The sequence below is a fragment of the Dreissena polymorpha genome, chromosome 2, assembly GCF_020536995.1.
Source record: "Dreissena polymorpha isolate Duluth1 chromosome 2, UMN_Dpol_1.0, whole genome shotgun sequence".
NCBI classification, from domain to species: domain Eukaryota; kingdom Metazoa; phylum Mollusca; class Bivalvia; order Myida; family Dreissenidae; genus Dreissena; species Dreissena polymorpha.
The window spans coordinates 21,485,809-21,695,808 of record NC_068356.1 but is presented as its reverse complement, the minus strand read 5'-3'; the positions used below and the strand labels follow the sequence as shown (position 1 = coordinate 21,695,808).

At 34.0% G+C, this 210,000-nt stretch overlaps 2 protein-coding genes, 1 long non-coding RNA gene and 1 pseudogene across 3 annotated transcripts; 3 read left to right on the top strand and 1 right to left on the bottom strand.

Moving 5' to 3' along the window:
* The first annotated feature begins 27,726 nt into the window (after nt 1-27,726).
* On the top strand, nt 27,727-67,470 carry LOC127866177 (uncharacterized). Its single transcript, XM_052406598.1, has 4 exons — nt 27,727-28,203; nt 53,706-54,077; nt 61,479-62,098; nt 62,849-67,470. Exons 1-4 carry the CDS (start codon nt 27,765-27,767, stop codon nt 62,981-62,983), a joined length of 1,566 nt encoding a protein of 521 aa, XP_052262558.1. The 5' UTR covers nt 27,727-27,764; the 3' UTR covers nt 62,984-67,470.
* Nucleotides 43,532-46,794, top strand: LOC127866195 (uncharacterized). Its single transcript, XR_008042882.1, has 3 exons — nt 43,532-43,984; nt 44,886-44,986; nt 45,366-46,794. It is a non-coding gene; the product is annotated as an uncharacterized LOC127866195 (long non-coding RNA).
* A 14,122-nt stretch (nt 67,471-81,592) lies between the features above and the next one.
* On the bottom strand, nt 81,593-97,951 carry LOC127866176 (endoglucanase E-4-like). The gene is made up of 13 exons (XM_052406597.1): nt 97,827-97,951; nt 97,389-97,583; nt 97,012-97,126; nt 96,261-96,353; nt 95,758-95,928; nt 94,447-94,631; nt 93,599-93,758; nt 92,791-92,902; nt 87,254-87,404; nt 86,106-86,250; nt 83,816-83,981; nt 82,671-82,861; nt 81,593-81,744 (listed from the first exon to the last, which is right to left on the bottom strand). Exons 2-13 carry the CDS (start codon nt 97,575-97,577, stop codon nt 81,707-81,709), a joined length of 1,716 nt encoding a protein of 571 aa, XP_052262557.1. The 5' UTR covers nt 97,578-97,583; nt 97,827-97,951; the 3' UTR covers nt 81,593-81,706.
* Nucleotides 97,952-135,447: 37,496 nt separating this feature from the next.
* On the top strand, nt 135,448-198,584 carry LOC127866178 (neuronal acetylcholine receptor subunit alpha-10-like; annotated as a pseudogene).
* Nucleotides 198,585-210,000: the final 11,416 nt, after the last annotated feature.

The following is a 210,000-nucleotide window of genomic DNA, read 5'->3' as shown; positions in this document are numbered from 1 at the left end:
AAAACAGCACAATACAAAACAACATAAACACATATAGAAATAAAGCTGGGGTCACCTCCTTGGAACGGTAAATGCAAAGCATCGGGGGTTTAACCCGGTTTTAAAACGCGCAACCTCACACTTGGCCCAGCAATATTCATGATACATTTAAGTGTAAATAAAATTTAACCTTATAGCATTGTTACTCAAATTAAACAATAATAAAAGGGAATTAAAACGCATTCAATTTAATTACCATTTAATTACTCAATGGTAGGAAAGATACCAGAGCAACAGAGTTGCAACTTTTTGAGGAACGATGAAATAAAACTACGAACAAGTGTCAACTACATATCTTCTTTATAGATAAAGATTGAAGAATATAGCGTCATGAAGTTAATATTTCAGATCATCATCGCGCAATTACAGGAAAAAGCAGCAATAATGGGTGTAAAAGATCCATGTTACATAGCTTGGTTGTTTATGTGACTGCTAAAAAATAAATCAAACAAGAAACGCCTGTCAGATAGAAAATATAATTAAAATTGAACCCAATAACCTACGCATGTTGATTAAAACAGTTAAAATATGTGGTATGAAGCAATATAAAAGCGAAGACGTGACACAAATCAATGTAGCCAGGAACAGAGAAAGAGTATCGTATGACGTAATTGACAAGCGAAGGCACGATGATGTGAACAAAATCCCGGGTCAGTACTGTAACATAAAAATAAAAGTATTAGAGGGGCGGTACTGTAAAATTAAATTACCAATAAAACCAGCTAAGGGGATTAAATATTTAAGAATCAAACGTATAAAATGGTCATTCCAATAATGATTCCAAATTTTAAGAGAAGAAAGATATAGTGAATCGAAAACCAACAAGCAGGTGTTTTTAAGTACGTTAACATCATATCCTTTTGATAAAAATGATTTTATTAAATTGAAAAGTTTAATATAAACATTACCTTTATTTTAATTTTCGAACACGCTTCAAAACATCTCCATAAAATGATGGGTGGGAATTCCATTTATTAAATGCCATTTTAAAGAAACATTATATTTAGAAATTAAATCACCATGCTTTGAGTGAAATTTAGCGAATTTACTTCTAAGGTTATGATACAAATAACCTTGTTTTAGCAATTTCTTTGTTAATATACGCTTACGGTTATTAAAATCTTTGATACATGAACATGCTCTGTCATAACGTACTAACTGCGAAATGTAAATACCATAGGGTGGACCTTTGGGGATGTTGCCATCTAGGAACGGAAAATTCATAATTTCAAAGTTAAAGTCGTCCCGTTTGTCGTATAGACTAGTTTTAATCATATTGTTATTAATAGTAAGATGTAAGTCTAAATACGCAGCGTCTGTATTGAAATGTCACGATTTATTTAAGCCTAGTTCGTTCGGGTAGATTTTGTGAATATATTGTTTAAAGAATGGGTTATCTAAATTAAGTATGTAATCAATGTACCTACTAGTAAGGTCAAACCATTGAATTAAATCTAGTTGTTTAGTTTTAGATAATTCTAACATAAAATCGCTTTCATAACAATATTTTTAAAAAATCAGCTGTAAGTGGCGCACAATTAGTACCCAAAGGAACGCCGATAATTTGTTTAAATATTTTACCATTATATTCAACGAACAAGTTAGACAGAAGAAAAGTAAGTGCTGCACAAAAGTCAAGACAAGTCCAAATGATGTAATTGTCTAATATCTGATTAGTAAAAAAAAGCTGTTTAAGTGTTTAAAACTAGATATGAACACAAATCATAAGTGCTGACTTGTGAAACCTTATATTTTTTCTTTTCAATTTTATCAATTACTTTTAAGGAGTTTTTTATTGACCGAAATAGGTTAATATTACTACTTTCATAATCTTTATTACAATATTTAGCTATATGATATCTAATAGCACTCAGTGCAGATGTGAGATACACTGATAATTGCTTGGTGGTACAAGACACTGAATTAGCGATAAAAATACTTATAAGGCGTTTTATGTAATTTAGGTATCCAGTAAAGTGATGGCAATTTCTTGTCAGTAAAATTGACTATTACATTTATTTTTTTTGCATTCGGCAATATGGTCGGCAATAATTTCATTAGTTTCTTATTGTAATCACAATATGATGAAGTTTGTGAAAGTTCTTGTGAAATAGTTTGAACATAAAACACTCGTCATATCTGCAGGAACTATGACAAATTTGGATTTTAAGTCTTCAAGCAATTTACAGAGATTTTGTTAATTTAATTTAGGTGAATGTGGTAAGGCCAAAGGATTTGTATTATAAAAATGTATTTTATTCATGGCCATTCTTAATTCTTTTGTTTTCCATCCATTGAGTGCAGTAATTTCAGCATTTTCCTTCCTGCAACATTTAGTGCAATAACCCTGTAAGGAAGTTTTGATTTTATTAATGCAGTCATCAAAATCAACAGGAATAGGCAGTCTATACTTAGGGCCTCTGCGTAGTAAATTTCTAAGGTTTTTATTTTGAATGAAATTAAGGTCCCCAGTAATAACATGTCTAACCGGACCATTTATATTTTGAACTAGAACAGTCACATCATGTAGGACAGTTTCTTATTAAATTAATATATGTGGAAATATAATTATAACCCTTACAGTAGCGGCTAGGTAGTATTTCGTATGCAAATTAGTTTTCCGGCTAATTAGTAGCGGCTATGTAGCGGCTACCTTTTCTGGCTACTTAGTAGCGGCTACCTTCCTGCTACCTAGTAGCGGCTACATTTTTTCGGCGAAGCTGTATACGCCAGCTTTTCACCTTACCTGACCTTTGTAACTGTCCAATAAAATTCAAATAAAACTTCCCGCGGCTAGTTCAGAATGAATAGACTTCATTTATCCCATAGGCTGATTTGAGCATTCCACCAGAACATTGGAAACATGTCCGCGTCTTTGTAACACTGTTTTACTGCGTGTTCAGCATGAAACATTTTTATCTCTAATGAAAAGGCTTAATAGATAGAACAGTTTTACACTCAATCTCGACATCAATACAGTTTGTGCGTGCACCTTTTATTTTCAGAAGCAACAGCGTTTATACTTAAAGGCTATGTTCTCATATTTAGTACTGACTTCCATATTCCTGTCAACATGTAAACATGTAAAAGTATAAAGAGCAGTGAAAGCGTGGCCTCACTTTAATGCATTGCCGCGAGGTATCACGGGTCAGTTTGCGGTTAGTGTGTGATTTATTTACAGGTCATAGCTGCGTCTTCGAATACGCTGACCTGAGTTCGCGGCCAGTAAAAGAATCGTTATATAATATAGACGCTATCCGTGAACTAGGTGAACTGGAATTTTCTTTAGACCAGAAAGATGTTAAATGAAGATATTCAGCGATATTAATATGGTATTTCAATAATAGATTCTTAATGTGTTTTCAACAATGCCATGAAAAATAATTAATTTAACAAGAATTATTCCAATATATCGACTAATGTATTAAGCATGAGCGCGATGATTCTCGGTACTGTTAATAATCGAATCAAATAGCAATGCCCGTCAAACCACTAAAACAGGTTTGTTCGAAGAACGCGCGTATAAATATTTAACATATGTACGGATACTTCGCGTGTGGCCGGTTGACTCATATGTTTAAATTTCACATCCATTCTTCTTTTGGTTTTCTGTTTCGTATCTATAGGTTTATGACCAGCAATACGTAATAATGTAATTTAATTTTATTTTTTTAATAAAACAGTATTGAGAAACATCGCGCTCATGCTTATTAATACATGCTTAATAAGCCGCGAAAACTCCGCATAACATCCCGTACTGCGTGTGATGCAGCTAAGAACTGCACAGAAAAATACATTCGCTATCCTTGATCTCATTCATTGAACTATCAACGCCGTATATCTTTTTTTAAAGATATTTTTTGTTTTTCTATAAATAGATCTACCTAGAGTACATGATAACAATAATAGCAACTGGGGTAATTTAAATTTGTAAACAGATTTTTCAAATTAAACAATTTTTTTATTCCAAATATAAGGCAAAAATGGTATAACACAGCCTCATCAATAGAAATAAGTGTTCCAGCAAATGCTTAAATTCAAACATAAAAACAAGGGCTGTTTGTAAAACATGCATGCCCCCCATATGGGCTGTCAGTTGTAGTGGCAGCCATTGTGTGAATACGTTTTTTGTAACTGACCTTGACCTTTGACCTAGTGACCTGAAAATCAATAGGGGTCATCTGCCAGTCATGATCAATGTACCTATGAAGTTTCATGATCCTAGGCCTAATTATTCTTGAGTTATCATCAGGAAACCATTTTACTGTTTCGAGTCACTGTGGTTTTGACCTTTGACCTAGTGACCTGAAAATCAATAGGGATCATCTGCCAGTCATGATCAATGTTCCAAGGAAATTTCATGATCCTAGGCGTTAGCATTCTTGATATATCATCCGGAAACCATTTAACTGTTTAGTCACTGTGACCTTGACCTTTGACCTTGTGACCTGAAAATCAATAGGGGTCATTTGCCAGTCATGATCAATGTACCTATGAAGTTTCATGATCCTAGGCGAAAGAATTCTTGAGTTATCACACGGAAACCATTTTACTATTTTGAGTCACTGTGACCTTGACCTTTGACCTAGTGACCTGAAAATCAATAGGGGTCACCTGCCAGTCATGATCAATGTACCGATGAAGTTTCATGATCAATACACAATTGATTATTCTGCCGCTAGAATGGTTTAAAACTGATTTAAAAGCACTTAAAAGTATGTATTTCTGATGTGTCCAAATCAGAAAAAATTAAAACTGCGATCCTGAATGAAACGTCTGAAGTGGTTGAATCCTGGTCTAATGTTTGCTAGCACTAAAACAATGTCAACAGCTGTTTCACGAACAGGACCCGCTCCTTTACACCGACTCTCTGCAGACTCGACTAGTCAACGAACTCGTTGGGCACCATTTGAAACTCTACGTGTTTTTCCAAACAACAACGACAGTTCAGGTTTTAACAGGGGTTCTTTAATGTTGAGTTACAATAGTATGATCAACTCCAAAACAATCTGTGTGATGGATAGCCTTTATAGGTATCTGAAATAAACAAAATTAATATACTAATACATAATATAAATCACATAAACTCTGAAATAAGAGAATACATATTTATCACATTTGCAATACTAAATGGACAATAGTTTCAATTGACATTCTAGTGGCAAACGTTTATAATTTACCTAACAAAGCATCAAAAAGTAATACAAACATATAAAACAAGGAAAGACATATACAATGACATTGCATGAACATTGTTCACATACAATACATTAGCTTAAGAAATTTCAGCGTACAGTTTATAAAGTATTGACACACCTGTACGCTGAAGCCAACCCCGTATCGAAAGTCAACCAGAGTCGTAACATATTTATGTGACGCTATAAATATATTAACATTACCCTCTAAAACATATAATAGAATAAAGGATTCTTTCTAAGCACATACTCCTTTAGAGTTTCGAAAGCAATAACAGTTTCATCATTTGAATTAGTCTATACATATTTGAAAATCTGAACAATTTCCCCGTAAGTTACGGGTAAACAGTGGACTATATAACTTTGTTTAAAATTCAAAAGAAATAAAAAAAACTGCAGCTGCAACGACATCTTTAAACAGTTTATAAACAACTACGAAACTAAGTTAAAAACGTACACACAACACCTTTAAATCAAATATTTCGATACAGAGACACTGTGGTTAATATATTTTCAACTTTGAGAGTCGTCGCATATAATTCTATACCATAGTCATCTGATATAATTAATATCCTATCAATCATGGCCAGTTATTTTCCATGCATATATAATGATGCAAAAGACTGTAGTTCACTTTGGGAAAATATGCCTATAAAACATAAAGTCAACAAACAAGTGCATGTGTCCCGTATGTTATATATTATTATCGATGAACCCTTTTAGATCAGGTCAAAGTATACGGGCCATATCGATACAAGTGTCAAAGTACATAATCAGTTATTCAGCAACTGCAGAACATCTACTGGAATAGTCAACATCCGACCTGTTTTACTCGTATTAATTGGATCTGCTATTACTTGACCTATATCTTCTGTGTTGATCGATACATTGTCTTCAACATTCGGTCATTTATACCGACCTTCAATTTTTCCACTTTCTGTCATGAAGGTTATATGTACTGTATTATCTTCGTTACAAATTTCACTGTCTTTGTCTAAGTAACAATTATCATCATAGCGTGCAATTTCTCAGTTGCAATGTCCAAAGTTTCCGGTTTCTCTTAACCGCCACTACCTTGTTTACTGCTTCAGTTTGTCCTGTACTGCACGAATCAGCTTCATCATTGTTGACAACTCTTCTGGATTTCTCGGAAATAGAACATGTTTCCCAGCCACATTAGGAGTTTACATTGAACGATTTCTCGTCAAAGCAGTTACTGCAGGCACACGGAGTATTTATTTTCGCTAACGAGCCATCTCCCTTTCCTCCTACTATTGCATGCAACATCATGGATCCTTTAAGAGGTTTTATTTCACAGTATCTAACGTCAACCTCTTCTTTCTTCTTATTGTATTCATCTTCAGTTATCAGGTCATATCTTATGCCATGTTCATTTTGTGTAGCCCAAGCGTAAAAGTCTGTGGCGTCATGTATCATAGCTTTTCCTTGCTTCACGGCATTGACGGCATTCCTTTTTGTGGTACTTGTGGTACCCCCGATCCCATCACAGGGGCCCTCACCGTGCCCGCATTCGAAGAAGTGCCAGAACGCTAAGGTTCCGCACAGATTTGGAAACTTGCTTATCAGGTCGAATATGGTTTTGTTGCGATATTGCGAGGACGGTAAATCAGTCCAAAGATAAACACAATCCACACTCGGTACCAAAGACTTCACAACATCCATGATCTTATCGATAATACTCATCACCATCGCAGAATTATGGCTCAAAACCTCTGACACGTACACGTAACTAGTATGCTTCAGCTCGTTCTCCTCACCTCTATAATGACAACGGGGTGTAAAGTTATCATGCAGTTATTCCAAAACGCGGATTGGATTTCTTCTTGGGTGTTGCACGTGTAATTTTCACTTAAGTCCATTTGTATCAAAATGTTGCCTTGTAGAAGTTTTTCTTTCATATTTTTCGCTGCACTTGTACTGCTGCTTTACTCTTTCGATATGATTCTTGAATTCACAAAATGTTGCAGTCATCATCTCTATGAATGCACTACTCTCTTTCTGGACCTCAACCACTCTCTGTCTTTCCTTACCATAAGCCAGTTTCACCTTTTTTCATTGTTGGAATTTGATATCTCCACCATTTTCCGGAACCTTCTGTAACAGCTCTTGAAGACATTCTGGATTCCCTTGGTACATTTCTTCAAACTTGGCTGGACTCGTCCATGTGGAGACATTCATGGATTTCAGTGAACGTAGCAGGAAGCAAAAATTCTAATGTTTGAGCAAAGGCATACACTACGCGATGCAAAATTCACTAAACTGATATGTTTCGGTCTGGTTTGGTAGAATGACGCAGATATTCAGTTAGGAACTTTAGGTGCAGCTTATATATCTAATCATTCAGAACTCTTTTCTGTTTGTTACTCTTAGTATTGTCGACCTTGACTTAATCTCCTTTTCCAGGTAGTTTCCTTGAGTTGTCATCTCTTTCTTAGGAACTGAACTATTTCATCAGTTAAACGCTTCCTGTAGTCTTGAAGCCTTATCTTTTTCTCTGGTAAGACACTCGTGCTCGAACAAGATTTTCTTCTGTTCAGATTTGTCATTTTCTCAAGAGTTTGTTTCATTCTATACTTTTTAATCACCTTTCTTAATGCTATCCTATGAACAACCTCTGCCTGTTTACAACTCTTTTTCTGTGCATCTTTTATTTCTTCATTTAAGCATTCGCTTAATATTAACTAATTTCTTATTTCAGGAACTTGTTCTGTTCGTAAGCCTGACTGTTTCAGTAAGTGATCGGCTTTACTTTTTGGTGTATCTGCAGTTTTCTTTTTTATTGTCTTGTAAGACCTTGCTAATGCTCTAGATGCTCGCTTCTTACCACTTGCCGATTTCGAGCTAGTTGTGTGAAATGGAAGTTTTACAGTTAGTACCGTGTCACTCGTAGTACTAGTAACAGCATTTTTACTAGTTGATGGTTGGGTTCATTACTTTTATCTGTAATTATACTTGACGCAGCGGCTTCATTGTTACCTGATCTCTTTTTCTTATTCCTATATCTTGCCTGTCTTATTTTGTTTTGCTCTCTTAATTTCATCTGTTTCTCGTCATCGAGTTCAGCTATTGGAACAAAATAGCCTCTTTACTCTTCGTCTCTCGGATTTGAGCCACTTACTCCAAGTTTTGTTTTCTCTCTCTGTATTCATGCATTCTTTGCGCCTTTGACTTCGCCGTCCTGTAAAAAATACAAATTACTTTGACACTTATATCATCTATAGAGGTCCGTCGGAATGCAGCCTAATAGACAATAGCAGGCCAAGTTTGATTAGATATGTAAATGAGTGGAATGTAAAGTGCAACACTTACGCCCGTGCTTTATCTGTACTATTTTACATTATTACACGAATGAGAATACTTAAGGATCACATATTAAAAGAAAAAATACAGCACTTATTCGATTTCAAAAACCTTTTTTTAAGGAATAACATACGGGACAGTGCATAGTAACGTACAGGACAGCTGAATAAAATGATCTTTTGGACATGTTACCACTTTTGCAATAGTTCGTAGTGCTTACATTATGTTGGTAGTATCAGTTATGAAATATTATTTATTTGGTTCATTTGTTATGAACACAATTATGTTAATTTAGTTGAACTTTTGTCAGTGACTATACAAACGACATACCATTTAAAATATATACATGGATTAGACTCTGTTCATGTAATAAAAAGCGTTCATTTAACACATATTCAACACATGCTGTTTCTCTAAATATAGTACAAGGTATATAAATATAAGTTAAATATGCATGGAGGCCAAAAAAGCACCATAAAACACTAGCTACATTTAATAACATACGGGACGATGTCGCGTAACATACAAGGCTTATTTTCTAAATGCCATTACATGAACTTTATAGCATGAAACATTTTAACAGTTTCTTGAAATTAAAATATAATTTAGATAACATATAAAACATACAAAAATATCTTTAAAACGACAACAATATAAGTACAAAGACTTACCTTAGATAGTGCTACAAATCAAAATATTGGAAAATCCGTTTATTCAAAATTTTGGCGGTCATCAAATTTTTTAAACATCCGGTTTACTCAGTGTATTACCCATACACTCTTCATCTATTCTGCAGTGTTGACGGTGGCTATCTTGGAAACCATTTTAGCTGCTGTCTTTGATAACCAGAGATTGACCCATCAGAAAAAAATATTACTTGTTCTTAACTACAGTATTAATATGATATGTTCATCAGAATGCACACCATACTCTTAAAAACGCAACTTCTTTGGGTTAAAACAGGCAATTGCTTTCCAAAAATGATATTGTGACCTTAAATTTGATTTTGACCTTGACCTCAAGTATATTCATTTAAAAATGTTAAATGTGTTGATCAAATGTCAATTAGTTACAGGAGTATTTATGTTTCCATTCTAAATCATAGTTTTCGAGGTGTCAAATTTACGATTTTCCTCTATTCCTACATTGCGGATGGCTGCCATCTTGGAAGCCATTCTGGCTGTTACCTTGGTAACTAGATATTTGTTTACTTCCAGCAGAGAAACAAGTTTTATTTATACTCTACTACCGTAAAGATGATTATATCAGAATGCACCATTTACTCTTGCAAACGTAACTTCTTTGTGGTAAAACGGATATTTTTCAAAATTTGACCTTTGACCTTTAATATGACCTTGACCTTGACCTCAAGTATGTCAAAAACAGGTGATAAAATTTGCTAATCTAATGCCAATGAGTAACAAGAGTTTTTATAATACTATTACCAATCATACATTTCACAAAGTGATATTTCTGATTTTACCCCTTATCTTTACTTACGGCGGCCATCTTGGGCGCCATCTTGGATTCTGAGGTTTCCCGGATGGGAACTTTGTGAAGTAAGGATCTACAAGCTATAACCTTTCAGAAAATGTAAGTTTCAAATCTGTTCTAATTTTGTCCGGGTTAAGACTGATTTTGGGCAGGGACCTATACAAACAAAGGGATGAGACACTCACTGAACCGAAGAACAAGCTAACGCGTTGTTACGCAAAAGGGAAACGAGACTTGCGACCCAACGAGACTTCGCGCGACAAGGCAAATTTTCACAGCCGCCATTTTGACAAAGCGAGACCGTGACAAAATAAGATAACAAATTAACCAAGTGTTGCCAACACAGAAGTATTCATTGCAAAGGTTTGTTGAGTTTGATACATCTTATTGTTTCATTTGTTTTCGACTATGCTTTGTATTTACTTATAAAACAACGGTGTGTATTTTCACCAAATCATGCGTATCATTGTTTACACTTCCATAATCCGAGAAACGTGTGTCGTGGCTTTTTTCAAAAGGCTTGGTCAAATAAAGCTCTATACTATTCATGTTGGTATTCTTACAAACGTTACATTTCAACGCATTGTGTGATGCTAATTTTATTTGTATTATTAGCAAATTCATGATTTTAAATGAGCACAAAGGCAATACAATTTTAGTCATTTTTTTATATTTTACCACTTTCAGTTTCATCAACATATGCCGTGGCTCTTTTTGAAAGGCTCAGTCAATACTAGCCCTATATTTATCATGTTGGTATCTTTACAAACGTTACATTTCAATGCATTGTGTGGTGCAAATTTAATTTGCATTATTTGCAAAGGTATAATTTTGTATTAGCAAAAAGATTATACAATTTTAGTCATTTTTTTATTTTGTAATCACTATCAGTTTGATCAACATATGTCGTGGCTCTTTTCGAAAGGCTCAGTCAATACTAGCCCTATATTAATCTTATGGGTATCTTTACAAACATTACATTTCAACGCATTGTGTGATGCTAATTTTATTTGTATTATTTGCAAATTCATGATTTTGAATGAGCACAAAAGCAATAAAATTTTAGTCATTTTTTTATTTTTTTACCACTATCAGTTTCATCAACATATGTCGTGGCTCTTTTTGAAAGGCTCAGTCAATACTAGCCCTATATATATCATGTTGGTATCTTTACAAACGTTGCATTTCAATGCATTGTGTGGTGCAAATTTAATTTGCATTATTTGCAAAGGCATAATTTTGTATAAGCTCAAAGATTATACAATTTCAGTCATTTTTTTATTTTGTAATCACTATCAGTTTGATCAACATATGTCGTGGCTCTTTTCGAAAGGCTCAGTCAATACTAGCCCAATATTAATTTTATGGGAATCATTACAAACATTACATTCCAACGCATTGTGTGATGCTAATTATATTTGTATTATTTGCAAATTCATGATTTTGAATGAGCACAAAAGCAATACAATTTTAGTCATTTTTTTAATTTTTTTACAATTTCAGTTTGATCAACATATGTCGTGGCTCTTTTCTAAAGGCTCAGTCAATACTAGCCCTATAGTTATCATGTTTGTATCTTTACAAACGTTACATTTCAATGCATTGTGTGGTGCAAATTTAATTTGCATTATTTGCAAAATTAAAATTTTGTATTAGCTCAAAGATTATACAAATTTAGTCATTTTTTTATTTTGTAATCACTATCAATTTAATCAAATATGTCGCAGCATTTTAAGAAAGGCTCAGTCAATACTAGCCCTATAATAATCATGATGGTATCTTTACAAACGTTGCATTTCAATCTATTGTGTGGTGTAATTTTCATTTGCATTATTTGAAAAATCATAATTTTGTATCAGCTCAAAAACAATACAATTTTAGTCATTTTTTTATATGTTATAACCACTATTTATTTGATCAACATATGTCGCAGCATTTTTGGAAAGGCTCAGTCAATACTAGCCCTTTATTAATCCTGTTGGTTTAAATTCATATTGTTTTATATTTTCAGTGTGCTGAAAAGAAGCAAAAGAGGGTCTCTTGCTCTTTAGGCGGAAAGTTTGACCCCGCAAAGGAAAATGTCATGACGCCAGCGAAACTTGGGCGTACAAACCCAGGTCATTTCCACATTAAGAACTTTTAATGGTTGAAAAACATTGTGGACTTTAAATAGTGCTGACATACATGTGTGTTCACAGCTTTGCCAAGGATACTGATACTGTCTGTTTCAACTGGGAAATTGGATTCCTTTCTTTTCCTGAGACGTACCTTGACCATCCCAGCACTAAGATGATGTTACTATATTCATTTCTACTATATAAAGCAGTGGCGACAACAAACCTTCAGACTTGCCGAAGACAAAATAAAAATTCAGTATGAATTAGTTTTAAATATTCGATTGATTAAATTAAACTGTTGCATTTTTTCATAAATGAACACATTCCAACAGTGAATATCTCTGCTTAACTCAAACGTGACTGTTAGATCTTTGATCATGTTAATCAAAAATGTGATCCTAAAACTCATTGTAAATATAAAATTTTCAAACTTGTTTAAACAAGATAATTTGGTATTTAATTTAAGTTAGCTTTTTGTATTGCTGTAGGCTTCGAATAAATCTTCTGCATTGCCATGTCAGGAGGAATCTCAATCTTTTATTGTTGAAATAATAAATAGAAAATTGTTAGTATTATTATCAAATTTTTGTCGTTCTATTTCACATTGCAAATGGTTACTTGTGCAAAATCTTTTACAAACATGTGCTTTTTTTACATGCCATTGAGTTTTTAAAATATTTCCTTTAACTGAATGCTCATTACACTTAGTAACATGAATGTATTGTTACACATACTCTTAAACTTAAATAATACCAAGATTACCTATCATGCATGAACTAATGTGTATGTTTCAGTGATTAACTGATTTATACTGAGAAATAAAACATTAACGACTTTTATGAATTGCCTTGCCTTCAAATTCTGTTGATTTTTGTTCAATACTTGAACACGAAATCACGAAAAGACTTTCAGTACTACTATGGATATCATGTTCAAAAGGAGTCCAACAGAATAATATAATGACATGCGAACCTTCATTGTCTCGGATGATAAAGAACAATTATACATTTTAAATTGTAAGCAATTGGCAGGCGTTAATAATGTTGATATTTTTCACACAGCAGAGTAATATTTTTTATTAATTAAAAGACCGGTCTTTGCTACATGCACATATGTGCGATATACAATGGCAATTGAAACCCTGCGAAACAAATGGTATTGTTACTCGTCAACGCATCCGGTAATTGGGTTCCGTGTAGCATACTGCGTGTTAATATTACTAATTATTTATTTACAAGACAAACAAGGCAAAATTGAACGAATATATATTTGTTTATTAAACAACGAAAGTCAAATATTGCGAAACAACTATCACCATCAAAGAGCGAAATCGCTCGCAATCGAATGAATCTGCTTTCCTTCAGCTACATGAAGGTCAGTCTGGCTGCACAGGTTCTGAGCGACTCTGTTGGTGAATATTAAAATGGCATGCGAAACTTTGCTGCGTCGGAGGATAAAAGAACAGTTATACATTTTGAGTTGTTTGCACTTAACATGTCTTGATTATGTTGCTATTTAAAACAAAACATGGTAACATTTTAATTCTATTAAAAGACCGGTCTTTTGTACATGCACATACGTGCGATAAACAACGGCAATTTAACCCTGGCGAAACAACCGGCAATTAATATTCATCAAAGGGTGCGATAATTGGGTCCCCGTTCGACATACTGCGTATTAATTAGACTAAATAATGATTGCTTTTGAGATCAACAACGCAACAATTGAGCGAATAGGTAATTGTTTATTTAACATAATATAATTTGAATCCGAAAAAAACGTAACCCGCTCAATAAGCGAAATCCCTCGCAATCGATATCGTGTAGCCGCATTATCGCTACAAAGGGACCAATCAATCGAGATTATCAAATCTCGCGCACCGGTTTATTATCGCCTCGCCTCCCTCTACACAGGGACCAATCGATCGAGATTATCAAATCTCGGTTTATTTTGCGTGCTGTAACGGGATATCGCGAGGTTGCTAATTATGGCAAGCGAAATGCACATTTAATACTTAAACCACGGTTTAACAGTTAACTATATAGTTAAGATACTTTGAACCCGGGTTCAAAGTGCCGTTTGCACATTAAATCCTTAAACCCGAGTTCAAGAGTTTGAACCGCAGTTCAAAGTGTGTCTAAAAATAGATACAAATCTGTTATCTGAGACAACCAATTAGCGGAGCTTAAACCACAATTAGCTATATATAGAAGGTAAATGCCGCGATTTCATTGGTCCTCTCTTAACTATAGGGTTAAGAGACTTTAAACTGCGGTTCAAAGTCTTAAACTGCGGTTAAGAGGCGCGGAATGCACATTAATTATTTAACAGTTAATTATATAGTTAAGAAATTTTGAACCCGAGTTCAAAGTGCCGTTTGCACATTAATTCCTTAAACCCGAGTTCAAGAGTGTAAACTGCGGTTCAAAGTCTTAAACTGGGGTTAACAAGCGCGGAATGTACATTTATTACCTAACTGTTGAATATATACAGTAATAATACTAGTTGTTAATTCATGTTGTCGTTTTATTACCAAATTTATGGATGTAATCTCTAAATTATCTCAATTTCTTAACCCGGAAGTGGATAGTTCCGATTTATTTACGGAACCACATACATTGATAAATATGAAAAAACACTAGTTTAATAATATAAATTCTTTATTAATCAAAATCATATGTTCAACCTCTCCTATACCACTTTACCATTGTAACGATTTGGAAAACAGACCGGACTAAAACATCCGTATTAATAATAAAAATAACAACAAATAAAAGCTTTATTTTCAAAACGTTACACAAAACGTTACATGGAAAAATGACATGACAACATTTTTTTATGACAATTTAACTTAACTAATACAAGAATAATGGTTATGCATTAATTAAAAATAATTTAACAAAGCGGGATGCTAAGAGTTCTTTATCGACGCACTCCCACTCAATGAGGTCTATTAATGAATAAAGTTTCAAACTGATGCTATTAATACTTTTTAACGAGACAAACGACGGACAAGTGATCCCTATAAGAAAACATTGGTTAGAAAACAATATTAATGCACAGTATTCGATACAAAAGCATTTGTTCGTTAACAGAAAATACTATAAGTGCAACATAATTATACTATGTACAACAACCTCAAGGTAGACATAATGTAATACAAATTTGTAGTTAATTAAATAAATAAAGTATAAAATGAATCATAAACATTATTGTCTCGCGTTCTGAGAAAACTGGACATAATGCGGGTGCGTAAATTGTCATCCCAGATTAGCCTGTTCAGTCCGCACAGGCTAAGAAGGGACAACAATTTGCTCTTTTATGGAATGTTTCGTTTTAATAATGTCTCTTCTTAGCAAAAATCCAGATAAGGCGGAAAGTGTCACTTTACGCATAAGCATTATGCCCATTTTTCTCAGAACACGACACAATTATGCATGTTCAAAACCATTCCTAGCTACATTTTCCCACATTCTCTTTCACTATTGCTTTAACTTATATTTTTATGGGACCGTTTCATCAAAGATCGTACGACAATCTTAATTTATAACTTAAATTTAAAAACTAAAAATATACAAGCTGTTGATAAATAGCTCCGCAAGATATAAGCCATCGGTAAGAAAATGATGAAATAAATGATTTTACTTGAAATAAGCAAAAATATGCTTCGGTCTGTTAAAATAATGTTTCTTTGAAATTCGTATCGTATTCTAAATTTGTCGTACGATGTTTGATGAAACGGTCCATAAGAATATAAGTTAAAGCAAGAATTTGACAGTATTTGAGTGATCTCAGCTATATCATACTCTTGGACACACTCAAATACTGTTTACAGAAAATACTATATTTGTAACATAATTATACTATGTACAACAACCTCAAGGTAGACATAAGTGTAATACAAATTTGTAGTCAATGAAATTAACAAACTATAAAATGAATCATTAACATAATTGTGTCGCGTTCTGAGAAAACTGGTCATTATGCTGGTGCGTAAATTGTTATCCCAGATTAGCCTGTGCAGTGTGTAAACTAGGAATAAATCGGCCTTTTTTGTGGAGATAAATAACGAAATACACTTTTGTACAAAGTCTACATCTTAACGTGTCTTTTTCGATCGTAATCACCTACTTTATTGACCTTTTTGCCATTCAATAAAGCATATATTAAATTAAGAGTACGCTTTATGGAATGGCAAAAAGGTCAATAAATAATAATGCCGGTTTCACGGTCCTGAACAAGGGGTTTCCGCGCGTATATATGAAAAAAAACTGCATATTTTACAAATTGAACTTTCTTTGCATGTACTTGTATATTGAAATCTGTTTACTAGTGATAATGAGTGACAACAATCTAGCATTTAATGATACCATAAATCTTTACTTTTAATTTATTTTATGCAAGTATTTTATATCCCTATTGTGATCAAACGTGATTGCTTGTTTTCATGATATTTCGAACACTGCAGTAACGTACGATCTTTAAACGTAATAGCAGAGGTTACATTTGCCAGTACCCGTTCAATACCTTATTATTATGTTAAAACTGGCTAGTATATATACTATAATACTATGTAGTTCATGTTCATCCATTTCGGACAAATGTCTTTTTGTATGCCCCTGTAAGTGGGCATATAGTGATTGCACTGTCCGTCTGTCTTTCCGTTACACTTTGCGTTTAGGTTTCGAAAAAATGTGAAAAAAAGGGGCTTATGCCATCCTTTGGTGGCAAGCATTGATTAAACATGTTTAAATATTTTATTAAAGCAACTGTTTAGTTATTGGCTTTAAACTGTGGCTTAAATGTCTGCTCAATATGCCAAGAGATGACATGAAGGCATCATAAATTGTGTTTAATGACCTGCCACGTGTGGTTTAACTTTATTCAGGGACCTACACAAGTAAGGGTCCCTGGAAAGGCCTGGATTTATGACACCCTGTTTTAGTCTGGACAGTATCCGATCATATCGAGATAATCGGTTTGTGATGAACGAAGTGGCAATTAAACACTGGGTTAAAAAGGCTTAAACAAAGAGTGTCAAAATTCGTGTGAACAATAAAAAAAAACAATTACATTTATCAAGAGGATTTATTTAATCTGTAACAAGGTAAGTTTTTACAGACATATAAAGGTTCAAATCAGTTAATACTATATGTTGATTACATAAAATCAATCTTTTTGTTGTTTGTTTTCGTCCTTATTTCTGTTCGTTCATTGAATTCAATTTATTCTGAAAGAATTTCCATTTCTGAATATTTTTTTGTTCTTAAAAATGGTCGCGAAGATGTGCCAAATAGAGATTGTTATGGTTACCGTATCACGATGCGGTTCATCAAATGCAAACAATAGCGAAATGGCCGCTGTCTTGACGGCCAAAACTTGCGCATGTGAAAACCTGACGTCATTATCGGAATCCCCAAAACCTCCTATGATATTAATAAGTAAAAACATCATTTTGAATGAAAAAAATCAAATTATAGCGAATAATCAATTTCTCTGAAAACACTATTTTCACTATCAAATATAACAAGGTATTCAACTCAAAATGACCCGAATATAGGGTGCATCGCTTTGAACAGCTATTACTTCATCAAGTGTGCAGCGATTTCCATGAACTCGGTCTTATTAAACGCAGAAATAAGCGATCCTGTAATGGCTGAATCAGTGTACCATGACATTCGCGCTGTAAACAAATAATATTTGTTGGAAATTTAAAACCGCTGGCATGTTTCAATAAGAACGACATTTGTCTTTCGAGGTTTAATAATTTAATTACTGAATGCATTATGCATACGTTGCAATGAGACTCGAAGTCACTCGGCTTAGCTATCCGTTATACAGTCAAGTTACCATTACCGGATCAGTAGCGTAATAAAGTTGTTCTGACGAAAAGCAATAAATGTTTTGAGACTTCTTTTACATCAGTTTGATTAAATATTACTTTGCTTACTGATTCAGCACATAGTTTTATTTTTAATCGCAGGCAAAATGTATTTGTGATACCTTTTTTTCACCGCAGAATTCATGCATTAACGGATCAGTTGTAGCCATAACGGATCACGTGATCGAAACCACTCCGGGGGCATCTAACATGCTATTTGAATTGTCGACACATGAACTGTGTTGTTTACAATGACAAAGTTACATTGCCAGTTATAAATAATATTCATTATTTTTGTATTGTTTTCTATATGTGATCTTGTATATACACGTTTCGCATGGTGTTCTTGTGTGAATTATCTGTTGAAAAACCTAAATAGATAGAAAAGATGGGCATCTTATAAACCATGTTAATTGTGTTAATCATATATAATCATCGGTATTGAACATGGAACATAAATAAAACATTACGAGTGAGATCATTTATTGAAAGAATCAACAAGATGTGCATATATTTTAATATATTATATTATCAATACGCATATTATCACGCTTGATCCGTTATTGCCCTAATTCTTCATTTCATTTAAGGTGTTGCAAAATCTTAAACACGAATCAAAACTGAAACGGACTTTTGCAGGGAGAAAGACTACTAAATGGCCTTTAAATCAATGCGTAAACTCTTTACTTTTCAACAGAGTTTTAGAATGTGGCCGCGAATAATGTTAAACCCCTTTTTGGAAACGAGACGGAAGTAAACAAAGTCGTATATACATGTCGCCAAAACATACCAAAATGTTTAACAACGAATAGCTCCAATTACGACTCAATCAATGCATTTAGAAAAAAACGGCCTTGAAGATGCTGTGTGCAAAATATCATCTAAAAATGTCAACTATTTATCGCGACACGCATGGTCTTCAACATCAAAGTGATGCGCTATGGGTAATGATCCGGAATGGTAACTTGACTGTACAGTCAGTCAACCAGTTTAGAATAACCTGGCAAAAAACGTTAATTCACAAGTCCAGTCCACAATAATTTATTTCGGGATTTAGTGTCAATGTGAGATGATGTAAAAATAAAGGGTAAAATTTATTTTGTATGATAACAGGTAAGGCCAGACGGCATATGCATTTTTTTGTCAAAAATAGCCAATTAAAGTTCACCTTTTCGGAAAATTATTTAAAATATTTCAACTTACAGAATTAGTATTTCAAAACATTATCATGGCATTTGTTTTCAATCAGCAATTTTTGTATTTGAAAATAATAAAGCCTTCTATTTCCATATGCGCATTTCAAAACATAACTCATTCAATCAGTTCTGGTTAACTTTTTGCTGCATTTATCCCCCCCTGTAAGCATAATACAAAAGCTTTCTTACTAAAACTTTGTTACTTTATTCCTTTACCTAATGTAGACCTTAGACACTTATAATTTTTTTTATTGGGGAATTATGGAAAATTAAATACAAATTAATCGGAACTGCTGATTTCCAGAGCTGATTGACAAACTGTACACTAATCCGAATCGACTGTATTTCGGTTAGGGGTATTTCTATCAGATTTATACCATAAAAGGATCACAAAGAAATTATATAAATATAACCTTATTTGCTGCAATAACCTCACACTTTTGACGAAGTCTGCGTTGTCTGCAAAACCACTTTGAAGTTTTCTTTCTATATCTTGGAATGCTGTTTCAAACGTACGTAATAATTCACTAACTTCATCCGCCGCCATCTTGATAGAAATGCGCCAGGAACAAAACAATATCACATGACGATATTGGTTAATAATTAATGTGCAGAGACAACCAAACACCTAAAAGTCTTAACCTATTTTTCAAAGTCTTAAACTGCGGTTCAAAGTCTTAAACTGGGGTTAAAACGCGCGGAATGCACATTAATTATTTAACAGTTAACTATAGAGTTAAGAGACTTTGAACCCGAGTTCAAAGTGCCGTTTGCACATTAAATCCTTAAACCCGAGTTCAAGAGTTTGAACCGCAGTTCAAAGTGTGTCTAAAAATAGATACAAATCTCTTATCTACATAATTCAGAGACAACCAATCAGCGGAGCTTAAACCACAATTAGCTATATATAGAAGGTAAATGCCGCGATTTCATTGGTCCTCTCTTAACTATAGAGTTAAGAGACTTTGAACTGCAGTTCAAACTCTTGAACTCGGGTTTAAGGATTTAATGTGCAAACGGCACTTTGAACCCGGGTTCAAAGTCTCTTAACTATATAGTTAACTGTTAAACCGTGGTTTAAGGAATTAATGTGCATTTCGCTTGCCATAGCTAATCCCTTTGTTTGTATAGGTCCCTGTTTTGGGTTCCACAGCCTCTACTACTGTATGTGTTGAATCGACGCATGTGGGTCTTATAATTATATAAGGTGCATAAAGGGTATAACCTTTAAATTGCTAACTCGGCGAGTAAAAATTGTTCTTCTCGGCGCTTCAAAACATGAAACTTTGTAGATTGTAATAGCGCAGCTGAACAATTATGAATTCTAATCCGGATAATACACCCCTCCAACACTGTCTGATGACGTGCTACACATTACGTTATAGTCTGCGTTTTACCATAAACGTTTCGTTTGCATCTATTACTAAGAGCTAATACACTCTGGATCAGCAGACGATTTATTTCATAAATCAATCTCTGGGTTAATGGTCGCCATCTTTCGAACTACTTTAAAAAGTACAACAACAACAATAACAGTAGAAGACAAGTTTAATTGCGAAAAGTTGAAAAATTGAGTACATGTGTCACGGTTGTTGAGTGAAATAGTGTTATTTTCAACTGTGTATGAAGCATGTGAACTGGTAGAGGAATAACCGAATTGTTGGTGGAAATGGAATTTAGAAATATATCTAATTATTCATCATCGTGTAGAATTATCATCAGCATCATTTCTGTGGAACATTGCACTATTCAAAATACAAGTGTTTCATAGATATGGTGCTTTTGACATAGTTCACTAACCATCAAGACTGAAATGATTCATGCACACAGGTAAAGTAAATAATTGAATTTGTGCAGAATGTTTATTTTTTACAAATTATTATTTAATTTGACCAATTTATTTAAGATTGAGTGCACTGAAACTCAGAGTCTAAAGCTTAGTAAGACACTTAAGCCAGTTTTCTGAGAAGAAACAATACTTGTTCAGAGTATAGCAGGCTCATGCGGCCTCTGGTTTATTTATTTTGCCTCGGCCTTTAACCTGGGTCGCTTTGATTTCAGGTGTTTAGCCCCCATATCAACAAGGCTCTTGACCCTATATGTAGTTATTCATATTGTTTAAAGATTTTGAGAACCCTCACTCGGTGCCAGTGGGGATAAAACAGGGACCTTCTTATAGCTAGATGAATGCATCAAATATGCCAGCAACACTTTATAATCAATAACTTTATAATTGATGATTCTGCTCATTTAACTACATTACTAATTTACCAAAACAATGTGAAACACATTTTTATGCCCCCAAAGAAGGGCATATAGTGATCGCACTGTCCGTCTGTCTATCCGTCACACTTTGCATTTAGGTTTCGAAAAAATGCTCATAACTTCTATGTCGCTTCAGATGTAACATTCATATTTGGTATGCATGTGTATATGGACAAGGCCTTCCCATACACACACAAATTTTGACCCCTTTGACCTTGAACTTAGGGTCGGCGTTTAGGTTTTGAAAAATGCTCATAACTTCTATTAAAGCGTTTATCGGGGGCGTATGTCATCATACGGAGACAGCACTTGTTTTTGCTACTGTCCTCTGCACAAACCATGATATAACTGCATATATGCATCCAACCAAATCAGTAAAACTATTTGTCACTTAATTACAGTAAACTTATTGCATGTTAACTTTTCAACAATATATATATACATGTACATGTATATATAATTATATATAACAGATCTTGAAAAAAACACACATCAACTTCAAATTGTTTTAGTAAATTATAGGCTTTACTTGGTATTGTGACATTGACACCACTCATGCATGCGACTATACAATTATACAACTATGGAACACATTATTTATGAGAAATTCCAATACATCAACACATCGTCTCAGATTTAAGGCAGATAATCTAGTGCTTTTTTGATGCCATTTTTACTATTACACAAATTTTCATTTTATGTTATGATGCATTGATCTTGTTTCTAAATTAACCAAGCAATCATGTTAAACTTTTGAAGAAAGATGTTGTCTGATAAATATAGAAAATATAATCACTACAAAGTGAACAAAATTCAGTTGACTACTGTGACCAACAAAGATTTGCCAAAGAGCAATTCAGATCATGATTTAAATTAAATACAAGTAATATGAAAGTCTGCCTATTGGATCCCAGTTAAGACTTATTTGTCAAATCTGCACATTAATTTTCCCTTAGCCATGTAGAATTGGGGACTAAATACCATCAAGTCATGTAAAAAGGAGCAGGGTATAGCACGCTGCTATTGATCTCTTGAGCTTTCACATGAATTTTACGGGCAATTTTCATACAACAAATGATATTATATAGTGTAATGATAAAGCATTATGAGCACAAATTATATCTCTTACTAGTGGTGCAAAAATCTATTAAGTGTCACATTTCAAAAGAAAATTTATATAAAAAGGTATTATTAATTGTTAAAACGTTATAAAAGGTTATTTCAATTCACTAAAGCATTTAATTACAAGAACAAGTGCATTTTATGTCCATTACAATACATGTAACAGTATTGGCATTGTATTTATCTGCATTTGATGTATTTATTACACTTAAAAATGCAGACAAGACACACTTCTAACAGAAACAAATGTATTTTTTTCTGCATTTTTCCAGCATTAATACTCTTCAAGTGTATTTTTTATCATCCCAAATACACTTTACCAGGAAAGAGGTATGTTAAAATGCATTTTTAGTTGGTTTTAAGTATATTTTCAAATGCATTAAGACACTCTTTTCTTTTGCAAAAAATGTTGAACAAAAACTTGAAAATATTTAATATACTAAAGTGTTGTAATAATTAAAGTTTTGTATGAGCATCAAAAACAGTGTCAAATTCATACCAGTGCCTATTTAGTAGCAGTAGGCCTTATATGGTCTACTTGTGGTAGAAATAATGCATTTTGTATAATACAACATACATAAATTAAAAAATATAGCTGCCCATACAGTTCAATACAATGTTCAATTAACTACACTATGCAAAGTTGAAATATGACATCAAGCTTGGAATATTCTTTTCAATAATGAATAATATGCTGTTTTAATTTATAAGTGAAATAGACACTTGCATATAAAAACTGATTTTACATCAAAACTAAATGTTTAATTTGATTTTTAGCTCCACTGGCCAAAGGTCATGTGTCCATCGTGCATCCATGCATAAACTTTTCCTTTAAACATCTTCTCCTAAACTACTGGTCCAATTTCTTAGGAATGTTCCTGGGGTGAACCTCTTTCAAATTTGTTCAAATTATGCCCCTGGGGTCAAATTTGACTCTGCCCTGGGGGTCACAAAATTGAAAATTTGCTTAAATAAGGCCTATTTTGTGAAAACTTTCAAAATCTCCCGTCCATAACCATTGGGCCTAGGGCTATCAAATTTGGTATGTAGAGACATCTAATAGTCCTCTACCAAATTTGTTCAAATTATACCCCTGGGGTCAAATTTGACCCTGCCCCGGGGGTCACAAAATTGAATATATGCTTATAAAGGTCTTATTTTTTGAAAACTTTAAAAATCTACTCGTCCATAAACATTGGGCCTAGGGCTACCAAATTTGGTATGTAGAGACATCTAATAGTCCTCTACCAAATTTGTTCAAATTATACCCCTGGGGTCAAATTTGACCCTGCCCCGGGGGTCACAAAATTGAACATATACTTATATAGGGTATATTTTGTGAAAACTACAAATCTTCTCGTCCATAACCATTGGGCCTAGGGCTACCAAATTTGGTATGTAGTGGCATCTTATTGTCCTCTACCAAGTTTGTTCAAATTATGCCCCTGGGGTCAAGTTTGGCCCTGCCCTGAGGGTCACAAAATTGAACATATGCTTATATAAGGCCTATTTTGTGAAAACTTCAAAAAATTTCTTGTCAATAACAATCCGGCCTAGGGCTATCAAATTTGGTATATAGTGACATCTAATAGTCCTCTACCAAATTTGTTCAAATTTAATCCCTAGGGTCAAATTTGACCCTGCCCCGGGGGTCACAAAATTGAACATATGCTTATATAATGCCTATTTTGTGATAACTTAAAAAAAAATCTTGTCCATAACCATTAGGCCTAGGGCTACACAATTTGGTATGTAGTGACATTGTATAGCCCTCTACTTAGTTTGTTCAAATTATGCCCCAGGGGTCAAATTTGACCCTGCCCTGGGGGCCACAAAATCAATTATATGCTTATACATGTATAGTGCCTATTTTGTGAAAATTTTAAAACTCTTATTGTCCTTAACCATAAGGCATAGGGCTACCAAATTTGGTATGTAGTGACATGTTATAGTTCTCTACCAAGTTTGTTCAAATTATGCCCCTTGGGTCAAATTTTACCCTGCCCGGGATCACAAAACTGAACATACGCTTATATGGGGCCTATTTTGTGAAAACTTTAAAAATCTTGTTGTCCATAACCATTGGGCCTAGGGCTACCAAATTTGGTATGTAGTGACATCTAATAAACCACTACCAAATTTGTTCAAATAATGACTCTGGGGTCAACTTTGACCCTGCCCCGGGGGGTCACAAAATTGAATAAACGCTTTTAAAGCGCCTATTTTGTGAAATCTTTAAAAAATCTTCTTGTCGAAAACCATTTGGACTATGGCTACCAAATTTGGTATGCAGTAACATCTTATAGACCTCTACCAAGTTTGTTCAAATTATGCCCTTTGGGTCAAATTTGATCCTGACCCGCATGTCACAAAATTGAACATTACATACGCTTATATCTTGCTTATTTTGTGAAAACTTTAAAAATATTCTTGTCCTTAACTCTAGGACCTAGGGCTACCACATTTTGTATGTAGTGAGATATAGTAGTCCTCTACAAAGTTTTCTCAAATTATGCCCCTGGGGTTAAATTTGACCCAGCCCAGAAGGTCACAAAAGTGTACATGTGCTTAAATAGGGCCTATATTTAAGTATTTGCACATGCAGAGAAATTTGTTTCAGCCTTTTTTTTCAGCAGTGGAGTGATACACAGCCATCATAGCCCTCTTGTTTAAATACTCAAAAAATGAAACCGTGTTCATGCTTGCATGAACACAGTTTATAAATGCTGTCAGAATGATAAAATATGCAATTACTATAAATACAAATGCCAGGGAAAAGTGCTTTTTGTACTAAAAAAATCGAATGAATATTACAATAATACATTCTGAATACTTTAGTATGTAATTAACAGTTTTTGTCTGAGAAAATCACTACGTTTTATATATTTATTCAAATTCACATAAATCATATTTCAAAAACACATCATTACTTCAAATCCTTTCACACAATACTGAAAAAAATGCACAGTTTCTGATTGTTATTGATTGTTTATTAATTTATACATGTACCATTTTTTAATCTTGATGCATCCTCAGTTGTATAATGCACATCTTAATCTGTTTTAACAGTTATAATATAAAGATTAAGACTGACTCAGTAAAATAATAATCCATGATTTCTGCAGTACTTGCAGACAAAATAGGAATACTGCTGTGATATTATCTATCTATCTAATGGGATATTAATTTGGCTTCAATAGAAAAAAATCAAAGCATACACATGTATAAAATGTGTATGTATATATTAGTTAAACTTAAATTGATTGACCATTGATAAAAAGATATTATAATATATATGCATGTATATATATATCCTTGTAAAACTAAAAATTAAATATGTATGTTTCTATTACATCATTTAGGACTTTTATTTTCAGACAAAGTAGAGTGAAGCTTAAAACAGTATCCAATTGTAACAGTCAATTTTGGGAAAATCAACCTTATAATTGTTTTCTGTGTTGGCCAATGTCATAATTGGTATAAAATGTATATTGAACTGGAAGTTTTCTTTATTTTAAATGATAACATTTGCTTGGTCAGCCATAATTGTCACAATCAAGTGGTCTTTTTACACTGTAGTTTTCTCACTGACTATGGGTTTGTTCTGAGAATGAGCCACACAAAGTATCGTTGGGGAGATGAGTTGTCAATTTTATGTTTATCAGTCTTTCATAATCCAGTATACCTGTAAAAAGGGAATTTGTAACTAATAATCACACAATATACACAATTAAAATTGTATGCATTTAGATTTATTTAGTACTGCACATTAATCATTTTCCAAAAATATGTAGCAACATTACATTGTATAATGCTGCAATACTAAAGTAATTTACTAATTAAAGGTCGCTGATGTGTAATGGATGTGGTGTCCACCTAATGATCTGGAGGTCACTGGTTTGATCCCCAGTGTGGGAGCATTCTTAAGAAATCTCCAAGAGACACCCAAGTACTGGTTCTAGGCCCAGGAAACGAACTCAAGAGCATTTCACATACATGTACGTAGTTAGTACTTTAAATTTAATCGAACTAAAAATGGGTTAAAACTAACAACTGAAACCCTTATTATTACATTTTATTTTGAATCAAGCAAATGTGCAAATTCATTAAAAATAATGAGTAAAATTTAAAAATTCTACTTTAAAGTTATCATGATAATTTAGATCATTTTCAGAATATTTAATGATGATAATGATACAATTATATATTCCCTAAATGATAAAAATAAAACATGTAATGTTAATTTATGAAAAAATCGTTTTAATTTTATCAATATCATGGTAATTACAACTAGATACAGGCAATTAGATAGGAAACGTGAAATATTAACCCATTCATGCCTAGCGTCCTGAAAAAAAGGACATTGCAAACAGCGTAGACCTAGATGAGACGCCGCATAATGCGGCGTCTCATCTGGGTCTGCGCTGTTTGCTTAAAGAAATTTCTGTAAGAAATATTCTAAATATAGAAATAAATATACCAGACACCCCTACTTTTGGAAACAAATTGATCCAATTTAGAAGGATGGGAGAGTCCACTGGGCATAAATGGGTTAATGAACAACCCAGACATTTGTAGTGATTTATGGTCACTATTTGATTAACGTTCTATACATGACCTGTCATAAAAGGTATTTTTTAGCCAGTACTACAATCGGCAATGATAGTCTGTATTGCATACATATTCCAACGTCTATTATCGATTCGCTTCCTCAAACTGAACAAATATTTAATGTTTACATCGCGAAACGAAATGCATCCAGTTTCACTTTCGGTTTGGTTGGTTTTGTAAACACCGTAATTTCATCTTAAAAATTGGTTGATAGGGTGATTAAATAATAATGGAAAAGTAAATCACTTGGATAATAGGTCAAATTGCAACACAAATGAACGTTAATAGTGCTCTTAATATCAAAGTTTCGGTAAAAAGTTTGGCGCTAGTTCAACGCGCATGTATATAGCCTCATAACAATAGACTGACAACCTTTTGGGTAGTAAAGTAGTAATACAAGGCAATATGGCGACCGTTAGCCACGAGGCCTATCTTACGGAGGAATCCGAGATAGCCGATGTATCACGATTGAGAGCTAATACTGACTTGACACTGAAACCAAGTAAAAACACGTTACTAAAACATGATGAAATTACGCGTTTGTTGGTGCTTTTTCGGCTTTCTGATATATTCGAAAGGAAATCCGTTAAATGTAAATCTAATGCGCGATAATGTGGGGTGTTTTGATATTTTCAACGATAATCAGGCCATTCTCGTTACTATGCTTCCGCAAGTTGTTTCCGTCTGTGACTCACACAACACTAGTGCATCACCAGTAACATCCATGTGTGAGGACCTTATCAAGTGGAAGCTGTGCCCCAAGGATGTTAATGATGGTCTGCTCCAAGCTGATACCTTCGGTGATGAAATGGAAAAATATATAGCTCAATCAAATTCAGACAAGTTGTGTCGAGATCTGTCATTCCTCAACATTTCTGACTGTCAACATGTTTGTACAGAAGATAAAAGCCTCTGCAGTTACTATGGTGGCATGTTAACAGAACTTCAAGAGGCATTTCATGGTAAGGTTTAAAATTATAAAGGAAACTAGTTCTAGCTACCATAACTCTAAATGTCGCTTTTTATGATTTTTGACTGGCGCGACTTTATAGTTATGGACCAACCCCATTAGGAAAGTCAACCAGAAATTCCCGAAAAGTTGACAGTTAACAAATACCAGTCCAAAACAGCTTTTAAATGCAGTTATTGGCCCAAATCAGGGCCCTCACACTACTTTGGGGGAAGGGGTCCGCAGCCCTTAGGAGGGGGAATTTTCGCGGCGTTTCCCTTTTTGGGGATTTTTTTACTTACTCTCTCATTATTTCATTTGTACATGTCTGCACTATATCCATTGCATTTTTCATAATTTAGTATGTTTGAAAAGATTAAATTGAAATAGAATTGAGATATAAAAATCCTGACACAGATCTTTCTATTAAAAAAAAAAAAAAAAAAAAATTTTTTTTTTTTTTTTTTTTTAGGGGGAATTTTCCCCCCCAAAAGGGGAAAAAAGTATACTTTTCAGGTGGGGGACTACCACCGAAATTCGGCGGCAGATTTGATAGATTGAGGGCCCTGCAAATCAACCACTTGATCGGAAAGATTGACATTTTTCACATTTAACTGATATATTAATTCACAAAATACTATCTTAAACATTTTAAATTTATCTATTCTGCTTTTACATATCGAGAAAAACAGCGATGTGACAGACTTACTTGAAATGCGAATCTCCTGAGATTTCACGGTCACATGACGTTATTTCTATTTTTAGTAACGTACCATGTGCTCAAGTGTTTTCAAACTCAAAATGACATTTCTCTGTATTTTAGATTATTCTGGCTTGTTTTGTAAACAAATTGTAGTGTAAATACAAACTCAAAGTAAATATTATTTAAAACTACCTGATTCACACTGAAATTAGTCTGATAATCCACCAGACGTAAGTTGTTTATCACAAATAATAGATTTCAGAAAACGAAAGTAATGTTGACAATTTCAGCAAAAAATGTCAAGGTCGATCCTAAAGTATCCAAATGAAAACTCGTCACGTGACAAAGCGACAATGGCGTCAAAATTGTGAATTTCAGACTGATGAGAGTTATTTTAATATATTGAAAGATGCATTTGAAACATTTGAACCTTAAAATAATCCCCGATGCAGTAAATTATATTCATTCACCAATATATGTAGAAATGTATCCAAGAAAATGAGCTTTCTTTGATTTATAGCGTGACATAAATATGTTATGACTCTGGTTGACTTTCAATACGGGGTTGGCTTCAGCGTACAGGTCTGTCAATACTATATATAAACTGTACGCTGAAGTTTCTTTAGCTAAAAAGAAACAAGCTTTACTGACTTGAATATTATAATTCATTCATAATCCTGTCCAGGGCTGGCATTAGTCCATATAAACATACAGTCAAGCAGGGTTTGCCATCAAGGCACGTCGGACAGACATTGTCTAGTAAGATTGGTGGTCGGGCTAGTAAAACTGCGAGCTAGCTTGTCCGACTGGTCGTACATTAAAAATCTATACTCAAGAGCTCCAGATAAGGATTTGTGAAATTAGTAACGGTACTGCCACTGACAGAAAGAAAACGAGTAGTGTCGGTCTGTCTGTATGTATGTCTGTCCACCAGATGGTTTCCGGATGATAACTCAAAAACGCTTAGGCCTAGGATCATGAAACTTCATAGGTAGATAGATCATGACTCGCAGATGACCTCTAATGATTTTGAGGTCACTAGGTCAAAGGTCAAGGTCACGGTGACCCGAAATAGTAAAATGGTTTTCCGGATGATAACTCAAGAACGCATACGCATAGGATCATGAAACTTCATAGGTAGATCGATCATGACTTGCAGATGACTCCTATTGATTTTGAGGTCTCTAGGTCAAAGGTCAAAGTCACGGTGACCCGAAATAGTAAAACGGTTTCTGGATGATAACTCAAGAACGCATACGCCTAGGATCATGAAACTTCATAGGTAGATAGATCATGACTCGCAGATGACCCCTATTGTTTTTGAGGTCACTAGGTCAAAGGTTAAGGTCACTATGACCCGAGAAATAGTAAAATGATTTTCGGATGATAACTCAAGAACACATACGCCTAGGATCATGAAACTTCATAGGTAGATTGATCAAGACTCGCAGATGACCCCTACAGATTTTGAGGTCACTAGGTCAAAGGTCAAGGTCACGGTGACCCGAAATAGTAAATTGGTTTTCGGATGATAACTCAAGAACGCATACTCAGGGCTTGCACTAAGCGGCGTACGGCCGTATATTACGCCCAATAATTGTTTCCATACGCCGATAAAAAAAAAACATGACGTCCACTGTACTTCCTTAAAATTGGTCATACGCCGAAAATAGCAACCCGTGACGTAAGCTGTCGATTAAAATAACACTTCGATCAACACTGCTTTCTGCCGACTCAAAGTGTTTTGCACACGTCTCGATCAGTCTAAACTCCGCCTCCTTATATTTGCTACCGTCCGCAGGTGATTAGCAAGTTTATTGTGTGTTGTTTATCTAACGGTTACACAATTTACCCGCGCGGATCGCAAATTGACCGTGACAAAGCAGTCGCTTAAAATTGGTTGCTTTAACCAAAGACCTATAGATAACAGGTTATCTATAGGTCTTTGCTTTAACAACACACTCGTGCCTCTGCGCGTGCCATATGTTGTCTAATGATTAGGAGATAATTGCTGGTTTTGGGCAGACGGCACGGTAAAAGAAAGACGGCAAAAATAATTAAAGAAAAACAAAATTGATCAAAGTCTAATTAATTACGTAGATTCACTACCGTATTAGGTCCCGCGAGTTTTCTCAGTTTGTTAATCCACCGATAATTACGAGTAATAACCATCTTATATAAACTGGAATCACAGTTCATTTTCTAACTAACATGTCATTTAACTAGTCAGAAACATTCAAAAAACACATTTCCTGGATTAGCTATAAATTATCCGAGTAGAATTAAATTGCTACGTCATAACCTTCGACATTGCAAATGGCTGACCTATTGTAACATTCAACCCGCGTTCAGTTCAAAGCTGGCTGGCGATTCAAATTACAAGTAATGTTGGTTCAATAATGGAGAAAACATTAAATGGATTTAACAAATATTTGATAAGGTTTGTTAAACCAGATAACAACAAGGAAAGTTTGGATTATTAAAGTTAAACTGGTAAGGCATTTATGAAGTGTACATATTTCGGACATATATAGTATTCGGATAAACAGTAATTGATATACTAGATGCTCCATCATGACCATTCATTAAGATTGTGTTTTGTTGCAAATGCAGTCATAGGGATGAGGATAATAAAATGACAATAAATATGTGATGAAAATGTGCAACCACACATATCTCAAATTACTTAAATGTGTTGAATGACTTAAATGTGTTATGATTACGTAGATCTTAATGAGAATTTATTGTTTTTACAAATGAACATAGTAAAATGATAGAAATAATAAAAGTTTTGAAATTAACATGTTTTGTTTTTCTAAGTCGATATTGTTTGCACAAACTTATACCCTGATTTTCCAAATTTCTCCCTATTTTTAAAGCCTAGGGTAGTCTCCGCCTTGTTGTAAGATATATCTAGTTGCTTTCACAGATGTACAGTGACCCAAAATGGATGGGAAGAGTTTGTGATCATTTACGCAGTTGACATTCCGTTAACATCAACATTAAAGTTGTTTGGACTTCCAACATTTTTGAGTGGGACTTCCATAAGTAAAGGGAAGGAAGTCAGGACTTCCAAAATTTATTTCTTAGTGCAAGCCCTGCATACTCCTAGGATCATGAAACTTCATTGGTAGATTGATCATGTCTGGCAGATGACCCCTATTGATTTTGAGGTCACTAGGTCAAAGGTCAAGGTCATGGTCACCCGAAATAGTAAAATGGTTTTCGGATGATAACTCAAGAACGCATATGCCTAGGATCATGACACTTCATGTGTAGATTGATCATGACTCGCAGATGACCCCTATTGATTTTGAGGTCAGTAGGTCAAAGGTCAAGGTCACGGTGACCCGAAATAGTTAAATGGTTTCCGTATGATAACTCAAGAACGCTTACGCCTAGGATCATGAAACTTCATAGGTACATTGATCATGACTGGCAGATGACACTTTTAATTTTCTTGTCACTATGTCAAAGGTCAAGGTCACAGTGAATTGAAACAGTAAAATGGTTTCCTGATGATAACCCAAGAATAATTAGGCCTAGGATCATGAAACTTTATAGGTACATTGATCATGACTCGCAGATGACCCCTATTGATTTTCAGGTCACTAGGTCAAGGTCACAGTGACAAAAAACGTATTCACACTGTCACAATGGCTGCCACTACAACGGACAGCCCATATGGGGGGCATGCATGTTTTACAAACAGCCCTTGTTTACAAATAAATACACCCATGCCAATTTTAACGCGCTTTTTATCAGTACTGAAATTTAACGATTAATATACCAGTAAACTGCCATTGTTACCTTTGCAAAACACTAATTGGTTATTTCTTAAGTGTTAAAAACGACCCCAGCTTGTGTAAACAACACTGTCACTAATAGACTGTTTTTCACGCTTTACTGCGTGCCATAGTAAGCCGCAAATATAGAATGTTAATACTACATGTAGCTAGAACCGGTGCTTTGCTTAAGTTAGCAAATTCTCAGATTAAAACATGTCTTTAAGTGATCATGCTCGTCGGATTTTCGGGAGCCATAGCCAAAGCGCGATATATTGGACAGCGCGATATACCGGTCTGCGATATATCGGCGCCGCTTTATCTAGAGTATCTGGCACCCTAGATGAACCTGTCTCACTCACTCCTGCACCCACACTGACAGCAACTGATGCATTATTCAGTTCAGTCATTCACACTGTAATTTTACATCACAAACAATCAAAATTAAATTAACACTAACATCAACATCCCTCCAAATAAAAAATGTTGCAAGAATCGCATTCAAACTTTCTAAAATGCTGTTTAAACATTTGGTTAAATTATACTAAATGTAACATACTGTAAAATCATAAAATTTCGTGTGGTACGAATTTTCGTGGATTTCGTTGGTCCACTGAACCACGAATTCAAGTACCAACGATTATTTATACCTTTTTAATCCGAAATCCGTCATTTCCGAATGTCATTTCCGACATTTTCTTGTGTTGTCAGTTATCCGAGATATTTGTTTTTGTTCTAGATACTTCACTTCAGAAGGTCACATTACATTATATCTATGAACTTTTTTTTTTATCCCCACGCTTTTTGAAAAAAAGGTGGGGATATTGTGGTTATCTCCGCCGTCCGTCCGTCTGTCTGTCTGTCCGTCCGTCCTGGCCACTATCTCCTCCTACACTAAAAGCACTAGAACCTTGAAACTTACACACATGGTAGCTATGAGCATATGTGCGACCCTGCACTATTTGGAATTTTGATCTGACCCCTGGGTCAAAAGTTATAGCGGTTGGGGTGGGGCCGCGTCAGAAATTATCACTCATTTTTTTAGGTTATTTTACATTTACTTCTTTATTTCTACACCGATTCACTTCAAATTGATACTGGACCTCTCTTATGACAATATGGTCAATCTCAACCATGCATGGCCCCATTCCCAACCCTGGGGCGCCCCGCCCACATAGGCCACACCCACCAAAAATTTCCATTTACTATAATTTTTTCATTTGTACACGGATTCACTTCAAATTGATACTGAACTTTTGTAATGACATTAGGTTCAATCTCAACTATGCATGGCCCCAATCCCAACCCTGGGGCGCCCGCCCACATAGGCCACACCCACCAAAAAATTCCATTTACTATAATTTTTTCATTTCTACACGGATTCACTTCAAATTGATACTGAACTTCTCTTATGACATTAGGGTCAATCTCAACTATGCATGGCCCCATAACCAACCCTGGGGCCCCGCCCACATAGACCACACCCACCCAAAATTGCCTTTACTATAATTTCTTCATTTCTACACCGATTCACTTCAAATTGATATTGAACTTCTCTTATGACAATACAGTCAATCTCAACTATGCATGGCCCCATAACCAACCCTGGGGCGCCCCGCCCACATAGACCACACCCACCCAAAATTGCCTTTTACTATAATTTCTTCATTTCTACACCGATTCACTTCAAATTGATACTGAACCTCTCTTATGACAATACGGTCAATCTCAACTATGCATGGCCCCATTACCAACCCTGGGGCCCCGCCCACATAGACCACACCCACCCAAAATTGCCTTTTACTATAATTTCTTCTTTTCTACACCGATTCACTTCAAATTGATACTGAACTTCTCTTATGACAATACGGTCAATCTCAACTATGCATGGCACAATTACCAACCCTGGGGCGCCCTGCCCACATATGTCACACCCACCCAAAATTGCCTTTTACTATAACTTCTTCATTTCTACACCAATTCACTTCTAATTTATGATGAACTTCTCTTATGACAATACGGTCAATCTCAGCTATAAATGGCCCCATTACCAACCCTGGGGCACACCTAGGTCAAACATTCGGCGTGGGGATACGCGTCGGCCTCTGCCGCGCCATTTCTAGTTTTATTCATCATCATTAATGTACGTTTTATTAATCATGGTAAATAAATATAATAAATAGCATTACCAATTGTGGAGAAAAACAAACTTCTTTTACGTGACATCGTAAAATTAACAGTTTGCAGATTTATTATATATGTCAATGTGTGCAAATTAAATTTAAAAGAGACAAACATGTCTTTTGGGGACCTTATTACTCAAGTGTTTTTACTAGGTGACCGATTGTGCTGAGAAGTGCAAATATTGTCAAAACAACATCGATAGCAATTAGCGAGCAGGGACCCACAAGTGCGCCGCTTTATTGCTCTTACCGACAATTATCGGCAACACTTTCGTGCTTCAGTGCACATTAACCTCAAGTCTTGCTGTCAACACAGATTAGAAGATTATGCTTCGTTATTACTCAGGTTGTTTTAATAAAACTTTAATTATTATGACGGTCAGTCTTCCCCGAAAATTTGAAATCCACGAAATTAAGTGTCAACGAATTAGTTGTTTTTTATTAAGCCATGAAATTTCATACCGACAAATTTCTATACGTTTACAGTATGAGTGATTCCAAATTATTTAGTGTAATGTAACCTAGTGTGAGAACAGTGTTACTCCACTTAAAGCTTATTCAATCCATTTTTTACTTAATGGAATAATTTTTTTATATTTTGACGTAGATCATAGGGCCACACTGCCGCCCCATAATTTGCCACCCTAGGCGGCGGCCTAGTTAACCTAGTAGTTAATAGACAATCCCAGAATCAATAAATTGACAGCTGCCATATTGGCTATCACGTGAACCCGCCGCCATCTTGGTACTCAAGAATTTGAAAAAATAACAGCGTTCTACATGGGTGATATGTAGAACTTATCTGTCAAATACTTCATGTAATGTTTAAGGCCGAATTTGCTGATTTTTTTTTTAAGAAATCATTTCAGTTACGCCTTTTGCTTAAAACACATTTATTATGCCCCCCTTCGAAGAAGATGGGGTATTTTGTTTTGCACATGTCGGTAGGTCGGTTTGTCGGTCTGTCCACCAGATGGTTTCCGGGTGATAACTCAAGAACGCTTAGGCCTAGGATCATGAAACTACATTGATCATGACTGGCAGATGACCCCTATTGATCTGCAGGTCACTAGGTCAAAGGTCAAGGTCACAGTGACTTGAAAAATTAAAATGGTATCCGGATGATAACTCATGCATGCTTAGGTCTAGGATCATGAAACTTCATAGGTACATTGATCATGACTGGCAAATGACCTCTATTGATTTTCAGGTCACTAGGTCAAAGGTCAAGGTCACAGTTACTCAAACAGTAAAATGGTTTCCAGATGATAACTCAAGAATGCTTACGCCTAGGATCATGAAACTTCATATGTACATTGATCATGACTGGCAGATGACATCTATTGATTTTCAGGTCACTAGGTCAAAGGTCAAGGTCACAGTGACTCGAAATAGTAAAATGGTGTCCGGATGATAACTCAAGAATGCTTACGCCTAGGATCATGAAACTTCATAGGTACATTGATCATGACTGGCAGATGACCCCTATTAATTTTCTGGTCACTAGGTCAAAGGTCAAGGTCACAGTGAATTGAAACAGTAAAATGGTTTCCTGATGATAACCCAAGAATAATTAGGCCTAGGATCATGAAACTTCATAGGTACATTGATCATAACTGGCAGATGACCCCTATTGATTTTCAGGTCACTAGGTCAAAGGTCAAGGTCGCAGTGACAAAAAACGTATTCACAAAATGGCTGCCACTACAACTGACAGCCTATATGGGGGGTATGCATGTTTTACAAACAGCCCTTGTTACTTTATTGAATTTTATTGGAAGATAATTATTAAGGTTATTTCCGCATATAAAGTCTGACGTAATTTTGTGAATTTAAAAGTTAATTATTCTGGAAATGTTAACTAGCGAAATTTTAAAAGATTTATGAACGAAATTTACAATTTCTTTGAAACTCAGATATCTGCCTTTGATTAAAACATTATTATTTTTTATAAAAAAAGTATATAGTTCCAGATATACTCATTAAGAAAATGTATATGATTCAAAACCGAGACAGACTTTTTTTATTGAATAGTACATATCTTTAGCAGACAATATTTTTGTGATTTTTACATGTACTAGTCCAGGGATTTTCATTAATAGCGAAAATTTGTAAGATGTCGGAACATGACAGTTTTTTTAATTGAAAAGTGAGTATCTGCTTTTGCCTATAACTTTATTTTTGTTTTATCATTTAAATACCATTCTAATGTTAGAATCCAAGTATGTAGCCTGAACAAACTGGGTTTGTCTTGTTCTAAATGTTTACTTATTTGTTTTCTTGTTTCAATCTTTCCGAAATACTGTCGGTCCTCGGATTTTTCCGATAAAAAATTGGAAAATCCGAAAATTATTCTAATATTGCCGGACCTCGTGTCCGGTAATAAAATTATGGCGAAATTTGGAATTCCATAAGCTATTTCCAGAAAAGTTTCAAGGCAAAAGTGTGAATTTACCGAGTTATTTATGAATACTCCAATCATGTAAAACATTAATTCATTGGTTACATTTCTTGAATGACGTACGTGAATATACGGTATCCAAAGATTTTTGCTGCGTCGTGAATGCAAATTACACACTACGTCATCACTATATGAGTAGATTCGCAAAGGGAGAGAATCGATACCATATACTTTTGGTTCCCGTTATATCCGATTAATTTGTAAGTAAGCAGGGCATTAACACAGGTCTTTGTGATCTTCCCGCGATCTGTCAACACCTACAGAGGAGTTCGAAGGAAAACAGAGTATCCAGATATATAACTGGTGATTTTGTTTTCATTTTGTTTTTTAATATCTTTAAACGTTTTAATTAAAATTTGGTAAAGGAGCCAAACCAAACTCTCATGATGATCAAACTCAGCACTGCAGATGTTACAGCTCATGACCCTTCAGCAGCTGTAGACAAATGGCTGTTTAGATTCAATGGTTTTATGTAAAATTAAATATTTAATGAGGTTTTTACGTAACAAACTCACACCTACATACAGGACCAACAAAGTTTTCTACCATAATTAAAAAAAAGCATCCAAATAATTCACTCAAAAGCATTGGGATTGACTTTAAGACTAGTATAGTATAGCCTACAACAGCTTAGCAAAAAGATTAAGCATTGTATGCTCATGATACAGGGAGATGGTCTTCGTCGACTTAATTATTAGCGCCCACCCAAGGCTATGACTGACAGGTATCCAACGAAAGAAGATTAATCAGAGGATGTGTCTTCAGTAGAGGATTCAGATATCCAGGATGAAGAGACAAATGCTAAAGAAATCTTGGCAATTCTGAATGATTAAATGCTTGATTTGTGTATTAATCTGATAATATTAAATAAAATATTGTTAAAAATGTACTCTTTGTCTTTCGTCGTCATTATTTACTTTTTGGGCCTGAAATAATCAGTCTGGGCCGGAAAATTGGCTGCAGGATTATAGGACCTCATGGCCGGCAATAAATTATAATTTTGGGAAGGACTGCTTGCTTTACTTAATTTCTTAATACAATCTAGATTTACCATAAAAATGTTCAACATGACACTAATTTAGTCATACGAAAACTTAAATAGTCCCAATATTGTTCGCTACATTCCGTCAACGTATTAATTTCTTTCTTAAATGTTCACTCTACAGTTTAGATTTAAAATAAACTTTTCAAACACGAACGCAGTGATGTTTTTCTTCGGTAATTACTGATTGTCATTTTAATTAAATTAATTAATGGTAAAAGAAACACCATCTGCGATTGAGGAACGAAAGCATTCCCTCATTGGGAGACGATGTCCCAATGGTGGATTGAAAGTGTTAATTGGTATGTCTGTGACACCATATATCTCCACATGTGTAGATGCTGTTATAAAGATAAGACACCGTGCGTCACCTTCTAATAACATGTCAAATCACAATAAAGGCCTAATTCATGATGAGTTTTATCAGAGTCATAGATCTTCGTCTCAGGATTGATGACTCTTAAACAATGCAGATGGACCTGATACAAATATTTATTTAAATAATACAAACTTTTATATGATTATTGTATCGATAACAGATACCTTCTAAATCTTCAAATATGTTTAATAAAATCCCGTCACTTCGTTTTATTGTTCAGGGACCTATATAAACATATAGGTCCCTGCATTGTTCTTCAATACACACAGATGGCGGCGCCAGGGGTGGTAATCTCGGAGTAATTGATTTTTGGGATTGTCTATAAAGACCAAAGTCTTTGAACGCTTATGTTGTTTACTGATTTCACTCCATGACAGCTCAAATAATAATAATTAAAATATTGATTGTTCATTGACACCATTTGTATCCAAATATTAACATTGACTGATTATCACTTACTTACGTATATTAGTTGCATGACAAAAAGTTTCACTCGTTATTATTGTCACATTATTTATCTGGGCTAAAATCTTAAATGTTTTTGTAAAAAGAAGGGATTTAGTTGACACTTGTTTGTAATTTCATTTAATTGTTCACAGGGCTTTTTTTTCTGATTTTGTGAAGCCCCCTCACTTCGTGAAAAAATTAGTCGCTAACTTGTAAAAATTGTGAAGTGTCACGTTGAAATCTTGTAGTGTATCTGAGATAATGCCCTTAAAAATTACATCATATGAAAACAGCTCTTATTTGAGAAAACGGAAGGTTAATATGGCTCTTGTGCAAGGCAATGCTCTTTATTGATTTCTACACACCCTTGAAGTTACATGTTGAAATCTTGAATCATATCTGAAATATAGCCCTGAAAAGTTACACGATACCAAAACAGCAAAGGTCAATAAATCTTATTTGAGCAAGTGTAGGGTTATGGTTCTTGTGCCCAGCACTTCTCATTGATATCTACACACACATGAAATTTCATGTTAAATTAAATCTTGTACCGACTACCATATCTGAGATATACAATGTAGTCCTGAAAAGTTACATCATACACAAATTTAAAAGGGCAGTAACTCTTGTTTAAAAGGGAGGTTTATTGTTCTTGTACAAGGCATTTCTCCTTATTGATACATGTATCTATACACCCATGAAGTTTAATGTTGGTATCTTGTATGGTATGTAAGATAAAGCCCTGAAAAATACATCATAAAAAAGGGCAATAACTCTTATTTGAAAAAGTGTAGGGTTATGGATCTTGTGCATGACACTTCTCCTCACTGATATCTATACACACATGAAGTGTCATGTTAGTATCTTATTTAGTTTCTGAGACTTAGCCCTGAAAATTTAGTGACATGTATAAGAATACATAAAAAGGAGCTTGTCTACCTATTGATAAAAACCCTCATTGTTGCAAGTCAAAATAACTAAAAATAAATAACAATTATCAAAATAAATTCCCACAAACCAAGAATTAAACTTTTTGGCAATGTGATGTGAGAGGAAATGAAGTTAATTTGCGATACAAATTTAGTTAAAACATGTACAAAAGACGACCTCCACGGTGTTGCAAGTGTTGTCCCAAGGGTAATGATTTATTGAAACATAGTAGACAGCAACTAAACCATGTTACATACATGTACGCCCCAGGGTCATGATTTATTGAAGCAATATGCAGGGGTTTCACTGGCCCCCAAAAAGTTGTCGCACTTTTTCATGACGAGAAAACCTTCGGTTAATCAGACCTTATTTTTTAATGACATTCATTTAAAAAAAACTAACAACTAAATAATGTCATTGACTATGTTATAACTTAAATAACTATAATTCCCTATAATTACCCAAATTACAAGAAGTAACTTTAATTATAATGTCCTAAAACAGTTGTGAAACTCTGTTGCTCTGGTCTCCTTCCTACATGTACCATTGAGTAATTAAATTATACTTAAATTGAATGTGCTTTAATTCCCTTTTATTAACCAGGTAATTAACCAGGTTTCCCCAAGGAAAAACTGGTTATTAGATTGGCGAATGTCGGTGGGCGGGTGGGCTGGCAGGCGGAACAAGCTTGTTCGGGCCATAACTATGTCGTTCATTGTGAGATTTTAAAATAATTTGGCACATTTGTTCACCATCATTGGACGGTGTGTCGTGCGAAAGAATTACGTCGATATCTCCAAGGTCAAGGTCACACTTTGAGTTCAAAGATCAAACATGGCCATAAATGAGCTTTTCCGGGCCATAACTATGTCGTTCATTGTGAGATTTTAAAATCATTATGCATATTTGTTAACCATCATGGGACGGTGTCTTGCGCGAAAGAATTACGTCGATATCTCCAAGGTCAAGGTCACACTTTGAGTTCAAAGGTCAAATTGGCCATAAATGAGCTTGTCCGGGTCATAACTTTACATGTCATTTATTGTAAGATTTTAGAATCAATTGGCACATTTGTTCACATTGGACGATGTGTTGTGCGAAAGAATTACCTCAATATCTTTAAGGTCAAGGTCACACTTTGAGTTCAAAGGTCAAAAATGGCCATATTAAATGAGCTTGTCTGGGCCATAACTATGTCGTTAATTGTGAGATTTTAAAATCATCTGGCACATTTGTTCACAATCATTGGACGGTGTGTCATGCGAAAGAATTACGTTAATATCTCCCAGGGTTTTTTTTTGCCCGATTTTATAGCCGAAATTCGGCTATGTTCCCAATCCCAAAAAGTATACTTTTTTCCCAAAATGTGGCAAAAAATTCCCAATTGCAAAAAAAAAAAAAATTTTTTTTTTTTTTTTAGAAAGAAGTCTTACGTGTATTTTATCTCAATTTTAATTCAATTACATCTAAGAAAGTATTATATGATTTTTTTTCTTTTAATTTGAATGATTATAAAGAGTTATATCAAATTTAGTATTTCCCTACTCAGTGGACTTTTCGTGTGGAAAAAAAGGCTAATGAATTTATTTTCCCAATTTCATGAAAATTCCGATAAAATTCCCAATTCCAAAGCCATGGGCTATCTTCCCAAAAAGTGGAAAAAAAAACCTGTCTCCAAGGTCAAGGTCAAACTTTGAGTTCAAAAGTAAAAAATGGCCATAAATGAGCTTGTCTGGGCGATAAACTTTGTCATTCGTTGTGAGATTTCAAAATGGCTCTGTACATTAATTTTGTTCACAATCATTGGACGGCGTTCAAAGGTCAAAATGACCCCTCATCCAAGCTTTAGTGATGGATGAAGGGGCATTATTGGAAATAAAGCCTGAGGCTGAGCATGTATAATATAGCATATCGTTCCGACTATATTTTTAATCGATCGCGATTTAAAGCATAAAAACAAATCGAGTATACCTCACTCCAACCGGAAGCGCTCTTCAATCGGAAGTCATAATTTACAGTAAAAAGAATGTTTTGTTGCATTACTTCATAAAGGGTGGGAAATCCATTGATTCCTTTTTAAACAAAATATATAATGTTCAAATGGGATGGGAATATACATGCTCAGCCTCAGGCTTTATTTCCAATAATGCCCCTTCATCCATCACTTAAGCTTGGATGAGGGGTCATTATTTTCCATATAGCCTTCTGGCTTTCACATGTCCCGTCTGTAGATCTGCCATAGTCATTAGCACTTTTCTATGGAATTCCATAGAAAATATTATGGAATTCTACGGAAATCAATGGAAATCCATGGAATTTGATGGAATTCCATCCACTTGCCAATTTTCCATCTGAAGCTGTTATGGAATTCCACGGAATCTCGACTAAAATTCCATGCATTTCCACGGAATGTATGGAAAACACCATGGAAAGTTGGACTTAGCCATTTTTTTCAATGGAAATCATTATGGAAAATAACTTATACATTTTCTTGGATGGAAATCAATGGAAAATAACTTAGAAAATTTTCGCTGGTTGTCTGAAATTTATTTGTAGTTTAATACATGTATGAATTTATTTGCATCATGTATTTTGTATTTAAAAGAAAATGCAATAAAGACAATTATAAATTTGTTCTAGAAATTGGAACACTTCTGGAACTGTTCCATATTTGTGTTCTAAAACGTATGTTCTGGAATTGTTCCAAAACAGTTTTTTTAGAATAAATCCAGAACATTTGTGGAAAATGGCTTAGGACTGAAACTGTTCCAATAATTTCAAGAACCTTTTTAGAACATTTCAAGGACAAAATATGGTCAAGAAATTTCTAAAAATGTTTTAAAATGTAGTTCTTGAACACATCTAGAACGCTTTAAGAACCAGTAAGTTCTACAAAAGTTCTAATGGGGAATAAGAACATAATAGAACACCTTACACTTACAAATAGCTAAATAGACTTCATAGTAGCGACAGCAGCAGCAGCAGCAGTAGTAGTAGTTGTTGTAGATGTAGTATCTGTATTAGTAGTAGTAGTTGTTGTTGTTGTAGTAGTAGGTGTTGTTGTTGTAGTAATTGATGTAGTAGCAGTAGTGTTTTTTATATCAGTAGAGGTTGTGGTGGTAGTAGTAGTAGTAGAAGTAGTAGCATTAACAGTTTCTGTAGCAATAGTAGTAGCAATAGAAGTAGCAGTAGTAGCAGTTGTTGCAATAGTAGCAGTTGTTGTTGCTGCTGCTGTTGCTGCTGTTCTTGTTGCTGCTGTTGTGTTGCTGCTGTTGCTGTTGTTGTTGCTGCTGTTATTGTTGCTGTTGTTGTTGGTGGTGGTGTTGTTGTTGGTGGTGTTGTTGTTGGTGGTGTTGTTGATGCTGTAGTAATTAAAGTAGTAGTTCTGCAGAAGTAGGAGCAGTTGTTACTTTCAAAGCAATTTCTACAAGTTTAAATTCCTTAACCCTGTCCAAGTGGTATACACACTGTTTTTTCTCAATATCAAACTCAGCCAGTCCAGGTTGTCAAATAACAATCTATCTGATAACCCCAGCGTGTGCTTTGCATCAGATGTTGGGTATGTTTGCTGCAAATCTATTGGTTATAAGATATAACAGCCTTTTCTAATTGGCTGAATTCAAATACAGAAAGTTTACCTGTTAGATTGAAACATGAAACATGGTGGACAATGTACTGGTTTAACTTGTTAAAATAAAGTTAAAGAAATTTAACAAACAGAAGAGTTCATGAGTTTTTCCATTAAAAACACTTTCTTAAAATACTTATGTATTTATATCATTTGGAAAGTGACATGAAATATTGCTAAAGAGTGATGCATACATTGTTTGAGCAGTCTGTCTAGGAATAGAACAACAACTGAAGGTTTGTGATTTTTATTATTTCTAAATATTCCTTTAAATTTAATCTTCTTATGACATTATTGTAGACCTTTTTATGTGATATTTGAGGTTTTAGTATGGCAAATATAGTTTAAAAGCAGCTGTCACCCAAATTTTCACCAAATTTTCACTTAGTGGAGTTTGCAGGTTGAAAAAGGAAGTAATAAGACCTATGTGGAGAAATTAATAACGTTAAATGTAGTATCAGAATTTTATCATGCAAGGTTATGGAACTGAGGCTAAGGAAGTTTTATACTGTGCATGGTGAGCACTCAATGCTCATTAATGGTGTTAATGTTTATTATTATCCCCCGCCATAGGCGGAGGGATATTGTTTTGGCGTTGTCTGTCCGTCCTTCCATCCTTCCGTCTGTCCGTCTTTCCATCCGTCCATAGCCATATCCTGTTAGTGCTTTGGCGGATTTCATTGAAACCTGGTTCGAGTATATATATTGATAAGAGGATGATGCACACCAAATGGAATCGTACACCATCTGTTAAAAACGGGGTTATGGCCCTTTGTATCTTTAAATAATGCTTGTTTGAGTGTCAAATATAATACTTATGTGTCCAGAAGCATATTGACGGGGAATATCAATTCAATGTAATTGCTTGTAAATAAAAAATTAAAACCAATGGAATTGATTTTTGGGTATCTGAGTGTGCATTTTCATACCAATAGAATTACACATCATTCTAATTATAGCAATAATAAATTTGTACTAATCATACCAACAAATTAAGTTATGCTTAGTGCTTTGCGATGTATTCACTTCGTTTTTAGTTCTCTTTCTAAAGACCATTTAACAACTTAATATTTAAAACAATTCATGAATTACGTTCCCTATACATTTTCATTATGTGCTTTAATTACCATTGACCAGTTGATGGAAGATACTGCAGAGTTTGGCAGGGAAATAATCCAACAGCAAAGCGGCTCTTTAAGCGCATTTACCTAGAGGACTTACAGGGCCACAAATTCATGGTAAATATTGTCATGCCCTGGGCTAGATAAGTTATTTAATGTTAACCACCTGAAAGTATTTTGTCTTTTTGGAATTCAATATATCGGTCTACAGTAAGTCAGTTACACTTTTCTGGATCCTGGGATAACTTTAAAAAGTTCTAAGTATTTTTTCATGAAACTTGAAACATGAACAGATGACAATAAGGACATTTTGCACGTCATTTCATGTTGTTTATAATGCAAGAATTCTGGTTGCTATGTCAACAAATATATTTAACAAACTTAAAATAGTGAAGTTTAACAGGTAGGGGACCATTATTGCTTTGCAATCTCTTGTTATAGTTTGAATGTAAATAACTCTTTGCTTTAGACATTTTTATGATTTTTTATTCTGTAGAGCACACGTACCTCATACCAAAAAGGACCCGGAGGCAGTGACTGGTGATCAATATTCTCAGAAGAAGAGGAAAATGGAAGTGGAAGACTTGGACAAACATTTTTAAAAACTAGCCTCTGTGTTAAGCCTGGCAGTCTGTGGCTGGTGACATGTTTTATTTTGGTTACTTCTTGTATAAAAAAGACCAGTTATTTATTTTGTGAATTGTATTTTGTGTTTGTTTTTTGTCTTAATTTATTTGTTGTTTTTTTTATTTAGGAATTTGGATAATTGAATAAAGTCCGTGTTTAATAGTACTGAGCATAGTATAATAAATAACAAATTTACAACAGTTGTTAATTTGTTATGTATTATTATTAACTATGCCCAGTACTTGAATACTGGCTGTCTGCATGGGAATTTGTTTTCTAGAAAGTTGGTTTCAGACTTAAATATTTGAAGTTAACCTTCGGAACTTTTCTAGAATTGTACTGGAACACATCAACTAGAACTGAACTTCTGTTATCATACTGAAAGTGTTCTAGAATTAATAAGGAACAGTTGTTGAACGTTAAAACTTATGAGAAAAAACTCTATAACAATTGTACGTGATGTGTGTGTGCTTGTAATTGTGTGTGTTTATGAACATATGTGAGAAAGGAAGTATACTTGTCATAAGAGAAATGTAAAATTCTACTTCTATGTTTTATATTGTGCCTTTTATAAGTTTTTCTTTTCTCACCTGTATATGCGGGCATGTTTATGGATGTGTTTTTGAATGTGTGCATGCATGCCTGTGGTTAAGAGAGTTGGTACTTTATGAAAATGTAAAACCACTCATTTTTGAATATGTACTGTGACTGCATGTGTGTGGTTAATGATTGATGCCAGATCTTGTTCTTGTTTAACTTCTATGATGAAACCTTTAGTTACATTCACATTTGTTTTTCAAAATCGATAAAATGCCTTTGATCTATAATCTGTTTTTTTCTATTTTATTTCAGCTTTTTATTAAATTCCATAGCTTTTCACAGAATTCCATATAATTCTATGGAATTTCACGGCATTCTATGGAATTCCACGGCATTCTATGGAATTCCACGGCGTTCTATGGAATTCCACGGCGTTCTATGGAATTCCACGGCATTCTATGGAATTCCACGGCATTCTATGGAATTCCACGGCATTCTATGGAATTCCACGGCATTCTATGGAATTCCACGGCATTCTATGGATTTCCACGGCATTATATGGAATGCCACGGAATTCTATGGAATTCCACGGCATTTTATGGAATTCCATCCCATATCAAGTCCCTCTTCTGTTTTTTTTTCACTTTTCCATTGATTGCATGGAATCGGATGGAAAGTTAGTGCCAATACTCCACGGAATTCCATCTAACGATTTCCATAGAATTCCATATGATTCCACGGCAGATCTACAGACGGGGTATAATTTAGCATCTTTAAAAAGCAACAAAACCATTCTTTCCATAGAATGATATATAATACAACACAAAAAATAAAAAGTGTAACAAATATCAATTCCAAATAAGTATTGTCTTCCACTCTTATATAAATGCACCATATCTGTTATAAAATGTATAACAAATTCAAAAGCATTATGTATCAAACATATTTGATATTTGAACAACACAAAAGACCATGTCCATAAGAAATATTGTGTCTAATCAACATGAGAACTCAAAACAGCTTGGGAGAATGAGACATTTTCATTTGTTAAAGCCTTTCGAAGATAAAATTTTCGAAAGTTTTTATCCGACTTCCAGTCTGCAGTGTCCAATATATTTTTTAAACTACATCCTCTACTAAATGCAGCCGAGGTGGATGCACTTCTATACGAATGTGCCTTAAAGATTTCAGAATTGACACCCGACATAGTCAACACATCTTTCAACCATCTAGCAATGGTGCTAGAGGAAACTGGCTGAAAAGTCTTATATGATATAAAAAACTGTGACGATTTCCTAATCGTTTTAGTAACTCTAAGATAATGTAAAACAGTATGCATAACACATAATTCTTCTTTGTCATAATGATCTATTTTAAGCACAAATGCATCACCCATTTTAGTCGTTTTCAATAGTTTAGGAAATGTAAACACAACTGCCTGTTGTTCCTTATACAAGTTATTAACATTCGTAGAAACTCAAGTCTGTGCTCTTGGAGCTGTAGCCAGTGCAATCAGTGCTACCAATTTCAATGTCAACATTTTCAATGTCAGATTATTCAAAGGATAAAGAGACATTAAATATTTTAAAACAACTGATACATCCCACGTGAATCTATAACGCGGTACAGGTGGCTTACTATGAAAACAACCTTTAAGGTATCGTTTCACTAAGAAACAATTCTGACACCAAGAATTTCCGAAAAAAGGTAATGTCTGTAGAAGCATTGATTTGTGTGTGTTAAGAAATGAGTAAGATTTATTATTATACTTTAAATAATAAAGATAATCAACTACTTTAATTTCAGTCGTAATAAGGGGATTAACTTTTCTTCGTAAACACCAAAAATACCATAGTTTCCACGCCAGGTCATATTGCTTCCTAGTTCCAGGTCTCCATGACTGGATGATAGTGTTTGCAGTTTCTGGTAAAAGTCCTTGACTCTCAAGTGATTTCCGGATAAGACTGCTGCGCCCATGATGATCTTCTTTGCTAACGGATGCTCCTGTCCGTTGTGTGGCTGGGTGAGCAAGTCCCTGTGTTTTGGTAGCCTGACAGGAAAATCAGATAGAATAGTCATCATCATAGAAAACCATGTTTGAGACCTCCATATAGGAAAAACTACTATAGCTTTCCCTACTTTATCAGTTTTAATTTTATTGATTACTTTCCCCATAAGATTAAATGGGGGGAAAATATATGGAACTTCAGTTTTCCAACAAATACTAAATGCATTAGTATATGTTGATCCAGGTTCTGGAAACCAAGAGACAAATCTATCTATCTGCTTGTTAATTCTGGATGCAAAAAGATCTATTTTAGGTACAAAAAACTGAGAAGTAATTCTACAAAAAATATCTGCTTTTAACATCCATTCTGTTGCATCAGAAAAATTTCTTGAATAAAAATCAGCTGTATTTAAAACACCTGGGACATGAATAGCAGACAAATATACTTTCCTTTCAATACACCATTGCCAAATATCTTTTGTTAACAAATCCATAAAAATTGATGTCATGCCACCCATGTCATTAATATATTTTATTGCTGATATGTTATCAGATTGTAAATCTATGTGAACATTACAATGATGAACATGCAATGATTGTAAAGCATAGAAAATTGCAAGTAATTCTAAATAATTAATTGATAGAGCAGATTCTTCAGGATTCCATCTGCCGTTAGAATATCTTTCAGTGTCTAACTCTTCACAACCCCATCCTTGCTTAGATGCGTCAGTCCGACATCTCGACTGAATCGAAAAAGGACGAATCCGTTTTCCATTTTTTAATCTTATATTCTCTATCCACCACAAAAGTTCCATTTTACTTTCATCAGATAAAATCATTTTTTGATTAAAATCTGTACTAGAATTCAAACCGAGAATTTTGTTTCTTTCCAAAGTCCTATAATGTAGGGGTGCCTCAAAAACTGCATAAAATGCATTAATAATCAATCCTATAAATGACGCCAATTCTCGTACAATAATTGTATTTTTACTATAAATATTTCAAGCGTACAAAATGATCTTTTGTAACTTTTCTTCTGTGAGGAAAACCATGAATTGAACACTGTCAATAATAAATCCAAAAAAAGACCATCCTTTGTGTAGGGATCAGAACCGATTTTGAATGGTTAATGGTATAACCTAATTTCTGCAAAGTGTCAATCATTGTTAGTGTGTTAGCCTTACAAACAGCTTGATTCAGGTTCATATTCAACGAATCATCAATGTAGTATGAACAGCGTATGCCTAACTGTCGAAAATAGGAATACACTGGTTTTAAAATTTTTGTAAAAATATATGGGGCAGATGCCAATCCGAACGGAAGACAACTGAACGAGAACAACACTTCGTTCCAATAAAATTTAAGATATTTCTGGCTTTCTTTATGAATTGGTATAGAATAATATGCTTGTTCCATGTCTACTGATGTCATGAAATCATTTTCTTGTAATAAATCCAAAACAACATTAAATGTTTCTTGTTTGAAATGATGGTATGTTACAAACTCATTCAAGGCTTTAAGATTAATTACTGGTCTAAATTTACCACCAGGTTTTGGTACAATGAATATATTTGATATGAACTCATTTGGTTCTGATATGGATACCTTTATGGCACCTATTTCCAATAATTTTTTAATTTCAGTATCTATTATAATTCGCTGTTCATTATTAAATTTAATACTATTTGGAAGTTTTTTCTGAACAGGCTGTTTGTAAAATTCAATGGAATAACCATTGACAACATCTAGTATCCATGGGTCAGTGGTTAGTTTTTCCCAACTTTCAAAACAATTTTTAAGTTTACCGACCGAGGAATCTACTTGTCGTTTGGGTAAGCGGAAGTAGCTCCTACCCGGCCTGCTCTGGCCCTGAAAGGTCTTGAGAAATTTCCTTTCTGTACAGGATATGGCTGGAATCTATAATTCCCAGAATATCCTCTGCGAAATGGTCTGTTGGTTCCACGTCCCCGCCATGGTTTGTAGGACCCATACTGGGAATCCTTAGCAATATATGCCATCGAGTCACATGATTTAATTTCCTTGGACACATCATCGCCAAACAGATTCTTTGTAATAGGCATTGATATATTACACAGTTCAAAGTATTTCTTTTTCAAATGAGGACGAATGCTGTAGCGCCTCTTTACTGAAATATTGTACTGTACTTGACCAAGCAATGTAAGTGTGTCCGTCAAAAGGGTTTTTGTTCCCTGATTTAAAGCAGCCGATTTCAGATTTTCAGCTAATTTGATTACCGGTACCATGGCTGTGGCAACAATATTCTGAATTTCAGCCAAACCTCTGTCTTGTGTGTGCACTCTTTTAACTAATATTTTCCAGATTTCAGGATTAACAAGTGGTGGTCCAGCCATATCAACATTTTCAGGAATCTTATATTTCTTTGCAATGTCCTCTATATCGCACTGAGAAGTGCATGCCACATTAATCAATTTTGCTAAAGATTTAGCAATGGGTTTATCCGTTTCTAAAGCCTTCAATTTAGGAGGCTGCCAATTTTCATCCTCAGAAGTAACTGAGCCAAACAGTTCTTCTTCAATATTCTTAGACCTAGAAGGTCCTGGAGTTTCAGTGTCTGAAACATCCTCTGAATTTATTTGCACATGTAAATTTGGCTGATCCACCTCTTGATAAGAATATTCATCAAATGTATCATAATAGTGGGGGTCAACATCTGGAATACCCAGTTTCTGTCTTAATTTTACAATATCTTCCTTTGAGAGCTGATTTATGTCAATAGAAGATAATGGCAACTTTTTTGACTTGTTTGTAGGTGTCTGATTACGACTAACTGGTTTTGAGGCCTTTTTGACAACGGACTTAACTTTCTTTTTTCCCTTAACGGGACTTTTTCCACGTTTCTCTTTAGTAGTCACGGTGGAAACCTCAACCATAGAAGCAACATATGGTGTATCAACGATATCACCAGATTCGAAACCGGAAAACTCCGAGTCTCCGTTCACATCCGATAAGTCGAGAACATCGTTCTCAACAGAGCTAATTTTTACCAATTATGAACAAATATAAGAATACTTGCCTATAAATAAATATTTATAAACAAGGACAGTGTCCTTGTGAGCCCTTTTCTGTATACTAAACACAAAATATTCTAAGTTAAAACACGTGTGTGAAAAAAGCACTAAAAAATCGTGCCTACCTTGTCGATCGCAGAAACAATTATGACTTCCGATTGAAGAGCGCTTCCAGTTGTAGTGAGGTATTCTCGATTTGTTTTTATGCTTTAAATCGCGATCTATTAGAAATATCGTCGGAACGATATGCTAAATTATACATGTGAAAGCCAGAAGGCTTTATGGAAAATAATAGCCATAAATAATAATGGCATAATTATTCTTAAAAATTGCCATAAATTAGCTTCTCTTGTTTTGTGAAGACAGCATGCAAAATATTCTGTGTCAGTGTAGCATGTGGGGGTATACGTCACGTCTGTGACAAAGCTCTAGTTATAAATATATTTTTTTGAAAACCTGGTTTTGTGACAATTTTGTCCCTTGTTATTATTTGAGTTGCAATGCTATTAGGTTAGATTTTATTTACCCTTATATGTATCATAGATATTGCTTGGCCAAGTGTGAGGTTGAGCACTCTAAAACCGGTTTAAACTGCCAATGCTTTGTATTGACCATTCCAAGGCGGTGACCTTAGCTTTATTATGCTCCCCGAAATAAATTTCGGCGGAGCATATAGTTGCCAGTTTGTCCTTCCTTACTTACTTACTTCCTTACTTCTGTCACACTTTTGCTACCATTTCTCATAGCGCCTTCAATACTTAACCAATCGCTTTCATATTTGGCATGTAGGTACCTTGCATGGACCTCTACCTTTTGATGAGGTTTGAGGTCACTGGGGTCAAGGTCAAGGTCACCGAGGCTAATAATAGACTTCCTTCTGTCACACTTTTGCTACCGTTTCTCATAGCGCCTTCAATACTTTACCAATCGCTTTCATATTTGGCATGTAGGTACCTTGCATGGACCTCTACCTTTTGATGAGGTTTGAGGTCACTGGGGTCAAGGTCACCAAGGCTAATTATAGACTTCCTTCCGTCACACTTTTGCTACCGTTTCTCATAGCGCCTTCAATACTTTACCAATCGCTTTCATATTTGGCATGTAGGTACCTTGTATGGACCTTTTGAAGAGGTTTGAGATCACTGGGGTCAAGGTCAAGATCACCGAGGCTATAATAGTTTTTTTAGGTGGTTATTAACCAGGTTTTTAACCAGGTTTTCCGAAGGAAAAAACTGGTTATTAGATTGGCGAATGCGGGCGGGCTGGCTGGCTGGCGGGCTGGCTGGCTGGCGGGCTGGCTGGCTGGCTGGCGGGCTGGCGGGCTGGCGGAATAAGCTTGTCCGGGCCATAACTATGTCGTTCATTGTCAGATTTTAAAATCATTTGGCACATTTGTTCACCATCATTGGACGGTGTGTCGCGCGAAATAATTACGTCGATATCTCCAAGGTCAAGGTCACACTTTGAGTTCAAAGGTCAAAAATGGCCATAAATGAGCTTGTCCTGGCCATAACTATGTCATTCATTGTGAGATTTTAAAATCATTTGGCACATTTGTTCACCATCATGGGACGGTGTGTCCCACGAAAGATTCACGTCAATATCTCCAATGTCAAGGTCGCCACGACTAAAAATAGATTTAAAAAAAAAAAAAACTTACAAAGGGGGTTAATTTTTTTTGGTCATTTCAAAAGTTCAGTTTGAGTTTTCTCCCTTTATCAGATTTTTTTTCACAATGAAAACCTGGTTTTGTGACAATTTTGTCCCTTGTTAACACATAGATTGACAAAGACCATCATCGGGGAACATCCATCAGTTTCACTGATATTCTTGTTCTTCTATGTGTGTATGTTGTTTCGTATTGTGCTGCTTTTTACTGTTTTGGCAATTGGTCACTTGCCTTAAAAAAAAGGACCAACACATTGTATATTATAAGAATGCAATGCTGTTCCAGCAGCTGGGGTTTCACTAATTTATATTTTATATCAAATACAAATATTTTTCATAAAATTATTACCGGTACTCATATAACTTGCCCTCTTGCTTTTTTGTTCTAATAATATTAAATGTTTCTTGATATCTATACTACAATAACCTGTAATTATCATTATTTTACTGGATAAGCTCATGCTGTACTGGTATGTAAAGCTGTGTCGGTGCTCATTGTTTCTTGTAATGTATTATTTATATTAATTATGATTACCAGTATGTATTGAATATTTTGTTGCTCTAAAAGCCACAAATCTATTAAAGCCACTTGCCCTGCAGGTACATGTATATCAGAAGACAACATCAGGTCCCCCTACTTATAGTAGTTGTGTATGGTAGTTGCCAAAATTTTAAAACTTATTCACTGACATACATACCATACATTAAACTTACTGTTATGAATTTATAGAATCAATCAACAGAAGAAGGCTAATCATGTTGTTTCCTAACAAAAGTTACAAAATATAGGAGCTGACTGATCTGAAAATGGGGTAGCCCTGTTTGGCAATCCAAGTTTTTAAGATATCATATTGTCCTGTAGCAAAATCTTTGTGGCCAATTTAAGCTTGTGTGGTATTTTTCACCCGTTTAATTAACATTTAAAGTATGTCTCTCTTTTCAGAGACTATGGAGGAAAAAGAGGGATACAAACTACTGTACAAGTTCAAGCACATGATACAAAGTTTGGTGCCGTTTCCACCGCTAGGCATCTTTAGTGTAAATCCTGCACTTAAAAAGTGTTTAAAAGAAGATACCACTGACATTGATGATGTCTGCCGTCTTTTAGCCCATATCGCTGATCTTTCAATGCAAGCTCATGTGTTAGAAATAAATCATACAAAATACCTAGCCAATAATGAAACAAAAACGGTTAAGTGCGAGCTTCTGAAGAATAAGAAGGATGCCTGTATGACGTCATGTTTGGGGGAACAGGCAACAGACACAAAAAAGGAAATATGCCGAATGATTGCTTTTGGGGTAGAGCAATTGTATGGTAAGTTGCTTTTAGCTCACATCAATAAACAGCTCCTCCTCCTCAACCTATTTGCAGCTTTTCTCGAAAGTTGACAGAAATGATCCTTGGATGACTCTTTTTTATAGTCAATTTGGTACATTGCATTTGAAGGTCACCAGAGCTGTTTACTTGTAGATTTAAAACATTAAAGTTTTACAATTTTCTTTTCAGAAACAGCATGCCTCAGTTCAACCACTTATTTCAAGTGCTTGAATCTAAAAATATGTTGTGAACATGAATTGTAGATGTGCAAGAAATAACTTTTCTGTGCTATGATCCCCTTGTGATTGAGGTATTTACCCTTAAACATTACCATGTGCGTGCCAGCAATATAAAATGTGCTTCAGAAAACTGCGTTTTTATTTCTCAAGCTATTGAATATAATTATACATTTCTAATAGTGATCACTTTGACATGCAGGTATGCAAGACACAATTTTCTGATGCACTGATGCGCTTACCATACTTGTTTTTAATTGACATGTATTGGTGCTTTAATTTTACAACAAAGTAAAGATCTGTGCACTACACATTTTTTAATCAACTACTAAATACCATACTTTTGGTGAAGATGAAATAAAATGTACATTAAGAAGTGTAATGTTTGGCTTGCTTTTCACAAATTTCCTAGTTCAAAAGAGTGCACATACTTAGGCCAGTAACTGACCTATTGACCTATTTAAATGAGAGGAAGGGAAGAATGACTAAGAAATGATTTCATTACCAAGCACCACTTAAATTATTTGGCAGATCCAAGGTTAAAAACTGTGTTCCTCATATTTGTTATTGATTGCTATACCAACTGAGTCAGCTGGTCTCGTATCATTTAGATTTAAATACAGACAAACTCTGGGCCAGATGCTTACCAGTTTGTCACGTTGACAATAATTGTAACACTTCAACTGTGGTTAGCACTTTAGGGTCATCATGACCCTCTTGTTTGATTTTCAATTGTTTTGTACATGTATATACACATGTAATAAAGGATGTCAAGCTGTTAATTTTTATGGATCTATCTCATGATTTCTTCAGTTTCAACCCTTAATAATTCTCTTATTTCTCGGCGAAGCTGTATACACCAGCTTTTCACCTTACCTGACCTTTGTAACTGTCCAATAAAATATAAATAAAACTTCCCGCGGCTAGTTCAGAATGAATAGACTTTATTTATCCCATAGGCTGATTTGAGCATTCCACGAGAACATTGGAAACATGTCCGCGTCTTTGTAACACTGTTTTACTGTGTGTTCAGCATGAATTTTTTTATCTCTAATGAAAAGGCTTAATAAGATAGAACAGTTTTACACTCAATCGCGACATCAATACAGTTTGTGCGTGCACCTTTTATTTTCAGAGGCAACAGCGTTTTATACTTAAAGGCTATGTTCTCATATTTAGTACTGACTTCCATATTCCTGTCAACATGTTAACATGTTAAAGTATAAAGAGCAATGGAAGCGTGGCCTCACTTTAATGCATTGCATCTCAACCCGCGAGGTATCACGGGTCAGTTTGTGGTTAGTGTGTGGTTTATTTACAGGTCATAGCTGTGTCATCCAATACGCTTATATGCTAACCTAAGTTAGCGGCCAGTAAAATAATCGTTATATAATATAGACTATATCTATGAACTAGGTGAACTGGAATTTTCTTTAGACCAGAAAGATGTTTAATGAAGATATTCAGCGATATTATTATGGTTTGTCAATTTTAGATTCTTAATGTGTTTTCAACAATACCATGATAAATATTATTTTTAATCAATTTAACAAGAACTATTCCACTATATTGACTAATGTATTAAGCATGAGCGCAATGATTCTCGATACTGTTAATAATCGAATCAAATAGCAATGCCCGACAAACCATTAAAACAGGTTTGTTCCAAGAACGCGCGTATAAATATTTAAAATATGAACGGATACTTAGCGTGTGGCCGGTTGAGTCATATGTTTAAATTTCACTTCCATTCTTCTTTTGGTTTTCTGTTTCGTATCTATAGGTTTCTGACCAGCAATACGTAATAATGTAATTTAAGCCGCGAAAACTCAGCGTAACATCCCGTACTGCGTGTGATGCAGCTTAGAACTGCACAGATAAAGATATTTGCTATCCTTGATCTCATTTACCTTTCAAAAACTCCAACTACAATCAACGCCGTATATCTTTTTAAAAAGATATTTCTTGCTGATCATATAAATATTGTTGTTCCCTATCATGATATACCCATCTTTAACCATCTCGCAAGGTATGAAGTTCTGGTCGCAGGCAGTAAAAGACTCATTACATAAACTCTATCGCGTTAACCCGGTGAACATGACCAGAAATATCTTTTTTCACGGACTCTCGTCAATATACGCTCCGTGTTCAGTCCTACTCGGTTAATCCTTTCTCCATTATATTCCACAAGATCAGAGCTAATCTATTTACTTGTTCAGGGGTCATTAACAAGCCAAGGTGGTGTGAAACGCTGTCATATGATTTGATTGTAGAAAAATACAAGGGCTTGCATTTTAATATGTATCAAAGAAGTAATATTAATTAACGAAAGCACATTTTTATAAGGAGTATCGTGCTTGTATTTGATGATTGATTTAAAGAGTTTGTAATGATATATATGCGAAAGTATGTAACGATCTCTGAGCATATTTATAATTATGTTATATAAAATTATGATGAAGATAATTTATTTTCCATAACACATATCAAATTATTCAAAAGTAACAAATTGAATATTCCTTACTTTTTCAATGTACATCTGCTAATGTCCATATAAACAAGTTGAGATAGCATAGATAGTATGCAACATAAACTTTATAGAGTTCTTGATGATTTATAATAATATAATGATAAGCTGCTATATACAAATGTACATGTATATTTATTAAGTACTGTCATGATTGTAACCCCAACCTTTCTAGCTTGGAAATTTCATGGAAAAACGTAAATCACATAACAAATGTTCACATAATATACATAAATATGTTACTAATCAGTAATTAAACTGATCAACTTTACAGCAATTATCCACATGAGTACCCAGCATAATATGTGGTAGTGGAGTGTTGAACTGCACTTGAGTGATATAATTAAATGAATTAATTAGATGTACGGTTGATTTGTGTGTGGTCATTGACTCATATATTTTCATTTAATTCCCATTTTTCTTGTGTATATCTGTTCTATATTTATAGATACATGGTCAATATTATCTAATAATGCAAAATAAGCCACGCAATCTGGCCCAACGTAATTGATTTGCATGTGACGCTGCTAAGAACTGCGCAGATAAAGGCATTTTTGTCGCATGTATATAACTCTTTATCTTTCATCAACCACAACCACAATCAACGCTGTATATCTTTTTATGCCCCCCTTCGAAGAAGAGGGGGTATATTGCTTTGCTCATGTCGGTCGGTGGGTCGGTCAGTCGGTCGGTCGGTCCGTCCACCAGGTGGTTGTCAGACGATAACTCAAGAACGCTTGGGCCTAGGATCATGACACTTTATAGGTACATTGATCATGACTTGCAGATGACTCCTATTGATTTTGAGGTCACTAGGTCAAAGGTCAAGGTCACGGTGACCCGAAAAAGTAAAATGGTTTCCGGATGATAACTCAAGAACGCATACGCCTAGGATCATGAAACTTCATGGGTAGATTGATCATGACTCGCAGATGACCCCTATTGATTTTCAGGTCACTAGGTCAAAGGTCAAGGTCACGGTGACCCGAAATAGTAAAATGGTTTCCGGAAGATAACTCAAGAACGCATGCGCCTAGGATCATGAAACTTCATGGGTAGATTGATCATGACTCGCAGATGACCCCTATTGATTTTGAGGTCATTAGGTCAAAGGTCAAGGTCACGGTGACCCGAAATAGTAAAATGATTTTCGGATGATAATTCAAGAACGCATATGCCTAGGATCATGAAACTTTATAGGTATATTGATCATGACTCGCAGATGACCCCTATTGATTTTCAGGTCACTAGGTCAAAGGTCAAGGTCACGGTGACCCGAAATAGTAAAATGATTTTCGGGTGATAACTCAAGAACGCATATGCCTAGGATCATGAAACTTCATAGGTAGATTGATCATGACTTGCAGATGACCCCTATTGATTTTGAGGTCACAAGGTCAAGGTGACCCGAAATAGTAAAATGATTATTCGGATGATAACTCAAGAATGCTTTTGCCTAGGATCATGACACTTCATAGGTACATGTACATTGATCGTGACTTGCAGATGGCCCCTATTGATTTTCAGGTCACTAGGTCAAAGGTCAAGGTCACAGTGACAAAAGTCGTATTCACATAATGGCTGCCAGTACAACGGACAGCCCATATGGGGGGCATGCATGTTTTACAAACAGCCCTTGTTAAAAGATATTTCTTGTTTAGCTTACCTCAGAGCTCAATGTGCTCATGGTAAGCTGTTTTGATCGCCTTTTGCCTGTTGTGCGTCATGCATCGTGAACATTTGCCATGTTAACCCTCTAGAGGCCACATACATGTATATTGTCCAATCTTCATAAAATTTGGTCAGACCATTTGTGCCTATGAAATTTTGGACGAGTTTGAAATTTGCTCCGGTTGGTTGAAAAACATGGCTGCCAGGGTCAGGGTATTTTTAGCTCACCTGAGCACAACTTGCTCATGGTGAGCTTTTGTGATCGCTTTTTGTCCGTCGTGCGTTGTCCGTTGTCAACATTTTGCCTTGTGAACACTCTAGAGGTCACATTTATTGTCTGATCTTCATGAAATTTGGTCAGAACATTTGTCCCATTGATACCTCGACTGAGTTCGAAACTGGGTCATGCTGGGTCAAAAACTAGGTCACTAGGTCAAAAAAAGAAAAACCCTGTGAACACTGTAGAAGTCACATTTGATGCCCAATCTTCATGTAACTTTGTCAAAGTGTTTGTCTAAATGATATGTTGGTTGAGTTCAAAAATGGTTCCGGTCCGTTGAAAAACATGGCCACCAGGGGGCGGGGCATTATGCCTTATATGTCTTTAGAGAAACCTTGTGAACACTCTAGAGGTTACAATTTTTGCCCAATCATCATGAAACTTTGTCAAAACATTGGTTTCATTGATATCTCGGACGAGTTCGAAAATGATCCAGATCGGTGAAAAAACATGGCCGCCAGGGGCTGGGGCACTTTTCCTAATATGGCTATTGTAAAACCTTGTTAACACTCTAGAGGCCACATTTTTTGTCCAATCTTCATGAAATTTGGTAGGAAGATTGGTTTTAGTGATATCTTGGATGAGTTGGAAAGTGGTTATGTTTGCTTGAAAAACATGGCTGCCAAGGGGCGGGGCATTTTTCCTTATATGGCTATATATGGCTTTAGTAAAACCTTGTGAACACTCTAGAGGCCACATTTATTGTCCAATCTTCATAAAATTTGGTCAGAAGATTGATCTCAATGATATCTTGGATGAGTTCGAAAATGGTTACGTTTGCTTGAAAAACATGGCTGCCAAGGGGCGGGGCATTTTTCCTTATATGGCTATATATGGCTATAGTAAAATCTTGTTAAAGCTTTAGAGGCCACATTTATTGTCAGATCTTCATGAAACTTGGTCAGAAGATTCACCCCAATAATATCTTGGACGAGTTCAAAAATGATGCTGGTTGGTTGAAAACATGGCTGCCAGGGGGCAGGGCTATTTTCCTCATATGGGTATAGTAAAACCTTGTTAACACTCTAGAGGCCACATTTATTTTCCGATCTTCATGAAACTTGGTCAGAAGATTTGTCCTAATGATATCTTGAATAATTTCAAAATGGTTTCGGTTGCTTAAAAAACATGGCCACCAGGGGGCGGGGCATTTTTTCTAATATGGCTATATATCATGCTTTAGTTAAACCTTGTTAACACTCTAGAGGCCACATTTATTGTCTGATCATCATGAAACTTCGTCAGATGATTTGTCCCAATGATATCTTGGATGAGTTTGAAAATGGTTCCGGTTGGTGGAAAAACATGGCCACCATGGGGGCGTGGCATTTTTCCTTATATAGCTATAGTTAAACCTTGTTAACACTCTAGAAGCCATATTTTTTTGTACGATCATCATGAAACTTTGTCAGAAGATTTGTCCCAATGATATTTTGGACAAGTTCAAAAGTGGCTCCAGTTGCTTGAAAAACATGGCCACCCGTGGGCACGGCATTTTTCCTTATATGGACTTATGAATCTTCATGAAACTTTGTCAGTATATTTTTTTAAATGATATCTTGGATGCGTATGAAAATGGTTCTGGTCTGTTGAAAAACGTGGCTGCCAGGGTGTTCACTAGTCATGAAAGTTGGTAAACATATTGTTCTAATGACATCTTGGGCTGCACAGAACAGGTCAGTTCCTTTGAATCTCAGGTGAGCGACTTTGGGCCTTTCAGGCCCTCTTGTTTTTCTTATATTTATTTATAAGTAAAACTTTGTTAACACTCTAGAGCTCACAATTGTTTTCCGATCACCATGATATCTTAGACAAGTTCAAAAATGGTTCTGGTTGCATGAAAATATGGCCGCCAGGGTCATGGCATTATTCCTTATATGGCTATATACATGTATAGCTATAGTAAAACCTTGTTAACACTATAGAGGCCACATTTATAATCCGATTTTCATGACACGTGGTCAGAAGATTCGTCCCAATGATATCTTGGATGAGCTCGAAAATGGTTTCAGTTGGTTGAAAAACATGCACGCCAGGGGTCGGGGCATTTTTCCTTTTATGGATACAGTAAAACCTTGTTAACAACCTAGAGGCAACATTTATTTTCTGATCATCAAGAAACTTGGTCCGAAGATTTGTCCCAATGATATTTTGGATACAATTTTAAATGGTTACGGTTGGTTGAAAAACATGGCCACCAGGGGGGGGGGGAGCATTTTCCTTATATGGCTTTAGTAAAAAGTTGTTAACACTCTTAAATAAACATTTATAGTCCAATTTTCATGAAACTTTGTTCTTATGATATCTTTTATGTGTTCGAAAATGGTTCCAGTGTTAAAAAATGTGGCCACAAGGGAGAGGGAAATATATCCTGATAAGGCTATTGTAAAACTTTGTTAGAACTCTATAAGTTATATTTATTGTTCACTCTTCATGAAAGGTGGTTACAACATCTGTTCTAATGACATCTTGGGCTGCACAGAACAGGTCAGTTTCTTGATATCTCTGGTGAGTGACTTTGGGCCTTTCAGGCCCTCTTGTTATTGTTTTGGTATGTTACTAACTTTTACTTTAAGTAAACTGTAATACTTTAATGCACATTTCCTGCACATGCATGAATATGTTTAAATTAGAAAAGAATATAACAGCTGTATTGCTATCTTTTTTTACATATTTCAATCTAGGTCCTGACTCTCCAAACAAGGAGTCAACACTTAACACTCCTGAAGTGACCACAACTGAGAAGGAATCAAAAGAGTTTGATAAAAAAGCAGAAAGCGCAAAAAATATTGCGGCTCCAATTACCACAAAACCTAACCAAAGAAGCATTGCTACAACACAAGATCCCATGTCTAGTACATCAAACCCTACATCTACAACAATTTCCAGCACTTTGGCAAGAAATGTAAATAAACCAACTTCTTCACAGAACGAAACACTTGTTAACCTACTTAAATCTCCCCAATTACCTCCGCCTGTTAAAAATGAGACAATTGATGACAAGAACTCTAAAACCTCAGCAGCACCACCACCTCAAATAGCTCCATCAACTGCTAAACTTACTAATGAAACAATCACCATTCAGCCAACAACTTCAACTGAGACTTCGACAACAGATGATGGGATATTAGACGACAACCAAGATACAAAGAATGGTGCTGATGCCAAAGTTGAAACAAACAAAGATACTGTTTCTCAAACTAATCTAGAACAAGATGAAAAAGGGTCAAACATATTTTCATATATCCTGGTATTGGTTGTACTTAGTATTGCGGGCTACATTGTTTTCCAAAACAAGCACAAGGTAATTTTGCAATACAGTCTTCAATTGCTATATTGCTAGTATCATATTGTATTCTCTCCAAAGATTATGTGTCTGCTAAAATATGTCTATCTATTGTAAATTTATCTTTAAAATCTTGAAATTAACTCATTGTGATGTTTGAAATAGTTAAGCTTAACTGGAAAATATGGTGGTATATTTAATACATTTGCTTCTGTATGAACAGAGAGATAATCACTTTTTTGCTGATATGGCAGGAAAGTGAGGGTAATTTAATTTAAACAATTAATAAAAGTAATAAAGGGTATTAAATGGCAAAAAATACCTGTCAAGATATTTACGTTGCCATCTTTACTATCACATGATTACTCTCTCTTTTACGCAGTCACAGGAATTCAAGTTTTTTTGCCACAAACATTTAAAGTGTTGAAAATATTAACTGAACAGAAATGAACTTCAAATTGTTGATTTATTGCACTTTAGTTGTGAAAAAATGGATTGGGTCTTGCTGAGAATGCATATACAACTAATACATCATTTATGTCATAAAAAAAATTGTCTTGAAGTTTGAAATGTATCTACTTGTTGGTACTGTTATTCTGTATGCATTTACAGTAGAACAAGGATCTAATGATTAAAGAAGTTGATTGTGTATTGAAATTTGTGACAAATCAGTGATAAAAAATTTTCTTTTGCATTTAAGGATGAACATACGATTTTTGATTTAGCTTCTAAGGATGGTCATTTCATAAATAACATACTGCATTTTAGATAATCGCACTGGTGGTGGAGGGGAAGTCCAGTGCTGGCAGGCGGCCATCCACAAAGAAGTACAAGAAACTGAAGACTGAAGATGTCATGCCAAATTTTGAGCATTCTGCTTCTAGTAAAACATATGTCTTCTAAAAGCACATGAACCATCTTTTAAAGGCACATTTACCGTCTTCTAAAGGGCCATGTACTTCTTCTAAAGGCTAATGTACAGTCTTCAAAAGGCACATTTACTGTCTTCTAAAGGCATACCTACTTTATTGTAAAGGCACTTGTACTGGTTCTAAAAACTTGTAATCAGTTGCTGAAAAACTTGTTGTCAAGTATCTTTGTAAACATGATGGGTGCTTTTTGTTTTGGCATATACCTTGTTTTTTTCTTGGAAGAAAAGTTAACAGAGGCATTAAAAGAAAACATTAACCTTAACTTAACCTTAAACAAGACAGAGCAGACCAATGTTAATATTGTTTGCTACTGGCTTGACTTATTCATTTTCTTTGAAATATTTTAATATTGATATTGTGTTACTTTGAAAAATAATTGTTTGTTTTTTATGTATTGCGTACATTCCATGTTTCCATTGTGAGTACCGGGTGTTGGGCAATTAAACATTAATTATAAATAAGTCACCATTAGGAAAACAGTATCCTTCTTAAGGATCCAGTGCTGGTTGTTCTTTTTCAATGTTTTCAATCATAGCGCAACTAGAAAACTGCAGGTTGAATATACATGTAATGTTAAATCAAAAGTTCTAACATGTTCATAAATATAGAGACTGATATGTTTTAAATATTATTTTGTTTGTCACATAATTTTACGATGATTATATTATATCTACAAAGCTTTTGTTAACATGTGATAGCAGTCTTGAGCATTTCCTTATAATCAAAGTGTGAAGGTGACAAAGATGTCATGGATATGCTGTCTGTCTCGAAGATCCCTGTTTTGATCCCCTTTCTATAAATCTAACCAAACACACTGATAACTAGTTCCTCCCTGGAAATAAATTCAAAGAGTGCCTGTATGAATTAGGCTTTAAATGTAATCAAGTGTTTTAAAAAGGTTTTAACAAAAGCATTTAACATGATATTTATATTTACTCCCTCTAGCTGTATAAATAGCAACACATATTATGAAGCCAGCCCGGCCACTTAACTTTCCCGGAGATAGTCATTAAATACTGCCATTTTTGAGTCCATTTCCTTGGTTGAGCCGGTAAGTTCTGTCTTAAAGAAAAGCAAATGAGATTCACTCCCAGATTTCAGATCAAGTCTAGCACCTTTTGGTCATTAGACAGAAATCATGTAAGCCATGCTATGTGGAAAGGGGGTTTAATGCATATGCCAAAGTGTCATCCCAGATTAGCCATTTGCTAAGAAGAGACTTCCTTTTAACAGAAAATACCATGAAAGCGGAAAGTGTTGTCCATGATTAGTCTGTGCAGACTGCGCAGGCTAATCTGGTACAACACTTTACACATGCATTAAACCCCTTTTTCACAGGACTCATATATTACTTTATACAGCATGGTCACCAGTCAGTTTATTTCTGCATATTTTATTCCATAACGCATTCCAACTAAAAGTTCTGGTACTTGGCTTTGTATTGCCTTCATTTGACTTGTAATCATTATTGCTAATAGTGTGTATCATAATTGCTTGCTTATGTGTTACTTTCATATTGCAATTGAAATCCAATTAAGACCTCTGGAATAGTGGAAAATATTAAGTAATTCTAAAACTCTGTGTTCTGCTCACATGTTTTATTATGACTAGTGCAAGAGATATTGTACAGTGCCATTATATCAGCATATTTAGGTCCTTTTTCCGATTCATGCATAAAAACCTAAATTTTATTAGGATAAATTATTTGAACATGAATATATGAAATTGAATTTGCTTTTTTAATTACATATAAATTATCTTTTTGATGCTCCAAATATTATCAACAGTATCTGGCACTAGTAGATATTGACAAGTGCATTCCATATTATAGGGCACTATGGGTTGTTATATCTTTAAATATATGTTGAGGGTATACTATATCTTAGATTAAATGTATTAAATCTTTCTATATGTATATATATAATTGATGAACTTAAAATATGTTGGAACTTGACGTTCTGTTTGTGTCAATTATCTTCATTTGTTCTAAGGTATCAAAAAATAATTATTGGAGTTCAATGTCTTTTTATTGTAATTAAATCTGTCATTTCAACTGTTTTATCTTGTGAACCTCTGAAAATGTTCATTTTTTATCCATATCCATTATTTTTATGCCCCCAGGTAGGGTGGCATATAGCAGTTGAACTGTCCATCAGTCAGTATGTCAGTATGTGTGTATGTCAGTATGTGTGAATGTCAGTATGTGTGTATGTCAGTATGTCCGTCCGTCCGGAAAAAAACTTAAACGTTGGCCATAACTTTTTCACTATTGAAGATAGCAACTTGATATTTGGCATGCATGTGTATCTCATGGAGCTGAACATTTTGAGTGGTGAAAGGTGAAGGTCAAGGTCATCCTTCAAGGTCAAATGTCAAATATATGGCGTCTGTCCGTCCGAAAACTTTAACATTGGCCATAACTTTTTCAATATTGAAGATAGCAACTTGATATTTGGCATGCATGTGTATCTCATGAAGCTGCACATTTTGAGTGGTGGAAGTTCAAGGTCAAGGTCATTTTTCAAGGTCAAAGGTAATTTTTTTTTTTTAATTTCAAAGCGGCGCAATAGGGGGCATTGTGTTTCTGACGAACACATCTCTTGTTTAGACATTTTCTTTGCAATATTTGCTATCTACGACTTTGTGGAACTGTCAAATAAAGTATTAATACTGATTTTAACTTTATGTTACAGTATAGCTAATCAATTGTCATGGCTGCTGCATATAAGATTTTGTTATCGTTGTGTTTGCAGTTTGTCCTTGATTGATTTGAAGCTCTTTCTGTTGTATATGTCTTTAGTGCTATTTCCTGCTGAATTGTACAAACATATTTGATTTACTGAGAAATGGGCATCCCTTTGGCAGCCAACTTGAATTATATTATATAAAAATGCTTTGCATATTTATGAATCTCATAGCTTGTCATAGAAAAACCTAATACTGGAGGCTTTACTGAAGCAGGTGTTTCGTTAATGAAAGTGGTGAATCTACATAAATTTTAGACTCAAGTGGACCTTATTGATAATTCTTATAATTAAGCAAAAGTAGTGTAGAATCGTGTTAAAATGGTATTACATGTAAATTGCATACTTGTCTCATTTCTTTTAGATATTGAATAGGCTATATGCAAGTGTGACTTGATTTAGTGCTGATCAAAATTGCCATTTAGGACTGAGATAAATTTGATAGTATATGTATGTATGTATGTATATATGTAGTAACTGGCATTTACCAGCATACCCGAGTTCACAAGATTTGATCTTAAGTTTTTTTCTTTAAAAGATTGAAAGTACAGAAACTTTAATTATTTGGAATATATATAATAATATTGTGTTGACTTGACTCTAATGTTTGTTAAGAGATAAAAAAAATATTTGAAATGAAAGCAGTGATTCTGCGTATTTTAAGATCACCCGAGTTCAACATAAGTATGGTGAGCTTTTGTGATGGCCTTTTTGTCTGTTATTTTTTGTTCAACCTATGTGGTCTGTTGTCCATCGTCAACAATTACCAGGTTAACACATCAGATGCCACGTTAATTGCACAATTTTGATGAAAATTGGACAGAACATTTTTCCTTTTGATATATCGACCAAGTTTGAAAATGGGTTATGTGTGGAAAAAAACCTACTAGGTCAGAAAGTCAAATTAAAAAAAGCTTGTCAACATTTCAGTTAAAATCTTAATGAAACTTGGTAAGAACATTTGTCCATATGATATCTTAGCCGTGTTTGAAAATAAGAATGTGCCTTAAAAAATTTTTTTCATAAAGTTATTTTATTATCCTGAACCCCATCTCAGAAATGTTTAGTTTCTTCGGGTCTCATTGTGAGCGCCTTTGGAGTCAAATGCACGCATGTGTGTAGTTACCTGAATGTAAATATGATGCTTCTAAATTTTGGGTTATGGTTTGAACAGTTTGACAATTAATGATTGTTTTTGGTTGTGTTATGAATTGCTCACATTGACATTTGTTAAATTGACTGCAGTCATCTTGACAGTGTTTGTTTCTTTTGTTTTGTATAATCTCTTATATTTTGGAGTGTAACTTGTACGGATTTTAAGTTTATATGATATACGGAGTTTCCTCAAAATCCCTATCAGTTGGTAGTTTTTTGTTTACTGTTTTTAAGCTGCAATTGTTTGTTGCAATTAGAAATGAGATTATGTTTTATGGGAATTTTAATCATCGACCATTATTACGACTGTGCATGATATTAAAATCAATCATATATTTAGTTCAGTCAACATCAAAGTAAATTTTCAACTGTGCTGAACCACTCTGTATTTATAATTAGGACTGAAAAAGTTTAAAGTTTTGTGAACCTGCTCCGTCAAATCCTTGTACATACCACCTTTACGATATTTAGTATGCACTTAATTGTCGCTTAAACTTGCTTGTTTGTAGTTTTAGATTTAAATTTGGGGTTTATATTTTAAATAAATCTGAAAAAACATGAGCATCGTTATTGCGTGTTTATTTGAGGAAACGATTATGTGGTTAAGGCTAAGATGACCGATTTAACATAAGACACACCATTGCAACCAGTTCACAGTGTTTGGCTTTGAACTTAGGGCTGCAGTATATTTCTTGAAATAAACTTTAGCTGTAATAGAAAGTATTATTATAAATTCAAAGATAAAACTTGACTGCTTTGTCATTTCTCCACAAGAAATACTTCTCTGGACAAGAACTGCTGAGAGGTTATGGCAGACATGTGTAAGTTTGTATAAATCCTTCAATTATTGTAGTGGCTTGCAAATTAAAGCAGTTTTTCTCCCCTAAATGCCTGAACATGGCCCATTTTGCCCGATCTTCTACTGCAGGGAGCCACATTTCGCTCATTTTTTAAGAAAAATTGTCAGGATTTTTTCTACATGTAGACGAATACCTTTGTTATCAATGTTAATATACAGTTGTTTCAAATTGGACTTGAAAATTTTATTTTTTCCAATTTACTTACCCTATGTTAGTTCATGCTCAAATAACGAGCACTGCTCAAATGGTATTACACTGCTCACACGGTATCGAAGTTTCCTGGGTGAGAAGTGCCAATGAAGAATATCTAAGTACGACTTTAACATAAATACATATCTGAACGTGAATGATACGCGACATTCTTTTGCTGGCTGGTTTCAGTACATTAACTTCTTTGTTTGGCTCGGAAAGAAGTCCAAAGTCAAAGTTACGCGATTGTAAGTCATATGATCATAACCTTCAAACTGGCGACACCCGTCCAAATGGCAAAATTAAAATGTTTAAAATGTTTTGGTTCCAGGATTAGTCAAATTAATTTTAAACTAGGCTATAAATGACGAAACTCTGAAAAGGAAAGAGTGCGTGCTCAATTAATGTGTGTTTAAAACGACGATGATTTACAATCCAAATTCTCCAAGAACGTGCAAGGTCGGACGGTTTTTGCAAGGACACCCTTGTTAAAAAGCAGGGAATAGCTCTGTAGTTCAACATGACAGTATTCTTTTATGACGATTTCGTGATATCCCTTTCTTCCTTGTATTTTATCGTTGATGTCATATTGTGGTTTATATTATGGTTTATGTATTCGCGTGATCAGCGTTAAATGCTTTTGGCGAAAACTAAACATAATGAATACGCAGTGAGACGAAGTTTGTCTATACATAGAAATATTATATGCAATTATGAGTATGCTAGACGTATAGGAAAGTAATTCATAGCATGCGAATAATGACGATAGGTGACATACGAAGAACACACAAACTAAATTAACTTTCTGTAAAGAATTTGAAAAAAAAAACTGGGAAGCAACTGAAGCATTTTCCTTTAAACATTGCAAAATAGATACATTTAGCGGCTGATGACTAGGAAGCAACAAAGAATCAAGGATATCTTTTCGTTTTAACGTTGCGAAACTGATATATTTAAATACAAGTACTTTGCGGATACGTTTTAAAGAGGTTGAGTACATCATGTTTTAAGAAATTGTTCAAAGTATTAAATGACAGTTGCATGTTGCATGTGAACCTCATATCTCTATCTCTAAGACAGATACATACACATCAATTAGGATTCAATCAGGCAGTGTTACAAACCGTAGACTTACGATAATTGACGTTTATTTTCGTTAATGAGCTATATTCTTTTTAAATATTGTATAATTTGTTAGCATAAGTTGATACTGCATATTTAAACCATGTTTGAATGTAAACATAAATGGCTTTTTGTTTAAGCAAAAACGTGTAGTCAATATCACGGCACTTGTACAACCACAAATAACTGAAAACCAAGTGAATCAAGTTTAGTTCTTAAAAGCATAAAGCACAAACACTGCAATCAATTAATGCCAGCAAAATCAGTAGTTAACTCTTTCAGTGCGGGAACCGAATTTTGAAGGCCTTTGCAAACAGTTTGGATCCAGATGAGACGCCACAGAACGTGGCGTCTCATCTGGATCCAAACTGTTTGCTATTCTGATAGTATTCTTTGAAAAAAAATCGAAGAAAATGCTAATTTTAGAAATTCAGCAGACGACATTTTAGCAGACGACAAATTTCCCAGCATGCAAAGGGTTAATGTACATTTTTGTATTTAATACTAGTATGTATCAAAGTATTCTGTGATAATACATATTGTTTTACACCAATATTTTAGGGCTCGTTAAAAAAAAAGACAGACGGCAAAGCTCACCTAATGTGGCAGCATTTAATGTTTATTGACGAACCTAATTTGTATGTGCAAGTGCAAGTTACTAACCTTAAGCATATCGTAAATTCGCCAGACTTCGCAGCCATGAGATGATAAGTGGTTATTGGTATTACTATTTAATTGAAAAGTATATAACATTTCTATTGTAACTTATAATTTGATTCTGTTATGAAATGATTATACGTTTTGATAGCTAATTCAATATCCCAGCTGCACGTTTAAGACAGCCATTATTTTTCTCGACATTTATATTGAGACCAAATTTTGAGCTCACCTGAACGCTTAGTTATAATGGTGTGATACTTTGGTAGGTGGCCCTCTTGTGTCCCTAGTCGTGTGACGTCAACGACTTGCTTTAAACGGCATCTCCTACAAAACGACTTAGCGGATTTACACGAAACTTCTTAGAATGATCATTGGGTGACCTTGCAAAGATTTTCAGTTCGTTCCGATCTGCTGCATATGTAGGCCATCAGAGCTTATCATCGTTTTTTAGTTAAATCTTATCCTCTGAAATCGCAAGTATGAGAGATATAATAGTGTTGTGTTAAATTGTCTAGATGTCCTCTTAAAATCATGCATCTTCAGTCGACTTCGACATTAACCCCCCGATCACTGGGATTTAAGTCGTCCGTTTACATATGGCGCACAAGGCAGCCACGGCACATTGACTTATTTCCCTCACAGGTACCCATTTATACACCTTGATGGATAGGAGCAAGCGTGGGATTATTTTTTTGCTCAGAATAATCCAGTGCCCTGGCAATATTTTGGTATGTTTTTATTGTTATCCATCAGAAATACATTTTCGATCAAAATAAAAATATTCCTATTAAATCGTTCAGTATTTTTAACTATTTTTTTAACTTGTTTACATTTCGGCTACTCGCACTCTCCCGATCTCATTAATTTGCAAATTTTACAACCTCCGCCTACATGACTTGGGTTACACATATATAAAGATTAAACCTCTTAATTGATTACTGTTTTATGCACCTGAATTGATATACGGATTAGGTCTTACAGATGAGACGATTATTTTATTTGCAGAAAATTAGAAGTGGAAAGAAGACATACGACAAGAAAAACTTAAAGAGAGCTTTCCAAGCAACACTCTTAGGAATGTCAGTTTGTATAGCAAGCAGGTTGTAATTGGAGTCCAAACTAAGGGTTAGAACCAGACAGAATGTCCCCTTCAAACGAAGGTCAGGCCCTGTTCGTCTCACAATGATGAAGAGGAGAAACTGCTTAATGACCATATAATACACATGGCCAACATTGGATACGGCTAAACAATAAGCGACATACAGTATATAGCTGCTGATTATGCCCGATCACTTGGGAAAACGGTGAAAGCGAGGGAAGGTCTCAGCCAAATCTGTATCTCCTCCGTTTTGGGCAGATGGGAACAACTTAGAGTTGTGGCTCCACAATAGCTTGGAATAGCCCGAGTCCAAGCCGTCATCCATGATAATATTAGCAAGTACTCTCTAGAACTTGTAATAGTTCTGAATAGTGTCTGAATACATCCATGATAATATCAGCAAGTACTCTCGAGAACTTGTAATAGTTCTGAATAGTGTCTGAATACATCCATGATAATATCAGCAAGTACTCTCGAGAACTTGTAATAGTTCTGAATAGTGTCTGAATACATCCATGATAATATCAGCAAGTACTCTCGAGAACTTGTAATAGTTCTGAATAGTGTCTGAATACATCCATGATAATATCAGCAAGTACTCTCGAGAACTTGTAATAGTTCTGAATAGTGTCTGAATACATCCATGATAATATCAGCAAGTACTCTCGAGAACTTGTAATAGTTCTGAATAGTGTCTGAATACATCCATGATAATATCAGCAAGTACTCTCGAGAACTTGTAATAGTTCTGAATAGTGTCTGAATACATCCATGATAATATCAGCAAGTACTCTCGAGAACTTGTAATAGTTCTGAATAGTGTCTGAATACATCCATGATAATATCAGCAAGTACTCTCGAGAACTTGTAATAGTTCTGAATAGTGTCCCGTCATCCATGATAATATTAGCAAGTACTCTCGAGAACTTGTAATAGTTCTGAATAGTGTCTGAATTAAAAAGAACAGTTTGCTAAAAACACCCGAATGAATTTTTAATGTTAACGAGTAAGGTTTGTCGACAGAGCATAGCCCTACCCAAGAGCGATCTCGGGCAGTATCATAATGTTGCGCCTGTGATGCACATATACGCTAAACGTTTTAAATGTCATTTGTAATTGTTCTGCAGGGAAATTAATGGATAGCATTTAACCATGATATTAATAACAACATTGTGATGCCTGTTGTTTACATTAATATCACTCTGTGGAAAGAGAATTAATTTCACCATGCTCATTGTTTATATTGCAGCAAATTAATTTCCTGAATAGATTTTTGACATTTAAAAAGCTGTTAGAATAACTTTGAAAGATTAGCAGTTTTAGTTGAGTTTTGGTTTTATAGAGAAAGGACATACATGGGAATATTTTATATAAACAATAGAAATCAAAGTACTGAAAGTACTGGTTTGACGAGGCTTTTGAAGAGGATGGATATATAGAGGATATTTGTTGGATTCGGTGGCAAATCGATTTTCCCAGAAAAAATGCAAAAAATATCGATATTTTCACTGTTATTTTTCACTGTTTAAAACAGTGAAATACCAGTTTATTTCACCGATATTTCTTTATAAATCACCGGAAAGCATAACATAAATAAGCATCCATTTAAGTTAATGTACATCACCGCAATTGTGTAATTTTTATTGCTTGTCATTTATCCGCAGGTCAATAGTTAATGGTTGTGGTGCAATCGTTTTCGTTCTTGGACACTGCATCCCTTCAATGAAATTTATTTACCTAAATATCTCATATTTGAACTTAAAAATTCTTTTGGGAGTAATGGTCCAGACAACTGGGTAAAACAGCAACAATATGCTAACCCATTATTTTTCGAGGAACATAATTGAGAAGTCCTGTGCTAGCCCCCAATCACAGTATGTTGGGGTATAATAATAATCAAACTTTGTTTTTCTTCTCAAAAGATTGTCGTAGATTATAAGTTGATGAATATATCATCCAAGACTTCAAGTTTTAGAAAGCCATTTTTTCATTTATTTTTATTGATAAACAAGGTTTTGTAACAATCTATACTATACATAGATAGCTTAAACAGCACAATGTGGCTCACCTGAAACTGATTGTTTCCTAGTGGTGTTAACTAATTTTTCATGAAGATCTAGAAAAAAAAGGCATTGTGAGTATGAACAAACTATTTGCGTCTATCCGATCTAGTTGAGTCTTGTGACCGAGATCCTACTTTTATTTATTTGAACATTCTGATCAACTGCCATGAAGATCAGGTAAAAAATGTAAGTTTTAACATGGGTTTTAATGATTTTAGTTATTGATCAAATGTTTGGAAGCACATGACCCACTTTGGAACGTGACCTGTTAATCACTGAGACTAGACCTTGTGACCTAAATGTTAAATATGCTACTTTCATGCTTGACTTTGAAATCATTTAAAATAATGTTCTAACCAATTTACAAGTGGATCAGAGAGAGAATGTGACCACTAAAGTATTAACAGATTTTTTCTTATATTTGACCTAGTTCCCTAATTTTTGATAGAATATGAAACCAAAAATGACATAGAGGAGACTAGTTTCATAAGAATCTGGCAAAGAGGTGACACCCAAATTTAAACATTGTAAAATGATATCTTATGTGTTCACATTAAACTTTGGATAAAATACAACAAAGAGTGATAACAAAAGCTCACCTTATCACATCATAACAAGTGAGCAATATAACCAAAACTATGACATCATATAATTGCTCAGTTACTTCCAATAACAATATGTTACTTTTGAAACAAATACAATACCTTCCCTTTAAAATTACAGGCTGTTCTAAAACAAGATAGCCCTGTATCGCTCACCCAAAACTCCTTCTATAGTGTCAAAAACTTGTGTATGATTTGACTAAGTTGTAACCTAGCTTTAGCCTGCCAAGACCAACTTGCAAATTCAGCTTTTGATTTGATTAAGATGGACTTTGTTAGCAATTTTCATGAAAATCAGGAAGATAATGTGACCTGTAGAAAGGTAAAGGAAGTTTTCTATATTTTGACCTAATGACCTAGTTTTTGACAAACTACCAACTTTCAAACTGAAACTTTATTTCATCGAGATAACATTCAATTCTGTCCATTTTTCATGAAGATCTGGAAGTGTTCGCTAACCTTTTTTGTGATTTGGTTTGTTGACCTAGTTTGGACCACATATGACCTACTTTCAAACTTAACCTAGTATTGACAGAGATGAACATTTACCAACATAATACAAACAAGGGCTGTTTTTAAAACATGCATGCCCCCCATATGGGCTGTCAGTTGTAGTGGTAGCCATTGTATGAATACATTTTTGTCACTGTGACCTTGACATTTGACCTAGTGACCTGAAAATCAATAGGAATTATCTGCCAGTCATGATCAATTAACCTATGAAGATTCATGATCCTAGGCCTTGCTTTTCTTGAGTTATCATCAGGAAACCTTTTTACTGTTATGAGTCACTGTGACCTTGACCTTTGACCAAGTGATCTGAAAATCAATAAGGGTTATATACCAGTTATGATCAATGTACCTATGAAGTTTAATGGTCCTAGGCGTAAGCATTTTTGAGATATCATCTGGATACTATTTTACTGCTTGAATCACTTTGACCTTGACCTTTGACCTAGTGACCTAAACATCAATAGGGGTAATCTGCAAGTCATGATCAATATACCTATGAAGTTTCATGATCCTAGACGTAAGCATTCTTGAATTATCATCTGGAAATCATTAAACTGTTTTGACTCACTGTGACCTTGACCTTTGACCTAATGACCTGAAAGTCAATAGGGGTCATCTGCGAGTCATGATCAATGTACCTAAGAAGTTTCATGATCTTAGACGTAAGCATTTTTGACTAATCATTTGGAAACCATTTTTCAAAGTTAAGTCACTGTGACATTGACCTTTGACCTAGTGACCTGAAAATCATTAGGGGTCATCTGCGAGTCATGATCAATGTACCTATATAGTTTCATGATCCTAGGCATAAACGTTCTTGAGTTATCATCCTGAAACCATTTTACTATTTCGGGTCACCGTGACCTTGACTTGTGACATAGTGACCTGAAATTAAATAGGCATCATCTGCGAGTCATGATTAATGTATTTATGAAGTTTCATGATCCTAGGCATAAGCGTTCTTGAGTTATCATCTGGAAACCATTTAACTATTTCGGGTCACCGTGACCTTGACTTTTGACCTAGTGACCTCAAAAGGGGTCATATGCGAGTCATGATCAATGTATCTATGAAATTTCATGATCCTAGGCATAAGCGTTCTGAGTTATCATCCGGAAAACATTTTACTATTTCGGGTCACCGGAACTTGACCTCTGACCTAGTGACCTAAAAATCAATAGGGTTCATCTGCGAGACATGATCAATGAACCTATGAAGTTTCATGATCCTAAGCATAAGCGTTCTTGAGTTTTTATCAGGAAACCATTTTACTATTTCAGGTCACCGTGACCTTGACCTTTGATATAGTGACCCGAAAATCAATAGGGGTCAACTGCGAGTCATGATCAATCTACCTATCAAGTTTCATGATCCTAGGCATAAGCGTTCTTGAGTTATCATCCGGAAACCATTTTACTATTTCGGGTTACTGTGACCTTGACCTTTGACCTAGTGACCTGAAAATTATTAGGGGTCATCTTCGAGTCATGATCAATGTACCTATATAGTTTCATGATCCTAGGCATAAACGTTCTTGAGTTATCATCCTGAAACCCTTTTACTATTTCGGGTCACTGTGACCTTGACCTTTGACATAGTGACCTGAAATTAAATAGGGATCATCTGCGAGTCATGATTAATGTATTTATGAAGTTTCATGATCCTAGGCATAAGGGTTCTTGAGTTATCATCCGGAAACCATTTAACTATTTCGGGTCACCGTGACCTTGACTTTGGACCTAGTGACCTCAAAAGGGGTCATATGCGAGTCATGATCAATGTATCTGTGCAGTTTCATGATCCTAGGCATAAGCGTTCTGAGTTATCATCCGGAAACCATTTTTCTATTTCGGGTCACCGTGACCTTGACCTTGACCTAGTGACCTCAAAATAAATAGTGGTCATCTGCAAGTCATGACCAATGTACACATGAAGTTTTTATGATCCTAGGCATAAGTGTTCTTGAGTTTTTATCAGGAAACCATTTTACTATTTCAGGTCACCGTTACCTTGACTTTTGATATAGTGACCTGAAAATCAATAGGGGTCAACTGCGAGTCATGATCAATCTACCTATCAAGTTTCATGATCCTAGGCATAAGCGTTCTTGAGTTATCATCCGGATACCATTTTAATATTTCGGGTCAGTGTGACCTTGACCTTTGACCTAGTGACCTGAAAATTAATAGGGGTCATCTTCGAGTCATGATCAATGTACCTATGAAGTTTCATGATCCTAGGCATAAGCGTTCTTGAGTTATCATCCGGAAACCATTTTACTATTTGTTTTTTTTTTGTTAAATGTCGTCAATTATTAATTGTATATAGATTTCTCTATAGTTTGAAAAACATTCAGGCAAATATTTCTCATGTAAGATAAAATGCAAATAATTAATAAAATATTCCCTTTTAATCAGTATGTTGGTTTATCGGTCAATAACAATATCACTTTGAACATTGAATTATTTAAAAGTTATAACAAACATTAAATGTTCTCCGAACATATGACTCCGAACACATATAACAGATTGATAGGAAGATATGAACAAATCAAGGTTGCTAGGTTGCCCGCCTAGAAAGGTCCTGTTAGTATGGAAGTACTTGACATATAAATTTATTAGCCTGTCGGTGTTGTTAAGACATAAAATATTTTATGAATGTCTCAAAGTGTAGAATTATTTTGCATTTAGTAAAAGAAAGGCAACATATAACCCTTAAGAGGCTGACGAGAACTTGTGGCCAAATGCAACTATAAAGAGGCATTATGATTCTTGAAAATAAAAGTAAACATCATTATATATGAATTTTCTGATCAAAAGTGTTATTTTTAGTGAATAGGGGAAATACATTTTCAAGAATAAACAATATAATTATAAATGTTTTGGCGAAGTGCATCATAGTATTATCATAGTACAGTTTTGTTCTAAAAATCCCGTAACATTTTGTAAATTTCATAACACCTTGTTGCAAAAAAAATCATGAAAAATAGAATTTTCAGAGTAACCTATTAAAATAAAATAAACAAGGGCTGTTTGTAAAACATGCATGCCCCCCATATGGGCTCTCCGTTGTAGTGACAGCCATTGTGTGAATATGTTTTTTGTCAATGTGACCTTGACCTTTGACCTAGTGACCTGAAAATCAATAGGGGTCATCTGCGAGTCATGATCAATGTACCTATGAAGTTTCATGATACTAGGCCCAAGCGTTCTTGAGTTATCATCCGGAAAACCACCGGGTGGACGGAGCGACAGACCGACCGACCGACATGTGCAAAGCAATAAACCCCCTCTTCTTCGAAAGGGGGCATAAAAATGCTTTATATGATCTTAGATATTATTTTTGAAATCATTTTTCATCAATTACTAATGTTTAAAAATTATTGTTTCATGCTACTCATGGTACCAGTTTTTTGTCAAAAAATTAATTACATCTTTTAAAAATGCATTACCCCTTGTTGCCAAAAAAATCATGAAAAATATAATTTTCAAAGATATGCTTTAAAACAAAAAGAAAATGCCTTCTTAAACCTTAAATATTATTCCTCCAAGCATTTTACATAAATAATTTATGTTTGAAAAAATCATTGGTTCATGCTAAATACTGTTTGATATACTGTAAATCATGTATCTACACATCCAAGTAGTGAGTCCATTAAACTATTGCAACCGAAACACCTGGTGTGCCAAGGCACCAGCCGAAGTCAAATGCCTTCTGACTTTGTGCATTTTACTATTTATATTTGTATGCATTTGTATGGGTTTGAAAAAATGTATAATCTTTAATGACATCTTCTGACCATGCATGTCCTAGACTTCAAAATCCAGGCCCTGGTCTGACACATTGGTAACATTAACGTTAAACTGTTACTAGGCTTCTGAATTTAATTAGCCAGGTCACAGGAAAAGGGCAGTCTAATCAGTATCCAATTAAACTATTTGTCATTGTCAGAAAACCGCTCTTAAAGGGGCCTTTTCACAGATTTTGGCATTTTTTTAACTTATTCATTAAATGCTTTATATTGATAAATGTAAACATTGGATCGTAAAAGCACCAGTAAAAAATCAAGAAAAAAAATAATAAAAGGGAAAGAACATTGCCCGAAGCAGGTTTCGAACCAGTGACCCCTGGAGTCCTGCCAGAGTCATGAAGTAAAAACGCTTTAGCCTACTGAGCTATTCCGCCGAGTACAAATTGTTGACGTATTTTATACCTTATATAAGCAATCTTCGTAGTTTCACAAAATTTAACGACAAAAACAGAACTCTCCAAATTATTCAATCGTTTCGCGTTGCAACGCTTTATAATTTTTAGGTTCTAAAATCGTCAAAAGATGCATATAATGGCTATATTAGAGCATGGTTAATGTTCAGTATTACTGTTTTCTCACAAATATCATAACTAAAACGAAAACTTACGAATCTGAAACAACTTTTTTCAATTTTGTCAATTTACCAAAGCGTCAAAAGATCCCTTTAAGCAAACAGCTTTCAAGCAACTGCAGGCTGAACTGGATCTAAACTGGCCACAGTCGCCTCAATGTCTCTTTGACTGGGATATGGTTCATTAAACTTTAAAGGGATCTTTTCACGTTTTGGTAAATTGACAAAAATTGAAAAAAGTTGTATCGGATTTGCAAATTTTCGTTTTAGTTATGTTATTTTTAGGAAACAGTATTACTGAACATTTACCATGGTCTAATATAGCCCTTATATGCATCTTTTAACGATTTAAAAATTATAAAGCGTTGCAAAGCGAAACGATTGAATAATTTGGAGAGTTATGTTGTTGTTGTTTAATTATGTGAAACTACGAAGATTGCTTATACTAGGTATAAAATACGTAAACCATTATACTTGGCAGAATAGTCGAGCAGGCTAATGCGTTTTTACTCCAGGACTAAGGGGGTCACTGGTTCGAGCCCTGCTGCGGACTACTTTTTTTAAAGAATTTTATTCTGGATTTTTAACTGGAGCTTTTAATATCCAATGTTTACATTTATCAATATAAAGCATTTAATGACTTACTTCAAAACATGTCAAAATCTGTGAAAAGGCCCCTTTTAACATAAAAGGGGCTCCTACTCCTATAAATATGAGGTCAATATACATGGACTAAACGGTAAATTACGTCTAATTATTTGGACTGTAATGACATCAACTACTTAAATAATAAGAAGAAAGAATTCATTCATACTTACCAGTAATTTGAGTAAAGTTTGTATTCAATGTTGTATTTCATGACAGCTTGGTGATATGCAAATCCCATATGAAATGTTGATATCGGGTATCATAGCCATTCAATAGAACAGTAATATTTTTATTGCTACATACTGTGTACATTTGCAAACCTAATGCTTTAACGAGTGACTACGGCTACCGTTTGTTTCGTTCCTTAGTCAGGGGAGTCGCTCGTTATTGGAAATATACATATTTAACATCGAAGTTCAAAAACGATTTCACCAACGATGAAGTGATTTATATGAATGCTTGGTGAGTTAAATATCTTTTTAAAACGACGTGATCTTTCTAAAGAAAAGGCTTAATTTTTTGCTTTTTTTTCATCAAGAATGTGACTTTTTGAAAAACAAACAACAACTACAAGCACAAACAAAACATCGGCGTCAATATTGTAATATGGTGTCTATCTTCGGATCTCATGCGATTTATCAAATAATCTCAAAATAAACGTTTGATGATTTGTTTAATCATTGAAAATAAAAACAGCCTTGGACATATTTTTGAGTTATGTTCTGATTTCAGAAGTAAGTGTTTTCTCTATGTCGTTGAATATTTTCCCCTAAAATTCCGCGTTCGCCATTTGTGAATGTTGGGTCTTTTTTATTGCAATAATAAAAATGGCTTGCGTACTAATTCATTCATATTTAGGGCATTATTTAATTTTTTATGACCGGACTAAATAGCCAAACGCGCCGTCACGATTTTCGTCTAAATCGGAAAGTCTTAACCCTTTCAGTGCGGGAACCGAATTTTGAGGGCCTTTGCAAACAGTTTGGATCCAGATGAGACGCCACAGAACGTGGCGTCTTATCAGGATCCAAACTGTTTGCTATTCTGATAATATTCTTTGAAAAAAATCGAAGAAAATGCTAATTTTAGAAATTCAGCAGACGACATTTTAGCAGACGACAAATTTCCCAGCATGTAAACGGTTAATTATGTAAATATGACACGTAATCGGTTCATTTGTACGAAGTATTCAACTGATAACACAGCTTTGGAGTACGGTCCTACTGGTTTATAGCATCGCACGTAGATGTACACAACTTGCGGTGGGTATATGAGTACTAATTAAGAATACAACTGTAATGAAAAGGTGAAATCAGATCGGCACAATCTATTTTCAATGTACAGACGACAAAATAAAAGTAAAGATATATTTAAAATATATGTAAAGGTTTTGGGAAAACGAACTATATTCGGTGTCAGAATGTGCAGGCCTGACAGAGTGCGACATATTCTTTTACTAAGCAACAAACAAAAACATCAGAGTTTCGCAATTAATTATATTTTATTGCTACATCATTTAATTATATCTTTTTATGGTTATAAGCGTTGTCTATTATTTTTGAAACTTATTTCAAGAAATTATTAATTTCTTATATCTTCAATAAATTTAAGTCCACTCTTACACATATATGTGCGTGAATCTTAACAGTTCGTAACTCATCCAAGTGGTCAATATCGTTGTACGATAGGTTTATTAATAGGCGATACAGTATTGATCCATACATAGTAAGGGAACTTAAAACATAGTTATAGCACCAGGGTTTCCCTCGACACCGTGTAGTGTAAGGCTGATAATTGACGGCGCTTGCATGAATACAGCATTTCGACGACGCGTTGATGCTTCTCTTAACGCAAATGCACTAAGCCAGGATTTCCAATGGCACATTCAAGCTTTTAATTAACGCACCCTAACGCAAATGCATTGAGCAAGAATTTCCCAAGACAATGGAATGCTTTTCGTGGACGTTACTTTATGCAACGGCAATTAGCCGGGAATTTCTATGACACGTTCATGCTTTACATTGACGTAACTTGAAGCAAATATATTGAACCAAAATTTCCCATGACACAATTTTACCTTTTCATGGACGTTACGTTATGCAAATGCGTAATGCCGGGATTTTCACGAAATCGTTATGAGCTTCATTGGCATGACTCTATTCCGAGGACAACTTTATGCCTTTCATGGACGGAAGGTTACGTAAATGCATTATGCCAGGCTTTCAAAGACAAGGCTATGCTTTTTATGGACGTATATAATATATTGAAATGATTACCTTTTGAATTCCCACTACACGTTCAGACTAATAAAGGGGTCTTTTTTGAAACTGAAAATTCTGTCGTAACTTACATGAAACTTTACGTGACATCATTTACAGGTCTAGAACCAGCAATTGCGCTTATTTCGCCCATTCATTCTCTAAAAGTAATACCTTAACGAATCCATATAAAAAGTTGGTCATGTAAGCTACATGTATATATTATTTTACAGTTAGTTCTTTGCGTACGTCAACGCAGCATATAAATCTTTCTTCAGTTTAATAAGTCGTTTATTTTATTTTAGTTAAGAATATTTTATCAGCATACAACCGAATCAACTTGGAAACCATGTTTTACGAAGTGACTGGAATTGCGTTGTGTTGGTCAATATCAGTCATTTATGGTAAGGCTCCACGCATGTACAGAGCTTTGATTCCTGCAATTATAGTTACATGTATATGTGACAACATTAGGCTTTATTAAAACCTAGCATAAGTTAAACCAACACCATAATATTAGTAAAAATACAATTATAACATAAATCTATAGCCCTTTCAAAACCTGAATTAGTGTCATCAGTGTCGATGTCATGAAATTGATGTTAATCTTGTTGACAGGTGCATATAATTATTTGTAGACATAAAACGACAAGCACATTGTCTATATATTATATGTAGAAAGCATTAATGATATAAAACTGTATTAAAACACAACTTATATTTATGTAATTAACACATGTGTTGTCGTAAAACGACTCACATTTAATAATATAGTCTAAGTTTTCATATCACTGTGTGCAATAATAACTTATTAGATGAAGTTGTGTTCATGCACAGTATATATGCTATGTCTGACAGCAACGTTAATTGGTGAGTTTTAAGATGGATTGAATGTGATCATGTCATGTGACTTTGTATGAAGGCACACTATCATCATACTATCATGACATACATGTTAAAGTGTGATTTGACCACATTGTTTGCCCTTGACCTTGTCAAGTCAATATACACATTGGCACCCAACAAATTGCTACAAAAGGTATTTTAACATGAAACCTGAAAAGTATATTGAAAATCATCAATTATAACTGTTCAGAAGCATGTTAATCCTCTTAATGCAGCCATAGACGCTATGGACCTCCTTGTACTGATGTATGTGACCATTGCCAAACTTAAATTATGGCAATCCAATTCTGTAAACTTTTGATATGTTATAAACGACCTTTTACCTTGCCAGAATAAGTAAAAATACCATTGGTAGCAATCTTAAGGTGGTTGATGGGGTATTTTTCATATAGTGCCCCGACTATTGAATATACGATATATATATAGAGCATTGCTATAATGTGCAGAAATACGTTACCTGCTACCGCCGATTGGAAGCCAGCATTGTAGTCACATGCGACCTCATTCTTCACATAGTCGTTCCGACTGTCCGTGTAGTCGTCGTTCTGCCCGGGCCCACCCACGAGAGCCCCGTACAGCACGTGCGGGTTGGGGCCGTTCTGTTGCTGGTTAAAACTGGAGCAAGGGGCGGGGGCGCTTGGACAGGAGCTGGAAGAAACGTTTTGTGCATTGTTGATGTTTGGGGGCTATTTAGAGTGCTTAAACATCTTTTTAGATGGATCCTTCTGCATGTCTTATATGGCGTTTTTAAGAAATTGTCTTATGAGTATATAAAACTTTACAGAGTTAATAATACAATTATTGTAAATAGTGACACGATAACTTAACACACCGAAATGTATATTCCATAACTGTTGTACTATGATTTTAAGCCTTTAATTATCATGTGGCTATATTATTCCAAGAGATTGTTGAAGTGATAAGCCGTAAAAACTGTTGTTTGTTTCCTCTTACCCAACCTGCACAATTGTTTATGCAGACGTGCAACTTGGTTTGGTATTTCAGGTGAACAATTCTATTATGTTTGCTTATTAAGATCATAATAAATAAAACAAAACAAATGTTTTATATGTGATTAATTTAGATACATTCGACAATAAACGCTACATCAACTTTAAATTCACAAAAAGTAACCAAAGAATGTGCTAGTGATTGGGAGGATTTCAGCGTGTAACATTATATCCATATTAACGTGGGAAAGCGTACAAAAGTTCACGAAAATAAAATTAGCCGACATGCTAACCCTTACATTTTTCGATTTCAGTGGAAATTAATTACATATCTGGCCGTTCAAATACAATTTTGGCCGTTATTAGCGAAAGGTAGAGTTATGGAGAAAACTCATTAAACGACCCACAATTTGACTTTACTTCTACGTTTGACCTTGATCTTAAAGATACTAGCCTCAAGTACATCAACTACTCGTCTATCGTTTTAAGATCTCAATTGCATTGATAACGAATTATGGGCAATCAATGCTACGAAACTTGGAGTAACTTTCGCCCAGTTCGACTGCTGTGTCCCCGTAATGTTAATATCAATTAGAACAAGTGGCTTACATCCACTCGTCATAATTCAATATGCAAAAGGATGTTAAGTAACCTTCCGCGGTGATGTGGTTGTGTGGGAGGGTTCGTTCCGAAGCCAACAACGTAGCTCCGCCCGTTGTCTCCAAGCATGTAGTTGATCTGCGACTCCGCCCACCGTTGGTACTGCTTGGTGTGAATTCCTTGCAGGGACGCCATGATAGCGATCAGGGCCATGTTTGCTACATGGGCGGACACAATATACACACATTAGCAATTCATGCCATGTGATCTACATGGGTGCATACGATACACACATTAGCAGTACGTGTCATGTGATCAACATGGGTGCATAATACACACGCTTTAAAAAAGTGTTTTGTATTTGAAAGAGTTGGATAGAAATATTATTAACAAAAGTAATACGATTTTCTAATATCATATGCAATATCATTTAGTATCATGTTAGCATCAGCAATAAGTGTCATGTGATCTGCATGGGTCGATATAATATACACATCAGATATACCCGTGTCATGTTGTCACAATAGATAGAAAAAATATACGAATTATGAATAAATGGCATGGTTTATCATTTGGAATAATACACACGTCATACACTCTATCGCTCATAGGCGGACACAATATTCACACACGTCAACCCATGATCAGAAGACAAAATATACACACACGTCCACTGATCATCAGTGGACAAAATATACACACCTGTCCACTTATCATCAGTGGATAGAATAGACATACTCGTCCATCGACAATCAGTTGACATAATATACACACACGTCCATCGACAATCAGTTGACATAATATACACACACGTCCATCGACAATCAGTGGACAGAATATACACACAAGTCCTATTGACAATCAGTGGACAGAATATACACACAAGTCCATCGACAATCAGTTGACATAATATACACACACGTCCATCGACAATCAGTGGACAGAATATACAAACACGTCCATCGACAATCAGTTGACATAATATACACACAAGTCCATCGGCAATCGGTGGACAAAAATACACACACGTCCATTGGCAATCAGTGGACAGAATATACACACACGTCCATCGACAATCAGTGGACAGAATATACACACAAGTCCAACGACAATCAGTTGACATAATATACACACACGTCCATCGACAATCAGTGGACAGAATGTACACACAAGTCCATCGACAATCAGTGGACAGAATACACACACACGTCCATCGACAATCAGTGGACAGAATATACACACAGGTCCATCGACAATCAGTGGACAAAATATACACACAAGTCCATCGACAATCAGTGGACTGAATATACACGCACGTCCATTGACAATCAGTGGACTGAATACACGCATACGGCGATATCAACAACGGTTGACCAAAGTGTTCTGTTTTACCACGGGTGAACAGAATTTAATAATTATTGACCATATTTCAACATGTGTAAAAACTACTTATTAAATATTACGTGCATATATTTTTGTAGAACACACGTTTGCTAAATGTATCTTTTGTTGAGCAATCACTCTCGTAAAACATACAATAACAAATGACAGCAAACTGTCTGCACCAACGCGAAAACAAACGTTATAGTGGTGCCCACACTTCTTACAAAAAGTAGCGCTTGCTGACCAACTATAAATATTAGGCGATGCCGATGGGCGTGTACGGGATCGTGTCTCTGTAAAACTTGAGAACCAGTTGCTACCCTGGCGTGATCGGTATGCAAGATCAGTATGTCGTGTACGGGGGAGTGCCACGGCCTAACTCGAGAAGCGGTTGCTGCCGCAGTTTAAGGCGTATCCAAGTTCCGTTGTTCTGTAAGGGATACTGCCCCAATCTTAATGGAATATATTTTGGCGCCTCATTGTTAAATATGTTCGAGACCCTTATGCGTGTTCGGGATATGCACCAATCTCACATGAGTAGAGGTTGCTGCCCCACTGTTAGTGGTGTGCTGATTTGTATCCCAATATTACCTTAGTATCAACTGCTACCCTGCATTGCTCGATATGCGATTCCCTTAGGCGTGTACGGGATAGTACACCCATCTTACCTGAGTAGCAGTTTCTGACCCACTGTGAGTGGTGGGATTGATTGTATCCCAATAGTACCATTATACTCCAATGCTACCCTAGTATCAAATGCTGCCCTGCATTTCGCGATAGGCGATGCCCTTAGGAGTGTACGCGATAGTACACCCATCTTTCTTTAGGAGCGGTTACTGCCCCCCATGTGAGTGGTGTGCATGGCTGTAACCCAAATCGTACCCTAATATCAATTGCTACCCTGCATTTCGCGAAAGTAGATGCCCCTAGGCGTGTAAAGGATAGTACACCCATCTTACCTGAGTAGCGGTTGCTGCCCCACTGTGAACGGTATGCAAGACCCTTAGGTGTGTACGGGATACTGCCTCCAGGCATCCAGTCGGCGAACGTGGCAATGATGTCGGTCTTGTACTGAGCCTTCTGTGTCACTTTGTAAAGCAGCACCTGCAAGTTGAAATTGTTAAACATCCAAATATTGCACGTTATGTTAATTAAAAGTAATTACAAAATCAAGTCATGGTTTTATGAATGAACGACCAACAAGTGCGATTTTTAATACAGATATATAGAGGATATTTGTTCATGTCAGTGTAAGATCGTTTGTTATTTCACGAGTGATCATAGAAAATATATTTTCGCCACGAGTGAAAATATTATTTTCATATAATCAGGAGTGAAATAACAAACGATTTTACACTGACATTAACACATTTTCTGTTGTTTTTTATGCCACTTTTTCAAGAAAATAATTAACAACTGTTTCCCTTTCGCTGAAAATTTACCCTTTCTCCCGTGGTGTGCCTCAATACATTTCAATACACATAATGACTTCATTAGTCCAGCGAAATTCTCCAGTTAAACTCTTTTACAATGTAAATAAACGTTGAAAAAAGCATAAAATAAAAAATAAAATTTGTTGGATTCGGTGGAATACCGATTTTAATTCACTCGTGATCATAAAAAATCTTGATATAATAATCTAAAAATAAAAACAGTAGTTCCGAAAATGTGTTATTTTCACCCGTGAAAACTTACAATTTGTTTATTTTACTGTTGGTATTTCACTGCAGAAATGTCATACTTTATCATTAGGTATAAAATAAAGCCCATTAATTACCAAAAGTGCTAATACAATTATCTTAAGCAGTATTATATATGTTTCAACGTAACGATTGATGAAACGCACAACTAACAATGATTAAGATATATGATATCATTTTAAATGTACCTTGTATTTGTTATGTCTAAAAAACGCACACCACCCGCAACAATTTCTACAAGTATGAACTAAGTTCGATCTACTGTATACTTTTATACTGAAGTTAATATTTTTTCATTTTAGACCTACTGTAACATTTATTTTGAAATAAAACATGTCTTCCAGAGGAAGATAAATTCCAATAACAAATTGAAATACAATCCGTTTTCTAAAGGAATATGAACCCACCATGCATCCGGAGTTTTTTTCGTCCCAGGACTGTCCCCAGGCGGCCCCGGTAATGTAGTTGCGCTCGGCCACCTGCAGGTAATGGGGGTCGCTAGTGGCAAGATACAGCCATGCCGCTCCCCAGCACATCTCATCTGTGACGTTGAAGGACCTAGCAAAATCAATGGTTCAAATACACAAATATGGACAAAGACACCTGCATGAAATAAGGGTCCAATGTGGCGAGGTACAGCACGCCGTCCCAGTCCAGGACATGTCGTGGGCCAAACAACAGCAGTATAAGATATTGACAAAAAGCACACATTTTACTGCGACAGTGGCTATGATCCCTTACGCAGTTAAACCGATTTAGAATCAACGTCAGCTCGTTTTGAAGTATGAGGCACTGTGATTAATAATCCGCTGTTTTTCAGTTACTATCTTTTAGTTTTATGCCATGCGCCTGCAATCAAGGTAATCCGTACACCACGATTTCAGTAGCTGCTTGGTCGGCAACCAGCCATGTCAGAACTTTCCTTGTGTGAGACTCGAATCTTCGATATCCGGCTCTGTAGACAAACTGCCTTACGACAAGCATATGGAGCCGCCCGAGGTTCTGTGGTTGTGGCTTGTTTGTCTTATTGCCAAATCAACATAGAACTTTTTGCGCATGAACTCATCACTTTTGGTGTCACCGCCTATTTAAGGCAAATACAAACCACTCATGCGGATGCTGCTTCTTATATTTATTATTCAAGTCCACGATAGTTAAAACAATAAGTGCATTAATGAAAATCTCAGAAGTAATCTAGATATTGAAATAAGCTTAATCTAAATACTGTTTATGCAAATATATTTTTTACCGTTCGAAATATTTTCAATTTTTTTTGTTTACAGACAACAAACCCTCATTACGCAATAATGTTATATTTTAAATATTTTGCTCCACACATTCATGAATATGCATGAATTTTCAACATACAGTTAAAATGCATTCTCTATCAGTAAAATGTACAAAATTGACCAATAAGATATGGAAAATGTCTGTCATTACAAATAACATATTTAAGAATACAGAAGTGTGGTGAATGCATTGCGATGACAGGCTTAACATAAACTAGCAGCATTGTTTATAAGTAAACACCATAACACATGTGTGTCTCTTTAATTTTTATAAATTAACAACGAGGCTCAAAGGTGTCGGGAAGTTGGCAACGTATACGGATACACCGCTGTGTTTTACTGCTGGATTACGCCGTGCTTACTCTGGACGCAGTCAGATAAACAGTTACACAAGACTAACGTTTAAGATTCGTACGCGCTAATTAAATGTAATCAACTAAGCCTGCAGACTTGCATGGGCATTTTGTTCGTTATATTGAAATACTGCTATAGTTACATTACAATACAGGCTGGTACATTTATAACTTGGTATACATGCGGCAACATCATGATTAATTAAGTTTTGTTTATTTATAATCACCCTTTACCTGCCTTCACAACCCTTATCAGCTCATTGATAACAAATCGATACTTTCGCTCATAGTTTATGTTTTCATCTTTAATAAATTGATTCATAAAAATCAGTCATCATCAGAAGAAACAATGTTGAATACTTTCATAATAAAAGCTGATACATTCGTTGTAACCTCATGTATTCGTTTTAAATGGAACACAACTCAAATTTTATGCACACATAAAAGGTTTTATGAATCGAATTTGGGGAGGCGGAAAACTACAACGGGCGAGGCATGGTATGGTATTACGCAAGGGGGGGGGGGGGGGTTAGAGGGTTAGGGTTAGGGTTTGGGTTAGTGTTAGGGGTCGGGTTAGGGTTTGGGTTAGCCTAAACCCAACCCTAACCCTAACCCGACCCCTAACCCTAACCATTACCCTAACCCTTTTTTGGGGTTATCACCCCTGACCATGCCTCGCCCGTTGTAGTTTTCCGCCTCCCACTTGGCAACGCGAGGCGGATAGGAATTGTGCCAATTGATTGCTTAATTTTGCATAACTGATAAGCCAATCGGGCGCTGGGATCTGGGTCACGTGACAGTTAGCGTCACCCACGCCTAGCGTCCTTTGCATTACTGATTAGCCAATCGGGCGCTGGGATCTGAGTCACGTGTCAGTTAGCGTCACCCGCGCCTAGCGTCCTTTCGAGGAAAGCGCTTTTCTCGCAGTCTTAGAGAACGCTGTTAGCAGAAAGTTGCTTGGAAAATATCATACCTCCATTCCGCCTCCGCTATAGATTTATATATACACATATAATTTTGTGTGTGTGTGGGTGTGTGTGGAAATTCGAGGTATACGTTTATGTTATCGGTTGTTTAAGACATCGATTTACTTGCTTGCGTTGGGTAGTGATCGGTGGCAGCTGGACTGTGTGTGCATTTTAGTGTTTCGTGCGAATTCCTTTGTTTTCCGGAATCCCAAGATGGCGGCAGTCCATAAAGGCGCAATTGTTTGTTCATTCGTTTGTTTCACGTTTGATAGATTTCATTCGATCAAGAGATGGACTAAATTACCGTTGGGGCCTACAACTCGGGACAATGGTGCAGTTCACTGGATTTCCTGGAGCTCGAGCTAGGTCACTAAACGGGAAAATGGAATTCGTTGCAGATTATTCTCCAGAGATTTTGGTTCTGCTCGTGGGAACTAACGATTTATACAAGGACGTTTCGGTGGAAACCATCGATGAACAAATTTGCGACATTGTGTATGAGGCAATATCAAACATTAAAGTAGCAAAGGTCATTGTAAGCCAAGAACTTCATCGTTGCGAACCTACAATCAGGACTAGGTTTCAAGTGGATGTGCATTGGTTCAATGCCAGAGTGGACAAGGTAAATTCATCATTGAACACAACACTTAAATCCCGCTTTCCCAACAAGGCATTTCTATGGAGGATGAAGGTTTTCTGGTCTCCGGAAGCGAAGAACAAGAATTTTGCGTCAGATGGCTGCCACCTTTCTGCTGACGGGCAATTCAAGCTTCTGTCGAATATCCGGGCAGCTATTTGAGCTGCTCATTGGCATTCTCTCAAATAGAAGCTAAGGACTTTTTGCCTGCCGTTATATGGTGACGGTTTGACCCTTGTTTTATTATCGTTGTTTGCCATTGGTTATAAATTTTGGCGTCACCGGCTATCAATTAGGGGAGCTGCGGTGCAGATACCCCATTTGTTTGCCAGTGGATATTATTTATTGGAGCTGCGGTGCAGATACCCCAATTTGTTTGCATTGTGGCTATCATTTAGGGGAGCTGCGGTGCAGATGTCCCATTTGTTGGCTAGTGGTTATTATTTATGGGAACTGCGGTGCAGATTTCCCAATTTGTTTGCTTGTGGTTATCATTAAGGGGAGCTGCGGTGCAGATATCCCCATTTGTTTGCCAGTGGCCATTATTTATGGGAGCTGCGGTGCAGATACCCCAATTTATTTGCTTGTGGCTATCATTTAGGGGAGCTGCGGTGCAGATATCCCCATTTGTTTGCCAGTGGCTATTATTTATGGGAGTTGCGGTGCAGATACCCCAATTTGTTTTCTTGTGACTATCATTTAGGGGAGCTGCGGTGCAGATACCCTAATTTTGTTTGCCAGTAACCTTTATTTATGGGAGCTGCGGTGCAGATACCCCAATTTGTTTGCTTGTGGCTATCATTTAGGGGAGCTTCGGTGCAGATAACTCCATTTGTTTGCCAGTGGCTATTATTTATGGGAACTGCGCTGAAGATACCCCAATTTGTTTGCTTGTGGCTATCATTTAGGGGAGCAGCGGTGCAGATATTCCCATTTGTTTGCCAGTGGCTATTCATTATGGGAGCTGCGGTGAAGATATCCCAATTTGTTTGCTTGTGGCTATCATTTAGGGGAGCTGCGGTGCAGATATCCCCAATTGTTTGCGAGTGGCTATTTTTTACGGGAGCTGCGGTGCAGATACCCCAATTTGTTTGCTTGTGGCATTCATTTAGGGGAGCTGCGGTGCAACAATCCCCATTTGTTTGCGAGTGGCTATTATTTATGGGAACTGCGGTGCAGATACCCCAATGTGTTTGTTTGTGGCTATCATTTAGGGGAGCTGCGGTGCAGATATTCCATTTGTTTGCCAGTGGCTATTATTTATGGGTGCTGCGGTGAAGAAATCCTAATTTGTTTGCCAGTGGCTATTTAGTTAGGCGAGCTGCGGTGCAGTAACACCCTACATATACAGTAAGGCATTCGTTGTCGTGCAGTGCAGACCACAGGCATGCCTTACTTGGTATCACGTCAATATATTCATGCAATTTTAATTAACTTCCAGGTGCCTCGGAGCAAACGGAAGCCGGCAACAGTTTCAAGCTGCTCTTGCATGTACACTTTTGTATATATTCATTCTCTTATAGAACTGTAGTTAATTTGTTTTTGATCTGTTCAATACGGCTCTTAAGCTGTATCTCTTCATGCCACCGGGGGTTCCAGCTGGGCGGGCGTGAAACGTCGTTTCACGTTTGGCGGTTTTTCTTGCTTGCCCAGCAGGATAGAAGGAAAATTTAGTTGTTTTTAATAAAGTTTACGACATTTTGCAATAAATGTCCAATTCACTCAGATTGGTTTTCTTTGTCACTCCGTCGTAATCCCCTGGTGGTGAAAGTCACTATGTTAGTAGAAAGGCGATTCATAAATCAAATTTTATGCACACATAAAAGGTTTTATGAATCGAACTTGGAAACGCGAGGCGGATGGGAATATTGCCAATTGATTGCTTAATTTTGCATAAATGATAAGCCAATCGGGTGCTGGGATCTGGGTCACGTGACAGTTAGCGTCACCCACGCCTAGCGTCCTTTGCATAACTGATAAGCCAATCGGGCGCTGGGATCTGAGTCACGTGTCAGTTAGCGTCACCCGCGCCTAGCGTCCTTTCGAGGAAAGCGCTCTTCTTGCAGTCTTAGAGAACGCTGTTAGCAGAAAGTTGCTTGGAAAATATCGCACCTCCATTCCGCCTCCGCTGTAGATTTATATATACACATATAATTTTTTTCTTCAGTTCATGTTGACTTCTATGTGTGCTTTTGTCTTGGGCCTTTTAACATTGTCATGCAGATTTATGCAGTTATAATTCTCTCTATTTTGCCAATCATGTTTTCTTGCCTGCCTTCCCATGTATGATTTTATGTATGCCTGTTATTACTAGTATGTACCTTCATGTGTGGTTTTTGCGTTTACATGTAATAAGGCGGTTTTATCTTACTCGCCCAGCAGGTAGAAGGAAAATTTAGTTTTTTTTGTTAAAGTTTACGACATTTTGCAATAAATGTCCAATTCACTCAGATTGGCTTTCTTTGACACTCCGGTCTTACCCCCTGGTGGTGAAAGTCTATATGTAAGTAGAAAGGCGATTCATAAATCTATTCAATATGCCGGCGCTATCGAATCCTGTTACTATCAGTATTAAATGGAACACAAATCTATTCACTACCTCGGCGCTATCGAATCCTTATACTTTCAGTTTTAATAACTGATTATTCGTTGCATCATAAATGAAACAAATTAATTTTAGATGACTATACGCTTTACCTGTAGAATCCAGCAGCCGCGCTGACGCTGTCGGAGTATTTGCCTGGAAAGGCCTCGGCAAATTGGAACATCGTTTTGGCGTGATTCAGCAGCTGAGTGGCGAACGTAGCATCTGTTTTAAAAGATGTTTGTATTGCTTGTTCAGAAGCTGTTATACACAAATTGTGACTTTCATGCATAAGTTGCTATTTGAGCACGAGTCTCAGGGAACGAAGCGCCCCCCAGTCAAGATCTCTGCCTTTGTAAAAGGAAATATAGACGTCTGTCAGATAAGTGGTATTTATTTGTTACACATACTACCACGGAATGGCTAAACAAGTTTGGAAGAAATATGTATTCGTTACTTTTTATGTCCCCCAGAGTATACTGGGGGACATATTGTTTTTTTCCTGTCTGTTTGTTGGTTTGTTTGTTTGCGTCAAACTTTAATATTAGCCATAACTGTTGCAATATTGAAGCAACTTGGTACATGTATTTGGCATGCATGTGTATCTCATGGAGCTGCACAGTTTGAGTGGTGAAAGGTATATCATCATCAATGTCAAGGTCATCCTTCAAGGTCAAAGGTCAAATATAGGGGGGCGGGACATAATGTTTCACACGTAGTGTTTCACAAACACATCTTTTTTATGTTAACATTTAATGTAAAAATATTAAATGCTAGTTGGCTTTCATAATTGTAAGCAAAAGGCTGGTAATGTAATTTACACGTTGCAATGTTTAATTCAAAATAAAATTTCTTGTAGATAAATATCACGTAACAGCATGCAACATAAACATTTTAATTTCATTAAAAATGCTACGTTACTTTTGTTTTTGAACACCAAATAGCTAGCGGCGAAGGCTGCGGCGGTCTCAGCAGCTACGTCACTTCCGGGATGTGTCTCGTCGATCTTGTAGGCGGGGCGTGGCATTGTCATGTTCTCAGGCCTGCCCCAGTAGGAATGGTCCTGGCCACCGTCCCCGACCTTGATGACAACATATGGGGAATATAACCTGGGTCACGCAAATAATGCGCGTTCGTGCAGTCTGGTCAGGTGTTACGCTGTCCAGTATTGAGACCACGAAATAAACATTGCATGCCATTTTGCGGACAAGATAGATCCTGACAAGACTTCGCTTATTCGCAAGCAGGCCTGGAGCTACGATGAAAGAATATGACATAAGACCCATTTTCGTATGAGCGGTTCAATAGTAATATTAACGATCTAGGTTAATAAATGTTTGCTATTCTGAAAATTAATGAACCCTTTTTTTCACGCGATCGAGGAGATCATAACGACAATCGATTGAGATTCCGATGAGAGACACAAATCTTAAAGCTATTTTAATTGTTTAATTTTTGTTTTTAACGATCAATACAGTTTGCGCCTAAACAAATCAATGATTTCCATTAAACTATACAATACAGCGACCAGTATAGCCCCAGCAACGCTAAAGCCTTCTTTCCAGCTGTTTACATGAAACATACTCAGAAGTAGCGACTTATATTCTTTACACTTCAGTCTCCATTAGTAATCCAAAGTCATGTCATGGAAAATATATCATGTTGTCTTATGTCGGTTGAGAAAAATCACTATAGCAACCCGATAATCACATTGGAAAGATGAGCCCTTTTACTCTCAACAAAAATCACTTACATCCTCGGACTTATACCTGCACGTAGTAAACGTGTGGTGATACGTGGCATCTGAGAAGGTAATCTAGTGGCCATCGGATGCTGTCGTACATGTATTCCAGCTGCCCGGAATCAGAATATGCGTCCTTGAACTCTAGAAGTCCCCATGCCAGTGACGTCACGGAAAACGCCATCGGAAAGTTGAATTTCACATGGTCCCCGGCTAGGAAACATGGTTTATATACTAATTGCGTTTTATTTTAAGCTTTCCGGTGGTTTATAGAGAAATATCAGTGAATTAAAACTGATAATTACACTGTTTCAAACAGTGAAAATTAACAGTGAAAAATATCGATAATTTTTACTGTTTACTGTGAAATGACGTTATTGTTTTGAGGAAATGACGTCATTATCCCAGCGAAATTCTTTAGTTAAACTGTTTAACAATGTATAAAACTGTGAAAAAAAACAACATAAAATAAAAAAATATCGATTTTAATTCACTATTGATCATAGAAAAAATATATAAAATATTATTTTCATGATCACGCGTGAATTAAAATCGATAATCCACCGAGTCCAACAAATATCCCCTATTATTGCGTTTAACTGTAACAAAATTATCACGACTCATACTGGCCTGTCCATAACAAAAGCACAGCATACTAAAAAGTTGCCAAAGCATATTATATCGCCAGTGAATAATTATGTTGCTATATGACACTGTATACGAACGCTGGATAATTAACAGTATATGTACAAAAAAAGTGAGCTTGCAGCCAGATTGGCTTTATCAACATATGAACCATTTCGTGACATGGATATAATGAAAGATTAAAACGATTAATTGATTATGGTCATTTGCATAATAAAAATCATTTTATTTTAAGATCTTTGGGCAAATTTTACCGTCACAACACTCTTTCCTTCTTGCAAATCCTCATATCCAACTATTAGCCTTTCTTTGTTAATTGTTTAAAAAAAGATCATTAACATATTCTAATTCTATGGTCCCAAAACAACTCTTACCATCACTCTTTACGCCTCTATAATAAATAATTGACTCAATACGATGTTAATGGTTTTAATTCTATGATCCCACAACATCTGTTATCGTCAAGCCACCTTTGTTCCTCTTGCTAGTCATCAATTGTTTCGATGTGACAATCACACAATTTCCATTATGTCATCACATACTATTTCTTACCGACCATCATACAAATCTTCCCGTTTTGCTTTTAGTTAATTGTCTCAATACAATCATTAAATACATGCATATTATATTATTCATTATTTGAATAAATCATTGTATATCAAATAGTATTACCATGTCCACCATATGTTCTTACCGTCATACCAACCGCCCGTCAGATCTTCTCCGTTGTCGCCCCGGTCGCCTAGGGCGGAGTCCCCTCTCCAAGGGATACGGTTAGTTGCCGGCAGTTTACCAGACCTCTGGGCCTCAAAGAACAGGATGGACTTTTCTAGGACCTCGTTGAGATCATACTTTGTACCATCATCTATATTTACAAAACAGAACCTTGATTCGTAATACTCTGTCTCGCGCATGATTGTTTGATACAATAATATTTTTTACTTTTTTGTTTACATTACTAAAGACACTGAAGCGTACTGAATGTTCGTAGTTTCATTCCATTTATTTAAAAGATAACCTAACAATATTGATAGCTTTCATGTATTCGCCATTCCAAATATGTATAATGTCAGTATTACATTGTAATGGAATGCATTATCATGGCCTATCACAAGAACAGATCTAATCAATAATTTCAATGCGGGCGTTTGTTTGCAACCATGGATAAGATGTTCTAAACAGAACATGTCAACGTACGGTCAGGCGGGGCCGAAGGTGGCACGAAGTTGTCATGACCCAGATTGATTAGCTCCCCTATTCCTGATGGTGCTTTTGTGCCCGGGTGAGTGACTGAAAATGAAAGTGCTTGTGTTATTGTTCTATGGTTATTGAAATAGATATAATTATTTAAAAAAAAAAACACACATCTGAATCCAATGACTTTAGTTCCTGTTTTAGAATTGGTTTTGTGTTTTTAAAGACAAAACATGTTTTATGCTATTCTAATCATGGAAAGTATTTGTTTATATTTCAGATAACATCAGTTTACCTGGGTGTCTCATGAAACAAGTCCCACCATTATGTCGACTATTTGTTTATGTACGTAAAAATAACAACATGCAAATTCTTGGGTTCGGAATACAAAACAGGTACATTAAACGCATAACTGCTCCGGATTATTAACGACTGAAAAGGCGCGAAAAGGGGGGACGTACATTAAATACGATTGAAAGAGTAGGCTCGCGTTATCATTTTGTCACAATAAGCTTCATTTTATGCTTCACTTTGACTTACATGATTGAAGCATAATTCAGACAATTAATATTTTCATTAAACCCCAGGAGCACATATGAGACATTGTAGCATAAAAATACAATACAATTTCCAAACATATTCATTTTAAATATTTCTCTAATTTATACGCAGCAATGAATACTCAAACGCTTAATGCGTGTGTATTTGTTCCAAAAATAATGTCATTCGACCTTATAGTACAAATAGTTCTCACCGAACATTTGGATATGCAGTGAGTCTCCCTTTGCCAAGACTCCTGTATGCTGCTTGTTGACCAGCAGGATCTGCGTGTTGTCCGCTGAACGACTGACCTCGTCACCCATCCATTCCTGATTTAAATGATGATGTCATGCCAGTTTATTCTAAGAAGGGCAAAACATTTTACGAAAGCGCAAGCCAGTTTAAAAAAAAGCAAAAAGTGTATGCAAGTGCCATTCAGGTTTATAGACAGTGCACATATATTATGAAGAATAATGTGTTATATATTATTTAAAAGCAATTTCCGACTCAAAACACATACAGTCATGTCCGCAAAAGTTGTTTCAATACATTTTCAGTTTCAGCAAACTGAACTACATAAAATAGCCGTACGTCGATCTTTCCAACTGGAGCCGAGAAGTTAAGTTTCACTTCCCATCCGGCCATATTTTCAGGAACAGTAAACGTGAGGTCACCCTGGAAGCGGCCTCCCCAGTCCTGCGTTATTGTCACAGGAGCGGTCACTGCGACCACGACACCAAACAGGCCATTCCAGAGGAGAAGTAACAGTGCGGTCGACATGGTCTTCTATGAGAGCCAGTAAGTTGTATTATTGAATAAAATCATGTATATAGATTTTTTTATATCTTAAAATTCAGCCAAACAGAACAGGTCTCCTTATCCATTGAAAAGAAAAATGAAGTAATATAAAGTATATCAATCACAATCATAGTAAATGATGAACATATATATATATAGATAGATAGATACTGAATACGTCGCTTTGTTAACACAATAACAACTCATCAACAACAACATACGACAACATACTATTTCTCAGATGTAAAGCAGTCAACACATAGCCCTTCTTTAACGGGACACATCCGGTAGACCTTAATTTATATGAATCAAAATCAATTTCATAACAAGCGATAAGGCGTGAAAACACCATTTGTTTGCACTAGTTAATGAACTTAAAGACAAGAAGGTAACGAATGAAGAATGATAAGATAAAACTTTAATGTCAAATGGTTGACACAGGCGATTATTGTCTTAAACGGTGTGGAATATAATCTTTTGAATATTGATCTTTCTGTTACTTCATTGGGTTGATAAGCTGGCGATCTTAGAGAACATATCTTTCATCAAATTTATGTAATTGTACTAAACTAATATCGACAAATAAGGTTAATTTATATATAACGCGAACATTCGAACATGTATATTTGTACGTTTTAACATTATACTATATATATTTTTTGAAAGGAATCAATTCCAGTGTGCTTGTTTAAGATAAGTTCACTTAAGCCCCTTCTCTTAAAGCAACAATAAACGACTACGACTTCCAAGGACCGAAAAAATAGTTGCCTGTCGTAGAGTTGTAGGCATGTCTGTGTCTTGACTGTTGGGAGACAGGTTTGAATCATTAGTTGCTTATACTAATGGTGATGTTGTTTTTAAGAATTGTCCACCCACACGAAACATATCAAAGATAATATTTCATAATGTTTATTTTGTTGTTCTAGTTTGCTTCAAACCTATTAGTTGTTAAATGGAATTTAAACCAACATACATTAACTTGTATTTATATTTGATTCGAATTTGAATTATAATGCTTGTCATTCAATCTGGATTTAGTATTAGCCTAGTGTAAGGTATGCACTCTAATAAAATGTTTCAAAATCCCCAAATGCTTTGCATGAACAGTTGCAATTTGCAATTTAGCACTGGAAGCACTAGCATGTCCATGAAAGCCATCGGGATGGTGGGCCCTGTAGCGTCTTTACTGTGTTCAACAGGTCTGTAGGACTTGTGCAATAATGGCAGCTGGTGCACTTCATTTGTACTGATATGAAGAGACCGGTACTGCTCGTTACTATAGATGCAACACTCTTATTGCTACAAGCTTGTTCGGAAAAAGGGAAATCTTCATTCGTAATGTATACCTTAAAGGGGCCTTTTCACGTTTTGGTAAATTGACAAAATTAAAAAAAGTTGTTTCAGATTTGAAAAATTTTCGTTTTAGTTATGATATTTGTGAGGAAACAGTAATACTGAACATTTACCATGCTCTAAATAGCCAATATATGCATCTTTTGACGATTTAAAAACCTGAAAATTATAAAGCGTTGCAACGCGAAACGATTGAATAATTTGGAGAGTTCTGTTGTTGTCGTTATATTTTGTAAAACTACGAAGATTGCTTATATAGAGTATAAAATACGTTCGGTATAACATGAGCGCGGGTGGCCGAGTGGTCTAAATGGTTTATACTTTTACTCCAGGAATCCAGGGGTCAGTGGTTCGAACCCAGTTGTGGGTTACTTTTTTCTTTTTATCAATTTTATTCTCGATTTTTCACTGGAGCTTTTTATTGCCAATGTTTACAATTATCAATATAAAGCAACTAATGACAAACTCTAAAACATGCAAAAATCTGTGAAAAGGACCCTTTACTATAAGAGGCCTTTACGTTAGGTTGACAATTGATGCATCTCATTTCAGCCAGTAAATCATGTTTAAAGAATGACCACTGTGTCTTTAAATTCTAAGAATTATTTTTTATAATTTGGTGTTACACTAATAACTAATCACATGATTCAATAGTTTAGTAATAACATCATTGATTAATTATTTTTTGTAATTGATACACATTTCTATAAGTCTTACTTTGTAAACTCTCTTATAAGTTGTGCAATCAATGAACACATTATTTAATGCAGTTTCATGATTTTGTATTTAAAAATTTTCAATCTTTACCAAATTGTACCCGAATTTAAACATTGTTACACGCGGACCCGACCAGAATAAATGTTGTCACCTGTTTGAGCCCACACACCGTATGAGACCCAACACAATTAGCGTCATCCTCAAGATATAATTGAATACAATGACATGAAGCCTATTACATATTTTCTACACAACGTGTTTTCGTTTATTTTCAATTCGGGCGACTATATATGCACAATCTTCAATACGTACGTTTCATTTATCTTTAGATGTCATAGTCATCCCGAGTTATGCTCTACGTTAAATGCGTGTAATAAAATTCTTACGTGCAATACACAATGCTCACGTACATACACCCGCAACACAGTATTGCCATCACCGAAACAATCGCATTCACGTGTCCAACATTTGTTAAAGAAGGGAGTTAAGCAGTACACATTTATGTCCTTTGCTTAAAACGAGTGTCTTTCCTGCCAACCTTCGTTCCTACATTGAAGATCACAACAGATCCTGGTATAGACCATATAATTGCCGAATTGAAATTAAATGGTGCATTATGTAAAGTATACTATTGCAAGCACCAACAGTTGCATTATTAATACTATATTAACGATTTCAAATATCCTTGTCGGTCTATAGAGATGTGAATATTAATTTGGTTAAATGTATGAACAATTGAGCGGAATATTAAAAATGTACGTGAGTAGTATTAGCCCTGCTCTATATATACAGACAGGAACGCGAGTTATAATCATGAATGAATATTTCAATGGCCTTATTGAGGATTACCCCTCACGTTGTTCAGGTGTTGACCAATTTTCCCCATCTGTCTATGCATGTGCTTTCGTGAGATGAGCCCATTGTGTACACACCGGTCTTACTGACGTAGTGACGTCACCATCTATGTATAGAATGAGACGAGCCTGGTAAGGTTTGTACGGTCACAATGTAAAAATTGTACATCTACAGCCCCTCCCTCTACAAAACAGATCATATAAATTATTGATATAGATTAAGTAATTACGGTTACATAATTATATATAAATAAAAATAACAAATAAGCATGCACATGCATATCGATGCAAAATAGAAATTAACAAACTAATTAACGTTTGTAATCAGACCTGTATAATAACACTTGCGCTTTTTAAGAATACATTTTAAAGGAATTCTTACATTATGACGCCAGTGTCAAAATAATTGGAAACAATTATAACAATATGATACTAATTTTCTATTTTATGTGTATAATACATTTATCATTTTCGTTTCTTTGTTTGTGATATTGATATAACTACCAGTTTTCAATTGTTAAAGTTTGTGTTGGTAGTCTGAATTTTGATAGACATTCATATAGTTTTTAATTACGTCAAGGTGATCTGATAATTCTTTTTTTTTCAATACTTTATTTTATGTTTATGAACTATTTAACAATTTCTCCTTAAACCCATAAACATATCGATTAAGAATACTTTGAACATGGGAACACAAGACTATTTACCGATTCAGGATATAACCATACATCGTGAATATGCGCATGCTAAAGTGAGTCTCTCACCTTTGTTTACCAATTATTATAGTACTTTACAGTTTTGTTAGCATATCGCATATATATTGTGCAGTATATGATATGGACTTTGATTGATTTAAAGTATGCAACTTTATATAATACTATACAATTCATTATGTATCGTGTTATATATTCAAGAATGCTAATGCATTTGAAGTACTCATTTTTACACTTAATTTCAAAAGTCGTCCTTCGATATCGGAACATCCCTAACATCACAAGATTAAATAAGTACAAATGCAACATATGTATCAAACAGGATCAGCATAGTTTACAGGAACATGCGTCTGTTTTGTTATTAAATATAATGACCAACTACATTTCAAACCTTATCTGATAAATCTCGAATGGTTTGCATCAACGATCCAAAACTTGACAATTTACAATCTAATTATATGAAATGATGCTTCATAGTGACTCTGTATTATAATATTGTGTATGCTGTTCCAGCTGTTTTTGTATGAACATCTTACGTTTTATTAATATTGAATTTAAGCTACCATCGCACGTTTAAATTTTGAAACGAACTGTTCAGACTTTTCGGTGTTTGTGAAGACATTACAGCATTATTTGCGAAAAGAATTAAGAACATAGCAAACTGGTCTTTGCTATAGTTTCTTTAGTTACGTTTATAAAAACGTGCTCAATATAATCAAAACATAAAATAGTATCGTTTAGTACCTCTTGCAATTAACCCTCGTCGCAAATAAAGAAATCTGACAATGAACTTCCATATGTAGCACGCAATTTAACTTCATCGTACATAGACTACATAACTTTCAACAACAAACCATTTATACCATTTCTTAAGTCTTATTAGGTCAATATTTCAAACATATCATTTCTTTTTCAGCTAGGTTTATTATTTATGAATGATTTGTTTTTAGTAAAAGTCAGTATAATATGTATGCAATTAAAAGGTAAGTGCTTAAGATGAAAACAGTGGTAAGTATCACAATATGATCAGGCTAATATTGATATAGTTAATGGTTAATTGTGTTATCAATCTTCAGGTCTATATGGTCATTATAATGATTTAACACATTTGTAGAATATTTATTTTTGCCAATACTCGTGATATGAATAAACCTGTGACCCCTACATTTTTAGTCGAGCCGACGTATATGTTACAGGGAACTCCTTCCTTGGTTGCATTTACATTTTCTATACATTTATACTAATAATACACAGGTCTTGCGCTCAAATTTAATTTTAAGCACACATATTCACAGACTGAGATTTGAAAACAAACTGATTTATCTTTTATCTGACATGAGCATGTAATTATATTTGTTTTCCAATATGTTTTTGTCTGAAACAAAATGACATAAACGGATTAAAAAATCCCACATAACCCTTTAAATGGCGGGAAATGTTTTGGAATATTTGCAGAGTATAACAAATTATATAGATTTTTTTTCAGATTTTAAAAGGTTAGAGATTTGTTAAGGTATACTGCCAGCACCGTGTATCAAGAATGAATAAAACGATAACATGTACAAATACATGCACAATTGCTAGTTTATTCAGTATCATCATGGGTTAAGAATATATATATGTACAAACAAATATTTTGATAAAGACATTCATATAGTGCTATATACATATAACAATAGGAACATCAAGAAAATGTTTAACCACACATATTGAGTTATAGACCTAACGATCTTAAGTAAAAACCTTAACATTTAATTAAATATTTGCTGGTTAAGAACACAAATTAAGACAATTAAATACTACATGTACAAGTTTTCCCGCCATATATATTGGTCAGTTTAACTTTAATTATGTGAGGATTGTTTTCAAAGAGTATTCATCATATGAGAAAATTGCAAGTCTTACTTGAATTTACTGACAATAGAGTTTATGAACTAACAAGGAAACATCTTTGAAAAATATTGCATTATTAAAGTAAAATAGAACTATCACTATTATAGAGTCTTAATGCTAACATGTTTAAAACGTCGTTAAGACATATCCAGTGATACAATATAAACACTAATACCGGTAATATATTAGTCTTTTAAAAACTACATACGCTTTGTTTGTATTTATAAAGAATATTGAATACTTGTTTGTATGTTTCTTGTCTTACATTGCTAATTAACTAATACATTTTCTCGCTTTTTAGGATAGATTACATTCCACCCCGGAGGTAAACGGTCTAGGCTCAACCCCAGCTGGGGCTTCGGATGATGATGCAAATTTTGATTCATTGTGCTTTACACTATACTCAACCAAATCAAATAATGTTATTTGACTACTTTTGTTTATACATATACGAGTATCTTAGAAACATTTTAAACGTGAAGAAGATAAGTCTTTTAACTTAGAAAGGACATCATTGTAGTAATTTTCCTACAACAAAACAACAAAAAACTGGATGTTGCATGTTGTATATGTTTGCATGCCCCCACCTCTACGAAGAAGGCCCCATATGTTGCACTGTCCGTCAATCTGTCTTCTGTCCGTCTATTCTTCTTGGCGAATTCTACTGTCTTAGCTATACTGCTATACCTTTGATAATTATTGATGGATTTAAAAATGACTTGCAACACTTTTCCACCATAATAAGACGACATATTGTGTACAACTTTTATCTACCTAACGAATAGGTCAAAGCTACACTAAGAGATTAGCACTACATTTTCCGTCGCATTTATAACTTTGCTACATTTTGATGGATTTAAAATAACTTGCAAACAATGTCCACTATCATAAAACGATGTTTCGTGTGAAATACCCGTCTCCTTATCTCAAAGATTAAGGTCATACTTATAGGCCGAAGATCAAATTCCGGTAAAGTCCATAACTATGCTATTTATTTATGGATAAAAAAAATAACGTGCCGTACATATCGAATATCATAAGACGAATTTTATCGTGTAACAGTCGTCATCTGAACTCAATTGTCAAGGTCACAATACAACGTAAAATGTCAAATGTGACCGTACTTAAAGCTTGAACACTCCTGACTCAGCTATGACTTTGCAATATATTGAAACAGTGTGGGACATCATATTAACCGTCATTTGACGACTTGTCGCGTATAACAGCGTTCCTCATAGCTCAATGTCACAATAAGATGCAAAAGGTCAAATATAGTAATGGAAACAGCTTGAACAATCCAGTTTAAACCATGACTACACAATGTATTGATGACATTAACAATGACTTGGAAGAAATGCAATCTATCATAAGGCAATGCGTCGCGTGTAACAATGCACTCCTTGCCTAAAAGGTAATGGTCACATTCAGACTTCAACTGGCTAATTATGACGTCAAACACTTTTCCTTACTGTCACTTTGTCCTAGAAATGATGCTATTTTACAAAAAAATCCGACTTATCACTGCCATCAAGCAGGTGTTTTAATCTTGTCACCCTGCCTCAGAAGTGAACATACTTACAGGTCAAAGGTCAAATTGTTCCTATTAAAATATTTTCCGGTTTATAAATGTGTAATTTATCATGCAATTAAAATATAATTTTCGACAATGGCTATATTAAGAAACTGGGTGCTGCGTGTATCAACCGTTTCATTACCATATAGGTCAATTTCACACTTAGAGATGAACGTAAGAATGCAGCCATAAACATTGTTTGCGACGTAAGCAAATATTTAAGATAAAGGAGAAATATAGGGGAATCATTGTCCCATGGACATATGTCTAGTTTTTTGGTTATATTTTATTTATACTTTTGTTACTTGAGCACATGCCTAATAATTTTAATTAAAAGTGATTTGTATCGTCGATGTTTAGCTGTATGTTTCAGCATTATTCCTTTTTAAAACACTTGTTTGTACTTTTTGTTTTTTTTTTCAAAATAAAGCTAAGGAAACATTTTGTATGATGCATGATACACTTTTGTGTTTAAATCATTTATACAATTATTTTGGTTTATAAATTTGAAACTATTCTTTCTTATTCTGCACCATAACTTAATAACCAAACAAGCTCAAAGGTTTTGAACCTATATAACCGTTATAACTCAAGAATATAAATGATTTAGTAAATATTTATTAACCAATATTTCAAGCAGAAAATCTTAAAGGGACATACACATCAAACCATAATTCTTCTGATACATGAACAATTGAACATATGAATATACAAACAATTGATTCATTTAGTTACTCATGCTTACAGACACTTGGTTGTTATTAATCCTGTTCGAGTAATTAATATTGATAAGTTGAAACAAAAACAATCCATACACGTATATAAACAATTAACTTTAAATTACTTAAACTATCATACTATGCAGGGACCAATATCTTAATGAATAGACATTACAATAGTGCTGCTAACTGAATACAATCAGATTTTAACATATGCAACAGAGCGATAACATAATGAATGAAATATATAACATTTTAGAACGTTTTAGAAAAATATATTTAAAAAAGTATCGTTACTCCATAAAATGTAAAAACATTCAAATAATGGTTGGTATATAAAAACATGCAATACCTAACTATTTGACCTTTTTCATTTTATCCCTCATACAACCATACACAATTGTTTATATAGGCAAGTAAGATTCAAAACGTATTATCTATTTTCACATTGTGAATTTAGTTAATAAAATTATGTGCCTTTGACGGTAAAGAAAAAGCAGAAAATAATATTTTTTTATTCAATTCACTGAAATTGCGCAGTTCATGGAACACGTTTCCAATAATGTTGCAAAGCTGGTATTTTACATTATTGATTTTGTTTAATAGCACACAGTAAGAATTCAATGAATTTGGGTTTGTCTAGGGAATGTTCACACGTATCATCTAATCACTGCTGAAGTTCGCAATATTTTCACAATGAGACTCAAGTGTGCATGTCTGTTTACATCAAATTTGTTGTGTTTACTATACTAAATATTATGCTATTCGAAAACAAACGTGCTCTCTCTTTAATGGGCAACGATATTTTCCTATACGTTATCACGACTTAATGTGTACTACGTTTTTCCTTGTAGAATCATTTGCAGAAAAAAGGAATACAGCCCCATTAGGGAGTTCATAAATGTGCAAATTGATATTTTGATACATAATATTACATTAACGTTTTTAAATGTCAAACTTTATCAAGTGACGAATCTTCCCCAATGCACACAAATAACACAATGTGCTATCACTATACACGATCCGGTACCAAAACATTGGATTCCTCATTGCTGGGGACATCAATAGCCAGTTAATAAGTTGGGGATAAGACCCACTTGACAAGAAACGAGAATCGATAAAAGTGTGGCCATTGTAACAATTTTCAGGGAGAAGGTTCAAAACTTCACAAAACAGTATATATACTTTACATTTTATTTGCACACCTAAGATAATAAATAAATATACTAAATAATACCAACTAAATAAATGAATAATTCTCTCAAACTTCTATATAATTTCATTTCTGCGATCATTTCCACTTCATCCCAGATTCTCAATGTACCTGCAAACATTCCCATATTTGGATAATATGCTAGTGTGGATGGACACCGATAGGCCCTAACATTTAATTGATATTTATTATGGCAATTGTTGAAATATTTGACACATAGACTCTGCCGAGCAACAGAACATACCAGTCTTGCTAATTTATAATATAACATGATGACCACATGGAATACTGTTCTGATAAATGATGTCCACCATGACCCGATGGCATCAAAGAAAAAGCAGTCTAATTAAGTAGATACATGAAAAACTACAACGCAATGCAAGAAACATCTGATACTTGTCAAGCGCCCCTATTGACCAGTCAATATTCTACTCTCGCCTCTGGCACTCTACCAAACTCCTGTTCATATAGGATGTGCAGAGATATATCTTAAAAACGGTTGGGCAGCAGTTAGTAGGAAGTTGTCATCGACCTGTCTTAATACCTACCCACGGTAGCATCAATTCCAGTCATTATTTACGTTCAACATATAATAATTGAAAGCAAAATGGTGTGATTTTAGTATCCGGACCAACAAACTGACGCATTATCTTTTCAAAGAAGGAAGACACATTAACAACGCAGTAAACTTCAACACACATATTATCAAGGCTGCAAAAGACACAATACTTCGAGGGGTCAGAACAAAATCCATACTGGATTCAAGAGTTACAGATAACTCACAACAACATGACTAAAGCCAGAAATTAACCTGAGACAACATAATAATAAAACATACAACTGCAGGAATCAAAGGCTCGATACTTGAATATCAAGCTGGAATGTACAATACAGAGACTGATAGATAGAACGAATATATATTCAAACTGAACATGGAGAGAGAATTTACCTATCTGTTGAGATTGACAAAAGCCTTGTAAATAATGAGAATAACAAGATCAGAAAATCTTCCTGGACGAAGGAAGAATCTTGACAGGGAAGATGACTGGAAATGATTTGGCTCAAGCACAGGCAAATGAGAGCAGCACCTCAGTACGAATATTCCTAGAAAAGAAGACCAAAAATAGAAATACTGGAAATAAAGTGCAAAGCTAAAACGCACATCAATCCATGGTCGAAAATTCTTTAGGATAACGAAACAAAGAAGGATATCAAAGAACCAATGAAATGATAATATCCAGGCCCTGAATAATTCAAAAACAAGATTAATCTAAACATCATTATGAATACCAACATACTTATTTGAAGATCGACTTTGAGAAGAGAACGACATGGAAACAAAGCGTTGAGCCAAACACCAGAATGAAGCTTAACGTTTTTAGAAAGCTTGCAACAACAGACTGTGGAGCCAATGACAAGATTATCAAGCCTATGTACTGTGGCGCAGAGAGAACGCATCAGGAATACATGTATATATGTGTGTATGTACGTGTGTAGGTATATATATATTTGTTAATATATATGAATACATACAGAAAAACAGAAAATTCATAGGCAGTTTAAAATCAAGTGAAAATGTAGATACATAGCTTATACATAGCTTAGTTTTTTGAAGTGTATATTTACATACAGAAAAACTGAAAATCACAAGAATTGCATGTATATATGTGTGTATGTACGTGTGTATATGTGTATGTATATGTGTAGGTGTATATATATTTGTTAATATATATGAATATACCTTGAACAATATCTCCTTTTTCGGTTTTCAAAGGAGGCATTTGATAAAGGTACTGACATATTGTTAGAATCTCTCTCTACGATATCTCTTCCCAGGGGGAAGAGAAATCAAGTAGAGCAGACTTTTTTCCACCATTATTTTGTAATAAAATTTTCATTATCCGAAGTTAATATTACCAAAAATTGATAACGAAACAATGAAGTTTTTCTTTTGTGGTTGTTTCCGGATAGTTGTATGCACTACCATCATACATATATGCAACAAAGAATACTTAAATAATATATATATGTATATATAATTGCACGTTGGATAATTTAATACATATATAACCACTGATTCATGACATCATATGTAAGCGTTTTGTTGTTGTTTTGTTATACATATTTCTGTTCTCGTCTTAGATACTTTAGCAGTACATTGGAAAAATATATCATTACTTTGTTAAAAAATCCATACCAATACCGTATGTTTTATTCTTTTTTGTTTTTTGCATCTCTGTGTTTCAATTGTTTGTTGTTGTTTTTTTAGTTGATTTTGTCCCTTTATATTTTTTTTCTTTGCATTTACTCCACTATATATGTCATGATGAAATGTTTACTATATTTGTACATACACATCACTTTTGCATCGAATACCAAATCATGGAAAAATTCCATTGACCTATATCTTATAACAGAAATCAACTGGACATGTTTTAAAATAGAAACTAACTGGACAAGCACACACACATTATCAGTAACATCACCCTCCACTTTTTTAAATGATTAAATTATGCACTTTGCATGTAAAAGGGCTAAACAATAAAGATAAACGTATACAAATCTTCAAATGGTTAGAAGAAAAAAAATATAGCATATGCCTATTACAAGAAAGTCACTTGACACACACTTTAGCACAAACCTTAAAAGATGAATGGGACGGAGACATCTATCTCAGTGGACAACACACTAATAAACAAGGCATTGCCTTTCTGATAAAAGATAATATTGGGATGACAGTCGATAACTTTAATGAAATAATAGTTGGCAGACAAGCAATTATAGATATCAAAATACACGAAACACAATTAACATTAATCAACGTTTACGGCCCTAACATAGATGATTCATCTTTTTATGAAACATTACAATCCTTCATAATTAATAACCAAGATAAAAACATTATAGTCGGTGGTGATTTCAATACTGTTCTTAACCCATTATTAGATAAAAAAAAGGGAAACCTTTATACTCATCCTAAAAATAGAAACATTTTGAATAACATAATTGATAATTACAATATGTTAGACATCTGGCGTACAGTAAATCCAAACGAAAGCAAATTCACCTGGCACTCAAACACAAAACCAACAATATTTTGTAGATTAGACTACTTTTTAATATCTGAGTCACTTTGCAACATAATTGACACATGTAGCATAAAACCAGGATTTATGACTGATCACTCTCGAGTCGAACTTAAACTACACAAAATACAACCTGAGAGAGGCCCAGGATACTTTAAAATTAATAACAGCATCTTATTAGATACACAATATCAAGCGCAAATAAAACAAGAAATATTCAATACAGTTCAAGATAATAAAGATGCAAACCCAAACACCTTATGGGAAGTAATTAAAGGAAATATACGTAACACAACAATCAGATACACATCATTTAAACAAAAAGAAACACACAAACTTGAAGCTGAAACCATCAAAATCATTGAAACACTTGAAAAACAATTGCATGAAAAAACAAACGATACAACCGACATTGAAAATGAAATAACATCAAAAAAACAAGTATTAGAAGGAATCACATACACATCTCAATGGAGTAATACTACGAGCACGTGCTCAGCATGTTGAACACAATGAAAACAATACAAAATACTTCGCAAACATTGAAAAACGTAGAAGTGAACAAAAAACGGTACACAAATTAGTAGTCAACGGCGAAGATATAACAAACAGAACTCAAATACTAGAAGAACAACGTCTATTTTTCGAAACCCTCTATAAACGAAAACATGTTGAAAATAACACCCTTTTTAAAAATACACATCATGCTTTAAATCAAGAGGAAAAACTATTGTGTGACGGATTACTCAATGAATATGAATGTGGATTAGCACTAAAAGAAATGCAAAACAACAAAAGTCCAGGATCTGATGGCATTACAATCGAGTTTTATAAAATATTCTGGAATGATATTAAAATATATTTAATTAATTCACTGAACTATTCATTTAACAACGAAAACTTAACAATGCTTCAAAAACAAGGTATAATATCACTCATTCCAAAACCTGGAAAAAACCTAGAATCCTTATCAAACTGGCGCCCGATTAGTTTACTAAACAATGATTATAAAATTGCAACTAAAAGTATATCAAACAGAATTAAAAAAGTTTTACCATCAGTCATTTCAAGATCTCAATCTGGTTTTATTAAAGGACGATACATTGGTGAAAATGTACGTCTGATACAAGAATGCATAAATTATTTCAACCAACCAAACAATGCTGGCCTCATCTTCTTTGCAGACTTTGAAAAGGCTTTCGATTCACTAGACCATTCGTTCATGTTCTCTTGCTTAGAAAATATGAATTTCGGTGAAAGTCTTATTAAATGGGTAAAACTATTTTATACCGATATTAACAGTATAATAATTAACAATGGCTTCTTCTCAAATAGTTTTAACATCGAACGAGGGGTACGACAAGGATGCCCACTCTCATCCTCACTATTTATTATATGCATCGAGTATCTATCACACTATATCCAATCAAATAAACATATAAATGGAATATCGCTAGAACCTGACGAAGAAATTAAACAGTCCCTATTTGCTGACGACGCAACTTATTTTTTAAATGACAGTATTGACTCATTCAATAATCTTAAAGAATCGCTTACAATTTTTGGAATGGCATCGGGTCTTAAACTTAACAAAAGTAAATGCACTGTGCTACGAGTAGGTAAATTTAAACAAAGTAATATTCAACTTAAAAAAGAAATGAAATTCCACTGGACATCAGATGAAGCAACAACGTTAGGAATAACCTTTACAAACAATGAAAATGAAGCCATTCTAAAAAACATACTGCCTAAATTACAAAAATTTAAAAATTGTTTAAAATCATGGCAGCATCGTAAACTTACGCTAATCGGAAAAAACACAGTGTTGAAAACGTTTGCACTACCTAAATTAATTTATACACTAACAGTTCTCCCAAACCCACCAAATGATATTATTAAAGATATACAATCAGAAATATTTAATTTCATATGGGACGGTAAACCTGATAAAATTAAGCGAACTCAGTTAATTCAATCTGTAGAAAATGGAGGTATCCAATTAACGGACATCGACTCATTCTTGAATGCAATCAAATGCAGCTGGGTTAAAAGATATCTAGATAATACCAATACAAGTAAATGGAAATTATTCTACCAGGAAATCCTAAAAAAATATGGTGACTCCTTACTTTTTGAATGTAACATCAGCAATACCATTTTGCATGAAATTGCAAACGAAAACATATTTCTGTCTCATGTTTTATCGGCATGGACTAATGTTACTCATAATCTAGAAACCCAAATCACCAGTAAAACTATTTTATGGAACAATAAAGACATAACTTCAAACAATAAGACCTTTTTCTATAAACATTGGTTTGAAAAAAACATTAAATATGTCGACCAATTGTACGATTACAGAATAAAAGAATAATATACGGGATACCTTCGGGCAATTTCCTTATGTATTACACATTAATTAAAAGCATACCCATACATATTAAATCTACAATTAATACAAATAACACACCATGTACTCAAACATCATTCACGGAAAACATACTTGCAAAACAAAACAAAACAAACAAAATATTTTACAAACTACAAATTAAACACCCTGCAGAAAACTCCAAGATTCAAAATAAATGGCAGAGCCTTCTTCGAGAACAAGAATTTAATTGGAAACAAATATTTATCATGCCATATAAAACAACTATTGATAGCACACTGAGAAATTTTCAATATAAATATGTCCATAGAATCATAGCTACAAATAAATACCTTTTTAAGTGCAACCTATCCAACACAAATTTATGTGATATATGCAGCGAACACATTGAAACAATAGAACACCTTTTCTGGGAGTGCAAACATATTCAAATTCTATGGAACCAGTTAACAACATTTCTAGAGAACCAACAATTAAAATTAAAACTGTCTATCTTAAATATCAGTTTCGGTGTGAATTATTTTAAAATACCAGAAATTAATAACACTGTGAACCACATTATCATATTAATGAAATATTTTATATTTAGCTTCAAATACAAAAAACAAATACCTACTTTCAACTGTTTTATAAACTATTTAAAACTAAAGATCCAAATTAAAAAAAATTGGCCCTCAACAACGATAAACTTCATATTTTTGAACAAAAATGGAAACGCATAAACTTTCAAAACCCAGTCCAGTTGTCTTCTACCTAACTCTAGTAATAACAGCATACACCACATGCAACCAAAGCAAAAGAAAACAGTATCTCCTAGCATATCATGTATAATATGTGTTTGACATTATTACTGTTGTATTATACCACTTTTGTTCTTGCTTATGCACATATTTACATTGTATGTTTTATATTGAATAAATAAAAAGGAATACGGTTCCAACTCCTTGATGACGGCTGCCCAGTTCAAACAGCAAACATTGGGCAGGGTCCCGAAGTTTCCAGATACATGGTACAACGGTACACGAAGATCATGCCAAAAAGAGTGATGCTCAAAAGACCCTCAAATGTGCAGCCGAAATAAATCCTCGTAGTAGAACGACTTAAAAGACTTAGCCTTGTGCTAGATAACAAACCAGTTCTGATAAACTACTTGTTGTACCACGTTCCATCCATATCGCAACAAGTGTGGTAAGTAAAAAAATGTCTGAAAGAAAGGAACCCACAGGAAGCATCGGTAAGGGCCTACCAAGATAGATCAGCAACAGTCATATAATTGCTAATAGTGGAAAACACTCATGCATCCTACTTCTACCTAAACCTTTATGGTGGAAACACAATAAGCAGCAAAAAAACACGAAATCAATATAGATTTTTATGTCCCCCACCACTATAGTGGGGACATATTATTTTGCCCTGTCTGTTGGTTGGCTGGTGTTTGTGTTTGTTTGCTCCAACGTTAACATTTTGCCATAACATCTGCAATATTGAAGATAGCAACTTCATATTTGGCATGTATGTGTATCTCATTGAGCTGCACATTTTGAGTGGTGACAGGAGTGTTCAAATTTTCTGTTGGAGAGAGAAACACTATCATGTAAAATTTAGTATATGTTTTGTTTGCAGCAAACGAATTGGTCTGTACCTTTCATTGTTAATTTTCCAATTTTATTTGCAATACGCAAAAATACGCAATACGTTACATCTCCATCATCTTAGTTATACACTGTCCAATGCATAGCGGTATGGTGATGAAAAGATACAATATTTTAAACCATGATAAACACACAAGTTAAAGTATTGTACGCTCAACGGAGGGTTATTATGATTAATTACATACATAACTCCTACCGTTTAACTAAAACTAAAACAAAAACTACCAAAGAGCAACAACAACAAAAACACAAAATTAAAAACGACAAACAAACGAAATAACACAAACATTAAAACATCCAATCGCTTAGGGGATTCGTATGTATTGATGTGTCAAAAGCAGTGTATAATCTGTGGCCGGTCAAAGGTTTCAGAATTATTTAAATATATTTTTGAATCTTACCTGTTTATAATGGGTGTGTTTGGCTAGCTCTTATAACTATATATTGTCAACAGTGTGAAAACTAGTAGTCTTAATTTTATGAGGCGTTTTCTACGCTTCTCAGTATTTCTTGGTTTGTCATGTGTTTGGATAAATGTCAGAACACAATAAGAAGTTTTAATTGCAAGTCTGTTTTATATACTAAATCTTGTCAACTAAGAAGTTTCGCATTCGCCTTTGCAATTCTATTACGATAAAACTAAGTAAATGTCGCCATAAAACAGCATACATTTATTGAACTCAATATACGTTACTTCTTGTTTAATAAAACATGCCGTGAGTGTCTCGATATTGATCAACATCTGTCCAGCCATTTGCTAGGTTTTGTAACTGTTTATATGATTATATTTTACTTTCAAAAATAAATTTGGTTCTTTAAAATGAACACATTACATGTAGTATACTGTCATGTTTAATAAGCATAAAACATATTCAGACCTGAATATTTTGTTAAACTGAAAACGTTTTTTTTGGAAACTCCAGTTATCATAATCGACTAGGTACAGGAAATCAATATATAAAGGAAACACATTTTGCTGCCTTATAATTGATGAGCTTTCATGGACAAATCTTTATCTTTTGAAATATTTATCACTACACATGGTTTGGATATTTTGGTGGTACTTTGGGTTGTGTCGTTGTTGTATGTTATTGATTTAAATTTGCATTTTATGTAAGTTAGATGTATTCATCTTTTTTGCGGTAAACCAATATTATGTCTCATCGTAACTCATTAATACCTCATATATGCGACTACACGTGATCGTTTTACCACCATAATGGCTTTTAAACGTCTGTTTTAGTCTGACATTTATAAATCGCAATTTATAAAATACAATTTTATTTTATGTCGTTTAGTTATTGGATTAAGAATATAACATGGCCGTCATATAATAAGATTATTACGCATAGCTGTGTATTAAACTTGAGTTACAGATCCCATCAGGCAAATACGTCACCTTTAAGCGAAAAATGACTAGCATTCTTTTGGTAATTTGGGGAATATAAACAGCCGTCGAAAAACAGGGGTGGGGGACAATATAATGAAAATGTTACTATTTTCAAGATTTTTTTTAAAATAATTATATAATGTGTTCATTAATGCTGAATCAAACTTCACACACCCACGTGTATCTTTTTTGGTACAAAGTGGAATTTGCTCAATACCATTAGTATGTCAATAAACATGTATTGAACCCATGTCTTTGTTTCGTACGTTTCGGCTAATAATTATAGAATGCACTTACCATGCTCGTTATGTCGATATTTCAGTATTATCTTGCGTAAAATTTCAAACAGCGGGATAGTGTTTAGATGATGAAGCGGCCCGGTAAGCTCACTCCTGTAGAACACTCGCATTGATAGCGGGAGGTCCCAGGATAGTGTCCCTAACTGGCTGCACACTTTCCAGCACCCGTTGACAATGGCGCCCTGAGTCGGACACGAGAGCATTAATCTCAGTTCGTCTTACGTTTTGCGGCATCGTCAACGGGTGATGAAAAGTTTGCAGCTAGTCCGTTACTCGAATCCAGGATATCTCGTCATCAGGGCGAGTCCTTTTCCGACTAAGACCCAACGTCTCATCTTACGTAACCAAGTGACATACAACACCTCTCGGATGTGCATTCTCATTAAACATAGGAGGTAAGGGTGGTATTGAATTAACCATGAACGGCTTAAAGTATATCCACGTAACGACACGGTCCCACGTTGATCGATAAATATTTTAGTGCGCGAAAATTGTGTGACCCGTCCGGGACTCCTCGCTATCAAGGTGATAACTCGCCCGACTAAGCTAACCGGGCCGCCACACAATCACTCACCAACGTAAACAAGTCCGTATCGAATATGTTTCCTTATCGAAAAAAGGGATTCGGGTATTATTTAAAGTCTCTATAACGCTCAAAATCAACGAAAATTGCGGTAAGTATTTCGTAAAATAAAGTGAACACCTTAACAATCAGTGTTCCTTATAGCAATAGCAAAATTTCAACGCCAGATGTGGTATGATTACATAGATTTTTGTAGATACAAAATGCTCGATTTTATTTATTTGTGGCCACAATTTAATTCCCGCGAATATATCTTTTCATACGACACACGAACACCATGTTAGTGTTCATGTGCCATATAAATAGATATGCAAAACAATAATAAAAACGAGCATTTTGTATCTACAAACATCTATTTTACCAGACCACATCTGGCGTTGAAATTTCGGCAATTGCCATAAGGAACACTGATTTTTAATTGGTTAAGTTTATTTTACGAACAATTGAACGAAATTTTCGTTGATTTTGAGTAGAAATATTACTTTAATTAACTACAGTTGTCTTAGAGTTTACCCCCCCCCCCCCCCCCCCGTTAATATTATGGTCAAATGTTGATGCCAAAAGTCAAAGGCCGAGAAAATTGTGCGACAAGCCTGGGACTCGAAGGGACACCTCGCTATCAGAGGGAATGCTCTTCCGCCTGAGTTAACCGGGCCGCCACACAACTTCTTTATAATGTGGCAAGGTTCATGTCGTGACAGTAACTTGCTGTCCTGGTGTTGTAAAGTGTTGTATGTTATGCCCACTGTAATAATATTTTTTATTAGTCCATTTATTAATGTTAGACGTGCATATACTTGGACGCATAAACTGTAGTTTTGTGTTATGTAATGTAATCTACTGCATGGATTCAATACTGAACGCTGTGAAACATTAAAACATGTAATAAAGCATTATTCATAAGCGGCGTTGTCGTCAAAGAATTTGCGAATGTTAATTCGAAGACACATTATTGAATTCAAGCTTAATGGCTATATTCAGATTGTTCTTCTTCAGTTGGTAATGTTGGATACGATTCGATACATGTTTCGAACACTTACCTAGACAATACCACTCTCTTATTTGTAATCTACATTCACTTAACACACATGGTTTTCTAATCAATTACCGGTAGCTAAATGTGAGTACATGGAACGATCCTCTGTAAAATAGTGAAAGCGACGTTGCCTTTAATACAGCGTGTCTTCTGCAATGACACGCAATATTTGAAAATACTTACACTGCGACAAAATACAACAACACAACGCTTTTGTTTATCAATCGCGACGACTGCTGAAGTGATGGCATATTGAAGCAGTAGTAGTACAGATAACAAGTAGAAAATGTTGCACTGGTCCCAGAGGAAATTAGCTTTCATTGATTACATAGGCTTACGTGAAACTTTTCACGCTACCTAGAATAGCTTAATAGCGCATTTTTTTATTTATATAATTATTCAATTTTCTTTGAAGATTTCTTCGTTATTCCTGCGTATTGAAATACATCATTGTTCTGTATATTAACTATTTAAATGTTATATGGTGTAACATTAACGTGTTAAGAAACGTATACATGTATTTATTGATCTGATATTTGAAATGATGGTTACCAATTCATGCACAATCATATTGGTTTTTATTTGTAAGTTCAAAGGGATCATATATCGCCATTAACAGACTGATGACAACAATGCCACCGTTAAAACTCCATAAAAAGGCTATAAAATGAACATAATTAACCACTCAGAATTATTTTACAAAACATAGATGTTCGTGGTAATTGTATTTGATTTCTTTATTAATGATTTAAATTGTAAACGTTAAATATAGAACGTTTTGTTTGTAATAATTTAAATATTGTTTTATAAATTGTCTTTTTGCATTAATTAGAGTAGCACTTTTCCTGTGCACCGTATGTGAGACATAAAATACAATTCATTTTTTTCCAGCACAAGTGCTCATTTTACGTGATGTTCGTGCTATTCATAAATGGCTATTTTCTCTAATAGAAGGAATGACTTTACGATGTTTTATAAATGTTTAGTTTACATTACTTTCTTTTGTTACGTTGTAAAACAGTTGTGTAGTACACTGTTTACACAACTTCATATGTTTCAAACGTTTCTAAATATAACAAATGCACATTTAATAGCGTTTTTGTTACAGTCGATACCTTTTCAAAGTAATATCTGTTTTAGTTAGCCTGAATTGATACACCATAATATTCGTTTATAATTGACATAACCACAGCCAACGGTAAGTAAACATCTGAAGTGGCCTAAACAGGTTTCTGAAAGCATGACTTTTGTCGAGATCAATACAAAATATTGAACTCGTTCGAAAGACTTACTTATTCAGCGTAGAAACTGAGCGACTAAGCAAGAATGAGGGAACTGAATTAGGAAGCTTGTGACGTAAATACTTTGATATATAGTTGTTAAAAACGCCATAAAAAAATGGTGCACTTTTATAAAGAAATGTGTTCGGATCTAAATTACAATTTGAAAAACTTCGCAACCGGGACGGACGTTAATGTGATAGCGTAATCGTCTTCGTTAATAATTCACGTACATCCCGCAAAATGCGTCACAATACAAAGCACGTATTCACATGCCATGGTATAGCAAATACAGTTGCGAGCTTCAAGCAGATTTAAGACATCCTATCAGACACATAGACCTGTCAAGCATGCCTCATCTGATACTTGTTTTCATCAATGGACTGTTCGGTCTAGCTTATGGTAAGTGAGCGTTATGTGATTTAATATGTGCTAGTAGTTATTGTTTTTTTTGTAATTCATGTTCAGCTGTTAATTTTGTTTTCAAGAACTAGAAATTGGCTATTTTAATTATATTGCTACACTTCATATGATATAAAACAGTGGATCCTGTAAGGCTTGCATACGTTTGAAGCTTATCAAATACATATTATTATATTTGATTTAATTAGAATACGTAAGCATATCCGAAAACGGTTTGCAATATTATCAGAGGTATACGGTGAAATCTGTTATAAATGCCTATTGTGAATGTAATTTTTTTTGTTTAGTCAATTGCTAACCAAATGTACCGAACACACTTAAGTACACAACAAAATCTTGTTTTGAAAACCTATAGTATCTTGACATTTCATGACTAGCTTACTTGATGTTTGTCATTTGTCATCTCCTCTCTTGAATGCATTCTTCTTTATTTTCTGTAAAGTACTTCGAATAGTATCTTTATTATGTTTTGATAGCCTAAGTGTTCTATTGACCATCATCTATAGCTCTTTTATAGCTTTTTTCTCAGTTCAGTAGTTCATATCCGCTTCGCTGCTGAAACAATGCACTTACCCTTTCTTCATGTTCTTTTTTATGAGTTCTATCTGAAGCGTTCTACGACAAATCTCCTTTCAATGATCGATCAATGAATCTTTTTAACATCCTCTTGCATTTTCTGCCGATGTTTTCATACCCGTCAAAATGGCTTCTTATTTCTCTACATATTGTTCGTAAACTATCCTTATTAATGTAAATTTATATTTATCCCTACTGGATACAAAACTGAGTATCCTTATATCATTTTTCAATTTATAATTTCGTACAATCTCTGTCTCATGTCGACAACATGTTTGATCGAGATAATGTATCGTATATCGCTAGGGCGTTCTTCTATTCCTGGTTTTCTTTCCACCATAATTGAAGACGTTTCCTTTTTGACGATGCGAACAGCATCGTCCAAGGTTTGATAATCACCCTAAAAAAATTCACAATGGCGGCCTATGTAAAAGACCGAGCTAGTCCGATTGAGATAACTCGATTTTTCAGTTACTTCCTTTTGCATACGCCACTGCGTAGGAGCATTGATAACATTCTCCTAGCAGAGTTGTCGTTCGTGTTTCAACATTCAACAATGGCCGCCTTAATGAGAGTCTCGATTCAAAACTTTCTTACTGCATACATTGGCTTGTTTCGCTATATAGAAGCTGTCATTTAGGATATATGAATTATTTATTCACTAAATCTCCGCTTATGACAACAATAGTTGGAATTCGAAGGATATATACTCGATGTGAATGAAGGACTTTCTGGATCGTAACAGCTTGACACGGCAAAACTGGCATACTGATTACTGGTATTTTTAGTTATCAATATAAGTCACATTGTGCTTTATAAATTGTATTCGAGCATTTTGCGACTTATTGAATGACAATGATACCAGATATCAACATTTCATCGGGGATTTGCAGATCACCAAGCTGTCCTGAGATTCAACATTGATTTCAAACTATTTACTGGTTAGTACTCTTTCTTAGTGTTAGTACTTTAATCATTTTAAAGTTAAATGAACTGTGTCACAGTAAAAGAAACATTAAGCGATTGTGGCCTAGTTTGGATCTAGATCAGCCTGCAGTCGCTTGAAAGCTGTTTGCTTAAAAGCGTTTTTCTGACAATAACAAATAATTTAATTGGATACTGATTTGACTGCGCTTTTCCTGTGACCTGGCTCAAATAATAGAATTGTCATTAATCAAATTATTTATTTCGAACATTAATCAATTGTTTTTCTTGTCCCTCGGGATCAATGACTCCAGCACTTTCCTGTTGAGAATTGAATACTGCTAAAGGCGATGCTAGGGGGCGTGAGAGATGTTGCACCTTCCAGTATCGCTCGATTGTTCATTGTCAGCTCGGGTACTACGTACATGTACCCCGGGTACTCTTAAGTATACTTACATGTATATGTACGGTAAATATACAAAAATGTACCCTGGGAAATTTAACCCTAAATCAGTTTTTGTCGACTATTTTTTTTGTAATAATTATATATACACATCAGGGCTTAACACTAACTTTTTTTCAACTAGCCCGTTCGGGCTAGTAAATGCAGAACCTACTAGCCCTGACCAATCTTTAATGTGCCCTGACCCAAGTATTATAAAAACCTTTATATTTATCATTCAACTTGTATTTTCTTGTGCTTGGAGATGCGCAATTATGATTAAATCATTCTTATTAGCTTGCCTTACTATATAATGCTATTGAATTCAATATTCATCTATTTTAGACAACTATTTGTAATCTTCACGCCATTTCTGGAGAAATTTTCTTTTTTTTTTTTATTTCCTCATACTTTCTCTTACTTTTCTCCTTCCCTTTTCTTTTCGTATCCGAGGAACCCCCATGCCCACCCGTAAAGCCAAACTTAAACAACGACATGAACGTTAAAACCTTTTTTACATAGATTGCCGGGTTACCGTCTTAAAAGAAATGGTAAGTGAATCTTAGCAAAATAAAATGACGTGTTACGGTAGTTGTAACAATTGTACAGGGTTAACTCTCTACTAAAAGCCGGGATCGACCATTAATATTAGTTTTGCCAATTGAATTGCGTAAAAAATATTGTCAAAACACTTCTAATCTAAATAAAGTCTCTATCTTCCTCTAAATGGATTTATTAATCGTCTAAAGGATGGAATAATTTTTCCATAATGACAACAAATTAAAATTATTTAAAATTGATAAATAACTATTAATTTAATAGTTACTTTGTGTTAATGTCGAGTTTTATACCTTCATCATTCCGGACGATCCTGGGCGATCCCGGCTTTTAGTTTCAAACGTATTTTCATTGAGAAAACACGTCACTTCGAGGAAACCAATCAAAAACCGTGTCTAGCGGCATTCCGTTTAAAAATAGGTACTGACGAGTTTTACCAGGAAAACCGCCGGGGACTTTTCTGAATTGTCGGCCTCTTTTTGATTGCAATCAGGGGGTTCCGAATCTATTTCGAGATACGATCCGTTCGTTGTCTCCGAACTCACTCTGGGATTTAATTGTCATCTGATCGTACTGTATCAAGATTTTTGCATCTTTTAAAAGCTTATTTAAAACGCAGTTTATTGATATAGAACATATAATCCCGCCCTAAATACACACGACCGGTCGGGCATGTTCCTGGGACATTGGCTAGCCCGGACCAAGGTACAGGCAGTGAATGTCGTTCGGACGTGCCTTAGTGTTAAGCCCTGCACATTTATGTCAATTTTCTGTAGAATGGCCTCTATATTATCGGAACACATACTCAAAAAGCATGTTGATGCAGTGTTTTTTTTGAAGAGAAGTGTGTTTAAGATAATCGGTTGCGCGTTTTACGACATCGGATTTTGGGCGCGAATACAACTCGGGTACAGTCTAATATGGACCGAGTACAATTACGTTTATTTACCGTACCTGGGGTACATGTAAGTATACTTAGAATACCCAGGGTACATGTAAGTATACTTAAGAGTACCCGGGGTACATGTAAGTAGTACCAGAGCCGACAATGACCAATCGAGCTCCATTATCCCTCATGAACCGACTCAAAAAACCGAGTCGGCAATATTTGACTTAATTTTTGGTTTGGTTGCTCTCGAGGGATCGAAAATTTCAGAATCTTCCTAAAAGCCCTACGGGTTCGATCCCCAGAAGCGACATTGAAAACTAGCATACGTTGTTATCTAAAAGGCTGCTATACCTGATATACAATGATAATGTGAATTTTCTCTCACATGATGTTCATCAGTCATATTCTATAAAAACTGGACAATAATTAATGAACGTATCTTTCATTTGTCTTTGACACTTTGATTTTGACATGGCCTAGATTTAAATATGTGACTGGACTTTACCAGCACTCTTGTAACAGAGCTAAAGTTTAAATGTACCATTGAAGATCACCTAAATCCAGATTTGCTATTATAGACATGTGGAAAGGTTTAAGGGTGTGACAAGTAAGCAAAAATTGGTCATTACTTAGAGGCCACAACTGATCTATGACTGTATTAAAACAAGAACAATCAGTGCCTGATTTAGATTTCCTTAGATAGTTCAATAAAGACTAAATTCATAAGCCTGGTAACAGTTTAACGGTAATGCTACCAATGTGTCACACCAGGGCCTTGAATTTGAAATCTAGGACATGCATGGTCATTTCTTCATGAAATCAGGACACAAAATTGTATTTTTAGTCCTTAATTGACCTGGCTATAGTTCTCAGATTATTATAAGCTCAATCAGTATATTATATCATTATTTATGCTAAATGTGTATTGTAAACATATACACAATCATGCAGTTACATGATATCAATAAATAATATCAAAGCTACCCATACTATAAAGGTCATTGGCAAAGCCTATGGTCAAAATGTGAACACATTGAGTGTAATCGCCCTCTCGTGCCAGCAAAAACAACACGTTGACAGGTTGTCATTTTTGACAGTTCTACTTTCACTTTCATTTCGTGATATCAAACTATTAACAATTATGTGGCTGAGAAAAATATCGCCATTGCTTTTTATGCCCCCGGTAGGGTGGCCTATATCAGTTGAACTGTCAGTCAGTCAGTGTGTCAGTCTGTCCGTCTGTCCGAAAACTTTAATGGCCATAACTTTTTTAATATTGAACATAGCAACTTGATATTTGGCATACATGTGCATCTCATGGAGCTGCACATTTTCAGTTGTGATAGGTGAAGGTGAAGGTCATCCTTCAAGGTCAAATGTCAAATATAAAGCGTCTGTCTGTCTGTCCGAAAACTTTAACATTGGCCATAACTTTTTCAATATTGGCGTGCATGCGTATCTCATAGAGCTGCACATATTGATTGGTGAAAGGTCAAGATCATCCTTCAAGGTCAAGGTCAAAGGTCAAATTTTGCAATATTGAAGATAGCAACTCCATATTCGACATGCATGTGTATGTCATGGAGCTGCACATTTTGAGTGGTGAAAGGTCAAGGTCATCCTTCAAGGTCAAAGGTAAAATATATGGCTTCAAAGCTGCGCAGCAGGGGGCATTGTGTTTCACAAACACAGCTCTTGTTTAATATATTTTACTGCACATTTCTTCAAATAACTTACATCAAGACACGATTTTCTTCGTTAATTCAATCATTCCTGACAGACTTGTGTACATATTTCGCTTACATTTTGACGCGCGTAGGTAGGACCGCATTACCGCTTCCGAAATGTGTATTCATACTATTGCCTTCGAGGAACTTATCTGATGTTTGACGGAAAGGGCCGAAAATGTGCGAGTGTGGGTCAAGTTCCCCACAGGTACTACTTTCCCGTTCCCCCAATTTTTTTTCCGTACCTTAAATTTTTCGTACCCAATTTTTTTTTCGTACCCAATTTTTTTTTCATCCCCAATTTTTTGTTCGTACCCAAATTTTTTTCGGTCCCAATTTTTTTGTTCCCAAATATTTTTTCGTACCCAAATATTTTTTCGTACCCAAATTTGTTTTCATACCCAATTTTTTTTCGCAAATTTTTTTTACCAAATTTTTTTTTCGTACCAACATACACAATTGTGGTGATTGTGGTGATGTAGATAAACTTAACTTGATGCTTGTATATCCATCCTCTCAAAAGCATCGTCACACCAGTACTGTCAGTACTTTTATTTCTATACATATGGTACTTGCTCAAAGAAGATTAATACTTTAGATTTTTCAAATGGCATTATGGACTTTGCATTCAGATATATACTGCTTTTTGAAAAGATAACTCACATATAAATCCTTAATGATTAGAATTGTCGCGAACGTTCGAAGACCAATTTACAGCATTTTGGTGAATCGATTTCGTATATGCCCACGATACAGACAGTATTAAAAATACAATTTCATTTTGCGTTTTTTATATTGGTTATATATGGTATTTGGATGTATATCAATAAAAAGGAAAAAAAAACAACAAATTCAGCATATAATAATAAAGAATGATGATGATGATTTCACATTCAACAGACCTTTAAAAATTTTCTGTGAAAACGCCATATATTAGTTGCACTAATAATTCCCCATACTTCGGAATTATAAATGAGGATAGTAAAACAATTTTAATAACAAAAGTTGGACATACCATTTCACTGCGACAGTCATGTTGTTGTATATACAAGAAATGGAGTTTATCGATCGTTTAGACAAATTGTGTAGTTAAAATTGCGTAATTGCTATATATTTTTCTTTATATTTCCATTTGTTATTTTTGTTGAGCTAGCTCTCTGTTGAAAAAAAAACTATTATGTTTGTTTAGTTTTTGATTGGTCAGTATTAACAGTTAAATTCAATTTATCACAATATGCTTTTAGATCATAAGACGTTTTATGTGGACATACTTTTGTGTCGGTGAAATTAACAACATCCGAAAATATGAGGAGTTTAATAGAAAATTGATTAAACGTTATCCAGAAGCTTATTCCTTTTTCTAATTCCTTAAAAATTAACGAAAACATGATCAGATTGGTTTCTCCTTGCAATAAAACAGCTTCGTTAATAAAGGGGTGAGCAAATGTGTTTTACTTAAAGATTGACCTCGCGGTACATGATTGCATGATTGATTAACTTGCCATCAATTCCATTTTATGACAAAGCTGTCATTTCATATACTCGTAGTTAAACTAAAATATCGTCTTCCTGCAAATATTTGTTTACTCTTTCTTGGGTAACTGATTATATTTTGTCCGTGTACACTAACATTTTTCGTTAAACAATCCTTGTGTATCGGTTTCAGCAGAAGAGAGGCTATTTTGATTGTTATCAATATTACTGCACATTTCAACTTTAAATGTGTATTCATCTCGTTTATTTGGCGAATCAGTACATTTCAAGACTACTACATCCAGATCGCAGCGCGTGTTAACATTTGATTGTAAATAGTGTTCTAGTTCTATTACCAGCGATGACTACAGAGTGCAATATATTATTTACGTTCTCCGATTTGCTCTTAAAATATATTCGCTATTTTTTTAACGTAAGTTATCGGTAAGTAAATTGGTAATTACTTACACATAAAAATGTTAGATAACAATACAATATTATTCGACACCAAATAATAATTCAGATCATAAGGAGTATTTTTGCCGAATGACAACAAACCAGTTAAGTAACAATTTAAGTGAAACTTCCGCATTTACGTTCGGTTTTTTGATCTAGTGTAGATCGCCCATATAAACTGAATTGTGATGCAGCGCATGGCTTTGATATACATTTTAGTATAACCAAATATTGAAGTTTTGTTGCACAAAGTTTATCAAAAGTTATATCAACAAGACATATATATATATATATATATATATATATATATATATATATATATATATATATATATATATATGCTATATCGACAAACTTTAGCAGCGGTCTGTGTATAAATGTTCATATAGCGCAGCAAATGAAACGCGTCCACTCTCTTGGGGTATGCACGAAATAGTGGAAAACAATTGAACAATATGTGCTCTTAATGATTATGCGATGACTTTTCCATGAACATCCATAATGTCTTGCTTTCAAAGACAGTTACGGTTAGAATTAGAATTGAAGAATTGAATTCAGGACAATGTTTTAAGTGGACTCATACTTAATAGAGTTTTGTGTGCAGACGCCTACGACTACCAGTATAGTTGGTTTTTATAAAAGTTAATTTGATCATATATAACATCTCGATATTTTTTATATTGTCCTTTTCAACTATTGGAAGAAGACATTCAGATGTTTATGACTTGTCTAATCACTTCTACATACCTTTAATAAGTCTGTTAGTAAAATGCAATAGCTATATGTAGACCTAAGTACATAAGTTCGGAGGATAGAAAAAAAAACAGAAAAAAACAACAACAACACTTCATAGGAACAACTTAAAAAAACAACACGTGCTTTGAGTAATAATATAAGATCATAATTATTTAGGAGATTTAGCCCTTATCTAGTTCCAATAATGGATGTTTATTTTAATATGTGATTAAATAGTGGCTTAACTAAAAATACACGATGAAATTTTTGCAAACGCAATACGTTCCATATTTAATATATACAACCATGAAACCGCTTAAATAACGTAGTAATATAGCAAGTATAAATATGAGAATGAGATTGATGACGTTTGATGCGTGTTGCGAGTGGGAAGCTTAAATATCGGTCTTTGTGATTTCCATATGATCTTATTTATACACATCTACTAAGTCCAGTTCTCCTTGGGGTGTTGAAATCAATATAATTGTATCAGCATCATTATAAACACATTGTTGGTGTAAGGATCCCGAGAGACTATCGCGAATGAATTAGTTGTCCTAGACACTAAACCAAGATGACATCTGCATCAGCTACACGCTTATTTGTATTATCTGTTTTGATATGCTTTTAAGTAATAGCGACTTGCCATTTAATCGTTTTATTTTTAAGGTTTCTGTTTTGCACGTTTCCAAATATTAGTAAATAAGGATAATTAGTTATAAATTCATTCAGGCGACGGCGATTGTTTTAGCCTACGAACTTAATGCATACTCAAAAATCCGCCAACTCATTGATATATTCAAATTATGATCTGCCATTTAATTGACTTGTGGCTGATTGGATTTAACTCATACGTGTTTATTCTCGGATTTTTCATGACACTGAGATTTTATAGAGTTTCATTCGACGAAGACACTTTCCATGAATGACACGATGTTCTCATGTGCAACTTCAATTTCCGTTTAGTTTTTAGAATTATGCCAAAACAATTTATTTAGACGATGTGTTTCGTTCCATTGACTTACTACGTCAATCAACGCAAACAGCAATTAATTCGCTTGACAGAAGTCTTTTCATTTGGGATAATAGACCACAAAAGATTCCTGTTAAAGAAAGTCTTAAGGTGACTTATATGAAAAAAGGACAATCTAACATGAATAGTGTTTAACAAATGCTTGGAACCTGAACATTGCTTTATAAAATGATAAATAACCCCCTTTCAAATTTAACAAATTAATTAATAAATTATATGTAACTTAAATAGATATACGGTAAACATCTTTTAGGGATCAAATAAAAAAAATATTGGAAGAGGTAATGTTATGAACGTACCAAATCTTTAATTACATAAATACGTTATTGTTGAATACATGACATGCAAACTTACGTCCGAACCGTTTTGCATAAGATTACAATTTTTATGCCATAAATTGATTTTTTTTAATTTAATGTACATTTCCGTGCCTATGTTTATCATATGGGAAATGTTTTGGCAAATTATTGTATGCATGTAAATTGTCCAGAGCAACATGAACATCTGCCTCGTAGGTCGTTTTCTCAAATCTAAATGAAACATCAGTTTATTTATTAGAACAGTTCCTTTAACGTGTTGATTTTATTGGCTGCTACAAAAAATGTTATTCTCATACGATGTTTGTTGTTTTCTTCTTTTTTAATAAAATAAAAATAATTGAAAAAGTATATGATTGGGTAACTCCATTATGCTTTATTGTAGTAAATGTTTTTGATTCATGAGTTGCAAGTATTAATTTCGAATTTTTAATCTTTTACGTAATAATTTTGTATCATTCAGGTAACACATGCGTTATGCATCCCATCATGTTTATTTCGACATGTATATTTATTTAAATTTAAATTGTTCAATTAAGATTATTATGTAGACCCCAATCCTTTGGTAACATTCCAAAGGTGGAACATAATATAAGCGGACAGAATAGCTGTTTCTATGAGGATGCTTAGACAAATAAAAGTAATAATACTGTATTCTTGGTTTTACAGCAGTGTCATTTGCTTTACGTTATGATTGGTTATGCTGGTACTCATTAATAATTCGTCGAAATCCGTTGCTCATCAACAACTTTATAATTTCAATATTTCAACAGTAACACTAGTTTTATTGTTTTCGGGCATTGGAAAACATACGTTTTCTACTGAATTTCTCCAATCCTAGCCATTCGTTGTATGAAGACTGCATTCATTAATTTCACCACAACTTGTGACATATACACACTTGAGGGATCAAATTTTTTAATGAATGTCATCAATTCTGGAGGCAACGTTTGTATTTATGTCCTCGATTTCCTTAAGGAAACTTGTGAACGATGGGATAAAAATGGTGCGGCTCAGGTTAAACCTTTTGAACATTAAGTTATAGAAGAACAAAAGTTATTTCTATCGCATTTAAATAAGTGGCTACTTTAAAATGCTTTTAATTTCTGTAAGAACTGAATGAATATTTCCACAACTGGTTTCAGTTTCATAAAATCATTACTATGACAAATGTTTTGTGGTAATAATTGTTCATGAACAATACATAGTAGAATTATTATGTCAAAGACAAAATAATGCGTTTTTAAACTTTTAATAAAACTAGTATTGAATCAAAATTGGATACTAATTAAATATATTTAATTGAGAATCTCCTTTTGTCAAAATCAATCAGAAATTCGTCGTCGCTGATGCTGTCCTGTATACTTTCAGACAGGAAATGCCCATTGCTATTTCATTTAGAAAGACACAATCTTTGTTATTCAATACAAGTGGATGTATTTCTCATTTGTGAAACTGATTACGTTCGTCACACGTCAACAAACGCTTGCTTCACCCTTCATACCTCCAGATTGCATCTTTCCATTAATGAAATTAGATCTACATTAAATTAGACTCGTGTTGTCTGGCTGTAAGGTTACCGTAAATATAGTGTCATACGTACGAGTTCTAGCCAATATTATACATAATACGGAGGCGTTCAACCTATAAAAAAGATCCCTTATTCTTTTGTAAAGCGTTTGTTCATACTAAAAAATATAAATAGTTTGTAAGTTGCATTTAAATGTGAACATGATTGTTGCACTTGATAAGGCGATGAAGCGCAAGCAAATTTGTGCATTACCTTTTGTGCAATGAATTATCTTGAATTATGAAATCCTTAAATAAAATATTTAAAAAAATCTAAGTGGACGGATAATAAGCTGTCTGCAAAAGCAAACGTTTAATTCAAAGGCCAATATCACATGTTCAATGCTTGTTAGAATCACTTTATTTAAAAATTATGGGTGTTTTGAGGCTATGTATTCTAAATGTGTGTTTGTGACTGAAGTTTAAACATATTTATTTCAAACAAGCATTTGTATACATACAATTTCATACAACATTTATATTTCCCCACGTCAATGGTATTTTGCCTTATAGTGGAATACTGACACAAAATGCTGAGTTAACTGCCTGAGCCACACCACTTTTTTTTCGATGAATTTTGATTAACACTTAAACACTGCCACAAGATCACGTGTATTATGCATTTTTGATCATAACACATGGTTCCAAGATTATATGTTTTATGCAAGAATTATATTCCTCCGTTCAATGCGCTGTGCTAAAATCTAGTACATTGGCGAGATACCATGTGTCATTTATAGAACCATTTTGCCAGGTCAAGATTATAGATTGTAGTAGAATATCGCATCCTGAGAAAAGTTTGATGCGTCTAATATTCAGATGCGTTTTACATGTTAACAAAATAAAAAAATGCTTTTTAATGGAACAATTATATTTAACACCGAGATTTGTTACACACCACTGAACAAATAGTATTGGATTTCTTTTGATACCTACAGTGAACCGTACCTTATTTAATTGGTAAAGTTATTATGATATAAAATAACATAAAACAACAGAGGACCAAAGCAGTTGCCATTTTGTTTTATTTTACGTTTTGACTTCATGATTTGCGCAACATGACCAATTACTACACATTTTGATAAAAAAATAACAACCGCATACAATATCAATTAGTCATTTCGCGGGTAATTGCAAAAGGACAAACCAATCATAGCTTACAATTCGACATACATAATGAATGTACCTAATATTAATTTACATAATGCGTTTTTGAGTCATTGTTATTTGTTTGACATCTGAGAAGCCTTGAAACACCTGGTTGTAACCTTTGAAAGCATGCTACATTTTGATTAAAATTACAAATGCATGTGTTACCAATCAATGATGCTAGTATGCTTTATAATACAAAATTGATCGACTCATGGGATGTTGGTATGCTTTGTATGCTCTCATTTTTTATACGTATTTTATCAACAGTTTTGTGACGCTTAAAGCGTTTTAATAAACTGTAATTGCAGATATCAAACACAACTGTGGTGTGCGATTATGATACAATATCTCTGCTGTTTGTTATGTTAACTTTTTATTTCATTTTTTTATTTTTAACTGTATACATGCATTTTAATTATTATATTATTTGATGTTGTATTTTCATATGAGCATAATTGCATTTGCAATCTTAAATGAATGTCGGTCACTCTTCTATGTCAAGGTTCAACATATTTATCCACTGTAATTCTTGCAGAAAGTTAGCCTTAACATAACGGATTGTAACTTAAATTAATCGATCTGTACATATGACAAAATCATAATTTATTATCAATTTGTAAATACTATGAGAAACTATTTTTTTAATTCGTCTGCCCCTGCCTTTAAGCATATCTGGCAATGGGTATTGTAACAGATCGTGAGGCCCAAATGTAAAAATTTATTATTATTTCACACATTCGTTTTTACTCATGTTTACTTAAATGGTACTATATTTTTTTTGAAGGCGACTTTGCATTACATTATTCACACACTGTTCTATGGTATGTTTGAATACCTGTTTGTCATTAGATACTTCTCCCCCGTCTTGTGCGTAGAAAACTAATTTGATGTCCCTTTGCACAAAACCAATTTATATTTAAACAACATTTCTGTCAATTAGCGACTTCAATTATCGCCGAGGCACCAAACACAGCTTGCGAAGTATTTGTTTATCTGACGTTTTATCAATCTAATCCACAGTTATAAGATAAATGTTTATTTAAACCCGGTATTGTATTGGGTTAGGAAAATAACATTGTCGTCGTTTCACACGATTGATACACAGTATTGTCATTTTGGTCCGTCAAAACTTGGTCTATCCAAATTTGTTTAAGAAATTATGTAACATTATATCGGTATAATCGGACCTATAAATGACTAGATAACATTTCTTGAAAAACACAGAAAAAGTAATACGAACGAGCAATACATGCTGTGTTACATAGGTACATTGTTTTACGAAAATAAGGTTGTTCATAAATATTATGTGCGTTGTTATCCCAGTTGTTTGTGCTTTTTAATAATTATAGACATTTTTCTATTCATTATATTAATATAAATTAATTAAGGTAAATATCTAACAATACTATAATAACACTATTTCGTGGTGATTAATAACGCAACTAACTGAACCACTAACCTGTATCTATTTGTACAATGTGACGCTAGTTCAAAAAATCATTATGTGAAACACACTTGTCATATATCCACGTCAATATGCATAGAGCTATGTTTGTGTGAGTTTAAATAACTTGTAATGACCTGAAATTACCGAATGCATTTACAAAGTTAATTATATCTTTGCTCAGTAATGCAATATAGAGAAGTCCTTTACTAAAATATGCCCAATGTCACAACAATTCCTTTAACATTTTTTTCTGATGAGGTGCTGGTGTGCTTGTTATGATATCTATTTACAATATAATCTCCGTCAATAAACATTACTTTACATTTAATCTTGTTGATGTAGGAACTATAAGATTTGCTGTGCTTTTGAATCCATTAGCCTGAATACGGTACGTTATGATTTGACACATTCAAAAATGTTATTGATCAATCTTTATAAACGGCTTCATAGCCAATAAATAGCATCTGTTATTCGACGACACATCATTTGATTCCAGGATACAGTGATATTCAATATGTAAACCTTTCCCTTCTTTCGTTTTCATTTTTATACAAACCAATACGTGTCCTTTCATGAAATCCTTTTTAATACACAAATTAACGTTAGCTGCAGTCATATTTGTGATCTGCTTATAGTATAAGTATTTTCAGTATTTTTATTAACTGTTGCTAGTTTTGTGGCAACATCTATTTTATATGTCTTTTGCAAAACTTATTCGGGTATAATACAAAGCAATACATTTTGCATTAATTAAAAAAGCGTTTAAGGATTGAACTATACATCGATATCGCTTTTGTTTAGCGACTGCAAACGTAAATTAATCATATGTGAATAAAAAAAAAATACACACCATTTTGATTATCGTTACCCTTCACACATAGTAACTGTTGACTTGAACCAAAGCGGTCATACATTTTTGGGCTTCCGTATACCATCATTTGTCACGCTTTACGTTTCAAAATTAAACAAAATTACTATAATGCACGTTAATCAATTTACACTGCTAATTAACTGATGTACACAATGGTTACTTAATTTAGTTCGAACTTGTTGTTTCTGTTAAATATGTATTTTTAAAGAGCTTAATGTAGTGTCTTTGGTTTTAGTTATCTTTGTTTTCGGCCAGATACATGCTGGTCCATAACGTTCCAAAACTATGTTTATGTTTCAATGCTATGTGTTAAAAATATGTATACATGTCTCAATGCATGATAAGAAATAGAAACGCAATATATGCACTCCATTTGTTTTTTATTCTTATTTCTAAATGGTATATCGTCATTAACATAAGAAGATGGAAAACATCAACAGCTCTTTTACAACATATAACAATAAAATGAAATCAAACAACTGATCTGATTGGATGCATCTATATACAGATATATACCGTTTGATGACTGTTGGAGGAAGCAATGTATACCATGCGAGACTCAGAAACATATAAGTGCAATGTTTTGCCTAACGCCTACATGCTTTATTGCTACTCTTATAACTTTCGTTGTCCAATACTCATCATATATTAAATAGATCCTTTTCGAACACGAAAAATCATACATCTGGTTTTTTAGTTTTAGCACAGTGCTTTTGTATACTTCATACGTCATCATTTGGTATGAAGCATACAAATACGCAGTGTTTTAGATTGTCTTTAAATTAATAAATAAAGTGTTTGATAAAAGGTAAGGTATCAACTACAGCGTATATTAAGCCGAATGAATCAATTCAAATTAATGTTAATGAAATGTGGTTAGCTAGCTCATGATTGCCTTGCTATGGCTCGCTTACTTTTACCTGACAGCGACAATTATGTATTAATATTTTAAAATACCTTTATGATGAATGAATTCGTTTTCTTATTAGATGAATAGATTGAATAGATGAAAAAATATTTCACTGGGTACTGTTATATTGTCATGTATCCAGAGAAACAGTTGAACAAAACCGAGTCTGGATAGACAACACAAATAAACGTATTATTTATGCTAATAGTGTTAACAAGTGTCAGGTTCATGCGGTGAATCTGTATTTATGGCCTTCATGCACTTGTTCACCATTTATTTGTCTCTATAGTTCTCTGATATTCATATTATGCTTATTGGATATATTGAGTTAATACAACGATCGATATGTTGTATTTCGTGACGATATCACAATACATTACGAGGTGTTGTTCAGGTGTACCCGGAAGTAGTAGTTTATGAGGATTGTTATAATCAAATATATACTGGTGACTAGCTATATTAGTTAGCGATAAATATTAAGTTTTTTACGTTCTTTTAAAAAGTGTAGTCTGCGTATCAAACATTTATTATGCCCTTTTTTAAAGAATAGTCCTTGTACAATTCTTACCTGTATGTTTGCATTGAATGTTTTGATCTATTAGTAGTCATGATAGTCGTGGTAATAAAAAAAATAAAACTAAGTGAAAACAATACGCCGCTTCAAGTGTATTTTCAGAAAATACTTCTTATCATCACTACAAGTTTCTTTAATTGAGGAAAGTTTCAATTAGACACAGGATAAAACATAAGACAGTACAAGAATTAAACTTGTGTCACTTATGCAACAAATAAGTTAAGCGTATTCCTACGATCTTCACAGTTAGCACGGTCTACATTATATTTAATTTCCATGGACTAGTGTAACACGGTGTATACGTCGTTTAAAAACTTCAATGTTTACACAACTATTAAAATGAAAAAAGTCTTCATATTTCTTATATTGTAAATATACCCTTTCTATAAATATTTCTTTATTACGTCTGCCTAACGTAACTATGTATAATTTAGATTGCCAAAGTCAGCGGCGAATAAAGCTCTGAAGAAGCTTAAGACAGATTTTTTATGATATGGAAGTATAAAACTCTTGGTAAGGACTATTTACAGACTCGGCGTAGAAATGAGCGAAAAGCCAGAATGAGATATCTGCGTTAAAAAGCTTGTGAGTAAATATAACGATATTGGGAAACAAAGTGTAATTGTGCAGCGGAGAAATAAATGTTCTCTCTTTGATTTAATACGTACGCGTATATAGAGGTTGGCATTACCATCCCACAGTATTTATTCTGTAAACGGAATAGTTCATAATAAATGCGTGCGCTACATAGTAAAATATCACAGCGTGTTAATTATTAAAACGCCAGAAACACATGCAACACCTTCCCAATGAAACAGGTTTGGATCGAGATAACAATTTCTGTAACTTCGCAAATGGGATGAAGTTAAATGTGTAACCAAGCTTGCCGTTGTAAATTATGTATGTACAGCTCTCCAATCAGCCACAATCCAACGCAAATATTCGGCCGTCGCGGATCACGTGATTCCTAGCTCGTACATAAACAGACTGTTGCGAGCGTCATTCAAACAGAGCAAAGACGTTTAGCCAGACACACGATGCTCGGGAAGCACGGGCCCCTCAATACCGTGTTCATATCATCTAAACGGGTGTAATCTTGTTGCATTATTGGGACTTACAACTCTCTGTGTACTTTAAATGGTGGCGATTGAGGTAGAGGAGGAGGTCGGATTATAAACTGTGTTAATGCTTCAAGAGGTGCAATCATTTCGAATAGGCATGCCAAACAAGCTCCATTTGATTCTCGTATTCATTAGCGGCTTTCTCGTCCTTGCTTATGGTAAGTGATTAATGGTATTATTTGTTTGTACTTCGGGTTAGGACGTTAACTTTTTTCTTTATTTGTGTATATGTTTGCAAGGAATTTCACTCGGTGATTTGTTGGGATTTATATTAAGGAAATCATTGAAACTTGTTTGGAAAAGTATTTTAATGTGGTCCCCGGACTCTTCAACATAATAAGCGTATTATAGGCATTTGATGCATTGAAATTTTAATCAGATTTTATATAACATGCCATGCTTGAACCAGTTTGAAATTCTTTACAAAGTAACAGGCAATACTGTAATGAATGCGACTTTTGCAATTAACGTACATAATGTATCTGCGTTAATTACATACAATCCATTCAAACAAATTATTCTCTTATACAACTTAACATCCTAAAGTTTTTTTTGAAATCATACGCTATCTAGATTGTTCAAAAAAGAAGAAAGGAGAAGACGAACGTATTTTGCTATCAATCAATACCATTCATTTTACATAAACGACTAAAACAGGTCTTTCGGTTGACCTGAGGCTGTAAATTAGAGACACGTCTTAAACGGCCTTTTAGACTCTCGATGTCCATTCACGCGTGCAGGCTGAGATAATGTGAAACTGCCTGAGATAGATTCGAGAATCAGCCAAAGATAATTCCATATTACACTTTGTTATTATTTGTGCAACAATGGCTATTTTTGCTTATTTTTTGTTTAATGCGATTTATTTGAAACTTTTGCGTCGTTAACAAATTATTTAGTTGTTGGACTGTTTTTCATTTATTTTATATCAACGATTTAATTTGATTGAAAATATCCACCTTCCAATTTCATGAATGAATGATTTCAATTTTGTCAGATTTGAAATGGAATTTAAAAAAAAACTGTATCAATTTTTTTTGATTTATGTTTCTACAAACCGTACAACATATGTTTGAAACTTTATTTACATGGAAAATGGAATCAAGAGTTGACAAAAATAATTAAGTATGATAATTTTTGTAAAAATAAAATGAAGTTTCATCATTGTTTACTTTATCGTGAAGATGGTATTCGTGAAGGGATTGCGTTTATAAAAACAATTGAATCGCCATCTAATATTTCAATCATTGTGATGAGCATTTGTAAAATGTGAAATAATTTCGAAAAATATATTATGTTGTGTTTTTTTCTTTCTATTTGGTGCCTACATTTTAAATAGTAATAATATGTTGAAGTATTAACAATATTAATCTACATGTGTTTCGAATAGTCAAATATGTTAATTTGAAAATATGCTAAAGGCCAGACATTTTTTAAGGACACTTGTATGGCTTGTTAGCTCTGATATTCATCACATGGATACATGTGTTGCAGTCATCATGGGGATAAGAGATCGTGATGCTGCATTAAATAGCGAGTATTTACAAGAATTTAAACAATTATACACATTTCCCCGCACAGATTGTCCATATCGTAATTGTAAGAAGAATATATTATTAAATAAGCAATTATTCATATCATGATATGTATTCGATAACGCATTCCCAAGATGCTGCCTCATGCCAAACAACTGAAAGTGAAAAATGAGAACGCGATATGGAAACTTTGTCAAAGCAACGCAATTTTTTATTTTTGATAATAACGTGACAAAAGCATTTCCAATAAATCATCGCTCTGAATTATTGCTCTCTCTAGTTTTGTACGGTATTTTCTAATAGTTTCCATCCCATTAAAAATAACTATTTGTTATTGTCTGAGTAGAGATTCGATTGTATATAGATATGCTTCTATGTTGTTCACTTAAAACGTCCTAAAATTCCGGAATATGGCACGCAAACTAATAACAAAACATCTATTTCATTAAATGCAAGGCATTCCGAGGCACACATTATGTATGATTGATTCTCCGTTTTTATTGTATTATTATAGTTGTACTGGTGTTGGGGTTTTTGCCTAAAACGCGATTCTTGTAGAGATATTGTCAGAGCAATAAGTAATTGTTATATTCATGTTTCATGAATAGATTTTCACGTGATCTTGAAAGACGTACTCTTTTTCCCTTAATTCGCATGCGGTTCTACAAACTAGAAAATATGATAAGCTTAAAATGTAAACTAATACTCATACTTGTAATTTAATCCATTATTAGATACACTATTGTTATATGAACGAATCGCTTTACAGTTTCTGTAAATACGTATGACTTTAATATGAAATGCTGAAAGCCAATTTGATCAAATATTAATAAAAATTCGCGTTGTCCACGAATTTTGTTATCAAAGCACATTTAGAAAAATAATAAAGCATGCAATAGTAGTGTACTCATAAAAAAGAAGATGGATACGCGACAATGTCTTTTCATTTTTCATGGTAGTGAAAGAAAAATATTCCGATTCATAGCACCACACCCCTAACAGTCGACCGTGAAACACAATTGAGTCGCGTTCTGAGAAAACTGGGCATAATGCATGTGCGTAAAGTGTCGTCCCAGATTAGCCTGTGCAGTCCGCACAGGCTAATCAGGGACGACACTTTCAGCCTTAACTTGATTTTCGGTGATGAGGGACTTCCTTGAAACTAAAAATACCATACAAGCGGAAAGTGTCGTCCCTGATTAGCTTGTGCGGTCTGCACAGGCTAATCTGGGACGAAACTTTACGCACATGCATTAAGCCCAGTTTTCTCACAACGCGACACAATTAATGTTAACTTTAAACCTTATAAAATGTTAGTCTTTATTTTTATATTGATCAACTAAATATTAGCCCACCAATGCATGCCTTTAAAATTAGCGAAAAGTGAGTGTTTTATGATATCATCTCTCACAACTTTACTTCGATCTATGGGAAACGTTATTTGAAAAAACCTCCTTGTCTTGATCTTCGAATGATATTCTTTTCGACGCTGCGTGAGTCATGGCATAACAATTAAGTAACAACCAACCACTCATACTTAAAAGTATGTCCTTGATTGATACGTGAGTTATTGATTATCCTAGGGTACCACATGGATTTTTTTCATCAAAAGAAGAAGGAAATATTAAAACTTAAAGAAACATGACCAAAGACGAACTTAATGTCGGTTAATTTAGGCACATGGCCTTGTTATATGAACGCTTAGCATTCGTTTAGTCGTGACGTGCCTCCGTTTCGTTTATAGTATGCGTCACATGGGGGTCATAAAAAGACTTCTTATTTATTCCTAAAAGCTTTTGTAAATTAGACCGTCTGGGACCCGATGTGTTAGGTCTTAGGGGGTATAGTATTACTGAAGTTATTAGGTGAAGCAATTTATGGGTGTGACACACACATTACGTTTGCATCTTACTTGAGCTCGGGACAGTAAGAAAAAAAACACTATAAAATCGTTATATACTTGTGTTAAGGAAAGTGAAATATATAACCAAAATACCTTTTCAAAAATTACCAATCTTTGTAGGTTATCAACGTTCTTTTAACGGTAACTGCGATCTATTACTTAAGGCGAGTATATACGAGTTCAATGTCATCATTTCATGATCGCATTCCAAAATATGAACATGAACGAAGGACATTATATAAAAGTAATTAAAACAATCTTTATATGGCACAATCAATAAATTGTTTAATGCTGTTATAAATTTTATAACGGACAAGTTTACTTGTGTTCGGTGCAGAACCAAAATGTGACTCCTTGTTAAAAGAACATATTTGCACTTAATAGTAAGGCTTTCCGAACGATGTGTACATGTCCTATGTACATGAACTAGTGCCCTGCTTTACCTTAGAGAATTATTTTTAATCGACTAAAACTATACTTCTTCTTTACTTGAATTTTCTTCTGTTATTTGCTATATTGTTTTACTATCATATCGTGGATGTTCTGGTACTACATGGTTTTTCCTTATTTTCAAGATTCGTACTCATCAACGTTAACTCTGTTTCTTTTTAAGAACGTACACAAAGTGTAAAAATTCAATCATCCTATATGATGCTACAATTTTCATTCCTATGTAATTTCTAACGTATATGAAAGTGCTATGATTATGAGTATGAGATTCTTATATCATGTTACGGTTGCTTTTACCAAAGTTCAGTATTTTCCTCTTTCTATTCGTATCCTTGTATTATTAAAAAAAAACTTTACCAAAATTTCCACATGGTTTTAAAACTTACCAAAATACACCATATGCCTTTTAAACTAGAAAGATCTTCTTGTTTAATGCTCGAAAAATAAGTACTTTTATTAATACTATAAATGTGATTGCAAAAGGGAGTTTGAACTTATTCAAATATAAAACATTTCTTCCCTTCTTAACACGTCTTTAACACTTCTGCATTAAAAAACACAATTGCTTTAATTTCCCTGTTAAAGAGCATTTTGATATGCATTTCGACATGTTCGTAAATAGACATAGGTCGCATAAAAATTCGAATACTCATATATTTGCTTATATGAAAATTATGTACACGTGTATGCATTTAATTTGTTTTATTATAAACATCTCATATCAAAATATTTGATTTATCATTGTTAAATGAGAAAAAAAAAACCCTCAATTGATTTGTATAGATATACATTAACGGTCAACAGTTACCCCTTTAATGACATACCAAAAATACTAATTTAAATGATTGGAGGTTTCGCGAGTTGATGCCTTGAGAAAGTGTAACTGTCAATTTTGACTTAGATCCAGAAACCGATGAAAAAGATTTGTACAACTGAACAAAACACTCGATTAAATTAGAGACCTTGCAAGCGCAAATGCGTAATATACTTTTTGGATGTTAATCAAATTAAGAAGTTATTCATAACGTAAACAATATTGCAATTGTAAAAAAAAACACTCTCAGAACACGATGAAATGAATGCAGTCCGCATTGGTCAAGTATGCCTATTAAAACACTTCTTCAAATGTTGGATAATTCAGGTAAAATAACACAGCCTCGTGTGTAAGCATTTCACTACATGTTAAATATCAATGATTTGTCATCGTTTCTTAATTATAGTTCAAGTACACACATGTTGATAATGTATTATACAATTGCATTTTGAAAGCAGTTTAATTTGTTTGATTCGTTAATTGAACAACAGTTTTAATGTAATGCCTGAAAGTTGAGAGCAACCGTGTTTAACAAACAATAAATGTGTTCAAGTGACTTAAGAACTATTTAACAGATCATCTGTGTTCTTTTTGTAGATGAGACTTATTGTGGTTGTATTGAACAGTAGCATATGCTAACTTTGTGCTAAGCGCTCATGTAAGTGAACCTCAGGGACACTTTGTGCTAAGCGCTCATGTAAGTGAACCTCAGGGACACTTTGTGCTAAGCGCTCATGTAAGTGAACCTCAGGGACACTTTGCCCAATATGCTGCTGTACAGTGTAACGCATCATACGAAGGTCAACGTTTGTTTGCTTATAACATCTCGACAATGGCGAGTGAGAATATTTTATGGCACTTATGTGTTTCCGTGATGTGAACTTACTTCTTCACATTCTATGTGTCTGGTCAAATTAAATCTAATGAAGTGTTCTTGATATATAGCTGGTATGAGCGGAAATTTGATAGAACATGTTTTAAGAGTGCATGGTATAGTGTATTGTTGTCACTTCAGAACAAATTTAAAAAAATAAAGCCTTGTATACATTTTATCATAAACACATACGTTAAAATCATATCATAGCGATGTTTTTGTGTAAATGACAAAGTTATTTATAGACAATAAAATGTACGACATTAACTTACAAATTAAATATTTGTATAGAATTTACAAGGAATTCATTGATACTTTTGAAAAAACATACTTGCATAATATATGTATAAAGTTATATACAAATTTAAAAGAAAGCAATAACACAATCATTATTGCGATAATTTAAACTATTAAAATAATATTATAATTAATATTTATATTAATGTATTTTTTATTGTTTATGTATTTCCCAACTAATAACAGTAGTTCGTGGACACTAAAACCAGTTTGTTAAGCATGAGATTATTATTTAACAAAACACACTATACGAGAATTTTAGATCACATATTTTGCAAAATGTATTCTGTGTTCAGTGAGCATGAATTGTAATGAAAACCCATTTGTTTAAATCAGCCTGGGACATTGACGAGTAGAAGCATTTAACTGAATCTCGAGGGAAACGGTTTGACGTGAACTCTTTTGGATTATTTTACGTATTGCAATCGGGCATAGCTAAAAGTACCAACTGGGATGATTAAGTGTTATTATTTTAAACCATTTACAAACTGCATGAATGCTTATATCGCGCAAAATAAAAAAAATCCCATAAGTGACTGTGCATACTGCATACCGTAAATACACGACGAATGTCCATAAACATGTAGGGGTTTTTATGTACAATGGCAGTAGTTGGTAGTCTTGAAAAAAAAATCAAAACTGAAAGCGTTATCTAAAAAATAATTTTTAGTGTTTAAAAAAAGAGTTGTATTGATGAGTATAAACACTTATCATTCTGGTAAGTTTTCGTGTACACGGATACATGCTGTTTATCTAACTTGTAAGACACTTCGCATTTAATGCCATCCTTTCGTTCAGCTCTTTTCTTAACGTTTTTTTGCAGCTGTAAATATATATTGATTTTTTGTAAATATATTGTCTTATGAATTTCATAGCTTAATTGTGCCTTTTCTTCTCCGTGTTTGCAGTGTTAATGTGAACAGATAGATCTGTTGTACTTCGTGAGAGATGTTTCCAAAGTGCCCCAAAAATGAGACAATGATATGATTTATCAAAGTAGAGAAGACCGAACCTTTGCTATATTTGTGTAATCACAATGCCCAGATGTCAGAAAAATGATTCCAGTAAATAATGGACACAAATATGGGCGTCCTGTCAAATGTAAGCAATTTATAAAAACAACAACAATTAGTTATTGTTTTCATTGCGCATGTGTTCGCTAGCATACATCACCCCCTGTACGTCGATAATCCAAACTGAGTTGGATAATTTAAACTGAAGAAAAAAATGTTGGCCGAAACTGAAAATGAAACTGAAAGGTAGGTTATTATTTTATCATTTCTGCTAATTTAGCAACTATAAGGACGTAATTGTTCTACTAGTGTGATAATGAATGTCTGATACACACATGCGTTTTGAGTTTTGCAATGATTTAATAGTTTTCTAGTAAAAAACGATAAATTTGTCTTCGGAAAATGCTTATTTTCATGAAATGCGACATATGTGTTGAATTATTTACACGGTAATTGACAAAAGAGCGAACGAAACTGTAACAGAGATATGCAAAATTATATCATGAATGTCCGATCAAATTTTACTTTTAACACATAGTGTGTTTCTGTGTTAAAATCGTGTGGAGGACGGGTAAAAAAGTTTATGGATAAATCCAAACTGATATGAAAATTTCTGTGGATAATAACCAAACTCAAAATGGATACTGCACAAACTGCGATGTATTGAACATGTTTTCCAAAGACAGGTTGGATAATATTCTTTAAAAACTATTTATAACCAAAAACTCACACGATTTGTATTACGGAATATAAAAAATACTTTCAAAGAACATCAACATTCATTTATTTGTTATTAGTATACTTGTGTGTTGTTACTGAGGCCACATTGTAAAAATGAAATTATTTCTTAATGTGAATTCTTCACAAAACAAAGTTATTATTATTATTATAATTATTATTATTAATATTATTATTATTAATATTAGTGAAATCAATTTCAAAGGAACTTGCATATATATAAATAAATAAATAAATAAATAAATAAATAAATATATTTATATATATATATATATATATATATATATATATATATATATATATATATATATATATATATATATATTTATATATATATATAATTGAGATTAGAAGCAAAATAAGCATGCGGAATTTGCATTTCACGTACACAGGGATGCCATAACACGTGTTCCGTGTCATTTTGGATAGCATAAAAAGCATAGAAATTGAACTATGTCCCTACTTGTTATTTAATCACTTAATTATAAGGGATTCGAGTCGAAGCTGCACTTGCCTCGCTGATTCTTGTATTTGTCACCATATTAGAGGTTTCGAATATTATTTGAGGCATTACTGATCTGATTCATTATACATTATATCAGAAAGATTGCTGCAGCATCGAATGGTACACAAATATTAAAGGGGCATATCGACGGCTAGTATAGCATTTTACTTTCCGAAATATATTTACACATTGAAAAGAAAATATTAAATGATGTCTCAATACACAAACATAGATATTAAAAATCTTCTGTAAATAATGTATTTTAATAACAATAAAAAAATTCCTCGTGACCCTTTTCGACGGAAAATTGAAGTAGTAGTAAAATATTTACGAGTGAATGGTACAGTACCCCGCTATGCGCATGTTCACAGACGATAAACGACTATAAACGGTATTTTAGCATAGAAAGCTTGCGAGTTCTATATGGAATGACTTTGAACCCTATTGAAACCTTGGTGGGAATAATATTTGTGGACTTTAAACTAGTTTTCTGTCCGATTTCATCAATTACGTATTATTCCTTCCGATTTTATGTTAATACAATTTGGACTTTTGGTAATTTTGAATATTTGATATTTCATTATATAGGGAAATTCCGTCGATTCGCTCCTTTGAACTGGTGGAAAATAGTTTTAGAGCCGGGGCTTGAGCGCATAGTATTGGTTTTATTTCGATACGTGGTAGGACCAGAATGATTGAGGCATCCGTATGAAAATGCTTATTTATTTTCAACATTTGAATACCGTTTTATGAAATATATATGCTTTTGTTGTCAGCAATTAAATAAATCTTGAAATATTTTACAAGAGTGTTAATTTTATATGGATTTTTACATAAAGACATCTTGCAGTTTGGTTATTATCCATCAACTTCCTAATGTTAGTTTGGAATTATCCATACACTAGTTAGGTCATCATCCAATGTGTATATTCTTGTCCCAAACAAATACGAATATATTGCGTTTTGGAGCATTTACGCCAATACAATTTTTTGCATACATCTATGAAAGGTTAATACATAACTCCAAGCATTAAAACATTAAAACAAATTCGATTATAATTGTTTTTGGCGTAAACTTTCGACAATTTCATTTACTTTTTCCAGATTTTCAAACTTATTCATTTTATTTCGACGTAATTGTATTTAATTGCTACGGGTTTATTATCGCATTGTATCCGGCAAATAACATTTTATCAAAAAGAAACGTTAATTATGTCACAACTTTCCTTAAATAAACGTGTTGTTAGAAATAAATGACTGTAGTCTTTATTTCTGTCGTCATTTTTTCTTCAGTTTGAATTATCCTACTCAGTTTGGATTATCGATGTACAGGGGGTGTACATGGATCACACATTAATGTATTTTGTATACATGACAACACCCTTATATCTGCACATGCTTTTGAGTATTTAATGAATCATGACATCCACAGTATTTGTTATTAAAATTTTAAACAGTTTAATTCATTTTAAACTCGTTAGTGTTTTCTTGATTTCTGTAGAAAACTCGTTCGGAAATAATGAAACTGCAGACACATAATCAGGAGAGAAATTCGTAGTATCCACGAGTGTTATATTGAATGCAAATCACAAATCGCCTTTACAATACAAGATAAAAATACACTATGGCCCATATCATTAAACCCTGATTAAATCGCATCGTGACGGTCAACGTTAAACATAAGGGGGTTAACACCAAATGAAGGGATCCAAAATCTCAAACGTTGCCCAGAATTAATCACATAACATATCCATGTAAATAAATATTAACCCACAGGCATCTGAATTCAAATTTAAAAAACAACAGAAAAATTAAATAAATAATTTGAATGAACTGAAAATGTACTGCACCAGATGTCATGTGAGGTGGCAGGAGTGTGACATTTTAAAACAAGAGACTTTGAACGACTAAGTTTACATGTGCATATTCATTAAAAACAAAAATTGTTAACATGTATGTCATACACACATACATTACAAGCTTCGTCAAACTTTAAAATATCACAACAAATATTTGCCACATAGCATTACATTATTGAAATATGCATATATCACGATGCATCGCACTTAAAAAAATAGGTATTGAATTAAAATCAAATAATTAAAATTGATTTACGGTAGAAAACCGTAATGACCGGTGAAAAGGTTCTCATTACGATGTACATTAACAAAGCATTATCTGAAAGTATTAGTTTTGATATTACTGAAATTATATCATCATTGCATAACGTTATTGATTTATAATTTAACTTGGCGAAACATATAGGTAAACATTGACATAATTGTCAGCCGTTTCATCTTTGATAATAAATATAAATTTAAAATGACGAAAAATGATTGCAATTTACATAATGTATATATCAAGTTTGCCTGTATATTTGTTTATTATATATTTTTGTAAACGGTAAGTTTTTTGTAGATATCTATTTAAATATGTTATGGAATGAATATATATCGCCCGAAGCCTCCATGCAGGATTTGCCAATAATCAAATGTACGGCAAAAAGTCACGGAGAATGGGCACTTACCTCACACGATTTGTAATTATCGCCGCTAAAGTGCGAGTTCTTGTGAGTTTAGAAGACATCATTGCACGTAATTACTACCGAGTTTCAAGACACATGGCGAGTTTTAACTCGCAAAATCTCTTAGATGCAATCCCTCACATCGTGACAGGGTCTTTATAAGTGCCTTAGATATAAATAAATATTCTTTTTTTTTCATTTCAACTTTTGAAACACTCACCTCACCACAGGGATTAATAAACTAGAAAGACTGTTTGTATGTTTGACAGGTAGATCATATCGAATGATTGATAACTAGTTTCTCGTCAAAATGCTGCATATTCGGTGGATAATTCTTTTTATGTAATTCATAAACTCAGAATTTTATTCATCAAAGTATCACTGCCTAATTAACATATTGCTTCCTGCTGAGTGATTCAGTTTTACAGCATTTGTATTCAGTTTAATCATCTTCACAAGAACCTTTTGTAAGGTGGTCAGAGGTTGACGACCGTTATCAATCACGCTATGTATAACTTTTGTTAGGTACAACGGTCGTTTTTAGCATGTAAAAGAACATTCTTATAACCATTTTGATCTGAAGTTCTTATTGCATTGATTGCAACCAAATTAATCCGGATTAAACTGTCAAAATACATATGAGTCTGGTTCCCGAGTTGACGTATGAATCAAATCGTGTGCATTCTGAGTATTGATAGCTACAATGACGAAAGCCGAACAGCTTTTAGTTTTCAATACACTATACAGGAACGACATACAGGTAGCTCATCAGTTAATGATTGATAAAAAAAGAGAATGTAAATTAATGCACGAACTTTGGATTCTTTGTTTCTTTTATCAATGATGCAGACAGCCAATCAGTGTTCGGACTTATGAGCCAAATCTGATTGACATTTAATCGGTGGTAGGCAATCAAATGCACACATTGTCATTTATAATACACTATAGTAATACATATTATATTATTGTTATTGTATTTGGATTGTAAAATAGCATTTATTAATAATAATATATGGTAAAAATTAATATTTCTGTTTTAGTTGCACAAATTAATATTAGAGGCGAACACATAAGTATGTAACGTTCTTGGATAATCATAATAATGTAGTGTTTCATTCCCATTAAATTGAAAGTAAAACAAACTAAGCGTAATCAAATTTCAATATACCATTACTCGCATCAAATAAATAATTGATAGCATTAGAATAGCTAAGCTGATTTGTAAGGAGCAATTTTTCGTGATTATTTAAGTAGAACTTCTTCAAACAAGTTCATCTCTCCGTGTAAGCTTGACCGTACCATCACAAGCTACATGTTGTTCAAGTTCCGTTTGCGCTATTAAAAGTATATAAGACAAGACTTTATTTTATACCTAATGATAAAATATGACATCTCTGCAGTGAAATAACAGCAGAGAAAAGAACAAATTGTTATTTTCACCGATGAAAAGAACACATTTTCGGAACTCCTATTACTTTTTTTAGATTATCATAAATATTTTTTTAAATATATTTTCTATGATCACTAGTGAATTAAAATCGACATTCCACCGACTCCAACACATTTTCTTTTTATTTTATTATTTTTCACCGTTTATTTACATTGTGAAAGAGTTTAACTGAAAAATTTCGCTGGTACTTATGACGTCGTTTTGTGTTTTGAAAAGTATTGAGGCACGCCACGGGAGAAACTCCGAGAAAGGGTAACTTTTCAGCAAAAGGGAAAAAGAAATAGAAAATTTGTTCATGTCAGTGTAAGATCGTTTATTATTTTATTCGTGATCATATAAAATAATAGTTGCACGAGTGGCTGTTTTCTATGATCACTCGTGAAATAACAAACGATCTTACACTGACATGAACACATATCCTCTATTGCTTTTGTTGGTTCCATTTTAGTCTGTGCATTGAAAACACGAGTGCATTCTGCCATGTACTATAATGATCGTAAAAACATGTCGTAGTCAAATTAATTGTACTCGTGATTAGCGAAAATCTAAAGCGTGCTAGATCACTTAGTGTCGTAATGGTATCCTGTTGCTAAACACATAATTCTTTTCATTATCATTGAAGAATAACAGCTGTTTTGGCAATTTTAAACAAGCTCACTTTTTAGGACCGACGCATAGATTTTGATCAATTACGCCCGATAATACAAGTTATTAAATACCTATATACCGTTGAGGAACAATTTATAGGCTATAATAATTAAATAACTAACACGTATATTTTAAATTGAATTAACATCATCTGTTATTTGAATTTATATTCATTTGACAAGGTACATCAAAATCAAGTTTTCGTGGAATTTTCATAATTATTGAACAACGTGTTTTTACATCACAAAACAAGTATGACGTTTTTTATGTTCTTATAAAAGCACGTCGATATTAAAGGACATATGGCATAGGAAAGTATATATTAGAGGAAAAGGGATAAGTTTTTTATTAATACTATGTGTACTAAGTGGTTCCACTTTACCCAGCTGGTTCCTTTTGCAAACCACTCATGTTCATTGTTATTGAAAACGTGAAAGAAAAACCTGTAGATTGCATAATTCAGTTACCATAGACTACACATCAATGCATATATTAAAACAAATATTTGTTTTGGCGAAAAAGTTTATTATAGCTTTTAGTTTTAATTATTAGTTTAGTATGTTAATTGAAAACATTAACAGCCCTGATCATCTCGTCGATAGATGTTCAATAAAACATGCTTATCGTACAAGGTAACTTACAATTGAATTGAATGTTAAGTTTTCTACTACATTAAGATTGATTACTTGAGCTTTTGCACACATTATTTTAGTACTCGTGTGTCAGCCATTGTGCAGACTTCATACACGCATGAATGATATGTAATGAAGTTGTATATCTTTGTACCGAAAACAATCAACTTGTCTCGGTGCTTTCTATTTCTTGCTTATACATAATCCTTACCCGTAATTTTCATGTTATACAAAGAACATGGACACTTAAATCAGTTGTTGTAGGGATTGTCGATAACCGCCGGAAAGTTTATGTAAGTGAAATATAAATTGGTGACATAATTTGAAACGCTTCAATTCCTCTGAGACAGTGTAACACCCTCGACAAAATGACATATTAATGATGCCGCGATGACTAACACTCGTTCAATTAGTATGTCTTATTTGTGAAGACATATATAAAGACTGGCTTGAATTAGGAACGTATTTTTTTAAGTGTACTTCCATTAATGATAGTATTCACATTGCACACGCTCGCTTCTCTCGAACAGCAAAAAAACACAATTTGTGTTGGGTGAGTATCAAATTAAATAATAATAAATTAATAACAACATGTCCAGTTGTAACAATTGTTTGTTGGCCATTTCATCGAATTTATATTATATATTTAATAACAAATTAACCATACAGCTTAATGATAATGAATTGGATGTTTGTGTTGTAAGAGGCGACATATTACTTCGTAACATGGAAGAAAACTCACGCGAGAAAAATGTATTAACACATACGTGAAACAAATTGATGAAATAATAGTCGATTCAAAATCAGAAACATTTGTATATGTCACGTATTTGTAAATTGCAATATACAACCATTATTTGTTTGTTTTTGAGACTTTGAGTTCAGATTATTTGATACACGTTTATGTATGAGTATTAGTTCACGGGGCTGTACATCGAGGATAATTATTTACTGTCATGACATATATACAAGGCATTCGTTTTAGTTGTTTTTAATTAAAAATGCAACTTTTATGTCATATTCCATGCGTTTATACGAATACTCCAATACAGGCATGAAAGCGTTGGACAAGCGTATATCTACATGGGAAATGAATAAAGGAAGAATTAAGCATGTACACGAATATTAAGTTCTTTTGAAATGCAAATACATTTAGTCTGTGTGATTCAATAAAAATTCCGGGTTTAAAATAACTGGTGTCGCGGCTGTGATAATCATTATATGATGGCATGTTTAGAAACAAAACAAAGTCTGTCACTGTAATATTTAAGGTTGATGGTAGAAATACTTGTCTTGTGCCAATAGTTATTTAATGTAATTCAAATAGGTCTTCTGTTGTATGCAAGCCTGTCTGTTACTGAAAACCACTGTTTGTGTGTAATAAAAAGACAATATAACTATCTCTTTATCTTTTCAAAGCAGATATCACTATTTTGTTTACATGTTTCGTTAGTTATCTATACTTTGGTTGATATGTAACTTATGATTATCTAAATGTAACAATTTACAATACGGATACTACAGTTACCTTCCCTTACCATATTTAGATATTGTTCATTGTGTTCACGATATAATGTTAGTATTTCTTTACACTGTAACCTTGTTTATTTTCTTTAATTTAATTGTACAGATCGATATAGTACATGCAAATGTTTTATAGTTTATCATATATTTCATAAAGTTTGCATTAACCTTTCCAATGCGATGATCCTGGTTTTGATATTTTATGTTTTTGTTCATAGTGTTCTGTTCTAAAAGATTAAGAACTTTTTCTGGATTGCGGTTCTGAAGTTTAATTGCTTTCTGCATTATTTTAACGTGTTGATGGTTGTTTGCAGTAAACCAATTTGATGACTATACAAACCAGTTTTAAGCGATTATAGCTACTCGCTTCGGCACCAATACAGCTTTAAAATGTAAGTTTACTTGGTATTATCATCCCTTTTCATGGTTAAACAATGTTTTCTTTATGCTTGTTTCTGTGTTGCGTTTATAAAACTGCATAGCAGTTAAGCATACGCTAAATACATATGTATTTGCTCAGATCAATTTCGTTTTTTACATGTCTATATAGTCTAGCGTTCAAATGCAAACAGTTTTCTATAATGAATTATATAAAAGTATTCAAATTAACTGACTATAAAAGTGCTTTTTATCGGACGTAGAAAAACGTTGCTCGTCATGTTTACTCTTAGTAATGTTTTTACATTTAGTCGACAATATTGTACATGCATATGGTTGGATGTATAAACGGTTGTTTTGTGCAACGTACTTTAATGTTATGTTTTAAAACCTTTACGACGTCAAACATTCCACTATTTAATTAATCATTCTTTATTGAACGGCTTTGTTGTCATTTTCTTTGCCAATTTATTGCATCTGTTTGCGCGAAGAGGCATTATTGGATTTAAAGCTACGTGCAGACATTCATTTTATTTTTCTTCTACAAATATTTTAGTCAGAATTGTCAAATTTATCAATAATTTAGCATTCCTACTAAAAAATACGAACAATTTGCATTTGTGATCTGCTTTCACTTTACAAACTTTATTTCCCGATCGTTTTTACCGGTTAGTTTGAAAACAGAATACACGGAAAGATCCTTTGTAAAATAGTTGAAGAGTGCTTGATTACAACACAACATACATATGATTATTGAATGCGTTCTTAAATAATACTTTTAAAGTTTCACATAAATGCTTTTACAGATGGAGCCACGCAGCGATATCGCGTTTGTTTTCAGAGCGGGGCACATCCTGAAGCTATCCGATTTTAAAATGACATATTGAAACGGGACTTCATAGCCCAGGAAAGCAAATATTTGACAGTTATTACTTTTATGAAAGCAATTTAATAACACATTGATTTGTTTCAACAAATGCTTGTTAATTTTCATCGAATTTTCCTATAACAAAAATCAATGGCATTTGAGTATTTTTTCCTTTTATGATTTAATAAGCAATTATGTAAAATACTAATTTGGGTCTAAATGAAAGTGCAATTAAAGTTTTCAACCTTATGCTTAAATGGTATCCAATGTGGTCCAAAACAAACACAGAAGAGAACGACGACCCAGTTTCGACTCAATCAATACCAATAAATTGAAATCCATTTACCAACCAAAATTTTGTTAACATAAAGACATCTGACATATTTTTGTTGTGTATCTTCAATACTTGTTAAATTTTACGAGCGTTGTATGCCGCTTTTTAATCAGTTTTAAAATTAAGAGATATATAACTGCAATAAATAATAACATCTAATCTTAAGTTTGCTTTTATTCTGCATTTTTTGCGAGACATTTTATGCGTTTTCTCTTTTAATTTTAATATATGTGTGAATTCATTCTGCCAGTCTATTTGTTTCATTTTTACGTATAAAGGAAAGTTTAAATGATGTTGATGATAACCCATATATGACTTATTATTTTTATTCGAACAATCGGTAAAACGATACTGAGTATTCGTTTTGTTGAACGCGTTTTGTGTTACGCTGGTTGACTTCTTTTGCGATACAATCTTTACGTTATAAGACCTATTTCAACACATGTTTTTACCATTTAACTATTACCTTATAAAGTTTGCCTTACAATGCATAACAAATTATTAATGTACAATGAACATATCGGTAGTTAACAACGAGTAGCGAGAAGTGGCTTAAAAGATTTAAGGTATAACTTTTGTCGAGCTAGACATATCGATCCCTTTCTAATTACTGACACGCTAAGCATAGCAAATGAGCAAATTATCCATATGAACTGAAATACGTAAATATGAAAATAGTGGAAAACAACGTGCAATGGAGCAGCGCAGCAATGTCAGTGTTTTCTTTGTGCTAGCATTTATTATGTTCACTGACTTTGTGAATGGGCATATTTTAGCATTTGTTTTTATACATGGAAAATACTTATAAAACATGTTCTATTATAAAACTAGTAATATTACACATTATATATATTATTTAACTTCGGATCCAAATAAAACTTTCCATTATTTCACAATCGGGATGAACACCAATATAAAAGCGAGACTAGCTTTGTGAATAAGGTATGGGCATCTCACTAATTCGCTTTAGTCAAACACAACTAGCTGGCCGTCGCAGATAACGCGATTCCAAGCGGCAGGTCCCCTTCCCATGCTAATGCACTGTTTTGAGAGCCTTTTAAACAACCTTTTAAAAAGACACTGCCACAGAAATATTATGTTCACGAAGAAAGGGGTGCAATTTGAGGTATTTAGACACGAGTGTGATATCTTTACAATAGCTGCGGATTTCACGTCACTACGTAATTATATTTTTGGGGAGCAGAGATGGTCAACGAATATCCCGTTAATCGTCTGCAAGAGATGCAATCAGCGCAAATGGGTCTGTCAAGCCAGATCCTCTGATTTTCTGTTTGTTTCACGGAATTCCTATTCTAGCTCAATGTAAGCTAATCTCGGTTTTCTGGTAGCAATTGTTTGTAAGTCGTGTTTAGCTGCGAACGATTTGTTTGTTCGGTGCAGCCATTCACACGTTAAAATTGATAATTGCACTTTGTAATGGGAAAACATTGTTGATGATTTATTATACAAGATAGTTGAAGTAAATTTAAGGCGAATTAATTGTCATTAGAAATGAAACGTGGGATCATTTGCCTAAAATGCGGTAAAATGTATGAATTGATTTATTTAAATAAATTATCTAGTGTGTTATTCACATGTTATTCTGCGTAAAACCATGCTACATCAAAACACTATCGCACACAAAATAATCTAGTTTAAGTAAACAAATAAATGGCAGTTTGTAATTTTATTCATTGCAAACACTTAGAGCTATTTGAATGATTCATAGATCGTTCAAAAATGAAAGTAAGAGAAACAAAATATGTTTACTGTAAATCAATTTGTGGATTTTGCCTACACGGCTATACAATTTCCTTCGATTGACATGATGCAGCAAATAACAAATAAATTACTATGTCTGTAATAGTCTCTTGGACACTAACGATGTCTATCTACGCAAAAGCTGAGATATAGTGAACATGCTGTAGTGAGATAAGAAAATCTGCTTAATTTTATGTAATATAAAGCTATAAATAACGATTTATATTTTTAATAGATGTCATCCTTTATATGAAACTCCAGAAAGAGTATTAGGTGAGAAATTTTAATTTACACCTGTTTATCTTGTGATAAACAGGTGTAAATTGTGACGAATCGTCTGCAATAAAACACACTTAATACAACGCGTCATTAAGAATACCAGTTATTAAAGCTGGTTTCACCGCCTTCAAGCGGCCAATTTTAAGAAGTGAGGTTTTAAGCTGTTTGATGTAGCGACGAACCTAAACTGTAAACAACACGAATAGTCAATTATTCAACACGTCGCAACATACCAAACAACTGTATTGGAAATACGCAAGAACACGATTTGAGCAAGATATGAAAACGAAATCACTGTTAAGAAACAAGCAATTTATTTTTTGATAATAGCGTTGCGAAATTACCTCCGGTAAATCTTCACACCGGATTAAATCTGTCTCTAGGTCTATTTGGTAATTCCTGATAGTTTCCATTCCATTGAAAATACATATTTGTTATTGTGCTCTAAGACGCGCGATTGTCTACAGATATCATATTATAATATCGTTGACTGTAGTCAACGTGTTTGGATTGCCAGCGATGGAACGCAAAGTAATAAAAACAGTCTATTTTCTATACAAGTTATTTCTAGATGCACAATTGTTTTATTGATACCTCACATTAAATGTTTTATTTATAGCTGTACTTTTGTTGGCAGGTCTTGCCTGAAATCAAATTTTACCATTGATCTTTTAATTAAGTACAACAGTCGTTGTAAGATTTCATGAACTATCGAAGATAATGATTATCATGCCAACGTGTACGGAGTATTGTTATTGCATTTAATTCGATTTCGTTTAATAAGAAATAATTAAATTGCTTTACGTTTAAAAAAGGAGAACTTTATAAATAGTTAAATAAATCGTTACATAAACGTCTTTACATGAAACATGAGGTTATATTTCTTCGTAAAGCGTTAACCTAAATATTGATTATTAAAAGCAAACTTGAATGAATAATAAATAAAAAGGTATCTTTACTGCGTTGGTTATTAGTGACGCCTGTTAATATATGTATATAAATTATTGAACTTAATTAGAACTGAAAAGCACAGTAATACATCATCGGTTACATACTGTATTATTAATATTTTCTAGTAAAAACTGACTTCAAGTTATCGCATTGGTAATATGAGAAATAGTTCAAGGGATGTGAATAAGATTCCAACCCAATACGCATCAGAACAAATGTTATCAATATATTGACAATCACGCAAACTTTTAAGTATGTAGTTTATTTGACTAAGGGTTTATATGATACATTTGATGATTAACGGTAACAAGTCAATTTAAATTGAAATGAGCAAATAATAAACAAGAACATGACCGAATAAGCAGAGTTATGATAACGAGTGTAGGTTTCGTAACTCGTTTAGCCATTATTCAGTCGTTACTTGCCTCAAATTCCGTTATTAATTATGGATCACATGGGGGTTATCATATAGATTTTGCATTAATTCCTAAAAACAGAAGGAATTTTATACCTTCTGGGGCCTACTAGACTGCTCTTTTAAGATAACCACACATTATTGTATGCGGTCAATTACTAACGCGATACATATCAAACGATCTACTTTAACACAAATCTCTCTTGTACAATAACATTTAAATACACGCCCTTTGCATGCTTTTGTAATACTTGTCTGGTTGGAGGTTCGTAAGTTAGTACTAATGCAATATCCAAAAATTAAGTTTTTCTTCTCGTGAAAAAAAAATCATTGAAACATATCCGTTTCACAGAAATACGGCAAATACATCAGTTAAACCCGTTATATTTATGAATGTCTGCATGTCAATAGATAACAATCCAACTTGAAATAATGTCATCTTACATTTATGCAGGGGTTTGACAAATTGTACGCGTATATTATTCGTTTCATTTTGAGAATATATCTTATTTGAACATTTAATTACAGTTTTACCAATTTAAAGGTATAATTAAGTGTGTAGCTCAGAAATAAACACGGTAACATTGACCAGGAATTATCAATGTCTACAATAAGATATTTTAATGATATAAAAACACTGCTTTGGGGTTTGGCGAATTGATACCAAAAAACAAGTTATTGCAGGTTCAAGTTAGCAAGTGAAATATCTTATAATCACAATATAAATTGACGTTTATAATCTACTTGAGTAATATGTTACATGTAGATTAAATATAGTAGATATTTATTGCATTGACGATGCATAAATAATTATAAATAAACGTGTAATTGAAGCTTTTGTACAATAAAACGGCCAAAAGTTATATAACATGTAAACTTAAAAAACAACAACAGGCTCTTAATAATATGTGTAGCATGTGGTCGAGCAACACAAAAATAACATCCCTCTGCGTGTGTCTGAACAAATAGTCTTAAACGTACAGTAATTAATGCTCGTTCGTATTCGACGATTGTGTTTAATCCAAATTAATTGTCGCCATTTCCGCGCAACGTATGAAGAATAATTCATGTTCAATTTTTTACTTTTTACCAAAAGTCAATGAAAAAGGGTTCGATATCTTTTTTTGATTATAACTTACATGAACATTAATGTATGAGAAATTAATTAGTAGAATTGCAAATTATAGTGAATGTGTTAAAAAAACACCAAAGAGATCTGTTTCAAATTAGCAAAAGTGTTTTAAAAATGTATAGGACTGCACCTGTTAGAATGCTTTTAGCATTATTGAATACCATAGAACATATGTTGGTGTAAGGCATATGAATGTTATATTTGGTGGTTGTAACGAGCAGCGGAATGTGATACCAGTATATGAATTGCTCATTGAAGTGAACCCTAGGGAGATGTTGTCGAGGTTGCTGCTGAAATGTTAACAGCCCAGATCAAACAAAAGTCAACGTTTGTTCGTTCACTTCAAATCCACACAAGCGATTGAACGTATTTTATTGCGCTGATACCTTTCTGTGATTAAAACGTAAGTCCATAAATTGTCAGTGCCCGTCTAATTAAATCTAATTAAGCGCGCTTAATACATGACTGGGAGTGAGGAATGTAAGATTTAGAATGGTCATATTTTCACGCTGGGTACGCGGATACTTTGATAACAGATGGCTCTTCGATACCAGATAACAACAAACGCCACGCGCGAGAGGAAAGTTCATCAGTTTTTTTTAAAGTTATATCATAAAGATTAGTTTTTTAGACAAGGCGCATGGGCGAGTTTATAAATGGTGTATCCTTTTCTATTGCAAAGAAAAACATTACGGAAGAATGGTAGATTCTTCCCCGAAAAATAGAAAATTCGGTCGGAAAACAGCATAAACTGGATGAACAGTAAACATTTCAACAAAATAAAACTACTTAGAAACATTGCAAGAAATTGTTTGAAATTCCGGTATGTAGAGTAATCACTGTGCTTCAAATACTGAAGTTTTGATAGTATTCAATTAAATATAAACGAATATAAAGCATGTTTTATAGGTGGTATTCATGAAGTTGCGGATACTTTGATTCCCGATAAAGGGCATTTCGGATAACAGAGATTTTCAACAAATTGGGCACTCTGATAACCGAGTTTGATCTTCTACATTAAATGCATTTATGTATATTATGGCTATTCTTACCAAACATTTTTAAGTACGAATCAATTTGCATTGTCAAGCCCGACACATTGGGAATCTATGCATAACGTATTTTCATACACATGTAAAGTATAACCAATGGCGTTGTTCGTTTTCAAAAATCTTATTACTATTAATTTATATAATTAATATTATAAGTGCAAATTTTAAATAAGATTCAAATGCTTACTTCTGAAGTATTATATGTCAAGTGACTACCGAAAATAATTGTTTAAATTATAAACTTGTTTTTAAGTGGTAAATTGAAAATACAACGGCTCATGTGGATCAACACGACTGTGTGCAATTTAACTTATAGCAGGACACTAGATAAGGGGAGCAATGGGTCTTAAAGCGGCTAATACACCTCATAAAATCCTTTGTCAATGGTGCTCATTAGAATCGCATCATGAAGACGATACTCGTGCGTAGCCACAAAATTTAAAAAAGATTGGAAAACTCCCTTTATATTGAGCTTTACACTTCCCTTTCCATTTTATTATCATATTCCAAATGGATAAGAACATGTTTCGTTAATTATACCCCCGCAAACGAAGTTTAGGGGGGTATATAAGAGTGAACTTGTCTGTCGGTCGGTCGGTTGGTCGGTCTGTCTGTCGGTCCGTATTAAGTGTCCGCTCTCTAATTCAAGTAGTTTTCATCCGATCTTCACCAAACTTAGTCAGAAGTTGTATCTACATGATGTCTAGGCCAAGTTCGAACATGGGTCTTGCCGGGTCAAAAACTAGGTCACGGGGTCACTTAGTGCGTTTTAAACATTCAGCATGTTGCCCGCTCTCTAATTCAAGTAGTTTTTATCCGATCTTCACCAAACTTGGTCAGAAGTTGTATCTAGATGATGTCTAGGCCAAGTTCGAGCATGGGCCTTGCCGGGTCAAAAACTAGGTCACGGGGTCACTTAATGCGTTTTAAACATTTAGCATGTTTTCCGCTCTCTAATTCAAGTAGTTTTCATCCGATCTTCACCAAACTTGGTCAGAAGTTGTATGTACATGCTGTTTAGGCCAAGTTCGAACATGGGCCTTGCCGGGTCAAAAACTAGGTCACGGGGTCACTTAGTGCGTTTTTTAACATTCAACATGGTGTCCTCTCTCTTATTCAAGTAGTTTTCATCCGATCTTCACCAAACATGGTCAGAAGTTTTTTCTAGATGATCTGAAGGCCGAGTTCAAACATGGGCCATGTCAGATCAAAAACTAGGTCACTGAGCCACTTAATACGTTTTACACATTGAGCATGGTGTCCGCTCTCTATTTCAAGTAGTTTAAATCCGATCTTCACCACACTTGGTCAGAAATTGTAACTAGATGATGTGTAGGTCAAGTTCGAACATGGGCCATGCCGGGTCAAAAACTAGGTCACGGGGTCACTTAATGTGTTTTAAACCTCACAATGTTGTCCGCTCTCTAATTCAAGTAGTTTTTATCCAATCTTCACAAAAAATTGTCAGAAGTTGTATCTTAATAATGTCAAGGGCAAGTTTGAATATGGGTCATGCCGGGTCAAAAACAAGGTCACGGGGTCACTTAGTGCGTTTTAAACATCACAATGTTGTCCGCTCTCAAGTAGTTTTCATCCAATCCTCACCAAACTTGGTCACAAGTTTTATCTAAATGATCTCTAGGACAAGTTTGAACATGGCCCATTCCGGGCCTAAAACAAGGTCACGGGGTCACTTAGTGCGTTTTTTAACATTCAGCATGGTGTCCGCTCTCTAATTCAAGTAGTTTACATCCGATCTTCACCAAACTTTGTCAGAAGTTTTATGGTGATGATGTTAAGGCCAAATTAGAACATTGGCCTTTCTGTGTCAAAAACTAGGTCAAGGGGTCACTTAGTGCGTTTTTTAACATTCAGCATGGTGTCCGCTCTCTAATTCAAGTAGTTTTCATCCGATCTTCACCAAACTTTGTCAGAAGTTTTATGGAGATGATGTTAAGGCCAAATTAGAACATTGGCCTTTCTGTGTCAAAAACTAGGTCAAGGGGTCACTTAGTGCGTTTTAAAAATTGAGCATGGTGTCCGCTGTTTTTTTCTGAAGACGACATGCAACATATTATGTGTCAATGCGGCATGTGGGGGTATTCGTCACGTCTGTGACAAAGCTCTAGTTCGTTTTTAATTTAAGTCAGTACATTTTTATTTATTGCCTGATTACTATACCAGTATTCCACAGCGAATTCTGCATTTCTGATTTACTAAAGAGAGTGTGTTATATCTGGTAAAAAGTGTCGAGTTATCTGGAATCGAAGTGCCATTGTCTTTGAGATGATCGGTAAAAAAGTGTCCATGAAAATTTGGCATTCGACTCTTAAAACATTTGATTTTCCTCAAATCCGTTATTCAACTTAAATTTAACACGTTGTAACATTAATGGACATATTAATCTTTTATTTCAATTAGTTGAAATGTTCTTGATGTATTTCAAGTATTTTTATTTTGTTTAAATACGTACTGATCATCGAATTCATGACGATTATCGATGCAATTTTATCTCTTTTTTTATTATCTACTGTTTTTTAACGACTTTCTTGCTCCGCAATACGAAGTACTATACCATTAATCGACCAAACAATGTAACGTGTCTGAAAACCAAATGAACAGAACATAAATGCAAAAAAGCTGAATAATTCAACTCTCGCGCTTGGCTTTTGTTGTTATCTGGTATCGAAGTACCATCTGTTGTCAAAGTATCCGCATACCTGGCGTGATATTTTGGAGTGTTGTTAAGCAATTCTTCACGATAGTATCTGAAACCACGGAAATCTTTTTTTTTTGGTTGTACCAAAACATATTTATGTAATATTGTTTCGATAGTACATGCTCACGATTTTATATAAAGGTATTAAAAACTCAAGAAAAGTTTTTAAGTTAAATATATTTATTTGGTTGTATTTTGTTTATTACAATGTCAAGAATGTCCTACGCTACACAATAATGTAAATACAGAATTTCATTGAAATTGAAGTAATTGTTATAGCCTGGATCAACGCCTTGAAACGGTTTACTCCAACAAATTATGTGTAATTGTGTAATTGGTCGCAAAATACACCAGCATAAATAACAGTGTATAATATCATTGTCATTCTAACTAAAATAAACAAAAAAGGAAAATTTATTGATTTAATTGTAATTCAGTTACTCAATGGTTGAGACCTTAGCAATAGAAATGTAACTCAATAGGCATGATGAACAAAACATGTGTCGACAAAATCCTCCGTGTTAACAAGATTCCTAGACACATAATACTCGTATTTTATAAACTCAAATCCAACGAGTATCACATTATACATATAGTAGATGTTTTAACATAAACAGTCGCTTTTAAACAACTAATACATGTAACCATTTTCGGAAAAACATTTCATATTGTAAACATCTGTTTAAAAACCATCAAATATATTGACCAATTAACAAAGATTATTACATGTTTCAGAATCTTCGAACAATTTATTATATTCATTTGTTTGGCTGTGTAACGAAGCAGTTCATATAGTTCAACGAATAATGAATTGTTATTTAAGATGATACTCAAACACTATAGCTTTATCATAGAGCAGTTTATCGAGCATGTTAACATGAAATATGGACAGTGGCAATACAATCGTGATACAATTAGGCAAGTATTATTTTAGTAAAGATGATATATACTCTTTCGTTCGATAAGACTGTATTGGTTTATTTACAAAGATTACAACCTCTATTTTGGCGTAGATTGTGCAGAAATATAATGCGATTTAAAATAAATATTACCCAATTGGCAAGCAATTTCTTCTTTCAAATGCAAAATATATTTTAAGTATATATATGCAATATTGCATATGTCCCAATATTATGAAAACGAACAGATATTTATTGACACGGTCGCTCGTAGGTCATGTCATGTAATGAAAGTCTAGCGCAAGGTATCATGTCTCCCCTGGTATGTTTTGGAGTTTTATTATCTCTTGATGTGGTCATCCCTTCAGAACAAAATATTAAAATTATTAAATAAGAAATGTAAATCGATATCATTTTTGAAATTTATTATATATTCAGATGTATGACACATAAATATCACAACCATTTGTTTCATACATAATTGGACATTGAAGAAAAGATAAGATTAAACTTAAGTCACTGAAACGGATTTGACATGTTGTTTTATGAAATTAAAACTTCAAACAAATATATCAACAATCCTTACACTGCTCACTTATACTATTAAGCATTAATCAAATTCATGTAAACATAACAACTTGGTTTTTATTTGTGTTTGAATAAAAGTTTATCATATCGTAAATATAACCGTTTTTTTTACATAATTGTACATTTCTTACATTTATCAAACTGGGCATAAAGATTATACGGGATAGTTAAATACTTGATTTATAATTAAATATGCTGAGTCAGCTCGATGCGTATTTTTTTTAACTTAGAAGACAAGTCGCATTTCATGCTATTTACTCCGTTAAGTTCCTATTCAGTAGTTGTAAATATATCGTACTTGCGCACACAATGTCGAAATTTAGATGTGTTTTTCTCCGATATTTTGATAAGTGTTTATGTTTATGAGTTAACTTGTATTATTGTTTCTTAAATAAGCTTAATTCAATAAAGTTAAATTATGCTGGTAAGAAAATGTATGCTGTGAGGAAAGTTTAAAGTAAACAGAGCTACTACTGTCAAAGAGCTTTGAAATTAACCTATACAATGCCGTTGATATGATTAAAGAATAAATAGACCACAAAACTTTTGTGTCATTGGCTTTATCAGAACGTCTAAAATTAGATACCAGTGCATAAAAAACAGTAAAAGCGTCATCTCGAATGTAAGCCTCTTATGAAACTTGTTTGTTTTATTGTCTGTTAAAAGAATGTTACATAGGTGAACATGAAAACGACATGATTCTGACATATTTTCAATAATCATTTAACCCGTGTATTTATTTTTTGGAATAGTATTATTATAGTGTAAATGATTCGCAAAAAACGAGTATATCTTTATTGATACGAATGACTAAGATTTTTAAGTATTATCGACGTTTTAAGAATTATCTCTTTGCAGTTTAATTTTTGAGAGAAACACTATGTATTGATGAAAGGCATTTCGATAACTCGACAGAGCTTTAGCTGTTTTTCAAGGGAATCTTAATATAGAATTAAATACTGTTTTCTTATTTAAATTTCGCATTTATTGGTGGATAATTATATGTATGTTATTTGTTATCTATCAGCATATGACTAAATTATCACTGTTATATAACCATATTCTTTCATGCTGGTTTCTCCGGTTTTCTACTCTCGCATCAATCGCTATCATCGTTATTAGAACCTGTTTAAGGTGATCAAACGTTTTTGATCGCTATCCATCATGTTATGTATGCCTTTTGTCATGTACAACAAGCCGGACTAGAATGACAAAAGATATGTAAGAAACAAAGCAAGATACACGAACTCGTAATGAAGAAGTCTCATACACCAATACCAGTACAACATAAAACACTACAGATATATAACTTTAAATAATATGTCAACAAAAATAAATTCACAACTTCTTCTTTATCGTCTTACGAATTGGACAGACAAACATGATAAAATTATCAACTGCCATTTCGGATAGAAAAAGTAAAAAATACATTAGTATTTTCATTTTCATTCAATAATATCAAAAGTAATAAACTTAGGTTAAATGTTTACACAATTTTAATTGATTATCAACAATGTTATTATAAAATCAAACATACACTATTATGGCAAAAGTTAATGACAGAAAATAAAATCTCGAAATGGTAAATGGTATATGCCTAAACAGCCATGTTTAGTTTTGTTTAATCAAACATAAAGTTTAATCTAACAGTATCAGCCCCCATCGGTATTCAACAAGGCGTAAACAAGGCGACGCCAGCTCATCTGTGTTGTTTATATTATGATGTTCGTTATTGACATAGTAAAGCAAATTGACACGAACATAAACGACTTATTCACCAAAAACGTGTTAAAAATCTATCTGATTTTGTACGCGGACGACCAGATTCTTTTTGCAACCTCCTAAGTAGCGCTAAGAAGATGTTTACCAACATAGAAACTTACTGGAACATCCTAGTTGCAACGGCTTTAAACTACTCATCCGAAATATGGGGCATAGCGCGAAAAAGCAATGTAGAGGCAACGCATAATAAATTCTAAAAGAAGATAGTAGGCATTAATCAGTCAACTAATCTCAGCTTTGTTCGGGGAATAAGGACGAATTCCATTCAAAGAATAACAAAATATAAATAACGTCAAGTACTGGTTTGAACTGTTGTCGTCAAATGAAAGCAAAGTGATCCGACTTAAATACAACATGTTAACAAAAAACGATGCAATTAATGGTAATGCTCACGGCAATCGAAATTGGGCTCAACATCCGAAAAACATTCTGGAAAATATTGGAATGTCTGAACAATGGGTCAATCAAACCATAATTGAAATAGAGTTTCACTGTTTTAAATAAAGTTTACTGGATATTTAAGGTTGAACATGGCATAGGGAAGTGGCAAATTCTCCGCGTCTCTCATCGTATTGCCTTTTACAACACCAGTTTACGCTGGAATCATATTTTGTTCAAGTATATGCAGCCAAATATAGGATCGCACCTAGTAAGTTCTGCTTATAATCACATAATTTTAAAGTATCAAAGGGGCGACATCGTTATATCAAACGAGAAAATCGCAAGTGTAAATTTGGAACCATGAATGCAATTGAAAATGAATACTATTTCCTACAAGTATGTCCAATATATGCACACCTACGAATATTGTTTTTAAAGCCGCACTAATGCAGATGGCAATCAAATAATTATTTTGTTCAAGAGTTATGTCCAGCGGAAGTAAAACGGAAATTAAAAGTGCTGAAAAAGCCCATACATGATTTTATAAAACTTTAAATTGTTATTTTTTAATGTGTTACCTTCCTTATTTGATTCCGATTTTCGCAACGAATAAATGGAGCCAAATTATATTTGGAACTTAGTCAAATATAAAATCGCACGTAACAACACTTGTGTGGCTAAGGATGGTTTAATTGTGTTCGTATTGAAATGCCATTAGTTGTAAATATTCATATAAAGTTTAATGTACTATGTGCATTTACATGCATGTATGTATGTAATGATTTTTCTTAGATATATATAGGTTATTACTGCAATTTATACATATGTATGCTAGGAATGTGTATAGGTAAACGTTGTCACGCACATAATACACATAGAACATTTATCCATACGCACATAATACACATAGAACATTTATCCATAGTATGAACTTATTTTTATCATGTTTCAGGTCCATTAAAAACAATTGTGTAACAGTAGTATGAAACTGTGTGTTACTTAATTTGATTGATTTGTTAAACTGCTATTACAGTAAGTCATTAATAAAAACTTGTACATCCAATCTCAATTTATGTTGCACGTAATATTTTTACTCATTTATTTTAAATATTCCATGTAAATAATTCCGTTTTGAACAATATGTATCAATATATTCTACCATCCGTACTACAATTTCTGGTTATGGTATGTATTGTAAGTAAATTAGTAAATACTAGATGTGCAATTTCAATATTAGATGCAATTATTTATTCCCTTCATAACCAATAACGTTTACCAGTTCATAACACTTTTGTCCAACTTCTATCTTCTACCACTATTTATAAATTTAAAGGGACCGTCAACCAGATTGACGAAAAAAAGAAAAGTTCTAAGATACCGTTTTCTTACAATTATTAGTTTATATTGATTACAATATCATGACTGGTATATATTTATTTTGCATTCCTTGAAAAAGTTGTTAAGTTTTCATATTATCAGTATATTCGGTAATACAATTTTCATGGGTATGTGTACCAGGTAACTACCAGTTAATTATAAATACGCAAGTAGATTGATCATTATTGTCACGTGGTAAATCCAGGAATACAAATTGTGCATGCGTAGTGAATTGTATATATATGCTATATATATAATGATCAATCTACTTGCGTTATTTATAGTGTGTATATCGTTAAGCCACCAATTTTTGCGATGTACTTTCGATTAACCATTGTGAAATTTTATTACCGAATATACTGAAAATATGAACCCTTTTCAAGTAATGTAATATACCAGTCGTGATATTTTAATCAATATAAACCAATAATTGTAAAAAAATACGGTATTTTAGAACGGTTCTTTTTCGTCAATCTGGTTGACAGTCCCTTTAATAATGCTTGTATAATGTAGTCTCTTATCTTGTATAAGCTTAACTGCTGAATGCATGTTGTTGTTGTTTATTTGTATCCGCCATCTTCAGAAAAGTAAAAAAATGCAATCTAGTAATGTAAATAAGGCTGAAAGTACTCGTAAAGTGGTTTAATACATCGTTTAAATAATCTTTAGTCATGGCTAGTCGTAATAGAACTATTGGTGGTATGAAATTCAGTTATTAATTTGTAACAAAATATTACTTTTCAGGTTTTGTTTAAATTGCGTGTGTTTATAGCGCACTGAACTGTAATGTCAAAGTTAAATAAGCCATATGCCTTGGAATTCGTTGTTGTACGCATCATCGACAGCCTGTGAATGTTTATGAGTCGTGTTCTGAAAAAACTGGGCATAATGAATGTGCGTAAAGTGTCGTCCCAGATTAGCCTGTGCAGTCCGCACAGGCAAATCAGGGACGACACTTTCCGCCTTAACTGGATTTTCGTGTAGAAGAGACTTCCTTTAAACAAAAAATACCATAAAAGCGGAAAGTGTCGTCCCTGATTAGCCTGTTCGGACTGTACAGGCTAATCTGGGATGACACTTTACGCACATGCATTAAGCCCAGTTTCTCAGAACGCGACTCGTATGTAAGTTAATCATTCATTGGTGACATTAAATGAAACGGTTTAACTCTTTTGGGACATTCTCGGAAAATTCTAACACGCTCGACAAATATGTCGTGATGCACGAATAACGTTTCCTCATTCGAGGAGTACGTATTGTTTGCGAAGAAATCTCTGTGGACGTGCATGAATTTTGAAAGACTTCTTTAAAGTTAACTCATATAACAATAAACATAGTGCTATGTTTTCCCTATTAGAACAGTAAAATCATTACCGTTTGGGTTGGTTCGTGTTATACATGTATTAAAGATAATCAGTCGGTTAATGTGTTGTTTTGGCTTTACATTGAGATAATACGTCTACCTTTTTGGCGTAAATTGTTAAATGACAAGACAACTAAATACCATATTAATAATTAATTGTATTCTTGTAATTCATTATTTTGAACCAAGGACATACGCTCAAGCGGAAAACAGTCGTTCATCAAATCATTACCAGTAACACCTAAATTTGCTACAATTGTACATTATCAATGCTACTTTTGCTTAAAAATTCTTACATTTTCACTAATAAAGCCATATATGCATAAATGTTTTGGGCCGGCCAATACCGACGTGGATAATCATGAATAGAGTATTTAACAGAACAGAACCAGAATTGTATTCACAGAAGCATTCTAAAGCTAATTGTGTTTTCAAATTCGTTATATCACCGACACGCGTGAACATTAATAAATACTATTTTTATCAAGGCTAGGAAGAACAGAAACATAACACCACATTAAAATAAATTGAGCCTTGTTCTGTGAAAACTGGGCTTAATGCATGTGCGTAAAGTGTCATCCCAGATTAGCCTGTGCAGTTCACACAGGCTAATCAGGGACGACACTTTCCGATTTTATGGTATTTTTAGTTTCAAGGAAGTCCTTCCTTACCGAAAATCAAGTTTAGGCGGAAAGTGTCGTCCCTGATTAGCCTGTGCGGACGGCACAGGCTAATCTGGGATGGCATTTTACACACATGCATTAAGACCAGTTTTCTCAGAACAAGGCTCAATTAGATTCGAGTTCCATAAGCAAAAACAAACACTTTTTTTGCTGCGAGGTGTAAGGTGCATGTACATGCGTGTGTTTCCGTGCGCGTATGTGTCTGTGAATGCGTGCGTGTGTAAAATCATAAACAATGCATAAGATTGCATCATTTATCACAGATTGCAGCAGTTCAATATGTATTAATTTATTTGAAATACTTATATGAAAATAACTTACGAATGTACTGCAAACACAGTCATATTGTTATTCTGCAAACAATGATTACATGTTTTACTACTCTGCAAATTCCAATTTAACGCTTTTAGATTTGACTTTTAGTGGCATTTTTTTGGCTTTATATTACTGCATTTACAACTTATCAGAACTTACAGATACTTTTTGTTAACGTATAGCGACCGTCACAATTACGAAGACACAAAAGTATAAAATCAATATAAATGTAACAACACTATTATAAGCAGATGTTAGGATCCTGAGGGAATTGGAAACTGAATTTGTTTCCCACGGAACTAAACCAAGGTGACAGCCACTTCGGCTTCGTGTCTGTTTCTATTATCTGTTCTTATCCTATTTTAGTAAATGTTACTTTCAATTTTCATTAACGCGTTTTATGGTGTCGCTGTTTAGTCATGGTTAATTTTATCGTCACGTATCGTGGATGTGGTTTAATTAATTACTTTTTGTGTGCAATATGTTTATATGAAATACAATCAAAGCTTACTTATAGTTAAGATTCGCAATATATATAGTCGCAAACTTATTTCAGCACATATTAACGTTAATTTCATTGCTTACATTTTCCCTGCTTTATGTTTAGTACAATTAATATGTAACGCGTCTATTTTAGCGACTGTTTCAATTGGCGTGTGAGTCTACTAACATGACTTACAGATCAAGATCGATTTTAGTTCCGATCCATTGATTTCCGACGAAGTTACGGGCATTGGACGTACAGTTTATTGCTTATCATTTTTCCGGAATGTTTTTATTCCCCCGGATCGATAGATCGGGGGTATATTGTTTTTGGCATGTCTGTCTGTCATTCTGTCATTCTGTCCCAAAACTTTAAGGTACAGTAAAGTTTGCCATTACTTTTGAAATATTGAACATAGCAACTTGATATTTGGCATGCATGTGTATCTCATAGAGCTGCACATTTTGAGTGGTGAAAGGTCAAGGTCAAGGTCCTCCTTCAAGGTAAAAAAAATCTGTCCCAAAACGTTAATGTATAGTAAAGTTTTGCAATAACTTTTTTAAATATTGAACATAGCAACTTCATATTTGGCATGCATGTGTACTTCATTGAGCTGCATATTTTGAGTGGTGAAAGGTCAAGGTCAAGGTCATCCTTCAAGGTCAAAGGTAAAAAAGCGGCGCATTAGGGGGCATTGTGTTTCTGAGAAACACATCTCTTGTTTTTTTGTTTCTGTCAACTTTTACTGTACAATTAACTATGTATTACATTTCCGTTGTTTCGTACATAAAATGCTCACAAATTGTCGAACCTACACATATTTTTTATGTCTCGCTCATTCGAATAAAGCAGTATATAACCTAGCTCTTAAATCGTAACTGACGCCAACACCGTGTCGACTAGAGTAGAATAGCTCGCATTAGCTTCAACATATCGAGCTGTTAAAAGTTTAACCTTACTTTCTTTTGTTAGAACTGGTGCCATGTGTTGCAATTGTTTTGACAAATTAACCTTTACCGATTTTAATATCAAAGTTGATCACTTCATTTGATCGTGAAATTTCGTTTCAAGTTGTTATTCTGTTGCATTGGTAATTTTTCTCAAAGAAGTAATATTGAAGTAAAATGGACTTATTTTCTTTTTTTTGCATTTTTATTTTATTTACAAAGCTTTGAGTTTATACTTTTTTCTACGTGTGTGTTTGTGATTATATTTTGCCGAAATTTGATGATATTAGGTAGCAATAAGCCGGTTGAATTATTAATGTTGCATTGACCGTTTCAAGGCGTTGACCCTTGCTTTAATCTAACTTTGTATTTATTGTATTGTGATTTTACAACCGGTTATGTGCCTAAAATAATAGTCTAGCAGACAGGAATGTCTCTCAATTTTTTTTTTAAATATTTGTCCTATGTGTTTTTTTGTCCTATGTATTAAATTGTTGCCAATTTATATATGATTTTAGAACACCAATCTCAGTTTGGAGTTCATAAGGTACGATTGAGGTCACTTAGTTTTACAAACGGACGAATTCTTGTTTCAATTTTTTCTGTGGACGTTGTATAATTTCATACATTTTCCGTTCTGTACATTAATGATGTAGATAAAAATGTGTTGTTGTATTGTTATGTTATTGAACATCCCATAAATAAACGGAATAGACGGATGTCAAGGGATGTTTAAAAAGATACAGATGTCTAAAATTCGCGATATTATTCATATAAACTCGATGTATAAACGTAATGTTTATTTTTAAATCTAACATAAAGTCAAATGGACGGACATACTTGTGTAAATCAAACAATGACCTATGTAGTAAATGTATTGTTGTGTTCAGGTATAATTAGAATTTACCCGCGTGATTAGAACATTGTTAATATGCTGCACAAGTACAGCAATCCGTGTAGTCTGGTCAGGAGCTAACCTTAACGCTAATGATACCTTGGAACCGTGTGTAACTTTACAGCGATGGCTGGACTGAAGCTACGCTGGCGCGCATAGCATAAGATCCGTTTCCGCACATCACGGGTAATAAATTTGCAGTGTTTTGTAGCCCTCCTCCGTATAATTGTTTCAGCACGCAGGTTTACTTATACCTCAAGTAATTATTGTCCACTTTATACGAATGTCCTTGTGTAGTTTTAATTTTAGAACAGAACAGAACAGAACAGACAGTTTATTAAGACTTATACAAATGAACATCGTCTAAATACATGAAATATAATACAAAATATTGTCATGCGTCTATATATATACGGAATATTACGCTAGTCAATTGTTCCAAGAGTTTGTATCACTCGAGTGGCTTGTGTGATGACGTATCGACCGAGAGGCGATGCGAAATAGCACAAGCGACAAGAGTGATTCAAACTCTTGGATCAATTGACTAGCGTAATATTCCCTTTATTATATACAACAACTAACGAAAACAGTTAACAATTGTATGTTTTACTTTAACAAAACTGACAAAACAATGACTAAAACGGTACGCCATAGTTTATTTAAGACGCGTATGAATACAGTTTTAAACTTTATGTAAATTCACGTGTACACTTTCGAACCGGGAAAACACAGGTTTCCGACACGCTTACCTTAATGCCATCGTTAACCCAATGTTTATAATGTTAAGTTGACAACTTTAATTAATCCAATGTTTATAACAAAAACGTTGAAACAATATGCACTTCCACTTCTATCTCCCATGTCTTTATCGAAACTTAGTTTAAACCACACTATTTTATTGTATTCCTATCGAAATATACATTTATGCATGATGTACATTAAACACACACTCCAAAATACGTTTTGAATTCGTTCGATGTTTTTAACAAATAGTTTACTGTTAAAAAACACCACGTCCGACAGGTCCTTAAATTCCATAGAGTTTAGATAAAACTATTGTGTTTCGTCACAGAAATCACGTCACACGATGTACTTCGTAATATATTTCGTAATATAAAATATTTCTATTTTCGGTGCGCGTAATGTGACGTCATTAAATGGGTCGAAGTAGTCCGGCTAGTATGGTAATACAGAATTGGAAACAGCGAGTAGCGTAATACGGGATTTTTTATTTCAACGATTGATACAACCTGTATTTTGTTAAAAGCATTAAACAGGTATATAATAAAACAACGTATGGGTTATAACAAAATGTAATCTTACAATTTGAAACAAAGTATAATTAACAAAGTAACACGAGTTTATATTACATAGTTTAATAGCATTTCACAGGCAGAAAGGAAAATCTAGTTTTCGTTGACAATATTATTTGTAACAGAATATCTAACGGTAAGAGCTTCCTTCATATATTTACACTAATTTATAATTTTGCCTTATTTGACGGAAACATGGACATTATCATATAAAGTGGAATTCATCTTCTATGTCCCTTTGATCACAACATTGACAGTATCGTTAATTACGAGGAATATGGTTACGTGTGTATCTTCCAATTTGAATTCTCAAAGGGTGGGCAGAAGCCCTTAGTTTAACAAGATATGTACGCAAACTTTTTGGCAGTAAATCTAAATACGTTTCGTTTTCAAAAGCTGTTTTGAATATCCTGTACATATCTAAAACAGAACTATTATTCATATTGCCAAACTATTCTTGTTTAAATGTATTTATAATTCTACATTTTAATTCACACAGAAACGACTTTGTATTTATCCTATTTGCATGTTCAAATTTATATGAATATCCATAATCATTTAACAACTTTTGTACATTTACATTCGATACCCAATATGTATACCCTTAATCACAATCATTTATCGGTTGCTAATACACAGTTTGTATAATAATATTTTCACTATGAACAACTTTCAGCCAATATTTTACAATACGAACATATCTATTTACATAAAGTGGATGTCTACCTAATTCCCCATAAACCATTGCATTACATGTATTGCTTTTAACATTTAACATCATTTTGCAAAATTTTAAGTGTATGCGTTCAATATCTTTAAATTTATTTTAAAACCCCATATCTCTGATGAATAATTTAAAATCGAGCCAACAAAGGCATCAAACAATTGACACAAAAATCTAGGTTTAAAATCGAACTCTTTGCATTAAAAAGCAAAGTATTCATAGCCTTAAGACTTTTCCAACGTAATGTTCCTGATTTAATATAAAACTACCAGTATACTAAATAATAGCGCCAAGATAGTTAAAATTATCGACTATTTCTATAGATTCTCCATTATATGTCCATTTCTCATCTTGACGAATTCTACCCCTTTTGCGGAAAATCATTATTTTTGTTTTGCTAGTATTAACAGTAAGTCCCCATGAGTTACAATAAAGGTAAAGATTGTCTAAATGAGATTGTGTTTCTTTTGGTGATTTACCCAAAATGACCATATCGTCTGAAAATAACAATAACAAAAAAATTTATATCATCTATATTTAAACCAGAATGAACGCTGTCTTGTAAAAAAGTTCCAAATCCTCAACAAACAGTGAAAAAAGAATAGGAGACATTACCTCCCCTTGACGTAGCCCAACGGCGTAGCTAAAGTAATCAGAGCATGTCGCACATTCTTTTACACATGATTTGACACTTTCATACATATTTTTAATTATTCTTAAAAGTTTGCCTTGTATGCCGGATTTGTACATTTTTGCCCATAATGCATTTCGAAATATACTATCAAAACATTTAAGCAAATCAACATAAACAACATACAGACGGTTATTTTCATTTAAATAATATTGTACAACTGACATAAGAATATATATAGCATCAACGGTTGAACACCCTTTTCTTAATCCGAATTGAACATCCGAAATGTTAGCATAACTTTTCACAAAATGAGTCAACGCGCTTGTTTAAAATTGTTGTAAATAGCTTAGAAAAACAACTAACAAGGGTTATCCCTCTATAATTATTTACATAATCCTCAGCGCCTTTTTTATGCAATGGTATAATAATACCTTCTGTCCACTTTTCAGGAAAATAGCCCGAGGTTAAAATACTATTAAAAACATCACACAAATGACCGGATAATATATCAATACACTCAATAAAATATTCGTTTTAAATACAGTCACCACCAGGCGCTTTATTACGTTTCAAATGTTTACTTGCATTTTAGACCTCGTTTACCGTTATAGGTTGGTCCAATTCTCGAAAGGTACTATTTTCAATGTCAAAGTTATTATTCGAACAAAATAATTCTGCCCCTGCATTATTATTTTACGAAGAGTTACTTAAATTTTCAAAATACTCTTTAAATACATCTAATGGAATCTTATTACTATTGCCTTTAGTTCTTGATTTGAAAAAAATCCAAAATTCTTTCGTTTTTTTATTTTTTAAAAGATTCAATTTCCGCCATTTTACGCTGATATGCATTCTTTTTCTTTCTCTTAATTAATTTCTTATAAACACTTTTCTTTTCGCACAACGATTTTCTATTTAAATCGGTCTTGTTTAGTTAAAATATCTTAAAGCGTCATGGTAGTGATTTCGTGCAGTAATACACTCGTTGTCAAACCAATCTGCATGCTTTAAACAAAGGTCAATATTGAAAGAAGGTTTATTACTGTACGTATACAATTTTGAAAATAACTCATCCGCTTCACTGCGAATTGTGGCTGTAAATTAATCTTAAGTGGAGTTAATTATCGCGATATACATCTTACGTGTTTTATAATCTTCAAACCCTGTCAGTATATTTAGATAACGCGGGCATTTAATATTGCATTGGATGTATTCAATATTACTTGCAAATGTACATTGACCCACACTTATGTTTTGAATAAAACATCATTCCCTTATCAAAACTGTTCCAATGATAAACACAACAACAATACTTTAGGTAACAAGTTATTTTGCATAAAATAAAACATTCATAAACTTTCTGAAAAGTTAACACTCCTCGTTTGAGAGATTTCATTTGCGTTTCTTTTGCATTGAACATCAGATGTGTCGGTTTGTAAATAACTTTAAGTGTATTCACTTTAACAATTAAGTGTTTAGTTGTCTCTCTTGCATACGCGCATCCAATATGTAACAACCAAGCACACAACATTGAGCAGAAGTTACTCTAATTGTTAAAGGGCAGTTATATTATTTCCCTGTGGAGATTCCTAGTGTATTTTCATGTTTGATCAAATGTTATACAGTAACATACCATTGATACCCATGCAGTAGTGCACACTGCGTTCGTGTGATTTCAATATCAAGACCATATATCTCAACGGTGGTTATACATAATAAGCATGTAAAGATTATCGAAACTTCAGGGATATCAAACATTCATCTCAATCAATGAAAGCAGTATTTTCATCACGGTTGTGTACACTTAAAGAATAATCAAATTTCACGCTATATGTACGGCAGTTTATAATTTGTAACATAACTAAACATTAAAATCAGTAAACATTATATTTGCAAATCACCTTAACGGTTAATCAAAAGTAATTTGTATAACCAGGCTGTTTTGAAGGCTTTGTTGAGAGATATTTAGAAATCTTAAATCTAAAAAAACTGAAGCAGCAAGGACAAAGTATGCCTAACTAGCTAGACAGTGTAAATTGAAAGATGTGAAAGTGAATCAACATATATTGGTAGTGTTACATACCAAGTATTCGTTAAAGGGATGCATAATGCATTGTTTAAAGGCACTATAAAGATGACAAATCCAGTTATTATGCATATAAACTGGTCTAATTTTTACCGGATCTCAGTTGCTCTTGCATAAAAAAATGCTTATAACACAGCTAAGGTGCAATGTTGTCAAGAATTATGGAAGATATACCCGTTTCAAAATTGGGAGAAATGTTTACAACTTTGCAACCAACGTGATGTGTAGCCTCAGAGCGCTGACGTATGCTAAAAATAGCCGAAATAAAAATCAATTTTAATTCTATTTTAAACAATTCTTTATCAGCAGAAAGTAATTTATTCGATCACTACAAACGTTTAAACCATTTAAAAGAGACCTACTTTATGAGTGACACCGGAAAACGTTGAAAATCAACGATATATTTTTGGTGACCTTAGTCACTTTTACTTTCACTTTCCCGAGTAAACAGCGATATAAATAAACTGATTGTTTGTAAACACAATTGACTTGGAGGACACTGTATTTTGAGCTCAAACCAAGTTGTATTGCTCATTATTTTATGGTAATGTCCAATAGCATTTATATATTGTTTTTTGATAACTTTTATAAATCAAATATGAAAAGAAAAATTAAAAATCGGTAAATAATTACGGATCGTCACCTTTATAGAGCCTTTAACTCTGTTGAAATTTTTACCTGAAACCAGTGTTAATTTGAACCTAATTAATTATATGTCGCCTCTACATTTATAAGATTAATTAGCTGTCATCCACATATGTCGGAGCGGTTGTTGATTACGCCTAAAGCATAATTGGTGGAAACAGAAACTGGCGTAAGAAACGTCACTTTTAATCGTTAAGGTGATTGAACAAACTCAAGTTTAATACTATATTTTAAATTAATCGTCAAAACAGTAAAAAAACGATGCAAGTATTCTTAGTGAGAAAAATCTCCGGTATAATACGACAATTGGTCAATAGAGACATTTTGCGTGACGACAAACGGTTTAAATATTTAAATATTTATTACCCGAAAACGATGTATGTTAGCGATGTCTTTTTATCTTTAATTGCCACGAACGAGGCTTGAAATGTTAGTGATGAATTAAAATGTTCGCGAGAGAGAACACTCTTTCCAAAGAAACATGCCTCGCAATATCTGCGGAAAAAACGAGACAAATGAAATTCTGAATTTGTTTGAAATTAATACTTGAACATTTATCAGAGATTCACCCACATGTTCATATGGTTATTGAATGCGTTAGATGTGTTTTAGCTGCACGCTCGTTCGCCGTATTTAGAGTTTACTGCACTGTCAATCGAGCTAGTCGGGACCGGCTTATCACCGAAAACACTGAAAGCTCACAGTTTCAGAATCTATCATTATAATGAAATCATAAATCTAAACATAGAGTCTTAGAATAAGTTTCCGATTTTATTTCTATAATGAATTAATAAGTACGTAGGAATGATACTTTAGTAAAAAAGCAGTGTAATTATCGCACAATACTATTATCGACTTTTAAAATATGTCGACTATTCAAAACGTGAAGAAAATGCGAATGTACATCATGTTTCAGTTACTTCATACTGTACAAGCTATGTGTTCACTCTAATTGTTATGGTAGTTTTTGTATTCTCATCTAAATTATTATTAACGGTTATTGTAATTACTGAAAGCTAAAATGAATACAGATGCTTATCTTTCAATGGTGATCGAACATTATATTCTTCAGCTCTTCTATAACGTGCTAGGATGATTGTGTCACATTTCACAAAATATATCTTCTTTGTGACAACATATATGCTGAAGGTAAGGAATTTGAAACCCCATTGTTTGAGTGAAAAAAAACACGAACAAGGTTGGAAACATTGTGCTCACGAAGGTGTTCAAGAATGGTTAATGTATTGGTATCTAAACTTGCATTTGCTACAAATACACATGGACAAATAAACGTTCCCATGATGTTGTGTTAAAAATCAAAAAAACTTGAAGACTATTAAACTCTCATATATACAATATACATTTGTATTTTCAAATATTAATTTATCAAAGTAAAGATTTATATTGTTTAAATAACTGATACAACTTAAACAACCACATGTAAATAAAGTAATTAGTTGTCGCATTTACATTTTCATAAGTAATTTATTGTATTGTTATACACACTTGATATTTCTTTTTTAACATATTTATACTATTAAAATTAAATTATAAAGCAATTAAACTCATGGGTTTGAATAAAGAGGTTTCTTATTATGTAATTTTTTTTATCTCAAACGAGTATATGCATTTTCCAAAACCTATACAATTAGATATGGTTCATGTGAATGATGAACATATAACATAAGTCTCTACCATATACATTCACTAAGAGATTTGAGTATAGATATAATAAAAATGTAATAATAATTTTAGAACAAGTTATTAAAACAATTGTATTTTATAGTCGTTTTGGTAAAATACAGTGGAAATGTTTCCATAGTTAACTTTCAGTTGAACATTCGATGCATATTTAACGCGGTAGCAGCGTCTATATAGTATGATTTTTACAATACGTATTAAATTTCCTTAATTAAAGGTATCAACTAAAGTTACATGAATTTATTTGAACTTTCTAATAATGTTATGATAACCTTAAATCGGCAAAGTTAATGATGTGTTATACCTATGAACAATTCGTGTGCACATGTCTTTTCAAGCTCATGATGTTTCTTCTTTGTCGTGATATATTATCGCTACATTACTTGCATTATTAAGAAGCTGTCGGTCGATTCGTTGAAGCTTATGCATAATCTACCATCGTTTTAACAGGCGGCGTGCACGAATGTAGATATAAATCTTAGTTTGGAAGTTACTGAGTTGTTAAGGAGCAAGAATAAATGAACGTTCAATGAATGAAAAGTCACTTCGAAGGAATGCAAAGATGTTACCGTCTTCATAAATTCCATGGTTGATCTTAAATGTCTCGACTTTATCTTTCATGCCAAAACAATATCCTTATAAGATGCGTTCCGAAATCTTTCATAAACATGAAACAATCGATCAACGCAAACAAAACTTAATCGGTTCCGCTTGTCAGATGTCTTTGAATGAGTATTGTAAGAATGTCAGTCAATCTTTCATTATAAAAACATACGTCTTCACTTTAAAAAAATGTGTTATTTATTATAATTTTAGTATAATATGTATTTGTACCCTGGATTTAAAATTAAATTCCGTTCAAGTTTTATATTGTTTGTCTTCAAATAATTGAATTTTTAGTATAAAGAACGGAATCGTAAGGCGTCTTAAATAATTGAGAATATTGTTCGCGTGTAAGGCACTTCTCGAATCAGATCAGGACGGTAGAATTCGGCAGCGAAATTAAAGAATATCCATCTGGATTAACATCATACATTGTTAATGGTTTTTAGTCATGTAATCGACTGCTTAGAAGCACGTACATATTGCGAAGTATTGTTGTCTTTTGAGACATATGGATAGCCGGTTGTGGTGTATTGTAAATAATTCCTCATGCATTGCATTAACATGTGAAGAAATTCCCTTTGCAAGGCAAATGGTGTCTCGTTCTATTAGATAGTATTTAAATGATTTAATATAAATTACAGAGATCATTTTAGGACAATATATGAAGTTCAACTAAATTATATTTCTGGATTGTAATCGTAAAAACACACAATTAAGATACATTATTGTTTTGATGAACTTGTTATCATTAGTTGAAATGAATATATTCGATGTCAAGAACATTTTCTTTCTGAAGACAGTAGTTAACACGATCTCTCAAAATACTTCTAGATGACAGCGAAGCTAATATGCGGTTGTGACCTTACAGATAATACGATCTACAAATCCTCTAAGCATTTCTAGATGAAGTGGACACGTAATATATCATTCGGTGAATTCTCTCCGACGAGCAAATATATATTTAATCACTTTGTACACTGGTTAGCGCGTTTGCTATACATTTAACAATACTATTTTGTCTTCGTCATTTTGTTACAAGAAAAGAGACATCAACAAAATAATGTTTGTTTACGGACAAATCTCTTGAGTCGTAAAGAAAAATAGTATTATGTACGCTGAGATACAAGTTAATAATTATGCATTTTTAAGTTGTTGACGCTGCTTTACATGGTATTTAACACACATTATGAAAACATGTATATACTGGAATTAAGTGCATTCACAGTCTTATCAGATATGTTTTTATAATGTAATCATATAAATTTTTGTTATATATTTAGATATAATTGTGCGTATTACAAGATCAAACACTCCGGCATTGCAGAAGACATTATTCAAAATAAAACGATATTATCCTAAATAAAACACACCTTTTAATCTATATAATAAATTAATCTATAGCTTTATTCACATTATTTGTACACAATGTATTGTGTATAAACTCGCAATTTAATTAAATTTTCTTTTTCCCGTCCAAACCTGTTTATATAATAAGAAGTGCAACAGATATGCCACTTTGAGTGTTATACGAGAGCTTCTGCTCGCCTTTTTTCAACACGTGTGAAGTTCTTTGACCTAATTATGATGCTTAGAACCATTTCAATCATCATTTTGTGTCCCGACTGATACGGTGTACAGTATATCATTGCTCATTTTCTTTTCAAGTCCTTGTACTATAATATTTATTGTTTAAACTATAAAATGCATGCATGCGAACAATAAAAATATGTTGCTTATGTTTTTTTGCATCGTTGAAAATATATAATGATAGCTGATGAAAAGAAGATACAAGAACTGTTTCTTAAGTCAAAATGTGCATGTTCACATTCATATTCAGAGACCAAGAAAGTCATGACAATATGATATCCCTAAATAACACGAGAGTCCATAAGCTACTGACAGGGTTGTTTAAATAATATGTCTTGTCCCTGAGTTTTGTAATAAGATGTAAAAATGACTGATATTCGATAATTCTAAAGAACCGAGAGAAAAAAAAGCTTTAAAACAACAACAACTACCAAACAATTTAGATAACGATGATAGCACCGATCAGTATTAAGTATTTGAATAATCAAACCGACTTCTATATCTAAGATCAAAATATCGTGCTCTCATACATGCGTTTTCCGCCCTAGCTCTTGAAAATGCAAACACACAAGGAGAGGTTGCGAAATTTATTATGAGATTTATCGTCGTATTATAATGATATCCCATCGTGTTTTCGCGACCTCTCATCTAATAAACGAACAATTTAGGTTAAAAGTTTAAACCTATTGTTTTTTGCATCGAATGCCCCAGGTTTATAGAGATGCTCTCGAGTCCGTTTTCTGGGCCAATAATCAGTACTTGGTGTCTTTGGGGAAGATGTAGAGAACGCTTACGGAATGGGGATAGAATCCATGACCTTCCAATCGATAGGCGGACACATTGTAAATAACGCCACGGTGTAATCATAAACAATTCTATTACAATAGCAAACAAACTATTTTTTTTGTCTGAGGTGGCACGAGAATACGATCTAGTCAAAAAAATAATTATGAACATGTTTTCATATTGCTTTGGTATGGCGTACATGTAAACAAATTAAAACCTCACTTAATTGACTTATATAATAAATATATATATATATATATATATATATATATATATATATATATCATGTGTTCTGTCCTTCTAAAGTACCTTTACTGTGGTTTATGTCAACGAACGTTAAAACAGTTAAAAAAGGCGACACGTTACACTGATCATCGTGGCGTAAATTAGTGTGCGTTCTGAGAACAAACATTTGTTCAAATAATCGTGAAGAATTGAGCAAACAAGATTATTTCTTATGGCGTCTGTGTCACGTTTGTTTCCTGATCTGATAATGCATTGGACACACACTCGATGGCGCCCTTTATTCTTGTAGCTCCTATGAGGTCAATAATTCTGCTTTACGGATGAAACACAATTATTCCAGATTTCAGGTTTGTACAAAATGCACAGAATGTATATACTATCTCTGTTAGAAGTTTCTAATAGAGTTTTCTGGTCGAAGAGGTCTGTCGAATAAGGGAAACATACATGCACACGTTCTTACATTTGACTCTTTATAACACACAAAACCGCTTGACCAAATACTATAAATATTCCGCGGTAGTTACCGTATAGATAATATGATCTACATAATCATCTCCATCTCGTACACGTAAACAAATAAACAATTGCGATTTTCATATTAAAAGATACATAAAGTATATGTCAGTGAAGCAGAGGAGGAAATGTTTTAAACTATCACCTGAGCAAAATACGTAAAATATAATAATTGTTGGCCTCGCTAGTAAGGGGCAATACAAATTTTCAAATTGACTTGAAGAACCGTTTGATTACCTTCTGTCAATGCTTAACACATCAATTTTTGTTGTATCTGTATGCAGTCAACGTTAGATAGTACTTATAATTAACTTTGGTTTTTCTTTATCTAGTAATCACACAATTACATTTCGCAACCTTTTGCACAGAATCAATAGTCATGCCGGCAACACGAAGATTCGAAACCATGAACCATCACAAAATACTGCCCGCATGTCTCAACAGAGAGGCAAATATTATAAAATAGTGAAACTTGCCACAGTTGTTCGCATTGTTCTTAATAAATGGTTTCGATCCGTAAAATACGATAGGGGCTATGTAAGTTTATATGGACCGAAGCCTACTGTCTGATACACATACACAGGGTTCTACAAGTAGAACTGAGCAGTTACGCTTCACATTATGTCGATGTTTGCGAATATTTAAAACTTAAAGGTTATGTGTTATCATTGTTAATTCAATTCAATTTTTGATGTAATGATGTAATTCTTTATATGAAACATTTTTGAAAGTGTGAATATGTTCTGGATTATAGATTACATCGAGAATTACACACATTTTGTAAATGTGTGACAGCTCTGTTAAAATCGATGATTCTACACTGTTTGATACACAGTATGAAAATGAGAAAAATAATAAAACAAAACACTTTGGTCCCAGCGGCATAAAAGTGACCAGCCTGGCTGCCCACAGCTGATTATAGATTTCAGCCTTCGTCTTCTGTCAATTTACAATCCAGAGCTGATTGGCTGGTCGCTCTAATGCATTTGGTAACTCAGTGTTTTTATTAAATAGTATAAAATGCGTTATCCAAATTAATTAAGTTTTAATAGTTATTATGGAATTTGGGTTTGCTTTTTCTTAATTGCGATAAACGTATTACAGAATATATAAACCTGAAAATAAGAAAAGGTACATATGTGAGCATGTCTCAACGCTGCGCATCAGAAAATATAGAAAATCATTCTTTTATTTTTAACGTCTCAGTAGCCTCTTCGGTTCATAACAACTACCACGACGTTCAACGATGAACAACTGCGCATTATATATGACAAAACACTGTTATTGTTTTCTTTCGTTCACTACTTGTGTTTTCTAAAGTATACGTGTGAAATTCCATTTAAAGGTTGTAAGCTCTTCTCAAGTGTTTTAAATAGTCTGTCACGAATAATTTTCGTTAAAAGTAATTTTAAATGCGTTTAATTCCCACCAAAATTCACGTTCAACATCATCGAGTCAATCAATGAACGCACATTCTTCACAGCTGAACAATGATTTCCCTAAGGTGTGATTAAACTCTCATGGTTTTAATCTCATGCCAAAAAACAATATCTTAAGGAACGCAATTTCAATCCAAATGTATCCACACTTCGTAACAAACTGACGAGATTGTGACATATTTGAACGAGGAAACAATGAGATTGTTTTCTTAAAATTGTGTGGGACACCCATAGAAAGTTTATGAAAAACTAATTTTGCGGCTCATTTAGCACTAGCATGTTATTCGATAGATATGGTTTATTTTTTGTGATGCGTTATTTGCTCTGAAGTATACTTTATTGAACCGTTGGAACCTGTTCTAATTTATATTTGATTGCGTGAACATTCTTATTAAATGTAGACCGCGGACATTGGTTCACACTATTAAATTGCTTGATGTAAAATTATTGTGTGTTTGTTATTTTTGAAAATATTTACATGTGGCCAGTGTAACTGTGTTTGCTTTTTTAAAATGTTCCTCTCTCTTTGAGTACACCAGTAATCTTTTGGCTACAAAAAATGCAGTAACAATTACTATAGTGTACTATCGAAGACAATTTTGTGAATATTGATGTACTGATTGTCAATTCAAAACCAGCCTTAATATTGTCCAGTGATGTGTAAAACCTCGTATTTGTACATCGCACACTGAGTTTAAAGTATTTGTTACTCGTTTGCGTTTCATATGTTGCATAAATACCAAACTATTTTTAAATAGCTAATTTCTCATTTAGCAAGTATTTTTTATAAATTATACATTTTAGTTTTATCATATTGCGAAATGTCAGAATGTATAAATAAAATATTTAATATCTAAAATTTTCAACGGAAAATAATACTTAAATAATTAAACATAACTTTATTTATGTATTTATCATCCGATGTTCTTACAGGCAGAGTTTTTAATTGATCAATTATTATTTTTAGGATTCGATGATTGCCCAATTAATTGGGCAATGTATGTGAATGTCTCGAAAGAGAAAGCCCTGATAAAATGCCTTCTGCAGAGATACGAGAACTACACAATTGTTGGCAGACCTGTCACCAACACATCCGACCTAATCTCGGTAGAATTCGGGCTGAGTCTCATTCAGATAATGAATGTAGACGAGAAGAACCAGGTCCTTGAGACGAATGTTTGGTTTACATACGTGAGTATTTTATATGTTCGTCAATTATATGTTTGAAATATTACGCAATACTAAATCCCTTTTAAGCTCGACTTTTCAAAGAAAAATGAGAGCTATACTACTCGCCCCGGCGTCGGCGTCGCCGTTGGTGATTTTTTTAAAAAGTCAAATAACTTTAACACTATCAAGATAATAAACTCAAACTTGGATACTTCTTTATAGAAATAAGACAATTGTGTATGTCAAGTTGCATAACTCTGTCAACCTTATTTTTAGAGTTATGCCCCTTTTTATACTTAGAAAATTGAAAATTTTGTTAAGTTTTGTGTTTACGTATCAAAGCTATTGCTTTCATACTTGCAACACTTACTAACTATCAAAAGGGGACTGTGCAGGCAAAGTAATGTAACTCTGACTGGCATTTTTACACAGTTATGACCCCTTTTATACTTAGAAAAATGAAAATTTGGTTACGTTTTGTGTTTTGGTCCATTTTACTCCTAAAGTATCATAGCTATTGATTTCAGACTTGAAACACTCGCTAACTATCGTAAGGGGACTGTACAAGACAAGTTGCATAACTCTGGTTGGCATTTTGACGGAATAATGGCCCTTCAAATTTTGTGTTTATATCCACTTTACTTCTAAAGTATCAAGGCTATTGCTTTCAAACTTCAAATACTTTCTTACTATGATGAGGGTACTGTACCTGGCAAGTTGAATTTGACTTTGACCTTTGGATGACCTTGAATCTCAAGGCCAAATAAATAAATTTTGCCATCTTTTTTTATTAAGGATCAGATTTTATTAATACTTTGACAAAACAACACTTACTGACATACCACAATCGACTCCACCTAAACCATCCCCCACGCCCCACCCCAGAATCCTCCACCCGTATTTTTTTTCATTTTTATGCCCACAGTAGGGTGGCATATAGCAGTTGAACTGTCCGTCAGTCTGTGCGTCCGTCCTAAAACTTTTACATTGGTCATAACTTTTGCAATATTGAAGATAGCAACTTGATATTTGGCATGCATGTGTATCTCATAGACCTGTACATTTTGAGTGGTGAAATGTCAAGGTCATCCTTCAAGGTCGAGGTCAAAGGTCAAATTTTGCAATATTGAAGATAGCAACCTGATAATTGGCATGTATGTGTATCTCATGACACTGCACACTTTGAGTTGTAAACGGTCATGGTCAAGGTATTCCTCCAAGGTCAAGGTCAAAGGTCAAATTTCGCAATATTGAAGATAGCAACTCGATATTTGGCATGCATGCGTATCTCATGGAGCTGCACAATTTGAGAAATAAAAGGTCAAGATCATCCTTCAAGGTCAAGGTCAAAGGTCAAATTATGCAATATTTGAGACAGCAACTCGATATTTGGCATGCATGCGTATTTCATGGAGCTTCACATTTTGAGTGGTGAAAGGTCAAAGTCTAGGTTATCCTGCATGGTCAAGGTCAAAGGTCACATTTTGCAATATTGAAGATAGCAACTTGATATTTGGCATGCATGTGTATCTCACGGAGCTGCACATTTTGAGTGGTGACAGGTCAAGGTCATTCTTCAAGGTCAAAGGTCAAGTTCAAAGGTTTTATTTTGCAATATTGAAGATGGAAACTCGATATTTGGCATGCATGCGTATCTCATGGAGCTGCACGAGTTGTAAACGGTCAAGGTCATCCTTCAAGGTCAAAGGTAAAATTTTGCAATATTACAGATAGCAACTCCATATTTGGCATGCATGTGTATCCCATGGAGCTGTACATTTTGAGTGGTGAAATGTCAAGGTCATCCTTCAAGGTCGAGGTCAAAGGTCAAATTTTGCAATATTGAAGATAGCAACCTGGTAATTTGCATGCATGTGTATCTCATGGAGCAGCACAATTTGAATGGTAGAAGGTCAAGGTCAAGGTCATTCTCCAAGGTCAAGGTCAATGGTCAAATTTCGCAATATTGAAGATAGCAACTCGATATTTGGCATGCATGCGTATCTCATGGAGCTGCACAATTTGAGAGGTAAAAGGTCGAGATCATCCTTCAAGGTCAAGGTCAAAGGTTAAATTTTGGATTATTGGAGTTAGCAACTCGATATTTGACATGCATGCGTGTCTCATCGAGCTGCACATTTTAAGTGGTGATAGGTCAAAGTCTAGGTTACCTTCAAGGTCAAGGGTCACAATTTGCAATATTGAAGATAGCAACTTGATATTTAGCATGCATGTGTATTTCACGGAGCTGCACATTTTGAGTGTTGAAAGGTCAAGGTCAAGGTCATTTTTCAAGGTCAAAGGTCAAGTTCAACGGTAAAACGGTTAAATTTTGAAATATTGAAAATGGCAACTCGATATTTGGCATGAATGCGTATCTCATGGAGCTGCACATTTTGAGTGGTAAACGGTCAAGGTCATCCTTCAAGGTCAAATGTAAAATTTTGCAATATTAAAGATAGCAACTCCATATGAGTCATGCATGTGTATCTCATGGAGCTGCACATTTTAGTGGTGAAAGGTCAAGTTCATCCTTCAAGGTCAATGGTCAAATATATGGCTTCAAAGTGGCGCAGTAGGGAGCATTGTGTTTCACGAACACTGATCTTGTTTTTTCTTATTTTTGAAATATCATCTAAAAAATGACCACGCACCCACATTATTCCCCCTCTCCATCCCCTCACACAAAAGATTTTTTTTTGAAATATGGTAAAAAAACACACATGTTTTTTATTAGTATTTTATGTTTGAAAGACCGTCCAACCATCCCACAGAAACTATTGCTTTCAAACTTGACATATAATCTAGTTAGTTTGTTTCATATCTTTACGAATGTTCAATAGATTGTGGAAAATAAACCTGAACTCAGAATCGTCTATAATGTCTCACTTCTTTAAAACATAAGCAATCATTAAGTTTCAATTATGGTCCTCTTCTAGTTAGAATTTGACTATATTATCTTGACCTTATTGAATATGAACAATTTCCTCATGATAGCTTACTTTATACTGTCTAGCACTCGAAAAAGCGAGCGCGCTGTCTTCTGACAGCTCTTGTTAAATAAGTTGTCTGCGGCCGACGACATAAAGTCAGACGCAACGCAGCACAACACACCACACCACGACACAACACAAAACAACACAACACAACAAAACATAACATAACACAACACAACACAATATACAATACTATTATATGTTGCTTAGCAATGGTCATATCTGGATTGAGACGACCTTCCGTCGAGCCCGAGTCGAGATTTTTTCGCCAAAACATGCGAAGACAATGGAATCGATATCAATAGATGCAAAGCATATTTATTTGCCATATTTGAAGAAAAGCGCAAACAAAATAAGGCTGTTTAGCTGCGATTATTGGTCAGTTCCGGCTTAAAATACGTTTTTAGCTCGACTATTATATATGAAATATATATAGTGGAGCTATCCTACTCACCCCGGCGTTGGCGTTCCCGTTAGCGTTAGCGTGCAAATGTTACAGTCTGCGTACTACCCCAAATATTTCCTATGTCCCTTGACATATTGCTTTTATATTTGGCATACTTCTTGACCACCATGACCCCAATCTATAAACAAGAGCAGACAACTGTATCAAGCATTTTGACATAATTATGGCCCCTTTTATACTTAGAATATGCATATTATTGATAAATCTATTGTAAAGTTTGTTTACTACCCCAAATATTTCCTATGTCCTTCGACATATTGCTTTCATATTTTGCATACTTCTTTACCAACATGATCCCAATCTATAAACAAGAGCAGACAACTGTATCAAGCATTTTGACAGAATTATGGCCCCTTTTATACTTAGATAATTGAACATTTGGTTAAGTTTTTTGTCTTGGTCCATTTTACTCCTGAAGTATCATAGCTATAACTATTGCTTTCAGACTTGGAAAACTCGCTAACTATCGTAAGGGGACTGTACAGGGCAAGTTGCATAGCTATGGTTCGCTTTTTAACGGAATTATGGCCCTTTTTTGTCTTAGTAACTTTGAATATTTTGATTAATTTTGTGTTTACATCCACTTTACTTCTAAAGTATCAAGGCTAATGCTTTCAAACTTCAAATACTTTCTTACTATTATGATGGCACTGTACCTTGCATGTTAAATTTGACCTTGACCTTTGAATGACCTTGACTCTCAAGGTCAAATTAATAAATTTTGCTGACATTGCCATAACTCCTATATTTATGATCACATTTGATTCATACTTTGACAAAACAACACTTACCTGACATACCACAACGCACTTTACTCAAACCATCACCAACGCCCCATCCCAGAACCCCCCCCACCCCCAATTTTTTTTTCTTATTTTTGAAAGATCATCTATATCACACACCCACATTATACCCCCCACCCTCTCAATGATGGCTTACGTTATACTGTAAAGCACTCGAATAGTCGAGCGCGCTGTCCTCTGACAGCTCTTGTTGAATATACTAATAAACTGAAAGAGGGCCATTTTTTGGCCAGTTCGACTCATTATGGAGCGAGGTGGTACGATTGTCACATGGGGACTTATCTATCTTAACATATGCTTGTTTTATTTAACATTTTTTTAAATAAACTTGTTGCAATTTGTAATAATATAGATGGGTTTGGTTTTAAACGAGTTGTATGGATCTCGATTAGCTTATAATGTTTCAAAATAATATATTTTAAAAGTACTTGTTATAGATACAACGTGTAAACATGTTTTGTAGACAACCGTAAGCAATCACACATAAGCGATCAACAAATCGGAAAGATTCGAAATTGTTTTGCTCTCAATTACAGCAATGGAAGGATGCGTTGTTGACGTGGGATCCAGATAAATTCGATGGCCTTAAAAAGATCATGGTACCCCCGGAAAAAGTTTGGATTCCAGACATTGTTTTATACAATTTGTAAGTCGCAATAACAGAGTTTCGTGTTATCATAATAATCAGGATATTTGTAAATCTAATACGAATATAATTTAGTTTTCTGATTATTTATCTCATATAGTGTAAATATATTTTCACACTGATATTGCACCTGAGAGTGTATTCTAGAGCGGCTATATACGATCATAAACTGATATGTACGATCTCTAAAGAATCAAACTACATGGAACGTTGATGTATAAAAAACTTAAAACTAATCAGAAAATTACAGATAAAACAATTACGAGTTGTACACAATTTCAATACGTTTCGTAAATTTAATTGGAGTTCACAAGAAACAAGATTTACAAACTATCGCTAAAGTTGCAGATTTTTTGTGGGTTCGACGATGGTCGCCAACCGCCAACGCTACAAACAACGACAAATTGATTGCCTTTACGACAATTATGATACTGGTTGCCCCTTTTAATGAGATTCTTGTAATTCTTGAGTGTTGTTGTGTTGGCGTCCTTTAAGTCCGCAAATACGCAAGAACTAACAATATACCCACCAGATGGTTAAAGAGCGCGCGTATACGATAATTTTTATATTTCTCTATACTTTGATGTTCTGGCGGGTTTACTTGTCGTTCTATGGTGTAATGTTGGCTAATTATAAACCTTCCAACAACCGCGACAGACACGTGTACCCACTTTAACAAGAAAATTGCGCAATCACGATGTATACAAATTTGTCGTTCTTGCAGGTATATTTATCGTTCTAGCATCATTCAAATCCGCTTACATGCCATTATAAAATAATACAACACAAGAACGACCATTATGTCATTTGTCTCCGTTATGGTCGTTAAAACTTCAAACACGCCAGAATAATATCGCAGCATCCATGTAAGCAAAACGCAAAACGACGCGCTAACAATTATAATTCATCTGCTCAGCCTTTAACTAATACCACTGATTTCCAAAAAAACAACTTTAAATTCGGTAGGCGCTTATGCATGTGAAATTGCTAATGTATATTGATATTTGATTTTATTATTAAAATAAACACGCAACCAGGTTGTTACAATCGTTTTCCAGAATGATTAATTAAAATATCGTTTGCATTAATCGGAATATCGTTATTATCTCTAGCTCAAGTCGCCGGTAAACACCACTGTCCTCGGGATGAAACGTTTACTATGCCATTCGGCAGTTTTTACTGTTTATAAAATATACATCGGGTATCGACGATGGAATGAAACTTATATTGTTATAAGGCTTAAACTCACTTTAGCAATGTATCTTTGTTCTGAAATAATAAATAGGTACATTATTTATATATTTAGTGATTGATGTCATCTATATGGAACAATTTGTATGACATGTTACATTAATGAAGTGAAGCAGGAATGAGCCGTGCCACAACACAACCTGTGTGAGGAAAAAGCTATATGTTTCGTTCCTACGTAAATTGCCAAATTATTAGGTTTGGTATAACGGTCACACTTTCTTCATTAACATGTTACCGATTGAAGAGTTATTTCAAACTTAAAAATATTTAATGGCAGAAATCTAGAAAATGTCTGTTCTTTGATTAATTTAATTAATGTAATGTAAATTTTGCTCATATGACCAAATTAAACAAAGCTAATTGAAAACTTTAAGCCTAAACTAAAACTCTCATGTCGTTGGCAAAACATTTCAAACATTATGTTGTCACAGCTACGTGGAACTAAGACGTATAACATTTTTGTATAAAACATTTTAAAATAAACAATTATTTAATAATTGTAAAATATGTAATTCAAAAGCAATATTTGTTGGTAATTAATTCAGGTTTTGTCGTGGAGCGAATCGTTTATTTATTATCTAATTATTAAAAGATATCTAACGACCACGATACATATACCGTGTTGTAGTCAATCATTGTTGATCAATGTCCGTTGAATGTTTCATGTAAATGTTACCGTTCCGACAATTGTTGTACGACTAGTTGGCATGTCACATTCACTCTCACAGCGCCGATTCCCGCCTCGAAGAGTAGCGGTCTGCATTAGTGAATATCTTCAGTGATGGCATCATTCTATGGATGCCACAGGCTATTTTGAGGAGTACCTGTGAATTCGACACCAAATATTTCCCGTTCGATGAAAACGAATGTCATCTAAAGTTTGGGTCTTGGACTCATGATGGGAGCAAAATGGACTTAAACTTTTTTAACGGGAAACAACAGTTTCTTGTTGAGGACTTTGTGCCAGGTGATGAATGGGATCTTATAGGTAACCGAGGGGAAAGGAATGTTAAGCGGTACGAATGCTGTAAAGAAACTCCTTATTTAGACCTTATGTTCTACATCCGCTTGAATTGCAAGACGGCCTTTTACACATTTATACTGCTACTCCCATGTGCTTTGCTCTCGTGTCTGACGTTGGTAAACTCGGTTCCGTCTGAATCTTCCCCTAAACTGATGCTTGGTGAGACTTTGCGACTCTATTCTTATTTTGTCTTTCAAATGAATGAAATAGATGTGCATTTTTTGTTTAAGCATGTTTGGCATAGGCGTTTCTTTTCTCGCTGCGAAACTCATGTCGCAATCTACTATATACAATGTAAACGTATGTTGCATAGATAATTTATAACAATTTTTGTGTACCTCGTATTGCCTTGTGATTTTGTTTACTTTTTTAACACGGTTAGTTTCATGACAGCCCCTCGTGATTTCAATGTATACATGAATGTGGGCATATACTGTTCAAAACAACCATGACAATTCTTAAATATCATCGGAGGAATATATTTGGTATCCGAGTACACAGGTATTTTAGTATTGAGTTAAAATCACACGTTTGCGGCGAATACGTTTGTGTCATTGTCGTCCCTTGTGTGTGGGAAACAAAAACTGACGTCCTCTTTACACTATATGTACCTTCTTTTAGTGCCGATGCACGTCTAAAGGAGCAGCGGGCGGCATTAGTAAATGTCTTCAGCGACGGGACTATTTTGTGGATGCCACAGGCTATATTACGAAGTACCTGTCCATTCGATACAAAATACTTTCCTTTTGACGAGTCATATTGTTTCCTGAAGTTTGGATCGTGGACACACGACGGGAATATGCTAGACATTCGCTTCTTTGATAACAAAGAGCAGTTTATGGTAGATGATTTTGTCAGAGGGAACGAATGGGATGTCACAGACAATTATGGAAATAAGACAATTAAATACTACGAATGTTGCCCCGGTGTTCCATTCATAGACTTAAAATTCTATGTTCGATTGAAGAGAAAAACTGCATTCTATAGCTTTATACTGTTGCTACCCTGCGCATTGCTTTCATGTTTGACCTTGACCATATTCTGGGTTCCACCAGAATCACCCGCTAAACTGCAACTTGGTAAGTTAACTACTTCTATGTTCGCATGTTCATATTTTCTTTTTGCTATCACATACCAACGCATGCATCTTAGCCGCAGTCACAGTTACCTATGTGTAGACAATTAACTACAACGTGTTATTTCAAATCAAAACGGAAATATAAATACCGGCATGCTGCGAAAAAAAGAAGCAACGGAAATCAAGGAAGACGGGAAAATGACCACGGGAAATAATTGAAGTATGGCAAAGGAAACAGAAAATTGTACAGTTTCAAACTAAATTGACCTAGGTGAACATATAAAGGAGAGGCATATACAGAAAAATCTCGACTAGAGGAGAAATCGTCCATTGCTTGAAAATGTCAAGGAGTTGTTACACGCCATGGTTATTTTGTATCTGAGTGTTTAAGTCGTTATTGCATTTTGTGTTTTTTAAAAGGGTGTTACAAAATGCTATTTCTTGACATTGTTCAAATTCATTTCAGAATTGTGTATGCTAATTCTTTAAACCACACATACGTTTCTGTAAGTGAACACTTGAAAAATGTCGATAATTAGCATGACACATATTTTTTGTCGTGCATTCTATTCACTCATAATTTTTCCAACAGCGCAGACGATCGCCTGAAGGAACAACGAAGTGCCCTAGTTAACATTTACCATAACGGCAATATCCTTTGGATGCCACAAGCCATTCTCCGCAGCTCATGTGCCTTCGAAACCAAGTTCTTCCCTTTCGATACACAGCGATGTTATCTGCAGTTCGGATCATGGACTCACGACGGCAATTTACTTGATCTTCAATTTTTCATGAACATTTCCCGATTTATGGTCGATGATTATATTAAGAGCAACGAGTGGGATGTTCTGGACAACAGAGCTGACCGAAACGTTAAGCTTTACGAATGCTGCAAGGATGTGCCTTACCTTGACTTGAAATTTCATCTTACAATGCGCCGTCGCGTTGCCTTTTATACATTCATACTCATTCTCCCTTGTGCTTTACTGACGTGCTTAACGTTAGTGATATTCTGGGTACCACCAGAAGCTACCTGCAAAGCTCGCGTTAGGTAAGTTTCTTGATATCTTTTGGGATGACTATAGTATACTGAGGTCCGTTGCAAATGGTAAAGCCGTACTCAAATACAGGTGTCGTTCAAATCTAATTAATGATAAACAGATGAAGAATAATCCTTTAAAAATACATTTTAATGTATATTACAAATGTATTATTACGCTGTTATGATATTTATCATATGACAGTAGAGTCTGAATTTATGGAAGACTTTTAAATATCAAAAGTTTTAATAAAACTGTGAATGAACTGCGGTTTTGTTTATTTAAAGCGCCGCGATTTTTTGCAATGTCGATTCTTTTTTATGAAAATAAGTACCTCGAGCCCCAAATGGAATTTTAAGAGTGATAAATGCCCTTGAAAAAAAACGTGTCCAATAGCTCTCTGTATAAAACAAAGTAAAATTGTGTATTTATGCTTGTTGCATTATTATACGCATTAGTTTAAACTCGGTTAGTATACTGATGAGTTCTTTATTTGCGGCATCTGTTATGTTACATACATGGCAAATACATTTTGTTGTTGACATACAATCTTAATATCATATCCGCTTGCATAATTATGATTTGTTTTATTTTCTTTCATTGTAGAATAAGAAGTAACAAACATCTCATGTATGCCAGTCCATCTGCTAACAGAAAATAAATAACGCATGCATTCTTAAAAACAATCGCCACATAAAAACTACGGTCGTCTTGAAAAAATAAAATCTTCTTTAATCATCATTATACGCATAATGAAGTTCACAGTAGATTCTCGATGGTTTTCTTTCGAAATGTACGCTATTGCGTTGTTTCGAATAAGGCATAGGTGCTTTTAAAACAAAGCCAGTGTGTATGGTGTGGTTTACAATTTGTATTGCTTAATAAATAGTTAACGAATTATTGTTTTTAAAGTGTGTTGTACAAAGAAGAATTTTTTGGTTGAACGTTTTGATTGATTTCCCAAATTTCCCAAGATTAAAGACACATGAACATCCATGCATGAGAAGACCTGACTCATACTATGTGCTCGCGATAGCAATGGATTTACCGTCGGAAATAGTTCGACGCAAAATTTATTATGCTAATGTTTCAAAGCGTTGAAATTACTCTTTTGCATGATAATGCCATGTTTAGAAAACACCCATAGTTACTGACTTTTTCAAAATGTGCTCATTTATTTTACTTGATAAATCGTTATTTTATATTATAAGTCGTATGTGGTCGTATTGCGTTGTGAAACAAAATGCGTAGGTTTATACAACAGAAAAATCTCTACATTCGAACAATTGACAGGCAAATTGCAGGGCTACGATTCAAGAATAATAAGCTTGAACAGCTGCTTTTTAAAACCTTTTTTTTAATACTATCATTTTCATAAAATGTTGTGTTGTTCGACCACAAAATTGTCCGTTAAAAGATCGGAAATAATTAAACTGCTTATATTAATAATTTTAGAGACATGATTTTGCAGCTTTATGAATTCCGCAAATATTTTAGACGTGTGCTTAAGATCGGATAAAAGTGTCTGACTATATGGGTAAAAGTAAAGCTAGCTGGTCTTGATTATTTAAGTAAATATTATTATTTTTTTATTTTCCAATAGATTCAAATATTATGTTTTCTAATCAATTGCAATAATTTTTAACCGTTAACCGCAAAAAGATTTTCATCTTTAATTAATGATTCATTGTACATGCACATATGATTGTTCATGCTTACTTTATATATGTGTGTGCATATATATTTATACCAAATGTTATCATTTTAGCAAATTCAGCACAATACATAATAAAATATCGCGTTTGCTATTTATTCTGATGTTATGTTTATTTTCTCTTCAGGAATGAACATCTTCCAATAGATTCAAATATAATGTTTTCTAATCAATTGCAATATTTTTTAACCGTTAACCGCAAAAAGATTTTCATCTTTAATTAATGATTCATTGTACATGCACATATGATTGTTCATGCTTACATTATATATGTGTGTGTACATATATTTATACCAAATGTTGTCATTTTAGCAAATTCAGCACAATACATAATCAAATATCGCGTTTGCTATTTATTCTGATGTTATGTTTATTTTCTCTTCAGGAATGAACATCTTCGTCGCGTTTTTTGTTCTTCTTCTTCTATTGTCTGAATCAACACCAAAAGCAGCGGAGTCTATACCACTGATTGGTATGTATAAAACAGACTCACAACTTAGTTGCCACGCATCGAACGGATGTTTTCATATAATGAATTTCTGTTACATCAAAATGAACACTTAGTGAACAATAATACACGATTTTCGATCGCATTTATCCAATAGATTCATATGAAAACGTCCGTGTGTAAAACGTGTATCCAAACGTATAATTAAAAATATAATTCTGAATTACATATAATACAAATATGTCGATGCTTTGATACATGTAGATAAATTATGAATCGTACTCACATGTTTACGTCGAGACGATGTACAGGCAAACATCATTTCACTAAAAAAACAAGGACCTTGCGTTATTTGTTATATAATGACCGACTTTTCATGAATTGTATATCTCAAACACACAATGAACCCAAAACAATCAATAATATACAAAAAATCTAAAAAATAACTGTAACTATTTGCCAAACTTAAAAAAATGTTTTTGTGAGCAAATTAGTGTTTGTGTGCTCTTTTAATTATCTCAATAACCAGGTTTGGATTTGCTTTAATATTCTAGCCCTTTGTTACTAGAGAACACCAATAAACAGTTGTTTTAAGCATCAAACATCATAGATTATTTCAATGTGGCGTATTGGTCGATCAACTCATGTTTGCAAATTATACGCCGTAGGTGTTAACCGAGTAATCAAAACATATTAGAATTATATTATTATAATCAAATTATGTTATAAAATTGAATATGTTTTCAGAGCGAATGCTGTTTTCACTCCTACATTGCTTGTTGTGTTTGAATCTGTGTTCTATTATATAAGTTCCAGTTGATTAGTGTAAATTACTAGCAAGGTCATTAAATGTATTTATTGACTGTGACATTTTTATAATCTTATAAAATCATGAACAAATAGATTAATACTTATTCGGACTAAATCAAACCCGCGACATGATGCTTTGTCGACTGCTTTTCTAATTTGCCATTACATTAAGCAATTCAAATTAAACTTTGACAATATTACTTCTCTTTATTATACAGATATTCTGAACTTCGTTCGTTTGAAGTTTAATAAAGATCTACAAACGGATTGATATTATTCTAGGTGCATATTTTTGTCTGTCCATGGTGATGATCACCATGTCCACCGTCTTAGCAACGGTGGTCGCAAACATGTTCTTCAGAGGGGTCAGGATCAACAGGGCGCCAAAGTGGCTTCGAATGGCAAGTTCACTGATCATACTACTACTTACTTAAAATTCATGATACGCGATCTATTTTAAATGAATGCTCTTACTGTTATACAAATCATCATGCTCTTATTGAAGGTTATAGATATTCAAACGAACAATTTTTTGTTTTTTAAGTCAAATGTAAACACACAGAATGCTTTATCTGAATAACATAAAATATACAATCTTGTATTCAGTTAAATTGTATTGACATGAATCTTTTGGAAAAATATTATTATGAAAACATAAATAACTTTGGTATAGATTACGCCAATTTCCACATAAACGATAGTTATTTTGAAATGGTATTAAGTAAAGCTTTATTTAAAAAAAAACATTTCTGTAATTCTTTTTGTTATGTGATATGTCTTACTTGACAAGTTAAATTTTACATTTGTGTTATTTATTGTGTTGCTAGAACGAAGTATTACTTACTTTTCTTCAAGGAATTGGCAAAAAAAAACTATTTCGTCTTATTTCTGTATCACCTAAGTACTGATTTCCATTTAACAGCTCGCGATAGCACAATGTCAACTGAAAACTAAGCTTATGTCAAAGATTTCTAATGAAACAGAAATATATCAAGACCTAGGTTACAGCGAATCTAAGTGAGCTATACAAACAATTTATATATTTGTCAAGCAAATGAGTATAACGTTATTGTAACCGAAGCCTTTGGTTAATAAGAAAATGTACAAAAACAACAACAACCAAACCTTTTCGATAGGAAACGTCTTTCTGGTTGGCGTTAGATTGTATTACTATTAATAACTGCAGTTATTAAAACAAGTTATGGTGAACTAAATCCATGCTAGTGAAGTTACAATTTATATTTTCCTCCATGTTCTTTGAAAACTTGTCGCACAAGTGGCGAACTAACTTATCATTATTTAACCTAACGCTATATAAACGTGTTTTGTCTGTTACGAAATAAACACATTTGCATATAATTTCAAAGTATGTATTGTCTTTTCTTACACAATAGTGCTACTTGTTTCTTTAAATTACATTTTGCAGTGATACATTTTTAAAATGTTACACCCCCCCCCCCCCCCCCCGCCAACATGCATAAAAAACTATCGGGTAATTATCATCAAGACTAAAAAATATTGAATACAACGATAGCACCAGTACACTTATAGATATCAATTACAATTATCATTTACATTAGGGACATCCAGACTATCAGTTGCACATTTGTTTCAGCTGATGATTGAAGGCATTGCCCGCATACTGTGTTTAAGGAATGATCTTTTAGAAAATGAACCGCTAAAAACTGTGAAGACAAACAAAAATAACTTTGCATACCACTCAAATACAAAATCTACCGAATGTGAAGTGCAACTCTTAGACAACGATCGAGATAACCACAACCAAAACTTCGGAATGTCTACGAAAGAAGACGTTAAACAGAATGGCATGAACACTAGCGGTGGTGTTCACGAGATCACGTTATCTCCGAATTTAACCGAGGATATTCGAATAATACGGGAAATGTTGGAACAAGTACGCAATAAAAAGGCCAAGGTGGAGCAGAAGGAAAAATGCCTCAGAGAATGGAAGGTCATATGTTGCGTCACAGACCGGATGTTCTTTATGTGCTATCTTCTGATAAACATCACTGGTATCGTTGTTATATTTTTTGGACAGGCTGTGTAAAATATGACTGCAAATACAAGGGGTTTTTAACGATTTATAATACAAGTATGATACATCATTGTATTCAACTTTATAACAAACCAGTAACACAGCATGGTAAATAGTACGCAATTAAATTACCAAATCTGGAATTTTTATTTTACACTTGCTTTCTCGTGTGTGCAACCATATATGAACATGTATATATGCAATTTATAGTTATATTGTCGATGCATCTGTATAATTATGTATTGTGCAAATGTTACGTTATGAAAAGATGTGTGTAACATATACATGTTAGCCTTAAAAAGTGTTCGTTTCTACTAAACCGACCGAATCTATCTTTTGCTTACTGAACCTAAACATATTTGCTCATAGGGATTTAGAAGAATATTGACATTATATTTGGAAGATGTTTGTCATTAAATCTCCGTATTGACGTTGGAAATTACTCATATATAGTAAAAAGAACAAAGTGGACTTACGGGCCTGTCTACCTTTATTGTTTGTTTAGTGAAAATGAACAACACTAGTTTTAGTAAAAATAAACATTTAGATTCAAGAATAATATAGACAATAATCGTGTTCTTTTCCACGTTTCACAGTTTGTTATTATTTCAATATAAAAGCATGTTGTTATAATTTAGTTTATTGATAATCCTTTGTTGAGAAGTTGTGTGAAGTTATTATGCAAACAATTTGTTGAAGAGCCTTTTAAGCTTAACACCATTGTACTATATGAAGATCACTAAAGAAAAACACCCAACACATTGTGTCTCGTTTGTATTTCCACGCGTGAAGTAACTGGAAACAGAATATCGTCGTACATAAAACTGAATCTAACGACGATATAAAGTATCAGTTACATTAGCTGGTTATGGACAAAATGCAAAGTGTGTATTTAAGACAAGGGACATATAGCTCATGGTTATTGAAATATGACAAAAATAATGTAACTGTTATTAAAATTGAATAACTTGAAGTGATTGATGAAGATTTAATGATGTGCAATGAGTGGCTCAAACATGCAACATACAATAAAACGGCAGCTACAGCAACGTTCACTGTATATAAATGCTAATGTACATGTAACAAAGTGGTTAGGTTGTTTATTATGTTTTACTAAGGAAACGAAAGTAAGGCGAGGTTAAGCGAACACTTTGTTATTGTTTAGGGGCCGAATAGGATAGACCTTTCCCGTCTCGGCACTTGATGGTTATGCTATAAGTAATGCGTATTAACAATTTTCAGATTCAACACATGATACAAAGAAACAGAAACAAAACCTCCACATTATCGACGAACCTTGACACCTCAAAATTAAATAAAAAACAACAATATCACGGATAGTCAAACTACCTCGTCACTAAAATCATTTCATATTCAACTGCAGGTGTTTATGTTTTGTTATGAATAAAATAATGCGTAGTAATGGCACATGAACCGGGGAAATACTAACTGTATTGCTAACGAATACTGAACTGCGCAATTTAATATCACAAGCACATTTAGTTACGTTCAGTTCATTTGCATTGACCTTACGCTGTATTAAATACTTAATAATCTTAAACCAACAAGTACATGTACCTTAAACGGCTGAGGATGCTAACGTCTCACACACGGCGTTGTCGTTTATTTATCTAGAAATAATTTTCGTCATGTTCAGTTTCATTCAGGAATGGATGGGCCTATACGTTTTCGTTACATGAAAACCGTGCTCACGAGAAACATGAATATGTTTCATCGCCAGAATCTTGAAAACGTATTATTTAAAACGTAGTTCCCTTGTTAGCATGTTTAAGCTTGGTTATAAAATATGCGATACGTAGGTTCTTAATTACAAAATAGACTTAATTTCATAACACACTCACAGTCAATCGAGGCATATCGATGTCGATGTGTCGCAATTCTTTTTTTTTCAAAATAAATCACACATTAATTCCGTTGTTATGAAAATAAGAAAAACAACTTGTTTCATTCACAGATGTGTCCCTCTGTATCAAGAACATATATATCTATTGCGTTGCACGAAATGTTTGATAGTAATAACGCAATTTTATTATTTTTTTACTTAGTTTCAATAAATTGGTGTAACACGTTTAAGCGAACGCCGTTATGTAAAATCAACACCTCGAAATATAGCTGTACAAGTCATGCAGTTTTATAGCCTTAATAATCCTCGGTTGACATGACGATTCTCTTGTTAAAATACGTTGAACATCATCTTTCATCTAAACGTTTATAAGAATATAAAGTTTAGCGGAATAATGAATAGCTCCAAAGTATGTGTTACGATAACGAAGATAATGAGAATGCAAACAGTTACGCCAGATAATTATGCGCAACATGTTGTGAAATAATTATTAATTTGATATGTCTTTTCAGAAAGCAATCGTACAAACAGGTGCCCCCAAACCACACACTGTTATCAGGTTTATCAAAGATACACAGTACTGGTAAACCCAGGAACACAGACTTGATACCGTACTTACATGCCTTACACTCTATGCAGTCGGGCTCACACAATTTGGTATCAACTAAACAACAATAGCAACAACAGCCCGAGTTGTCTTAATATATTGAAATATTACTTTTGGTGGATCGAATCTCTTTAACAACACGGTATTAAAGGGAACTCACAAACAACGTTAATCCATTTTGTTTGCAGTGATATCAGCAATTCCAGAGTTACCCATTACAATCGACTTTGTTCAGACCTGCGTCCGTGTGGAATAAATGTACTGTTTAAGGTTTCCTTGAGTTGATGCGATATTGAGCAAATTTTCAAATCGTCATATATGTTTTGTCCTTAGATGTTTACAGCCACACACCTTTAAATTAAGTACATGTTCATCAATTCATATAGATGCAATTTGACAGTGTGCAAACTTGTAATTAAATCTATAGCTTAGTTAGCAAGTAATTTATTATTTTTTAAATTTTAAAACCGAAAGAAGGATTTCTATACTTATACGTCAATTTCGAAAACGCGATTATTTTTAAGTTGTAAAGCGCAACAACGACGGAAATCTTCCTTGCTACCACCAGATATATTCTAATTGAGATAGATACAATTAAATATAAAGCCTAGTTAGCAAGTAATTTATAATTTTTTAAACGGTACCGCTTTAAAATCCGAAAGTAGGATTTCTACACGTTAACGTCCATTTCGACAAACGCGATTATTTTCAAGTTTTAATGCGCAAAAGACACGGATTTATACCTTGTAACCACCAGATACAATGTATATTCTAATTTGCATACATAAAATATGATTCTTATTTATACTTAAATTTACTATGCCATGTATTTCATTTCAAGGTGTGTGGCTTTAAGATGTCACACGGTGTCAATTGGTGTATAGTTTGTTGTTAGCCCGGCTAAGAATAGGCGCTACGTAATATGGAACCACAAAAGACACTCAGCTGTTTGCCCGTTTGTATAAAACCGGCCTCAAATTGGCTCTAAACATTTACCATATGCATATCGCGTCCAAAAACAAGCAACAATTGTTCTGCGCTCCATCAATTAACGTATTTGTCGACATATGAAAGAACATACGTCATCATCTAAGCCTTATCCCTTATTTTAGAGGCATTTGTTCATGTCAACAGACAACCAGAACAGGAAGAATAATCTGTTGATTATAACAATACCTCGAGACGCTCCTTTGCACAATCAGCGCAATTAAAGAAGCCTTTTAAATAAAATTATATTTACATTTAAATGTGTTGTGATTTATTTTGAGCTGAAAGGTTGTCCACCATTAAACCGTTTAAAAATCTTGTAATACTTTACATTGACCGTTCCATGGGGGTGTCTCAAGCCCTTATACAATTTATCCTAAAACGTATGTTATGCGTTTCGCTTAGTATTGTATAAGCAATACGTCGTATGCCATTATAATGAACTAGTAGATGTGAATGTTCACAACAAATTCTTAACTATTAAAATGTGTGTAGTTTGATTATATCTAAATTAAAAACCTTTGATTTTTGTAATTAAGGACCAAATGCAGAGGTGTAACTTCACAACTTTCGTCTATTTAAATAGCGGACAACATGATGTTTATTTAGTGATTTGTTAGTAAATGTCGGTTCAATCGATCTAGGCGCATATATATGACATTCGCCTCGATTTTAGGTATTGTTGCTGAAATAACGTTATCAAAACGTGATTTAAAAATGTTACATTATGGTCGATAACACACTTTTAAAGCTGATATTACAAAGAAGACACCGATGGGTTTACTTGGCATTAGTGATTATAACAGATGCACAAACAATACTTTTCCTAAAGACATTTAATTATATTTACTATGAGTGCGATATCGACAAAGGCCCGAAAACATTTTGCCTGTCTTAAAAAATGGCGCAGTGGACATATGAGAAGAGTTTAAGCAAACTAACTGGTTAAATGTAAATAATATATTCAATAGACGGTTGATAAATGGAAAGATAAATCAAAAGAAAAGTAAGTGTTGATTTTACGGGAGTTTTCACGTCTTTTGTTGTGTCTCATTTTGTTAGAAAACGTAGCATAATAAATAACCCGGAAGTGAAATTCTGACAGTTTAAGGTCAAATGTCTTTGGTTACAAATCCATTACAAGCATCGTCAAAGTAGAAGTTAATTAAACTAGTGAAGACATTTGCCACAAGTAATTAAATTCATGAGAATTCCATTTGAAAGTATCAAAGACACTAATTTAAAAATGTTATTCATGAGATTGAATCCATTCGCTTCAGGGGTAGTCAAACTTCTGTATAGTTTACAAAGACGTTTACTGTAATCACTTGCATTTATACACCTCCTTTAGTAAGGGATAATTGTCACTGAAGAAACAATCATTCATTTTATCAACTAACTAAATAACAATACACATACGGAAAAGATTGTCATGTAGTGTTTCAAACAATAAAGAAGAACACGGTAATATTAATGTAAAAGTTCAAATTATACTTATTGGACGGTACTTTTAAACATATAATATGCATGCTAAGATGTTTTGTGGTATTTTATATGATTACAGTCTTTTACATACATTATAATGCTTTCTCAATTGTAGACTACCTGACACTGCCGCTGTTACTGCACAGTTAAATGAATTTCTTTAAATAAAATACCGAATAGAAAGACAGTCTGAAACAAAGATAAGAAGAACTCGACACAGCTCGAATCCTCAAAACAAAACAAAATACAAGGAAATAGATGGTATCACTTTCTTGAAAGAGCCATTTTAAATAATTGAGTGTACTCATATGACAATTGTAAGTCAACCAATTGTTTCGAATATCATAAATTTGAAAAAAAAAACAACATTTTTTTCAGTATACAATGTCAATTACCTTTGCTTATATACATCTATAATGTTAAGTCTGCTGCATTTAGATTAATTTATCTAAATTGAATAATGTATTTTTTAGAAATGTGACATAGAACCACAAGTGGACATAACACATCAAGCCGACATTGAACGAATTGTGTTATCACAAGGCGTCTTTTGCTTTCAATTATAATTGCTCTTCTTAAACAAAGTATCTTACTCTTGTGTCGTTATTATCGTTATTTTGTTAATTTGCACTGGCAACTCAAATCTTTGTTCAGTATAATTATTGTTCATGTAATTGTCCATATGGTCATTGTAAACTTATATCTGTATCTTATCTTTACTTAAATTGATTGATGAAGTCATTTTATGCAGGCTTTAGAATACAAACATTTCTAACTATGTTATTGTTGACTGAAAATTGAACGTTCAAATTCTGCTGAAATAATTCATGATAAGATTTCACTTTCTAAAACTATCTATTGTTTGCGACGATTATAAGACGTGCTGTTGGTTGCTTGTTAAAGCAGCCTAGCTTTGTGAAAATTACCTGCATCGACAAATCTAGCAAACTTTGGGTACCCCATATGGAATCGCAATCTGAGCGACGCGGGTCAAGAAAATAGAAACACATATGTGATATTTTGCTCTTAAAGGGGCCTTTTCACGTTTTGGTAAATTGAAAAAATTAAACAAAATTTATTCAGATTCGCAAATTTTTGTTTTAGTTATGATATTTGTGAGGAAACAGTAATACTGAACATTTATCATGCTCTTAAATAGCCAATATATGCATCTTTCGACGATTTAAAAACCTGAAAGTTATTAAGCGTTGCAACACGAAACGATTGAAGAATTTTGAGAGCTCTGTTGTTTTCGTTATATTTTGTGAAACTACGAGGATTGCTTATATAAAGTATAAAATACATTGTGAGCGCGGATGGCCGAGTGATCTAAATGGTTTATACTTTTACTCCAGGACTCCAGGGGTCAGTGGATCGAGCCCAGTTGAGGGTAACATTTATATTATTTTTTAAATTTTATTTTCGATTTTTTTTTTACTGGAGTTTTTTATTTCCAATATTTACAATTATCAATATAAAGCATTTAATGACAAACTTAAAAAACTGAAAAAAAACTGTGGAAAGGCCCCTTTAAATGAAAATTAAAAATGACGATATCGTACATAGTTTCATGCTACTTGCTGTTATAGAATGATAGCTGTATTCGTACGATATACTCTATTTTATAGTTCTGAAAATGTTATAACCTATTTAAAAACGATATTTTTGATAAAATAACCACAACAATGTAACTTGTATGTGATGAACTGATGGCAGTTTTATAAAGTTCTTCCTGTCACTGTCAAGTCCACAAACGGAAGCGCTGCTGCCACAATTAACGTTTTATCTTATTTATATAACCATACCTAGTCCATAAATCTCTGGAAAGAATATAATAAATATAATTATATCAAAATTAAAGTAAACACATGGAAAATGTCAGACTCCTTCAGGGAGTAAAGCAAGTTGATTTATTTTCCAAGAAACTAATTCAAGATGAAAGTCGAATCGGATTCACGTATATTTATATATTCTAGATATTTATAGAATGTCTAAAACTACTATTGAATACGAAAACGACTTAGATTTATTCACCAGTATTATAGTTGGTACTTTATACATGCTAAAATTATGATTTTCTGCCCACCCCTTGAGAATTAAGACCGGAAGAAAGTCACGCAACAATATTCCTCGCGAAGAACGTTACTAAAATAATCGAATTTAACAGCTTAAGGAGCAGAGCATGTTTTATAATTTTACAGAATCCACAAATGATAGCTCATGCTCGCGAGAGCAATATGCACTGATTATCAAATTATCAGTCGACCAAGTTATCTAGAGGTGTATAAAGTAAATGCATATTTTACGAAATTGTTATCGGCCCATGCGTGCAGACATCAAACAGTTTTTGGTTCAAACGTATGTAGTTGACGAACTTTACTAAAAACATAACATGACGTGTTACTATAAAAGCAAAATTGATGTACTTTATGTTTTCGTACTCAGAAGCATTTTTGGTCGTTTTATGTCGAATCTAAGACGGAACTATTTGAAGTGCTTCACAAATAATAACGCCAGATTAATGAACATGTTATTTGTCTGGGTTTGCTCAATATTATACTTGATTTATATACATAATTATAATTAAACATAATAAACATTTGTTTGTTCATTTAAATTACTTAATTTAATGCATCTGTCTTAACAACATGTAATATTCATTAACTGTCTTTAAACAAAGTTAGTTGACATATGGCACGAAATGTATGTACTGAAGCGATCGGCTGTTTTAGTGTTTTGTTTTAAATTGCTGGTATACATTTTGTCCGATTCTTGTAAAATATGATTCAAGTATTTTAACTAATAAAAGTATTTCATTTCCCAACGCCACAGCGGTCAGACCAGGCAATAGATTGTTGTTCTCATTTATTTGGCCATATTTGACATTTACTTTGACAGCATTTACATTTTCATTAATAACACACTGGTAATATTATTTAACATATATGGAACACTCGTTCAGAATTGTTTTTAGATTTTCAAAAGAGTAGTACAAAATATACAGTGCACTTATTCATAATAGTTCACACACATACAACATATATTGTCAGTATAGATCATTTCATATGAGAGGCAAACAAAAAAGCATGCACTAATGCGGACAACAGAGTGATCATAATCATTATGACCTATTAACGGCCAATTAAAAAAGTGATCCAAACGTTACAAATTTAGCAATTTATATATATAATTTATACATAACTGTTAACATACATTACATTTGTTTCTTGTTCAATGCTTACACTTGTGTCAATAAAGAATTATTTATTATGCTCAGTGCTTACATCTCGATTGAACAAGTAATATATTTTTATTTGAAGTATTTCACATCCATATAATGTCACGCTACTGATCAAATTGAAGGATACAATTCAATAAACCGGCTGTATCAAATAATGTTCAAACAGTTAAAGAGGCCTTACAGTACAAGGATAATCGTGGCGTACAATAAGTATTTTCTCTGAAAGCCACAATTTGTTCAAATGGACGGAAATAATTGAGTCAACTAGATTGTAGCCGATGGCGTAAATGTCACATTATTTCCTGATTTGATAACACCTTAGCCAAACACTCGAAGACGCTCTGTATTCATGCTACTCCGTTGAGGTCATTTATCGTTTATAACCTCTGAAACACAATTATTCTACCATTCAGGCTTAGGAAACACTTATGCAGAACTATACCAAACTCTTTTACAGAATTTGATAGTAAAAGTTTTTTGTTGAATAAGCGATTAAACATGTTTTGTAGAAGTTTTGTACTGTAGTGGAGTCACCATCATTTTTAAGTTGTTTGTCAAGCAAATGAGATTTTGTTTTACAAGGACTGTATTAGTTATCCATACATATTGAATCGAGGTCGACGTGTTGTATTTGATAAAGTGTCTGCCTAGCGACCGGTTTAGTTTGGGCCTAGATTTGCCTGTAAGGACTGAAAATGCTTATCTCGGGCAACAATTTACGCACGTGCATTGAATCTCCTTTGTACAGAGCTTGCTCATTTTAAAATTGTTTTAAGGAAATCGTGCGTTTATGAACATACATCATCTCTTTGAAAAATTAGTCGCTTCTGTTAAATAAACTCGAGTAAGCTTTTGCGTACCAAGCTTTAACCGCGACGCGTCATGATGATCACAGCAATTTATCGGAGAAACATCTTTTTATTCGTTTTATATTAAATAATTTTAAAATCTGAACTTTATATGTGCATATTTTCTTTGCGTAAGCTGTTCTCAAACAGGTTATTTTTTCACTTTGAATTAACGTTAAGGCAGAATATGTGCGTGTGATTCTAGCTAAAAGTTTAGTGGAACATGTCAAGACATTTGCCTCCTCCGCAGCTTAATAACGATTTCCTTAGGGTGTCATTGAATTCCTAGTGTTTTACTTTCATGCCAAAAACAATATCTCAATCAACGTATTTTTATTTCAAAACGTATTATCACCAGGAATCTCATGGGCCAGAATTTGTAAATCATTGCGAATACTTTAAGTAAGAAAAAAATGCATTTTCATTGAATTCTAAGATTAGCGTTGCTAATTCATTTAGTTGATAATAGCTTGAAAATCTCTTAATAGAATTAATGAATGGTTAACATAATGCAGTTTCATGCGTCTTTTAGCATCATCATCACAAGTTGGTACCTTTCGCCCAGCAATTTATAACACAGCAAGTGTATACGACATTCCAACAGTCTTCTATTAGAGGTGACAGGTAAGTACTTCATCAACTCAAGACGATTATTCTGCTCCACCTAAAGCAGTCTCGGGGAAAACTTTTCCATGACACGGATGTCCAAATGAGATTATGCGCAAGCTGGCATTACACGGATGTTTACAACAGAGGATATCCAAACTTGCTTTCACAAAATGCCCACAACAAATGACCTACAAGCAGGCTCTAACACGGATGTACATAACATCGTGCATGCTTGCTCTGACTCAGATGTCGACATTTGATGACGTGTAATCTGGCTCTAAAACGGATGTCCACAAATGAAAACAAGCAAGCTGGCTCTGACTCAGATGTTCGCAACAGGTTGGCTCTCATATGAATGTCCACAACAGAAGTTATCAATGCTTGCTCTGACTATGTCCAAAACTAATTACATGCAAGCTATCTCTAACTGTTGTCCTAAGCAAATGACGTGCTCGCCAGCGCTATCACAGATATCCACAACAGATGACGTGCAACCTGGCTCTAACACGAATGTCCCTAACAAAAGTTGTCCATGCATGTTCTGACTCCAATGTCCACAACAGAAGAAATGTTAGCTATCTCTGACTGATGCCCACAATGGATGACATGCAAGCGGGCTCTAACACAGCTGTCCACCACAGATGACGTGCAAGCTGGCTCTAACACGGATGCCAATAACAGAGGACGTGCAAGCTGGCCCAATCACTGATTTACACAATAGATGACGTGCAAGCTGGCTCTTACGCGGATGTCCACAACAGATGACGTGCAAGCTGGCGCCGACTCACATATGTACACAGAAGATGATGTTCAAGCTGGGGGACATTGCTACAGCTTTAAAATACAAAAATACAAAAACCCAGGTTCATACTTGCATACGTTGTGATCGCTTTCTGTCACAATATCGATTATTACATTCGTTATTTTCATTCTGCTATTAATACCGGAAGTTTTACCAGATGCTTTGTTTGTGTTAAGATACGTCATGCAAGAAATTAGTCCAAACACACTTTTAATGCATACATTACGTTTATTCGCTAAAGAATCTTATTCAACGCAAAATATATTTTTGTGAGGGAATGCCGAAACCGTAAAAACCTAGGGCATAACCCGTTCTATCCAGACTACAGTAACACTTAGACTCGTCCACTATTTAAAACCATTGCCCTCGTGCAGAATCTTTCTTGAGCTTGTCGCATATCCGAGTGAGTCGCTGGTTTACACAATTCTACATATTTAACCCTCCTTCCTACTTATGCACTTATTGTAACGCGATGCTTGCCAGATTGTCAGTATTATATTCCAGTATTTTCGAGTGCAACGAGCTTCCTAAAATTTTTACATAGTCATGGCTAGGCCTTTGCAGAATGCGGATAACCGTCAGTCTGTCAAGTGATATACATAGTTCGGCCGATACGACAGGATATTGCGAAATTGACTGTACCAGTGCTGGTAAACAAACTATTATGCCTATCGGCATAGTTTAAATGAACACACTTCCCTTTTGTCAGTGGGGATAGACATTATAAACTTAAATTACCCGCCGTTCTCGGGGAAAACTGAGTAATACAAATGATCCCAGAATTGACTTGTAAATGCCAAACCTTTCAAATAATAAATTAAGTACTTAAAGTGTTTGGCTTTTGTTGTTGAATAATATGAATTCTGCTTAAGCAAATAGCTCGGAATTCATCGGTCAAGTCAAATTATTTGAAAAAAGTTGCCTTGCAAACAAAATGGAATAAAACGACTGTCTTACCAGCCGTTGTATGTGAACTACATTGTGTTAATTTTCAGATGTGTGTGTCGGTCAAGTATAATAATGAATATGATTGTCCTGAATGCCTGTAAACTCGTGCCCATTGTGATCAACTCGTAACTGTTTCTTGGTCAACTCGTACCTACCCGAAGTAAACTCGTCCCTAATATCCAAAGATAGTAGAAGTGTAGGATGATCAGCTTATAAGTAAAAATGATAAAGATGTATTTTTGCCTCTTAATGTTTACACTTGAATTATTTCAGCATAAGGTTGTGAGAATGAACGTGCCTATCTTATGCATGTTTCCTGCTGCAGATATGCATAAAAGAGGGAAAGGGTTGATAAAAATTGACACTTGTGGTTAGTGTCTTTCAATGATAATAAAATTATGTTCAAAGGTGTTATATACCTTATGCATTAATTGCCAAGCATGATTCAATTAAACTAATTGGTTTTTAACTTAATTAGTTTACTTTTAATCTATATGATGTTTAACATGGATAATGGTTTAAAAGGTGATATATACAACGTACTTTGAGTGTCAAGCATGAATGAATAAAAGTTAATTGATGCTTTAATGCATCAGTTTTACGTTGATAAGCATATTTAACACGTGACAATCATCTTTGCTGCTGACCTATGATGTACTATCATGACATTTAATACATTTAGCAAACGACAAAAGTTATTTTGACAAAATAAGACTCAAACTAGCAAATAGTTAATAGTTTAGTTATTAGTCAAGTCAAGTCAAGTAATATTTAT

Excerpts from the sequence above, each read along its gene's own strand:
- LOC127866177 (XM_052406598.1), top strand. The coding sequence starts at position 27,765 with ATGATGAAATTACGCGTTTGTTGGTGCTTTTTCGGCTTTCTGATATAT. Across the intron at positions 54,078-61,478 it reads TGGGGTAGAGCAATTGTATG|GTCCTGACTCTCCAAACAAG; the intron begins GTAAGTTGCTTT and ends ATTTCAATCTAG. Across the intron at positions 62,099-62,848 it reads TTTTCCAAAACAAGCACAAG|ATAATCGCACTGGTGGTGGA; the intron begins GTAATTTTGCAA and ends ACTGCATTTTAG.
- LOC127866176 (XM_052406597.1), bottom strand. The coding sequence starts at position 97,577 with ATGTCGACCGCACTGTTACTTCTCCTCTGGAATGGCCTGTTTGGTGTC. Across the intron at positions 96,354-97,011 it reads ACTGCATATCCAAATGTTCG|TCACTCACCCGGGCACAAAA; the intron begins GTGAGAACTATT and ends TTTCATTTTCAG. Across the intron at positions 82,862-83,815 it reads CAACCACATCACCGCGGAAG|CTCCTGTCCAAGCGCCCCCG; the intron begins GTTACTTAACAT and ends CGTTTCTTCCAG.